General features: G+C 35.5%; 26 protein-coding genes and 2 long non-coding RNA genes across 68 annotated transcripts; 3 read left to right on the top strand and 25 right to left on the bottom strand.

The window, feature by feature from the left end:
- Window positions 1-7375: 7375 nt before the first annotated feature.
- Window positions 7376-9152, top strand: LOC109123685 (putative disease resistance RPP13-like protein 1). Its single transcript, XM_019224098.2, has one exon. It carries the CDS (start codon window positions 7470-7472, stop codon window positions 9150-9152), a length of 1683 nt encoding a protein of 560 aa, XP_019079643.1. The 5' UTR covers window positions 7376-7469.
- A 129-nt stretch (window positions 9153-9281) lies between these two features.
- Window positions 9282-13856, top strand: LOC109123684 (putative disease resistance protein At3g14460). Of its 4 annotated transcripts, none has more exons than XM_059741641.1 (6): window positions 9282-11639; window positions 11747-11803; window positions 12550-12724; window positions 12809-13015; window positions 13115-13166; window positions 13467-13856. In XM_059741641.1, exons 1-2 carry the CDS (start codon window positions 9488-9490, stop codon window positions 11791-11793), a joined length of 2199 nt encoding a protein of 732 aa, XP_059597624.1. In that variant the 5' UTR covers window positions 9282-9487; the 3' UTR covers window positions 11794-11803; window positions 12550-12724; window positions 12809-13015; window positions 13115-13166; window positions 13467-13856. The 4 variants fall into 4 exon arrangements, with proteins under 4 accessions (XP_059597624.1, XP_059597625.1, XP_059597623.1 ...); XM_059741642.1 differs by having other exon boundaries at window positions 12805-13015; window positions 13115-13158; XM_059741640.1 differs by having other exon boundaries at window positions 12805-13015.
- Window positions 13857-18607: 4751 nt separating this feature from the next.
- Window positions 18608-24833, top strand: LOC100261809 (uridine 5'-monophosphate synthase). The gene is made up of 6 exons (XM_002272289.5): window positions 18608-19502; window positions 20444-20527; window positions 22156-22238; window positions 22335-22422; window positions 22522-22776; window positions 24367-24833. Exons 1-6 carry the CDS (start codon window positions 18702-18704, stop codon window positions 24505-24507), a joined length of 1452 nt encoding a protein of 483 aa, XP_002272325.1. The 5' UTR covers window positions 18608-18701; the 3' UTR covers window positions 24508-24833.
- A 1349-nt stretch (window positions 24834-26182) lies between these two features.
- On the bottom strand, window positions 26183-39053 carry LOC100266995 (golgin candidate 6). 2 transcript variants are annotated; one of them, XM_002272132.5, is made up of 20 exons: window positions 38860-39053; window positions 38701-38762; window positions 37463-37515; window positions 37099-37226; window positions 36961-37013; window positions 36162-36308; window positions 35996-36069; window positions 35832-35901; window positions 35463-35516; window positions 35252-35347; window positions 32151-32201; window positions 31993-32079; window positions 31749-31865; window positions 31595-31666; window positions 30819-31004; window positions 30535-30638; window positions 30305-30353; window positions 29801-29866; window positions 27998-28762; window positions 26183-26963 (listed from the first exon to the last, which is right to left on the bottom strand). In XM_002272132.5, exons 2-20 carry the CDS (start codon window positions 38722-38724, stop codon window positions 26412-26414), a joined length of 2748 nt encoding a protein of 915 aa, XP_002272168.1. In that variant the 5' UTR covers window positions 38725-38762; window positions 38860-39053; the 3' UTR covers window positions 26183-26411. The 2 variants fall into 2 exon arrangements, with proteins under 2 accessions (XP_002272168.1, XP_019079784.1); XM_019224239.2 differs by lacking the exon at window positions 30819-31004.
- Window positions 39054-41732: 2679 nt separating this feature from the next.
- Window positions 41733-50011, bottom strand: LOC100244678 (E3 ubiquitin-protein ligase DIS1). Of its 4 annotated transcripts, none has more exons than XM_002272094.4 (5): window positions 49788-50011; window positions 47804-47873; window positions 45700-45933; window positions 42824-43210; window positions 41733-42281 (listed from the first exon to the last, which is right to left on the bottom strand). In XM_002272094.4, the coding sequence occupies exons 3-5, from the start codon at window positions 45907-45909 to the stop codon at window positions 41961-41963; spliced, it is 918 nt and encodes a 305-aa protein (XP_002272130.1). In that variant the 5' UTR covers window positions 45910-45933; window positions 47804-47873; window positions 49788-50011; the 3' UTR covers window positions 41733-41960. The 4 variants fall into 4 exon arrangements, with proteins under 4 accessions (XP_002272130.1, XP_010659160.1, XP_010659159.1 ...); XM_010660858.3 differs by lacking the exon at window positions 49788-50011 and adding an exon at window positions 49688-49745; XM_010660857.3 differs by lacking the exon at window positions 49788-50011 and adding an exon at window positions 49437-49731.
- A 6673-nt stretch (window positions 50012-56684) lies between these two features.
- On the bottom strand, window positions 56685-59243 carry LOC100241297 (uncharacterized). The gene is made up of 3 exons (XM_010660888.2): window positions 58149-59243; window positions 57474-57642; window positions 56685-56791 (listed from the first exon to the last, which is right to left on the bottom strand). Exons 1-3 carry the CDS (start codon window positions 59241-59243, stop codon window positions 56685-56687), a joined length of 1371 nt encoding a protein of 456 aa, XP_010659190.2.
- Window positions 59244-66934: 7691 nt separating this feature from the next.
- On the bottom strand, window positions 66935-73997 carry LOC100251564 (putative disease resistance RPP13-like protein 1). Of its 7 annotated transcripts, none has more exons than XM_010660856.3 (7): window positions 69783-73997; window positions 69613-69684; window positions 69087-69477; window positions 68897-68988; window positions 68489-68571; window positions 67719-67795; window positions 66935-67627 (listed from the first exon to the last, which is right to left on the bottom strand). In XM_010660856.3, exon 1 carries the CDS (start codon window positions 73861-73863, stop codon window positions 69874-69876), a length of 3990 nt encoding a protein of 1329 aa, XP_010659158.1. In that variant the 5' UTR covers window positions 73864-73997; the 3' UTR covers window positions 66935-67627; window positions 67719-67795; window positions 68489-68571; window positions 68897-68988; window positions 69087-69477; window positions 69613-69684; window positions 69783-69873. The 7 variants fall into 7 exon arrangements, with proteins under 7 accessions (XP_010659158.1, XP_010659157.1, XP_010659156.1 ...); XM_010660855.3 differs by lacking the exon at window positions 67719-67795 and having other exon boundaries at window positions 69087-69275; window positions 69367-69477; XM_010660854.3 differs by lacking the exon at window positions 67719-67795 and having other exon boundaries at window positions 69087-69275; window positions 69378-69477.
- A 5403-nt stretch (window positions 73998-79400) lies between these two features.
- Window positions 79401-80909, bottom strand: LOC100256694 (putative disease resistance RPP13-like protein 1). The gene has a single exon (XM_019224095.2). The coding sequence runs from the start codon at window positions 80847-80849 to the stop codon at window positions 79401-79403; it is 1449 nt and encodes a 482-aa protein (XP_019079640.2). The 5' UTR covers window positions 80850-80909.
- Window positions 80910-82257: 1348 nt separating this feature from the next.
- LOC109123772 (uncharacterized) lies at window positions 82258-85633 on the bottom strand. 2 transcript variants are annotated; one of them, XR_009467480.1, is made up of 5 exons: window positions 84640-85633; window positions 83993-84157; window positions 83760-83835; window positions 82811-83063; window positions 82258-82392 (listed from the first exon to the last, which is right to left on the bottom strand). It is a non-coding gene; the product is annotated as an uncharacterized LOC109123772 (long non-coding RNA). The 2 variants fall into 2 exon arrangements; XR_002031620.2 differs by having other exon boundaries at window positions 82811-83835.
- A 161-nt stretch (window positions 85634-85794) lies between these two features.
- On the bottom strand, window positions 85795-87160 carry LOC132254925 (disease resistance protein RGA2-like). The gene is made up of 3 exons (XM_059741992.1): window positions 86973-87160; window positions 86447-86780; window positions 85795-86346 (listed from the first exon to the last, which is right to left on the bottom strand). The coding sequence occupies exons 1-3, from the start codon at window positions 87158-87160 to the stop codon at window positions 85795-85797; spliced, it is 1074 nt and encodes a 357-aa protein (XP_059597975.1).
- Window positions 87161-90330: 3170 nt separating this feature from the next.
- LOC100266976 (putative disease resistance RPP13-like protein 1) lies at window positions 90331-226087 on the bottom strand. Of its 18 annotated transcripts, none has more exons than XR_009467434.1 (11): window positions 226066-226087; window positions 186868-187142; window positions 98336-98421; window positions 98171-98244; window positions 95681-97695; window positions 94657-95577; window positions 94049-94489; window positions 93661-93795; window positions 93425-93539; window positions 91009-91111; window positions 90331-90873 (listed from the first exon to the last, which is right to left on the bottom strand). XR_009467434.1 is itself a non-coding variant. In XM_010660836.3 (11 exons), the coding sequence occupies exon 1, from the start codon at window positions 103843-103845 to the stop codon at window positions 99190-99192; it is 4656 nt and encodes a 1551-aa protein (XP_010659138.1). In that variant the 5' UTR covers window positions 103846-104118; the 3' UTR covers window positions 90331-90873; window positions 91009-91111; window positions 93425-93539; window positions 93661-93795; window positions 94049-94489; window positions 94657-94757; window positions 95509-95577; window positions 95681-97695; window positions 98171-98244; window positions 98336-98421; window positions 99103-99189. The 18 variants fall into 18 exon arrangements, 17 of the variants coding, with proteins under 17 accessions (XP_010659138.1, XP_010659143.1, XP_059598119.1 ...); XM_010660836.3 differs by lacking the exons at window positions 186868-187142; window positions 226066-226087 and adding an exon at window positions 99103-104118 and having other exon boundaries at window positions 94657-94757; window positions 95509-95577; XM_010660841.3 differs by lacking the exons at window positions 186868-187142; window positions 226066-226087 and adding an exon at window positions 99103-104118 and having other exon boundaries at window positions 95681-95898; window positions 97369-97695.
- On the bottom strand, window positions 94157-103215 carry LOC132254924 (putative disease resistance RPP13-like protein 1). Its single transcript, XM_059741991.1, has 2 exons — window positions 99205-103215; window positions 94157-94489 (listed from the first exon to the last, which is right to left on the bottom strand). Exons 1-2 carry the CDS (start codon window positions 103213-103215, stop codon window positions 94157-94159), a joined length of 4344 nt encoding a protein of 1447 aa, XP_059597974.1.
- LOC132254949 (putative disease resistance RPP13-like protein 1) lies at window positions 109935-116205 on the bottom strand. 3 transcript variants are annotated; one of them, XR_009467420.1, is made up of 2 exons: window positions 111636-116204; window positions 109935-111578 (listed from the first exon to the last, which is right to left on the bottom strand). XR_009467420.1 is itself a non-coding variant. In XM_059742074.1 (2 exons), exons 1-2 carry the CDS (start codon window positions 115970-115972, stop codon window positions 111932-111934), a joined length of 3960 nt encoding a protein of 1319 aa, XP_059598057.1. In that variant the 5' UTR covers window positions 115973-116205; the 3' UTR covers window positions 109935-111931. The 3 variants fall into 3 exon arrangements, 1 of the variants encoding a protein (XP_059598057.1); XR_009467421.1 differs by having other exon boundaries at window positions 109935-110759; XM_059742074.1 differs by having other exon boundaries at window positions 109935-113214; window positions 113296-116205.
- LOC100852683 (putative disease resistance RPP13-like protein 1) lies at window positions 111932-115972 on the bottom strand. The gene is made up of 2 exons (XM_059741990.1): window positions 114282-115972; window positions 111932-114086 (listed from the first exon to the last, which is right to left on the bottom strand). Exons 1-2 carry the CDS (start codon window positions 115970-115972, stop codon window positions 111932-111934), a joined length of 3846 nt encoding a protein of 1281 aa, XP_059597973.1.
- LOC100244656 (putative disease resistance protein At3g14460) lies at window positions 119998-125078 on the bottom strand. Of its 2 annotated transcripts, none has more exons than XM_010660848.3 (3): window positions 122361-125078; window positions 121942-122028; window positions 119998-120713 (listed from the first exon to the last, which is right to left on the bottom strand). In XM_010660848.3, the coding sequence occupies exon 1, from the start codon at window positions 124985-124987 to the stop codon at window positions 122447-122449; it is 2541 nt and encodes an 846-aa protein (XP_010659150.3). In that variant the 5' UTR covers window positions 124988-125078; the 3' UTR covers window positions 119998-120713; window positions 121942-122028; window positions 122361-122446. The 2 variants fall into 2 exon arrangements, with proteins under 2 accessions (XP_010659150.3, XP_010659152.3); XM_010660850.3 differs by having other exon boundaries at window positions 121942-122022.
- On the bottom strand, window positions 120154-125549 carry LOC109123683 (putative disease resistance protein At3g14460). Its single transcript, XM_019224093.1, has 7 exons — window positions 125344-125549; window positions 122617-124601; window positions 121942-122028; window positions 121564-121657; window positions 121191-121222; window positions 120637-120713; window positions 120154-120312 (listed from the first exon to the last, which is right to left on the bottom strand). The coding sequence occupies exons 1-7, from the start codon at window positions 125547-125549 to the stop codon at window positions 120154-120156; spliced, it is 2640 nt and encodes an 879-aa protein (XP_019079638.1).
- On the bottom strand, window positions 125826-126878 carry LOC132254962 (uncharacterized). Its single transcript, XR_009467433.1, has 2 exons — window positions 126248-126878; window positions 125826-126158 (listed from the first exon to the last, which is right to left on the bottom strand). It is a non-coding gene; the product is annotated as an uncharacterized LOC132254962 (long non-coding RNA).
- On the bottom strand, window positions 126863-129435 carry LOC104881282 (uncharacterized). The gene is made up of 2 exons (XM_010660885.2): window positions 129127-129435; window positions 126863-128504 (listed from the first exon to the last, which is right to left on the bottom strand). The coding sequence occupies exon 2, from the start codon at window positions 128501-128503 to the stop codon at window positions 126863-126865; it is 1641 nt and encodes a 546-aa protein (XP_010659187.2). The 5' UTR covers window position 128504; window positions 129127-129435.
- Window positions 130444-132827, bottom strand: LOC132254961 (putative disease resistance RPP13-like protein 1). The gene is made up of 2 exons (XM_059742132.1): window positions 132041-132827; window positions 130444-131802 (listed from the first exon to the last, which is right to left on the bottom strand). The coding sequence occupies exons 1-2, from the start codon at window positions 132678-132680 to the stop codon at window positions 131702-131704; spliced, it is 741 nt and encodes a 246-aa protein (XP_059598115.1). The 5' UTR covers window positions 132681-132827; the 3' UTR covers window positions 130444-131701.
- Window positions 134515-138866, bottom strand: LOC100254936 (disease resistance protein RGA2). Its single transcript, XM_019224092.2, has 6 exons — window positions 137786-138866; window positions 136261-136346; window positions 135429-136057; window positions 135068-135127; window positions 134685-134769; window positions 134515-134556 (listed from the first exon to the last, which is right to left on the bottom strand). Exons 1-6 carry the CDS (start codon window positions 138864-138866, stop codon window positions 134515-134517), a joined length of 1983 nt encoding a protein of 660 aa, XP_019079637.2.
- On the bottom strand, window positions 180246-197297 carry LOC132254963 (putative disease resistance RPP13-like protein 1). Its single transcript, XM_059742140.1, has 3 exons — window positions 192668-197297; window positions 191854-191939; window positions 180246-180262 (listed from the first exon to the last, which is right to left on the bottom strand). Exon 1 carries the CDS (start codon window positions 197121-197123, stop codon window positions 194349-194351), a length of 2775 nt encoding a protein of 924 aa, XP_059598123.1. The 5' UTR covers window positions 197124-197297; the 3' UTR covers window positions 180246-180262; window positions 191854-191939; window positions 192668-194348.
- On the bottom strand, window positions 181371-182271 carry LOC109123682 (putative disease resistance RPP13-like protein 1). The gene is made up of 2 exons (XM_019224091.1): window positions 181824-182271; window positions 181371-181501 (listed from the first exon to the last, which is right to left on the bottom strand). The coding sequence occupies exons 1-2, from the start codon at window positions 182269-182271 to the stop codon at window positions 181371-181373; spliced, it is 579 nt and encodes a 192-aa protein (XP_019079636.1).
- Window positions 182951-183436, bottom strand: LOC109123681 (putative disease resistance protein RGA3). Its single transcript, XM_019224090.1, has one exon. The coding sequence runs from the start codon at window positions 183434-183436 to the stop codon at window positions 182951-182953; it is 486 nt and encodes a 161-aa protein (XP_019079635.1).
- Window positions 183442-197123, bottom strand: LOC104881281 (putative disease resistance RPP13-like protein 1). Its single transcript, XM_010660882.2, has 4 exons — window positions 194510-197123; window positions 193815-193876; window positions 183922-184052; window positions 183442-183835 (listed from the first exon to the last, which is right to left on the bottom strand). Exons 1-4 carry the CDS (start codon window positions 197121-197123, stop codon window positions 183442-183444), a joined length of 3201 nt encoding a protein of 1066 aa, XP_010659184.2.
- LOC100853980 (putative disease resistance RPP13-like protein 1) lies at window positions 205655-212251 on the bottom strand. Of its 7 annotated transcripts, none has more exons than XR_009467392.1 (3): window positions 207919-212251; window positions 207503-207589; window positions 205655-206270 (listed from the first exon to the last, which is right to left on the bottom strand). XR_009467392.1 is itself a non-coding variant. In XM_059741804.1 (2 exons), exons 1-2 carry the CDS (start codon window positions 212043-212045, stop codon window positions 207566-207568), a joined length of 3216 nt encoding a protein of 1071 aa, XP_059597787.1. In that variant the 5' UTR covers window positions 212046-212251; the 3' UTR covers window positions 205655-207565. The 7 variants fall into 7 exon arrangements, 1 of the variants encoding a protein (XP_059597787.1); XR_009467394.1 differs by having other exon boundaries at window positions 207503-207583; XR_009467396.1 differs by having other exon boundaries at window positions 208854-212251.
- Window positions 206226-212045, bottom strand: LOC132254923 (putative disease resistance RPP13-like protein 1). Its single transcript, XM_059741989.1, has 5 exons — window positions 210617-212045; window positions 210355-210520; window positions 208178-210159; window positions 207131-207216; window positions 206226-206270 (listed from the first exon to the last, which is right to left on the bottom strand). Exons 1-5 carry the CDS (start codon window positions 212043-212045, stop codon window positions 206226-206228), a joined length of 3708 nt encoding a protein of 1235 aa, XP_059597972.1.
- LOC104877412 (putative disease resistance protein At3g14460) lies at window positions 215169-217338 on the bottom strand. Its single transcript, XM_059742256.1, has 4 exons — window positions 215884-217338; window positions 215646-215708; window positions 215466-215545; window positions 215169-215346 (listed from the first exon to the last, which is right to left on the bottom strand). Exon 1 carries the CDS (start codon window positions 217163-217165, stop codon window positions 215942-215944), a length of 1224 nt encoding a protein of 407 aa, XP_059598239.1. The 5' UTR covers window positions 217166-217338; the 3' UTR covers window positions 215169-215346; window positions 215466-215545; window positions 215646-215708; window positions 215884-215941.
- LOC132254922 (putative disease resistance RPP13-like protein 1) lies at window positions 215942-219481 on the bottom strand. Its single transcript, XM_059741988.1, has one exon. The coding sequence runs from the start codon at window positions 219479-219481 to the stop codon at window positions 215942-215944; it is 3540 nt and encodes a 1179-aa protein (XP_059597971.1).
- Window positions 226088-244161: the final 18074 nt, after the last annotated feature.

Raw genomic sequence — 244161 nt, 5'->3', positions numbered from 1 at the left:
GAAAATTTGAAGAAGAATGGAAGAAAAAATAGAAAGGAAAACTATAAGAAAAGAAAAATAAAAAACATACTTCAATTCATTTAACTTGTTTTAACTCTCATATATAAATATCAAATAATTTAAAAATATATGAATTTTTGACTAATTTTAATTTTGTTTGATTTTCTTTTATATTTTATATAATAAAACAAAACATGAAAACATCTTTTTTTTAAAAACATTTTTTTCTTTTTCTTTTGGTGAAGTCACTAAATATATTTTTTAAGGCTTTTTTTTCCACATTTACTTTGTACAATATTGTAGTTCAAACAAGTTTTGTAATTAAAATACGTAAACAAAATCACTTATAATGATTAATTTAAAAAAGGTGTAGCAAACCATTTTCAAGTGTCCAAGCATCAATGGGAACATTTTACTACCTAAATGGGATAGATTATATATTTTGGGTTTTTTTTATTTTATGTAATAAATTTAAGAAAAATGGGAGTGATTGATGAGGTGTGAAATTCAATTTTCACAAATCAATATATAATGAGTGTATTAAAAAAGCACTTAAATAATATTACGATTATGTTTGGTTCTCAAAAAGTATTAAGAAAAAAAAATATTTAAAAAAATAATTTTTTTATGTTTAGTTTCACTACGAAAAATATGAATATATATATGTATATAATTAAAATTGGTTAGAAATTTATGTAATTTGAAATTATCTAATATTAATTCTACCACAAAAAAAACCAAAATAGACAATATGAAAAAAAAAATAGAATAAAAACACACAAATTTATGTAGAAAACCTTAGATGGGAAAAACTATGACTAGAGAAAGAAATCCACTATGTTGAAAATTGGAACAAGATGAGAGAGTGGCTACGGCATATGCATAAAACATCATAATCCTGAAAAATCTCATAATTTTTTTTCATTACATATGTCACACCAATTAACAAAAATAAGTTAAACTAGTTTAAAAAAACATATAAAAATAATTTATTATCTTTTAATCTATTTTTTATTTTTCTACGTATTTTTCCCCCTCATGTTTTTCTCTCAAACATAGCCTACATGTTTGATGACGTCTGACTAATTTCAAGCAGTGTTATTAAATAATAACATGGATATTTGTACAATTTGTATTACAAAAACCATTTTGGTTTCTTTTCTCTTATTTAAACCCCGCATGTGCATCCACTACCAATAATGCAAATTCATCTTTTACACGCAAATTCTTCTTTTACACCCTGTGTGGCCCTCACCATTCCCAACAACTCCATGCTGATACCAACAAGTTGGAGAGTATTTTATTAAATGCCTCACGTTCCCACAAATTGGTGAACCCCATAAAACTAATCAAAATCAACGTGAGATTCAAAATCAAAATTAAAATTTGTTTTTCCTAGGAGTTAACAAGTTAGTTTAATTAAGTAAAAATTAATAAATTTAAAATTAAAATGAGTTTCAAATCTTTTCTAAGTTGGAAAGAGGCATTAAGATTTTATTTGATAACGTAGAAAATCGTTTTTTAGAATAGTTTTTAAAAATTGTTTTTTATGTTTTATAAAATAAAAATATGTTTAAAAATATAAAATATTTTCATCATATTTTTAATATTTTTAAGTATATTTTAAAAATAATTTTTATATTTAATGTTTTATTTTTAATTATTACGCATATTTGTAGAATTATTTTTTAAAAAGAATCCTCAAAAAGCAAATAAAAACAATAGAAAACAATCCGTTTTTCTATTTTTAAGAATATAAAACAGATAGTTTGTGTTTTTTTGTTTTGGTTTTTTAAAAAATGAAAAAAATATTTTTGAAAATAGTTATAAAACAGGCCTAAGTTAATTCGTATGTTTTTGGTGTTTAAAAACTGATGTTGGCCGACAATATTATTGATCCAAATTAGATGGGGACAAAGGGCAGCTGCTAAGATTAATTCGTATGTTTTTTGTGTTTACAAACTGATGTTGGCCGACAATATTCTTGATCCAAATTAGATGGGGACAAAGGGCAGCTGCTAAGATTAATTCCTATTTTTTTGGTGTTTAAAAACTGATGTTGGCCGACAATATTCTTGATCCAAATTAGATGGGGACAAAGGGCAGCTGCTAAGATTAATTCCTATTTTTTTGGTGTTTAAAAACTGATATTGGCCGACAATATTCTTGATCCAAATTAGATGGGGACAAAGTGTTGGGCTTTGTGGAGCCTAGTTTTGTTTGATCAGATTTGACGACCCGACCCGAATAATATTGCATGACTTTTTAATGGGAGATTTATTGAGGCCTGTTGGGCCCGTTTAACCCATTGTGGAACCACCTTTTGTAATTAGGGTTTTTTAGTATGGTAGGGTTGCCGTGCTATATATATATATAGAGAATATTGTAGCCGCTAGGTCGTACTCTGTATTCTTCCCTGATAATAGTGATATCCCTGCAACTCCGTGGACGTAGGCAAATTGCCGAACCACGTAAATACTGTCTTGTGCGTGTGATTGTTTTTCTTTGGCGTGTGTTTTCTCTAATTTTTGTTTCTCACGGGTTGGGAATTTGGTTTAATTCCCTACAACTGGTATCAGAGCCTAGGGTTAGGTTTGAGTGGGAGCAATGGCAGAGGAAGCAGGAAAGGCGTCTGGAATAGAAAAGTTTGATGGCACAGACTTTGCGTATTAGAGGATGCAGATTGAAGATTATCTCTATGGGAGGAAATTGCATCTGCCTCTTTTGGGGACAAAACCTGAGAGTATGAAGGCTGAGGAATGGGCGCTTCTTGACAGACAGGTTCTAGGAGTTATTAGGTTAACTCTGTCTAGGTCTGTTGCACACAATGTTGTAAAGGAGAAGACCACAGCAGATCTGATGAAGGCTTTGTCCGGTATGTATGAAAAGCCGTCCGCAAACAATAAGGTGCATCTGATGAAGAAATTGTTCAATTTGAAGATGGCAGAGAATGCATCAGTAGCACAACATCTGAATGAATTTAATACAATCACAAATCAATTGTCGTCTGTAGAAATTGATTTTGATGATGAGATTCGTGCTCTGATCGTCTTGGCTTCTTTGCCAAACAGTTGGGAGGCAATGAGGATGGCAGTAAGCAATTCTACGGGAAAGGAAAAACTCAAGTACAATGATATACGAGATTTAATTCTGGCTGAGGAGATTCGCCGAAGAGATGCAGGTGAAACCTCAGGATCTGGTTCTGCCCTAAACCTTGAGACAAGAGGCAGAGGTAATAACAGAAATTCAAATCAGGGTAGATCAAATTCCAGAAATTCTAATCGGAACAGAAGCAAATCTAGATCAGGCCAACAAGTACAATGCTGGAATTGTGGGAAAACAGGTCACTTTAAAAGGCAATGCAAAAGCCCTAAGAAGAAGAATGAAGATGATTCTGCTAATGCTGTAACAGAAGAGGTACAGGATGCATTACTTCTTGCAGTAGACAGTCCACTTGATGATTGGGTTTTGGATTCAGGAGCTTCGTTTCATACCACTCCACATCGAGAAATCATACAGAATTATGTTGCAGGTGATTTTGGTAAGGTGTATTTGGCTGATGGTTCAGCCTTGGATGTTGTGGGTCTGGGAGATGTCCGGATATCGTTGCCCAATGGGTCTGTTTGGTTACTGGAGAAGGTTCGACATATTCCTGACCTGAGGAGGAATCTGATTTCTGTTGGACAACTTGATGATGAAGGACATGCAATACTATTTGTTGGTGGTACTTGGAAGGTTACAAAGGGAGCTAGGGTATTGGCTCGTGGAAAGAAGACTGGCACTCTGTATATGACCTCATGTCCAAGAGACACAATTGCAGTTGCTGATGCAAGTACTGATACAAGCCTATGGCATCGCAGACTTGGTCACATGAGTGAGAAAGGGATGAAGATGTTGCTGTCAAAAGGAAAACTACCAGAATTGAAGTCCATTGATTTTGACATGTGTGAAAGTTGCATCTTAGGAAAGCAAAAAAAGGTGAGCTTCTTGAAAACTGGCAGGACACCGAAGGCTGAAAAATTGGAACTAGTACACACTGATTTGTGGGGGCCTTCTCCGGTTGCATCCCTAGGAGGTTCAAGGTACTACATCACCTTTATTGATGACTCAAGTAGAAAGGTATGAGTTTATTTTCTGAAAAATAAATCTGATGTATTTGTAACTTTTAAGAAGTGGAAGGCCATGGTTGAGACAGAAACAGGTTTGAAAGTAAAATGTTTGAGGTCAGATAATGGAGGAGAGTACATAGATGGAGGATTCAGTGAGTATTGTGCTGCACAGGGAATTAGGATGGAGAAGACCATTCCTGGGACACCACAGCAGAATGGTGTGGCTGAGCGCATGAACAGAACTCTCAATGAGCGTGCTAGAAGTATGAGGTTGCATGCTGGACTACCAAAAACTTTTTGGGCTGATGCTGTTAGCACTGCTGCTTACCTGATAAACCGAGGACCATCAGTTCCCATGGAGTTCAGACTTCCTGAGGAGGTTTGGAGCGGTAAAGAGGTGAAGTTTTCACATTTAAAAGTTTTTGGTTGTGTTTCTTATGTTCATATTGATTCTGATGCTCGTAGTAAACTTGATGCAAAGTCAAAAATATGTTTTTTCATTGGCTATGGTGATGAGAAATTTGGCTATAGGTTTTGGGATGAACAAAACAGGAAAATTATCAGAAGTAGAAATGTGATATTTAATGAACAGGTTATGTACAAGGACAGGTTAACTGTAACGTCAAATGTTACAGAGATAGATCAAAAGAAATCTGAGTTTGTCAACTTAGATGAATTGACTGAAAGTACTGTCCAAAAAGGGGGTGAAGAAGATAAGGAGAATGTAAATTCAAAGGTAGATTTGAGGACACCTGTAGTTGAAGTTCGCAGATCTTCCAGGAACATTAGACCTCCACAACGTTATTCACCTGTTTTAAATTATCTCCTGTTGACTGATGGTGGTGAGCCAGAGTGTTATAATGAAGCCTTGCAAGATGAGAATTCAAGCAAGTGGGAGTTAGCCATGAAGGATGAGATGGATTCCCTGCTGGGGAATCAGACATGGGAACTGACTGAATTGCCAGTAGGAAAGAAGGCTTTGCACAACAAGTGGGTATACAGAATAAAGAATGAGCATGATGGTAGCAAACGTTACAAGGCCAGATTAGTGGTTAAAGGGTTCCAACAGAAGGAGGGCATTGACTACACAGAGATATTTTCTCCAGTTGTGAAGATGTCAACAATTAGACTTGTACTTGGAATGGTGGCTGTAGAAAACTTACATCTTGAGCAGTTAGATGTGAAGACAGCATTCCTTCATGGTGACTTGGAGGAAGACCTTTACATGATTCAGCCAGAAGGGTTCATTGTTCAGGGACAAGAGAATCTAGTCTGCAAACTGAGAAAGAGCTTGTATGGCCTTAAACAAGCTCCTAGACAGTGGTACAAGAAGTTTGACAATTTTATGCATAGAATTGGGTTCAAGAGATGTGAAGCTGATCATTGTTGCTATGTTAAGTCCTTTGACAATTCTTACATCATATTACTGTTGTATGTGGATGATATGCTTATTGCAGGGTCTGACATTGAGAAGATTAATAATCTGAAGAAGCAATTGTCCAAACAGTTTGCAATGAAGGATTTGGGAGCTGCAAAGCAAATCCTTGGTATGAGAATCATTAGAGACAAGGCTAATGGTACATTGAAACTTTCACAGTCAGAGTATGTGAAGAAAGTTCTCAGCAGGTTCAACATGAATGAAGCTAAACCAGTGAGCACACCCTTGGGTAGTCATTTCAAACTAAGCAAAGAACAGTCACCGAAGACAGAAGAAGAAAGGGACCATATGAGCAAGGTGCCCTATGCCTCAGCTATTGGCAGCTTGATGTATGCTATGGTGTGTACAAGGCCAGACATTGCACATGCAGTGGGAGTTGTGAGCAGATTCATGAGTAGGCCTGGAAAGCAGCATTGGGAGGCAGTCAAGTGGATTTTAAGATATCTGAAGGGTTCATTAGATACATGTCTTTGCTTCACAGGTGCAAGTTTGAAACTGCAGGGTTATGTAGATGCTGATTTTGCTGGTGATATTGATAGTAGAAAGAGTACTACTGGGTTTGTTTTTACTCTAGGTGGTACAGTTATATCATGGACTTCAAATCTACAGAAGATTGTTACTCTGTCTACTACAGAAGCTGAGTATGTTGCAGCAACTGAAGCTGGAAAGGAGATGATTTGGCTACATGGTTTCTTAGATGAATTGGGTAAGAAGCAGGAGATGGGCATTCTACACAGTGACAGCCAGAGTGCAATTTTTCTTGCCAAAAATTCGGCTTTTCATTCAAAGTCGAAGCATATACAAACAAAATACCACTTTATCCGTTATCTTGTTGAAGATAAACTAGTAATACTTGAGAAGATTTGTGGATCTAAGAACCCGGCAGACATGTTGACTAAGGGTGTCACTATTGAGAAGTTGAAGCTGTGTACAGCTTCAATTGGTCTTCTAGCTTGAGGACAGGAGGATGAGTTGTAGGGATGAGGGATTGTTTCTTGGAGGATAGCGGTTTGATGTTGGTGATTGGACTAGTCTCCAAGTGGGAGATTTGTTGGGCTTTGTGGAGCCTAGTTTTGTTTGATCAGATTTGACGACCCGACCCGAATAATATTGCATGACTTTTTAATGGGAGATTTATTGAGGCCTGTTGGGCCCGTTTAACCCATTGTGGAACCACCTTTTGTAATTAGGGTTTTTTAGTATGGTAGGGTTGCCGTGCTATATATATATATAGAGAATATTGTAGCCGCTAGGTCGTACTCTGTATTCTTCCCTGATAATAGTGATATCCCTGCAACTCCGTGGACGTAGGCAAATTGCCGAACCACGTAAATACTGTCTTGTGCGTGTGATTGTTTTTCTTTGGCGTGTGTTTTCTCTAATTTTTGTTTCTCACGGGTTGGGAATTTGGTTTAATTCCCTACACAAAGGGCAGCGGCTAAGATTAATTCGTATGTTTTTTGTGTTTACAAACTGATGTTGGCCGACAATATTATTGATCCAAATTAGATGGGGACAAAGGGCAACTGTTAAGATTAATAATAAAATATAGAGTAGGAAACCCACTTGTAATATAAAAATATGCACACACACATCAAGAAATTTGTTGGAGATTCCTTACATTTTAGATGAATTTTTAATTAATGTGATGAGTATTAATAAAAGAGCAATTGCAGGAGTTGTTACGAATCATTAGATTAATAAAAGGGTATCTTAATACAGTGTGCTAACATCATGTATGTAATTATAATCACAATTTGATTGGAGGATCTCAACCGTACAAAGTAATGAATATGGGTGTGGTCAAACAGGAATGACATTTTAATCTATAATTGCTCTATAACCAACCTTGTCTGGCTTTCTACTTGTGCTGTTCTGATTCTGAGTCGTTTCTCTGCCTTTGATTTCTCGTACTTGCTTCCATGGCTTTTGTTGGAGAGGCTCTTCTGTCTTCTTTCTTTGAAACTCTGTTTCAGAGGTTGTTGTCCTCTGACCTGCTCGATTTTGCTCGCCCAGTGCAAGTTCGTGCTGAGCTCAACAAGTGGGAGAACACCCTAAAGGAAATTCATGCCGTGCTGGAGGATGCGGAGGAGAAGCAGATGGAAAAGCAAGCGGTGAAGAAATGGCTCGACGACCTCAGAGACTTGGCTTATGATGTGGAGGACATCCTGGACGACTTGGCCACTCAAGCTTTGGGGCAGCAGTTGATGGCGGAAACTCAACCCAGCACTAGTAAGAGTCTTATCCCTTCTTGTCGTACTAGTTTCACTCCAAGTGCTATTAAGTTCAATGATGAGATGAGGTCCAAGATAGAGAATATCACTGCCAGGTTGGAACATATTTCTTCACGGAAAAATAATCTCCTTTCAACAGAAAAAAATTCTGGGAAAAGGTCCGCCAAACCAAGAGAAATACTACCCACCACTTCTTTGGTGGATGAACCTATTGTTTATGGAAGGGAAACAGAGAAAGCAGCCATAGTCGACTCCTTGCTCCATTATCATGGGCCAAGTGACGATTCAGTCCGTGTCATTGCCATAACTGGCATGGCAGGCGTGGGCAAAACTACTCTTGCTCAGTTTGCCTACAACCATTATAAAGTGAAGAGTCATTTTGATCTAAGAGCTTGGGTTTGTGTCTCTGATGAGTTTGATGTCGTGGGGGTAACCAGGACAATTCTTCAGTCTGTTGCTACTGATATGTCCGATGTCAACGATGTCAACGATCTCAACCAGCTTCAAGTCAAACTGAATGATAAACTCTCTGGAAAAAAGTTTCTTCTTGTTTTAGACGACGTTTGGAGTTGGGATTGTAATAAATGGAACCTTTTATTCAAGCCAATGAGAACTGGAGCAAAAGGCAGCAGGATTATTGTCACCACTCGTGATCAAAGGGTTGGACCAGCCGTCAGAGCCAGCTCAGATTATCCCCTCGAGGGGTTATCAAATGACGATTGCTTATCTTTGTTTGCCCAGCATGCATTTATACATACCAGAAACTTTGATAATCATCCACACTTGAGAGCTGTCGGCGAACGAATTGTGAAAAAGTGCAGGGGGCTACCTTTGGCTGCAAAGGCCTTAGGAGGAATGTTGCGCACACAACTAAATCGTGATGCATGGGAGGAAATACTCGGAAGCAAGATATGGGAGTTACCAGAAGAGAATAACAGTATTCTTCCAGCTCTCAAATTGAGTTATCATCATCTTTCTTCTCATTTGAAGCGCTGCTTCGCTTACTGCTCTATATTTCCAAAGGACTCCGAATTCAATGTGGATGAATTAGTCTTGCTGTGGATGGGAGAGGGATTCCTTCACCAGGTGAACAGAAAGAAGCAGATGGAGGAGATAGGCACCGCGTACTTTCATGAATTATTAGCAAGGTCTTTTTTCCAACAATCAAATCATCATTCATCACAATTTGTGATGCATGATCTTATTCATGATCTTGCTCAATTGGTTGCTGGAGACGTATGTTTCAATTTGGAAACAATGACCAACATGCTATTTCTACAAGAGCTCGTCATTCATGTTTCACTCGGCAAGAATTTGAGGTTGTTGGAAAATTGGAAGCCTTTGACAAAGCGAAGAATCTACGCACGTTAATAGCAGTGCCTCAATATTCACGTACTTTGTTCGGAAATATATCTAACCAGGTGTTACATAACCTAATAATGCCAATGAGATACTTGCGGGTACTATCTTTGGTTGGTTGTGGCATGGGTGAAGTACCAAGTTCGATTGGTGAGTTAATACATCTGCGTTATCTCAATTTTTCCTACTCTAGGATACGAAGTCTACCTAATTCAGTGGGTCATCTTTATAATTTACAAACGTTGATATTACGTCGTTGTTATGCACTTACCGAATTGCCTATAGGGATTGGAAACCTGAAAAACCTTCGGCACCTTGATATTACGGGTACAAGTCGACTAGAAGAAATGCCTTTCCAATTAAGCAACCTCACAAATTTGCAAGTGTTGACTAGGTTCATTGTGAGCAAAAGTAGAGGGGTTGGAATTGAAGAACTCAAGAATTGTTCGAACCTCCAAGGAGTGCTTTCTATTTCTGGGTTGCAAGAGGTAGTGGATGTTGGAGAGGCAAGAGCTGCTAATTTAAAAGATAAAAAAAAAATTGAAGAGTTGACCATGGAGTGGAGTGATGATTGTTGGGATGCACGAAACGATAAACGTGAATCACGTGTCTTGGAGTCCCTGCAGCCTCGTGAAAATTTAAGAAGGCTCACAATTGCATTTTATGGTGGATCCAAATTTCCAAGTTGGTTAGGAGATCCCTCATTCTCAGTAATGGTGGAACTAACTCTCAGAGATTGCAAAAAATGCATGTTATTACCAAATCTGGGTGGACTATCGGTGCTCAAAGTTTTGTGTATCGAAGGTATGAGCCAAGTTAAAAGCATAGGTGCTGAATTTTATGGAGAGAGTATGAATCCTTTTGCATCTTTGAAGGTGTTGAGGTTTGAGGATATGCCAGAATGGGAAAATTGGTCTCATTCTAATTTCATCAAGGAAGATGTGGGAACATTTCCCCATCTTGAAAAGTTTTTTATGAGGAAATGTCCAAAACTGATTGGGGAATTGCCGAAATGCCTGCAGTCCCTAGTAGAGCTTGTAGTGTTAAAATGTCCGGGATTGATGTGTGGGCTTCCAAAACTTGCATCTCTCCGTGAATTAAATTTCACAGAATGTGATGAGGTAGTGTTGAGAGGTGCTCAATTTGATCTTCCATCCCTCGTTACTGTAAATCTCATCCAGATTTCAAGATTGACATGTTTGAGGACCGGATTTACTAGATCCTTGGTAGCCTTGCAAGAATTGGTGATAAAGGATTGTGATGGGCTGACATGTTTGTGGGAGGAGCAATGGCTGCCTTGCAATCTTAAAAAATTGGAAATACGTGATTGTGCTAATCTGGAGAAGCTGTCGAATGGATTGCAAACTCTCACACGTCTTGAAGAGCTGGAGATACGGAGTTGCCCCAAACTAGAGTCATTTCCTGATTCGGGTTTCCCACCAGTGCTAAGACGCCTTGAGTTGTTCTATTGTAGGGGTCTAAAATCGCTGCCTCATAACTACAACACGTGTCCGCTTGAAGTCTTGGCGATTCAGTGTTCTCCATTTCTCAAATGCTTCCCAAATGGTGAGCTACCCACCACACTCAAGAAGCTTTATATTTGGGATTGTCAAAGTCTTGAGTCTCTACCAGAGGGGCTGATGCACCACAATTCCACCTCCAGCAGCAACACTTGTTGTCTTGAAGAATTGACGATAGAGAATTGTTCCTCTCTCAATTCCTTTCCAACAGGGGAGTTACCCTCCACTCTCAAGCGCCTTATTATTGTTGGATGCACAAACTTGGAGTCAGTGTCAGAGAAAATGTCACCCAACAGTACAGCCCTAGAGTATTTACGACTTGAGGGGTATCCAAATCTGAAAAGCCTAAAAGGATGCCTTGACAGCCTTCGGAAGCTCGACATAAACGATTGTGGAGGTCTGGAGTGCTTTCCAGAAAGAGGCTTGTCCATCCCTAACCTCGAATTCCTTGAAATTGAGGGATGTGAGAATCTTAAATCTCTAACACATCAAATGAGAAACCTCAAATCTCTGCGCAGCCTGACCATATCCCAATGCCCAGGATTGGAGTCCTTTCCGGAAGAGGGTTTGGCCCCTAACCTAACATCACTTGAGATCGATAACTGTAAGAATCTGAAAACGCCCATATCTGAGTGGGGCCTCGACACCCTCACCTCTCTTTCTGAATTGACTATTAGGAACATATTTCCAAATATGGTTTCCGTCTCCGATGAAGAGTGTCTTCTTCCCATTTCTCTCACCTCCCTTACAATCAAAGGAATGGAATCCCTAGAATCCCTAGAATCCTTGGATCTCGACAAACTCATCTCTCTTCGATCCCTAGATATCTCAAATTGCCCTAACCTCCGGTCCTTAGGGCTACTGCCTGCAACACTTGCAAAACTTGACATATTTGGTTGTCCTACCATGAAAGAAAGATTCTCAAAGGATGGAGGAGAATGTTGGTCTAACGTCGCCCACATCCGCAGCGTACGTATAGGTAATTGAAGTATGCCCATTCGCAACTTAGTTCCAAATTCTTTTATTTTTACTTTTGAGTTTTTGTTTATTTTACATTTTTCTATCTTAATGCAATTTTGTAACCAGGAGATGTCTTTACTGGATTGAATCTTAGATCACTCTTCCTTCCTTAATTTCAACAAGGTATGTTCAGCAATTCAAATTTTCCCATCTAAATTTTAAAATTGTGAGAATCTTCTTTTCTCATCTATCTTATTTCCTTGTTCTCTAAAATGTTTCTAGTGTATTTCTCTTTCTACATAATTAAATCATATTTCCTTTTGCATGCCACCCTTCCGCCAAAAGATCTCATACAGATGAAATTCACATGTTAGTACGTTGTTCTCAATTATTCATTCGGTTGCAACAATTTTATTGTGGCTTAAGTTTGATCTTCAGAAGATTTCTAGTTGCACTTGCTTAGTTTAGTTCCAATTGACCTGGTTTTTTCATTCAATCTTTCAAACACATTTGCTTATTTCTATACCAACAATTTGATGAAGCTGGTTTTAGTCCATAGGAATGGTATTGGCTTCTTAATTTCTCAAATATTTAAATTAACATGTAAATATGATTGGCCTAAGATTTTCACATCCCTGATCCTATGTAAAAGGAAATAGCTAGGTTTTTAACACATGAATCAATTTCAAATTAGATTTTATTTTTCAATCACAAAAATGGAAGTAGAGACCAGCCCATTATTAAGCTACTCCCATAATTCCATTAACATCAGAATAATAATCTTAACTCCCTAATTTTTCTGCACCTGTAGAAAGACAGTGCATTTCAAAACTCATCACAACTTGACATTTTTCCATTTTTCTTTTTTATTTATTTTTAAATAATTTACTTTTGTTCATTAATTTTTTCTTTTCCATTTTTACATCCAGTATCAAGGTTGATCCTTGATTGTTCAGGTGTTCTTTAATTTCTGGAAGGGGGTTTGGCCCCATTGTTTAGTTTGGGTTCAATTGTGGGAAGCTTGAGACGCCTCTCTATGAGTGGCACTGGTGCACCAAGCCTTTACGGATAAAAAATTCATTCTACTTGTTCCTCTAACTTCAGGTAAGCTTAATTTTTGCTGAAAGTTTCTTCAAGTGCTATTGATCTCAAGCTGTGCTAAGCTTTGGTCATTTTTGCTGAAGGAAGAGCTGAATGCAACAGCTAGTGCTTGAAATCCAGAATTCTCTTGTTGTGAGACAAAATTGCTTAAAGAAGAAAGGAGAAAGTTTGGATCAGCATTGCCTACATCTCCAACATTCAGCAACATGACCTCATTGGAAATATGAATTTATATTGAATTGTGTTATTCCTACTCTAGAAGTTGAGAGATAGATCATTCTTTCCTTCAGCTAGGTATGCTTGACTAACCACAGATGCTTAAGTCTGTTTTTTCTTGGTCTAAATATGGGGTTTCACTTCTATAATTAATAGAAACTTCTTTTCTACATGTAGGAGGGAGAAAAATAATGCAGTGGCAAACTAATTTCCTAACAAAAGTATGACAGTATGTTATTGACTCGATCATAGTTGATGGTTTTCCTTTCTGTTTGTTGAGTAGAATTTATAGGTTTCTTTGTTGTGTAAGTCATAATTTTCATGCCATTGTATTTCTACCACCAGCTCAAGTGCTTCTTAATTAGAATTTCAATGAGCACTTTTATAGTTCATTGTTTGTGTATATGTGACTGTGGAGGGGTATTTCACATTTGGGGCAATTATCACATTTGCAATGCTTGGGTTAGACAAATTCTATTCAGTTGGGCTAACCTTTTTTTCCTTTTTTTTGGTGCTTCCTGAATATAAGGTGGTAGGTGGTGGAAGCTTGATGGATTTGCCATACAATGACGTTTTTGCTAGTTGATGGCATAAAAATGAAAGGAATTTTGACGCTTATGGCTCTCCAAGAAGAACTGAACTTAAGGACGTCAATGTTGTGCTTTTACAATTGTAGTGGCTCAAGCAAAATCAACCGTCTTTGGTTTCGGTGCTTAGTGTAGAATGTAAGAAATGTGAAGTTTGTTTTCTCCTTAGACATAAGCAGCAGATGTTTTTGCAGGATTTGGTTTTCTAGTATGGTGATTTGAACATTTTTATTTCCTTACAAGTTGTAATACCTCAAGCTTTTTTTCCTTTCTTTTTAAAAAGAAATTTGTGAGAATATTGTAATTTCCTTTTTACCATAGTGGATTATTTCTATATCGGCCCGTGGTTTTTCCCTCATCATTGGAGGGTTTTCCACGTAAATCTTGGTGTACCTTTAATTTCATTACTTTCACAAATGTTTTCTGTCTTAGAGGATGAGGGGGTGATGAAACAACTTAAAATGAAACCATAAACGTACATGTCTAGGTGCAACCAGAACTTCAACTCCCGCAATCAACACAATTGGAAGCTTAACCCAAAATCTAGCTATCTTTTTAGTGTTGCTTAAGTTACTTATGCTAGTGAGAGAAAATAATGTATAAAAAATGAAATAAAATACTTTTTGTGTTAACACATAAGTCCCAAGCTTATTTCGTCATTGCGTATTTGAGATGTTCTCTCATAAATGGTTTCCTTTCAAATGATGAGTGTCTTCTTCTTACATCTCTCACCTCTCTTGGAATCTGGATGATGGAATCCCTAGGCTCCTTGGAACGTCATGCAGGAAATGGAGCCTAAATATTTTAATAAAGTAGACGATATCTGATTGATGGATGCTAATTTAAAGAGAAAGGAGAACATTGAAGAGTTAATGATGGAATGACAAAGTGATTTTGAAGATTTGCAAAATGAAGGGACTGATATGAATGAGCTTGAGTTACTACGACCTCATAGAAATCTAAAAAAGCTCATAGTTGCTTTGAGGATATCTGCTCTTTCAAGGTTATAGAAAATATTAGAGGTATTATGGATATTAATTTCAAGAGAAAGGAGAACATTGAAGAGTTAATGGTGGAATGAAGAAGTGATTTTGATTATTTGCAAAATGAAGGGAATGGTATGAATGTGCTTGAATTGCCATGAACTCGTAGAAATCTGAAAAAGTTTATAGGCGAATTCTATAGAGGAAGAAACTTCCCCAAATAAACAAATCAATCAAGCCAAAATAATTTTGAATTAGTCAATTCCACCTCTCATATTAGCTCTTGGTATTCTTAAACTTTTAGGCTCTATTTGACTTCCACTCATTTAAAATAAAATAAAATAAAAATAAAAACGCTACTTCAACTCATTTAACTTGTTTTAATTTTCATATATAAAGATTAAATAATTTAAAAATATATAAATTCTTAACTAATTTTAATTTTATTTGATTTCTTTCATATGTTATATAATAAAATAAAGCATGAAAACCTCTTCTTTCTTTTTTTAATATTTTTTCTTTTTCTTTTGGTAGAAATCACTTAATATGTTTTTTAAGGCTTTTTTTTTCACATTTACTTTGTACAATATTGTACTTCAAACAAATTTTGTAATTAAAATGTTGGAAAAAGGGGATGAATGAAATTAAGTAAATCCCTTGAATTAAATAAATTCATCATTTTTTCCAAAATTTTTAAAAGTCTCAAGAAGCCAAATTCAGTTTGGCTTTCTGAACCTGTCTGTATTCTTCCCTCCTTGAAGTCTATAAATAGTGGTAGACTTTCTTTCATAAGTACAGAAAGAGAAAAACTTTGGAGTATTGTCAGAGTGTTTAAGAGTTCCTTCATTCCGTGTCCGTGATAGAGTTGAACAATTTCCAGTTCGCCGGAGTGGCTGCAGAGTGCTGTTGCTGCCATTCGAAGATCGTTTTATCTTGGGAGACAGACGCCTTGCGATTCTCAAAGCACCTGTGGAGAAGGCGAATCTGTTTTAAGGAGATTGTGTTTTCCACAAGACTCGGTCTAATCTTCTTCCTTAATTCTCTGTTTTTTTTTTTCCAGTTTTCTTTTATTTTCTTATGAACTAACCAGTGTGTGCAGTGTGGTATTGTAACATAAAATATGTAAATTACAATCAGTGGAATGGAATCCCGAGCCTCCCTGGCTCTCCAAAACCTCGTTCTAAATATCTCATACTGCCCCAGCCTTCGATCCTTAGGGCTGCTGCCGGCAACACTTGAAAGACTGGAAAGCAATGATCATCCTATGCCAAAAGAAAGATGCTTAAAGGACAAAAGAGAACATTGGACCAATATTGCCCACATCCCCTGCATTGAATTAGATGGGGAGCATATCCATCAATTGAAGTACAATACCTGGAGATTGAAATGCACTAATTTTGTGGGTTGAAGAAAAGAAACAGAAGCAGAAAGCCATTCAACCACATGACCTTGTGGGAAAATTCTATGTACAGCCCAGACCACAGCTTAAGAAGCCCAAATTCTATGTAAGAATTGACCATTACGATGTCTTCTCATAAATATAGCGAATGTGTAAGTTTCTTCACCACATGTAGGAAGAAAGGAAAGACGATGAAATTCAAAATTTCCTAATCACATCGAGAACCCATTCACATACTGGTTTGCCCTTCCTAAGCTCTGCTTCTTTTTGCTGAAGGGAAGGGTGACATGCAACACCCATTGGTTGAAATCCTAAGACACAGGTGTTCTTAAGGAGAAAGGAGGAACTCTGTCTCAACATTGCCTACATCTTTGTATTATTTGCTTTGCACATAGTGTCAACTACATGGTCAAAAGCCATCATCAAAGTCACACTTATTTTAGAAAAATCATTATTAAGAAATTAAGTTTATAAAATTCAAAATTCATATGTGTGTAAAAATAATTAAGATTTTGTCCGTTTTTCTATCAAAGTTATTACAGACATAATATTTTAAAGAAATAGCTACTATATTTGATCATCTTAAATATTACATTTTACTGATGACTACATAAAATTTGAATTATTTTTATAAAAATTTTAATCTTTTTTTCTAAGTGAATGAAACACAATTTTCCTAATGACATTTCCTTGAACTTCAGTTTTCGTTTTTCTCTTTTTGAAAAATTAAATAAACACACTTATCCTCACAAATATAATAAAAACCCGATATATTTCTTATTTTCTATTTTTAAAATAAAAATAATAATAAATTCTATATAATATATAATAACTCTTATTGTAACTCATCTTATGACTTTAAAAATTATATTTAATTTTTTTTAAGATTTAGGTAATACATTTTTTTAATACTTTAATTTGTTTTAAACTATTTTTAAAAAATAATAAATTTTAAACTAAAATTTATAGAGTTTTCCATTTTATATAGAATATTTAAAGAAAAATGTATGAAATGTTGACTAAGTAAATATGAGTAAAACTCAAAAGAAAATGCAATCCTCCATGGAAGTGGCCTCTAGAAAGCCTTACCCTTGAAAGTGGATAGCAGATAACAATGACTTTGTTAGCGAATACCCTAAAAGTAAAAGAAAGGAAAGTTGGGGGCGACTTTTGCTTTCACTAGCAAGTGGCTGTCATCATCACTCAATTGCAATATTATCTTATCATTATCTCAAAGACACTTTTTTATACTCGTGAAGAATGTTGCTTCAAATTCCCCTTCACCATACAAGATTTTAATTAAAAATCTTTTTTTTAATTAATTTTAAATCATAATTAAAAAAAATTCAAATTAAAAATCAAAATTTTCAAATATTGTTTTTAAAACATTATTTTTATATTAAAGTTCTAATTTTAAAATACAATTTCCAAACAAAGCAATTAATCCACTATGTTAAATTCGAAATTTCAAAATATAATTTCTAATAAATTTGTTTTTATTTAAAACATGATTTTCATTGGATATTTTGATAGCCATAAAAGTCACTTTGAACCCACACTCTATAGTAGAATATGGTTTGGAAAGACTTGAATACTTTAAAAAAATCTTGAAAATTACTTAAAAGTGATTTTTAAATAATATTTAATAGATATTATTTAAAATACTTCTCAAAGTACTAAACTTTAATACAAGCTTAAAGTGATTAAATTAAATTGATGTGATACATTCACCTAAGGGTAGAATTTGGGTGAGATGATCTAACTTAACCCAATATTTTAACAGGTTTAAACAAATATTTTTAATATTGGGGTTGAACTTGGGTTAAAATTTTTCAATCTAATCTTAATTTAGTTTGGGCTCTAGTCAAGATTCAAACCTAATCCAATTTAATATTTTTATAATATTTATAATATCTATTATTTTTATATAATAATATTCATTTTCTTTTAAAATTTTAAAAAATAGGCATCAAGTTATAATTATATTTATATGCTTTTTCAATTTTCTAGAAAGATATATAAGTTAATTTATTTTTACTTTTTTTTTATTATTATCTTGAAATTTTGTTTTATTTAATATCTAAATTTTGATATGAATATATACAAAAAAAATTAAATTAAATTAAATCCACTATAAATAAATTTTGAATCATACAACCCGATTAATCCAACCTGAGTCTACCTTAATCAATCTGAATTCAACCCAAATTTTATATAATAAGATTGCATTGGGCTTACATTGAATATCTCAAGTAAAGGTTGAGTTGAGTTTGAATTTATTGTTTCATAATTCGAGTTGGACTCAGGTTATTCGTCAATTCCATCAACATGTCCAAGTTATGAACTTATCTAAACCTTCAATCAATAACTTTACTTATAGAAATAAAATGATTAAATTATATAATATTTAATTATTAAAATATTAATGATGATGTGAATTAAATTGATTAATATAAATAAATAAATTTCTTATCTTCTATGGAGAAGATTTGAACAAATATTTAATTTTTAACAATTTAGCTAAAAAAATTAATTAACTAAAAAGAGACAAACCAAAGTTAAATATGAAGAACAGAAAATATTTTTATATTTTATAACATTTCTTGATAAAAAATAAAATAATTTAAATATTTATTTTAAAAAATTTGGAATAATTTTTTTTTCAGATAAAATAATAATTTAATTTTTGATAGATATATAAAATATTCACAAAATTTGGATGCCCTCGGTGCTTTAAAGGCTACACCAAACATGAGTCTTTCTTCTCCTCACAGGCGATTGAAGAGGGTGAAGGGATGACAAGCTCGGCAGCATCATCATCAATGGAGTCTCTCATCCTGAAGCTCCATGAAATTTCTGCCGTCAAGTTCGGCACCTTCAAGCTCAAGTCTGGCATCACCTCCCCAATATACATTGACCTCCGCCTCATCGTCTCCTACCCCACTCTCCTCCGTGAGATCTCCCAAACCCTTGTCTCCACCATCCCTTCCACCACCCACTATGATGTCATTTGCGGCGTTCCCTACACCGCCCTCCCCATCGCCACCACTGTCTCTGTGACCACCGCCGTCCCTATGGTCATGCGCCGCAAGGAGATCAAAGACTACGGAACCTCCAAGGCCATCGAGGGCTCCTTTAACCCTGACCAGACCTGCCTCATCATTGAAGACCTCGTCACCAGCGGCACCTCCGTCCTTGAAACCGCTGCCCCGCTGCGTGCCGCGGGGCTGAAGGTGGTTGACGCTGTGGTTCTCATCGATCGGGAGCAGGGCGGGAGGGAGAATCTGGCTGAGAATGGGATAACGTTGCATTCCTTGATGAATCTGAGGGAGATGGTTGGGGTGTTAAGGGAGAAGGGAAAGGTTTCAGACGAAACGGAGGCGATGGTGCTGAGATTCTTGGAGGAGAATTCGAAGGTTTCGGTGCCGGAGAAGGCTAAGGTTGCGTCTAGGGTTTCGTCGTATGGGGAGAGGGCAAAGCTGGCGAAGAATCCAACGGGGAAGAGGCTGTTTGAGGTGATGGTGGAGAAGCAGAGTAATCTGTGTTTGGCTGCAGATGTTGGCACTGCTGCTGAGTTGCTCGACATTGCTGAGAAGGTGAGAAAATTTTGTTCTTTTTAAATTTTTTAATTTTTTTTGGTTTCTTGGTAAAATCTTCAAACAAGTATTATTTATTTGGCTGGAAGTGAAAAAAAATCTGAAGTGAATAAAGCTTAGGTGATAGAAGATTGGAGTGCTTTGAGGTCCCAAATCATTAAGAGATGAGTCTTTCCTGTTCTTTTATTGTATTTTCTCAGCAACCAAACAGAGAAAATGAGAAATTAATTTATATTTTTCACTTTTTCACGTGGCTTAGGTATTTGAATATAAGAATATCTTTAGGCAAGGTATTGGGTATTTTATCATTCCCTTAGGTTTTGAGATGTGTAGTAGGGGGAAATGTTAATTCTACTGGGGCCGTGACATGCTCTGATCATAGTATAAGCATCTGCTCTGGAGCCACTCTCCCCAGATTGGTCCCACTTGCTTTTGAGCTGTGTTTGATCAGAGTGCAAAAAAGATGCCTGAACTATTTTTGGGCTCAGCCTGGTTGGCCATAAAGTTTTAGGCCCAACCAGTTTTTGGGCTTGGCCCAGATTATGGTATTCGAGCCTACATTGGACCTGAATTTCTTGTCCAAAATAGCGTCGGCCTGCCCTTGGCTTTTGATGTTCAAGCCTGTGACATGTTGACTTCAGTTGGATCTTCCTGAAAATGTGAATTTAAGATTGGTGGAATACCTGCTGTGGCATTGACATTGAAACTAGAAGATTGAGTTTCCATTTTTTGTGGCTCATGTTGTTATCTTCAAGATATGACTAAGTTAATATTGTGAAATAGGAGAAAATCCTCAAATCAAATTTTCAAGTTAAAATTGTAATGTTTGGTTCACAACACAGTACATCATTTTGGTGAGGAGAAGATTTGAAACGAAATGTAGAATCTACTAGGTTAAAAGTTACCTGTTGTTGCTGATGCTGCCTTGGATATTCTTGCAGGTTGGGCCAGAGATCTGCTTATTAAAAACCCATGTAGACATATTCCCCGATTTCACCCCAGATTTTGGTTCCAAACTTCGATCGGTATGGATATACTTTAAGTTTCCTTTGACCAAGTTTTTATTGTTTTCTTGTTTTTGAATATTTACTGTTTGGAATGAGTTTGCCTTGTACAAGATGAGCACTCTGTTTCTTTGCGTTATAGATAGTTGTAGCATGCACAGATTATCTACTGCATGTAGTTAGCAAAATTTTTCCACATTGCATTGGACTGTTCTATTGCACTTCGTATAAAACTTGAAGAAATAAATTGCCCATTTTAAAGGGGGTCCAAATATCACTAATGATGGTAAAGGTTTGAATTGATGCCATTTTGTGGAATCCTACTAATCCTATACCAGCAATGCTGTCGATGCCTCACAGTTCTTTAATGGCCCCATGTTGAATGATGGGCTACATTATGGCATCATTGAAATTCAATGGTACAGAAGACCTGCCCTGAATACATACATACATATATATATATATATCTATATATATATATATATATATATGTATATGTATGTATGTATATTCTTTTATTGGATTGGTGATCTATACATATACCTAACATGCACACGCGCACACACACACGTTTGGTGGTGATGAAATTTTTTTATCAGTGATTTATCAAATAGATTAAGGGCACAAGAAATGGGGTTGAGGTGGGTAACCCATGTATATAATGGCAACTAATAAAAAAAAGTGTCAATGCAATAATTCACCCTGAAAACTTTTCTTCCTGCCTATAATCATAAAAATAGAGAAGGTTCAGTTTTCTGAAAAGTCTGAAAGTGCTTTATAGTACCCTTATGAATTATGTCTCAGAACATCATCATAAAACAAGATACCGAAACTATGCACGATTGTGAACCTTATCTCTTGATCACTTTCTACAGTCCACCATTGCCTCCTTGACATTTTCCCACTCTCAACCTGATAATATGTTAAAAGTTGCAGCTTCCACATTCAGTCTGAATGATAGGTTCTGAAAACATAAGATCACTATAGACCTCTCTTTACCAGTTTACCTCTTAACTCATATTGTTCTCAATTAAACTCAATCTTTCTTTACCATAATAAATTTACTAAATAATATCCATTTTCATGTCTTCTTATGGAAGCCATGTATCTTGACATGTATAAAGTAGCAAATAGGGAGAGAAATGATTTATTTTTTTGGTTAATGGGATGTAGCATTTGGCAATCTTCTTTGTTTTCATATATCGTTAAAATGGTTAACGTGGAAAAGCTTTCTTTCTGTGTTTCCCATAGGCTATGTAGCATTATTTAGGGGAAATTTTCATTATTTTTACTGTATCATCTCTTTTGGAATTAAATTAGGCTTATAAGCTCTGATAAAAACAAGCCCTTTAGACCTGGCTGAAGTGGTAAAGGGACGGGGAGGGTTTGTGGGAGGTGCTAGGTTCAAGTCCCAGTAGGGACAAAGATTTACCTAAAAAAAAACAAAAAAACAAAAAAGGCTCTGATAAAAAGAATAGGCTTGTAAGCATAGATATTCCCTATTTGCTTTCTGTCTTTGAATTGTCAGGCATCAATGTTCCTTGTGCAATAGCAGTTCCGAAGTTCTGAGTTTTGTCATTAGCTGATTGGGTAGTCTTATTGTAGTTATTGTTAAGTTATTGCTGATTGTGTGTTTAATCCTTTTGAAGATTGCAGAGAGACATAACTTCTTAATCTTTGAAGATCGTAAGTTTGCTGACATTGGTAACACAGTGACCATGCAGTATGAAGGGTGAGTCTCACTTTTCCTGCATCTGGTATGTCTTAATTTATTTTTCTGTTGCTTTTCTTGCATTTTCTTAACAGCTCTTGGCACTGCTGTTTGCAGAGGTATCTTTCGGATATTGGACTGGGCAGATATAGTTAATGCTCACATAATCTCTGGTCCTGGAATTGTGGATGGTCTGAAACTGAAGGTTTGCATTAATAGTTTAACCTAATATCAATCTGGACTTGTAGAAAAGCCTTGGAACTATTGTTTCTCTAATTTCTTATTACTCTTGCAATGTTCCTAGGGTTTGCCTCGTGGTAGGGGCCTGTTGCTTCTTGCAGAAATGAGTTCTTCTGGTAACCTTGCCAAGGGAGACTACACGGCTGCAGCAGCAAAAATTGCTGAGGATCATTCAGATTTTGTGATTGGTTTCATTTCAGTTAATCCAGCATCATGGCAAGGGGGGCCAGGAAATCCAGCATTCATCCATGCAACCCCTGGAGTTCAAATGGTGACTGGTGGTGATGCATTGGGACAACAATATAATACTCCATATTCTGTAAGTTCTGTTCAGTGGTTGACTTTATTATTTGATGGATTCTCTTCAAATTGTTATACATGTTTTTCCAGGGGGTTTGCACAATTCTCCTGTTTTTTTGTGAAAGTCTACTAGAAAATATTATACTTATGATGTTTTTTTCTTTTATTTTTTTATATTTTATTTTCTACTGAGGGGACACAAGTTGGGTTGTCCATGATCCTTAACCTAAGCCAATAGGGGGAAAAACCCAGGGACATATCTAACTCCCAAAAACCATCGAACATGTCCAATTCCTCTCACATTCTTATTGCTAAATTGGGTGATGGTATTTTAAATTCTGGCTTTGATTTATTTATCTTAAACATTACATGTAAAAAATTTGCTAGCCAAAGAAATGTTTTTTGTTCTTAAGGTGCCAACACTAAGTTAATGGGTGTGTATAATGGGAAGTAGAGTTAACCTGGGGAGAAAGAAATTAGGAATTATTTGATTCAAATGAAGTGCTTACCGGATGCATATAAGCTTCTTTGAAGTTGTGGAAGGTTGTGATCATGCATTAAAACAATAAGAAGTGGATGTTAGGAAAATGTTGGACAAAATATAATATTCCTGAGGATCAGCATGGTCATGTCGGCATCTACTGATGCATTGGGTGCAGACATGCACTTATTTTTCATAAGATTTCGTTTTCGAGTTGAAATATGAATTTTCATAATATGTTGTCCTCTAAGAGGGATGACATATTGAAAGGATTGTTTGGAAAGGCCTGTCCCTATAGATAATGTGCTACATACCTGGATTGGTTCTCTTATTATTTTGAGGCTATCTTGGTACACTAGTAATTTATTCTCTCATGGAATAAGTCTCAATATGGGGTCTCCATAATGATCCAACTGGGTCAATTGAGAAAATGGCAGTCATGCTTATAGAAAATTTTTATTTAAGGTCCAAATGGTATATGATTCTCCTTGAGAGAGATTTATTAATGTGATTAGTTTACTGGTGTGATTAGTTTACCAGTCAATGCACTTCAAGTTGGTGTTTAATTTTCCTAGTTGCTGATGCAAAATGATTTTAAGTCTTCTGTCAGACTGCTACGAGTACATGTTGAAATGAATGTATAGAAATTAAATATCGGAAATGAAAAAAGATTGCTATGCAATTGAAATTGAAAATCAATAGAAAATTTTTTAAAGCATACAAGACCCCAATAACTTTACAATCTCAGTCCTCTATTAGTCCTAAAGCCTCATGATCCTAGCTATTGACACTAGGTTAAGAAGTTCCATGACTATCACATGATCTGTGACCCAATTAGTAAACCTCATGATCCTAGCTATTGACACTAGGTTAAGAAGTTACATGACTATCACATGATCTATGACCCAATTAGTAATCCATGATAGTAAATATAACCTAAAAAATCAAAAGCAAATAAAAGAACAAATTAAAAGCTGAAACTCAATGGTAATTAGAGACCCAAGCTAAGCTAACTTATGGATCTGCTTGTCCTTGGTAAGCCTCTTGGATGTCCCCAACATACAAGCATTTTTTAACTAACTCATTGGTGACATTTCTTTAGGCATTATTATCATCTTTATGTTTCAGGTAATCCATGATAGAGGTAGTGACATCATAATTGTCGGGCGTGGAATTATAAAGGCGAAAAACCCTGCAGAGGTAGCTCATGAGTATCGTCTTCAAGGTTGGGATGCTTACATGGCTAAATGCAAAAACAATTCCAATTGAGTTTGCTCCCTTGTTTATTTATGCCCACATTATTTTGAAGGGCAAGGATGACTGAAGTTTTGTGATTTTAGTTTTTGTTGCATTGCACATGTGGGGTCATGTAAACCCACAGAACCAATCTCTCTTTTTGTTGCAATGTTAATTTGGTTGAGCTCTGTTCAGCTAAATTTTGATAGTTGGTGATGCCACATGTATGTATGAATTTCTGGTTGGCCCAGCAATGGTTCCAGGTTGTTACTTGTATAATGTGGCAGATTGAGCGTATAACTCTTGAGCGTCCTGCTTTGAAAATATTAAAATTTCATAGCCCTTTTCAGGGTTTATTATTGTTTGTAGCACTGAATAACAAGGTCAACCACATATGGCAATGGAATGACATTATTCAATTAGACTTCTGGCTAGTTAGGCATGACACTATACTCCAAATTTTATTAGACCTTGACTGGAACCCTGATCAACCTATGATAGGCCCTAGGCAGGCTGCACTATACAGATGAACATTTGATGGCCTCTAGAAAGTACATCTAAATGATGTGGTTGATGGAAAATGGATACTTAAGCATGCCAGCAGGTGAGTTCCATGTGCTTGCACACATACACCTAGAATTTCTCCAACACTCTTAATCCATATTAGCGTTCTGACGTAGGAAAATGAATTCATATGGGTGATACATTCATTGTTTGCTTTGTTTCACACAGAGATAAAGATTGTTTTGCTCGTCTCTGTACCCCTGAATTTATGGTTTGGAGTCAAGTTCACTTTTTTGGACTTGAGGTCTTAGACAGACATCCATTTAGCATAAGATATACCAAACCCAAACAACCCAGAGTTCTGTATACAGCCAACCTTTGTTCTCTTAAGTCACAAAGGAAGTTATGGGTCATTTCCATTGCTTATACTTTTTGCTTATTTTTCTCTTTTTTTTACACTAATTTGATATTTAGCAGAATTTTTTAAAAATATAACATGCTCGTTAAAACCTGAGAAACATATTATGCGTGTAGGAAATAGTGGCAAGTCCTGTATGGGTCTTGTGTTGCATGGTGTCAATCATCCTTCAAAGAATTTCCTCAAACCTCTTTTCAAATTAAAATTAAAGGTTAGCATTCATAACCTGAGAGTAAATAGGGGTGAAGGTAGCATAATCCACAATAATCAGGTTCAAAACTCTTAAAGGCCACTAAAAATAATCTAAATGTTCCCACACCTAAGTTCTTGCGAGCCTGCTGGAGTCTGCTGTTGTAAATGTTGGTATCTTTTTCCTGAGAAGAGAGGGTAGTATGGACAGTAGAGAAAAGCTATTCAAGTCTTGAAATTTATTTTTCATTCGAGGAAACAGACACTTCAATATATAGGCGGAGATGGGAGGGTAAAATGTACTGATGTTTGTTTCACAATTCCACTTTACTAGGCCAAGGAAAAGAATAGGGAAAAATATTTTTACCCTTCTTTGGGATCTCAAAGTTCTTGACGGATGTTTTCAGAAAGCAGGATACGCTATTTTTGATGAATGATTTTAAGAATTTATGACACTTCATCACTAGCATAAAATCTACACTAGAGCATAAAATCTGGAGAGCCCAACAAGATTACAAGAGTCATTTACCGGTTTCCCCACACCATTGTTTTTTGTCTGAACTTGGATAACCACTCGTATTCACAGACAGGTAAGGGTAGTCAAAGCAAACATTAACATAAATGATCCAGGAAGGTCTCAAGGAATAATAAATATAAGCCCACCTTCAGCAGATGATTATATTGTCCCCAGTGTTTCACCATCATTAGCAATACCAATAGACTGTACAATTCACCAAGAAATGTACAAAGGAGCAGTCAACACAACCAGCCCTTGCTAGGAAAAGACTAACTTTAAACATAGAAAAACTCACAAGAAAAAGTATCATCAGTCTTCTTCGTCTTCACTATCTTCAGGTAGCCCCATATCATCACCAATCCCCTCAAGCAGTTTGTCTACATCCTCTCCTAACTCCAGCAACCTTGCACTCAGCTTCTCCACTTTGCTCTGCTCTTGCCCAAGGCACACAAGTAAATCATTCAACTCTGCTTCACTCTCCTTCTGGGCTTCTTCCCTTGCCTCTGCCTTTATTGCATCAATATCAGGACTTGGGGTGGCCCCTCCACTCTTTAAAGCTTTCACCTCCTTTTCCAGATGGTAATTGGCCTGTTCTAGACTGTTGTAAGCATCAGATAAGCTCTGCAGATCAGATTCCATCTTCCCAGCTAAATTTTGATACATGGATGCCTCAGATTCAATCTTGGCTTTCTCTGTCTTGAGCATCTCCAAACGTTGAGATGCTTCTTGAAGATCTCTTCGGAGTGTCTCCACCTGAACTCGCTCTGAGGCACCACCAGCTCTCTGCTCGGGTTGGGAAATACTGCCCCCACCTGTCTTGGCCAGGTCCTCAGCCAAATTTGCATTCCGACCAAGAAGATCCTTAAAGGAAGGGAAGAAACACAAAAAGAGCCAAGTCACTGGCAATTGAATACATGCTTAAATAAATGCACATACTGCTATTCTTTTCATCTGAAGTCTTATAGTTGTAATTAATTATTTTCCACCTAGCACTTGGAGAAACATCATGATAAGGACCTCAATGCAATTTACCAGATGTTCTAGAACGTTAACGCAATTTGGAGCAAAGTTTAACATGGAATAGCTAGTGATGATTGAAGCATTTCATTTGCTGAGGAAAATGAAGTTGTGTAATTGTGAAAATGAGTGAAGCAAAAGATGAAAGAACTTGACTGCCTTATGGGACATTAAAAAGGGTAGTTGCAGTCCACAAAGACCATAACAAGAGATACAGCTCCAGAAACACAACTTAATGCGCTCCACTATTATAAGTTCCTGATCAAAATAGTCGGGATGGCATCAGTTCAGGATAACAAGAAAGGAAACTATCTAAGATCGCTTGGCCATGCACAATGAAGGCCAGAAAATGCATCAGCCATGATTATGATGAGTGATATAAGTTGAAGGTGTCAAAAGGACAGGAAGGCCAACAAGAACATGGATCTAAGAGCGTACGAAAAGATAAGGAGTTGGCAGAGAATGTGGATATAAACAGAGCCATATGGTGAAAAGAGACTCATGTAGGTCTGATTACAGTTAAGGCTTGGTAGGTATTCATCACCAACACCGGAAGTTGATACAAATACAAACTTATATAAAACCAATTTAGCACCAACTATCAGCTAAAGGACCAAAAAAAGTTGGATGGATATAGTCCTAAGCCGTCACCAACACTAGAAGATAAAAGATGGCTTCTGGAGTGAAAAGTGACACAAGTACAAACTTAAGTATGACCCATCAAATGGCTGTTCAATTCTATTGCAAAATGTGGACATGAAGAAGCAGTGTGCTTCATGCTAGCCTTTCTTTTTCTTTTTTTTTTCGCTTTCTTTCTTTCGAAAGGTTAACTTTTATTAAGAAACAATTCCAAAACACACAACTTGTATGTGAAATACCTGTATCTCAGAGCACTGCTTCTCCACAAATGACTTCAACCGCTTGATATAATCTCCATCACTTTCCCCACTCTTCTGTTCTAATTCTGCTGGCACCACTGCCACCTTGCTCTTTGGCTGACTGTAAACCTCTATAATGTTTTCTCTAATATCCAACTCCAATTTTTTCACAAGGTTAACAAATTGAGCATCAAAAGTAGATATGAGAATTGGATGGTCCTCATTCTGATTGCTTGAATCATTCTCCTCAACATCTTCAATCTCAGCCATACTAGCGGCATTAGACCTTGTTAAGGCTTTACGGGGCTGGGCTGGCTTTGCCGAGGAGAAAAGAAAGCTTTTTTGCATCTCATCAAACTTCAGAAAGTATGAAGTCAGTCCAACTTTCTGGCTTATGGAATCAACTATTGTAAAAGCATCCTTCCCACTTTCACTAGACTTATTATAGAGAACACATTCACCCAAGAGAACTGCTGTCAGCCCCCTTATGCACACAGTTGCAGATGGATTTGACACTAACTCCAGCAGATATGTAAGGTGGGGGCGTGAATCGAGGAAGCAGTGTACTGCATTTGGGCAATCTGCTAGCCAGGTGACCAGAAGTTTCAGAATAATAGGTTGAACATACAGGTTTCCAGTTGGGCTTGACTTTCCATCTTTACTTTTCATGGAAGATGCAAGAGCCAAGTACTTCACCATACGGTGCATTAATGGCTCTGGGGCTCCAAGGGAAGGCATAGGTGCCTCAAGTTCAATTCGCAGGACCTGCAATTTTTGTCCAAAAATTAAAATGTTATAAGGAGACCACCAAAAAACTTCATGCATGGAACAGATCAAATATTAAAATTTTCTTTTGTTTGTTGTTAGAAATGAAACATATTACAAGGAAAAGGAGATACAGAAGGGAAGATGATATCTAATCATTGATTTATTCATCCCCAAATTTTTTACTTTCTACATGCACAAATTTAAGTTTTTTCTGAAACTTTCCATTTTGTAAGTAAATATTTCTAAAGATGGTAAATATTTGGGATGGAAGGTGGAAAGCAGAGCAGGTCAGTAGACAAAGAAGACCAGCAGTAAGCTTAAAGGTGCAACTCTCTCCACAAAAACACAACTTCAATCAACATCCATAGCTGCTAACAACAAATAATATGTGAAGAAAAGCATGGCATTTACCAGCAAAGTTCATGGAATCAAAATGAAACTCAGGAATAAAGAAATAATATAAAGCTAAAATAGAAATAAGCAGTGAGTATTTTTTTTATTTTTTTTTTCCTTTTTGATAGCGAGGATAACATTAATAAGTTTAAGAATTAATCGTTTAAAAAGGATGAAATAATCCCAAATTTGTATATCTAACCTCTCCAATTAACTCATTTTGACATAAATGTCCTTCAATATTTTGATTATTTACATGTAAGTTTTAAAATAGAAGGTTATTTTTACAAGCAAAAAGTGAGGATATTTTTATCAAAATTGGGAATTTTTTAAGCTAAAAAAAAGTGGAGGGTTAAATTTACGAATTGAGGATTATTTCATCATTTTTAATCAAATAACCTTAACTTTAAAGGGAGAAGAATTGCCAAGTATTGATGCACAATATGGGATTTCAAATTTCCCTCCAAGAATGGAATGAAAAATAGCAAATAGGGAGGAGGTGAAAGAACTTAACTCCAGGTTAGCTAAAAGGTTGTCCATAATTTTCAAGGGCAATATTTTTTTTTTCTTTGTACTTTATAATTATAAAAACAGTACTCTCGAACTGAAAAGCAGATGCGAAAAGGAAACATAATGGCTTACCCTTTCCTTGCACTGTATATTGTTCTTCAGTATGTAAGAAAGAACACTAGCAGCTCTGCAGCAAGTCTGCAATTCAAAATATTAGTTGGATGCTTTCACGTAGTAAGCAGCAAGCAATGAAAAAAATAATGATGTGGTGCAGATAAAATATTAAAGATTATCAATGAGATTATCAACGATGTTATGCAAGTAAACAAATAATACTGAGATATAATTTAGTCCCTACAAAGAGAAAAGGAAACAAAGGGTGGGTCCAATTATTTTCAAACTGGCATATAACCACTTCAGGGCAACAATCAAACACCAACTGTCTCAGTAAGGCTGAGGATTGTGTTTGATGATTTCCAAACTGGCAGATAGCCAGGCAAGAATCAAACACCAGCTGTTTCAGTACAAGGCTAAGAATAGTATCCCCTTATGAAAGGACAATGTCCTAAATGGAAAAAGGGGAGAAAATTTGTGCATGCTCCTTTAGTATGGGCTTACTTTAAGAAGTTATGTTACCTCAAGATCACCATCATTTTCATTCAACGTAAGACCACGTAAAAGCATGCTGCCATAGGAACAAAGTATTGAAAGATTATTCCTCAAAAGTAGCTAGTAAAGATGAAAAAATGGAAACGGATAAGTTTAAACTAATGCAATAGAAATTGATACATCATGAAATATTAAAATCTCAAGATGCACTTATAGAAGTAAAATTGCAGTATTGAATACATTAAGAGTCCACAAACCTCCCAAATGACATGTTCACATCCTCTTCAAGTGGAGCATGAGTCATTAAATGTGGTTGAGGGATTAATGTGGATGCCAACATGGTTTGGCCATCAGAATTTTTCTGCTCGAATGAGGTAAGGAAACAAATTTAAAAATGAATCAAAAGTGGGATCAAGGTGCAATGGTTTACATGATTGAAAAAATCTAGTCAGTAAATAATGTACAAAGTGTGCGCAAAAAGGAAAAAAACAAATTATTAAAAAAAAAAGACCAACTGAAAGAGCAAGTATGCAATATGAACCTCACAAAAGCACTTAAAAACATAGTCAGCTGCAATGAATTCTTGCACACTAGAGGTCCGCAAAATGATACGGAGAATAGAATTCAGAGCAGGTTCTACATGTGGCTCCTCTCCAAGGACTTTACTTGCAAGAGCATCGAGATTCTTAGGGTACCCAGCAATCAAATCACCAATGCATTGAAGTGCCTGACAAAATATATTGATGGAGTTTTAGAGAGGTATGAACTAATTTAGACATTTAAGAAAGAGATGGAGAGAGGGAGAGACACATTAGGAGGAAGGAGAGATGTGTAAAACCCTACATGACACTTTCAGGCCCCACATGCTTGCACATTTAAACAATACAAATTTGATAACAAGTTTAAATCAATTTAACCTTTTCTGATCTAAAATAATTATAATAATAAGAATAATAATTAATAAATAAATTTAATCTTACAGAAAGGTCGACAGGATATAATATAACAAATAAACAAGACAACATTACCCCATATATGGGGTAAAATTTCAGCTGGTACCAAAACCTATCATCAACAACACTAAAAGTGAATCTGGAGTTCTTTAATAAGGTCTGAAGCTGCTTACATTTGCACATTGCAAGTGAATCTTTTAACTATATGTGAGAGCTACCAAAGCATATAACTCGATGTAATAAAAGCGAATCTACATTATTCTTCACATCAATTCCAAAGTTGCTTATGTTCTTTGATTAATATTGAATCTTTTAACTCAGAGAGAGACAGGAGTGGAGGGGTTGTTCCAGATAGCTGTCTTACCGCACAACGTACTGCAACAGGAGCCCATTGGCTCTCAACTCCCAACATCAGAAGATGGTCCAAAACCTTTTTCTGCAATCGGTCCAACATAATAGGCGAATGAGGTGATAATTCTCCAGGTATGACCATAGCAAATAATGAGTTTGTAACAAACCTGAACCAAGACTGTTTTATTGGTCAACAACCTGTTGGCATCTTTCGCAGACTCGGCTTCTGGACCTCCCATCAGTAGCAAGTTAATGGTTTCCAATGCACTGAGAAGATTTATCGTCTACTGGCATGGTGTTTGTTTAAAAACGAAAAAAAATGACCAGTAAGGTTTTATGATATCATAATCAAGGATCTAAAACGTCAAATCATAGCAACCAAGTAGAGTTACAAACAACTGAGTATCTAACCTTTTGTTGTGTAAAACTGTAGGTACTTCCTCGAAGCTTCAGAATTGATATCAGGGGGTCAAAGCCCATAGTCTCTCTCAATAGTATCTAAACCACAACATGCAATGGTTAGGGAGGGGAAAAAACAGCAACCATATACAACAACAAAGTTGACAAACCTGATTAGATGCATTATTACGGAGGAGATTATTCAACAATTCAAGACAGTCCTGAGAGATAGCAAATGTATTAGTAACATAATCAATGCATTCACAGATTTCTCACTTTTTTTGTTTTTTTGGATATGCACAGGAACTATATACATATAAATAAAAACAATTTACAGAATGAGATACAGCAAAGGCCCACCAGAGGTCGTAGATCACAGGCCTCTAGCTTACCTTTCTATGGAAAGGAAGCTTTAAGTACACACAAGCAATATGGGAAGTATACAAAGGATACCAAACAAAAAATAATAATCATGTTTTCATATATCATGCATAATATTGCATTGTGTATCAAAAAAATTTCATATGGTAAAAACTCAAATAGAAAAATACGCATTTATGTACATATGTATTGGAAACGTGAAGTACTAAAAAATGATGCCCATGGAGCGATGTGTAAGGTTGACATTGAAAAGGCATATGATCATGTGAACCAAGGCGTTTTGCTATCAATTCTTGAAAAGTTGAGCTTTAGGTCAAACGCATAAATGGATTGGATGGATTAAGTGGTGCATATCTTATTTGTTCTTGTTAATGACACTCCCTCTAGCTTTTCTCAACATGGTAAGGTCTTGAGATAAGGGTACCGTTTCTCTCCCTACTTATTTATGTTAGCAGGAGGCCCTTAGTCACCTTCTTAAGAAGGCCAAGAGGGAAGCTACCTTTCAGACTTTAAGGTGGGGGGGAGAGGCAGCAAGGGGTTGGAAGCATCCCATCTCCTTTTCATTATTGATATTATTTTACTTTGGGAGACTTCTCAAGATCAAATAACCAATTTATGTTGGTTGTTCATGTGATTTGAAGCCATCTCAGGGCTTAAAATAGATTCAGATAAAAACAAGTTGATTTCAATTGGAATGGTAAACAACATGGTGGAGTTGACCACTGAGAATGGTCGTAGGGTGGGAGAGCTTCCAACTACTTACTTAGGTTTTCCTTTGGGTGCCTCTTTTAAATTGATGTCAGCTTGGTATGAAGTGGAAGAGCATTTCCAAAAAAAAGCTATCAATGTAGAAAAGGCAATATATCTCCAAAGGAAGGAGACTTACTTTGATACAACACATATTATCTATGTATCTATTTTAGGCCCTTATTTGGCATCTCAAGGAAAGTTAGATTAAGATGAGGAAAGATTCAAAGAGATTTCCTATAGGGAGGTGGTGCTCTAGAGAAGATCCGCATCTAGTAAAATGGTCTATTGTTTGCACAGACAAGAGGAAAAGGGGTTTGGATGTTAGATGTCTCACTTTGCTTAACAAGGCCCATCTTTGCAAGTGGGGTTAGTGATATGCATCCGAAAGTGAAGCACTTCGGAAGTAGGTTATAAGTAGTCAATATAGGAGGAAGAAGAGGAGGGGGTGGGGGGTGGGGGTGCTCTTGTGAACTAAAAAATGCATATGTGGTTGATTTATAGAAAGCTATTAGGAAGGAGTGGGATCTCTTTAACTGTAAAGATTCCTTTTTTATGAGATAAAGAAAGAAGGGTAAAGTTTTGGAATGATAGGCAATGTGGTGAGAAGCCTTTGTGTGCCTTCTTCTGCTCATTGTATGCCTTAGCCATTTCAAAAGAGGGGTGGGTGACAAACTTATGGGACCAAACGTTTGAAGGGGGTTCACTAGAACCCTCATTTCTCTAGGCATTTGAATAACTGTGCGTTGGGCAATATGGAACATTTTCTTTATAGACTACAAGGGAGGTCAATGAATAGGGAAAGAGGATAGGGTGGTTTAGTTGGATTCTAGTAATGGAGCCTTCTTCGTCAAGGCTCTTTATTTTATCTTAAAAACAAGTTGTTCAATTCCTTTTTCATTAGGGATTATTTGGAATTCTAGATTCCATCTAAGGCAATTTTTTTGCTTTGGAAGCCAATAAGGTAAGGTGTTGATTTTAGATCAGCTCCAGAGAAAAAGGTGGCTGTTGGTAAGCTTGTCATGTTGAACAACCAATTTTCCTTAAAGCTTAAGCTTATAGGATTTGGGCCCACAATACATATAATGCACTCTAATACCCTCCCTCACTTGTAGCATCCATTTTTTGCCTACACTTGGGCTTAATAAATTGAGTAAATAAATATATAGTGGTGAGGTTCAAACATTTAAACTCCCACCAACCAAGGCTCTAATATCATATTGAATCACCATTTTCCCTAAAAGCTTAAGCTTGTATGGTTAGAGATCACAATGGATATCATACACTCTAACAATAAACAAATGCTTTCTTTGTAAAGTCAAGGAAGAATCTATTGATTACATTTTTCTTCACTGTTGCTTAGTGTATCCTAAATTCTTTTTTCCACAGTTAAAGGGACTCCACTAGGAGGAAACAAACTAAAAAAGGTGTGGATAGCTACTCATTTATGCATTTTTTTCATACACCATGGGAGAAAAGGGATCAAAGATTGTTTAGAAATGAGGGAAGTCGGACCAAAGCCCATAAAGCACTTTTTTCAAAAGTCTTTTCTTGTGGATTAAGTTTTGCATAGATGAAGGCTCCATGCCTCTAATTGATTTGTTGATTGGTCGGATTGTTGATGAGGAAGGGAGTAGCTTTCTATGTTCTCTTATCTTGGTTGTGCCTTTCGACGCCTATTGTATATGTCCTCTATATTTTGATGCTATTTCCTTTGGTGCTTTTTATATAACATTCTCACTTTCTCCTTTAGAGTTTTTTTATCATGGTTTTAAAAACTGGACCAGACCGACTGGTCCAACTATCAGCCGATCAGGGTTCTGATCTAGCAAATTGGACAGGAAAGTGATCGAACCAGAATCAGACCGGTTCCCTCCGAACCTTCCTGTTCAACCATTTTTTTTTCCCAGTATCAAAACAAATTTTAAATGTTGTAAAGATTTTGACAAGGTAATGAATTTTAAGAATCAATCTACTGTGTACTTAAATCATTATATCTATTCCATGTTGAAACAAATATCTTACAACCTAAAAACCATGGATTGCACAAGTCAACTAGCAGAAACAAGTATTTCATCAGCAAACAAGCAAATTAGTTGTCTAGACCATCAAATATAAAGGAGACTGCAAGGCAATGGATCACCTGCACAACAACACCTCCTTCTGATCCTCCTTCCTCCTTAATGATGCTAAAGATCTTCTCAAATGCACCCTCAAAGACCAAAATTTTTTGAATTTCCTAAAATTATTGAATTATATTAGTTTGAGGCAGAACTAAACACATTGTAAGGAAAGGTACCAGAAAAAAAAAAAAAAAAAAAAGGTCAAACAACCATTAAACAGAAAAAACCCACCTCAGCTTCACGGGTCAAGTAAGTAAGAAGTAACAAGGCCTCATTCCTTATAACCTAGAAGAAAGAAAAAACAAATATTTTACCAAAATCCAAAAGCAATGAAGAAATGGAAACTGTTTTTAACTTTTTTCTTTCTTATAAAGTTCTGTAAAGCAAAATGTCCAGAAAATTTTTCAATAATACTTTTTCATGTATAAAGGAAAAGGTGAAACCATAACATTCATGGGTTAATCAAGAAAACAACTGAGAAGTTACACTAAAAGCATTTATGATTTGATATTGTAATTTCTAGAAAGCCCAATTAACTTTAAAAAGTAGCAATTATAATAAGAAAAGGGTAAAGTATGGTTTGGTTAACCAGCTTCACACCTCACGATCCATAAGCATATCCATAAGCCGAGTGATCCCACGAGGAATAGTCAGAATTGCTTCCTGTAACCTGAACCAGAATTCAGGACGATTCTTTTCCAAAAGAAAAAAATGATAACCTAAAGTTCAAGTACAAGAGCAAAAAGTATCTGAGGAAAAAATACCTATTAGGCGAGTTTGTAAGAAGAGCTGTCAATAGCTGAAGTGTATAATACCGTATATAGAAATCCTCCTCTGTCTGTCAAAGTACCAAAACAACAATTAAACTAACAAATAAGCCAATCAAATTGGTTTGCTAACATGTTGTAGGCCAAAATAAAGAATTCTCACCAACAAACTCAGAAGAAGAGAAATGTTTTCTGCTTCTCTGGAAAGCAAATCAGTGTTCATTAAAGCTGGTTGAACCTCATTCTTTGGCCCTTTTCCATGATCTATAGGAGTCAAGGCACTTACAAGAGTTTCTAGAGCACCTCGAACCTACAGGCATTCAATGCAAGGACATTTTCTCTCTTCAGAGTATAGTAAAATGAGGATAAGGAACATATTCATGTCAAATTCATAAACATTACAGGAGATAGGGAAGATGGAAAATGACCATCTTAACATAAGCCAACATTGCAAAAAATTACAGTTCCATACAAATCATTTTCCATCAGTTATGTAAAACATCCAGTCAAATAATTTTACCAATAAGCGGGTTAACAAACTGGACTGCTATAGTGCTATTTTTAAAATAAAATATGTTAAATGCTTTAACTATTAAAAAAATCTATTTAAGGTTTTAGAGTTAACAAGGTTAGTTAATTTGAAATGTTAAATTTAACTTTATTGTTACAACTATAATTTCATTTTGGCTGTATCATTTCTATATTTCATGGTTTTTATTTTAGTAAATACATTTTGCCTATGACAGCCAACACAGATGGACTAGAAGAATGATTGCTACTCTGTTTACCACTTAGATTTATATTTTGTTCTCCAGTTCATTTGTTTAAACAGAGATCATTAGGCATCCATGAACCAGAAAAAGTATCAAACGGAAAACATGGGAAGTGGTGAAAGATAAAAATAAAAAATAAAAATGGAAGATGGTGGAAGATTAAGAAACAAGGAAGAGAAACTGAGAAACCATTTCAACATCATCACGCTCTTCCTTCAGGACACCCATGAGTATTGGAAAGCCTGCAATAAAGGAAAATGAAACATACAATACATCACATAAATGATAAAATTAAGCCGCTTCATCAATATGCAAAAACCCACTCACCCATTGCTCCAAATGCTAGCTGGGCAGCACGACTTTCTGCTACAACAGACTGCAGTTCAGCAACAGCAGTCCTTCTATCTTCTGCTAGCGCACCATTGCTTATACGATCAAGCAAGCGTTCAACATAGCTATTGATACAAGTTGTAAGTTATCAAGGTTCAAGATATTGGATTGGAAGAAAGGAGGATATTTATTTTTTTTTTATGAAATTCACATAGCATAAAATTCTGATAACCATATCTTCTATCAGTATATGCCAAAAATTGGCAGGTCCTCTATGGGATGGTGTTGCATCACCATGTCAATTATATACCCAGGAAATTACTTCAACCTAAGAACACATCAACACAGAAGATCACTTTACCTATCTTCACTTGAACCAGAATTCTCATTTCCAAAAACCAGCCCAACCATTCCCTGCAGAAGAAATGCAACTTAATTATTCAGTAATATAAAATCATGCATAGTAAAATTTCTGTAACTATCATATAACTAGTTTGGCAATAAATGGACACCAAAGGAATACAAAACAAAATCCGTTCAATCACAAATTAACTTAGAAATGGGAGCAAAAATCATGAATCCAAAGGTTTAAAGCATTACTTAAGAAAAAGTAAAATGAATAATAGCAAAAAAGAACTATATCATTGACAAGTAAACTCAACAACCAACTGCTAAAAACAATTCCTGAATTCTTCACTTTCTACAACAATGTTTGCATGTTAAGTGCCCTATGATTGGTTGACTGTCAACGCTGAATTTATAATTCTAGTACATGTGGACACTCGATGCAAAACCGGAACTATATCATGGACAAGTAAACTCAATAACCAATCACCCAAAACAATTCCAGAATTCTTCATCTTCTACAACAATGTATGCAAGTTAAGCTTCCAATGATGGGTTGAATGCCAAGCCTGAATTTAATTTCAAGTACATGTGGACACTGGATGCAAAACCACCAAGGGTTAGTTCCATTACCAGTTCACCCCTCTTAGAATCCCAGAGACAGGACGCCCAAGGCAGTGGCAATCTTTCTAGGCTGCGCACATTCTTAGACTAGACTCAACCAACATAAATGAACCAATTCAAGACAAAATCGGCCATTACCCAACATCAATCTGGTTCCAACACCTTGAACCTGAATTCCTTGAAGTAAAATGACTTTGTTTGTTTATTTTTTTTTCCATTCTTTATGGATATATATTCAGGATTCAGGCTTAAGCAAAAAATCTCTAGACCCGAGTAAGTGGAAAAGAGAAATGAAAATCACAAAGGACGTGCTCGGATACTGCATGGAAACTGAATACCTCCGCTGTACTCTTTGTAGCATTCAAAAGTATATAATCCTGTAAAGTTGGACCATTTGAGACAATTGGAATCATTCCCACAACCGATTCAATGGGGCCTCTTCTATAATTCCACTAAATCCCCATACTCAAAAAAATTCCATATTATTTACATTGATCGGGAAGCTGTTTCTGCAATAACTGTTTCGCAACACAAAATGGAAACTCGATCTGCATGCTCTATAATCTATTCAAAGCACATTTCAAGCAAGAAAGATTGGAATAACTAACCCAAAAGAAAATTTCAACTTACCTTGTAACCAGAAACCAAATCCATTTTCCCCAGTATCCAAACACCCGAATTGTATCAAAAACCTAAACCAAATTCAAAAAAGGTCACCGCACACGATCTGATCAGAAACAATTAGGGTTTCGAGAACAAGAAAATATAATAGAAATTTACGTCAATGACCTGAAACTAGCTAGAAGAAAGAGAGAAAGGAGAGTGGGCAACTGAGTTGACTAGGATAACGCGGTGGTGAACACCGATCACCGTCGTCGGAAGTAGTAAGGATACGAGAGGGCAAGGGTTTGGAGCTGCAAGAGAGGAGAGGGAGAGACAACGGAGATAGAGACTTGATTCGACGGGTTGCAATATACGTGAAAATTTTGCAAAACAGGAAATCATTTCCCATCTCAATGACCTGTACAACCGGTTGCCACTTCATTACAGCACAAATGACCACATGGGAAATGATCCCATACTTTCCGAAATTTTATAGGTGTTACACCCTTCTTTCAATTGGTTGAACTAAATATAGGATATTTTTTGAAGACACATTTACTAATTTATTAAATTTGCCTGAGAAGAATGCCCTTGTCTTACAGTGGGAGGCAACTCCTATCAAAAATTTTATAACCAAAATTAAAATAATTTTAAAAAAGTAAAGTTAGAATTTTGAGTGGACAAATCTTCTTAGTAGAAAAATCTACTGTCTCGGTGAAAAAGAGATTTAAGATAATTTCTTTATTTATATGCATTATGCATACTTTTTTAACCTTTTGTTTTTCTATAAATAATTTCTTTATTTATATGAAATAAAACACATTTTGGAGATAATTATTTTTTTAATTATTGTGAATTATTATAAAATTTATATAAAAATTCAATTTTTTTTCTTAAAATTAGAATTCTTTTTCATGTTGAAAAAGACAATGTGACAAACAATAATAATGATAAAATTGATACTTACCAAATTTAATTTTTTAATTTAAAATATATTTATTTTTTTAATTATAATAGATGTCACAACATTAAAACCTATTTTTTTTCAATATTTATAAATGTCCCTATTTTCATACCAATATCAAATCATGAAAAAGAAAAAGTATGAGAAAAGAGCATATTTTTTTCCTTTTTAGTTTTATAAAAGTTATATACATTATTTGAATAAGATTATTATTTTAAAATTCAATAAATAATAAAATATATTTGTATATAAAATTAAAAAAAATTAAATTAACTATATTTTATTCATTATAATTAATTATTTTAATAAAAAATAATTAATTATTTTTATTTTATATTAAAATTTTATATTCAAAAACAATAAAAAATGGAAAAAATAAATAAAGATGTTATTAATTTATTATAAAACTTATTTCCAATTTTAATATAGATAATACATCATTAAATTACAATTTAAAATATTGTCTTTTTAAAACAATAAATAAAATTTAATCTTATTTTCTCTATTAAAAAATAGATATAATTTGACCTATTAATATAATTATTTAATAAATATAAATGTTTTAAAATAAAATATATTCAAATACAACATCAACATTAAATTTTTTAAAAATTTAATTAAATCGTTAAATTTAAATTTAAATTTAAATATAAAAAAAATATGCTATTAACTAGCCATCCACGTGCTTGGCACATGCACCCAGCCTCGTGTTACAGTCAAATGCCGATAGTAATTAAGATAAAAGTGTAATAATATTTTTTATAAGCAGAGGATCTAATCCCATCCGAGTGCAGAGTAGAGGTCTTCACTTGGGAAGAAGAAATCACATCGATCAAGGTCTGAAAAGCTGGCATACATTATAGGCTATCCAGACCTATGACAAAGACTCATTGTAATGCCTGCTTCTCTTTTTGCCTTCCAAGTTCCAAGGGGCAGTAACTTTAAAATCCAGAAGAATCATTTGTAATCACGGATGAAAATTTCGGAAAATTTCGCTGAAAAATCGCCCAAATTTCGTGTGTCGGCGACAATGACACAAATAGTCGAACAATCGGTTTCGGCGATTTATCGGAAAATTTCGGTGAATTTTTTTCGAAAAAACATATTTCTACCGATTTATCGCCGACTTTACCGAAATTTCGGCCAAGTCAAACCGGTCAAATCCTCCAAAGTGTGAAATTTTGGCGCGGCCGCTGGTTTCCAACCCCAGACCCAAACCTCAAAAACAAACACAGCCTTTACCTCCACGGGGCTAATTTTCCATTTATTAAATAACAAGCACCGGATTAATATATAGTAAAACCAGCATAAAGCAAAATATTAAAAAATATTTTAATAAACAAATTAATCCTAATTATTTTATTTTTAAATTTCATTTAATTAATCACTAAAAATATAAAACCTATCATTATAATTTTATTAACAATTATTTTATCTCATTTATATATTACTTAAATATAAAAATATAAATATTTAAAAAAATTATATATATATATATCATAATTTATTTTACATTATTTAATATAATTAAAATGAAATGAATTATACTTTTAAAATAAAATATATTATAATCAAATATCACAATACTCTTAAATAATGTTTTAACACATACGATATTATCATCAAAATATGATTAAATATATTGCATATATCATTTTTTTTATAAAACTACATATAACAATTTTTTTATAAAACAACTTTAAAATATCTATTATTATTTATTATATATTTTAAAAAATTTCACAATATTTTCATAAATTTTAATTAATTTTAAGTCAAATGAAAGTTTTTTCCAAAATATCCACCCTAATATATTCATAAAATCAAAATCAAAATACCGATATATTTATAATCAGTGATTACCAATATTTTCATCTGTTATGTTTGTAATTTGCTCAGATTATGAAACATACCAAAGAAAAGTTTCCTTTTTCAGCTCCTTTCAGAATCTTACAAGCAACATTAGTAAAGTGCATCACCAGCCAATTTAGTCTGAAACCCTTTTTAAGTCTCCAGGCACAGATCCATAGCTTGTGTACTACTCATCCAAGCATGAACATATAAAAACAACAAAAGAATACTAAAAGAAGAATGATGGATTTTAAATCTCTATAGATTAAAATTAATATTGTATAAACAATAGTTATGTCTTCCCATTCATGTATTTGATGCACAGATTGAGCAAAGAGGGTTTGCCTCCAAGAATCCAAAAAATACATGACCAGAAGACCTAATATGGCACTACAACAACAACAACAAACTGATCTACTTACTAGGGCAAAATAGAAGGCAAAAAGAGAAGCAGGGAGGAGAACAAATCACTTCACTGTTCCTTCCAAATCCTACCAGTCACTCTTAACTTCAATTCCTTCCGATCACCTCCTGAGAAGAAGAGAGCCATGTTGCGCTGGATGATGAGTCCATCAAAACTGTCACGAACCTTTCTGTGGCTGTCCCTTATGCTTCTGGGCACCCCTTGCCAAATCATCTTCCTGCCAGTCCCTCCCACCTCTAGACTGTAACTGTAGTTCTTTGCCTCATTGTCATCACCCATGAACCTCAAGAATGCTATATAGACTGGCGCCATTCCAAGCTGGAAGGCTTCAAAATGCAGACAGAAGTACTGACCAAAGCAACTGAAAACCTAGACATAGGAAAAGGATTCAACAATCTATTAAATCCCCTATGAAATAAACTTACCAGAAAAAAAAAGGGTTTTATCATAATCCAGCACATTGTGTCATGGCAGGGGAGCAGTTTAGTCATTCCAACAGAAAAAATGTGGATACTTCAATAAACCCTGATTGGCATGGAAAATCCTCCTAATGCAAAGCCAAGGTTGCCTCTTTTAGATCCCTGTTCTATTTCATGCAAAGGGCAATTTGGGATTGGTTAATGTCATTAATTGAGACTCCATAGTTGACAGGAGGCACATTGTTATATAAAAAAAGAGGGGCATCAAAACAGTATTACTGTGATGTGCTCTTTTTCTTTGGCAGAATGAAAAAACAAACCCATACACGTGTTGCCAAGATTAGTGAAAAAATAACTGGATATAAATGCACCAAACAAAATTCTTGCACTGAAATCCACACAAAAAAAAAAAAAAACAAATGCTCTTATTTGCTTGGTTTGGAGCACCAAAAAACAACAAAGGATAAAAGTGAGACAAGAAAGAAATGATACCGTTAGCATCCAAGTAGCATTTTCAACCTCATGAGGATTTGATTTAACATAGCGATGGTTGAAAGTACTGCCATTGTGCATGTCAACTTTATGATCATCTTTTAGGTGGGCCACCAGATAAGGAATGTCACCAATGACTGTGCATTCTGATCCAGCATAGGGGCAGTTATAGGGTCTATAGACACACTGAGATTCATGCTTTAGCTTGCTGTAATAAGGATATATGCCCAAGCACCCAAAACTCTGATATTTACATGGAAGTTCAAGGGACGCAGCTACCTTCTCCAAGGCAAGACATCTGATATTGCCAAGTTCATGCCTGCAAGTGGGACATCGGTTATGCACCCTAGGTTTGCATCCAGAACACAATGTGTGACCATTTGAACACTGCATAAAGAAAAAAGGGGGGAAAACAATTAAAAGAATAACAACCAAAAACAACACTGTTGCAGTTCTCTTTGTTTGATACACAATAATTATCATAATACCAGAGAAACCCAAAAATAGGAATATAAAATTGATGCTTACGGATTAATAAACCTAAATTTAGCTAATAGAGGTAAAAACATCAAGGTTAATGCCAAATAGAACAGGTTAAATAATTCAAATTCTTTAAGCCTAACAATTGAATCATTAGAGCAGCCATCCCCCAGTTAGGATATAAGAGCATCAACAGTTCACAGGTTAAGAATCTAAAATGTTCTCCTATTTTAGGTTTAGGCAGCTTCTTAGAGTAGGAAGAACCTTGCAAGGATGTGGCTGCTAGGGTCTTCACAAAAACAACTCTGCAAGAGAATTGATGTTTGGCAAATCCATTCTCTGGAAGTGCATTTGGATCAAGTTGAACTCTACTCAAATGAATTCTGTTTGGCTGATCCTGCTGATTTGATTTTTAAATATATAATTATAAAGTTTATAGTCATTCAGACCAATTCCAAATGTTTTAAGAGATTTAAGTTGTCAACAACATAGACCTTTCGCTGCATCTCATGTAACAGCATCAGTTAATAAGTTAACCTACTTACAGGACGAGAAAAAAGAACAAATAATACCAAAGATATTGCAGCCAAAGCAATCTATTCATCCTCCTGATTTTCAGTATGTTAATCCTTACACTCCTGGGCATAAGTTTAGGGTTGTAATCTAGGTCAAGCTAATGAAGGAATATCACCATGGAATACCAGTTAATGGGGATAAAAATCAGAACCTGATATTATCACATGAGTCATTCTCCAGCTTCATGGTAGTTTCATTTGATATAGGTCAAGTTAATGAGGGCAAGATCACCATAGAATACTACAAGAAAAGGATTCATCTAAAGTCTATTCCTATATGCCCACCAAAAACTTTCTAAGGGTCCTTTTACAGTAGGAAATTCATTAAGACCTTTGGAAAACCATCCCAAATGCTATATTAGCCTCCAAATTGGATCTTCAGACTGTAATGCTTCTGCCAAATCACCTGTACTGTTCTCCCATATGTCATTCACTTCTTTTTTCAATGGTGCCCATGACTGCAGAGCAATTTGTGTTCCCAGACGAGATAAGGCACAAACAGGGATACAAACACTTGAAGGTTTCATTTTTCTCTAGAAACCGCATCCACTGAAGACTTTACTTTTCCATATTGGGTGACTTCTATTTCTCATATTTCTTCTTTATTTATTGATTTTTCTTTTCTTAATTTACCCTGACAAGGCAAAATGTCATTAACTAGATACATGGACCTTCATGAACTAGATTTTTTACTTTTGTCCCCTGTTTTCTGGGGGGAAAAGCACTCAGTTTTGAGTTTACTCAGATCAAAATGAGAACACTTGGAAGTTATCCATGCTCTTGAAAGAAAAAAGGGGCACAACCCAAGGACATAGATGCATACAGAGGCCAAAGCGTGCCAAGAAAAGGGGGAGAGAGAAAAATGCAAACCAAAGCTTGTGCCAAAACAGTCAACAAAATCAAACAACAAACCTACATCAAAATCCAATAAGACTGAAAACCAAGGATAGAAGGTTTTTTAGATTTAGGTTTTCACTACAACTTCTAGACTTTCCTCCCTCTCATCAAATTTTTTTATCCTGCCATTTCCAAAATTCACCTAATCATGCGTAAACCGTAAAGGAGCAACCCATATACCCTCCTTTGCTCCCCTCTATGGAACAACCATTCAATCCCACCAGCAGCTCCTTCAAATTGGAAGCACCCAAAAAATCTCAAACAAAAAATGATGGGCATAATGGCAAATAAGATAAATTTATGTGATCAACCATAACTATTTCTTATTACATATTTATCCCTGTTGGCATTTAACTTGAATTAAAAAAAAAAAAAAGGTCATTTAAATAACTTCAATAAGAAAATTCACAAGAGCAATGCATCTAGCATTAAGTGGTAACCTGAAAACTCCTAAATTACAAAATATAATTGGGATTTAGGCAACCAAAAAACCCCCCAGAAACTGATCAAAAATAAAAAAACTAAAAACCTCTCCACAATTTTCTTCAATTGTTTAAGCCTTCTTCCTCTTCACAGTTGATTTATTGATTCAAAGTTTCACATATACTTAAGGTTCACTACCCATCAAGAAACCATTAAAATATAAGTTCAAGCACAAGAAGGCGACTCATATCTTGCCAATATTAGAATGTTGCTCTTGTTGCTTTAAATATATCAATAAAAAAACATCATATAAGAGCTGACCAAACTACAATAAAACTATTAATAAGAATCTTAAAGTCTTAGAAAAGTAGGAAAAATGCAACAAAGGTGAAAATAAAATGCAAATCAACTTAAGTTTTGTAAGGAATTCATGAATGCAAGTTATGTATAAACACCAACTCATTTCATGAAAGAGATCCCAAGAATGATATATAACCAAACCTGATGGATGGGAGGGTACATAGCATTTAAGCACACAGGACACTCTAATAGCTCCCGCACACTACTAGAGACGGTCACGTTAGGTTTCAGAGTAGTTTGAGCTGGATCATTCACATGTTCACTGACTTCCATCATATCTTCACTTTGAGGAGGATCAATAACCTCAGATTTGCTCCGCATGTCATCAAAATATGTATTCCCAGATGCCATTACAAGTATGGCCTGCTGCTTACTCTATGTACAAAGACGTATCAAGTTAATTCCCACTATTATCTTTTATTAAATGTGTGTGATCCAAATTGTGGTACAGACAGAAAATGAAATGTAGGGCATGCATGATGTAAGATTAAATTTGTATTACCAATCCAATAATCAGATTAATGACCTTAAAGGAACAATAACAGATGTTTCTCCATGTCCTGGAAAGGAAACTTCTAATCTTCCACAAGTAGTCTGTTCTAAAAATGTACAACAATGAAATCACCTCGGACACGAAACAAACTACTAAACCCTTCAAAAAGCATAAAATTTTTCAAATTTTCTCAACTTTGATCTTTGCAACTTAAAGAGATGGCTTGCAGAAGAAAGCCACAGCCTGGAAGTATGGCTTTGACAGTTAGGAGCAGTGGTCCAAGAAGTTTGCGGAAGTTATGAACCTATGGTTTTCAACTATTGAACGCTTTGAACAAATCTAGTTGAAGTTAAGCATGGTGAAGGCTGTATAAAAAATTTGGTGCCACTGGGATGAAAGTAGAAGGTTTCATTTAAATCAACTTATTCTTTTATTCTTTTATTTTTTATTTTTTGAAGTGTAAAGCAAGAGAAATTCATAAAAGGAAATGCCAACAGAGTACCCCAAAGTACACAAGAAGTATACATTGACGCCTAAAAGCACCACCATTCATTTAAATCAACTTATAAATCACTAAACAATATACAGAAGCAAAATTGAGCAACAGAGAATATGAGTTGCTTGGATTCCTGTTAAAATGCCTTGTTTGGTATTCTTGGTGTTCAACACATGATTAATAGTAGGATTTGGATGACCCTAATAGGGTGTATTATGTCTAAGAAACAGGCAGAATCAGCAGATCACTTAGTTGCTCATTATAAAGTGGCTTTGGAGTTGTAGATTCTCATCTTCTCGTATTTGAAATCTATTGGGTATTACTGCGATTGGTTCTTGAGTTAAGAGTTGGGTTAATGCATTAAATCTGGTTGCAAGAATGAGTAAGATAATTGGAAGAGGGTCTTCTATAATTTTTCTTTGGTTCACTTGGAAGGGCAGAAAAAGATAACATTTTATAACATTGAACTTTACATTCTAAAGTTAACAAGTATTATCCTTAGATAGTTCTTTGTATGGTCTGCTTTAAAGGAGAGCAACCACAAGGTTTTTTGGTTTTTTTTGGATAGGCAAAAAGACGATATGCATTAATAGAACCTAAGCAAATGATGCAACAAAGTACACATGATTCATACGATCGTCACAAGAGCAATAGCAGATTTTTGTGATATTGAGCTTTCTATTATAAGTTGAGGAGTACTGTGGCCATAAAACTCTTTGTTTGGAGTTCCTTATGGGACTTTGGGGATGATCATTTCTCTGTATGCCCATCAATATAAATATATCTCCTCTCTTAACATTTTTTTATCCATGAAAATATAATCTTCACTGTATTTCTAAACTATAGAAATAATCTTGTTGAGTTTTTAAGTTTCCATTGTCTACATTCAAGCATTCCTAAGTATCTAACTCTTCCACATGTCTGGGTGTAAGAATTGGCGTTTGAGCAGTGAAAAAATATTATGAAAAAGGACTCAATTTCATGTACATTGCATAGCAATACCCAGCCAAGATGACATTTATCAACATCTGCAGATTCTAGTAAATACATGATACATCAAGGATATCGTGATGTCTAGACAATACCAATGTTGTGCCAAAAGATAGGTTGAGAAAATTTTCACAATTTACTTACCAACATCCAAATGGATATTTAAACAATCTGTGTTGATTAAAAAGGAAAAAGAACAACCCCCACCAACTCTCCACCTCCCTCAGGAGCAACTGCAGAACTTTTTGTTTAAAATAAATTCTTACCTCCAAATCACACTTTCCACCCTTGCTTCTAGTCTTCTTTCTTTTAGAAGATGCCAACCAATTACTTAACCTGCCATATATTATCCATTAGATTTTATGATTTCTCCATCAAAATTAAAGGGAATGGGAAAATGTAGGACCCAATAGATGATCATAGAGTTTAGAAATAGGTCATGCATGTTTACACTAATTAAATCTACCTAATTAATATATATATATATATAACATTGAGATCTGGCTGAAGAGGCAAGCAGAAGGGGAATGTGGGAGGTTTTAGGTTCAACAAATAAAAAAATTTACCTATAAAAAAGAAAAATGATAAATCACAATTATACCCTGCCAGTGCCCCATCCATCATCATCCTGATTGTAATATGTTTTGTATACATGCATGCACTGATTGAATTCTACAATATTAATGTGCAAGTTTTTCACCTACAGTATTTCAGGTGAATAATAATGACAATGAATGTCCAGTGTCCTCTACAGATGCCATCGATAATTGGACATGTGTACCAATCCAGGGATGCAACAAGGATTAAGCTCTACCTAGTGTTCCATATTGACAATCAAGGGGCTTCTAGGAATTCCAGCCTATTGAGGAATTCCATTCACTCATTAAGTCCATGGTATGGATCAAACATAATTCTATCAAATGGTGAGACAACAATAGAATCCCATTCTATCCGGATAGTGCACTAGCAAATGTTAGGTAATACTTCAGTAAATCCACATATGATGCAAAGAAACCATCCTAAACCTACAAACTTGTCAAATTACCAATTTTCAGATAGCTAAAAGGCCCTTCTCAAGAAAACTTCCAAACGTAAACATGGACTCAAGGAATAATGCATGCAAGAAAAAGACCTCTCAAAATGATGTCTTGAAATCCAAGTGTTACATTTGAAATATGACAAAGAAAAACCAAAAAAGAATTCTTTTGATTAGTACAACCTAAGTCCCACAAGTGCAAAAACACAGACATTTCCATATTTGATGAGAAAATTGAGTTCTTGTACAAAAAAAATAAAAGATTATTCCAATCATTTCATAGTGAACTGTAAAGTAGTCACACTGATTTTACAAATACCAACATGAATAGTAAAAGTACTACCTTAATATGCTTTCTGAAATTCCAGATGGTTCTTCACTAGAAGAAACAAGTAAAAGAGGGGATGAACACAACCATTTTCTCACAACTCCTATGGTATTGCACAATCTTAGGCCAAGAGGATGGAACTAGTTGGTTGCTTAAGAGGTTTTTTGACATAACTACAAGCAAAACTCATCATGAATTGAGTACTTACCCGCAATTTTCAAAAATTACATCCAATTCATTTTGTCTATCTAGGGGAAGGATGATTTTTCATTTTTCTTAGAAAAAAAAACCTATGGGGATTATTGATGGGAGAAGAGAGCCAAAAGCGGAAAGGATTACACAACTAAATTCCTACAACTATTTGATTCCACTAATGCCCAAAAAAAAGACTTCCCCAAGAATATTAATCCAACAATATAAAAAAGTTCAAAACTTCTCCAAAATAAATAAATAAATAAATGCATTAGAAGAAGAATAAACAAGCAAAGACAAACCCATAAAATGCATCATTATACTTCCGAAAATGCCCACTTACAGCATTGATAGTTGTAACAATTTCCAGGTGATACGCACGACGTTAACTCAAAAGATCAAACGAAAAAGGACTAGCAAGTATACAAAACCACAGATCAAAGGACTAAACCAAGCACAACGAAAGGGTATATTCAGGTCCAAAAACAAAACCCTAAAACAACAAACCCACACAAAAATTCAAATCAAATCCACAATCAGATCCAGAACATTCCAAGACAACGTCACAACAAAAAAAAAAACGCGTTCCCTCACCCCTCATATCACGCAAAATCCACACCAAACAGTGCGGAATCCAACCTCCAGAAGAAACAAAACAAAAACATCATCGAGAAAGAAACAAGAGACGAAGTACCTCGAAACGACGTCGTAAATCAGGACCCCATGAGAACAGACTAGAAAGAGGAAGCCCTAAGAATCAATAAATACGAAGGGACGAGGCAGCGAAGGAAATTTTCAAATTAAAGACGTTTAAGAGAGAGAGAGAGGAGCGTGGGTAGGTGAAGACAGATATTTGAGAAGAAAATACAAAAATAAAAGGTTAAAAGTGTGGGGCCCTGGATCTCGTAATTCTCAAAATTGTGAGAGTTTTCTCGAGTGCCAAACAAGCCCTTGAAATTTAAATCTTTCAAACTTAGAGAGAGAGTATGTAGAATCTCAGTGCGACGAAGGGAGCGCCAAGTGGAAGAGAGAGAGAGACAGTTGTCCGGAACCGCTGAGGGCGGCATTTGGTTCACGCGCTACGCCCGTACCGTACGCGCTTTAGTTGAAAGTGAAATTGTCCGCGTCTCTGATTCACCAAGCATGCAGTATAATATTATTTTTTATGATGAGGAAATAATTTTACCAAATTTAAAAACATTTTTAAAAATTTTAAAATATTGGCGAATTAAATTATTATTATAATAATAATAATAGAAGAGATTAAGAGCTCGTTCATAGTGATTCTAAAAAACGCTTTTAATATTTATAATATTTAAAAAATATTATCATTTAAGTGTTAAAAATATTATAAACGCTTTTTAAAATCACTCCTAATTATTTTTTAAAATCACTTATAAACTCATTTTAAGAATATGTTTGATAGTGATTTTACAAAATATTTCTAATTTTTTTAATGCTTGAATGATAAATTTTTTCAAGTATTAGAAATATTGGAAACACTTTCTAAAATCATTATCAAATGAACTTTAAAAGCCCGACTAATAATGATTTTAAGAAATGTTTTTATCTTTTTTTAACACTTAAATTTTTTTATCATTTAATTCTTAAAAAAGTTAAAAACATTTTTTAAAATCACTATCAAACACACAATGAAATGGCGTCTGGATTTTAAAAAATGGTTTTTGTTTTTCTAATATTTGAAAAAAATTATTTTTTAAGTATTAGAAAGATGAGAAACACTTCTTAGAATTAATGTAAAACTCACTCTAAAAATATGTTTGGTTTTGAAATATATGGAAAAGGAAAAGAAAAATGTTTAGAATATGTTGGGTTTATTACTAAGTAAAAGAAAAAAAATAATAATAAAATTGATCTTTACATTTGAATAACCTAAACAAATAAAATAAAAATAATAATAATAATTATGCTAATTTTGTAAGAATAGAAAAAGAAATTAAATAAAAATAATTTTTTATATTTGGATAACAAGAAAGAAGTGAGAAAAATAAATAAATAGGGAAAAATGGAAAGGAAAAAAAAATGTTTCTCTTCCTTATTTTTTTCTAGAATAAAGGGCAAAAAATACATTCCCCAATAGTTTAATTTCCTTTCTTTCAATTTTTCCATAAATAACTAAGCTAAAAAAATTAATATTTGTTGTTTATTTTTTTCTTTCTTTTTATTTTTTTACTTCAAAATTTTGGGAAAATTACATTCATTAGGAATTTTACTTTTTTTCCTCGGTTTTAACTTTTTTCATAAACAATAATGGGAGAGAAAAATTTGCTAATTTTTTAATATATTTTTTCCTTCAATTTTTCATCAACATTTTCTTTCTCTGGGACCATATGGTCATGTTTGATTCTTAGAAAGTACTAAGAAAAAAAAATGTTAAAAAAAAAATCATTTTCTTATGTTTGGTTTAATCATGAAAAATATAAAAGGAAATCAAATATAATTAAAATTAGTTAAAAAATTATACATTTTAAAATTATTTAATTTTTATGGTTATGTTTAGTTCTTGGAAAATTTGAAGGAAAGAGAGAGAAAAAATAAAGAGAAACAGCAAAAGAAAAAGAAAAATAAAGGAAAATAAAAAAAATGATTTTAAACATTTTTACTTATTTTACTTTTTATATATATAAATTAAATAATTTAAAAATATATAAATTTTTTAATAATTTTAATTATATTTGACTTTCTTTTGCATTTCTTATAGTAAAATAAAACATTAAAAAAATTATTTTCTTTAATATTTTTCTTTCTTTCTATAATAATTATCGAGAACCAAATATAACCTATATAATCGAGGAAAAAAAATGAAATAGGTTAGAAGAATCATATAAACATAATTTATTAACTTTAAATTTATATTTTATTTTATTTCACTTTTTCTTTTCCTCATATTTTCCTTTGAATTTTACGAGAATCAAACATTGTTTCTATAATTCAAGGAGAGATTATCTTTAATACCGTATTATAATAATTATTAATAAAAAAAACGTGGAATATATTGCATGAAGAGGACACCCAACTTGACACATGCAAACAAATTAAAATGATGAAATTATGATTTGAAATTGCCTAATTCCTCCCACCTTTATCATGTGACATTGAAGATTCAAGAAATATTTTGCATTAATATGCAATTATTCTATCAATGAAAACATAACCATCTCCTTCTGAGGTTGCTCTTGGTTTAAGCTTTTAACTCCATCATAAATATCTTGAGCTATAAATTTATAAGGAAAATGATAAGATATTAAATCTATATTTATTGAATTTGTCTTCTCATTGAAGATTCATAATAAAATCTAAATCGTTATACCAAGATATAAATAACATAATCAATATAAATAAATAAAAATTCAAATATAAAAAAATAAGATAGGGATCAAAATATAAAATAATTAAAATAAAGTATTAAATAATTGGATAGGTTTAGATACAAAAAGCTTATAACCACAGGGGCCCACCTTGTGATGTGAGCCTAGAGTGGCTCAACGGTCAGTCCCCATTCGAATCACATTAAGAGTTTTTTGCTTTTGTCAAATCTAAAGAGATAATACCTTAAGTCCTCCGTCCCAATTTCAATCATTGTGGTACGATAATTTGTCGGTACTAAAAAAAGTCTTATGCTTACATTATTGTTATTAATGGTTTTATTATCTCATACCATGAAGACATTGTTCGTGTTTCTTGTTATCATTTCGATCATCGTATTGATAAACTTATTATACCCGTGACATATCATGATGGGTTAAAACTTTTTATAATTTTTTTATTACTAATGAATCAAAAGTTTTATCCTGGACTCCAAAAACATGGAAAAGTGCTTTCAAAATCTAAAATAATCACTTTGCTAAAAGCTAGAGGTACTCTCCTTTAATAAATCCATTATAAAAGTGAATCTCACACATGGGGCCTACCATAAAAGTGAATAACATTCCATCATCCAAGAAGCTCCTTAGGCTTTTCTTCCCGACGTCCGTCCAGCATTTGAAAGAATAAAAACAATCACAAAACATTGTGTAAGAGAGGGGAGCTGCGGGTTCTGTTTTCGAAAACAATTTTCTATTGTGCACTCCTGTATAACACAAAAATTTTCAAAAATACTCTCCATGTTAAAAATCAATTATGCATTCGTGTATAATATAAAAGTTTTCAAAAATATTCTCTAAATTTAAAAATATTTAAACGATGTTTAGTTCTCGGAAATATTAAGCAAAAAGAAAAAATGTTAAGAAAATTTATTTTTTTTATATTTGGTTTTACCATAGAAAATAGGAATGAAAGTTAAATATAATTAAAATTAGTGAAAATTGTATATATTATTAAATTAATTAATCTTTATATAAAAGAGTTAAATAAATTAAATGAATTTGAAATAAGATATAAAAATAATTATTAACTTTAAATTTATTTATTTATTATTATTTTTCTTTTTTTTTTCCTCTTTGCTTTTTTTCCTTTGCATTTTCTTATACTATGTTTGACTTGTGAGAATGACAAATAAGAATGGAAATTTTGTCTTTATTTCTATTTCTATAAATGAATTCAGTGATTTCAATTCTTAAGTCAAATGCACTTGGAAATATAAAGTCCAAATGATTATTTGTGTCAATTTTAATATGTAGTAATAATGGGAATGATAATGAAAAATAAATTGACTATAATACCCTTACACATATTTAAAATATTTTTTTATTTTCATTTAAAAAAATATATATTGAGAGTTTTTTTTTTGTTAAATAATAAGACTTAGAAAAGTATTATTTATTCAATAAAAAAATTACCACAAAAAGTTATACAAATTCAATAGAAATGAAGAGTTAATATTTTCTATTAGAGATTAATTAAATTCCAACCATTGAGTGGGATTTCATTTGTATTGTAATCAATTTTGATTTTATTCTCATAGTTAATTCATCCAAATATGAAAATAAGATGGAAAAGAAAAAAAAAATGAGATTTCCATTCCCACATCTCATTCCAACTTACCAAACATGGTCTTATAGCCTACCTAGAAACCACTTGGCCAGTGGTGGAGCTAGAAATTTTGGGTGGGGGCGATATAAAAAATTTATGGATAATAAATATAGATAAATTTTAATATTTTATAAACCATAGCATTGTTGTCATTCAATATAATAAGCAATTATTGTTATAACTATAAAAGAAAATAAAATTTTATAATATTGTAGACCCCTCTTTTGGATCGAGGGACTTTGTTTTTTTATTACCATTATTTATTGCATTTTATGGGGCATTAGCTTGGCTTTTTTTTTTTTTTTTCCACCACTTGATGACCACCCGGAGATGAGTTAAGTATTTTCATTTGGGGGAGTGGGGGATGAGCTCTACAGTGAGCAAGCTACAGGGGACACATGACCAAGGACACTGCTACCTTGTCATGGTGGTGGTTAAAATGGAGACATTTTTTGAACACGAAGCAGTGGAGTAGAGGGTAAGCAGTAGAGCTGGTGGAGGCTTGGATGAGAAGCAAGAACAAAAGGGTGAGTTGGGTGTCAGAAGGGCTGAATAAAAGAAAATGGAATGAGTACCAACTATGAGGGGGTCTTAGAAGTTGTAGGAAAAAAAACTGGGTTTAGAAAGAAAGAAAAAAAAAAAAACAGACGATGAGAAGAGATCTAGCTGATTTATAAAAAAGAAAGTAGAGTTGGAAGCCATGTGACTCTTGGTTATGAGGGAGCATTCCATGTAAGGCTACTATGAGCTTCTTGCCTCTCGTTTTCACACTGTTTCATTCTCATTTTCAACTACTTTGCTGAGCATTGCTTTTTTTATTGGTATGGACATTAAGGGCCATTCGTTTGCTTTGCCAGATCTAACTCTCTACATGCATGCTCTGTTTTGGCTTTATTTTGGTATTTTTTTGTTTTCTTTTGTAGATACCCGATGCATTGATATTTCCCTGGACTTGATATATAAGAATCATGCTTGCATTCTTTGTTAATTCCACTTGTTCCTAGCTCTTTAACAATCCATGAAATAGAGTTAAGTTCATACTCTGTTTTTCATGTCTTTTATTCTTCTCTGTTTATTGCTTTATTTCCTATTGATGATGGGTAATATCATCAATGTCCAAGTTGTTGGGAATATTGGAGGAGTGAGATCATGGGTGGGGGGGGGGGGGGGGGGGGGGGGGAGGATTTCTGTAATCATAATAGTGCTTCAATTTATTGGTTCCAAATATTGGCTAGGGATATGAAGGTTCAGTAATGAATTTCTGGTTCAAATGATGGTTGTGAACATTTCGAGAGTTTCCCATCTAGTCATATGTTATCTACAAGCTTAAAGGTTGCTGAATTTTAATTGCGACAAGTATAGAATTTCATGATGGAGACATGGCTATAGTTGGAGAAAATGAGAATTTTTTTTTTATTTGTTGAAAGTGGAGTTCGATTTTTCCACTTGTGCTTGTTGAAGCTAACCAAAACTTGCTGAATTTTTATTGTTGTTGTTGGATTCTTGGAGACTAAATTTTCAATGGAGTTCAGGTGATATTGTGGGTTGCACATGATGGTTTTTATGGTGAGAATCCAATGAAGGAATGTAGCTGAATTTTGGCACATGTTTCAATAGAGAATGTGGTTAAATTTTTAATGTTAAAAAGATGAATTTCGGTGGCTGCATAAGGTGTATTGGCGGCTGAATTTTTAGTGGACTTTAGGTGATATTGTGGGCCGCATATGGTGGTTTTTATGGTGAGAATCCGATGAAGGAATGTAGCAGAATTTCAATGCGTGTTTCAATAGAGAATGTGGCTAAATTTTCAATGCTAAAAAGATGAATTTTGGTAGCTGCATAAGGTGTATTGCCAGCTGAATTTTCAGTGGAGTTAAAGGGAAATTGTGGCTGCATAATAAAGATTCTTATGGCCGAACATTAAGGAAATTGCGGTTTCATAATGGAGAATTATTGCAATTGTTTAAAATGGATACAATATGGAAGCTTAATGGATGAAAGTGGCAGCCATCAAATGGTTCTCTAGTGGCTAAAATAATGTAGAATATATGGTTGCATGAGTGAGTGTTTTAGTGGATAATGCCAATGTTTTCAGAACCGGACCGGTCATTGAACCGAAAAAGTTACCGGTTCACGGTTCATCGGTTGGACCGGCGGTCGAACCGTTATCGAACCTCTATTGAACCGGTGACGTCATAAATATATATTTTATTATTTTATATATTATAAAAAATTAAAAAATTAATAAATTCTATGTAAATTTTGACAGTATCTACTTTGTTTGTTGAGTTTTGTCACAAAAATTTTTACCTGTAGAAGTCATCAATTATCATATATGATATCTATAACACAATATAAGATGTTATACATTCATAATGTCAATAAACTCAATATTTATCAAATAATCAAACCATTACTATCCTATAATAACCAAATTATCAAAGAGTTGTTAACTTAATACATTGTCCATAATAGATAATACAAATGTCAACCATAGGTCCACAACACTTAAATAATTACTCAACATAAAAATATAACATGTCAATGTTTGAATATTCATGAAGTTTTTTGCATACTAATAAATATAAAATTCATGTCTTCATTCATTTTGGAAATTGGAATATGGAGATTGAACATGAGCATTTGGAAAACCAAAGTTCTCCACATCAAGCCCTTTTATAGCCACGTCACCACCATCCTCATCATCTACAAAAATATTGAATATATATCAACAAGAAATCATTTTTGAAGAAAAAAATATAATTATTGAACTTTTATAAATTTAAATATTTTACTAACCAATGTGAGAACTTGAACCTTCCACTTCATTTATTGGAATTGACCCTTCTTCATATAGAAGATTTTTCAATTCTTCAACATCTAACTCTACTGGTTGATCATCATCAAGTACCCAAAAATCGGTCTCATCAATGCATGCATAGTCAATGGGATCATAGATTTTTTTCTTGTTATAGAACCTAAAAAAAAAGCATATAATTATTCATAATTGTGAATAGAAGAATTTAAATTCAAAACAACTAAGAAATCATTTATACCGATTTTTTAGGCGCAAATTGTAATGAATGTCTATAAGATCATTAAGCCTTTGATGTTCCAATGTATTCCTTCTTTTGGTATGTATACGTTCAAAGACACTCCAATTCCTCTCACATCCAGAAGACGATGCGGTTTGGCTCAATATTAGAATGGCTAACTTTTGCAAATGTGGTGCACTATATCCATGTAGCCTTCACCATTCATCTAGTTGCCATTTCACATTAAAAATAAGAAAAAAATAAAACACATTAGCAAGTTTAAAATATTAAATAGTAAGTAGGTAACTAATAAAAAAGAATAAATATACCAATAAATGAAAATAATATTTTACCAGGTTGAAGTACTTCACGTGAAGAATAAGCAAGTTCTTTTCCAAAACTTCCCAATCGATCACGAAATAACTTCATTTCATTCATTGTTTCAAGCTTGCCTTTCAGAACTTTCTGATCAATAACATCCATGACACCTTTAATAACATTTGGCTTATTACAAAAGTTTTCCTGATCATATTGGAAACATGGATTCAACCAATAAGCTGCTGAATGAATGTTTTTCTTTAGTTGTTGATCCCAACGTTGCTTTATGATCTCTATATAAGGCTTGTATAGCTTTCATTGTAGTTAAACAATTCTTGATGCCCAAACGAACCCTATACATGCCTTCATAAACATATCCCATCGAAGGCCTCTCATCACAATCAACAATACGTAATAAGCGCATTAGTGGAGACATAAGATTCACAACAATCAAACAATCATTCCAAAATCTATTATCCAAGATGATGGAAACTGCAACTTTGCTTTTATAATCCTTTGAATATCTAGAGTCCACAAAAAAACTTACTAGTCACCAAAGCTTGCAAGTCATGTTTATGATCATGAAGACTCTTGAGTGCAATGAATGTAGTAGCAAAGCGAGTTGCACCAGGTCGCAAAATCTCTGTCCATCATTCTCTTTTTCTCAACCAACTTAACAAAACAACATGATTATAAACAAAAATTGTCACCTTTGATGCACGTCTTACAAGTTCAGCAACATGGTCCATCTTACCAATATCCTTAAAGATCAAATTAAGACAATAAGCTGCACAAGGTGACCAATTAATGTGTTTATGTTTCTGAGAAATCAATCTCCCCGCGACCACATAATTTGCTGCATTATCAGTGACTATATGAACTAGATTGAGTAGACCAACCCATTCAATCACCTCATCAAATAACTGAAACAAATTAGTTGCATCCTTGACAATGTCCGAAGCATCAACGAATTTCACAAACGATATTCCTTCAAGACAATACACAAGGAAGTTGATGAGTGTTCTTTGTCTATTATCTGTCCAACCATCACCCATTATTGTACACCAAACTTTTGCCCAAATTGCACGATAAGAGTCCACAAGTAACTGAACTTCCTTCTTGGCATCCTTTAAAAGATTAACCCGTAGTTGATGGTAATTTGGACCCTTATATCTGGGACCAATTGCAGATATAGCATCCAACATTGGCTTGAAGTAGAAGGAATTCACTGCATTAATAGGAATGCATGCATCATAAAAGAATCTCCCAACTGCCATATCCGCTCTCCAAATAGCTTCTTTTCCAACTAGTACACTCCTCATAGAAGGTTGAGCTCCTTGAGTATTTCTTAGTGCAAAATACTTATCCACTGTTGATTTTTTCCTTTTTCCACTATTAGCTGCCATAGGACTTTGCATTTCTTGAACCTCTTTTTCACCTTCTGCCATATCCCTTTCAAATTGTGACACATTAGGACCATGAGGATTTCTACATTCATATGCTTCTTGGGTTGCTTTCTTAGAATTCACAAACTCTTGCAAAGAATTTTCCATTCGAAATCTTACATCAAGAGGAACCGATTTACATGGACCGATATCTCCTTTTACTCTAGCAAGATGTTGTTTCATTCTATGAATACCCCCACCTTTTGTAATCTTTATACAATACAAACAAATAAGAGCTTTCCTTCCATTTGCATATCTTTCTTCAGAAACATGCTCCCATGCAGGATCGGTCTTACTTCTAGTTGATTGAGAATTGGTAGTTGAATATTGACCAGAGGATGGAGTCAAGTTTGATTCCATTTTCTATTTCTCTATCAAATTAGAAACAAAAATCTCACATTAACGTAGAGAATAGAAGTCATCAGCAATTTAATGATTTATAATAAAGTCATCAACAATTTATAACAATCACATATCAATGGGTAAATTTATCTAAAGGAATAATGGTCATTATAACAAGCATGTTTTGATCCAATTATAAATTTATCTAAATTCTAAAGTAATTTTGTAGAGATATATTGATGGGCAAACTCCACAAATATCTAAACAAGCATGTTTGGAGAAGTTTTCCACAAATATCTTGTAAATTTTGCTTCTTTTTCAATGCATGCTTTCACATTTTCTCTATGGCATGCGTCAACATACATGTGGTCCAAAAGAGATCAATCTTCATAATCACTCGTATATAATTAATGTATGATATCATTATACCATTATTTTACCACTTCTTCATCAAAGGTAAGGTCATTTTTAAAATAAGAATTATTAAAGCATCCTATGCATTCTATCATATTATAAACTAAATCAATATTGCTTTAAGTTACTGAAGAATTCCTCATGAATAGGCAATTATTTAAACCAAAAGGCATGATGGCTTCCTTCCACATTTACCTCATTGTATATTTACTTTAAAAAATAAATAAATAAATAAATAAATTTAGAGGAAACACATAATCCAGCTACTTATCTTAGCAATTAGCATCATCACCTTGAATTATTATTATTAATAATATATTAATCTTAATGAACTTGTATAGCATAACAAAGAAAACTTAGAAAACAACTACTCACTGGGCAAACTCCAATGTCGGGCCGGGCTACCAGCTGGGAGAGGAGGGGAACTTTCCAACGCAGGTGATACCTGTGTGGGTGTCGTGGGCCGCCGGCGGGACTTGTGTGAGTGTCGCAGGCCGTCGGCGAGATCTCTCTTGGTGTCGCAGTAGGGATGCGTCGACGGCGGGTGGAGGAGAGGGGGGAAGCTACCAGTGTGTGTGTCGTGGGCCGACGGTGGGACTTGTGTGGGTGTCGTAGGCCTTCAAAGGGATCTCTCTTGGTGTCGTGGCAAGAATGCGTCGACGGATGGTGGAGGAGAGGGGGGAAGCTACCAGTGTGCGTGTTGTGGGCAGCTGGCGGGACCTGTGTGGGTGTCGCAGGCCGTCAGCGGGATCTGTCTTGGACCCTTGGTGTCGCGGCTGGGACGCGTCGGCAGCGAGCGGAGGAGGAAGGGTTGGAGTTTGGAGGTAGCAGCGGTGCAGCCTGGAGATTTTCGTTTTGTTAAATAGGACTCCAAAACGGCGTCATTTTGATGTCAGAAGCATCAAAACGACGTCGTTTTGATGTTGTTTTTTTTTAAAAAAAATTTAAAATCAATTGAACCGGCCGGTTCCAACCGGTTGGACTGCCGATTCAAACGGTACGACCTCGGTTCGATCCCCATTCGGTCCAAATGACCAGACCGAACCGAAACGGTGATCGGCCGGCGGTCGGACCTATCGGACCGGCCGATCCGGTCCGGTTTTTAAAACATTGGATAATTCTCTTGAATTTTTTATACCATTTTAAGCCGTGATGAAAGCTTGATTTTAATGGAGATTTCCATCACCTTTTAGCTATGATGAAAGCTTGGATTTATGAATAGATTGTATCTACTTGATGCCTTGATCTAATGAAGTTTTAACAACACATCAGAGTTCTACCCATCCTTGCCAGTATCTCTCTACCCCGAGACTCACTCCCACATGGCTATGCATGGCCACCCTCCAGTGCACTACCCTAAAGGCCAACTGTCATCCTCTTAATTCTTCATCTTTTGGTGTCAAAATTTAATTTTCAAAAGTCAAATTTCCAAATAATTTTCAAAACTCCAATTGTTATTCAAATTTAATTTTCAAAACTCCAATTTTCAAAATTTCAAAACTCTAGATTTTCAAATAATTTTAATTCCACACAAGTTTTTAAATAATTTTAAGTCATTTCTTTTCTTCTTCATTCCTTAGGGTTTAAAGTTACCAAAAATCTCGTTTTTAATAAACTTGCTACATTTCCCTTCATGTAAGCACTTTCACGAATTTTCTTTGATTTTAGAATAATTTTTCATTTTTCTCGATTTTCTTTTAATAAATATGAATGAATTTTCATAATTTCAACACAATGAAATTTATGAGATTAATTCATGCTAAAATAAATTGGCCTTTGGTGGGGGACCAATATCCATGATATTTTCTTTTAAAATTGATTTGAGTGAAGTGCATAATTGACATTAATGGTATCTTGCTCTGTTTTGTGACACATGTGATATATTTTGTATTCATTATTATGCATTAATCTCGTTTCATGATAGTGCATTATTACTTGTTGCTAAGGTACGATCTCACTCTCACTTTGCTTATTCTCATCAATGATTCGTTTTATTATTTGATCATTTCATCGATATCCATTGATTTCCTTATCAATTGCCACATTTGCATCACCTTATTTAGTAGAGACCCGTTTTTAGAGACTTAGAGAGGTGTTACGGTCTTTTGTCATACCTTCCCAATAAGTAACTTGACCCCCAGATCCGACTTTGGTTTTCCACAGACTGTTTTTTCCAAATAAGGAACTACACTTAGTGTTTTCTTTCTTATTTTATTTTTCCCTAAAAACAAAACAAAAATAAGTGGTGATTTCAAGTTTTTTCTAAAAAAATCATATTTTTCACCAAATAAATAAAAAGGAAGTCTCGTCGTGGAGTGAGAACACACGGGAAAAATGCAGGTCCACAAATATGTTAAGTTAAATAACAAAAATACAAAAAACATTGATAAAAGAGTCTTAGATTTTATAAAAAAAAATATTCAAATATTTTTTATGAAAAAAATAAAAATTTTAAAGACAATAAGAAATCTTACAAAAACATTTTAAATAATTTTTAGAAGCATTTTACCGGAGAACTTTTAGAAAAATTTAATAATTTTGCTAATAATTTTTTGTATTTTTTAGAAGTAATTAAATATAAATTACTTGATGGTGATAAGATTTTTATGTAAAAGTTATCTATGATGTAAGTATAATGTCATCATTAAAATTTAAGTAGTCAACTTTAAATTAATAAATATTTGATTAAACCTAAAAATCTAAACATTTAGAAAAATATTTAAATCAAATTAAAAATAACCTACCAATAAAAGGGATATTTGATAAAATATCAAATATTTAAATAAAATTAAAATTTACCAATAATTAAATAACATTTATTTAAATAATTGTGTCGTTATTCATAAATTAGTAAGTACTTAATTAAACTTTAAAAGTTTAACCATTTTAAAAATCTCAAAATCAAAACAAAACATAGTCCACAATTTTTTTTATTTTTTTAAAAATATCAAATACAAAATTCTAAAAAAAAAAAACATTATTATTATTAGAAAAATTAGACTAATTCAATTTAAGGTCATCACCATGGGGGGGTGAATAGGGTGATGATTTATTTTTGCAAATTTAAATTGTTTGAATGCAAGAGACAATTATACACAAATATATAATAAAACAATATAAAAATAATTACATATAAAGTAAAAGAGTAGGGAAGAGAGAATGCAAACACAATATTTTTATAGTGGTTTGATGCAACCTGACCGACATCCACTCTCCTCTAGCTTCCATCCTAAGCTTGAGGTTTCACTAATTTAAGGTTTTCAAACCAAGCCTTCAAACAATATAATTGAATTATGGTTCCTATCCACTGTCTTGGATTTTTGGTTCCAAGCATCCTTTACAAACCTCAAAAGATACCTTACTCTTGAATAACCCCTCAAGTGATACCCTACACTTGAAAATCCCTAAGTGATACCTCATACTTAGACTCTTCCTCTTAAAGATTTACAAATGAAGATAATAAAGGATCTCACAAAATCCTAGTACAAAACTTTAAGGCTCAAATGATACAAGAAAACTAGGATTGAATGGTGCACTAATGATATGTAATTTTCAGAATAATGGTGCACTAAAAAACACTCTCCCAAGGCTCAAATATATTCAAAAAATGTTTAAGAATGTTAAACTCTGGAAGCAATGAAGATTGCAGCCTTTTTATAGAGGAAAAATGTTAAACTAGTCATTGGGGGTTTGACTGGTTGACTAACCGTTAGCATTTAATGCTTGGCAAGTGACCGTTGGACCTCAACCCCCTTAATCGGACCTCGATCGATTGAGATGAGGGTCAATCGATTGAGGTTCAAACTTGATCAGTTGAACAATTGTTCTGGAAGAGAGAGAAGATTTTTTTTTTTGCACTCCTTGACTAGTTGAGTTGGGGGTTGACCGGTTCCTCATTTGGTTCAACTGGTTGAGCCATTTTTGGCACAACAATCATCATTTTCAACTTAGAACCTTTTAAACAAGTTTGGAAAACATTTGACATAAGATTTTGGTTCAAAACATGAAATCATCTAATTTTAAAGGATTTAAAACAAAATTACTTTTGGATGATTTTGGTGCATAAATTAATAATGTAATGCATAAAAGACTTAGTGCACCAACAACCTTACAAAGAGATTCTTTAAAAGCTTAGGTCTTTGAAAAGAACTTCTCTTTGAGGTCTTTTTCTTCTTAATGATTTCTCTTTGGTTTGATTTTGTCTTTATGATCGTCACTTTGGAAATCTTCTTACCTAATCACATTTGAAATATAATCATTAGTTCCAAACCTTGTTTTGTTATCATCAAAACCGAGATTAACCAAACCTTGGTTTTACAATTATTATTATTTTGTAGGCTATGTTAATAATAATAAAATATCAAATATAAAATTCTAAGAAATTAATTTTTTTAACCTAGTGGGGAATCGTATGAATACCCTCTAAAGGTTCAAGTTTCCACAATTAGAGAGTAAAAAGAGTTTTAGCTTCTACCCTCCTAAACACTCCATCGTTTGAGTGCCAAGGTTCGAGGTTGAGTTATCAAGTGGAATTTCATGGGTTTACGAGGCTTCCAACTGCTTTGATTTGCATCTTCATTGAAATGAATTGATTTGGAATATCTAAATCAAAGATAAGGTTTCTAATGTGCATTTCTAAATCCTTTGATTATTAAAAATGTTATTTTTGTTTTTGTTGCTTTAAATCTAGAAGCCTTGAGGCGTTTTCATGCATCTAACCTGAGCTTGAGATAGGGAATGTAGAGATATGTGATTCCTTATACCTAGATCAAATCCATTCATAGAAGTTGTCGAGGATGTTGTAGAACTCGTCTAACCAATGCTCTTTTACCCAATCTCTCCTTATGCAGATTTAGATACTCAAGAAAATGGTGGGTTTCTCTTTCTCTTTTAAAGTAGGCTAAGGTTTCTCTCGTAAAATTTCTCTTTAGAAGACAAATAAGTAAAATTTTAAAGCCTTAACCTCCTAAGGAAGTATTTATAGGTTTCCTTATAGGCTATAGTAACTTAACCTAATTGAGCTTGGATCACTTAATCCAATCCATTTGGATTTTAATTAATTAATTAACCTTATTGGTCTCTAATTAATTAATTAATTAACTAATCCATCATAGAAAGACTATTAATAAAATCTAGTGCAACCTTACGATTTTACCAAAACACTCTTATGTATACATATGAACTAAAAACCCAAATCTCTCAAGTATAATGTGCCACCATGAAGTATGGGCTTAAGCGAGGACCATTGGGACCTATAGAAAAATATTTGTTCCCTCATAATCCAATTTTAAAGTTAACTCAACACTTCATTAAAGAAATTTATCTACACTTTAATATCTTATGTAATTACAACGAGGCAAAGCTCAAGTTTGTGGCCTACTATCCACTACATGTAGATCCCTTAAGAGAAAGCAAAGTACCTATCACCTAACTAGTGAATTGGTGTTTGCAATCTAATAGGGTAGAGTTATTACCTCTTCAATCCTTGAGTAACATATCCTCTTATTATGTGATTAATTGATATACTCTAGTTCTAAAGAGTATATGTTAAATTATACTAAAGGAATTGCTATGCCCATAGTCTATCTGATCACATGTCCTTACGATCACCCTAGGAGACATCTTCTCTTTATCTTATGAGATACCATGGTGTCTCTATTGAAAATACCTGCTACCTAATTGCATTAGGGTCTCATCCATAGATGAAAGCCTCTCATTGACTTTAACATCGACTTAATATCCTCTCAAAGTTAAGAGTCCATGAAGTATAAGAGTTTGGTGAATCATGACAATCGATAACTTTATGTTATGATTCATCGTAGGTTATGTTCATTGTATAACTATGAACAGTAGTGCACTCATCATGAAAACTCCATCTCAATGGCCAAGACAAGTCATCCTTCAAATTATGAGGCAATGTACTACAATTTCTACTAGATTGTCTAAATCTATGAATTGACTGCAAATTACTTATCATCTTACAAGGAATCCATAGCTTGAATATTTTATACAACTTTTAATGCATCAAAGTCATGTATCATACAAGTGACATGGGCGTAAGAGATAAAGAAGGAAAACAACAAATATAAATAAATAAATTTATTAATGAATCTAAAACTGTTACATCATATCATGCCTTCTAAGGCTTTATCCCAATAATTACATAATATGAATTTGATATCTACAATCTAGACTACAATTGAGTTATTATGTATGACCTATTTCAAATTGGTCATACAACTGACATAAGTGAAGTTAATGAAGTAATTGCAATTGTAAAATTGTAATTTGTACTCCTCTATTCATGTAGAGTATATGATTATTTCAAAATTCTTTATTTCTAGTCCATGATTTGAATTTTTATTTATTAATAGTCAATGTTTATGCTTTGTGGGGATGTCGCCATTGTTTACAAAATTTAATTGAAAGAAGGGAGTATTGAAGACAATCATTGTCAATATTGTAATATAAAGTCACACATCTCTTTCAATTAAGATTTTGATAGTTATTCATATTAAACGAGGCTTGGGAAATGACTTTAGCAACTATATAATTTAGAGGTTAAAATAAATTGTAGACTTTTCAATAGGCATTACAAATGCTTTGGAATTAGCTATATAGGTATGCAATCATTTTATTTAAAAGTTGTAGCAAACAAACTTATAAACCAATCAATATTCAAGAATAATTTACAAGTTTTTGTTAAAAATGTACATATATTTTTTAAGGATCTACATGGACATAGAAATCAACCATCAAGATGGGGGAAATGCTCACATTTATTCCTAGATTCCACAAATTAATGAAATATTTAGACCCTAATATTTTACTTCTCATAAACATGATATCTACAAGCTAGAATTTTTTATTTTATTTTATTTTATTTTATTTTTTTTAACATGTGCAAATGCATTTCGAAATGATGAGAGCCCATTGGGTTCAAAACTAATAATTATAATCAATATCAGAGTCAATCACCCTGGCATGGGAACTTGTTTGCTTGTAACTGCAAAAAAAATAAAAATAAAAAGATCGAAAAGGAAAATAAATAATGGACTTATGTAAATGCATTTCAAACCCATGAGATCTCATTAGATTTAAAGCCAATAGTTATAAATAATATTAGAGTCGATGACCCTAGTATGGAGATCTATCTGCTCATAATTGTAACTTGCCAAGTAGAAAAAAAGAAAGAAATGGAAACGAAGAGAGCCTTTGAGTTTTACTTCGAAAGAAAAAGAAAACTTCCATCTATTGTCGAGGTCAATAACATAATGTTTTACTAGGCTGTGCTGTGATTATGAAATTTGTTGGATTTCATTTGCCTTGATCATTTCCTTCTATATGTAGAGAAGAAATTCCCATTGAGACATAAAATATCATGCTAATGAAAGTGGGTGCTAAATAGGCAGACACTTTCTAAAGCCATGAGAGTTCATTGAACTAGAGCTAACAATATCTAAATGAGAAGGAGTGGATCCTTATACATGCCTAGCCGAAGAAAGGGAGAGAAGAGTGGTCTTTGCTTCCATATCTCAGAATGGAAAATAGAATTCAGTCTCCTCATATAGTCCATCAAGTCATGTAGCTGAATGTAGAGGATGCAGGCAGTCTGGGACCAATCTTCGGGCACCTTTGTTTAAGAACATGACATGTCTTGATTTCAGGCATTGATCAGAGAATTTCAGGCAGCCCGTTCATTGGCAAAAGGAGCAGAGTGGGCAGTTTGAAACCAGTAGAATTGCAAGGGAGGTGTGGTTTGGAGACTTGAAGAAGCCAAGGAATGAAAATTATAGAAATTCAATAGAAGCCTTGGTCAAAGTTATAGGAACAAGAAGCAGGAGATCTTCATCTGAAGAGGAAATCAATCTCAAAATCCACCACAAAATGAAGGCTCAATGATGGAGTGTCTCGAGTATCTCAAAACCTTGAACCCAAAATGATGCTAAGCTTGGGGCCATCCCCACCCTCCATAGAAGACAGCAGACCTGGACAAAATGAATTGAGCTTTATCACAAGTTGATAAATGAAAAAATATGCTGATGATATAGCACTATATATGGAAATGAGTGGACAAACCCTTCCACTAAAAGCTGCAGCTATTGTTAGGGGGTCTCCAATTGTGTCTGCATTTCTTTCTTCCATGTTTCTACTTTCTACATGTGATGAAGAAAAATCTAATGATTTTAAAGGTACTGATTTGCATCAAGCTTACAAAAGTTGTATGTTGGAATATTATGGGAATACCTTAGTGGAAAATGATAGTCTGGTCTCTGCTTTGTTTTTTATGAAGGACAAGTAACATTTGAGCCAAACCTTATTCAGATATGAAAAGCTATCTATCCCTATATGGGGATATGCAGAACATAGGGCAGGCCAATCTTCTTCTTTAACTTCAATGAATAATTGTATTAGAAAATGGAGCTCTGGATTGCTAGAGTCAGAGACGGAGACATTGCAGGAAGTTGCCCTTCCTCTGGCAAAAGGCACCAGGGCTTTAGACCAGAACCCTGGTAGAGATAAAGCTCTGTAGCTCCACTGCTCTGAACCCTGACTCTGTGATCTATAGATCTAAAGATATGGTGGCATTCTCCGTGATACAAACTGATATTAGGGGGCCGTAACAAAAGGATTTAAAAATTCAGAACCATGAACAAATCCACTCTTGATGGCCTCAATTCTTTTGAATTAGATTAAGGAAATGCTCTTGAGATACTGCACTATTACCTTAAAACATCAAAATATGCATTGGACTTGGTAATAAACAGCATGTTTAAGGCTTTGGATATGGTTCTATAATTAAAAAGAGAAGATGCTATAAGGAACTTAAAAACGAAAACATGTCTTACCAGAGTTTGAGACAAACTGCTTTTGTTTCTTTACTCCAGGAGCCATGGTTTGAACCAGCCGTGAGAAGTGAGGGTCCATGATACTGCAAAAGATGACAGAATGTCAGCCTAGTCTCTTCCATTTCGAAAAATTATGAGTAAGTGGACTGGAGGATAAGAGCAACATAAGAAACAAGATGTAAGAACAAACGTTAGGCCATCAGCTTAAATACACATGGTAGTGAAATCACAAATGAAAGAACTTTTGGGGCCAAGAACACACCAAAACTTGAATATGATGCAAACTTATCATTAGGAAAATTTTGATTTCACTTGCAATTTTTTCTTCTCTATCATGTTTAGTCCAAAAAAATAAAAAGATAAAAAATAAATAAAGGAAATAAATAAAGAAAGAAAAGAAACATCTACCACTGTGATCAAGAACATGTATACTGCCATATTTGAATGGACCACAGTAATGATTGAGAAATCTTGGATTTCATCTGCTTCATTCTTCTTTCCTGGATGTGAAGAAGACATTTCCATAATTATCTAACAGAGAAACCGATGTTGGGTCAATGAAATTTGGAGCTGTGTATTTTGAATGGGCAGGCAATACCTAATTGAAAATAAGGAGGAAAGACTGGTCTTTGCTTTCATTTGAGTATGGAGATAGAATCAAAAGGATGAATGGGCGATGCAATTGCATGCAAGGAATTTGGATTATCTTGATCAGACAAACGCAACAATTTAGGGGTCATCATGCAGCAAAGGTGGGATATAATACCAGCAGCCATGGTTCCTTCATCTGAAACATATAAGAACAAGCCAATTAAGTGGGGCAGGAGTACATATTCGGTTTTAGTTGAATTCTGTAATATTTATTCAAGGGAAATCACTGATTAATAACTGCTTCACTACTGCCAGAGCCACCTATTTATCAAAGGAAACTTCTTTTATCCCATGCACTGCCTGTTCCATTCCCATCTTGTATTTCACAGGAAACCCCCCTGAAAAAGTAAGAGGCCATCTCAATGTCAAAAAATAACTACTAGTAGAGATGGACTCTTTCAAGATAAATAGTTTTTTTTTTTTCAATTGCAACATGAACTGAATCAGTAAAGATAGAACTGTCCAATGCTTACATGAGCTTTGGAGAGATCAACGATAAGACAATCTTGAAGAGAAAAAGGTTTGAAGCCATAAGCCAGTTCCTGCTGCCAAAAGACACCTCCCTGTCAATTTATTTCAATAGAAATTCCATGGTAGTCAGATAATTAGCAGAAAATAGTGTTAATAATGTGAAGGCCCATACCTGATTGGAAGTAAGGATGGCATAGAATTGAATGATTTTTGGTTCCATGTTTCAGCTTCAAGAAATGAATTTCGATCTGAACTTGTGATAGTTAGTGGATGTATGAGCCATCTATTTGAATGCAGGGTATGTGGGCAATGTTGGGCCAATATTCCCCTTTCTCCTTTAAGCACCTTTCTTTTAGCATAGGACAGTCCTTGATTTGAAGACTTACAACTGTTGCGGGCAGCCCTAAGTACTGGAGCTTAGGGCATCCACGGAAACTTAGCTCTTTTAAACAGATAAGGCTTTGGAGATTCAGAAAGGCAAGGGATTCCATATGGGAGATGGAAAGGGAGCTCAGAGATGGAGGAAAAAGACACTCACTATCTGAAAGGGAAACCATATCTGGGAGAACATCCCTGATCAATAAGCGTAAAAGATAGGTGAGGGAGTGGAGGCCCCACTCTGACATGGGCATCTTCAGATTCTCACAATCACAGATTTCAAGTACTGTTAGGTTGGGGGCCAAACCCCCTACTGGAAAGGACACCACACCTGGACAATCCCACATGCTCAGAGCTCGAAGAGATGTGAGGTTTTGGATTTGAGGAGGTAGGGACTTGAGATTCTTACAATTGACAATCTTAAGCTGTCTGAGATTGGGGGTAGGCAAGCCTCTTTCTATAAAGGACTCTAGACCTGGACAGTCAGAAATCCACAATTCTTCAAGAGCCTCATTGTTTTGCAGCATGTTTTCTGAAATTTGCTCCATTTTCAAGCAATTCCTGATCTCCAGTCGCTTCAGGGTGGAGGGTAACTTGCCTTCGGGGAAGGATGTGAGAGACGAACAATTACGTATAATCAAGACTTGAAGACAACAAGTGTTGTTGGAATTATGGTGCATGGTCCCCTCTGGTAGAGATGTTAGATTCTTACAATGATGAATCTCCAAATGCTTAAGCGCAGGAGGCAGCTCACCTTTTGGAAAGCAAATGAGAGATGGACAGTCCCTTACCAACAGATATCTTAGCATTGGTGAGAACCCCATCTCTAGAAATGAAACCAGTTTGGGGCACCTCTCTATGGACAACTCCTCCACACTTCGCAGTCCATTTGGTAGCCTGTCCAGGTTAGCACAGTCTTTTATTTTCAAAATTTTAAGATTGCAGGGCAGCCTTTGCTCCTCCAGGGATACAATCCAGTGACACCGTCCAATCACTGCACTTTCAAGACAACGGAGGTTTTCTAATCCAAATCCATCTCTCCACCAAGATGTTAGGCCACTGTCATCTACCCCACTTCTCAATATCATCTTATCGCATTCTTCTGCGTTTAGTTTGCGAAGAGATGCAAATCTTGAAAAAGGAACCGCCAAATTTGGACATTCGAAGATGTCAAGAGTTACTAGGGAAGGCAAATTGGGTAACCCTTTATCTAACTTTGGACATTTCCTTATTGTAAGCTCACGAAGACATGGAAATAATTCGGGTTCTTCATCCACATCAGGAAAAGACCAAGTTTTCCATTTTGGCATATTCTCAAATTTCAGAAACTCCAAGGATGGAAAAGGCTTCACGCTCTCCCCATAGAACTCCAAACTTATGATCATAATTTTACTCAGGCCTTCAATATGCAAGTCTTTCAGTAAGGGTAGTCGACCAAGAGATGGCAGTGATGTGCACATTTTGCAATTTTTGAGAATCAAGTGAGTCATCATTGGACATGAGGGCTCCTTTATCCAACATGGTAATTGTGATCCGCCATAAAACGCAACCATGAGCTTTTTCAGATTTCTATGAGGTTGTAGCGACTCCAGAACATGCATTTCCTCTGTTTCATTTCGTGCATTACGGAAATCATTACTCCATTCCATCGTCAACTCTTTGATGTTCTGCTTATCTGCTAAATTGGCATCTTTTGCATCTTGAACATTCACCACATTATGCAGACCTGAAATGGAAAGCTTTCCTTGAAGATACAACAAATTCCTCAATTCTCGTATTCCCAAACTGCTACCACTACCCACAATAAACTTAGATAACGTTTGCAAATTTGTAAGGCTTCCTATTTGGGAAGGCATCTCTAGCAGCTGACTTGTGTCGGTAATATCAAGATGTCGAAGATTAAGTAGATTTCCAATTTCTATAGGCAACTCAGTGAGTCTGTAGCAATCACGTAATATCAATGTTTGCAAATTGTAAAGATGAACTATTGAATCTGGTAACCTTTTTATTGACGAGTATGATAGATTGAGATACCGTAGATGTCTCAGATCACCAATAGAATTGGGCAGCTCACTAATGCGATAGCCACTTAATGATAGCACTCTCAAACAGCTTTTCTGTATTAGAAGGTCATGTATCACCTTAGGTGATATGAAGTTAGATGGAGATAATGCATTAATTGGTAGTGCAATCAATGTTCGTAAAAATTTCACCCTGTAAAAGGTTTCGAATTTTTTGAGCACCTCATGACTTTGACGATTGAATGATGAATGACGAGCCTTCTCAAAACTTGTAAATATCTCATTATTCTCCAACTTATCGTCCAAATTAAAACATAATTCTCCCGCAACAAAGTGAGCCAAATCATTGATGAGGTCATGCATCACAAATTTGGATGAATTGTAACTTGATTGTTGAAAAAATGACCTAGATAATAAATCGCAAAAGTATTTAGCACCCAAGTCCTCCGGTTGATCCTCCCCCTTCGTTTGCTGCAAAAAGCCTTCTGCCATCCACAATAGGATCAATTCATCCTTATCGAACTCATAATCCTTTGGAAATATCGAGCAATAAGCAAAGCAACGCTTCAAATTAGAGGGAAGATGATGGTAGCTTAGTTTGAGAGCTGGAAGAACACTACTTTTCTCTTGGGGTAAATCCCATATCTTGCTTTTCAATATATTTACCCATGCATCATAATTTACTTCATTCCGCAACATGCCTCCAAGGGCCTTGGCTGCTAAAGGCAATCCTTTGCACCTTCTGACTATTTCCTCGCCAAGTTCTTTGAGATGTGGGTGAGCTTCAAAGCTTCTTGTCCCCAATGCTTGCTGGGTAAATAAGGATAAGCAATCACCATGTGACAGCTCCTGTAGAGGATAGGCTGAGCCGGTTCCTGCAACTGATGCAACCCCTTTATTGCGAGTTGTGATAATAACTTTACTGCCTGGTGCCCCGGCTCGCATGGGAGAGCACAGAATATCCCATTCTTCACAATTCTCATTCCAAACATCGTCCAAGACAAGAAGAAACTTGTTCCCAGAAAGCTTCTCCTTCAACATGACCTGAAGCAAATTGAGATCATTGACATCATGGGTATCCAAAGAAACCGATTGTAGAATGGTTTTGGTTACCCTCACAACATCAAAATCATCGGAAACACAAACCCAAGCTCTCAAATCAAAATGATCCTTCACTTTGCAGTCGTTAAACGCAAGCTGAGCGAGAGTTGTCTTGCCGATACCTCCCATACCGACAATAGGAATCACGCAAACTTCATCATCACTCGGTTCATCCTTGAGCAACAGGTTGAGAATGGCTTCTTTGTCTGTTTCCCTACCATAAACACGCGATTCATCCACCAAGGAAGTAGTGGGCAGTCTTGATTTCATCGTATAGGAGCTCCCTCCAGCATTCTCCCTTAAATGGAGATCATTTTTCTGTCCAGAAATCTCCTGTAATCTGGCTGTGATCTCCTCTATCTTGGACCCCATTTTAACATTAAACCTAACAGTACTTGGATTGAAGCTAGTACAACAAGATGGGATGAGGCTGCATACCATACTTGTGCTTGGTTCAGTTTCCGCCATCAATTTGCGTCGCAGAGCTTCGGTGCCGAACTCGTCCAAGATGTCCTCCACATCGTAAGCCAGGTCTCTGAGCTCGTCCAGCCATATCTTCACCAATCGGTCCGTCATCTGCTTCTCCTCCGCATCATCCAGCACTGCATGGATCTTTAGCAATATCTTCTCCCATTTCTTGAGCTCCGCGTGGACCTGCTCTTGGCGTGCGAACTTGAGCAGATCAGAGGAGGCCAACTTGAAAAACAACGTCTCAAAGAGAGCAGAAAGAATAGCCTCTCCAACAAAAGCCATGAGATCCCAACAACAACAGCTGATCAAAGGAGAAAGCTAAAGCAGAAAATGTTGAGTACAACTTTTGTTGGATCGAAAAAAGGGGTTGGATTTGTATGGTGGTCAATGGAGGAGTGACGAGTCTACCTATCGGCGGCGGTGAGGGCCCAGACAGACCGGACTAATATTTGTATTGGTTATTTGGTTCATTGTCGTGGTGCCCATCTACCTGCCTCCCCTCTTTTTTTTTTAGCCGCCCCATTCCCACCTTCTCACTGAATTAAATTAATTTTACATTAATTAAGTTTTTTAAAATACTTTGATTTTAATTAATTTTGTAAAATAATTCTCATCTTTTTTTTTTTCCTATTTTGAAAAATCTACTCAATTTAAAAAGCAAACTTTATTCTTTAAAAGTACAATTCATTTGTTCATTATGTTTTTTATTTTTTTATTAAATTTTTATTTTAATATTATATGTAATCATTCTTTAAGAGTATTTAATTTTAAAAGCAATATTTAAAGGTATGTAAAATTAAAATTATAAAAATGTTTGCATTAAAATTTTAAATATAAATTCACAATTCCCATCATAATACATTGATATTAAAAAAAAAACTAATATTTTTTTATTAAATATGTAAAAAAGTACAATTTTGTTTAATTAAAAAGTAAACCATTAAAATTATTTTTATTTTAATAAATAATGTTTTTAAAAAATACATTATGTATATATTTTTTTGATATATTATTTAATAATCGATGTCAAAATCATAACAATGGCAATAAAAAAACTTAATAGGCTTAGTACATCTTACTATCTACATTGTTATTTTTAAGTAAAAACAATGTTACATTTCCAGTGACATGTTTGATGTAGAAACCGAAATGGTGATGAGTGATAAATAGGCTAGTATATCCTTCTATCTATAATGATACTTTTAGTTATTAACATTGTTACTTTTAGGTAAAAACTATGTTACTATCTCTAGTGACATGTTTGATGTAAACGTTGAAGTTGTTATGAGTGATATAATAGCTAGGTCCAATCAAGTGTACCTCGGCTTGTCTTATATAGGTGGTAGCCCACTTTTAGCTGGTTGGAGGACATTCTTGAAAACATGTACAAAGTTATGATTCTAGTGCATGAAATGAAAATTATTTTTTCCAAAATGTAATGAAAGTGACTTTTTTTGGGTTATGAATTTATCTATATTTTATGAATAATACATGTTTAAATAATTCCCCTTTTATAATTTCGAGATGGCCTAGTCCATTTAACTTTTATAAATTTATTAATTTCATATATTATAAAATTATACAAATTTAAAATATTTTTTAATGATAAAATTTTATATACTTAGTTAAAAATAGAATTTATTTTATAATCAAAATATTAAATAAAATAATAAATAAGTGTAAAATGAAAATTTTAATTTTTAATATTTATATTTTTTTTTATCGTGAACAATTTGTAATTAAAATTAATTTAATTAATTAAGATGTAAAAATTAAAACTTGAAAGTTAAAATAATTAAAAAAATATTTTAAGATAATATATTAATAAATTTTAAATAAGTTAAATAAAGTTGTGTTAATAGATCAAATGGATTAGAATCATGTTAATAGATTTAATAGATTAGAATGGTGTTAACGGGTTTAACATATAAGTGTTGTGTTAATGGGTTTTTCATGTCTATGAGTGTTAATATTACTTGAGTAATAATTACAGAACAAATTTGTCTAGATAAATTTCTTTATTTAGCTTGAGCAATTTGAATAGTACTTCTAATAATGTATAAGAATTAATTTCATCCACTTTTTTAAGGTTTTGGTTAAACACATTTAATTTTGATTGATTTGAAATTTCGAGTGTGTTTAATATTGTTTTTATTCGAAGTACTTTTAGACTACCTTTGATGGATGAGATATGTCTAATAAGATAAAATATGTATATTTTAGGATATTATCTTTCATTGAGTAGGAAATACATATAATTGAATATGATTTATAGTTGGATATGAGATCCAATGCACGTAATATCTTAAGGTAAAATATTTAATGAAATCTGTTATGTTATACTTCTATTTAGTTTATAAAATTAATAAAAAATAAAATATGTATTATTTTTCAATGTTTAAAATAAATATTGTATTACATTCTAATTTTTTACATTTAAAAAATATGAAATTTCTCTTACATTTAAAAATATTTGTGATTAAAATATTTAAATTTTATAAATAATTACTTATATTAATATTATTTTACAATATATTTTATAATTATTTTTTTAACAATAAATTTAATTTTATACTAAAAATTTTTATTTTACAAAATAAGTAATATAAAAAATAAAAATTGATAAAAAATAAATTTATGATATATGGTACTCTTATAGTGGATTAACATATCCTATGTAAAAGAGATATAAAAAAATGGATGGATAATATATCCTATCATCAATCAAACATGGAATATGATATGTTATCCATTTGCTTATCTTATATTAAAAGTATTCTTAGTGAAAGTGTCTTTCTAGAGGTACTTTTGGGAAAATCATCGATGCAATGTTTCTCCGAAAAAATGCCTTTTAAATTTTGCCAAATGTATGATTTTTCTTTAAAAATGTTTTTTATTTTTTATGTTGGAAGTGCTTTCTAAAAGCACTACTAATGGGACTATTCATCAATTCAAATCAACGAGGGTTAGGTGTACGTAGCCAAAATCTTAAAGGAACGGAGTAAAATTAACCATAATTTATATTTATTTTTTATATCATTTTTCCTGGAAATGTCTAATGTGATAGGGTTGATAAAGTATAATGGAAAATGAGTGAATTTTGAGAATGTACATACCCGAAAGCTAGAGACTTTGTTACTTACAAGCATTGCCTATTTGTAGCTTGAGGACTCTAATCCATTACATAACAAACAATATCAGAGAATTGAAGGCAGGGAACTGAGGATTACAAATTGTAGGAACTCAAAAGAAGCCTCCTGTCAAAGTTACAGGAACAAGAAGCAGGACCTCTTCATCTCAAAGGGAAATCAACCACCAAAACTAAAACTCAAACCCAAATGATGCTAAAACTTGGGGCCAAATCCACCCTCTCTAGAAGACAGCAGACCTGGACAACACGGATTGAGCTTGATCACAAGTCCTATAAATATGATGATTGAAAACAAAGAACAGAAAATTGAATGAATATGATCAAAAGTGGTAGTGGGTTGTACCTGATTGAATAATGGAAGGACTGGACAAGATGCATTTCAATGGATGTGTTTGAAATCTATTAGCAGATTCGGGATGTGGGAAATCTTGGGCCAATCTTCTCCTTTGTCCTTCAGGCACCTTTCTTTTAGTATCGGACAGTCCTTGATTTCAAGACTTGCAAGTGTAGGAGGCAGCACTAAGGAACAGAGTTTAGTGCAAAATGAGACATGTAGGTGTTGAACAGAGGTGAGGTTTTGGAGAGCTAGAGAGGCTAGGGATTCCATTCCCCAGATGGAAAGGGAGGTCAGAGATGTAGGAAGATAACACTCATCATCCGAAAAGGAAACCATATCTGGAAACATATTAGAAATGGTCAATGAGGAAAGAGAGTTGAGTCTGTGGAGGCCCCATTCAGATATGGGAGTCTTTAGATTCTCACATCCCTCAATCTGCAGTGATGCTAGGTTTGGAGCCAAGCCCCCCACTGGAAAGGATACCAAACCCCTACAATAGTTTATAGTTAGATCTCGAAGAGATGTGAGGTTTTGCATTTGATGAGGCAGGGATTTGAGATTTTCACAAACACCAATAATAAGTTGTCTTAGGTTGGTTGGCAAGTTTCCTTGCAGAAGGCACTCTAGACCTGGAAAATTAGAAATTGACAATTCTTCAAGTGCCATGTCCTTGTGCAACATCTTCTTTGAAATTACCTCCAATTTTGTACAATTCGTAATCACAAGTCGCACTAGGGTGGAGGGTAACTTGCCTCTTGGAAAGGATTTGAGAGAGGGACAATTTATTATGATCAAGACATGAAGACAACAAGTGTTGTTGGAGTAGCTGAATCTCTGTTGCATCATTCCTTCTGGTAGGGAGACTAGATTTTCACAGTTGGCGATGCTCATTTCCTTGAGAGTAGTGGGTAGCTCACCTTTTGGAAAGCAGATCAGAGACGAACACATCAATATCTCCAAGTATTCAAGGGCACATGAGGTGTAGTTATGAGGCAATGACTTCAGACCCTCACAAAATCTCAACACAAGACGTCTTAGTATTGGTGGCAAACCTGTCTCTGGAAATGACACCAATCTGGGGCAATGCTCTATTTTCAACTCTCCAAGAGATGTCAGACTTTGGAATCTATTCGGCAACTTCTCCAGGTTAGCACAGTATCCAATTTTCAAGCAATTAAGATTGAAAGGAAGCTCTGGCTCCTCCCATAGAGATGTCAGCTCACTACAGTCTTTTATCACCAAACTTTCCAAGGCTGCTGAGGATTGCATAAATCCAATTCTCAGGCAAGTCAATCTCGAGATTTTTCTGATCTTTAGCATGGTGATGGCGGCAGCATCAAACCCACCTCTCAACACAGCCTCACTACATTCTTTTACATTTAGGCCACAAACAGATACAAGCCTTGGAAGTGGAACCTTCAATGCTGGACAATTAGAAATTCTGAGTTCTAATAGGGAAGGCAGCAAGCTTGATAATTTTCCAATCAATTTTGGACAGTTCTGTATTGTAAGCTCAAGAAGGCAAGGAAATAATCCTTCAACATCCTCCACCACATTTGGAAAGGACCAATCCTCCCATTCTTCCATATCCTCAAAACTGAGAGATTTCAAGGATTGAAAAGGCTTAGCAGAATGTGAAACCTCCCCACAAAACTCAATGCCTATGGTTTTAACTTTCCTCATACCTCCAATCCACAAATCTTTGAGTGAGGATAGTCTGCCAAGTGATGGCAGTGATGTGATGTTTCTGCAAGTTTTGAGATTTAGCCGCACCAATGTTGAGAAGGAGGCATCCCCTATCCAACTCGGGAATTTTGCTCCACCATAGAATTCAACTGTGAGCTTTTTCAGATTTTTATGAGGTTGCAGGAACTCTAGCACATCCATTTCATTCCTCTCATTTGGTAAACCATCAAAATCACTTCTCCATGCCATCATCAGCTCTTCAATATTGGTTTTGTTCTTTAAGTTGGCATCAATTGCTGCTCGAATATTTCCCACATTATGCAAACCTGAAATGCAAATCTCTCCTCGTAGATGGCACAAGTTCTTCAATTCTTCTATGCCTGATCTGCTACCCTTGCCCACAATAAACTTAGATAATGTTTGTAAATTTGTTAAATTGCCCATTCGTGGAGGCATCTCCTGTAGTCGTATTGTACCAGTGATATCAAGATGTCGAAGGTTGATCAGGTTTCCCATGCCTTCAGGCAACATAGTAAGACTCTTGCAATTGCGTAGTAGCAGTACTTGCAAATTGTAGAGATTGCTTACCAAGTTTGGTAATTGTTTAATTGAAGTATCAGACAAATTGAGATATCATAGATGTTTCTAGTTACTGAATGAACTTGGAAGTTCATTTATGCGATAACCAGTTAAAGATAGCACCTGTAAGCATCTCCTTTCCATTAACAGATCATGTAAAACCTTAGCTGACATGCAGCTCTTGAGATTATCAGTGATTGGCAATGCTAATAATGTTCGTAAATTCTTAATCCTGTCAAAAGTTTCAAATCTCTTAAACACTTCATGGTACTTACGACTGAATGACAAGTGACGAACTTTTTCCGAAATGGGATGTTGCAGATCATTTTCCAACTTATCATCCAAATGAAAACATATTTCTCCTCCAACAGATTGAGCCAGATCATTAATTAAGTCATGCATCACAAATCGGGATGAATTGTCACTTGATGGTTGAAAAAATGATCTTGATAATAACTCAGAAAAATATTCAGAGCCTATGTCCTCCATCTGCCTCTTTCCTTTAACATGTTGCAAAAGACCTTCTGCCATCCATAACAAGATTAATTCACCTTTCTGAAATTCATAACTCTTTGGAAACATTGAGCAATAAGCAAAACACCGCTTCAAATGGGAAGGGAGATGATGGTAGCTTAATTTGAGAGCTGGAAGAATGCCGCTTTTTTCTTCTGGTAAATCCCATATCTTGTTTTCTAAGATATCTATCCATGTATCTTGGTTCAGCTTCATGCGCAACATGCCTCCTAAGGACTTTGCAGCCAAAGGCAAGCCTTTACACTTCTTCACTATTTCCTCCCCAATTACTTTCAGCTGTGGATAGGAATCCAAATTTGTCGTCCCTAGTGCTTGCTGAAAAAACACAGATAGACAATCATTACGTGACAACTCCTTTAGGGGATGAATAGAATAAGCTCTAGTGACTGAAACAACACTCATGTTCCGAGTGGTTATGATCAGCTTACTACCTCTAGCACCAGCTCTTAAAGGTGAGCATAAACTATCCCATTCAATGCATCTTTCATTCCAAAGGTCATCTAAGACAAACAGAAATTTCTTCCCAGACACCTTTTCCTTGAGAGCAACTTGAAGCAAATTTAAATCATTGACACCATGATCAGTACTAGAAGCAATCGACTCGAGAATAGTTTTGGTTATCTTCATAACATCAAAATCATCAGAAACACAAACCCAAGCTTTCATATCAAAACAATCCTTCACTTTCTCATCATTGTATGCAAGTTGGGCAAGAGTGGTCTTGCCGATGCCTCCCATGCCAACGATAGAAATTACACAGGCTTCATTTTCACTTGGTTCATCCTTGAGCAGCATGTCAAGTATGGCCTCTTTATCTGTTTCTCTACCATAAACACATGATTCAACTACCAAAGAAGTGGTGGGCAGTCTTTTTCTCTTTCTGTTGGATATTCCTTCAGCATTCTCTCTCAAACAGAAATCATTTTTTTGGGAAGAAATATCTTGTAATCTGGCAGTGATCTCCTCTATCTTGGAATCCATAGTGGAATTATACCTAACAGCAGTTGGACTGAAACTAGTAGATAAAGAAGAAATGAGGCTGCGTACTGTGCTAGTGCAAGGTTGAGGTTCTGCCAATGACAGCTTTCGCTGCAGAGCTTCAATCCCAAACTCGTCCAGGATGTCCTCCGCATCATAGGCCAAGTCTCTGAGTTCGGCTAGCCAGATTTTCACCAATGGGTTTGTCGCTTGCTTCTCCTCTGCATCATGGAGAACTGCATAGATCTTTCTTAATATTTTCTCCCACATCTTGAGCCTAGCATGGACTTGCCCTTGACATGCAAACTTCCATAGCTCAGGCGAGGCCAACATGTCCACCAGCTTCTGAATGAAAGCAGATAGAAACGCCTCTCCAACAAAAGCCATGTTTCTTTGAAGGAAACAAAGGAATAATGGAAAACAAAACAGAGAGAAACAACACAGAACCAGAATTACAGAGGTAGAAGGGATTGATTTTATGCTGTGACTTTGTGAAAGCTCAAGCAAATTCTTAAAATGATCATGCCTTCAATCAAATTCTGGATTTTGGCTGGATGAGATGCTCCAATCAAGCTTTGAGAGTGTTCTTAAATCTCACCTAGTTAACATTATTTTAATTAAAAAAAAGGACAGCAAATCAAGATTCTCTATTCTATAACCAAATGTTGATAATTAAAAAGAAAAGACAGCAAATCAAGATTCTCTTATCTATAACCCAGATAAGGTTGAAAGCAAGGAAGTGGCTTGTTGATGTCAATCCATGGATATGGTATTAATATTGAAATCTTATGTACAGCCTGCAGTTGTTTTTATCCCAAACTAAATTGAATTAGAATCTTGCCGGCTATAATTTAGAAGGGAAAGATGGCAAAATTAATAGGTTGGCTTATTTCTTATATGGAAGAGAAGAGATTGAAAATATCAATTGAATTTCACAACCGATACTCCAATCTAATATTTAAGACAGTGAAGATTGATGATACAAGTACATGTCTTTAAATTTTATAAGCTTAATTTGTCATTACAAAGGATACTTCCAAGTCACTCAAGCTTGGAAATGCTAAGCCTGAAGAGACATCTACTACAATGGAATTTGAATAGGATAAATAAGTTTAGAGTCCCTAATGAAGGACAATCCTATGAAATCAGACTGGGCAATATTTCATACATATCAATAGACCGGGCAGGATTCGCTTTTCATGTATTCCAAACTCCAAGCAACTCCTGTAGGCTTGTTGCAGTTTTTGTATAGCACACCCTCATACCCGTCAATTTTCATCTGCTAAGGTTTGAGCACTTCTCAGCCACACTCAGACGGTTCAAAGGCACCAAAACAAAAATAATTAGTTAAATAAAAATAGAAAATAACCCCACAAAATCTGAAAAAGACAATCCCCTTCCTTACCTCTCTTAGCATTTGCACTGAAAGTACGATGAGTCCAATTGACCTTGCAGAAGCCTCTCAGTGATGTTTGGAACTATAGAAATCTGACTTCAGGAGCCCATGATACTGCAAAGGATGACTGAATGCCAACCATGCATGTCTCTGTAAATCGAAAAATCAAATGGAAACATATCAACTTATACAGCAGGGGAACCTATCAAGTCTACTGAAAAAGAAGAAAATATAAACCATAATCTGCTATTGATGTCAATACATACAGTCCTGTGAATAGACCATCCTATTCACATTTTTTTTTCCTTCCTTTGTGTCTGAGAAATCTCCATTAATATACAAAAGAAAAAAATGGTATTGGGCCACTGAAAATATGGCTGTGTATTTAGAATAGACCAGAATATCTGGCTTAAGAAAAAAAGAAAGAGAGATGAGTGATTTCTGCCTAAATTTTTGTTCAGAAGGGAAAATGAAATCCAGTTTCAATTCATATAATTCAATCATAGCTGAGAGTAGAGGTAAAGGCAAGCTTGAGGTGATCTTCTACTTTAGGACAATTCCTGATTACCTTCTTTTGGCAAAAAGGTAACTTGAGATCAATAGCATTGCAAGAGAAGTGGTTCTGGAGCAAGAAATTAAATCAGCAGACAATCATGACTAAGGACATCTATCAAAGTTTATAGGAGCAAGAAGCAGGAACTCTTCATCTGAAAAGGCAACCACAACTGGATACTCAACAGCAACCAACTCGGACTATAAAGCTTGTCAAAAAATCAGGACCCAGAATGATGCTAGGCGGTGCCAAATCCATGAGAGGAGACCTGCACGATCACATACTGACCTTTGTGACAATTCAGTATATGAAAAACAAGTAGTAGACAAATAATCCTTATGTTAGAGGAAGCACCTATATGTAGAAGAATACTCAAATTGCATCAAAATGGGAAAATCAAGCTTACAAGATCTCTTAATCGGATTGTGGTAGTCTCTGCTTCATAAATTTCAATATAAACTCAACTCATAAATGAATGGCTATTTATCTGTGTAGGGATGACATTGTCTGTACATATTTATATCTTATGTGAAAGCCTTTATCCACAACCCTCAGAGCTTGAGCTAAAATCCCAAAAATAACTCCAATAATAATAAATCTGCTTATTATATATTGACCTCAAACATGCATGCAACTCTGTTGTCACTTTATCATAATAGTATATGTAAAACCACGAGCCTCGATAATACCATTGGTGATCAAAGTATATCAACTTAAATAGAGAAACCTATCTGTATTACTTGACAAGAAAAGAAAAATAAGACATCATGTACTGTTGCTTTAAGAACATACCAGCATATGAATAGGCTGCACTTAGGATAGGGAAATTTTGGATTCATTGTGCCAAAAGAATGAAAAAATGAGCTGTCAGGGTTACAAAGCAGATAGAGAAAAAAAAATTTAAGCATATCAATTTATGAATCATTTATCAGGTTCACTCAAAATGAGAAAGTTGAGCAGTCACCTGATTCTGGGATCAAGAGCATACAACAATCGTGATTAGTAAATTTTTTACTTCATCCCCACTGGTTTTTCCCTTCCTGCATGTTGAGAAGAAATTTTTTTAAGCAGCATATCAGAAGTGAAAGCCAATGGCATAAGCAACACAAGATAGTTTGTGACTTTGATTTTGTACTATTATTTAAACATAAAATTGTAGTTGGATTCAATAGAATATTAGAAGCCTATGATGCTCACGTTAGTTAAACTGAGGTAGAGAGCAACAACAGAAACAAAAACATGGTGGAAAACCCCAATCAATAATTGTCGTCAAAGCCAAGTAACCGTCAAGGGAATAGATCATCTGTTATTTTTTCATCACCTGGTGAACTAACTGCTACATCCCCATCAAGTAGAATCCATCTGAATTTACAGTCAACACTGGTTAAATTAGCTGAACAAATTTAGTGAAAACTTCACTAAATCATTATTAATAGAAACAAGCTCTTTCAAGATAGTTTATACATAGTTTTAGTTTATGGTTACATGAGAGTAGGTAAGATAAGTGAGGTTCAGATGGAAATTTGGGAGCAATCGATTTGGTAGGATCTCACATCATTCTGCTCCAAAAGATTTTAATGTCATGACAGTGAATATTTACAAAAAGTTATGTTATTTATACCAAGTATCTAATTGCATATGCAAGTTGTATAATCCATTAACTATCTTTTATTCAGCACAAACCTTCCCTGATTATACAACAAGCCCTTCACCTAATCAAATATGAAAAAGTAAATGGTGAGGTTGAGAAAAAGATAAACATATATATAATCTAGAGAGTGAAACAAAGGACCAAAAACAACATATTAATATGAAAAATGATAGTGAGTTGTGAATATGCTTACCTGATTGAATAATGTGAGTATATGGCTGAACAGGATTCTGCTTCCCATTCTTTTCCATGACCCCGGAAATGCATTTCAATCTCAACTGATTATACTTCAATGGATCAGTTCATGATCTATTCTTACGTTGGGGAAGTCAGCAATGTTGGGCCAATGCTCTCCTTTTTCCTTTAAGCACCTTTCTTTTAGTATGGGACACTCGCTGATGTTAAGGCTTGCAAGTGTTGGAGGCAAACTTAAGGACCAGAGCTTAGGACAACGTGTGATATACAGCTGTTTCATAGAGTTGAGGTTTTGGAGAGCCGGGGAGGCTAGGGATTCCAGTCCATGGATCTCAAGGTCAGTAAGAGATGTAGGAAGAAGACACTCATAATCTGAGAGGGAAACCATTCCTGGAAGAACACACCAAATGCTTAATGATGAAAGAGAGGTAAGTCTGTGGAAGCCCCATTCAGAAAGGGGCGCCTTCAGATTCTCGCAATTATCGATCTTAAGGTATTTTAGGTTTGGAGCCAAACCCCCTTCTGGAAAGAACACCAGGCCTGGACAAAAAGCTATACTAAGATATTCAAAAGACTTAAGGTTCTGCATTCGATTGGGCAGGAACTTGAGATTCTCACAAAAAGCCAATGAGAAGGGTTTTGAGGTTTGGCATCGGCAAGCCTCTCTCTGGAAATGACTCTAATCCTGGACAATCACCTATGCTGAGAAATGTGAGGTTATGTAGGCATTCTGGTAGGATTTTCAGATATGGATCACAATCAATTGACAAATATTCAAGCATGGTATTATGCATCATCCTTTCTGAAATTGACTCTAATTCCATGCCATCTGAAATCTCAAGTTGCTTGAGGGTGGAAGATAGTTTCCCATTTGGAAAGGACTTTAGAGATGAACATTGCTCGATCTTCAAGACTTCAAGAAGACAAGTGTTCTTGGCACTAATGGAATTGTAGTGCATGATTCCCTCAGGCAGAGAGTCGAGACTTTCACAAATTTTTTATATGTAACTCAACGAGATATGAGTAAGTGTTGTCATCACAAGGTAGAGACTTCAGACCCTCACAATTTTCTATCACAAGACTTCTTAGCATAGGGGGCAAACCCATCATTGGAAATGACTCCAGTTTGGGGCATTCCTCTATTCTCAATTTTTCAAGACGTGAGATTTTGCAATCCATTTGGCAGCTTCTCCAAGTTAGCACAGCCTTTTATTTCCAAATATTCAAGACTACAAGGCAGACACTGCTCCTCCAAAGACACAAGTGCAGGACACCCTTGAATCTTCAAATGTTGAAGATGACCGAGGCTATCTGCTCCCAATCCATTTTCCCACAAAGATGTCAACTCATCACAGTCACATATCACCAGGTTTTCAAGGGCTGCTAAATATGGCCTAAATCCATGTTTTAGACAAGTCAGACCATAAATCAATCGTAAATAGTAAATAATGTAAATGACAACTCCCATAAATCCATGTTTTAGTCGATCATCAAATGACAACTCTGCCAGGGTGTAACTTGAACAAGTTCCAGTGATTGCAGAAACAACTCCCATGTTACGAGTTGTGACAATAATTTTACTACCTGACACCCCAGCTCCTAAAGGAGAGCACAAGCTGTCCCATTTGTCACTCCTTTCACTCCAAACATTGTCTAAAATAAGTAGAAACCTTTTTCCCGATAATTTTTCCTTGAGAGACTTGAACTAAATTTAAATCATTGGCATCATGAATAGTATGAGGAGCAACTGACTGTAGAATTATTTTAGCTATCCTCAAAACTTCGATGTCATCTGAGACACAAACCCAAGCCCAAACTCTCAAATCAAAGTGATCCTTCACTTTGTCATCATTGTATGCAAGCTGGGCAAGAGTAGTTTTGCCCAAACCTCCCATGCCAACAACTGAAATTATGCAGACTTCATTGTCAGTGGATTCATCTTTGAGCAACATGTCAGGTATGGCCTCTTTATCTGTTTCCCTACCATAAACATGAGATTCAACTACCAAAGAAGTCGTTGGTAGCCTATCTCTTATTTGGTGGGAACTCCCTCCAGCATTCTCTCTGAGAACCAGGTCACTTTTCTGTGTTGAAATATCCTGTAATCTGGCTGTGATTGTCTCTATCTTGGACCCCATCCTGAAATTAAACTTAACAGCACTTGCACTGAAACTAGTACAACAAGAAGGGATGAAGCTCCATACCTTACTAGTGCTAGGTTGAGGTATAGCCATCAAGTTGCGCCGCAAAGCTTATGTGGCAAACTCGTCCAAAATATCCTCCACATCATAAGCCAAGTCCTAAAGCTCATCTAGCCACATCTTCACCAACCGATTTGTCATCTGTTTCTCCTCTGCATCCTCCAGCACTGCATAGATTTTTAACAACATTCTCTCCCACTTCTTGATTTCAGCATGGACTTGCTCTTGGCGTGCAAACTTCAGTAGCTCTGAAGAGGCCAACTTGTCAAATAGTGTCCCAATGAAAGCAGATAGAAAAGCCTCCCCAACAAAAGCCATAGTTCCTTTTTAGGACTCAAAGAAATTATGGTGAATCAAACAGAGAGAAACAACACAAAAACAAGAACAACAGAAGGAGAAAGGAATGTTGGTTTGTGCTAAGACTTTATGAAAGCTCAAGCAAATGCTTCAAATGGTAAGGGTGTAGATATTGCCATAATCATATTTTTCTTCTTTCATTAGAGTTATTAATAATCCTTTAACCAAATTTAGTAGTTTAAAATTTCACCTAGTTAACATCGTTCTAATTTCTAACCAAAAAACTGGTGATACTTAGCCTTAAATCTGGATATCAATATCAATCCATTGTCAGTGTACAAATTACTATATTGCATTATTCTTGAGGGCCTGAAATTGTTTTTAGCCCCAAACAACATTGAGAGAGAATCTTGCCAGCTATAATTTACAAGAGAGAAATTACAAAATCAATTTGGTGGGTCTGTTTGTTATTGGAAGAGAAGAAGATAGAAAATATCGTCTGAATTTTAAAACCAGAACTCCAAGTGTTGGTCTTTAGATTTTATAAGCTGAACTTCCCATTACAAGAATACTTCCAAATCACCCAAGTTTTGAAAAGGTCAAGCTAGAAGAGACATATGCGGCAGTTAAAGTTTGAATGTGATGGCCAAGAACAGGACACAAGTTTTAAAATCCATAATCAAGAATAATCCTATCAAACAAGAGCCGGCAGCATTCCAATGATGTTCAGTGTTTATGACCAAAAACTGTTGGAATATCTCTAGGACCCAGGATTCCCCTTTCATGTATTCCAACTTCCAAGAAAAGGCAACAAGAAGGAAAAGGAAAAAAGCCATCATAAAAAGGAAAAGGAATACATATGCCAACCATGCCAGTTGGCTGCACTTAAGGTTGGGAAATCTGGACTTCATCTCCATGTTTCTTCTGTCCTCACTGATTAAGACGCACAAGTAAAATCTAGTGTTAATGAGCCACTGGAAACTAAACTTGTCTCTTTGGAATGGGCAGGCAGATTTGTCCTAAGAATAAAAAATAAAGATAGAGGGACAAATGATTTGATCTCTGCTTCAAGTTTTCCGGGTAGGGAAATGAAATTCAGCATCAATTCATTGAATTCGATATGGGCATTCTTGGGTTGGTGTTCTCCATTAGGACAAATTCCTGATTTCAAGCATGGACAAAAAGGGCCAACTGAAATCAATAGCATTGCTAGAGAGGTGGTCCCCATGAAAATAGGATTCAAAATTTTCTATATCTTTAATAAAAATTTGATTTAATCTTCTTTAAAATTTGGTTGATCCTTGAGTAGTTGAAACCATTTTTTAATGTTGTCATAGTCGAGAATACATTTTATGGGAACAACAATTTAATCCATTTTTTTTGCATTAGCTAGATATTGTTTGGATTCAAGTCTACAATTTTCTAGTGGGTTTTCCTTCCTCTAATCTTGTTGGTTGAGGCAAAAGTAATTTTGGTGGATTATTGATTCAAAATTAAAGAAAAAAAATTGAAAATATTTCTTATATTGACGAATTAAACTATTTTTATCATATCACGAGATATGGTGAATATGAGACAAACCCAACTCAATTTTTCAATCTGAATTTGCCATAAACAAACTTACTTTAATATAAGAACATATAATTTAAGTTAGATCATGTATTTGAAGATTTATGATAGAAATTTCATTACTAAACTTTTAGGCTATGTTTGGTTCCCGGAAAATTTGAGGGAAAATGTGAGGGAAAGGAAATACAAAGGAAAAGTAGAAGGAAAGAAAAAGTGAAGGAAAATAAAAAAATAGATTAAAAGTTGATAAATTATTTTTTTTGTTACTTCAAACTCATTTTATTTATTTTAACTCATCAATATAAAGATTAAATAATTTAAAAATACATAAGTTTTTAATTAGTTTTAATTATATTTGATTTTCTTTGATATTTTTCATAGGACAACCATGAGAAAATCATTTTCCTTAGCATTTTTTTTCTTTCCTTTGTACTTTCCGGGAACCAAACATAGCCTTAGGCTATGTTTGGTTCTCGGAAAATTTGAGGGAAAATGCGAGGGAAAGAAAATACAAAGGAAAAGTAGAAGGAAATAAAAAGTGAAGGAAAATAAAAAAATAGATTAAAAGTTGATAAATTATTTTTTTTGTTACTTCAAACTCATTTTATTTATTTTAACTCATCAATATAAAGATTAAATAATTTAAAAATACATAAGTTTTTAATTAGTTTTAATTATATTTGATTTTCTTTGATATTTTTCATAGGACAACCAAACATGAGAAAATCATTTTCCTTAGCATTTTTTTTCTTTCCTTTGTACTTTCCGGGAACCAAACATAGCTAGTTTTTTTTCCTTTTCCTTCATTAGAAACCAAGCCAAGCATGGTATCATATAACCACTTTCTATAAAACTTAGATTAAGACCGTTTACCACTTTTGTCTTTGAAACATGAACTTAGGTTTAATAATAAAAGTTTGAAAAAATTACACAATATGTCAAACTTTAAATCACTAAAAATCAAATAACAAGATGCGATATGTGGAAACTAATACAAGAATTCAATTAATAGTGCGGTAAAAGAAAACAGACAATTATTTTCTTGGTTTGATCAATTTGATCTATATTCACAAGGGGAAGGAGACTTGGATGATGTGCCATCATTAGAAGATTACACCCTCAAAGCTTTTATATGAACCGAGCTTTTATGCACAAACTTCATAATACAACAATAACATAAATCTCTCTAAGAAAACAATTAAACTTGTCTCCCGTAGCATTCTTTTTCCCTCTTGGCTATTCTCACTCCTTTGGTATAAAAAATAATTTCCCTCACGCATGGTTTCCCTAAACAGTTGGAGAAATGCCGTAACTCTTGGTAAATATGCATATTGGTAACTACCCGTTCAGTTTTATCAAATGTGAATCACACAACATAATAAACAGTCCACACTTCAAAAAATTGAGAATAAATATCAAATTAAAGAGTATCGATAAATTTTGAGACCTAATACCAGAAAACTATTATCAATAAATTTCGAGAGAACTAATACCAACTAAAATTCCCATCAAATTTCCATCCTTGGATGGATGCTGCATGTGACCAGGTTCTATACAATCACCAACACCTAAAACAATCACACAAAAGCCTCTAATCTACCAAATGCAATTAGAGGCATTCATAGAGGAATAATTCTTATTGTGAATCACGATCAATTGTTTCATTACATAAACCCTTTTAAGTTTCTGTCAATCGGGTATAAAAAACTAAATAAAAATGAGAAAACTAATTTAAGAAATGGAGGAACACATGATCAGTTACAAGTGCATTATAATAGAACCATCAATGTGAATGCAGTGCAGTGGTAGATAGTGAAGGCATCTACAAGCACAGTGGAGTGTACAATAGGTCTTGGACAAAATGAGAGAGAAGCACATCGCCAAGTAGGCCTTCCCATGGTGTTGTCTGAGGTGCTGTGAAAACCTCTCGAGCTATTTTACAAGACTTGCAAGTTGCAACTCCCTTCTAGGTATTCAAATGACTATGCAGCTGAGGAGGCTCTTCTTCCCAAGTATCATGCGATGGAGCTGAGGACGCAACAATAATAGATGCACCAGAATCAACCTGCAGATGCTGGTTTTGTGCCATTGAGTGGAAGAGAAGAAATAATTTGGAGTAGTTTGAAGCCAAATGTAAAAGTGTTCAACAAGGTTATAACATTGACCTGCAGGTCCACATGCAGAATAGTCAAAGGCAATCAAGAAAATGGTAGTTTAAGATAGTGAACATATATATATATATATATAGAGAGAGAGAGAGAGAGAGAGAGAGAGAGAGAGGCAATATAGTTTTTCCCTACCTTGGCACTAGAAATCCAAAAATGCAGTAAGACCAACTGAGAATCTAGGATGGGCAGGACCATTTTATAGCCCCTCCACAGGATGTGTCGAAAGATGGATACACTGAAAATTTGGAAAAAAAAATTCTTGTAAACCCGCATAACTATAATGGCTCTTAGTAAATTTTAAAAAGTGTTCATAAGTATCCAATGAATAAAGCATGACAAAAAAAGGGTTTGAAGCACATGGAGGATATGCAGTGTATTTCAAAAGGAAAAAGATAAAAAGTAACAACTATCAAAGGAAGAGAATGCATTGGACAATAGATATCATCAAGGAAACTCATGACAAACCCCTTGTTCTTACATGCGAAAGAAGCTCCTTTCCCTTGAGAATTTCTTCTATTTCCTTTTTCTCCATCCATTCTAGACTAAAAGCTTAAAAGAATTGCCATCCATATAGTACCTTGACTCTTCTGTGACAATTTGATAACTACTTCTTTACAGTCTGAGGTATCTCCCACAACACCCAAGAAGGGCCATTAAGTCTGCAACCACCAAAAAATGCACCACTGCCTGATCTAATGTTTTTTCTGCCTAATTGCTCATATAAAAGAAATGTGGGAGGACATCAGTGATAAAACTCTACTTAAATGGGCTTTCCACACGGGAAGTGATGCCGTCCTTTATACTCTATTGTCCTACACATTAAAAGAAAAGTACCCTCAAGCACTGGTCTGCACCTCATGGCAGATTTCAAAGCCTGTTGTCATAGACTTAGTCGTTTCCTAAACTCGTGCAGCACTTAGACAAGTCAAGACACTTGATCTTGCTAAGTCAGCCTTACTCCCAATGCTTAGCTTGTTAGGCTAAGATGCTTACGACTTGGAAGCTTTACAAGGCGTAGTAGGCGACTCTTAAAGAATGGAAGCTTTATTGCTCAAAGGAAGCTTTACAAGTGCTTTGAGAACTTACTTGCTTGGTTGGTTAGGTTCTTAGGTGGTTTTGGGTGGTGCCTTGGCCAAATGATGCCCCCACCTATTTATAGGCACCAATGGAACTCTTTGGAACCTTAGAGGGTTCCTTACAAATGAAGAAGATTCTAGAACAGTACAAGCTAAGGTACAAGAATATACAAGAGATCCCTAGAATTCTCTAGAAAGTCTTGGACTCCTCTCATGCCTTCCACCATAGTGTAGAGATGTGTGGACATCTCTAGGCATCTCTATTACCTTCCACACTCTTCCCACCAATGGCTTAGTGTAGATGGCTCCAAGAGTCTCAAGAAGCTTCCTAGCCTCTATATAATCCTCATGGAGAGTGTCATTTGAAGCATCTTGTGACACTGCAAAACATCTAGACAAAATCTATGCTTGATCTCATCATCCCAGTCATATGTGTGTGTTGTGTGTTTTATCAAATTTCTGACAACCGTTTCCGATTCCTTTCTACACACTCACCAAATAACCTTCACCTCATCTTGCTCTCAAACTTCCTCCTTACCATCTTCTTCCATAATTTGGCCCCCACTGCAGATCTCTGAAGCCATTTGCCTAATAAGGCATTGTCTAATTAGAATCGGCGAGAAAATCATCCCTGATTCTAATTCTTAACTTATTCCCTATTCTTTGCCATGAGAAATCCCTCCATAAACACTCTGCAATTATTCCCAATCAAAGAAAAAGTTAAGGTCAAAGTGATATAACAGGGGGCCTTGAGGCAAACATTTATTATTACATTCATAGATCATTTTCATCTGACCAAAGGGGAACTCTGCAGCATAGCAGAAATGCCATGCACAAGATGAAGTTCAAACACCAAAATGGCTACTAAACAGAAAATCAAAACTAAAAACTTTAAATACTGTAATACAATTACATTTATAACTTTAAATATTCCCATGCAATTCTTACTATTGCTTCATGTTTATTAAGTGTGTTATATGTTTTGTTTGTAAAACTTCCAAGCGCATCTTTCTTTCTCCTTTAGAGCAATTTTTGTGGAAGATCTAAGATTAAAAACAGTGAGACTTTATTTGGATCATGGAAAGTTTGAGAGAAAGTATGAAGGAAAAGAATAGAGAAAATGAAAGGAAAGTAAAAATGAAGAAAAATGCAAAACAGACATTAAACTCAATAAAATTTCCATCCATATTTCTTCAAATGTATCACTTTTTTCTTCCTCTATATAAAGAATGAAGAGTTAAAAAAATATATAAAATTTAAGTAAATTTAATTATAATTTTGTTTTATTCCTTCATGGTGAACCAACGCAAGAGAATTTAGATTGGCTCTACCATTTTCTTTTCCTTTCCTTAGTACTTTCCATGATCCAAAAGGAACCTAAAGGTATTGAGTTGTTAAAAAGAATAATTGCTATCCAAAGCATACACATGATTGTGTGACTAAAATATATCTCACTAGAGTAAGGTGCACACCTGCCTTTATTTTGGGGCAAATGAGTTCATAAGCCATGCTTGAACTCCACAGAAGTGATGTGAAGGGTCAAAATGATGCAAAAGGTAATAGAATGTCAACCAAGTCTCTTTCACCCTAGAAAATTATACATACAAATGAGCATTATAATTGTATTTGAAAAGTAGAACCAAAAATAATCTGCATGCAACAGAGAAAAAGAGGGCAGTGAGGAACAGTAAAAGGAATTCCAATACACCTGCATTTGTTTTGCAGAAATGAGTTCATAAGCAATGGTTGAACAGCACAGAGGTGCTGTCAGTCAAAAAGCCGCAAAAGGTAATAAAATGTCAACTGAGTCTCTTTCATCTTGGCAAGCAGAACCGATGATGATCTGCATGAAACAGATGAAAAGAGCACCGTAAGGAACAGACTCAAGAGAATGCCGATATATAACTGCATTCCAAATCTATGTCTAGTCAAATTATCAATGAAAATCAAGCTATCAATTAAAATGCAATTCAGTGAGCCATACAAACACAATGAAATAAATGATGAAGCATGTCAACTTCCAGAACAGAAAACTGTAATATTTACTCAAAAAGGAAAAGAAAAAAACCAGGCTCTACAGTTGACATATAACATACCACAGTTTGAATAGACTGAGCTTCAGTTGAAATTTTTTTTAGTTCATCTACCTTGTTCTTTTCCCCCTACATCCAGATATTTGTGAGATCAGAAAAAAAAAAAAGAACTCAAACTTGACCTCCAAGAATAACAGCATCCTTGTGGACGTAAAGAGTGAAATGGCTTGTGAGATTAAAGCTCCCAGTTAGCCATTTCCCAGGAGGCACAATGGGCTCTGCTCCTCCATCTGAAGCACACTCACTGAGATGATCAATTGCAGACTTAAAGGCCTTGATTTTCATCTTTTTTCCATCACCATTTCCTCCAAAGTTTGTCAGCACTGCACTGTGTTTCCAGCAGTTTATAGCCAGATATTCCACACTGCTTGCCCTTCCGCATTCTGCTACTCTCACAATCATTAGCAATCCCAGCACCAAGATGCCTGAAACTACCTCCAAAACCTATGCAAAAAATCACACCAAATCTTTATCAGCAAAACCCAGAAACCAGAATGCAAAAAAAAAAAAAAAAAAAACCATTTCAGAAAACCACAAAAAAGATCTCAAGGAAACAGAGAAGAATATACATGAGAATGAAGAACGTGAGTTTTTCAGGAATTGAGGCAGACCTAAAAGGGGAAGGAAGAAAGGTATCTGCCTCTTTTTTTGTGCAGGGAAAATAGAATTTATTTCCTACTCATATAGCCAATGAAGTAGCTGAACAGGGGATCTGCAGAGTGTTAAATCAAAAACAGAAATTATAGAAACAGGGAAGCAAGGCATTAAAAATTACAGAAACAGAAATTTGTCATCTGGAAAGGAAATGAATATGGAAATCAATCACCAATGCTAAGACCCAATGGAAGCTTCACTGGGGTAGAGGCATTGCAAGAGAAATTCAATGGTATCAAAAGTGGAAATTTATGTTTCAGCTCAATGAATAAATTGCTTCATGTTTAATAAGTGTGATATATGTTCTGTTCTAAAAACTTCCAAGCACATCCTTCTTTCCTCTTCAGAGCAATTTTTGTGATAGTTCTAAAATTAAAAACAATGAGACTCTATTGGGATCATGGAATGTTTGAGAGAAAGTAAAAGGGAAAAGAATAGAGGGAAAATTGAAGGAAAAATGATGAAAAAAACTTAATATTAAACTTAATAAAATTTCCAATCATCTTAAAACGTATTGCTCTTTTCATCCTCTATATAAAGAACGAAGAATTTAAAAAATATATAAATTTTGAATAAATTTGATTATATTTGATTTTGCTTTATACTTTCCACAGTAACTGCATTTCAAATCCACCTCTACTCAAATCATCAATGAAATTCTAGCGATCATTTAAAATGCAATTTATTGGGCCATACAAACACAACGAAATAAAACATGAAGCATATCAACCTCCAGTGCAGAGAACTATTAGATTTAATTGAAAAGACAAAGAAAAAACCATCATCTACAGTTCACATCATTAACCTACCACCCTTTGAATAGGCTGAGCTTTGGTTGGAAAATTTTTAAATTCATTTCCTTTGTTCTTCTTTTCCTCCTACATGCAGAGAGAGAGGAAATTTCCATCAATATATAACAACTGAAATTGTTTTTGAACCAATGATATTAGACGTTGTGTATTTGTGAGTAGGCAGGCAGACCTGCATGAAAAAATGGAAGGAAGAAATGAATCTTCTTCTCTTTTTGTGCACAGAAAACAGAATTTAGTTCCAACTCATATAGCCAATGAAGTAGATGAACAGGGGGATCTGTGCAGTTTTGAATCAATCTTCTTCTTTCTCCTTTGGACACCTTGTTAACAATAGGAAATTTCCTCTGAAAAAATGACCTGAGCTTGGGACATTTGAGATGAACAGCACTGCAAGAGAAGTGAAGTTCTGGTAACCAGGGAAGCTAGGTATTATAAATTGTAGAGACAGAAATTCGTCATCTGAAAAGGCAATGAATATGGAAATGGACCGCCAACACCACGACCCAATGGAAGCCTCACTGAGCTAGAAGGCATTGCAAGAGAATTTCAATGGTATCAAAGGAAAAAATTTATGTTTCACCTTTTCAAGTATCAAGGTAGAAGCTTGTATCAAGTCCATAAGAGTTGTCTTTTGTGATGAGATGGTATCTGATTCCATTTTTGTGATATTAAAATAAAATTCAAAAGAAATGTGTTCATACATGAAAAGCTATCCCTAAACTGGGATGTGCACTATTTTGGGTATAAAAATAAAATTAAAAAAAAAAGTGTTCTTAGAAGAAAAGCTATCCCTAAGTTGGGATGTGCACTATTTTGGGTTAATCCTCTCAACTTCGACCATCAAAGGGCAAAGCCCTGAATTTCTAGATTCAGAAGTGTGGCTACTAACAGCCCTTCCTTCGGCAAAAGGCACCTAAGCTTAAGCCTTCAATGATTGTCATTTTCTCAAAATAGCATATGCATTCAGTGAATAACTAAGAAACATATTTAAGGCTTTGTGTGTTACCATGTACTTGAAAAGGGTAAATTCTATAAAGAAACTATATGAACAAAAAGTGTCTGACCAGAGTGAGACATGAAACTGCATTTCTTGGCTGAAGAAAGTGTCCAAAGTACTGCAAAAAATGATAGATCTGCCAAGGCTCTTTACTCTTGAAAAATTATGTGCATGAGTGGAAAGGAAGATAAGAGCAACATGAATATATATGTATACATGAAAAGAAATATCTAGCCACAACTGTAGTATACCAGAGTGAGATATGAAACTGCATTTCTTGGCCACAGAAAGGGTCCAAAGCACTGTAAAAAATGATAGATCTGCCAAGGCTCTTTACTCTTGAAAAATTATGTGCATGTGTGGAAAGGAAGATAAGAGCAATATATATATATATATATATATGAAAAGAAATATCTAGCCACAACTGTAATAAAAAACTACTTCATGGCCACCGAACCATTAGTGAAAAATCCCATCATAAATTAAGAAGGGATTGCAGTGCTGGTAGAAGAATACTTGAAACAAAAATTAAGCATATCCAAAAAAAATAAAAATTAAAAACCAATCATCTGGCTATTGGGATCAAGATTCGAGAACATACGAAAAAGGACAAAATTATGATTAAGAAACCTCAGATTTCATCGGCATTGCTTTCGTGTAACCAAGAAATTTCTAAATTATCTAACAGTAAATGGCATTGGGAGTTATGCATTGTGTATGGACAGGCAAATCTAATAATTGATATAAGGAGGGGACTGCGGTCTTTGATTTCTTTCTTTCTGTTTGCTTTTTCTTCTCTCTTTCTGAGTGGGAAAAATAGAATTCAAATAAAACTGCATTGATAATATGAATGGTCATACCTGATTAAAGTAAGGGTGGGATAGGGTTGAATGAATTTTCCTTCTAAGTTTGAGCATAGAGAAATGACCTTCCATCTCAAGTTATCACAGTTAATATCCATGCAGGGGAGATGGACAATGTTGGGCCAGCACTCCCCTTTCTCCTTTATGCACCTTTGTTTTAGAATAAGACAGCCTGTCATAAGCCTTCTAAATACTGCTGGCAGCCCTAATAACTGGAGGTTAAGGGACCAACCAATACATGGACACCTTTCTTGAGATACCGTAATTCATATACAAAGTCAACCAGAAGGTTTTATTGCCAACTCCTATCTTCTTCAGATCAAACTGAAACCAAAACAAAACTGTTATAGCCTTAATGTAAAATACCTTAAAGTTAGCATACATAAACCAACAATGAACTTCTATCAATTTTGATGTACTGTGCTAGTTTCAAAGATCTAAAGAAGTAACATATAATTCCTGAAAAAAGCAAAATATTTGAGGCTTTGTGTGTAATTGTGTAATTAAAAAGAGTGAATGCATTGTCTTGCATTAAAACAATTCGTAAGTATATATGTGAAGTCAGGTCAATCATGCTAAGGTACAAGAATAGTTGTGTCTGTGCCAAAACAGAGGATAAAAACAGCCTGACTAACAAAATTTAAGAGAAGATGCCAAGACATAACTGCAGTCAAAATCCACCTCTTGGTGAAACAACTTGAAAAGCAACTGAATTGATGAATTGAAGCTGATCAAACTTGCACAAAAAGATAAAAGGAAAAAAAGAAAAATTCATCTATTGGAGAAATCAAGAACGTACCAGCATGAGAATAGGCTGCAGCTATGATTAGGAAAATTTTCATTTGATCTTCATCATTTACCCCCTTCCTACATCTTCAGAGAAATTTTCTATTAGTATCTGAAAGTGAAAATGGTATTGGGCCACTGAAATTGAAAGTCAGGTATCGTGAATGGGAAGATGCACCTATTTGTTGGCTTTCATTGCTTGGCTAGTGGCTGCAATCACCTATTCATCGAGGGAATGGAACATTTCTGTCAAGCAGGACCCATCTGAATGTACAATGGAAATTGAAGGTCAAATTAGCAGGAAAGAAAAATGAGAACTTGTGAAACACTATTAATGAAAATGTAATATTTCAAGATAGTTTTTACAGAGTTTCACTTTATGATTACAATGGAAGAGGTTGAATGAGTGATATTTAGATGCAAATACAGGGAGAGCAATAATGAAGGGATCTGTCGAAATAATTCTTCCAACCATTAAATGGAATGACTAGTGAAAATTAGAATTGAGGAATATTTACACCCTGTATCAATTTGGAAAGCAATGCATGACGCTTCATTCTTTAATTCAGCACTAATTTGAATCCTCTACGACCATGGCTAGCTTAAGCTTCATCATGTATAGGTTTCCTTCATTCATCTTTTCCATAGCACGTTTAATATTTGAATAGAAAATTGTATCTAGGTATCCATATCTAAGTTCATTAAATATAAACGCTTGCAGAGAAAAAAAAAACAAAAAAACAAACTAAATTTACTATGTTTCAAGTAAATCCAAAACAATAGTCCTAGAAAATCAAAACAAAAAAATAAAAAATAAAAATGTGAAGATGGAGTTGGAAGCTGAATAGCGGTTTTTATGGTTCCGAGGATCTTATACACAATTAAATCTACCCCTAAACAGAAGTAAAGTAGAGAGAGGATAGGAAAATGGTAGTGATTTTGTACCTGTAAGGGCTGGGGGTTGAATGCGTATCTGCTTCTGTTTCTTTTCCACAACCCACAAACTGCATTTCACTCTCAACTTATTATACTTCAATGCATATATACCCCATCTATTTCAATGTATGGAATGTGAGCGATGTTGGGCCAATATTCTCCTTTCTCCTTCGAGTACCTTTCTTTTAGTATAGGACAAGCATTAATGTTAAGTTTTTCAAGTGTCGCTGGCATCGACCCTAAGGATCGGAGGTTAGGGCAAGTTGTCACATCTAGGGATTGAAGAGAGATGAGATTTTGGAGAGACAGGTAGGCTAGGGATTCCATTTCAGCGATTATGAGGGAGGTGAGAGATATGGGAAGAAGACACTCTTCATCCGGAAAGGAAACCGCATCTGGAAACACATCCCGAATAGTCAATGACGAAAGAGAGGTGAGGGTGTTGAACGCTGATATGGGCTTTTTCAGATTCTTACAGTAACGAATGTGAAGTGATATCAGATTGGGGGGCATACCATCTTCTGGAAAGGATTCCACTCCCGGACAAAACGATATGGTAAGATCTCTAAGAGATTTGAGGTCTCTCATTTGATGTGGCAGGGATTTCAGATTCTGACATGCAGAGATATAAAGTTCTGTGAGAGTGGGGGTGGACAAGCCTCTTGCTGGAAAGCACTCCAGACCTTCACAATTAATTATTCGGAGACTCTTGAGGCTGGGAAGGCATTCTGGTAGGATTTTCAGATTTGGATAACCCTCAAGGACTAAATTGTCAAGAGCTGAATTGTTGGGGCACATGTTCTCTGACATGGACTCCAATTCGGGGCACCAGTAAATCTCAAGTTTCTTAAGGGTGGAGGGTAACTCCCTTGTTGAAAAGGACTTGAGAGATGAACACTTCCTTATCGTCAATATTTCAAGACAACAAGTGGAATTGTGATGCATCATTCCCTTTGGTAAAGACTCTAGATTTTTACAATCTTCAATCCATACACTCTTGAGTGTGGTTGGTAGCTCACCATTTGGAAAGCATCGGAGAGATGGACAGTATCTAATCTCCAAGGATTCAAGGGCACATGAGCTGTAGTTATGAGGCAGCAATTTTAGACCCTTGCAATCACTCACCACAAGTCGTCTTAGCAATGGTGGCAACCCCGTATCGGGAAATGACTCCAGTCTGGGGCATCCCTTTATTTTCAGCTCTTCAAGACAACAAGTGGAATTGTGGTGCATCATTCCCTCTGGTAAAGACTCTAGATTTCTACAATCTTCAATCCATATACTCTTGAGTGTGGTTGGTAGCTCACCATTTGGAAAGCATCGGAGAGATGGACAATATCTAATCTCCAAGGATTCAAGGGCACATGAGCTGTAGTTATGAGGCAGCAATTTTAGACCCTTGCAATCACTCACCACAAGTCGTCTTAGCAATGGTGGCAACCCCGTATCGGGAAATGACTCCAGTCTGGAGCATCCCTTTATTTTCAGCTCTTCAAGACAACAAGTGGAATCGTGGTGCATCATTCCCTCTGGTAAAGACTCTAGATTTTTACAATCTTCAATCCATATACTCTTGAGTGTGGTTGGCAGCTCACAATTTGGAAAGCATCTGAGAGATGGACAGCTAGTAATGTCCAAGAATTCAAGGGCACATGAGTTGTAGTTATGAGGCAACCGTTTTAGATTCTGACAACCAATCACCTTAAGGCTTCTTAGCATTGGTGGCAGCCCCCTCTCTGGAAATGACTCTAGTTTAGGGCATCCCCTTATTTCCAACTGTTTAAGACACGTGAGAGTTTGCAATCCATTAAGCAGCTTCTCCAGATTAGCATCGCCTTGTATACTCAACATTTTAAGATTGCAAGGCAGCCTTTGCTCCTCCAACAAAACAAGCCAATCACTCCATCTCATAACTGCATAAAGACCTCCGAGAACCCCTCTTATGGACACCATCTCATAACATACTACTAAACTTACTTTATCAAGAGATGCAAATCTTGAAGAAGCAAATACCAAATTTGGACAACCAGAGATGTTAAGTTGCACTTGGGAAGGCAGGCAATTAGGCAATAATTTACGTAACTTCGAACAACCACTTATTGTAAGCTCTCGAAGACATGGAAATAATTCACCTTCGTTAACTGCATCAGGACAAAACCAGTATTCCCATTCTGCCATTTCCACAAACCTTAGAATCTTCAAGGATGGAAAAGGCTTCACAATCCCTCCATAAAACCCCTCATCTATGCTGCTAACTCCGTTCAACTGTTCAATATGCAAGACTTTGAGTGAGGATAATTGGCCCAGAGCTGGTAATGATTTGCATCTGTTGCAGTCCCTGAGAATTAAGTGTGTCATTATTGGGAATGATGGGTCCTTCATCCAACTTGGGAATCCTGATCCACCGTAAGATACAATTGTGAGCCTTTTCAGATTTCTATGAGGTCGTAGCTGCTCCAAAACATGCCTCTCATGCATTTCATTTCGTGAAGCACCAAAGTCATAACTCCATTTCATTGTTAACTCCTCGATGCCAGGCTTACTCTCTAAATTGGCATCCCTTCCATCTCGAATATTCATCACATTGTGCAACCCCAAAATTGAAAGCTCTCCTCGAAGATCAAACAAATTCTTCAATTCTCTTAATCCCAAGCTGTTACTTTGGCCCACAATAAACTTAGATAATGTCTGCAAATTTGTTAGATTTCCAATTTGAGAAGGCATTTCTTGTAAATTCCGTGTGTCAAAGATATGAAGGTGGCGAAGGTTGATTAGGTTTCCAATTCCCATAGGCAACATCGTAAGGTCTTTGCAATAAGATAATATCAGTGCTTGTAAGTTGTAAAGATGGCATACTGAATCAGGTAACCTTCTTATAGAAGACTTGGACAAATTGAGATACCGCAAATATTTAAGATTGCCGATTGAATCCGGTAACTCATATATTTCGTAGCCACTTAAAGATAATACCCGTAAATATTTCACTTCCTTTAAAAGGTCATCTAACACCATACTTGATATGAAGTCACGGTCAAAAACTAGGTGGTCCATGGGTAGTGCAACCAATGTTCTCAAACACTTCACCTTGTGAAAGGGTTCAAATTTTCTCTGTGTCTCATACTCTTGACGGTTGAATGATGAATGACGAGTCTTCTCAGAAATGGTGGATTGTTTGTTATTCTCCCATGCACTGTCCAAATGAAAATATATTTCTCCTGCAACTGACTGAGCTAGATCATTGATGAGATCATGCATCACATATCGGGCTGAATATGGACCTGAATGTTGAAAAAATGACCTGGAGAACAAATCATCGAAGTATTTAGAACCCAAGTCTTCCGGCCTAGCTGCCTCCTTCGTTTTCTGCAAAAAGCCTTCTGCCATCCATAAGAGGACTAAGTCATCCTTGTTGAATTCATAGTCCTTTGGAAACATGGAGCAATATGCAAAACACCACTTCAAATGAGAAGGGAGATGATGGTAGCTTATCATGAGAGCGGGAAGGATGGGGCTTTTATCTTCCGGTAAATCCCATATCCTGCTTGTTAATATATTTGCCCATGCATCGCGACTTAGTTGGTTGCGCAACATGCCACCAAGTGCCTTCGCAGCCAAAGGCAAGCCTTTGCACCTTCTCACTATTTCCTCACCAACTTCTTTCAAGTGTGGATGGGCATCAAAGTTTCTTGTCCTCAATGCTTGCTGAGTGAATAAAGACAAACAATCGTTGTTTGATAACTCCCCTAGGGGATAAGCTGGACAAGTTCTGGTAACTGCTGCGACACCTTCATTACGGGTTGTCACGATGAGTTTACTACCGGCTGCCCCAGCTCTCATTGGCATGCACAAAGTATCCCATTCATGACAATTCTCATTCCAAACATCGTCTAGCACAAGAAGAAACTTCTTCCCAGAAAATTTCTCCTTCAATTTGACCTGAAGCAAATTGAGATCATTGACATCACGAGTATCCGAATCAACGGATTGTAGAATGATCTTGGTTATTCTCAAAACATCAAAGTAATCAGAAACACAGACCCATGCTCTCAAATCAAAACGGCCCTTCACTTCATCATCATTGAAGACAAGCTGAGCCAGAGTAGTTTTGCCGATACCTCCCATACCGACAATTGGAATTACGGAGACTTCATCATCACTACTTGGATCGTGCTTGAGTAACATGTCAACAATGGCCGCTTTATCTGTTTCCCTACCATAAACATCGGATTCAACCACCAGAGAAGTGGTGGGCAGAATCTGTGCTCGCTTTCTCTTTCTATCAGACCACCCTCCTTCAATCTCTCGTAAATCCAGGTCATTCTTTTGGGCTGAAATATCTTTTAATCTTGCAGTGATCTCCTCAATCTTGGAACGCATACTAGAATTAGACGTAGAAGCACTCGGAATGAGAGAAGAGAGCATGCCTCGTACCTTACTAGTGCCTTGTTGGGGTTGAGCCATGATCAAGCTGCTTCGCAAAGCTTCGGTGGCGAAGTCGTCCAAGATGTCCTCCACATCGTAAGCCAAGTCTCTAAGCTCGTCCAGCCATATTTTGACCAGAGGGTTTGTCATCTGCTTCTCCTCTGCGTCATTGAGCACTACATAGATCTTTATCAATATATTCTTCCACCTTTTCAGCTCAGAATCAACTTGCTCTTTACGTGCATACTTCCACAGCTCGGGGGAGGTGACCATGTCAACCAGCTTCTGGATGAAACCAGACAAAATAGCTTCTCCGACAAAACCAGCCATGTTTGTGTTTGTAGGTAACAAGGGATGAAGGGGAAACTCTGCAACTCTGAAGAAAAGTTTGAAGGTAACAAGGTATCAAGGGGACTTTCCGCAACTCTGAAGAACAGATATTCTTGAGGAAGAAAAATACTTGTGAATTGTTACTTCTGATAAGTTCATTGGATTCCATGGAAGTGAATGGTGGTAGTGGTGAGGGTCCACAAGGGTGTATCGTGGAATGTGCAGCACATTCAAATCCATTCAAATCCTTTCTCCATTCATACACACATTCCACAATTATTACTCTGTATATAATTAATTTAATTTAGTTTCTCCTACAATTTCTCCATTTTTCTCTCTTTTTTTTTTAATCTTAATATTATAAGATTCAGTTTTACACTACTTTAAGAAAGCACTTCTAAAATTAAAAATATTTTTGAAGAAAAATTAATTATTTAGTAACTTTAAAAATGTTTTTAAAAAATTAAAAAATCACTTATAATTTTTCTTAAACAAACACATAATATATGATTTTTCTAAAAATAACGATATGGTTTAAAGGCTATATATTAATACTAATGTAGTTTAAGATTTTAAAATTCTTTTTGTTTAGTGGAGTAGCTAGCCTTTTTTCTTCAAGGATAATACATCAATGAGAAATTTCCATGCAGCTTCCTACCTGCCCAATGGAAGCTCCGGAAGTAGACTAACAATGGGTAATGACTACAACATAGGTTTTGTCACCATGGTGACTTTTGTGCTTGATAATGGTGAGGTGCCACACCAAAGTATAAAGTAAGGATGCATCACATGGGTGGTCGGAAGGGAGCTTCTCTAAAGATAAGGAAATTTCCCTTGGAAAATTTTGAATATGGCATTGGATTCCATTGCTTTATCAGATTCATTGGGACTTGGGAGGTCCCCATTGTCTATCACTAAAAGATGGACTGTCATGCATCGATGAAAGTCATGATGATAGAAGGAAGGAGGACCAAGACACAAATGTTGACAGCTTTTTATTTATTATTTTATTTCAAGGGATGAAAAAAACCCTAAGAGTGTGTTGGTGAATTGTTTTTTAAAAGTAGTTTTTTTGTTATTAAAAATAAAAAACTATTTTAAAGATGGGAAAACATGGTTTGAATATTTTTTATACAAATTATTTTTTTTAGAATTAATTTTGAAAATAGTATTTTTTTCATATAATATATTTAAATAATTTAAAATTATTATTAATTGTTTGGTGAGATTATTTTAAAAAATAATTATATTAATCTGTGACTAATGATTAAAAAAGTATGAAAAATATTAAAAATAACTTATTGTAAATAAAAATTATTTTTAAGAAATATTTGAAAATATTAAAAAAGACAAGTTGAACCACTGACCAATCATGTATTTGATTTGATTCCCATTTTAGACCATTCTTGGCTTTGAATGGTTATTGAACGGACCGACAACTCTTCCCATTTGTATATATATATATTTTTTTAAGAAAATATCAACAGATAGTAATTTTTTTCATTTTCTTAAACCACAAACTCCTCAGATGGAGCCTCCTTCTCTCAATTCGAATCCGATTTCGAGCACTTGAATGTTTCCCAAAAACATTTGAAGATGAGTAATCAGTTATCATGATGTTGAGAAACTATTTTGATATTTGAATCATGTTAATATCAATGGTTCAATGGTTCAATCAATGGGAGGTCCATAGGTTTCTATACCTACCATGTTAATATCAAGCACTGCTCATTGAGGTGAAAGATAGAATTAATAGGCATCACTGAAAAGTCATGAAAGATAAGGGGAAGGGCACACAAATGTTGACAGCTTTTTTTTGTTTGAAAAAAAAGAAAATTTGGTGAAGTGCTACATTCTAGGCAATTTCTTATATCATAAAGTAAATGATGTACCCCCATTATTTTTATAGTTCCTTCTTTGTATAGTAGTTCTGTACACAAAAATCAACTCTACCTAATTATGCTAATCATGTTATTAGTAAGAAGTAATCTTACGATTTTATTCACTCTGCATTTTGGTGTTGGACAGAAGATTGTATTAGCTTATGACTAATTTGATGTTCCTCTAATCACATAATTGGTTTTACATTGATCTCTTGAATGATTAATTGGTTGCTATAACAAATGGTTTAAGAGTATGCAATCAATTTGAATAGATCTTTTACAATAAGGCAATGCTTTATAATCAAAGAGGGACAATTGAGATCATGTCGAACAACAACCTAAATGTTAATCCTAACCATTCCTATGACTTTATTGGCAATTACTAATGCGCTCAATTTAATCACCTCATTGTCATAATAAGACAACACTTTACAATCAAATCAGAATGGGAAAAAGTTTCTCCTTTCTTTTTCAAATGGAATTTTAATACTATGTAAAAAAAAAAATTAAAATTTTAACTAGTTACATTTGATTTTCACGAGGATAAAATTTTGATTTGAACTTTTATTTTTAACAAATAATTGAAATGCAATAATTCAACATTTCAAACATCCTCATATTATAATATGTGGAAAAAGGACCTATCAAATATTTTATATTGGCTTTGAGAACAAATGACAATCATGGTTTGGGAAAAAAGAGATAAGTTTAGTCCACTTTGTTTAACCTATGTTTGAATTTGTAGACTTTTTTTTTAATGCAATAATAAAAGGAAAAATTGGGTTTTAATTCATTAATTTTTTTTTAAAATATAGATAAAAAACCCGAACTTCTATAAATCAGTTTTACGTTCACTTATTTAAATTAGTAAATAAAAACCCACTTTTCTCATCATATAAAATAGTTTAAGGTTTTTAATTATTTACATATAATTTCCACTTCATATAATTAATTTTAATTTTTATAATATATAAAATTGTATATCTATGATGTTACATCATCTATATCACAGATAAACTTTGGAGTTCAATTATCAGCCTCGCTGTGAAACTTGGAAATATTTTCATCAAAGAAAAAAAAAAGAAACAAGTTGGATTCCAAGGTTCAATCAATGGGAGGTCCACACGGTTTCTATACCTAACATGTTAATATCAAACATTAATTGCTCATTGAGTGCACCACTGAAAAGTCATAGGAAGAAAAGGGGAAGGGACGCAAATGTCAACAACTTTTCTATACAATTTTGAAGGGATTTTAATAAATATATAAAATTATAATAATTATATATTTTTATTTATACAAATAATATTTGAAGAAGTGCTACATTCTAGGCAATTTCCTATAACATAAAGTAAATGATGTACACCCATTTATTTTTAGGGTTCCTTCTTTGTAAGATATGTGCACAAAAATCAACTTCACCTAATTATGCTAATCATGTTATTTATATACATATTTTTCTTCCTAAGTGTTTAGAAAATTATTTTATGCTCTAATAATTTGAAGTTTTATAGAATTATGCAATAATTCTAGTTCTTTAATATAAATAAATAATAACCCATTAGTACTATTTGTTAGATTTTCTTAAACGGATCTATAAATCTGGCTCATAATCTTTTAGCAATTTTGGATTTCCGTTGATTTAGTTTTTTACTATTGATTGTTATTAATAGCTATGAATTATGACATTGACTTTGTGATGGGTAGAGTGAATATAAATAGAATTTTTATAGTTGGATCCTAAGTCTCCAATTTCTATTCACACATATATACACAATCGTTTTGAAATTGATTAAGGATTTAAAAACACCTCAACCCATCTTATTGATTAAGGGTTTATCTGTCATGTCAATATCAAGTATTAATTGTTGATTGAGGTGAAAGATGAATTAATATACACCACCAATAGGAAGATAAAGGGAATGTGACACAAATGTTCAACAACTTTTTTATACAATTTTGAAGGGATTTTAATAAATATATAAAATAATAATAATTATGTAATTATATTTATATAAATAATATTTGAAGCATAGCTACATTCTAGGCAATTTCCTTTAACATAAAGTAAATGTTGTAACCCACACCCCACCCCCCTTCCCAATATTTTCATGGTTCATTTGAAATTTTATAGAATTATGCAATAGCTCTAGTACTTTAATATAAATCAATAACAACCCATTTGTAGTACTATCATCTTAACTACAAATTTTTTAATGATGTGACATATTTGAAATACATCTTTTAGTAAAGGAAGATTTTTACCTTATTTTTGAAATAGTAATATTGAAGAATAAGAATCATAATAGAAACACAAATAAAGATGAATTAAAATACTGTGTAAAAAATAATTAAATTTTTTAATAAAATTAGTTTTATGATAATAAAATTTTGATTTTGATTTTGGACAAATAATTGAAATGCAATAATTCAACATTTCAAACATACTCATAATATAATGTGTGTGAAAAAAAGGTCAATCAAATATTTTGTATTGGCCTAGTGATCAAATGACAATTGTGGATGGTTTGGGGAAAAGGAGATAAGATTGGTCCACTTTTACTTTAACTTTGTTTTGTCTACATATGAATTTGTAGACTTTTTTGTGGTGCTATGGTATGAAATAAAAATAGCAAAAGTTGAGGGACCATAGACTTGTATATTTAAAAACATGAGAGAACTCTGACCCGATGTACATAAATAATTTTCAGTTTTTTATGACCATTACTAATTTTAGTTTATAATATAGAAAATTTAGTATCTAATAGAAGACAACATGTAATAATTAATGTATAGAAAACCTAAATAACTTGTTATTTAGGAAAAAAAAAAAATCACACCACTCATTTGATTGATTATTTTGTAATTTACTAGCATAAAAATAAGGGTCAAAGAAATTCCAATCCAAAACTTTGGTACTTCTCCTTTAGGGTACACAAATTTTTTAGCTTCATGATTTTTATCTCCTAGGTTATACTTTCATTCACGGTTATGCAAACAAGGGATCCCTAATCAACACAACTCATGTAACAAGTTATTAATTCATGTTCATTGCTAGATAATGATGCTAGATAATGAAAAAAAAGAAAAGAAAGATATGTCATCCATGATTATTTACTTGTAAGGTTTGAAATCATATTGTTCCTTGGAAATGATGAATCAAGGATAGTCCTTGGGATTTTTTATGATCGAAGAAGTATCTTGATTATAGGGATTTGGTATGCTTCAGGTTTAGTATTGAATTTGAAAGTAATTAGCCTAAAATTGTGTTGGCTTGAGATTTGGTTTTGGTTTAAGAAGTAATCTCAAGATTTCATTCACTCAACATTTTCTTGTTAGCCCTAAGATTGTATTAGCTTATGACTGATTTAATGTTCCTTGAATCACATAAATAGGTTTACCTTGATCTCTTGAGCAATTAATCGGTTGTTAGATAAAATGACTATTTTGAGTTTGAGCATAGCAAATGGTATAAGAGTATGTAGTCAATTTGAAAACCTCTTTCACGATAAGGCAACACTTCAAAACCAAAGTGGAACAATTGAGATCATGATGAACAACAATGTAGATGTTAATCGTAACCATTCCCATCGCTTTATTGACCATTACCATTGTGGTCATTTGATCTCCCCACTTTCATAATAAGATAATACAATCAAATCACAATGGCTAAGAGTCTTTCATTTCTTTTCCAAACAAGATGAAGAACAAGTCAAGAAAAGAGAAAATGAATTAGATGAGCCTCAAGAAATGATGGTTCAAGAAGTTGGCTAGGGATTTTTTGGCTTGAGATTTGGGGGGTGAGCCTTATTATTATGTAGATTTGTAACTATAGCACATTTTGGAAATAATGGCTCAAGGAGTAAACCCAAGATTGTGTTGACCTGGAATTGCCCTAGGAATTTCATATGCTTAAAGTTTGGTATTAGCTCTGTGATTGTCTCAAATTTGCAACAATGTCACTCCTCAAGATATAATGACCCAAGCTAGAACTATTGACCCCGAGAAGTAAGCACAATTATTTTTCTACTATTCAAGAAATAATGACTCAAGGATTAATTATATTGTGTTTGGCCTATGGATTCTGTTACACCTAAGATGACTCAAGATTTAACGTTATCACAACACTCTTTGGCAAATTATGGTTCAAAGAGCAAGTCAAATATCAATCTTAAAAAGTAAGCTCAAGATTGTATTGCCTTAGGATTTGGTGCAGAAAGAAAATTTACTTGAGATAAGAAAATTGAAAAAAAAGAAAAAAGAATCAATATATAACTGAAAAGTAACATATTCATGCTTGACATACACTTCAATGTTGGCATTGAATTACTTCATCATTCTTCTCTTCTTACCTGAAAGAAGAAATTAAAAGAAAAAATGAAGCACTAACTTATCATGCTTACTCAAAATGGTCTTGAAGAAAGCAGGTAATCACGTAGTATTGAGGTCATGCCTCGAAAGTTTTTCAGTCAACCCTTTGGACCAGAGCTTAGGACACCTATAGATGGATATAGTTTCAAGAGAACGCAGGTTTTTGAAAGCCACAGATGCGATGGAATCCAGTTTACGAATAAAAAATTTGCTCAGAGTTGTGGGAAAAAGATAGTCATCATCCGATAGAGAAGCCAGAGCTGGACATACACCAGAAATGTACAAATGATGAAAGAGAAGTGAGCCTGTGGAGGCCCTACTCAGATAATGGTAGCTTCAGATTCACATGATCTCCCATATAAAGTGATGTAAGGTTGGAGGCTAAACTGCAGTCTTCTGCTTTTTCTGGTTAGCCCAGTCTTCCAATTGCAAATATTTAAGATTGCCAAGCCGCCCTGCTGCTCCAAAGTCCAAAGGGTACAAGTCCATTCCACTACCAGATCTCCAGACTTACAAGACCACTGAGGCATTCTAATCCAAACCTGCTCTCCTACAAAAGATGCAATCTCCCCACGTCCTCTTACCATCAGTTTTTAGAATATGAAATTTCCTGATTCAAGCATTGGGAGTGTTGCAGGCAGCCCTTTCCTTTGTCAAAACCTACATCATGGCAAAACATACCCAATTTAAAATAAGTAAGAGTGGTCTCTGCTTTTGTTATTTTGAGTAGGGAAAGTAGAGTTTGAAGAAAATTGCTAATATTTATGATATGAAAGCCCGTGCCTGATTGGAAGCAAGGAGAGGATATGGCTGGGACAGTAAATGGATATATCTAATATCTATATCAATAAAGGGGATGTGGGCAATGTAGTTCTCTTATAAGCACATTTCTTTTAGAATAGGACAACCTGTGCTAAGCCTTTTAAGTATTGCAGGCAGCCCAAGGACCAGAGATTAGGTGATCAATAAATATGTAGGCACCTTTCTTAAGATACTACAGTATACATCCAGAGTCAGCCAGAAGGTTTGTTTAATGCCCTTTCCAATCTTCTTAAGACTGGCTTGAACTCAAAACAAAAGCAGTATAACCTTGCACAAATAAACCTGTAGTACAATTCATGGATCTGTGGATGGGACTGTATATGTGTAAAATTAGGGTTAATCACACTGCAAAAACAACAGAATGCCAACGTTACTTCATCTAGAAAAATGACTCTGTTTGTGTGAAACAGAGGATTAAGAGCAGCATGAAAAGCAAAGAGAGAATGCCAAGCCATAACTACAGTCGATATCCACCTCTAAATGAAACATCAATGAAAAATCTTGTGAGAAATTAAAAATCAATTGCACCAGTCATAGAAATTCACCATCTTTTTTTCATCCTACATGTTGAGAAGAAATTTCATTTATTTTCTGAAGGCCAAACCAATATGGGGCCAATGAAATGGGAAGCCACATATTCTGAACAGGGAGACATACCTATTAGTTTGCTTTCATCTCTACACTAGGGAAACCAGAACTCTAAGGGAGACATACCTGTTTACCTCTGCAACATCCTTGTCAAGCCAGAACCCCATGAATTTAGAATGAAAATTGGCAGTCACATTAGAAAGAAAAGAATTAGCAAGAACTACACTAACATTATCAATCAAAATGAGCTCGTTCAAGATAGTTTATACATAGCTTCAGTTCATAATGGCACTCTGTGGTTGAATGAGTGATGTTTGGATAGAAATTTGAAGTGAGCAACAATGAACAATTTCTTGAAATACCATCAAAGACTTAGTGACATGACAAGAGAAAAATGTATTTCAATCTGAGTCTGCTATCTTTCAATGGATGTATGAGCCATCTATTTGAATGCAGGGGATGTGGGAGAAGTTGGGCCAGTATCCTCCCTTCTCCTTTAAGCAGCTTTCTTTTATAATAGGACAACCAGTGATTTCAAGTCTTCCAAGTGTTGCAGGCAACTCCAAGGAACTGAGCTTGCAGCAACACTCAATACCTAGTTCAGTAAGAGACATCGGATTTTGGAGAGCCAGGGAGGTTAAAGATTCCAGTTCACTGATGAAAAGATAGGTCAGAGATGGAGGAAGCAGACACTCTTCATCCGAAAAAGAAGCCATATTGGGAAACACTCCACAAATGGACAATTCAGAAAGAGAGGTGAGGGTAAGGAGTCCCCATTCAGATATGGGTGTTTTCAGATTCTGACACAATCCAACGTAAAGTGATGTTAGATTGGGGGGCAAACCCCCTTCTGGAAAGGATTCCACTCCTGGACAACCCCATATGCTGAGAGTGTGAACAGATGTGAGGTTTTTCATTTGCTGTGGAAGGGACCTGAGATTCACACATCTCCAAATACGAAGGTGCATGAGGTTGGGGGTTGACAACCCTCTTTTTGGAAAACACTCCTGACCTCCACAATCGTCTATGTGGAGCTCCTTGAGGCTTGTAAGGCATTCTGGTAGGATTTTCAGATTTGGATAGCCCCTTATGTCTAAATATTCAAGAGCTGTGCCATTGGGTAACATTTTCTCTGATATTGACTCCAAGTTTGCGCATCCCCAAATACAAAGGAGCTCAAGGGTGGAGGGTAACTCTCCTGTCGGAAAGAACTTGAGAGAGGCACAATTCTTTATCCACAATTTTTCAAGGCAACAAGTGTTTTTGCTTACAGTGGAAGAGGACTTGTGGTGCATCATTCCCTCTGGTAGAGACTCCAAATTTTCACAATCTTCAACCCTCATATGCTTGAGCGTGGTGGGCAGCTCACCATTTGGAAAGCATATGAGAGATGGGCAGTTCTGCAGCACCAGAGATCTGAGCAAGGGTGACAAAGCGGCCTCTGGAAATGAAATCAGTTTGGGGCACCTCTCTAATTTCAACTCTTGGAGAGATATGAGACTTTGCAATCCGTTTGGCAGCTCCTCCAGGTTAGCACAGTCTTGTATTTTCAAAATTTTAAGTTTGCAAGGTAGCATTTGCTCCTCCAACGTTACAAGCCAGTGACACCGTCCAATAGCTAATGTTTCAAGACAACTACCAACCCCACTTCTGAACACCACCCCTTCACATTCTTCTAAACTTAATTCACCAAGAGATGCAAATCCTGAAAAGGGAACTTTCAAATTTGGACACCCAAAGATATCAAGTTTAACCAGAGAAGGTAGGCAATCAGGCAACTGTATACCTAGCTTTGAGCATCTCCTTATTGTAAGTTCTCGAAGGAATGGAAATGGTCCCACTTGTTCATCTGCATCTGGAAAAAACCAATCTTTCCATGTTGGCATATTTTCAAACTTCAGAAACTCCAAGGATGGAAAAGACTTGACAATCCCTCCATAAAAGTCCTCATCTATGGTTCTAACTTCACTCATCCCTTCGATATGCAAGTTTTTGAGTAAGGATAATTGGCCGAGAGCCGGTAACGATGTGCATATCTTGCAATTCTTGAGAACCAAGTGTGTCATTAAAGGGAATGAGGGATTCTTTATCCAACTTGGAAAGTTTGGTCCACCATAGAATGCAATGGTGAGCTTTTCCAGATTTCTATGAGGTTGTAGCCACTCTAAAACAAGCCTCTCATTCATTTTATTTCTTGATTCACCAAAATCACTGCTCCATTTCAGTGTTAACTCTTTGATGTTCTGCTTCTTCTGTAAATTAACACTCCTTGCATCTTGAATATCTACCACATTATGCAACCCTGAAATAGAAAGCTTTCCTTGGAGACCCAGCAAATTCTTTAATTCTTTGACACCCGACCTGCTACCTTTGCCCACAATAAAGTCGGATAATGTTTGCAAATTGGTTAAGTTTCCCATTTGAGGGGGCATCTCCTGTAGTTGAACTGCACCAGAAATATCAACATGTCGAAGGTTGATGAGGCCTCCAATTCCCATAGGCAACTCAACAAGTCTATAGCAATTGCGTAATATCAGTGTTTGCAAATTATAAAGATGACCCACTGAATCGGGTAACCTATTCATCAAAGAATCAGATAAATTCAAATAGCGCAGATGTTTCAAACCGCCTATGGAATTTGGTAACATCTCACTTATGAAATAACCGCTTAATGACAATACCCGCAAACATTTCATTTCTTTTAAAAGGTCATCTAGCACCTTACTTGAAATGAAATATGTAGAAAATGTAGTGAGTGGCAAAGCAACTAACGTCCGCAAACACTTAGCCTTATGAAACGCTTCGAATTTTCTCATCATCTCGTAACGTTGACGATTGAATGACAAATGACGAGCCTTCTCTGAAACAGCCGTGGATTGCTTATTATTCTCTAACTCATCATCAAAATTATAGCATATGTCTCCGGAAATAGATTGAGCTAGATCGTTAATAAGATCATGCATTAAAAATTGGGATGAATTTTGAGTTGACTGTTGAAAAAATGACCTTGAGAATAAATCATCAAAGTACTCACAACCTAACTTCTCAGGCTGGTTGTCTCCCTTTGTTTGTTGCAGAAAACCTTCTGCCATCCATAATAGGATTAATTCATCTTTGTGGAATTCATAGTCTTTTGGAAATATCGAGCAATAAGCAAAACACCGCTTCAAATGAGAAGGAAGATGATGGTAGCTTAGCTTGAGAGCCGGAAGAATATGACTTTTCTCCTCCGGGAGATCCCATATCTTGCTTGTTAATATATCTTCCCATGCTCTGCGATTTAGTTGATTGCGCAACATGCCACCAAGCGCCTTTGCTGCCAAAGGCAAGCCTTTGCACCTTCTGACTATCTCCTCTCCAACTTCTTTCAGGTGTGGATAAGCATCAAAGTTTCTTGCCCCTAATGCTTGTCGGGTGAATAAAGATAGACAATCATCATATGATAACTCCTGAAGGGGATAAGCTGAACAAGTTCCGGTAACAGATACAACCCCTTTATTACGGGTTGTGACAATAAGCTTACTACCTGACGCTCCGGCTCTCATCGGCATGCACAAAATATCCCATTCATCAAAATTCTCATTCCAAACGTCGTCCAAGATAAGAAGAAATTTCTTCCGGTAAAGTTTCTCCCTGAGCTCAATCTGAAGCAAATTAAGATTGTTGGCATAACGTGTATGTGGAGAAAGTGATTGCAGAATAGTTTTGGTCACCCTCAAAACATCAAAATCATCGGAAACACAGACCCAAGCTCGCAAATCAAAATGATCCTTCACTTTATCGTCATTAAACGCAAGTTGAGCAAGAGTAGTTTTGCCTATACCTCCCATGCCGACGATAGGGATCACGCAGACTTCATCATCACTTGGATCGTCCTTGAGCAGCATGGCAAGTATGGCAGCTTTATCTGTCTCCCTGCCATAAATACGAGATTCAATCACCAAAGAAGTGGATGGCAGTCTCCGTAGTCTCTTTCTACCAGACCAACCAGCAGAAACATCTCTTAAATCCAGGTGCTTTTTTTGGGCTGAAATATCTTGCAATCTGGCAGTGATCTCCTCTATCTTGGAACCCATACTTAAATTGGACCAAGCAGCACTCAAAGTGAGACTAGTAGACACATAAGATAAAATGCTCCGAACGGTACCAGTGGGCGGTTGGGGTTGAGCCACGATCAAGTTGCGTCGCAAAGCTTGGGTGGCGAAGTCGTCCAAGATGTCCTCCAGATCATAAGCCAAGTCTCTGAGGTCGTGTAGCCACATCTTCACCAGGGGGTTTGTCATCTGCTTGTCCTCCGCGTCATGGAGCACTGCGTAGATCTTCATCAATATTTTCTTCCACTCGTTCAGTTCAGAATCCACTTGCTCTTCACGTGCGTACTTCCACAGCTCCGGCGAGGCGACCATGTCGACCAACTTCTGAATGAACCCAGACAAAACGGCTTCTCCAACAAAACCAGCCATGTTTTTTTTTTCTTTTCTTGTAGGTAACAAGGGATTGATTAAGGGAACTCTCTGCAACAGATCTTTAAGAATATTAGATATTCTTCAGAAGAAAAGTTTGTAGCTAAAAAAGGATTAGGGGAAGTCTCTGCAACTCTTGAGAAGAAAAGTATTTGGGAATACGGCATTGAATTCCATGGAAGTGAGGGTGCAGACGGTCTGAACGATGGAAAGTGACCGTGTGTTCCAGTCACAAAAAAAAAAACAAAACCAAATGCGAGACCTTTAGCGATGTCCTTGGACTAATTCCGTAATTCTAGGTTGGTCCACAGGGTTGGTATCTTGAAAATGCCACACGTGGGCTGCTTTTCTGCGTTCATATTCATGAGGTGAAATGTTAACTAATGCCCACTAGAGAAGACCATAAGACGATATCTAGGTCATTGACAGCTTTTTACATGATGGGAATATACCTTAAGTTTTATCGGAAAATACCAAATAATAAAATGATATATTTTACTATTTTCTATAAATTATAAAAATATAATTATAACCTACTCAATATAGGCTTTTTATGTTTATCCTCATCTCATAATATTTGAGAGTTTTATTGAAAAAATTGGGTTTTAATTCATTAATTTTTTTTTTAAAAATATAGATAAAACCTCGAACTTCTATAAATCAGTTTTACGTTCACTTATTTTAATTAGTAAATAAAAATCCACTTTTTCTATAATATAAAATAGTTTAAGATTTTTAATTATTTACATATAATTTCCACTTCATATAATTAATTTTAATTTTTATAATATATAAAATTGTATATCTATGATGTTACATCATCTATACCACAGATAAACTTTGGTGTTCAATAATCAGCCTCGCTGTGAAACTTGGAAATATTTTCATCAAAGAAAAAAAAGAAACAAGTTGGATTCCTTGGTTCAATTAGTGGGAGGTCCACACGGTTTCTACACTTAACATGTTAATATCAAGCATTAATTGCTCATTGAGTGCACCACTGAAAAGTCATAGGAAGAAAAGGGGAAGGGGACACAAATGTCAACAACTTTTGTATACAATTTTGAAGGGATTTTAATAAATATATAAAATTATAATATATATATATATATTTTTATTTATACAAATAATATTTGAAGAAGTGCTACATTCTAGGCAATTTCCTATCACATAAAGTAAATGATGTACACCCATTTATTTTTAGGGTTCCTTCTTTGTAAGAAGTTATGTGCACAAAAATCAACTCCACCTAATTATGCTAATCATGTTATTTATATACGTATTTTTCTTCCCAAGTGTTTAGAAGATTATTTTATGCTCTAATAATTTGAAGTTTTATATAATTAAGCAATAATTCTAGTTCTTTAATATAAATAAATAATTATCCATTAGAACTATTTGTTAGATTTTTTTAAATGGATCTAAAAATCGGGCTCATAATCTTTAATTAATTTTGGATTTCTATTAATTTAGTTTTTTACTATTGATTGTTATTAATAGCCATGAATTATGACATTGACTCTATGATAGGTAAAGTGAATATAAATAGAGCTTCTATAATTGGATCCTAAGTCTTCGATCTCTATTCAGACATATATATACCATTGTTTTGAGATTGATTAAGGGTTTAAAAATGTCTCAACCTATCTCATTGATTAAGGGTTTATCTGTCATGTTAATATCAAGTATTAATTGGTGATTGAGATGAAATATGAATTAATATACACCGCAGAAAAGTCATAGAAAGATAAAGGGAAGGGGACATAAATGTTCAACAACTTTTTTTATATAATTTTGAATAAATATATAAAATAATAATAATTATGTATTTATATTTATGCAAATAATATTTGAAGCAGAGCTACATTCTAGGCAATTTCCAATAACATACCCCCATTCCCTTCCCAATATTTTCATGGTTCCTTCTTTGTAAGAAGCTATGTACACAAAAATTATTTTGTGCTCTAATAATTTGAAATTTTATAGAATTATGCAATAGCTCTAGTACTTTAATATAAATCAATAACAACCCATTTGTAGTACTATCATCTTAACTACAAATTTTTTTTATGATGTGACATATTTGAAATACATCTTTTAGTAAAGGAAGATTTTTACCTTATATTTGAAATAGTAATATTGAAGAATAAGAATCATAATAGAAACACAAATAAAGATGAATTAAAATATTATGTAAAAAATAAATAAAATTTTTAATAAAATTAGTTTCATGAGAATAAAATTTTGATTTTGATTTTGGACAAGGAGATAAGATTGGTCCACTTTTACTTTAACTTTGTTTTGTCTACGTATGAATTTGTAGACTTTTTTGTGGTGCTATGGTATGAAATAAAAATAGCAAAAGTTGAGGGACCATAGACTTGTATATCTAAAAACATGAGAGAACTCTAACCCGATGTATATAAAGAATTTTCAGTTTTTTATGACCATTTCTAATTTAGTTTATAATATAGAAAATTTAGTATCTAATAGAAGACAATATGTAATAATTTATGCATAGAAACCCTAAATAACTTGTTATTTAGGAAAAAGAAATCACACTATCATTTGATTGATTATTTTGTAATTTACTAGCATAAAAATAAGGGTCAAAGAAATTCCAATCCAAATCTTCGGTACTTCTCCTTTAGGGCGCACAAATTTTTTAGCTTCATGATTTTTTATCTCTTAGGTCATACTTTCATTCACCGTTATGCAAACAAGGGATCCCTAATCCACACAACTCATGTAGCAAGTCATTAATTCATGTTCATTGCTAGATAATGAAAAAAAAAAAAGAAGAAAGATATGTCATCAACGATTATTTACTTGTAAGGTTTGAAATCATATTGCTCCTTGGAAATGATAAATCAAGGACGGTCCTTAGGATTTTTTATGATCGAAGAAGTATCTTGGTTATAGGGATTTGGTACGCTTCGGATTTAGTATTGAATTTGAAAGTGATTAACCTAAAATTGTGTTGGCTTGAGGCTTGGTTTTGGTTTAAGAAGTAATCTCAAGATTTTATCCACTCAAAATTTTGGTGTTAACCCTAAGAATGTATTAGCTTATGACTGATTTAATGTTCTATGAATAACATAAATGGGTTTACCTTGATCTCTTAAGCAATTAATCGATTGTTAGATAAAATGGTTACATTGAGTTTGAGCATAACAAATGGTATAAGAGTATGTAGCCAATTTGAAAACCTCTTTCATAACAAGGCAACACTTCATAACCAAAGTGGAACAATTGAGATCATGACGAACAACAATGTAAATGTTAATCGTAACCATTCCCATGACTTTATTGACCATTACCAATGTGATCATTTGATCACCCCACTTTCATTATAAGACAATACAATCAAATCAAAATGGCTAAGAGTCTTTCATTTCTTACCCAAACAAGTTGAAGAACAAGTCAAGAAAAGAGAAAATGAATTAGATGAGCCTCAAGAAATGATGGTTCAAGAAGTTGGCTAGGGATTTTTGGATTGAGATTTGGGAGGTGAGCCTTATTATTATGTAGATTTGTAACTATAGCACATTTTGGAAATAGTGGCTCAAGGAGTAAACCTAAGATTGTGTTGACTTGGAATTGCCCTAGGAATTTCATATGCTCAAAGTTTGGTATTAGCTTTGTGATTGTCTCAAATTTGCAACAATGTCACTCCTCAAGATATAATGACCCAAGCTAGAACTATTGACCCCGAGAAGTAAGCACAATTATTTTTCTACTATTCAAGAAATAATGACTCAAGGATTAATTCGATTGTGTTTGGCCTATGCATTCTATTACACCTAAGATGACTCAAGATTTAACGTTATCACAACACTCTTTGGCAAATTATGGCTCAAAGAGCAAGTCGAATATCAATCTTAAAAAGTAAGCTCAAGATTATATTGCCTTAGGATTTGGTGCAGAAAGAAAATTTACTTGAGATAAGAAAATTGAAAAAAGAAAAAGAAAAAAAAGAATCAATATATAACTGAAAAGTAACATATTCATGCTTGACACTTCAATGTTGGCATTGAATTACTTCATCATTCTTCTCTTCTTACCTGAAAGAAGAAATTAAAAGAAAAAATGAAGCACTAACTTATCATGCTTACTCAAAATGGTCCTGAAGAAAGCAGATAATCACGTAGTATTGAGGTCATGCCTCGAAAGTTTTTCAGTCAACCCTTTGGACCAGAGCTTAAGACACCTATAGATGGATATAGTTTCAAGAGAATGCAGGTTTTTGAAAGCACAGATGCGATGGAATCCAGTTTACGAACATAAAAATTGCTCAGTTGTGGGAAAAAGATAGTCATCATCTGATAGAGAAGCCAGAGCTGGACATACACCAGAAATGTACAAATGATGAAAGAGAAGTGAGCCTGTGGAGGCCCTACTCAGATAATGGCAGCTTCAGATTCACATGATGTCCCATATAAAGTGATGTAAGGTTGGAGGCTAAACTGCAGTCTTCTGCTTCTTCTGGTTAGCCCAGTCTTCCAATTTCAAATATTTAAGATTGCCAAGCAGCCCTGCTGCTCCAAAGTCCAAAGGGTACAAGTCCATGCCACTACCAGATCTCCAGACTTTCAAGACCACTGAGGCATTCTAAACCAAACCTGCTCTCTTACAAAAGATGCAATCTCCCCACATCCTCTTACCATCAGTTTTTCGAATATGAAATTTCCTGATTTCAAGCATTGGGAGTGTTGCAGGCAGCCCTTTCCTTTGTCAAAACCTACATCATGGCAAAAACATATCCAATTTAAATTATGAATGAGCAGACATACCCAGTTTAAAATAAGGAAGAGTGGTCTCTGCTTTTGTTATTTTGAGTGGGGAAAGTAGAGTTCAAAGAAAATTGCTAATATTTGTGATATATGAAAGCCCGTGCCTGATTGAAAGCAAGGAGAGGATATGGCTGGGACAGTAAATGGATATATCTAATATTTATATCAATAAAGGGGATGTGGGCAATGTAGTTCTCTTATAAGCACATTTCTTTTAGAATAGGACAACCTGTGCTAAGCCTTCTAAGTATTGCAGGCAGCCCAAGGACCAGAGATTAGGTGGTCGATAAATATGTAGGCACCTTTCTTAAGATACTATAGTATACATCCAGAGTCAGCCAGAATGTTTGTTTAATGCCCTCTCCAATCTTCTTAAGACTGGATTGAACTCAAAACAAAAGTAGTATAACCTTGCACAAATAAACCTGCAGGACAATTCATGGATCTGTGGATGGAACTGTATATGTGTAAAATTAAGGTTAATCACGCTGCAAAAACAACAGAATGTCAACGTTACTTCATCTAGAAAAATGACTGTTTGTGTGAAACAGAGGATTAACAGCAGCATGAAAAGCAAAGAGAGAATGCCAAGCCATAACTACAGTCGATGTCCACCTCTAATTGAAACATCAATGAAAAATCTTGTGAGAAATTAAAAATCAATTGCACCAGTCATAGAAATTCACCATATTTTTTTCATCCTACATGTTGAGAAGAAATTTCATTTATTTTCTGAAGGCCAAACCAATATGGGGCCAATGAAATGGGAAGCCACATATTCTGAACAGGGAGACATACCTGTTTACCTCTGCAACATCCTTGTCAAGCCAGAACCCCATGAATTTAGAATGAAAATTGGCAGTCACATTAGCAGGAAAAGAATTAGCAAGAACTACACAAACATTACCAATCAAAATGAGCTCTTCAAGATAGTTTATACATAGCTTCAGTTCATAATGGCACTCTGTGGTTGAATGAGTGATGTTTGGATAGAAATTTGAAGTGAGCAACAATAAACAATTTCTTGAAATACCATCAAAGACTTAGTGACATGACAATGTAAATATTTATAAATGATCATTGCAAAGCATTTTTCAAATCACTATACAACTCTACCAACAATTATAAAAATAAAAAGGACACAGTTGAAGAGACATAAATGAGAGAAGAACCCACCCCAGTGAGTAACTTCTGTCAAAGATCTTCTGTTATCTTCACCCTGTGCTTCCTGCCACATCTCTACCAAGCAGTATCCCTCTGAATCTACAAGGCAAGAACAGAAATTGGTTATAACTTCACCAGCATTATGAAGAGAAATAATTACATAAAATTTCAGAATGATTGGATCTCTTGAAATAGTTTCAAGGACAAAATAAAATGACAAAGTAAATATTTACAAAGTAAGAACCATTTCGAAAAGTAATACTAAACTTAAATGCTATCATCGGTTTCATCATCTGAATTATAGGTTTACTACTTACTTTCATCTTCTCTACAGAACTTTTATTTGTGTAAAAAATTTGGAATAAATCCAAGACAACTGGTTTAAATATTGGAAAGTAAACAAAGGCTAGAAAAGCAGAAGTGGGTTGTACCTGATTGACTAAAGTAAGCATAAAGATGAATGGATCTATACTTCTTGACAAGAGAAAAATGTATTTCAATCTGAGTCTGCTATCTTTCAATGGATGTATGAGTCATCTATTTGAATGCAGGGGATGTGGGCGAAGTTGGGCCAGTATCCTCCCTTCTTTAAGCAGATTTCTTTTATAATAGGACAACCAGTGATTTCAAGTCTTCCAAGTGTTGCAGGCAACTCCAAGGAACTGAGCTTGCGGCAACAATCAATACCTAGTTCAGTTAGAGACACCAGATTTTGGAGAGCCAGGGAGGTTAAAGATTTCAGGTCACTGATGTAAAGATAGGTCAGAGATGGAGGAAGAAGACACTCTTCATCCGAAAAAGAAACCATATTTGGAAGCATACTACATATGGTCAATTCAGAAAAACAGGTGAGGGTAAGGAGTCCCCATTCAGATATGGGTGTTTTCAGATTCTGACACCATCCAACGTAAAGTGATGTTAGATTGGGGGGCAAACCCCCTTCTGGAAAGGATTCCACTCCTGGACAACCCCGTATGCCGAGAGTGTGAACAGATGTGAGGTTTTTCATTTGCTGTGGAAGGGACCTGAGATTCACACATCTCCAAATACGAAAGTGCCTGAGGTTGGGGGTTGACAATCCTCTTTTTGGAAAACACTCCAGACCTCCACAATCTTCTATGTGGAGCTCCTTGAGGCTTGTAAGGCATTCTGGTAGGATTTTCAGATTTGGATAGCCCCTTATGTCTAAATATTCAAGAGCTGTGCCATTGGATGACATTTTCTCTGATATTGACTCCAAGTTTGCGCATCCCCAAATACAAAGGAGCTCAAGGGTGGAGGGTAACTCCCCTGCTGGAAAGAACTTGAGAGAGGAACAATTCTTTATCCACAATTTTTCAAGGCAACAAGTGTTTTTGCCTACAGTGGAAGAGGACTTGTGGTGCATCATTTCCTCTGGTAGAGACTCCAAATTTTCACAATCTTCAACCCTCAGATGCTTGAGTGTGGTGGCGGGTAGCTCACCATTTGGAAAGCATATGAGAGATGGGCAGTTCTGGAGCACCACAGATCTGAGCAAGGGTGACAAAGCGGCCTCTGGAAATGAAACCAGTTTGGGGCACCTCTCTAATTTCAACTCTTGGAGAGATATGAGACTTCGCAATCCGTTTGGCAGCTTCTCCAGGTTAGCACAGTCTTGTATTTTCAAAATTTTAAGTTTGCAAGGTAGCATTTGCTCCTCCAATGTTACAAGCCAGTGACACCGTCCAATAGCTAATGTTTCTAGACAATTATCAACCCCACTTCTGAACACCAACCCTTTACATTCTTCTAAACTTAATTCACAAAGAGATGCAAATCCTGAAAAGGGAACTTTCAAATTTGGACACCCAAAGATATCAAGTTTAACCAGAGAAGGTAGGCAATCAGGCAATTGTATACCAAGCTTTGAGCATCTCCTTATTGTAAGTTCTCGAAGGAATGGAAACGGTTCAACTTCTTCATCTGCATCTGGAAAAAACCAATCTTCCCATGTTGGCATATTTTTAAACTTCAGTAACTCCAAGGATGGAAAAGGCTGGACAATCCCTCCATAAAACTCCTCATCTATGGTTCTAACTTCACTCATCCCTTCGATATGCAAGTTTTTGAGTAAGGATAATTGGCCGAGAGATGGTAACGACGTGCATGTCTTGCAATTCTTGAGAACCAAGTGTGTCATTAATGGGAATGAGGGATCCTTTATCCAACTTGGAAAGTTTGGTCCACCATAGAACGCAATGGTGAGCTTTTCCAGATTTCTATGAGGTTGTAGCCACTCTAAAACAAGCGTCTCATTCATTTTATTTCTTGATTCACCAAAATCGCTGCTCCATTTCAGTGTTAACTCTTTGATGTTCTGATTCTTCTGTAAATTAACACTCCTTGCATCTTGAATATCTACCACATTATGCAACCCTGAAATAGAAAGCTTTCCTTGGAGACCCAGCAAATTCTTTAATTCTTTGACACCCGACCTGCTACCTTTGCCCACAATAAAGTCGGATAATGTTTGCAAATTGGTTAAGTTTCCCATTTGAGGGGGCATCTCCTGTAGTTGAACTGCACCAGAAATATCAACATGTCGAAGGTTGATGAGGCCTCCAATTCCCATAGGCAACTCAACAAGTCTATAGCAATTGCATAATATTAGTGTTTGCAAATTATAAAGATGACCCACTGAATCGGGTAACCTATTCATCAAAGAATCAGATAAATTCAAATAGCGCAGATGTTTCAAACCGCCTATGGAATTTGGTAACATCTCACTTATGAAATAACCGCTTAATGACAATACCCGCAAACATTTCATTTCTTTTAAAAGGTCATCTAGCACCTTACTTGAAATGAAATATGTAGAAAATGTAGTGAGTGGCAAAGCAGCCAACGTCCGCAAACACTTAGCTTTACGAAACGCTTCGAATTTTCTCATCATCTCGTAACGTTGACGATTGAATGACAAATGACGAGCCTTCTCTGAAACAGCCATGGATTGCTTATTGTTCTCTAACTCATCATTCAAATTAAAGCATATGTCTCCGGAAATAGATTGAGCTAGATCGTTAATAAGATCATGCATCAAAAATTGGGATGAATTTTGAGTTGACTGTTGAAAAAATGACCTTGAGAATAAATCATCAAAGTACTCACAACCTAACTTCTCAGGCTGGTTCTCTTCCTTTGTTTGTTGCAGAAAACCTTCTGCCATCCATAATAGGATTAATTCATCTTTGTCGAATTCGTAGTCTTTTGGAAATATCGAGCAATAAGCAAAACACCGCTTCAAATGAGAAGGAAGATGATGGTAACTTAACTTGAGAGCGGGAAGAATACGACTTTTCTCCTCCGGAAAATCCCATATCTTGCTTGTTAATATATCTTCCCATGCTCTGCGATTTAGTTGGTTGCGCAACATGCCACCAAGGGCCTTTGCACCTTTTGACTATCTCCTCTCCAACTTCTTTCAGGTGTGGATAAGCATCCAAGTTTCTTGCCCCCAATGCTTGTCGGGTGAATAAAGATAGACAATCATCATATGATAACTCCTGAAGGGGATAAGCTGAACAAGTTCCAGTGACAGATACAACCCCTTTATAACGGGTTGTGACAATAAGCTTACTACCTGATGCTCCAGCTCTCATCGGCATGCACAAAATATCCCATTCATCAAAATTCTCATTCCAAACGTCGTCCAAGCAAAGTTTTTAATAGCGAAAGCGTAAGGCGAGGCGTTTTTGTGTTCGTGAGGCGAGGCATAAGCCTCGAGGCGTTGAGGCGTAAGCTTTTTGAGCCTTACATTATATAATTAATTAATATTTTAAAATATATAAAATAAAATAGCATAAATAAAAATATGAAAACAATTCATTAGAATCATAAAAAAAAACATACTAGTTCTCTACTTTCACAAAAAACCATAACAAATTCATAAAATAGATTATAGATTCAACTATACTAATAGTTTCAAACTTTAACAAAAAGCCAAAACTAAGTCATGAAATAAAAAATAGAGTCAACCATAATAATAGTTCTAAACTTTTACAAAAAATCCATAACTAAGTCATGAAATAACAACTAGAGTAAATTGTTTCAACTTAAATCCTCCTCTCCAAGGTCATCATCATCCTCGTCCAATGTATCAATAGTAGGAAAATGTCCACTATCATGTATCCCCATTTCATCTAAATCTTCATCTTCATCAATTGGTGTCAAATTCAATTCCTTCTCTTTGCCTTTGCCTCCACTTGTACCTAACATAAAGTATTAATTATGTGTAAATATTAAAAGTTTTTTTTATTAAATTTAATCAAATTTATGATTTCAATTTTTGAGTACTTACTTGGTACTTCATTATGTTTCCTTTTGTAGGAATGTGAAGAAACCATATGATCCGATGATGCTTGCGTCTCTTGGGAGTTGGATGACACAACTCTAATGGCATCAACATTGAATAATTCATTATCTTGAAGCCAACAAAGATCAAGGGGGAGGAGGGGATCTTCTTTCTCCGCAATCCATTCATCATCAGAATCAATCTCCTCTACCAAGATTGGATCAACATTTTGTTTCCTTTGTAGACTTCGCTCTCTCAATCTAGTGTTGTACCTTACATACACTAGAGCATTCAACCTTTGATGTTCAAGTCTATTTCTTTTTTTTTGTATGGATCTACAAATAATAAAAGAAACAATTTTATGTGTTAAAATGAAATAAAGTTCTCTAACATTGAAATAGAAATATATGTATAAAAATTTACAAAAATAGAAGTATTATCGATTCAAATGTGCTCCAATTTCTTTCACATCCCGAAGCACTACAAGTAAGGCTAAGGACTCGAATAGCAAACTTTTGCAACTCCGGTGTTGAACCCCCAAAACGCATCCACCAACTTGTAGGACTTCTTAATGTTCGAGAATTAATTGCAATACGACTCCCAAATTCACCCATTGCTTGGTCATATGAGTCCAACTGAATGTTCTTGATAATCCAACATCCTATCCATGCATTCAAATAATCCCTTCCTCACCTCATCAACATTAGAGAACTTATCTCCATACCGCAATTGAGGATTAAGATAATAGCCTGCTGCATGTAAAGGTCGATGAAGTTGCGGAGTCCATCTTGCATCAATTTTTCTCCAAATTGGGCCATATTTTCTCTCCATGCCCCGACAATTAAATGCAATCTTCTCCTTAGCTGAATCCATCAACTCATAAATATAACCCATGGCTGGTCTTTCCTCTGAATCAACCTCTCTCAAGACACTAACTAATGGAACAGTGGTCTTTATGCAAAAAGCAACATGAGGCCAAAAATTTGGATCAAACAACACTGTACTTCGAGTTTTCACACCTTCTACCTTTTTAGCCCATGTGCTTGAACACCATTTTTCTGAGGAGAACATTGCTATAAGAGCTTGCTTTTGCTTATAAAGACTTTGGAGAGTAAGAAATGCAGTAGCAAACCGTGTAATTGCTGGACGAATAAGTGCATGATTTTTTGTAAATGTTCTCATCAAGCTAAGAATCCAAGTATGCCCATATATAAACTTCACAACTTGCCTAGCTCGAGAAAGTGTAGTAGCATGAACATTTAGCTTTCCAATATCCTCCAACATCAAATCAATGCAATGAGCAGCACAAGGAGTCCACCACAATCTACTCCTTTTTTCCATAAGCCTCATTCCAGCATTCACATAATTAGAGGCATTATTAGTGATGACTTGCACAATATTCTCCTCTCCAATTTCTTCAACCATCTCATCAAGATATTTGAACATATTTTCCCCATTTTTTATTGTATCAGAAGCATCAATTGATTTCATAAACCAAGTGCTAGCAGGACTATTCACCAAAAAATTGATAAGACACCTACTTTTTCCATCTGTCCAACCATCTGACATAATTGAACATCCATATTGTTTCCAAGCTTTTTTGTGATCTTCTATAATGATACTTAGGTCATTCACCTCTTCTTTAAGAATCCATGTCCTCAATTCGTGCATAGATGGAGGCTTAAACCCGGGCCCAAAGTTTGCAACAACATCTATCATAGGAAACCAATAAGGATCATTCACAGTGTTGAATGGGAGACCTTTTGAATAGATAAATCTACCAATTTTTCTACACACTTCCTTCCTTTCTTCTTGCTTCCACTTTGAATTCAAAATACTTTGTCTAGGTTGTGAAGTAGTAAATTTATCCATGGGTCCCCTAGGAATAGGTTCCCCACTCCCACTTACACTCCCACTCCCACTCCCACTCCCACTCCCTAATGTCCCTATTGTTTTAGACAAGGCACTCTCATGCATTGAAGTTGGACCTATACCAATTTCTTGGAACAATTCATTTCTCTTTGTTTTTTGATCCTTAAAATTGGCCAATGCTTCTTTGCATTCCAATCTAGCATCTTCACTAACTTTGCTGCATGGTTTCATACCATGATGAGTTCCGGCTAAGTGATGCTTTAATCTATTCACCCCTCCCGTACATCTTTGATTGCAAAATTTACATCTTAAATATTGCTCTCCAGAAACTTCAATCACATACTTCCACACAAAATCTTTTCTTGAATTTTTCGAATCGGAGGAACTCATTCTAAAAAAAAATCAACAATAATAATATTCAAATTTCCATATAACAATATAATTGACTAAAAAATAATAACAAAGCATAATTGAAATGAATTTAAAAATGAAATACAAAATTTAATTGGTTTAAATTAAAAAAAAAACCAATTTTTTTTAAAGGAGTTTAAAAATTATACACATAAATTTTAATTGGAATTTAATAATGAAATAAAGAAAATTGAGGTGAGAATTAAAATTAAATCAGAAATAAAAAATTCAAAATTCACAAATAATTATCTTTTATATAACTTTAATTATATTTGTTTATTGAAGCAAACATATAAAAAACTTCAAAAAAAATCTTATTAACAAAAGGCACATCTGATTTGATAATTAAAAAAAAAAAAAAAAAGATGAAAAACCTACTGGGAGAGAGAGAAAATCGTGGACCGGAAGTGTGGGCTGTGAGTGAGAGAATTTAAATGCTGTGAGAGAGAGAAAAGAGGGTTTAAAACTTAAATAGATATACATACAGCACATCTGATTTGATAAAAAAAAAAAAAAATTTGGATGAAGAGCCGACGCCCGTGTGGACTGCAGAGAGAGAAACGAAGAGGGAGAAAGCATGGAAGAGGGAGTTCGCAACATACCTGGAGATGAGAGGGATTGTCGCCAGAGAAGATCGCTACGATTGGTCGCCGCCGAGGGTGAGCACTCCGTCGCCGCTTGATTGGAAGAGGTAGGGTTTCGTTTTGGGTTTGTTTTCAGTCAGGATTGGGGTTTTAGGGATTACTTAGGGTTTTTTTTTAAATCTCTGTTCATTGCCACATCGGATCCGACGAAGCGTACGCCTCATCGGAAAAGCGTGAAAGGCGCGATCAAAGCGCGCCTCAATCACGCCTCACCAGAAAAGCGTACGCCTTTCAGGTGTTTCGCTTTATTTTTAATGCCTCAACGCGTTTTCGCTGCGCCTCGCCTTGAGGCGCGCCCCACCAATGCCTTTAAAAACACTACGTCCAAGATAAGAAGAAATTTCTTCCGGTAAAGTTTCTCCCTGAGCTCAATCTGAAGCAAATTAAGATTGTTGGCATAACGTGTATGTGGAGAAAGTGATTGCAGAATAGTTTTGGTCACCCTCAAAACATCAAAATCATCGGAAACACAGACCCAAGCTCGCAAATCAAAATGATCCTTCACTTTATCGTCATTAAACGCAAGTTGAGCAAGAGTAGTTTTTGTTACAGATAAAGAAAAGAAATAATAATGTTTCTACTGAAACAAGTAAAAGGAGAACTGACTAAATATTAATCGTCTATAAACCAACTTGCTTAGTGTTGGTCAGCTTCAAGAGAAGGGATACGAGATTTTTATTAAAGATGGAGTTTGTCGCATCCAAGATGAGAAATTAGGCTTAATTGCTCAAGTCAACATGACTACAAATCGGATGTTCCCGTTGTATCTAGACAACACTACTCAGAATTGTTTCTCTGCGAAATTGATGGATGAGGGATGGTTGTGGCATTTTCGCTACAGACATCTGAATTTTGGTGGTCTAAAGACGCTACAACAGAAGAACATGGTGACTGGACTTCCACCAATTCAGATTCCTTCTCAAATTTGTGAAGAATGTGTTGTTAGTAAACAACATCAATATCAATTTCCTAAAGGAAAATCACGGAGAGCGAATAAGGTGTTGGAGCTAGTTCACTCTGATATATGCGGACCCATTAATCCAACATCCAATGGTGGTAAACGTTACTTTATAACGTTCATTGATGATTATAGTTGGAAAACTTGGGTTTATTTTTTGCAGGAGAAATCTGAAGCTTTTTCATCAAAAGCTTTAAGATGTTGGTCGAAAAAAAAGCAGGCAAACCTATTAAGATTTTCCGCAGTGATCGTGGTGGAGAATACACCTCACAAGAATTTGTAAATTTTTGCGAGAACCATGGTATTCAAAAACTGACTAAATATTAATCGTCTATCTTATTCAACAAAAAGAACTGCCTTTATATAGGCTTATATATAACAAATAAAAGCAAGAAAATAGGCACTACATATCGTGCCAAAACTAACACCTACAGATTAGGAAAATAAAAAACTAACTTGTTGAACACAACAAGTTCCCAAAAGACTAGGACAAAAGCTAGCAAACAACTTTTTCTCAACAAACTCTCCCTTAAACAAAATACGCAGAATTCTCCCTCAAATTGAATATTCTAGAGTGGAAACTCCAAGTAACTTCCTCAGCTCCAAGAAGACAGCCAATTTAAGGGGTTTAGTAAAAATATCAGCAACTTGGTTTTCACTTCTGCAGTAGACAAGATCAATAACTCCATCATTGCTGAGATCTCTTAAAAAATAATACTTCACGTCAATATGCTTGCTTCTTCCATGTAGCACGGGATTTTTGGAGAGTTTGATGGTTGAGCTGTTGTCACAAAAAATTGTAGTAGCTCCCACTTGCTTGAGATGGAGCTCTTCAAGAATTTTCCTTAGCCAGATAGCTTGACAAGCACAAACTGTTGCTGCAACAAATTCAGCTTCAGTGGTGGACAGAGTGACAATCGGTTGCTTCTTAGATGACCACGAAACAGCTCCTGTGCCCAGCATAAAAACATAACCCGAAGTGCTCCTCCTATTATCTTGATCTCCTGCATAATCGCTGTCAGTAAACCCAATCAAATCTGACCTTTTACCCTTCTTGTAAAACAACCCAAAATCTTTAGTTCCTTGCAAGTAACGACAGATTTTCTTGGCAGCTAAAAAATGCAACTCTGTTGGATTCTCCATATATCTGCTAATTAGACTCACTGAGTGCATTATGTCTGGTCTTGTTGCAGTTAAATACATCAAACTACCCACAATTTGCTTATAGATTATGCTGTCCACCTTTTTTCCTCCGTGATCTTTGTTTAGCTTCAAGCTCGTGTGTGAGATAGAGTCGTACAACAGCAACTTCATTTTTATTTCACCTAGTCTCTTGTTTTTGCAGCAGCAGTAGAAGAGAACAATGACCTCTGAAACTTTTGTGCAGCCAGCCATTCCACGTTTTGATGGTCATTATGATCATTGGAACATGTTAATGGAGAACTTTCTAAGATCTAAGGAGTATTGGCATGTCGTCTTTGAAGGAATTACGGAACCAACAGATAGTGCGACAATGACACAAGCACAAAGAACGGAGCTAGACGGGCAGCGGTTGAAAGATCTCAAGGCAAAGAATTATCTTTTCCAAGCAATTGATCGCTCAATCTTGGAAACCATTCTTTGTAAAGACACTTCAAAACATATTTGGGATTCCATGAAGAAGAAGTACCAAGGTTCTGCAGTAAAAGGAGAACTGACTAAATATTAATCGTCTATCTTATTTAACAAAAAGAACTGCCTTTACATAGGCTTATATATAACAAATAAAAGCAAGAAAATAGGCACAACATATCGTGCCAAAACTAACACCTACAGACTAGGAAAATAAAAAACTAACTTGTTGAACACAACAAGTTCCCAAAAGACTAGGACAAAAGCTAGCAAACAACTTTTTCTCAACAGTTTTGCCTATACCTCCCATGCCGACGATAGGGATCACGCAAACTTCATCATCACTTGGATCATCCTTGAGCAGCATGGCAAGTATGGCAGCCTTTTCTGTTTCCCTGCCGTAAATACAAGATTCAATCACCAAAGAAGTGGATGGCAGTCTCCGTAGTCTCTTTCTACCAGACCAACCAGCAAAAACATCTCTTAAATCCAGGTGCTTTTTTTGGGCTGAAATATCTTGCAATCTGGCAGTGATCTCCTCTATCTTGGAACCCATACTTAAATTGGACCAAGCAGCACTCAAAGTGAGACTAGTAGACAGAGAAGAGAAAATGCTCCGAACAGTACCAGTGGGCGGTTGGGGTTGAGCCACGATCAAGTTGCGTCGCAAAGCTTGGCTGACGGATTCGTCCAAGATGTCCTCTACATCATAAGCCAAGTCTCTGAGGTCGTGTAGCCACATCTTCACCAGGGGGTTTGTCATCTGCTTGTCCTCCGCGTCATGGAGCACTGCGTAGATCTTCATCAATATTTTCTTCCACTCGTTCAGTTCAGAATCCACTTGCTCTTCACGTGCGTACTTCCACAGCTCCGGCGAGGCGACCATGTCGACCAACTTCTGAATGAACCCAGACAAAACGGCTTCTCCAACAAAACCGGCCATGTATTTTTTTCTTTTCTTGTAGGTAACAAGGGATTGATAAAGGGAACTCTCTGCAACAGATCTTTAAGAATATTAGATATTCTTCAGAAGAAAAGTTTGTAGCTAAAAAAGTATTAGGGAAAGTCTCTGCAACTCTTGAGAAGAAAAAGTATTTGGGAACACGGCATTGAATTCCATGGAAGTGAGGGTCCATATTTTCACTTCATGCCAAAACTTCTTCACATGTCATGGTTTCCTCACGAGCCATGGTCCTCTTTTGTACTATGGCCCCCTCATGCACTAGACTATTCAAACACTTCGTAATTTCCACCATTCAAGATCCAATAATTAATTAGGAAAGACCACATTTATTATAGATAATGAAATATATGCTTTGTATATCACATTCTTATTAGATAACTATCGACTCCACCTTTAACCAAAATTTCTTCTACAATTTTCTTACATGTTCCATTCTTCTTGGCTTTAGTAAGATCACACAAAGAAGTACATGAGGTTTAATGTGATTCGACTAGTTAGTATGTATAGAATATTTGTTACATTGATATGATATTGTAATATTAGATTTCTTTATACAATAAGGAATGTTATTGGAAATATCTTTACAAATTTTTTAGATATTAAAGCAACAAATTTACATGATGAATTGAAGATGAGTTTATAAAAACTATATATGATAGATAGAAATACGAAAAAAAGCGAGAGACACCGAGTAGATAAGGAGTAGGGAAATATGATATTTTTTGTCCTTTATAATATATTTTTTTATTTTATGATATAGTGAAATTATTTTCTCTCATCCATGGATATAAAAATAGTTAGTTAAATCAAGTTAAACCCCATATACCTTTTTGTGAAAAAATTATCTTTATATTCTTATATTAATATGTTGGCAATAAATCTTTGTCTATGTTAGAGCTTTTTTTGATATAACATGTGATATCAAAGTTTTTTCCGACACATACAACAAGTGGTATTGGAACTAGGTAATGGGTTTAAGTTATAGAAGTAGAATGTTAAAGAAAGAATTGTTAGGTATGTGATATCATGACTCATTGAGAAAATGATAGCTAAAATGAATGATCCAGGATAGGTATGTAAGGCAAACCCAAAGTCCACAAGACAGGTGTTTTATGGGTAAGGATGAAAATATAAAAAATATAAATTTTATAAATATACATTTATTATTAAATTACATTATAAATTATTTTACAATATTATTATGATAATATGTCTAATTTTAAAATATATTTAATATTAAAATTATAATCCATTTTAATTTAAATGTATTCAATAATATCAAATAAATAATAATATATGTATAATTTTTTTAATATTTATATTTATTATATTTAATAAATATATAGATTATATAAAAAAGACAAAATTATGTTTTTATATTTTTGGTAATAAATTAAATCAAATATAAAAATAAAATAATTATAATTTATTTATTTAATAATATAAAAATTGAAAAATCAGTGAAATATTAATAAAATATCCAAAAATATCGATGAAGTATCAGTTAAAACACGAAAAAATCGAAAAATTGATAAAATATCAAAAAATATCGATTGATGGATATATCTTTTTGAATTTTGTATCACAGATATTGGAGATATTGTGGATATATCGGCATATATTTGGGTATTTTAATCCTTGGTTATGGGATCTTCAATCTCCATTGTGATTGTTAAGTCACGTTATAAGCCTCAGTATAAGTAAAAGAGTCTTAGGATAGATGTGTTGTGGGATAGTCAAGTCCCATCATGAGCCTTCAAATCGTTAAGCCTTGGAATAAGTGTTAATTAAGGGGTGGTTATGGCATTTGTGCCTAATCAAATTGCTGTGTCAAAGCAGAAGAGAAGGCAGCTGCCTCTGCAACAAGAGCTTGAGGAGTATAATAGAACAAGTCATAAACACTACAGTGCACCAACCTTTACTTGAAGTTGGAAAATAAATAAATCAATAGAAGTATATGATATGTAACTGAGAATAGCATACATATTCATGCTTGTGTACAATAGCAGAAACCAGACGAATAAGTCCTAATAAGCACTGAACACGTTCATCATTCTTTTCTTCATACCTGAAATAAGAAATTCAGAAAAGGAACCATCAACTTACAAAATGGAGGAACCCATATCGGAGATTCTCAGAAGGAAAAACAAGATAGATAATCATCTAACATTGAGGTAAAAAACATACCATCACCATGTGAATTTGCTGCTTAATGTTCGGAAATTTTGGATTTCATATGTTCTTTGCTTCTTTGTTTCTTTCCTTCCTGTATGTAGACAGAAATTTCCATTCTTTATTTAGAAATGAACTCAGAATTTTGCCAATGAAAATGGGAGATGCATACTGGGAATAGGCAGTAGGCATACCTTGTTGGAGGGAAAAACACAGCGCAAACGACAAATGACTCATCAATCGGCTTCCTTGATCTGAAACAAAGAAGAACAAAACAGCTTAAGCAGGGCATGAGATTTTGCACCCAGTTTTAGCGATAAGCCAGTGATGCTGTCAAAAGCCACCTCCTATCCAAGCCTTCAATAAACACATGGAAAATCATATTAACAAGATAATCTGAAACTGGGATTGAGTTGCAAATAGGCATACCTGACTGAGTTTTTTTTCCTCTTTTGTGTACAGGACAGAGAATTCATCTTGGGATGCTGTTAGCATTCCCTTATTTCAAGTCTTGATAGCGTTGCAGGCAGCCCAATGGACCGGAGCTTAGGGCACCTGTAGATGGATATCCTTTCAAGAGAAGAGAGGTTTTTGAGAGCCAGACAGGCCAGGGAATCCAGCTTACTGATAAAAAGTTTGCTCAGAGTTGTAGGAAGAAGACAGTCATCATCTGAAAGAGATGCCAGACTTGGACATACACCGGAAATGTACAGTGATGAAAGAGAAGTGAGCCTGTGGAGGCCCCATTCAGATAATGGCACCTTCAGAGTCACACAATCTCTGATTGAGAGCGAGGTAAGGTTGGGAGCCAAACCGCATTCTGGAAATGACTCCAAGCCCTGACAATTCCTGATATTCAGTCCTTGAAGAGATGAAAGGTTCTGCATTTGATGAGACAGGGACTTCAGGTTCTCACAGTTGTTAATATAAAGGTCTCTGAGATTGGGAGTGGGCAAGCCCCTTTCTGGAAAGGACACAAGACCTTGACAACCATATATATAGAGATACGTGAGGCTGTGGAGGAAACCTGGAAGGATTTTCATGTTTGGATAATTGGAAATGGACAACTGTTCAAGTGCAGTATTGCTGTGCAACATCTGCTCTGAAATTGGTTGAAATTGCCCGCAGTCCCATATCTCAAGCCGCTTGAGGGTGGAGGGATGAACATTTTCTGATCTCCAAGACTTCAAGACAACAAGAGTTGGTGCTAACAATAGAATTGTGGTGCATCATTCCCTCTGGCAGAGTCTGTAGATTTGCACAATCCTTGATCTTCAGTTGCTTAAGTGAGTGAGGCAGCTCACCTTCTGGAAAGCTAATGAGGCATGGGCAGTGTTCAATCTCCAAATATTCAAGGAAACCTGAGTTGTAATTGTGAGGTAGTAACTTCAGAGTCTTGCATTTCTGCAGCACGAGACTTCTCAGCATCGATGGCAAGCCCATCTCTGGAAATGACTCCAGTTTGGGGCAACTCTGTAATGACAACTCTTCAAGACATGTGAGACTTTGCAGACCATTAGGCAGCCTCTGCAGGTTAGCACAGTTTTCTATTTTCAAATGTTTGAGATTGCATGGCAGCCTTTGCTCCTCCAAGGATACAAGTCCATGGCACTGCCAGATATCTATACTTTCAAGACCCCGGAGGCATTCTAATCCAAATCTGTTCTCCCACAAAGACGTCATCTCCCCACATCCTCTTATCACCAGTTTTTAAAGGGCTGCTAACAACTGGGTAAATCCTTCCCTTAGACAAGTTAATCTGGAAATTCTCTGAATGTTTAGTGTAGTGAGGGAGCTCAGATCAACCCCGTTTCTCAACACAACCTCATTACATTCTATAACGTTTAAGCTACAAACATATGCAAGTCTTGGAAGTGCAGCCTTCAACTTTGGACATTCAAAAATTTCGAGCTCTGTCAGGGAAGGTAGGCAATTGGGCAAGCTTCCAGTCAGTTTGGGACATTCCCTTATTCTAAGCTCTCGAAGGCAACAAAATAATCCTTCACATTCCTCAACCATATCAGAAAAACACCAGTCTTCCCATTCTGGCATATCCTCAAACCTTAGAGACTCCAAGCATGGAAAAGGCTGGAAAAGAGAGACCTCCCCAAAAAATTCATCACCTATGGTTTTAACTTTACACATTCCTTGAATGTGCAAGGCTTTGAGTAGAGATAGTCGTCCAAGACACGGTAGCGATGTGCATTTTCCACAATTTTTAAGGGTCAGGGACTCCATTTTTGAGAATGAAGGATTCCCTATCCAGCTTGGGAATTTTGGTCCTCCATAGAACTCAACTGTGAGATTTTTCAGATTTCTTTGAGGTTGCAGCAACTCGAGCACAAGCATTTCATTCAATTCATTTCGTGAATCATCAAAATCACCACTCCATCCCATTGTTAGTTCTTCAATGTGGCACTTATTCTTTAAACAAGCATCCACTGCATCTCGAGTATTTCTCGCATTATGCAATCCTTGAATGGAAAGTTCTCCTTGAAGATCCAACAAGTGCTTCAATTCTTGTATGCTCGACCCATTACCTTTCCCCACAATAAACTTAGACAATGTTTGCAAATTTGTCAGGCTGCCCATTCGTGGGGGCATCTCTTGTAATTGACTTGTCCCAGCAATATCAAGATGTCGAAGGTTGATTAAATTTCCCATCCCCACAGGCATCTCAGTGAGACTCCAACAATCTCGTAATATTAAGGTTTGTAAATTATACAGATGACCTACTGAATTAGGTAACCTTTTAATTGAAGAGCGACATAGATTGAGATATCGTAGATGACTCAAATTATCAATTGAACTCGGTAGCTCACTCATCTTATAGCCACTTAAAGATAGTACCCGTAAGCATTTCATTTCCATTAAGAGGTCATGTGTCACCTTCGTAGTTATGAATGACAAACTTTTCATAAATGATACACTGATGGGTAAAGCTAGAAAAGTTCGAAGATACTTCCCTTTATCGACAACTTCAAATTTTTTGAAGATCTCATTGGCCTGACGAATGAATGACAAATGGCGAGCCTTTTGAAAAATATTTTCATTATTCTCCAACTTATCCTCCAAATTGAAACATACATTTCCGGCAATAGATTGAGCCAAATCATGGATGAGATCATGCATCATGAATCGCGGCATTATGTCACTTGATTGTTGAAAGAATGACCTTGATAACAACTCTGAGAAGTATTTGGAACCTAAGTCCTCCATTCGCTTCTTCCCTTTTGTTTGCTGCAGAAATCCTTCTCCCATCCATAAAAGGATTAATTCATCCTTTTTGAATTCATATCCCTTGGGAAAAATAGCGCAGTAAGCAAAGCACTGCTTCAGATGAGATGGGAGGTGATGATAGCTCAATTTGAGAGCTGGAAGAACACCACTTTTCTCTTCTGGTAGATCCCATATCTTACTCTTCAATATATCGTCCCATGCCTCATGGTTTAGTTCATTTCGCAAGATGCCTCCCAGGGCCTTTGCGACCAAAGGCAAGCCCCTGCATCTGTTCACCATTTCCTCTCCAATTATTTTCACGTGCGGATGAGCTTCAAAGTTCCTTGCTCCCAATGCATGCGCAAACACAGCCCGACAATCATCATTTGACAGCTCCTGCAGGGGGTAAGGCGAAACCTTTCTGGTAAGTGACGCGACACCCATGCGAGTAGTGATGATAACCTTACTGCCGGGTCCCCCTGCTCGTAAAGGGGTGCACAACCTATCCCATTTGTCATAGTTCTCGTTCCAGACATCATCTAGAACAAGCAGAAACTTCTTTCCAGACAATTTCTCTTTCAGCTTGACTTGAAGCAAGTTTAGATCATTGATCTCACGGGCATAAGAAGCAATTGACTGTAGAAGCGTTTTTGCTATCCTCAAAACATCAAAATCATCAGAAACACAAACCCAAGCCCTCAGATCAAAATGATTCTTCACTCTGTCGTCGTGGTAGGCAAGCTGGGCAAGGGTAGTTTTGCCGACACCTCCCATGCCGACTATAGGAATCACGCAGACTTCATTATCATGAACCAATTCATCCCTCAGCAACACTTCAAGTATCGCCTCTTTATCAGTTTCCCTGCCATAAACACGAGACTCAACCACCAGACAAGTTGTTTCAGGGACTCTTTTTCTCTTCCTGTTGGACCTCCCTTCAACATTCTCTCTCAAATCCAGGTCACCCTTTTGGGTAGAAATCTCATGTAATCTTGCAGTGATCTCCTCTATCTTAGACCCCATATTGAGATTATACACCAAAGCATTTGGATTGAAACGAGAAGACAAGGAGGAGATGAGGCTGCGTACCGTACTAGTACTTGGCTGAGGATCATCTGTGATCAGCTTGCGCCGTAAAGCTTCGGTGGCGAAGTCGTCCAAGATGTCTTCAACATCATAGGCCAAGTCTCTGAGCTCGGCTAACCATATCTGCACGAACCGATTAGTCATCTGCTTCTCCTCAGCATCATGAAGCACTGCATGGATTTTCAGCAGTATTCCCTCCCACTTCTTGAGCTCGGCGTGGACTTGTTCTTCGCGGGCGAACTTCCGGAGGTCGGGGCAGGCCAACATGTCCACCAGCTTCTGAATGGAAGCAGATAGAAAAGCCTCTCCAACAAAAGCCATGGTTAGTTACTTTGCAGAAATCAGTCCCAAATCGTACAACAGAACCAGAAGAAATGGTTTATGTTGTGATAACTAATGGTCGTAGAAATTTTCAATATGGTTCCCAGGGATTCTGGAGCGTTCAACGGTGAGGGGCCCCTGAGTTGGAAATTTTCATGGGCTTCTCATTGAAGTAAAACCTCACAAAATGACAACTGTGTTGACTGCTTTGATTACCAGTTTCCATCAGCCTCCTTCAGACGAGACCTCTTCCTCCCTCATGTGTTAGGTATGAACTTTTTCCGCTGGTGCATATGATTCTTCGATTATTATCAAATGGTAATTAAGAAAAATTCTTAACATTTTTATCTAAAATCCAACTTTCAAATAAAAAACTTTGAAATATTAAAAGGGAAAAAAAAAAGCTTCTAATCTTTAAAAAAAAAAAAAAAATGACTTTCAAACACCATGAAGATTAATTTGAATCTTCTAACATAAGTACAACAAACACAAATATAATCTATGGGACAAATATGGGTGAACCATTGAGCTTACAAGCGTGATGACATAATGACAGGATTAAACTTACATTTTATTCATAATATTGGTGTCTATAAGATTTGTTGCGGTCAACTTTCTAGGACAAGGAGTCAAGTCAATGGAAGAAAAGGTCAAGGAGCCAAGTCAATGGAAGAAAATTGTGTTGGAGGATTTCTAATTAAGTGAATGGTTGGGGTCGTTGAATGTATGAAAGAGAATTTGACGTGAGGGTCACGGGGTGAAGAAAACATTGTTCTTCCATTTTTAGAAAAAGTGGCCACATTTGAATTGGGTTTCCGTGTACTGACTTGTACTATTTTTATACTTGTTGAAAAAACATCATCAATAAAGTAATATAAAATATATTTTTTTTTGTTTTATTATTTATATTTTAATCTTATTTATTTGTATCTTTGTACCTAAATTTTATTCGTTTGTACTATTGTTCAACAATTTAGAGTTCTTCATTCATATTGAATGATGTAAATCTTTTATTTGATAGATACCACTATGATACTTTAGAGTTTTCCTTTGATTTAATGGGTTTGAATATAAGAAAATCAGCATCAATTCAATGATAGTTATCGAAGAAAAATTAAACAGTAAAGATGGGCTTTTCACCATATAAACAGTTAAGATGGGCTTTTCACCATATAAACAAATTGACTCCTAAACTATCGGTTGATAGTTTGAAAAATAGAGTTGAGTAAGTAGAAGTACACTTTTATATGATATTTTGTGAATTTTTTAGGTTCTAATTTTAGTGAAAATAAAAAGAATGCTAGTAAATTTAAGAAAAAAAAACCTTTTTATATTTTGATAGTTGAGACTCATCAATAAACTTATGATTTGTGGTTTTTTTATATTGAAGCTACCCTAGTTTTTGTCATGAATAATAATTTGAAATTTTGATAAGTTTGTGGTAAAATTCAATTCAAATATCCCTTTAATGTATGTGTTTAGTTAGAATAGGAATTTGTTTTTATTAAGATTTTTAGTTTAAACTTTTATTTTGGACATTATTTAAATGTTAGATAAAATTAATTATTGTTTGACATTTTTAAGAATTTTTGAAGTTGTTTGGATGATAGCATAGTGGTTGGTATGTTAGTTAATTTTTTCTTTTTTCTTTTTCTTTTTAAAAATTAGAGTTTTGAGGATTATAAGATGTTTTACTATTCTGAACAAAAATTTGGTCATTGATAACCTTAAATTACAAAGTGATTGTTTGAGTCATTTGCACTTTGAGTTTTTAGGCTTTAGGTGTGAAATAACCGTGACACCTTTGGAATGGGTCTTGGGGCATGACATCAACCTCACAAACCACGTGCTAACTTTTCTTCCCTTAATTTCAACTTAACATTTTTTCAGTTTTGGTTTAACTTTTGTAAGTTATCTTTTTCCTCTATAAACAGCCTTTATAACCTTAGAAACTTTTTGCTATAAAAATCATGGAACAAAACAATAATTATTTCACACAATTGTAATTCTCTGTTTTTATAATATTAAAGAACTTTCCAATATCACAAAATCCTATACTACAAAAACACAAATCCCAAATCCCTTAATTATAATACCATAACTCAACTCCTTCCTTCTTGCTCCCCTCTAACTTGATATTAAAAAAAAAAATTAAATAAAAAAGGTGAGGTACAACTCAGCATAAAAGGGTTCAATTAAATAGAAGAGTTTGAAAAACTATAAATTACATGGTTATACTCAAACATGAACAATTATATTAACACCCATCAACAAATACAACATCATATACCTTAATTTCTTGATAAGTTTTCATTTTAAAACCTATAACATTAACAACCGAAAAGTATTTTGCAACTCTCATCTAAGGACATGTGTCCATACCCTTCATTTATCCACCAATGCCTTAAACCTAGAAATTAATATCGGTCTACATATTATGATATTACAATAGTCTTGATAGCCTGCAATTGTTTTAGCCCAAACTAGATGAATGAGAATCTTGCAGACTATAATTTACAAGGGGAGAAATTAAAAACTCAATTTGGTGGGTCTATTCGTAGTACAAGCGTTAAGACAACCAAGATTTATGATACAAGTGTTGGTCTTAAAAGATTTTATAAGCTTGACTTCTCATTACGGGGAATACTTTCAAACCACCCAAGTTTGAAAAGGCCAAACTAGAAGAGACATCTGCTATGGTTGAATTTTGAATGTGATGCCTAAGGACAATAATCAAGAATAATGATCCTATCAAACCAGAGCCGGCAGTATGGCCAGAAGCTGTTGGAATAGCTCTAGGAGAGAAGCTGTTAGATTTTAGGTAAAGTAAGTCTCAAGGGAAAAGATTGTGTTAATCACATAAATTTGTGACAAAGACCTGTGATTTTATGTTGATGGGATTTTTGAACATGGTTCCTATGCATATTTGATGCTTTGAGTCTTATAAGTAAATATTTGAGAAATGATATCAAGTGCTAAATTAATTTGAGGGTCTGTTTGGTAGGGGACATGAAAATTCTTTTATGATTTTTTGAGAATATAAGAAACGAAAATGGTGAAAGCAAGCTGATAACATGCATTCCAATGTACAGCTGCTGAATATAGGTCCATTTTAGAAAATGTATGGAATTTAGGATGACATGTATTTCACTCCTTGGTAACAATCAAGGGGTGGTTATGGCTTTTGGGCCTAATCAAATTGCTGTGTCAAAGCAGAAGAGAAGGCAGCTGGCCCCTCTACAACAACAGCTTGAGGAGTATAATAGAACAAGTCATAAACACTATAGTGACTCAGGATAGCATACATATTCATGTTTGTGTACAATAGCAGAAACCAGAAAAACCTAAAATGAAGATAGATATATGTAAATTTCAAAACCTAAAATATGACTAACATAAGTAACAAATTAATTGCTTATATTTAAATTAAACCTAAAGTATTACAAGTTTTAGCATGATGGTAAGGGGTTCCATTCTTACCAACTAATGACCCTCATGCTCGATATCCAGAAGTTTAGAGATATTAGGGATGATAAAAAATAAAAAAATAAAAAGAAGAAGAAGAAGAAGAAGAAGAAGAAGAAGAAGAAGAAGAAGTTGGGTCAGATGGTCTCGTAGAGATCCAACCGAAATTGAATGAGATGAAGAATGATAATTGAGACCGAGGTCAAGAGAATTGAATAAACCTAAACCGGTATTTGTAGTAGAAAGAAAAAAGGATAAAATTATGAGTATAAAATTAAATTAATTTATATTTTAATAATAATTAATTTAATTAATTGAATGATAAAATTCAAGATAATGGTAATATTATTTTAATGAATATAAGATGATAAATATAATTTATATTTTTATAAATATTATAATTATGAGTAATATATCAATAATAATTATAATTATTTTTATGTATTGAATTTAATAAATAAAGTTACTTAATTTTACAATACATATATTAATAATAATTTTATTATTGAAATATATTATTAGTTTAAATATTATTAAAAATAAGAAAACATGTAGCATAAAAATATTTTTTTCTTTAAAATTAATTTTTTGAAATCATCTCTTTAGAGATAAATTTTGCATATAATTTCTTTTTTAAAATAAAAAGAAATCTTTTCTTGAAGAAATGATTTCTGCTTTGATTTTTTTAAAGAACATTTAAAAATGGTCTCTTTAAAAGATGATTTTTGCCTAAATATATGAATTTTTAGAAATCGTCTTTATAAGAGCCGATTTTTGCTTCGAATCAAATAATATGATAAACTCTTTTTCCTAATCAGCAAAAACTATTAAAGATTCAGAAATATTTTCTTCACTACAATAGTTTACAAATTATTTTTTAAAATTGCGTACACTTATCAAACATATGCTTACAAGATGAAAAGTGAATGTGAGTTGTGAATATGCTTACAAGATGTCACATAATGTGAGGACATGATTGAAGGGGTTACTGCTTCCACTTCTTTTCAGCAACTCCTTCAATCTCAACTTGTTATCACTCGAATAATCCTTTATCCATCCATCCTCAAGTAGATTTCTATAGTTGAGAATGGAAATCCTCCATTCGACTTTGAAAATTATTATTCCATCATAAAATAATAAAAATACAACTGTAAGATTCAAATGAAGATCAAGATAGCCCATTCCATTCCTTTGATTTTCAAGATCTCTATTATCTCATAAACTCCATTCCATCATCCTTTAAATCAGCAGCTTTTCCATATCCAAATATTTTCCTGAGGATTCAGCAACAAATGTTTCAATTTTATAATTCAAGAGCATTAATAAGATTGAGATGTCAAGGTTGACTAGGCTTCCAATCTCTTTCGAGAGCAAGCAATAACTCACATGAAAGTTGCTCTTCCACTCAGAATAAATGTTTTTCAAATGTTCTTGAAATTCTTATTCTTGTTGCACCATTTCTTCCTAATTATTTGAATTTTTCATTGAAACAAAAAGGTGGACTCTTAACACATTTCTTATGTAGCATAGGTGCTATATTGGATTTGAGTTGAATTTTTAGTAAATATATAATTATATGGTCGCTTCTATTATAATGAAAATTTTGTAATATTAGTACTAGTAAATTATAACAGACCCATCGCTGTAAATGCAGTAGTAGCTTTGTGGAAGCATCTGCAATCAGAGTGGCTTGGACAAAATGAAGGAGAAGCACATAGCCAAGTATTTTTTGAACTATTTGATAAGACCCACAACTCCTCTTTAAGGTATTCCAATGACTAGGGAGCCGACGAGGCTCTTCTATCCGGTATGAGGCTTTGGAACTGAGGAGACCAACACTAATAGATGCACCAAAGGCAACCTGCAGATTATGGTTTTGTGGCATTGAGTGGGAGAGAAGAAATAATAGGGAGCAGTTAGAAGCCAATAGATGTAATCGTGTTCAACAAGCTTATAGCACTAACCAGGTCCACATGCTAAAGCTTCAAAAGCAATATATATATACCTATAGTTTTGTCTTACCTTAGCACTGGAACTCCAAAATTGCAACAAGATCTATTGAGCTTCTAGAAGGAGTAAGACCATGTTGTGGCCCCCCTCCTGGAGAATGTGTCCAAACATGAGTGCCCTGAAATTTTGGAAAAAATCTTATTGTAAGCCAATGAACTATAAATGGACTCACCTTACTAAATGAAAACAAGTGTTTATAAGGATCCAATGAATAAAGGCAATATGTTCTTAATTACTCTATACAGAAGAGTCTAAAGCAAATAGATGATTCATAGTGTATATGTGGATCCCAAAAGGAAATAGAAAAGGAAAAAGATAAAAAGATAACTATCAAAGGAAGAGAATACATTGGACAGTTGTACATCATCAAGAAAACTCATGACAGAACCCCCTTTGTTCTTATATGTTAAAGGAACCTCTTTCCCTTAAGAATTTCTTCTATTTCTTTTTTCTCCATCCATTCTAGACTAAAAACTTAAAATCACTGTCATCCACATAGTACTCTAGGTCTAAGCAACAACTCTTCTATGACAACTTGATAACAACTCCTTATAAAGTTTGAGGCATCATCCACAACACCCAAGATTGCCATTAACCTGCAGCCACCAAAAAATGCATCACCAACTAATCTACTGTTTTTTCCACCTATTTAATAATCTAATAGAAGCAATTTGGGAGGGGTCTTTCCTCTGTTCACCTTATTATCAGTAACAGTAACTCTATTTGAATGGGCTTTCCCCATGAGAATTGATACCTTACTTGACACCCTACTATCTTATGCTTCCTTCAAAGAAAAGCTCTCTCCGGCTCCACTCTGCATCTCATGACAAATTTCATTGGGTATGGATAGGATTCAATTTAGGATCCTATCACTGTACAAAACATCTGGTCGAAATCTAAGCTTGTTCTTATCACCTTAATCATGTGTGTGTTGTAGGTTTATCAAATTTTTTGACAACCATTTCCAATGCCTTTCTGCAAACTCACCAAATAACCTTTACCTCATTTTCCTCCAATACTTTCTTCTTACCATCTTCCTCCACAATGGGTTCCCACTGCAGATAAATCCATTTGCCTAATAAGGCCTCATTTAATGACCCCAACCTTCTCGTACCTGAACCCACTATGGTGAGAAAATCATCCACGATTCTAAGTCTTAACTTATTTCCCATTCTTTGCCACGTGAAATCCCTCCACAACCACTCTACAATTATTCCCAATCATTCCCAAACCCAGAGAAAGTTAAGGTCGAATTGATTAACAGGAAGCCTTCAGGAAAACCTTTATCATGACATTCATTGATCATTTTTGTCTGACCAAAGGCGAACTCTGTAGCATAGAGGAAATGTCATGCACAAGATTAAGTCTAGACACCAAAATAAGTACGAATAAAAAAACATCACAATTAAAAACTTTTCTACTCTGTAATACAATTACATTTACAACCTTAAACATTGCCCTACAATTCTTGCTGTGCTAGGATATTTGTTAAGCACATCATGCATGCACCAACAACGATATGGTCAAAAAGGGGAAGATTATTGGTCAAAGAGGAATTACTTCGTGTTTATTAAGTGTAATATATGTTTTATTTTAAAAACTTTCAAACACATCCTTCTTACTCTTTCATAGAAATTTTTGTGAAAGGCCTAAAATAAAAAATAGTGGGACTTTGTTTGGATCATGGAAAGTTTGAAGGGAAAAAAGGAGGAGAAAGTGGAATGAAAGTAAAGACGAAGAAAGGTAATAAAATAGATATTAAACTTAAAAAAAAATTATTCCATGTTTCTTCAAACACATGTTTTTTTCATCATCTATGTAAAAAATGAAGAATTTAAAAATATGTAAAATTTTAGTCAAATTTGATTATACTTGATTTTGCTTTGTACTTTCCATGGTAAACCAAATAAGAGAATTTTGATCGGTTGTACCATGATTGTCCTTAGCTCTTTTAATAATCCAAATGGAGCCTAAAGGTTTTGTGCAACTAAAATATATCTTACTAGAGCTCAAGATGCACACATGCCTTTGTTTTGTGGCAAAGGAGTTCATAAGCCATGCTTGAACTATACAGAGGTGATGTTAGGGGTCAAAATGTTGTAAAAGGTAATAGGATGTTGATCAAGTCTCTTTCATCTTGAAAAATCATACATACAAATATACATATTATAATTGTACGAAGAAAGGGGAACTGAGGAAAAGAGCACTGTAAGGAACAAAACTCAAGAGAATGCCAATACATAATTGCATTCCAAATCAATCTCTAGTGAAACCATCAATAAAAAGCTATAGTGATCAATCGAAGAGTAATTTACTTTGCCAACTATCACAATGAAATGAAATATAAGCATATCAACCTCTAGAGTAGAAAACTATCAGACTTACTTGAAAAGAAAGAGAAAAAACCATCATCTACAATTGATGTCATTAACAAACCACTATTTGAATCGGTAGAGCTTTGGTTGGAAATTTTTTTAATTCATCGCCCTTGTTGTTCTTTTCCTCTTACATGCAAAAAGGAAATTTTCGTCAATATATAACAACTAACACTGTTGTTGAACCATTTATATAACCATTGTTTTTTTTGTGAGTAGGCAGGCATACCTGCATGAAACAAAGGAAGGAAGAAAGGTATCTGCTTCTATTTTTGTGTAAGGAAAACAGAATTTAGTTCCAACTCATATAGCCAACGAAATAGTAGAACATGGGATTTACGTAGTTTTGAATCAATATCATTTTTTCTTATTTAGACATTTTGTTTAGAATAGGAAATTTCCTTTGGAAAATAATGACCTAAGCTTAGGACATTTCAGATGAACAACACTATAGGAGAATTTCAATGGTATCAAAGGTAAAAGTTTATGTTTCAACTTTTCAAGTATCAAATTAGAAACTCATATCAATTCCATAAGAGTTGTCTTTTGTGAATGAGATTATCTTTGTTTCCATTTTTGTGATATAAAAATAAAATTCAAAAGAAATGTGTTCAAACATGAAAAACTATCCCTAATTGGGGATGTGTGTTGATGGAAGGTCAACTGGAGTCATATCCTCCTTATGTTGTGCCTCTCAAAGTTTTTACCTAGTGTTGGGGGACTAGGTGAGCTTCTTTCCTTCACAAAGGATGTTCGGACAAGTGGTCCGGGCACGCCCCTTCGAAGCTTAAGTTAGATAAAGATAGGTAAGACTCTTTGAATGAGAGAATGTGTGGGCTAATTTAAGCGTGCATACCTTGTTTATGCTTAAGGAGGGTTTTTATAGTTCCCAGAAGGAGGCCCCTATAGTGCTTACTAAGAACTTTGACTTCCTTGTAATGATGACAATCCTACAGGTGGTAGGACAATCATTATAACTCTAGGTGCTTGGCAGGTGCCGTCAAAAGATATGGTATAATGTATGATCGTATAGTTACCCATCCCTTCAACCTGTTGGAGGTGTGGGGTTGTGTGCAGTAATTAGTTGACATCGACCTGATGGTTGAGGTATGCCCCATTAGTCACTCATCTGCTATATATGAATGATTACGCAAGTCAATGGACCTTGAAGGCTGACTGGATGGTTCCGTCCACTTAGGAAGTCCGATTGTGCTTGATGTCTGACCTCATGGTCCGGATGGAAAACTTCGGACACTGCGGTCCCTATTTGGTCAGTATTAAGGGAGGGTGACACGTGGAGAAGAGTCCCTATAATGCCCCCTTTAAATCCATGCACCTATGTCCGAAAAGAAGTGGATGGGTTAGGTGTCTCTTCAAATCATTCCAACGCCTTTGGGACACGTGTCGCTTGGGGGATTAAATGTGGGTCGCTTTTACCTAGGCTACCTGTCAGGCGGTGTGTTGCTTAGGGGTGTGCTTCTAGGCGGCCTGTCTTTTGGGATAACTAGGGTTTTGGTCTCCTATAAATAAGGGACTCCAGACTCTTTGGGTTACCTTTTTGAATATCTTTATTTTTGGAGTTCTTCTTCTTCCAGTTTTCTGTATTTTTGCTTTTGCAACTTCGGTCGTTGTTCTTCTTCTGTTGCGTCATTTCTATTTCCAGAATTGCTTCAGGCGGGCCTTATTTCTGTTAGCGGACGCCTCTTTTGGACTTTGGTAAGTTTGCTCTCCTTTCGCATTGGTTTCTTACTGTTTATTTGCTTGCTGTTGGGGCCGTTTTTGGAGTCTGTGACTTTCTAGATGCCAAGTGTACGTTGCAAGGTCCAAAATGTAGGGATTTAGTGTTTTCCTAGAGAAGTCAGTTGTAGTTGGAGGGAAAGACCGATAGCACTTGCTAGAGTTAGGGTTTTTCACATCTTTCTATATCTGCTTCTTTTTTGTTGGTCCCTTAAAGAGTACACCCAGGCATTTTGTTTTGCAGTTTTTGTGGTGGTACAGGAGAAGGGGGGGGGGTTCTTTGGTTAGGGCTTGCTTTGCAAGCTAGACTAGGTAACTTGCCAAAGTGTGGGCTTTAGACCCGCATAGGCTACTTGCTATACATTTGAGGCACTGCCTATTAGCAGAAGGGTCAGGTGACTATTCTCTAACTATCGGCGTTGTGTCGTGCAGGTCTCACACGACCCAAAGCCTCTCAATATGTCAGCAAGATGAGGCATTGCTTCCACCAATACGGTTGGTAGAGGCCAAAAAGGTGGCCAGAAGAGTGCAAGTGCCAGACATACTTAGACAAAGCATCCAATCAAACTTTTGTTTGAACGGGAGTTCCGGGAACTCTTTCGCATCCCGAACGGTGTCTCCATACTCTTGGTAGACGAAAAACTTACACCTACTGAGAAGCAATCTCACAATGCCATCTATTTCAGCAATAAGCAGTTCAATGTCGGGCTCCATTTTCCCTTGCCTTCTCTCTTTAAGCAGTTCTTTATTATACTAAGATCTCTCCGATCTTCATTCACCCAAACGTTGTTAGGGTGTTGATGGGGTGCAACATCTTAAACATGCTTTTTCACTTGGACCTGTCCTTCTTAGAGGTCATTTTTATTTATACAATCAAGATGAGCCAGAAATGAATATTCAACCCGTTCGCTCATATTCCCTCTCTCCAGTTGCTGATAGGGTTTTCAGATTCCAACAAGGACGGGGCCAGGGGGCACGTCCTTGTTTCTGGTCCCTGGGTTGGCCTATATGAGGGTCTTGACCGAGAGTTTCACTCGCGCCACTCATTGTAGCTATCTTTGTGTGTCCCTTATAGCTAATTGGTTATAAGCCTGTTACTAATGTTTTTGTTTGCATGGTGTAGGCAAGAAGAGGAGAAATTGGCTCGTGGAATGGGTGAAAAAAGCTTCCTTTGACCGTCTCAACAAACTGTTCAAGATAACTTCAAACAAGCGGAACCATTTGATCCTTCTGATGGATCGAAATCTATTGGTTGTGGTCCGGGAGCCTAATTCATATGTCCTGCTCATCCTTCCTCGTTCGGCCTCTAAGTGTAGACCCTCAATTTTGTCCCTTTAGCGCATGTCTTTAAATTCGTTTTTAATGCTCCACAGTAGTTCCTTGATGGCCCATGGCTACTCATACCACTTACCTTTCTCTGAGTCACCTCGGATACTTTGGTTGAGGGATTATTTGATCCCTTATTGTGACCCTTGGCAGCCCTAGCTTAGACTTAGGCTTTTCTTGTTTTTTTAGGATAGCTTTTAGATACACTTGGCCCATTAGGCACCACCCTAGGCCCACTTAATTTCATCATAGGCCCGTTTAGGCACCCTAGGCCCACTTAGGCACCCTAGGCCCATTTAGGCACTCTAGGTCCACTTAGGCACCCTAGGTTCACTTTAGGACACTTAGTTCATTAGGCACCCATGTAGGGTCGTTTAAACACTTCATCGGGCTTGACTTTTATATATATATATATATAGATAACTTTTATTATTGTTATTATTATTATTATTATTATTATTAGTGCATGCATTCGATAATTATATATATTTTTTGTTTATTCATTTTCATTTTTGCTCTTTATTTATTTATTATTATCATTGTCATTATATTATTATTACTATTTTTATTTTTTATTTTTATTCTTATTTTATTTATTTACTTACTTAATAGAAAATTGTTGGAATTGTTTAGATTTAAAATAGGCATACGACCCCCTTTGTTGGAGGACGAAATTATATAATCTAGTCTCTCCTAGTTCTCTTCCGGGGATTTTAAAATCATGTTTTATTCTATTATTTAGATTGGTTTCTTTTTCTTTCCTTTGAATTTTTTACTCTTATCTTATTCTGTTTTGCATGAGGAGAAAAATGACATGGGATTTCTTCGGGAAGATTATGAGCAAGGCAAAGACGATTCTCCAAGTAATGAGGAAATCATTCTAGCGCACAGATTTTGGAGGGGGAGCAGTCCACTTTGGAGAGTGGGATCTCCATAGCCGCCAACACAAGAGGTCTCCACCAGCATACTAAAGGAGGTTTCTGAAAAGGGACACACAGCCGGAGTGATTGAGGAGGACACTTACCAAACTGGACACGGGGCGGTAGAATCTCCAAGTGAGTCACCATGTACGCACTTCCCATATCCACATGCATTCAAAATGGAAGCAGAATATTCAACGAGGGAGAGGCTGCCATAGAAGATCCCCACTTCCCATAAAAAGATCTATACAGGCTGGCTGTACTAAGTGGAATTTGGGAGGATCCTCACGCAGCCATAGAAGGAGGGGCTGCCATAGAAATAAAGGGAGAAGAACAGGAAAAAGGAGGGGGATGGATCCATGTTTCAAAGAGATTAGAGGTTGTTGTTTGGGCAAAGAGTAGTACGTGTTTTGAAAAGATTTTGGGGGGCATCCAGCGAAGTGATCGGGCTTCCCTTCCCTCGTGCTCTCCTCCTCATCTCTCAGGGCTCCGTCTCCATCATCCGCTACTGTAAATACCATCGTCGCCGCCACACACCTTCATCTCTGTTCATGCAATCACTACCTCCATCTCACCTCTCTTTCACCTTGTTGTCACTTGTCAATGCCCAGAGTCCAAGTCGCTGCCACCATCTCTCCGATCATCACCATGTAAATACACTAGCATCCTGGCTGCCACATTCATCCTCCATTAACACCACCAGTCCGCTCTCCGCCATCACCCACTTCCTCCACCGCCATTGCCACCACCCGTCAATTCGTTATTGGTTGCTCCTCGGTGGGATATTCTCCTTCTCACCGGAGACGTGGCTGCCCAAGATTGAGAATGGGTGCTCGTGGGCTGTGACAGCAGTGTAGTGGCTGAGATCGGAGAGGCACATGGGTCGGAGGCACGAGGTGAATGGGAGGAGAAAGAATGGGCTTTTGATGATGACGTTCAAAGGAAATTCCTCTCCATTAACGTGCAGTGCATTGGGGATTGTGCAGAAGCCATCATGCCATGCATTCTTGGCACTATTGTTGAAAATCCTATTGGCATTTTTGGTGGAAGGTGGCCCACGTGTGTGTGAAAAAGGTAAGTTAATTCATTTTATTTAAGTTTTCATTCATGAATAACCATTTCAATTCATAGTTGTTTAGAATCTTATTTAATCTAATTTATTCCAATGTTAACATATCCATGCCGTCAAGTGGTTAGATTTAGTCTTAAAGTATTCCCATTTAGCCTATGTGCTTTGAAATTTTAATTCTTTTTTTTAGTTAGTTTGATTAATCCTATGTGGTTATATCCGTGTTTTCAAGTCATTATTTTGTATTAGGTTTGATTAATCTTATGTGGTTATGTCCATGTTTTCAATTCATTGAATTTGTATTTTGATAGATTTATTTATTCACGTGTTATCTATTTATTCAATTATAAATAAAATTGATTCTATAGGATAGAGATTTAGTTTTAAAAATCATTTTTGTTAGTTTTTAATTTTACCTTAGATTTAAGCACTCTTATAAAATTTTAGTTCATTAAAATAATTGATCATATATATATTTATCCAATTATAAATTAATTAATTAATTAATTATTATCGATTTAGTATTCCATCTTAAAAATTATGATTTTTGTTTAACGTAGTTACAATTTATTTGTTTAGTTTGGAAAATTAGATTTTTTTTTTAGTATTAGTTTGGGCAATTTTTGTCGATGATGGAAAAGTTGGATTTTTTAGAGTTTGGATAATTCATGATGATGGTTAAAAATTTAAAATTTAGATTAGCATTATTTTTGTTCTCAATAAGGAAATCCATGTTTAGCTTAAACGTTAATTTTTAATTTTTCTTAACTATTATTGATTTATTATTCCATCTTAAAAATTATGATTTTTGTTTAACGAAGTTACAATTTATTTGTTTAGTTTGGCAAATTAGATTTTTTTTTTAGTATTAGTTTGGGCAATTTTTGTTGATGATGGAAAAGTTAGGATTTTTTAGAGTTTGGATAATTCATGATGATGGTTAAAAATTTAAAATTTAGATTAGCATTATTTGTGTTCTCAATAAGGAAATCCATGTTTAGCTTAAACGTTAATTTTTAATTTTTCTTAATTATTATTGATTTATTATCCCATCTTAAAAATTATGATCTTTGTTTAATGTAGTTACAATTTATTTGTTTAGTTTGGCAAATTATATTTTTTTTTAGTATTAATTTGGGCAATTTTTGTTGATGATGGAAAAGTTAGGATTTTTTTTAGAGTTTGGATAATTCATGATGATAGTTAAAAATTTAGAATTTTGATTTGCATTATTTTTGTTCTCAATTAGGAAATCCATAATTTCTTCTAGTTTAAGCTTTAATTTATCTTTTAGTTTAAATGTTATTAAAATTCAGTTTATTAGTTCAATTGCTTCCACGTCACTCTTTTCATATCTAAAAGTTGTTAAATTTAATTTATGATTCTTCCTTTTAGTTTATTAGTTTTAGAATTTAAGTTGGTTAATTTATTTCATTCTGCGTTGATATATTCATGTTTTAAAATAAAAATAATAATAATAATAAAAAATTAAATAAATAAATAAAAAATAAATAATTATTTTAGTTTGGACTGATCCTGTTTTAGTTGATAATTTTTAGAGTTTTAATTAATTCGATTGGTTTCATATTGATTAGTTTATGTTAAGATTTTTTATTCCATTTTTCCATTAATTCTATGCTTTCGAATTGTAGGCTATTAGTTTAATCTATTCCCATGTTGTCATTTTGTGTTTAAAAATAATTCATTTTAGTTTTTGACTAATTTTATTTATTCTATGTGTTTGTTTTCTTTTATTTAATTGTTTAGCTAGCCGATTAGATCTATGACTCAAAATTGTCAATATTAGTTAATACATATCGCTTGTACTGTTTTAAAGGTCACATAATATTTAGCGCTTGATTAAGTTTATCTTAAGATTAAATGTTTTTAAAGTTTCAATGCTTGTAAGATCTAAGGTTTCGGTTTATCACTTTGTTCATCCTTTGTCAAAATCAATTTTTAGAGGCCATTGGAAAATCATGAAGATTGGCCTCTACCATCACCATTATTATTTTGTTAATTACTAAAAAAAATTTTACTTTGAGGTTTCATTTTTGTTTTGTTTGGTATTTTATTTCTTATATTTTATTTTTTCCCAAATTAATTCCTTTTATTTTAAAATAAAATACTTTTCTCAAAAAATCATTTTAAAAGTCTATTTCAAAAACTCATTTAGAGTCCTCAGGATCGAAATCTTTTTTTTATTTTAAAAAATAATATGCAACCATATTTTGTTCGGTTTGCATCCTTCTCGGTTTCCAACAAAAAGTTTGGTTTTGAACAAAAACATGAATCAAAGCTTGTGGTCCCACATAAATGGGATAATTCTGAGCTAAATTCGTGTATATCAATTGGGGAATTGGTGAAACCCCTACATAAGAAAATCTTTTCAAAAAAATTATTTTTGTTGCCACCTTTGTCACTTGTTGAAATTATGCCTATCTTTTTTTAGGAATTGTATACAAGATGTGATAATTAATGTTTTCATATACTTTGATAATTTTTGTTATGCTAATTAGATAACAAGCATGCTAGGGTTTCTTTATTTTATTATTATCTAATCCCTCATGTCTTATGGAAGCGCATTGTAAGTTATCTATGCTATCCAGGTACGCCCCCCCTATCACCTACTTTCTAAATTTTGTAAACAATCATGTCACTGTGAAGTATGCATATGTTTGATAATCCTTAGGTGTTTAGATGTATGCTTGATTCACTATGATTAAATACATGTTGTGTGTTATACTTCTATACTAACTCTGATGTTTTATGATAGCGCTTGAGAAGCGGTCCGGGTACGCATCCTAACCTTTCTTTTATGGCAATTTGATCTTGTTTAGCATGCAAATCTTTTGAAATCACCTAGCCTACTTAGGTATCCATAATTAACCGATTAATTGCCATATTCCCCTTAACTTAGTCAATAGAGACCTTTATAGGGCTTAGAGGGGTGCTACCTTTCAAGTAGAGATGAGAAGAAAAATGCACCCTAGGTATGGGTACCAGAAACAGGGTAGACAACAAAAAAAATAAAGTGCAAGCAATAGGAACAACATGAATTCATACAAGCCTCATTTCATATATTAATCAATGAGCTCATATGAGGGTGGGTGAAATCAAATGAGTGCCAAATAAAAATCAAAACAAGGTTATAGATATCTCATGGGGGAATAGAAACAGAGCCAAACGGGTCCTTAATAGAAATCATTAAAAAGAGAGACATGAGCATGTTTACTCCCAACCAACAAACATCATCCAATAATCAACAAAAACAAGAGAAGAAAAACTTACCAGTTGAAGCAAATGGGAAATCCACAATAAACATACCTGAAAATAATCCTCTCCAGTTAGGTTGGCCAGAAATCAGCAAGCCATTCTTCTTCAGCTGACCTCCCTCTCAAGCTAAACGAATACTCTCCCTGAAGCTCAAGGACCTCCCCCCTATTCTCACCAGCAAGTTCCTCCCGGTTTTCTCTCTGAAACCCCCCTGGTTTTCTCTCTGAAGCTCCCTTGAAAAATCTCCACCCCTGTCTCTGGCTTGCCTCTACCAGCTAAGCCATCTAAAAATATCTCTTTGCTCCCTCCAAAAAGCACCACCTCTGCCCCCCTGCAGATACGCTCCTCTCCAACAGAAAAAGGCACTCATCTCTGAATATTCTCCCACAGGTTTCTTCACTCTAATGGCTCCTCAAAAAGCAATATCTGATTCCATAGCAGCCAATTAAAAGACACCATGTGGTCTCCTAGGGTTGTGACACTTGGCAAAACAAGCTGCATGAAAGTGCATGAAACCAAGCTCCAAAATGGGGGTCTATAGGTATGTTTGGAATGTTGAAATTAGAAGTAAAAATGAAAAATTCATTCTATTTCTTGTTTATTACTATATTCAAATTATTTAATAATAATAAAAAAAAGAATAAACAATTTATTATAACTATCATAATAACAATTTTATTTTAAACTAATAACATAACCATTAATTAATAACACTTAAGTGAGTATATGTCAAATATAAATTAAAAAAAAAAAGACCAAATTGGAAGGTTGATGGATTTACTTATCCAATGGCCTAGATTTTACCAAACATATTTAATAATCCAGATATAGAGTTCGATAGGCATCCATTCCATACAACATTTTATATTTACAAAATAATTTTTAGCTTATGATGAATAATACAAAATGACAAAGAAGTATGTTTGAAAGTGTTTTTTTTTTCCACATAGAATTGATTCATATCATAAATAAATTAGAAATCAATAATATTTAATTTTTATCTTATGCATAACTATAAATGTATTAATATTTTAAATTTTATTAAATTATATATATATATATATATATATATATAATATTTAAATGTGAATATATTGAAAATGAAGGAAATTTTAATTGTTAAATTTTAAATAATCTTATAATTTTAAAAATATTATATTATTTTTATTTAATATTATAATGTTTTTAGTAAAGAATATATTTCTTTTGTTTGCTATATAAAGTAATAAGTCAAATGTAGTTGAGTGGTCTCTCGACTTATTTTATGAGTTTGAGGTCCAGAGTTCAAATAAGGATTTTAAATGAGGTAAACACATTAAACATTTAAATCAAATGAAAATTATTTAATTGGCCTGGGAGGGGGGCAGCTGAGGGATGACATTGAACATTTGGACTGAACCGATGGTTGGACCGACCAATCCGTTCATAAAATATCTCTTAAAGGTCACCTTCTTCAAGTCAGCTGTGACTATGCGAAAGTTTCAACAAATATTCTTACTAAACAAACACTATATATTGGGTGGCTTTTCCCAATTCATAAGCACTGTTTATTGAGGCAAAAAAGTTAACTAGGCGGCTCGTTGACGTGAAAGGGTGAAGGCCATAGGAAGATTGAAAAAAAAAACAAAAAAAATCTTTGAGGTGAAAGGCTAACTAATGCTTAGAACAGTGGAGGCCCATAAAGAGATTAAAAAATATGGCACACAAGTGTTGACTGCCATATTCTCATAAAATAACGTTTTGGTTTCGGTTGAGAAATATTGCCTAATGAGATGAAACATTTTTTGAATTGTTTTAGTTAACACGTATAGCTAATGACATAGTTATATACAATTTTTTTGAAAAATATATTATCTTTGTTTAATAAAGTCGTATTTTGAAAAACATTTTTTCAAATTACTCAAACTGGATCGATAAGTTTTTTTCCATGAGAATAGGATACCTTAACAAAAAACGGAGCATATCACAATTTGTTTCAATCACTAAGTATATTAAATATGTTTGCTCAAGATTCAAATAAGGAATTAAAACAGTATTTTCATACAAGCTTCCCTACCTCCTTCGGTAAGTTGATTAGTTTAACTTCGGTTTTATTCTTAAAGAAAGTCTTATTGTTCACATGTTTTGATTTTTCCTCAAACAAACAAAGGTTAAGGGTAGTAGTTGTTTATTCACAAGAAGTTACTATCCGGTTTAATTTTAAAAAATTCTTAGCATCCCTTAATTCTTTTCTCGCACTTGTTCTAGCTCCTTTTTAATTGAATTTTAAGGTAACAAATGCTTATAACCATGTAACTTAAGATTTGCTAAATTCTTAGCTATTAGCTTACCAACCAATAGGAAAATTTGGAGATAAATACAACATACCCTTAGTCATCTTTTAATTAGCTTAACAAGCTTATTAATAAACTAACCAATTTCTTTAATTTATTAACCAATTAATTCACTAATCATGACATTAATTTTTAATAAGGGATTAAGCAAAGTTAAATTAATCATTAACTAAATTCAGGTCATTATAATAATGTTGTTAGACAATGATGGTATAAAAGTCGAAATTTGGTTATTGTTTATTTACACCAAAAATTTTGAATAGGTTGAAGAGAAATCCTAGGAAATGAATGAGATAAAATGAACATGTTTCAAATGTTGAAGTTAAAAAGTAAAAATGAATAATATATTCATTTTATTTATTATTTATTTTTGAATTCAAATTATTTAATGTTAGAATATTATGTTTTGTTTTTGTTGTTGGTAATTTTGTTCATTTTTATTATAGCAAGGTAAATTAGTTTTTTCATAAGGTAGGATTCGACAGGAAGTTTTAAAATTGAACTAAAATGTCTTAATACATTTTTGAAAGTTGAGATTTTATTTTTTAAGAAAACTTCATTTTCGACCTTTTAGACTCTTAAGCCTATATATACCCTACGTAAATGTATTTTAGAATTGAATGTTCTCATTTAGAAAATACCCTAACTTGTCGTACTATTCCTAAAAGCTCTTAAAGGTTCTTTGAACAAACTCTGGGTTGTGAAGAGACTTGCTTCCCCTCAAAGGCTAAGACGAATCCATTAAAGCATTTGAGGTGTTGCATTGCAAATGTGAATCATTATATAGGTATTGGAGAGAAAGTCTTAAGGTAAGCAGTTAGGTAAAACTCTGTATCATGATCTTATAAAGTGGATTTTAGATCTGAGGTATTAAACCTTGTGATTTTTTATTTTTATGGTGAGTGTGGGGATTTTCCAAGTAAAAAGCCTCTTTTATCGTATGTTTTGGCATTAATCATTTCTAATTTCTTATTGGGTTTAATTGTGTTAAAAAGTATTAAGTGATTCTTAAATGTTTAATTAGATTAAAATTTTCAATTATTATATCTCTAAAAGGTCATCTTCTCTAATTTGTTCAAGTCTCTCTAATTTAGAAACATTTTTCAACTGCCAAGTTGATCACTTCTTTAGAATAAAGAGAAACTCCAGACAAAAGGAGAAGATGCAAGTCAACTGTAACTATGTGAAAGTTCCAACAAATATTCTTGCCAAACAAACACTATATATTGGGTGGCTTTTCCCAATTCATAAGCACTGCTTATTGAGGTGAAAAAGTTAACTAATATTTTTATAGGCGGCCATGGTGATTCATGCCCAATTGGTGTCTCAGCTGATTCGTGTCCAGCTGGTGCTCCTTGATTGAGGGAGTAATCAACAAAATTTATAACCTATTACACCATATACTAGGGTAGCAAAGACAAAGCTACTATAGCATAGTGGCTCTAGGATCGTTCATTGGGAAGGATTAACAAGCTATCAATGATACCAATTCAAAGTGAATTGGTCTTGTTTCATTTCAAGGTTAGCTTAAGAAATAAAACACAAACTTTGATTGGTAAAGATTTAGACTTAAACTAACTAACACAACAAGTAATGGGAATAACTTAGGAAGAAAAACATTCCTTGGAGAGTTAGGTTCACTGGGGTGGTTCCTCATGCAAAAGACATAGCTCCGGTCAGATGGTTCATTTCCTCGCGTTAGAGATTCAACATATAGTCAATTCTCTAACCAGTTTTGTACAGATACATCCTTTAATTAGATTTCAACTTTAATTCTCTCACTGATGCAACTTGCAATGGTTCAAGCCTCTCACTAAGCCTTAACCATTCAAGGTGATCTTTAACCTTGGACTTCCCTTCTCAAGCTTGCAAGAGATAACTAATGGATGTCTCCTTGGAGTCCAAAAGCTTACCAAGTGTTGGCAATTCCAGAAAATCCTACCTTAAAGTCACCTCCCAGAGGCTCGCAAGGGGTAAACTAGTGCATTTCCATGGTTGGAAATCACTTGCCTTACCAAGTGTTGACCCAGGTGACTCTAAGGTGTTTTAAGTTAACTAAAAACATAGAAATCACTAAAGGATTTCACTTCCTCTTCATTACTGGCTGAAACCACAAAGCTTTGCATTCTTGCACTTGGAACCTTCCCCGGCAACCTTAGCTCCAAGGAATTAGAGGTTTAGTTACTCATTCTCTGGGAAAAACTCCTCAGAGAGTTCATAACTTAGTAAGAAAATAAAAATACAAAGTGAGAAGGTAAGGCAATACAAAGAACTGAACTTTACTTGCTTACCCAAAACTTTACAAAATGATCTCCTCTCTGAGAACAAGCTCCCGAGAGGTACTTATATGAACATAATATAAAACTAATTATTACATAGATATTTTCTCTTTTTACTAACTTAAAAGCTAAGGAATCTTGTAATTGGTGGCTTACAAGGAGTATTCTGGGATTTAGACAACAAAAATCTAATAGAAAATATCTCCAAATGTCGGTAGCAAATATCGGGATGCTCCAAGAACCATTTCACAAGAGAAAATGGTGTCTGCGAGATTTCGCAGACACTCAAGAAGGGCTGCAAAATCACTTCGCAACAAAAATCTATTCTCGCAGGGCTGCGAAGTTGGCTTCCACCTTGAGGTTCTCAGCTCCCAGCTTGCGGCATATATAAGGCAACTTCAGAAGGAAATACACCCTACTGTACAAAAAGGCTGCGAAATCACTTCGCAACAAAAGGGTGATTTCGCAGCACTTTGCAAAATGCTTCCTTCAACTTGGAGTGATTGGCTTGCACTGGCTGCAACTTCTTCGTTTCAACTCCGAATTGCACACCGTTTGAAGCATTGGATTGTTGACTTCTTGAGCTTTGAAATGGTATATAGCATGCATCAATTGGACTTCAGAAAGTGCTCCAAAAGTGGCTGCTATGACTGTCATCAAGAATATGCTTCATGGCAGATTCTCTTTACTTTTTCTCCTCACATTCCGGATTTACTCTTGGCAAATGACTTCCAAGCTTTGCCCAAGATTCCTCAAAATTCTCCTCAAACTTGAATTGCTTTGGTGATCAAAATACTAACAAAAACACCAAAACTTACACAAAGTGATTAAAATTGCTTTCAAGGGTCCTTAACATGCCAATTGAGTTAAAAGGCCAAAACTACTACTCAAAAGTGTTTAGAATGATTAATTATAAGCTATCAAATAGCAATTTTTGAGTAGTAATCACTCCCCCCAACCGACATATTGCTAGTCCCTTAGCAATATAGGAGAGAATTTGAAAATAAAAAGCAAACTAACCTATAATTTACAACATCATGCTGAAAAACAATTTTCAAATGGCATGATGATCTAATTCTCTCATGAAACATTAAAGAAATATAAAAACAAATTTCAACAAGAGTTATAACAAACTATGCTAAACACTGTCAATCAAGGGAATGCATTATGCAAACTGAAGTTTTAAAATCATTTCCACTTTCAAAGAACCAAACTTTATTCTTCCTCAAAAATCTATGTGTATAAGTTCCTTAGCTTCCGGAAATAATATGCTAAACTAATCTCTCCCCCCAACCTATCTCTTTTTAACACTTAGCAAACTGACCAAAATCAATAAAGAAAGAACACACTTTCTCTTTTTTTTTTTTTTTTTTTAGAGAGGCTTTATGGGGTACTCTTTCTGAATTGTCCATGTAACGGGGGTCCATCGATGACTCCCAACCAATTAAGGTTTAGGGCATCAAGCTTTAAGGATCTTTCAACCACTAACTCCTCGGATTTTACCCCGGACTTTTTAGAATGAATTTTAATACCCAAGCACCTACAGTATGCTAACTCCACCTATCCACCCTTGTAACGAGCATTGAGGTCGGTGACTCCCAACCAATTAAGGCTTAGGGCACCAGGCTTCAAAGATTTTCACCATATACCCCTCAGACCTTGCTCGGGTTTTAAGGCAAGCAAACAACTTTCTTTATTTCAAAGGCTCATTGGCCTTTTGCAGGGTGTTTCAACTTTATCAAATGAGGTCAAATGTACCAAGTCCCAAAATTATCCTAAGTCAAGAGGGAAATAGCTTTTCATCTTATAAACGGAATCTAATGTGCACAGTGTGTGAATAGCTTAAAGTGGAAGAACTAAATTCAATTTCAATAGAAGCTTCAACAATTGAACCACTTTAGTGAGCATAATCCATACTCTAAGTCAAGTGAAAAACAACAGTTCAATTTCTCCTGTTTTAATTTGAAAATTTTTCCTCAAGATTCATGGAGAATAGAGTAAAAAGAGTAAAAAAACAAAAACTACAACTAATTTACCAAAATAATTGCATTACTAAAAAGGCTTAGCATACTTCCTTTAACTTAACATACTTCCTTCCTCATCCCCCCCCCCCCCCCCCCCCAACTGAACTGAGCATTGTCCTCAATGTGATATGAGTGATTGTAATTAAAGGGAGGAAGTGGTACCTCCTGAGTGATATCAAATTCGAATACTGATTGGAGAAACCACATGTTTCAAAAAGAATAGAATATGTGAGTAAAGGAAATAAGGATAACTTAATGCTAAAAGTTAACAAGAAATATTAAACTTGTATTACTTTGAATCCATTTGAGTACAATGTAAAAGAAAAGCAATACAAGCAATCCCAAATATAGTACCAAAATAATGGGATTTCTTTCCAACTAAAAAAAAACGAAATACATAAAAGAAAAGCAATATATATATATATATATATATATATATATATATATATATATATATATATATATATTCTGATGAGTGGGTGGTGCTGGGGCTAGGCAGATGGGTCTGCCTCTTCAGTTGGAGCTTCAGATGGGGCCTGAGACCCTATTGGATGAGAGTGTGGCACTGCTGTGGTAGAAGTGGAGGGCTCAACAGCTGATGGCAGGTCGAAATGAAGCTGGAGCTGCCTTAAGATGGCAGTGTGTTGAGCCTGAGTGGCCAACATCTGCTCTTGGCATGCTCTAATGGCTGCCATCTCTTGAGCAAGACTGCTCTGAGATGCTGTGAGGGTCTCCAATGAACGGCACAACTCTCTGTATTCAGAAATGGGAATGGCCATTCTCGGTTCAGCTGAAGTGGATGGCTGAGATGAAGCTGGAGCAGCTGGTGGAGCTCTGGGAATGGCAGGAGCAACAACTGTTATACCCTCAGGTATGTGTCGTGGGGATGCTCTCCTAGCAGTTGGCTGTGGGCGCTTAGGCTGGTCAACTCTATAAGCTGTCATGTTGTTCCATTTGTCGAGAGTAAATAGCTCACGGAAAATGCGTTTGCGCTCCAACTGAGGCTCAGAAGGATACCCCAAGTGCTCCAGAATTTGGCATAACAGCCTTGGAAAGAGGAGGGGAATGGTATCAGCCCTCTGAAGCTTCTTTTTGTGTACCTTCTCTTCGAAATAGAGAAGGGCTGCCAGAATTAGATGATGAGGCCCAAAGAAAAATCCCTCAGACATCTTGTACAGGGCTTCTAAGAGGACTCCTCTTCTTTGAGTCCAATGCTGCAATGGATAGAGCTTATGACGCAAAAATGCATCAATAAAAAACATGATTGGAGGAAGCTCCCCTCTCAACAGATGTGATCGCGTGGCAGCTCCTCTGGACAGGGTGTGCACCATCTCCAGCTCAGTATGACTGGTCCAAGCTTTAAAATTATCGAATTGGCTTGGCTCGTAGGGAATTTGCAAGGCTTCAGCTATATGGCGTGCTCCCAATATGCCATGCCTCCCATCAATAGTGAAATGAATTAAAGTTGGATCCCTGACCTGTTTGGTTGTCATGGATTGATAGAAATCCATGGCTATCCTGGGGTAGAAAAAGTCTCTCAGAGTCAGTAGGTGCTCCATGTGGTATCTCCTCAGCAGGTTGAATGACTGTGCCAGCTCCGGTTGCAATCAGAATGCGGCTATGTCAAAGCATAGCTCGGAGTGGAATGGCCGAGCTCTACAATCCAAATTTCCCTCAATTGGGGGCTGAGTTAGCATTGGCCGCCTGATTACTTCTTCCAGAGCTATTTCAGCTGGAATTTGGGGCTCTGGAAGTGGCGGCTGAGGCTCCTGTGGTTTTGCTGGCGGTGCCGGAGATGGCACCGGAGATGGAACTGGCGAGGATACTGGAGAGGATACCGGAGATGAAACCGACGAAGGCTCTGGAGATTGTTCAGTCAAGTCAATGGGTTCTGAGCTTTCAACCCTAGGTCTCTTTTGCAGCGGCAGACCCCCTGACCTGGTAAGGTAACGCCTCGCTGGAGGCTTTGGCTGCGCGGGCTTCACCGGAGGAGAAATTGCTCTTGGCCGCGGAGGCTCAGAAACGGGATCTGGAACTGGCTCCTTTCGCAGGCTTTTCTTGCGGCTTGAAGGAGAGGAAGACTTGGCCCCTCTCGTTCGCGCCATTTCGGGTTGCCGAAATTTGGCCGGAACGGATGGTCGGAGAAGATGACCGGAGACTTGCGCGGTGAGGCTTGAGGAAGGAGATGAACAACCTGCGAGAATGGGGCGCTCTGATTTTGAAACCCTTTTCGCAGCTCAAATGACCGGTATATATAGTAATAATGGAAGACTAAGGGTCAATTTGAGTTTCGCAGAAAAATGCCAATTTCGCAGCAAAACGCCATTTTCGCAGCCACTTCGCAATGCGTTTCGCAGCTGCGAAATGAATGTAACTGTGCTGCGAAGTGGCACACGTGTGCCAAAATCGCTTTCGCAATTGCGAAATACCCTGCGGAATGGGAATTTTGTTGCGAAATCTGGGCTTTACCGCTTCGCAGACGTTTCGCAGTTGCGAAATGGGGGCTCCTGTGCTGCGAAGTGGCACTCGTGTGCCAAACTCGCCTTCGCAGCTGCGAAAATTCTCGCAGAGAATCCCAAAGTGTTGCGGACTGGTTTGGCAACAAAATACTCATTTCGCAAAAGTTTTCTTTAGGTTGCGAAATCTCGTAGAGCTCTGTTTTTGCTCTGTTCTCGCTCTGATTTCGATCCGATTTTTTTTTTTTCAATTTCTTTGCAATTTCTTCCACCTGGGATCATTCAAAAATATTAAAACACATATAAAAACATGATTTAAGATAAAAAAACTAAGATCAAAAGTATGGAAAAAACTTGAAAATTTACAAAATTTACAAAAATTTTGGACTGTGGTAAAACCACGTCCATTAAACCCTTCTTTGCTTAGGCTTTTTGAGGCTCAAGGAGGTTGATTTCCTCTTTTTCTGGTTTGAATGGCTCCATGAATGGCTTGAGACGATATCCATTGACTCTAAAGCTGTCCTTGCCATTCGAATTCAATAATTCCACCACTCCATTGGAATATACTCAGTGAATAATGAACGGGCCTATCCACCTTGACTTGAGCTTCCCAGGGAAGATATGGAGTCTTGTGTCATACAGTAAAACTCTTTGCCCTTCCTAAAATTCCTTGTTGGAGATTAGTTGATCATGCCACTTCTTCATCCTCCGTTTTGCAACTTTGGAATTGATTTAAGCATTATTTCTTAATTCCTCCATCTCATTAAGGTCTAGATATCTCTTTTCTCCGGCTCTGATCAAGTCCATGTTCAGCTTCTTTATTGCCCACCAAGCTTTGTATTCAACTTCCATAGGGAGATGACATGCTTTGCCATAGACTAGACGATAGGGAGACATGCCAAGAATAGTCTTATAAGCTGTTCTATATGCCCACAATGAATCATGAAGCTTAATAGACCAATCCTTTCTGCTGGAGTTCACTACTTTCATCAATATCTTCTTTATTTCCCTGTTAGCTAGCTCGACTTGCCCGGAAGTTTGAGGATGATAAGGTGTAGCCACCTTATGCTTCACTCCATACTTGGATAAAATAGCTTCAAAAGGTTTGTTGCAAAAATGAGCACCTCCATCACTGATTATGGCTTTAGGCACCCCAAATCTTGAGAAAATGTTCTCTTTAAGAAACTTGAGAACCACCCTGTGATCATTTTGTTTACAAGGGATTGCCTCAACCCATTTAGAAACATAATCCACCCCCACCAAGATGTAAGAATTACCAAAAGACATTGGGAAAGGTCCCATGAAGTCAATGCCCCATACATCAAATAGCTCAACTATTAGAATGGGGTTCATAGGCATTTGATTTCTTTTTGTTAACTTTCCAAGCCGTTGGCATCTATCACAACTCCTACACATGATGTGGGCATCTTTGAAAAGAGATGGCCAGGTAAACCCTGATTGCAACACCTTCATAGCTGTTTTCTGAGAGGCAAAGTGGCCTCCACATGCATTCTCATGAAAATGAGATAGAATCCCTTGCTGCTCATCTTCAGGGACACACTTCCTTATGATCTGATCTGCACAATACTTAAAAAGAAAGGGCTCTTCCCAATAATAAGCATGAATTTTTGCAAATAAGTGTTTCTTGTCCTGTGCATTCCACTCACTTGGAATTTCACCAGTTACTAAATAATTAGCAATATGAGCATACCAAGGAGTTTTCACTAGGAACATGAGTGATTCTTCAAGAAAATCATCATTAATAGGCAAGGGATGGGAATTATGTGCTATAACTAACCTCGAAAGGTGGTCAGCTACCACATTCTCCACTCCTTTCTTATCTTTGATTTGGAGATCGAATTCTTGTAACAAAAGAATCCATCTAATCAACCTTGCTTTTGCATCTTGCTTTGTCAATAAATACTTCAAGGCTGAATGGTTAGTGAAGACAATGATGAAAGACCCCACTAAATAAGCACGAAATTTGTCCAAAGCAAATACCACAGCTAACAATTCTTTCTCTGTAGTTGTGTAGTTCCTTTGAGCTTCATTCAGTGTTTTACTTGCATAGTAAATCACATAGGGCTTCCCATATTCCCTTTGGCCAAGCACAGCTCCTATAGCAAAGTCACTGGCATCACACATCAGTTCAAAAGGTAATTGCCAGTTAGGGGCTCTCACTATTGGAGTTGTTGTTAAAAATTTCTTCAGTTGATCAAAGCTATTTTGACACCTTTCATCCCATATAAATTTAGCATCCTTAGCTAACAGCTCACAAAGAGGTTTTGAAAGACTTGAAAAACCTTTTATAAATCTCCTATAGAACCCTGCATGGCCAAGGAACTGCCTTACTCCTTTTACAGTTGTTGAGGATGGCAATTTGACAATAAGCTCCACCTTTGCTTTATCAACTTCAATGCATTTTTCAGAGATGATATGGCCAAGGACAATTCCTTGACGTACCATAAAATGACATTTCTCCCAGTTGAGCACCAGGTCTTTTTCAATGCATCTGTGAAGAACTGCTTCCAAATTAACTAAGCATTCCTCAAATGTACCTCCATATACGGTGATGTCATCCATGAAAACCTCCATAATTCGCTCCACCATATCACTGAAAATACTCAACATACATCTTTGAAATGTAGTAGGTGCATTGCATAAACCAAAAGGCATTCTCCTATAAGCATATGTTCCAAATGGACATGTAAAAGTGGTCTTTTCCTGATCTGCCACATCAATTTCGATTTGAAAATACCCTGAATACCCATCCAAGAAGCAATAGAATGGATGTCCAGAGACTCTCTCCAGCACTTGGTCAATAAATGGCAATGGAAAATGATCTTTCCTAGTTACAGCATTCAACTTTCTATAATCAATACACACCCTCCAACCTGAAGTGAGGCGTGTAGTAATTTCTTCTCCTTTTTCATTTTGAACCACTGTGATCCCTGACTTCTTTGGTACCACTTGAGTAGGACTCACCCAAGGGCTATCAAATATAGGGTAAATGATTCCTGCTTGAAGTAGCTTCAGCACCTCAACTCGCACCACCTCTTATAGATGAGGATTCAATCTTCTTTGAAGTTGACGAATTGACTTTGCTTCCTCCTCCATATATATATGATGAGTACAAACTAAAGGACTAATGCCTTTCAAGTCGGATATTTGCCATCCTATTGCTTTCTTACACCTCTTGAGAACTTCTATTAAACAATTCTCTTGATGACTGGTCAGAGATGAAGATATCACAACAGGACATTGATTATTTTCTTCAAGATATGTATATTTCAGCTCCACAGGTAGAGGTTTCAGATTGAGTTTTGGAATTTCTTTTTCAGCAACTACCTCTTCTTCTTTATTGAACAAAGGTAGAATCTCTTCTATCTTTCTCCAACTTTGTAGAGTAGCAAGCCCAGTAGGAGATTCAAATAAACCTTCCTCAAAATTCACAAGACTTTCATTCAACTTGTCTTGCATATTTTGATTACAGTGCTCCTCCACCAAAGTATCAATAATGCACAGCTCTTCTGGACCCTCTTCTTCTTCTGGAGTGGTTTGCTTTTTAGACATATGGAAAATATTGAGATCCAGTGTCATGTTGCCAAAAGTGAGTTGCATCAGCCCATTCCTGCAATTGATAATTGCATTTGAGGTAGCAAGAAATGGTCTTCCAAGGATGATAGGAACTAAATTAGCTTCCTTTACAGTAGGATCTGTATCAAGAACAATAAAATCTACTGGATAGTAGAAATTATCCACTTGAACCAAGACATCCTCAATTACCCTCCTTGGGATTTTTACTAATCTATCTGCTAGAGATAGAGTGATTGCTGTTGGCTTCAATTCCCCAAGTCTCAATTGCTTGTAGACGGAATATGGAAGCAAATTCACACTTGCTCCCAAGTTTAACAAGGCTTTTTCCACTATCTTTCCTCCAATCATGACTGAAATGGTAGGACTTCCCGGGTCTTTGTACTTCAAAGGAGACTTACATTGTAAGATTGCACTTACTTGCTCAGTCAAGAAGGCTTTCTTGTTTACAGTCAACCCTCTTTTGATAGTACATAAGTCCTTAAGGAATTTTGCATACGTTGGAACTTGTTTAATCATATCCAGCAGTGGAATATTGACTTTCACTTGTCTTAATACTTCAAGGATTTCAACTGCATTTCTAATCCCCTTTTTCCCATGTAATGCTTGAGGAAAAGGTGGAGAAGTTGATTTCTTCAGCATTTCTTCCTTCATAAGTTCCTTCTCTGGAATTGCATTCATTGTTAAATCAGAGTCCTTCGTTTCTTCACTGATCTCACTCTCTTTATCTTCCATTTCCTTCCCTTTCTTTATCTCTTCTTTTTTCTCAACATGTGGCTTGGGTGTTGGCTGCTCAATTTTTTTACCACTCCTTAGAGTGATCAAGGCTTTTACATCTTTCATCTGTGATGATTCTCCCTCTTGGCTTTCCACTTCATGGACACCTTTGGGGTTTTGGTGGGGTTGAGAAGGAAATCTTCCCTTTTCTTGTAGTGTATTCAAATTTGTAAGCCTTGAAATTGAATATTGGATGTTATCAAACTTTTGGTTCATATCATTTTGCATTCCATCCATCCTTTTATTCAAAGTACTCTCCACTCTGTCAATTCTTTGATTGATTTGAGCATTGGTGGCTTCTTGGTTTCCAACAAAATCTCCCACTACCTTGCTGAGATTAGCCATTGCTTGTTCAAGACTTGAAGATTGTTAAGATAGTGGATCCGGCTGTTGGTATTGAGTTGCTCTGGCCTTCCATGAGAAGTTTGGATGATTCCTCCAACTTGAGTTGTAGGTATTTCCATAAGGCGCATTGTTATTGGGCTTGAATTGTCCAACAACATTTGCTTGATCTCTAAACATTTCCCTTTCAGCTGAAATTGCAGGGCATTCTTCCACCAAATGTTCATATGATTGACAATTAGGACACAACTTCACTTGCACTGGTGCTTCAGCAACAGCTTGCACTTCATGTATTCTTTTCAGCTCCAGCTCCTCCAATCTTCTTGTCATAGCTGCCAACTTTGCTTTCATATCATCATCTTCTTTCAAGGTATACATCCCAGCCTTTGCATTGAAAGCATTCAGTTGAGACTTCATCTTCCCCACTTCTCCTTTGGTTGGTTCATCCCATCCCCTTGAAACTTCAGCCACATAGCTCAAGAAATCCATAGCTTCCTCTGGATTTTTGCTCATGAAATCTCCTCCACACATTGTCTCGAGGAGTTGCTTCATTGAGGAGGATATACCATCATAAAAATAACTCACCAATAGCCAAGTATCAAAGCCATGGTGAGGGCAAGCATTTATAGCTTCCATATATCTTTCCCAACACTCATAGAATTTCTCATTCTCTTTAGCTGAGAAGTTTGAAATTTGCCTTTTCAAGCCATTTGTTCTATGAGTGGGAAAAAATTTCTTGAGGAATTCAGCTTGTAAGTCAGTCCAAGAACGGATACTCCTTGGCCTTAAAGAATTAAGCCAAATTTTGGCCTTATCCTTTAAAGTAAAAGGAAATAACTTAAGCCTCATCAAATCAATTGAAGCTCCTCCCTCTTGGAATGTATTACAAACATCTTCAAATTCCTTGATGTGTGCATACGGATTCTCACTTTCCATCCCATGGAAAGTTGGTAGAAGTGGAACAAGATACGGTCTGATCACTAGCTGCTCTGTAGGGGGCACTATATATGATGGTGCACTCATACGAGGTGGATGCATGCGGTCCCTCATTGATCTGAATTCATTAAGGTTGTCTTGACGACCTTGGTGACTATGCTGATCTTCAGGTGTAGCTTCCATGATATTCAAGCTCAATTCGAATTCTTTGTTCTGAGGTGTATCACACTTAACAAGCCTTCCTCCACTATCTCGTATCCACTTTGGCATACACAACTAGTATCTATCTGCAACTTAAATGAAAATAAAGGACAACAACAGAAACAGGGCTACAACAACAAAATTAAACTAGGCTAAATTTTAAAAGATAAACTTGGATTATGAATAAATAAAGAAAGAATGATAATTAGTAAAGTGAAAGAAACGTTACCAACTTGTGATGAAAATCACAAGTGCTCAAAAATGGTATCACTATAAAATTGACACCTTCCCCGGCAACGACGCCATTTGATTCGTGCCCAATTGGTGTCTCAGCTGATTCGTGTCCAGCTGGTGCTCCTTGATTGAGGGAGTAATCAACAAAATTTATAACCTATTACACCATATACTAGGGTAGCAAAGACAAAGCTACTATAGCATAGTGGCTCTAGGATCGTTCACTGGGAAGGATTAACAAGCTATCAATGATACCAATTCAAAGTGAATTGGTCTTGTTTCATTTCAAGGTTAGCTTAAGAAATAAAACACAAACTTTGATTGGTAAAGATTTAGACTTAAACTAACTAACACAACAAGTAATGGGAATAACTTAGGAAGAAAAACATTCCTTGGAGAGTTAGGTTCACTGGGGTGGTTCCTCATGCAAAAGACATAGCTCCGGTCAGATGGTTCATTTCCTCGCGTTAGAGATTCAACATATAGTCAATTCTCTAACCGGTTTTGTACAGATACATCCTTTAATTAGATTTCAACTTTAATTCTCTCACTGATGCAACTTGCAATGGTTCAAGCCTCTCACTAAGCCTTAACCATTGAAGGTGATCTTTAACCTTGGACTTCTCTTCTCAAGCTCGCAAGAGATAACTAATGGATGTCTCCTTGGAGTCCAAAAGCTTACCAAGTGTTGGCAATTCCAGAAAATCCTACCTTAAATTCACCTCCCAGAGGCTCGCAAGGGGTAAACTAGTGCATTTCCATGGTTGGAAATCACTTGCCTTACCAAGTGTTGGCCCAGGTGACTCTAAGGTGTTTTAAGTTAACTAAAAACATAGAAATCACTAAAGGATTTCACTTCCTCTTCATTACTGGCTGAAACCACAAAGCTTTGCATTCTTGCACTTGGAACCTTCCCCGGCAACCTTAGCTCCAAGGAATTAGAGGTTTAGTTACTCATTCTCTAGGAAAAACTCCTCAGAGAGTTCATAACTTAGTAAGAAAATAAAAATACAAAGTGAGAAGGTAAAGGCAATACAAAGAACTGAACTTTACTTGCTTACCCAAAACTTTACAAAAGGATCTCCTCTCTGAGAACAGGCTCCCGAGAGGTACTTATATGAACATAATATAAAACTAATTATTACATAGTTATTTTCTCTTTTTACTAACTTAAAAGCTAAGGAATCTTGTAATTGGTGGCTTACAAGGAGTATTTTGGGATTTAGACAACAAAAATCTAATAGAAAATATCTCCAAATGTCGGTAGCAAATATCGGGATGCTCCAGGAACCATTTTGCAAGAGAAAATGGTGTTTGCGAGATTTCGCAGACACTCAAGAAGGGCTGCGAAATCACTTCGCAACAAAAAGCTATTCTCGCAGGGCTGCGAAGTTGGCTTCCACCTTGAGGTTCTCAACTCCCAGCTTGCGGCATATATCGGGCAACTTCAGAAGGAAATACACCCTACTGTACAAAAAGGCTGTGAAATCACTTCGCAACAAAAGGGTGATTTCGCAGCACTTTGCAAAATGCTTCCTTTAGCTTGGAGTGATTGGCTTGCACTGGCTGCAACTTCTTCGTTTCAATTCCGAATTGCGTACCGTTTGAAGCATTGGATTGTTGACTTCTTGAGCTTTAAAATGGTATATAGCATGCATCAATTGGACTTCAGAAAGTGCTCCAAAAGTGGCTGCTACGACTGTCATCAAGAATATGTTTCATGGCAGATTCTCTTTACTTTTTCTCCTTGCATTCCGGATTTACTCTTGGCAAATGACTTCCAAGCTTTGCCCAAGATTCCTCAAAATTCTCCTCAAACTTGAATTGCTTTGGTGATCAAAATACTAACAAAAACACCAAAACTTACACAAAGTGATTAAAATTGCTTTCAAGGGTCCTTAACATGCCAATTGAGTTAAAATGCCAAAACTACTACTCAAAAGTGTTTAAAAGGATTAATTATAAGCTATCAAATAGCACTTTTTGAGTAGTAATCACATGGGAAGATTTAAAAATGCTTGTTGACGTGAAAGGGTGAAGGCCATAGGAAGATTGAAAAAATAAAAAAATAAAAATCTTTGAGGTGAAAGGCTAACTAATGCTTAGAGTAGTGAAATATGGCCCACAAGTGTTGATTGCTATATTCTCATAAAATAACATTGTGATTTCCATTGAGAAATATTGCCAAATGAGATGAAACATTTTTTGAATTGCTTTAGTTAACATGTCTAGCTAATGACATAGTTATATACATTTTTTTTGAAAAATATATTATCTTTGTTTAATAGAGTCGTATTTTGAAGAACATTTTTTCAAATTACTCAAACGGGATCGACAAGTTATTTTCCACAAGAATAGGATACCTTAACCAAATCAGAGCATATCACAACTTGTTTCAAACACCAAGTATATTAAATATGTTTGCTCAAGATTCAAGTAAGGAATCAAAACAATATTTTCATGTAAGCTTTCCTACTTCTATAAGTTGATTGGTTGAACTTTGGTTTCTATAAGTTGACTAACTTCGGTTTCATTCTTAAAGAAAGTCTTATTGTTCACACGTTTCGAGTTTTTTTTCTCAAACAAAGGTTAAGGTTAGTAGTTGTTTGTTCACAAGAAGTTACTATCAAGTGTTTAATTTTAAAATAATCTTAGCATTCCTTACTTAATTGTTTTCTCACACCTGTTCCAACTCCTTTTTAATTGAATTTTAAGGTGAGAAATGCTTATAAGCAAGTAATTGATCAAGATTTGCTAAATTCTTAGCTATTAGCTTACTAACTAGTAGGAAAATTTGCGGATAAATACAACATATTCTTAGTCATCCTTTAATTAGTTTAACAAGCTTATTAATAAACTAACCAATTTCTTTAATTTATTAACCAATTAATTCACTAATCATGATATTGATTTTCATTAAGGGATTAAGCAAAGTTAAATTAATCATTAACTAAATTCAGGTCATTATAATAATGTTGTTAGATAATGATTATATAAAAATCCATATTTGATCGTTGATTATTTACAATAAAATTTTTGAATAGGTCGAAGAGAAATCCTAGGAAATGAATGAGATAAGATGAACATGTTTCAAATGTTGAAGTTAAAAAGTAAAAATGAACAATATATTCATTTATTTCTGAATTCAAGTTATTCAATGTTAGAATATTATGTTTTGTTTTTGTTGTTGACAATTTTATTCTTTTTTATTCTAGCAAGGTAAATTAGTTTTTTTTTTTATATATATAAGGTAGGATTCGATTGGAAGTTTCAAAATTGAGCTAAAATGTCTTAATTAATTTTTACAAAGTTGAGATTTTTTTTTTTTTTAAAAAAAAGAAAACTTCATTTTTGACCTTCTAGAATCTTTAAGCCTATATATACCCCGCCTATATGTGTTTTAAGATTGGAAGTTCTCATTTAGAAAATACCCTAACTTGTCTTACTATTCGCAAAAGCTCTCAAAGGTTCTTTGAACAAATTCTGAGATGTGAAGAGACTTACATCCCCTTTAGAGGTTAAGGCAAATCCATTGAAGTATTTAAGGTACTGCGTTGCAAATGTAAGTCGTGATATAGGTACTAGAGAGAAAGTCTTAGGGTAAACAGTTAGGTAAAACTTTATATCATAATATCATAAAGTGGATTTTAGATTTGAAATCTTAAACCCTATGATTTTTTATTTTTATAGTGAGTGTGAGGATTTTCCATGTAAAAAGCCTCTTGTGTTGTGTGTAGTGTCATTGATCATTTGTAATTTCCTATTGGGTTTAATTATGTTAAAAAGGATTAACTGATTCTCAAATGTTTAATTAGATTAAAATTTTCAATTATTATATTAAAATCTTTGAAATATAGTCATTCACCCCATTTGGGTATTACCCTATCGAGACATTGGTTTTTCATCTAATACAAATAACAATTATGCTTAAAAAACATTTATTTTTTCATATTTAAATTCCTTAAAAAAGAAATTATGCTCTCGAAAATAATTATAAATTATTTTTTAAAAAAAAATTCAAATGATTTTTCTTGAGACTTGCTTTTTAAACATTCCCAACAACTCCTAAAGCACACAAATATTGTTTGCTTCGTACTTATAAAATGCTTTGACCAGGTTTGGTTCCCGAAAAGTAGTAGAAAAAGAAAAAAAAATAGTACCGATAAAAGTTAAATATAATTAAAATGATTAATTTCTTTTATATTTTTTGATTATTTAATTAGAGTTAAATCCATACTATTTTGAGGTGGTGTACAAATTACTATATTGCAATAGTCTTGATAACTTGCAATTGTTTTTCGCCCAAACAAAATTGAGTGAGAACCCTTGCCCGCTACAATTTACGAAATCAATTCGGTGGGTCTACTTGTTATTGCAAGAGAAAAAGACTGACTTAAAAAGCATATGAATACTACAACATTATAACTCAAAAAACATGGTAGTTGTCACGGGCACTAACTTTCCCATAAATTTTTTGTGCCCATGGGGATGCGGTGCTTAAAAAGCCCTCTAAGCATGGTAGTTGTGCCCATAAATTTTTTGATTTTATAATAATTATATTATCATATGAATACTATGTATTTTCTTATTTTTAATTATATTTTTAACTAATAATAAAATGCAACATGACTTAAAAACCTTTCTTCAATGAGTAATTTCCTTAAAATTAAAATTTATTTATCCTCAATATTTTGAATTGATTGAAAATAATTATGATCTAATTTAAAATTATTTTCGAAAGCAATATTAATATGAAGAAGTGATGTGGAAGTAAGTGAAAGAAACAAAAAATAATAAATGAAGTTTAATAATTAAAATATTTATTGTATATAGTAGAAAGAAGAAAGAGTCTAAAATTAAATTAATTTATATTTTAATAATAATTAATTAAATTAATTGAAAGATAAAATTCGGGATAAAAAACCAAATTATTTTTTAAAATCAAGATAAGATGGTAAACATAATTTACTTTTATAAATATTATAATTATAAGTAATATATTAGTAATAATTATAATTATTTTTATGTATTGAAATTAGTATATAAAATCAATTAATTTTATAATACATATATTTATTTTAATATTAAAATATATTATTAGTTTAAATATTATCAAAATAAATTTATTTATTTTCCATATCTGACATTAACCACACTAAACAGCCCTGAAATACAAATATTTTCCCGAGGATCCAGCAACAAATGTTTCAATTTTATAATTTGAGAGCATGAGTAAGATTGAGATGTCAAGGTTGACCAGGCTTCCAATCTCTTCCGAGAGCAATAACTCACCAGAAAATTGGTCTTCTACTCTGAATTCCTATATTTATCATTCAACAATTTTTATCACACTTAGCATCCATAATCATATTGAGATACAGTGAATATAAGAGAAACCCAGTCCCAGTCCCAGTCCCAACCCCAATCCCAATCCCAATCCCAAAAACGATTATGACAGACCCATCAATGTAAATGCAGTAGTAGATTTGTGCAGGCAGAGTGGCTTGGACAAAATGAAAGAGAAGCATATAGCCAAATGGGCTCTCCCATAGTGTTGTCTGAGGAACTGTTCAATCTTTTTGAGCTATTTGGTAAGACCCACAACTCCCCTTTAAGGTATTCCAATGACTAGGGAGCTGATGAGGCTCTTCTTTCCGGTACGAGGCTCTGGAGCTGAGGATACCAACACTACTAGATGCACCAAAAGCAACCTGCAGAAGCTGGTTTTGTGGCATTGAGTGGGAGAGAAGAAATAACAAGGACTAGTTAGAGGACAATGGATGTAATTGTGTTCCATAAGCTTATAGCATTGACCAGGTCCACATGCTAAAGCTTCAAAAGCAATATATCTATATGTATATAGAAACAACATTTTATAGTTATTCCCTACCTTAGCACTGGAACTCCAAAAATGCAATAAGACTTATTGAGCACAATTATAGCAAGACCAAGTTGTAGCCCCCCTCCTGGAGAATGTGTCTAAACATGAATACCCTGAAATTTGGAAAAAAAAATCTTCTTGTAAGCTAATGAACTATAAATGGACTCATCTTACTAAATGAAAACAAGTGTTTATGAGGATCCAATCAATAAAGGCAATATGTTCTTAACTGCTCTAAAGCATGACTACAGAAGAGTCCAAAGCAGATAGAAGATTCAGTGTATACGTGGGTCCCAAAAGGAAATAGAAAAGGAAAAAGATAAAAAGATAACCATCAAAGGAAGAGAATGCATTGGACTGTCGTATTTCATCAAGGAAACTCATGACAAAAACCCCTTTGTTCTTACATGTTAAAGAAGCCTCTTTCCCTCAAGAATTTCTTCTATTTTTTTTTTCTCCATCTATTCTAGACTAAAAGCTTAAAATCACTGCCATCCACATAGTGCTTCGGCTCTAAGCTACAACTCTTCTGTGACAACCTGATAACAACTCCTTATACAGTCCGAGGCGTCACCTTCAGCACCCAAGATTACCATTAATCTGCAGTCACCAAAAAATGCATCACCAACTGATCTACTGTTTCTTCTGCCTATTTTCTCATCTAATGGAAGCAATTTGGGAAGGGCCTTTCCTCTGTTCACCTAATTATCAGTAGCAATAACTCTATTTGAATGGGCTTTCCCCATGACAATTGACACCTTCCTTGACACCCTACTGTCTTATGCTTCCTTCAAAGAAAAGTTCCCTCCGGCTCCACTCTGCATCTCATGACAAATTTCATTGGGTATGGATAGGATTCAATTTAGGATCCTACCACTGTACAAAACATCCAGCCAAAATCTAAGCTTGTTCTTATCACCCCAATCATGTGTGTGTTGTAGGTTTACCAAATTTTTTGACAACCATTTCCAATGCCTTTCTGCAAACTCACCAAATGGCCTTTACCTCATCTTCCTCCCATTCTTCCTCCTTACCATCTTCCTCCACAATGGGCCCCACTGTAGGTCTCTATATCCATTTGCCTAATAAGGCCTTGTTTAATGACCCTAACCTTCTTGTACCCGAACCCCATTATGGTGAGAAAATCATCCCCGATTCTAAGTCTTAACTTATTCTGCATTCTTTGTCACGAGAAATCCATCCACAACCACCCTGCAATTATTCCCAATCATTCCCAAGCCCAGAGAAAATAACAGGAAGCCTTCAGGAAAACCTTTATTATCACATTCATTGATCATTTTTGTCTGGCCAAAGACGAACTCTGCAGCATAGAGGAAATGTCATGCACAAGATTGAGTCTAGACACCAAAATGGGTACAAATACAAAAACATCAAAATTAAAAACTTTTCTACATTGTAATACAATTACATTTACAACTTTAAATATCACCATGCAATTCTTGCTGTGCTAGGATATTTGTTAAGCACACCATGCATGCACCAACAATGATATGGTCAAAAAGGGGAAGATTATATGTCAAAGAAGAAATTGCTTCATGTTTATTAAGTGTGATATACATTTTATTTTAAAAACTTCCAAACACATCCTTCGTTCTCCTTAAGAGCAATTTTTGTGAAAGACTTAAAATTAAAAATAGTGAGACTTTGTTTGGATCATGGAAAGTTTGAGGGGAAGAAAGGAGGAGAAAGTGGAACGAATTTTGCAGCCTGGTTTGGCTCTTATTGTATATTGCCTATATATGTAGAGTGCGCCCTCTGTTTTTGGCGTTTTCTTAATTCAATTTGCCTTTGCCTATTAAAAAAAAAGTGGAATGAAAGTAAAGACGAAGAGAGATAATAAAATAGATATTAAATTTAATAAAATTTTCATCCATGTTTCTTCGAACACATGGCTTTTTCATTCCTCTATGTAAAGAATGAAGAATTTAAAAATATGTAAAATTTTAGTTAAATTTGATTATACTTGATTTTGCTTTGTACTTTCCATGGTAAACCAAGCAAGAGAATTTTGATTGGTTCTACCATTTTTTTCCTTAGCACTTTTCATGATCCCAATGGAGCCTAATGGTTTTGTGCAACTAAAATATATCTTACTGGAGTTCAAGATGCACACATTCCTTTGTTTTGTGGCAAATGAGTTCATAAGCTATGCTTGAACTATACAGAGGTGATGTCAGGGGTCAAAATTCTGCAAAAGGCAATAGGATGTGGATCAAGTCTCTTTCATCCTGAAAAATCATACATACAAATATACGCATTATAACTGTACGTAGAAAGGGGAACATAGGAAAAGAGCACTGTAAGGAACAGAACTATCAGACTTACTAGCATTCCAAATCCATCTCTAGTGAAACCATCAATGAAAAGCTATAGTGATCAATCAAAGAGCAATTTACTTTGCCACACCATCACAATGAAATGAAAGATGAAGCATATCAGTCTCCAGAGCAGAAAACTATCATCTACAGTTGACGTCATTAACATACCACCATTTGAATTGGCTAAGCTTTGGTTGGAAAAGTTTTTAATTCATCTCCCTTGTTCTTTTCCTCCTACATGCAGAAAGGAAATTTCCATCAGTATATAACAACTAACACTGATGTTGAACCAGTGATATAAACGTTGTGCTTTCATGAGTAGGCAGTTCGACCGTCAAATAATAAATGTTTTAGACAATGAAGCCCTGAATTTCTAGATTCAGAAGAGTGGCAACCAACAGCCCTCCTTTGGCAGAAGGCACCAAGGCCTAAGCATTCAGAGATTGCATGCATCCAGTGAACATCTAAGATAAGATGTTCACTTAAAAAGGGTAAATTCTATTAAAAAAAGAAAAGATGCCTTACCAGAGTGAGATATGAAACAGCATTCCTTGGTTGAAGAAAGGGTCCAAAGTACTGCAATCTTCTTACGATCAAACTGAAACCAAAACAAAACTGTTATACCCTTAACACAAATTGTCCTTAAAGTTAACATACATAAGCAACCAATGAACTTCTAAACATATAATTCCCGAAAAAAACCAAATATTTGAGGCTTTGTGTGTAATTTTTAATTAAAAATAGTAAATGCAATCTGGAACTTTAAAATCAAAAGATATCACATCAGAGTTTCATACATGAAACTACATTGTTTTGCAGCAAAACAATTCATAAGTATATATGCAAAGTCAGGTCAATCACGCTATGCTAAGAGAATAGTTGTGTCTGTGTTAAAAGAGAGGATAAAAGCAGCATGAAGAACAAAATTAAGAGAAGATGCCAAGACATAACTGTAATCAAAATCCACCTCTTGGTGAAGACATCAATGAAACATCTTAAAAAATAACTAAATTGGTGATAGAACCATACTAGTATAAAGAATGAAGCCGATCAACTTGCACAAAAAGATAAAAGGAAAAAAAATATCACCTATTGGAGAAATCAAGAACATACCAGCATGGGAATAGACTGCAGCTATGAACAGGAAAATTTTCGTCTAAACTTCACAATCCTTTTCCCCTTCCTACATCTTCAGAGGAATTTTCTATTAGTATCTGAAAGTGGAAATAGTAGTGGGCCACTGAAATTGGAAGTCAGGTATCGTGAACGGGCAGACGTACCTATTTGTTTGCTTTCATTGCTTGACTAGTCACTGCAGCCAAAATCCCTTATTCATCAAGGGAATGGAACATTCCTGTCAAATAAGACGCATCTTGAATTAGCAGGAATTGGAGATCAAATTGTGAGAACTTCAGCAACACTATTAATGGAAATGTAATATGTCAAAATAGTTTACACAGAGGTTGAATGAGTGATATTTAGATGCAAATACAGGGAGAGAAATAATGAAGGGATCTGTTGAAATAATTCTTCCAAAGATTAAATGGAATGACAAGTAAACATTACAATTTAGGAATATTTGGAAAGCATTGCATGACTCTTCATTCTTTTGATTCAGCACCAACTTGAATCCTCTACGTCCATGGCTAGCTTAAGCTTCATCATTTATAGGTTTCCTTCATTCATCTTTCCCATAGCAACTCTAATATTTGAATAGAAAATTGCATCTAGGTATCCACATCTAAGTTCATTAATTATAAACACTTGAAGAAGAAAAATAACTAAATTTACTATGTTTCAAGTAAATCCAAAACAATAGTCATAGAAAGTCAACAAAAAAATTTGAGGTTGTGAGGGTGGAGGTGGACAAGCCTCTTGCTGGAAAGCACTCCAGACCTTCACGATCATTTATACATAGCTGCTTGAGGTTGTGAAGGCAGTCTGGTAGGGTTCTCAGATTTGGATGACCCCAAAGCCTTAAATATTCAAGAGCTGAATTGTTGGGGCACATGTTCTCTGACATGGACTTCAAGTTGGAGCAATACCAAATCTGAAGTCGCTTAATGGTGGAGGGTAACTCCCTTGTTGGAAAGGACTTGAGAGACGAACAACCATTAATCCACAATATTTCAAGACAAGTAGAATTGTGGTGCATCATTCCTTCTGGTAGAGACTCTAAATTTTCACAATCTTCAATATATAATTTCTTTAGTGTGGCTGGTAGCTCACCATTTGGAAAACATCTGAGAGATGGACATGCATATACCTCCAAGGATTCAAGCGCAGATGAGCTCTAGTCATGAGGCAGCAATTTTAGACCTTCGCAACCACTCACAAGTCGTCTTGGCAATGGTGGCAACCCCGTATCTGGAAATGACTTCAGTTTGGGGCATTCCAGCATTTCCAGCTCCACGAGACACATGAGAGTCTGCAATCCATTTGACAGCTTCTCTAGATTAAGACACTTTTTAATCCTCAAAATTTTAAGATTGCAAGGCAGCCTTTGCTCCTCCAATGATACAAGCCAATCGCATCCTCGCATAGAGACTGTTTGAAGCCCACTATCAACCTCACTTGACAACACCATCTCATTACATTCTGCTAAACTTACTTCACCGAGAGATGCAAATCTTGAAATAGAAACTCCCAAATTTGGACATTCAATAATGTCAAGTTTCACCAGGGCAACTGTTTACCTAACTTCCGACATCCCCTTATTGTAAGCTCTCGAAGACATGGAAATAATTCACCTTCGTTAATTGCATCAGGACAAAACCAGTATTCCCATTCAGCCATTTCCTCAAACTTTAGATACTCCAAGGATGGAAAAGGCTTCGCAATCCCTCCATAAAACTCTTCATCTATGCTGCTAACTCCGTTCAACCCTTCAATATGCAATACTTTGAGTGAGGATAATTGGCCCAGAGCTGGTAATGATTTGCATCTCTTGCCATCCTTGAGAATTAAGTGTGTCATTATGGGGAATGATGGGTCCTTCATCCAACTTGGGAATTCTGATCCACCATAAGATGCAACTGTGAGCTTTTTTAGATTTCTACGAGGTCGTAGCTGCTCCAAAACATGCCTTTCATGCATTGCATTTCGTGAAGCACCAAAGTCATTGCTCCATTCCACTCTTAACTCCTCAATGTGGTGCTTACTCTCTAAATTGGCATCCCTTACATCTTGAATATCCATTACATTGTGCAACCCAAAAATTGAAAGCGCTCCTCGAAGATCAAACAAATTCTTCAATTCTCTTATCCCCTAGCCGTTGCCTTCGCCCACAATAAACTTAGTTAAGGTTTGTAGATTTGTTAGGTTTCCGATTTGAGAAGGCATTTTTTGTAATTGAGATGTATTAGAGATATCAAGGTGTGGAAGTTTGATAAGGTTTCTAATTCCCATAGGCAACATGGTAAGTCTCTGGCAATAAGATAAGATCAGTGTTTGTAAATTGTAAAGATGACCCACCGAATCAAGTAACTTTTTTATGAAAGATTTGGACAAATTGAGATACCACAAATATTTAAGATTGCCAATCAAATTGGGTAACTTATTTATTATGGAGTCACTTAAAGATAATACTCGCAAACATTTCACTTCCTTTAAAAGGCCATCTAGCGTCTTGCTTGATATTGAATACGGAGAAAATATATCGATCGGCAGTACAACCAATGTTCTCAAACACTTCACCTTATGTAAGTGTTCCAATTTTCTCAACATTTGGGACCTTCTAGAATTGAATGATGAATGATGAGCCTTCTCATAAATGGTGGATTGTTTGTTATTCTCCCATGCACTATCCAAATGAAAGCATGCATATTCCTTCTGCAACTGATTGAGCTAGATCATTGATGAGATCATGCATCACATATCAGGATGAATATTGACTTGAATGTTGAAAAAATGACCTGGAGAACAGATCATCCAAGTATTTAGAACCTAAGTCTTCTGGCCTGGTATTCCCCTTTGTTTGTTGCAAAAAGCCTTCTGCCAATGGTGCCCCAGCTCTCATTGGCATGCACAAAGTATCCCATTCATGACAATTCTCATTCCAAACATCGTCTAACACAAGAAGAAACTTCTTCCCAGAAAAATTCTCCTTCAAATTGACCTGAAGCAAATTGAGATAATTGACATCACGAGTACCCGGATCAACAGATTGTAGAATGGTCTTGGTTATTCTCGAAACGTCAAAGTCATCAGAAACATATACCCATTCTCTCAAATCAAAATGGCCCTTCACTTTATCGTCATTGATGGCAAGCTGAGCCAGAGTAGTTTTGCCGATACCTCCCATACCGACAATTGGAATTACAGAGACTTCCTCATCACTACTTGGATCATCCTTGAGCAACATGTCGACTATGGCCGCTTTATCTGTTTCTCTACCATAACACGGGATTCAACCACCAGAGAAGTGTTAGGCAGTGTCTGTGCTCGCTTTCTCTTTCTATCAGACCACCCTGCGGCAATCTCTCGTAAATCCAAGTCATTCTTTTGGGCTGAAATATCTTGTAATCTTGCAGTGATCTCCTCGATCTTAGAACCCATACTAAAATTAGACGTAGAAGCACTCGGAATGAGAGAAGAGAGCATGCCTCGTACCTTACTAGTGCCCTGTTGGGGTTGAGCCATGATCAAGCTGCTTCGCAAAGCTTCGGTGGCGAAGTCGTCCAAGATGTCCTCCACATCGTAAGCCAAGTCTCTGAGCTCGTCTAGCCACATGTTGACCAGGGGTTTGTCATCTGCTTCCCCTCTGCGTCATGGACCACTGCATGGATCTTTATCAATATTTTCTTCCACTTGTTCAGCTCAGAATCCACTTGCTCTTTCCATGCATACTTCCACAGCTCCGGGGAGGTGACCATGTCAACCAGCTTCTGGATGAAACCAGATAGAACTGCTTCTCCAACAAACCCAGCCATATTTTTGGTTTGCAGGGTAACAAGGGATTGAGGGAACTCTATGCAAATCTGCAGAATAGATTGTACGTAACAAGGATTAAGGGGACTCTCTGCAACTTCAGAAGAAAAATATATTTAGTATTTGTTAGTTAGGTTGAATATGGCGTAGGATTCCCGTCTTGGTCCACACGGACTGCAGTCCATGGGCCGGCAGGTAAGGAGAAAATATGATATTTTTTTTGGTTGGTGCTGATAAATTCATAAAAAATAAAATAAAATAAAATAAAATAAAATAAAATAAAACTCTTAATCTGTCAAAGATACCCAAAGAAGCTCCAAACAATAGAAAGTGTAGGAAGTACTCTTACTAATGGAGGAAAAAAATAATAATGGGAGGTTGAATATATAGTTTTTATATAATTTTTAGATTTTTTTAATGCTTAGTACAAAATAAATATAAGTGGTATGACGGTGTTTTTAGTGATTCCATTTGGTATTTTTTTTAAAGCATTTTTAAAAGAATCAACTATTAAGAGTTTACTTGATAACGAGTTTAAGAAGACCATTATAATATTTTAAAATATTTATTTTTTAAGTATTAAAAAAAATTAAAAATGCTTTTTTAAATCACTGTCAAATGTAATCTTAGAATATATTTTATAGTAATTTTTCGAAGTGTTTTTAATTTTTCGGATGCTTGAAAGATAAAAATTTTGAATTATAAAAAATATTAGAAACACTTATTAAAATTCCTATCAAATAAACTCTTTAATATATTTACAAAAAACACTATAAGTGATTTTTTAATACTATATTGATTTTTTAGATTTTTAAATTTTACTACAAAAGCTTTGATGAGACCAAAGTAGAAGTGTTGGTCTCATAAGATTTATAAGCTTAACTTCTCATTACGGGGAATACTTCCAAATCACCCGAGTTGGAAGAGGCCAGACTAGAAGACACATCTCCTGCGGTTGAATTTTGAATGTGATGCCTAAGGACAGCATACATAAGTTTTAAAATCCATAATCAAAGAATAGTAATCCTATCAAACCAGAGCTGTCACTGGGCAGTATGACCAAAAGCTGTTGGAATATCTTCAAGAAAAGGCAACAGCAGCATGTCTACAAAAATCAACATGTAGGGTAGGCTTGTTGGAGTTGGGATCGGAGTGAAGAGTCCGAATCAGGGATGGAACCCCATTCCTCACCTTGATTATTAAATACATTATTTAATATATAATTTAGATTTATAACATTAAAAATATAATAATATATTAGTTTATATATAATTTTAGATTTAACAAATTAAAAAAATTAAATGTGAATTCTAACTTTTTCACATTAAAAACTTCAATGATTCATTAATTTTCCATTATTATTATTATAATTTCTTATTTAATAGATTATGTCATATTTTGATTTAATTGAAATAAAAAATTATCTAATTATAAAATTAATTTAAGAGGAATCAAAATTATTGAAAACTCCTTCAACAAAGACTTTATTAAATTCAAACACATTAAAAATGCATAAATTAGGCTGAAAGAATGACTCATGAATTATCATTATATTTTCTCAAAGTATTTATAATGCATAGTGCCATATTTGAATATAATTGAATCATACTTTATCCTATTGTTAAGAGAAGTATATCAATCAATATTATTGAAATAAAAACTTCTATTAATTTTAAAGATAGTGTAATAATTTGAACATAGATTAATTTCTTAAATATGTTATTTTTTTAAGAAATAAACAATACTCTTAAATAAGTTAAAATTTCTAATATTAAAAATTTTACAAATATTAATATTAGTCCAATTAAAATATTAAATAAATAAAATAAATCTTTTCAAATGTTGTCTTTTCATAAATAAGTTATGTTTATCCATTGAAAATGCTAAGGTAGAAAAAATAAAAACTTCACTAATAATATATTAAATTAATTATTCTCTTAATCTTAATGTATTAATGGGATTGTTGGGGTTTTTGCTTCCATGTTGTGATTGAAAAATATGTTAGATTTTCCTAAAGGGTACAAAAATCTGGGTCATAATCTTCCATTGGAATAATGCTAGGCTTTCCTAAATGGGTCCAAAAATCTGGCTCATAATGTTATGGATTTCATTCATATAGTTTTCTTTTTTGATTGTCATTAACAACTATAATTATGACATTACTCAAGCAAAGTGCATATAAATAGAGTCTTTGTGGTTAGGTTCCTAAGCCTCCAATCTTTATTTAGACATAACCTATTTAAATATCAAATTTGATTTTCGGATTCTCAAACCATCAATGGTTGGAGGTATGTTTCGATTTTCCTTTATTTCCCATTAGATACATGTTATTAAAATTTTAAGCATGTTTAGAGATTATGAAAACAGTAAAGGCGGCTTTTATGCAATTAAAATATGTAACTAGGCACTGCTTATTATTGTGTAAATAAAAAGAGTAACTGCTCTAGAGAAACTCAATAAAAAAGATATCTCACTAGACTTTGCGATGCACACCAACATTTGTTTTGGGGCAAATGAATTCATAAATTGTGCTTGAACTATATAAAGGTGATGTCACCCAAATATCTTTCATCCCAGAAAATTGTACATAAAATATATGCATATTGTAGATATGATTTGGAAAGTAGGACAGGATCATGGAACAGAGGAAAAAAGAGCAATATAAGGAACAAAGCTCAAGAGAACACCAATACATAATTGCGATCAAAATTCACCTCCAATGAGATCATCAATGAAAAATCTAGGGAGAAACTAAAAAATAATTAATTAAGTTGGCCATACAAATATTGTGTTAGAAGGGATGGCACATATTAACTTTCAGATATACTTAAGGAGAGCTGTGTATTTGTGATTAGGTAGGCATACCTGGCTGAAAAAAGAAGGGAATATTGGTCTCTGCTTCTATGGTTGAGCAGGGAAAGTAGAATCCAATTCCAACTCATATAGTCCAACAAGTGATGTAGCTGAATATAGGGTATGTGCACAGTCTTGGATCTATATTCTTGTTTTTCCTTTAGGCACCTTGTTTAAGAATTTCAAGCATTGAGGATCTTGCAGGCAGCCCTGCTTTTGGCAGAAGGACCAGAGCTTAGGGCAATTTGAGATGAATGGCACTGTAAGAGAAGTGATGTTTTGGAGACCTAGGGAAGAAAGGTTGTAGAAATAGAAATTAATCATCTGAAAAGGAAACCAATATGGAAATTGACCACCAGTATTGAGGCCTACTCAATTGAATTTATACATACATATAAAGGTGTGTAAGCAACTTTTTTTAGTATTTCCCCATCTTAGCAATGGAACTCCAAAATACAACAAGAGTACTTATGGGGCTTCCCAGAGGTGTAAGACCATGTTGTAGCTCCCCTGCAGAATGCGTCTAAACTTGAATACCCTAAAAATTTGAAAAAAAAAAAGTTCATGAGCATCCAATAAATAATCTAGTATCTTCTTAACTGCTCAAAAGCATGACTATAGAAGGGTCTGAAGCAGACAAAGGATTCAAAGTATATATGTGGATCCCAAAAGGAAACAAAAAAGGAAAAAAACAAAAAAGATAATTATCAAGGGAAGAGAATGCATTGAAAAACACATATCATCAAGGAAACTCGTGATAAAAGCCATTTGTTCTTACATGTTAAAGAAACCTCATTCCCTTGAGAATTTCTTCTCTCTTTTTTCTCCATCCATTCTAGACTAAATGCTTAGAAAACCTGTCATCCACATTGTCCTTTGGTGCTAAGCCACAACTCTTCTGTGACAACCTGATAACAACTTCTGTATGGTTTGAGGTCACCCACAACACCCAAAAAGGTCCATTAACCCTGCAGTCACCAAAAAATGCACTACCAACTCATATGCTGTTTTGCAGCAAATTTGGTCATATAACAAAAGCAATTTGGGAGGATTTTTCATCTGTTCACCTGATTATCAGTAAAAAAAACTCTATTTATATGGGCTTTCCCCATGGAAAGTGATAACTTCCTTGCACCCTAATGTCCGATACCTCCTTCAAAGAAAATTTGCTTCTGGCTTCTGTCTGCATCTCATGACAAATTTGAATGAGTCTGAATAGGCTTCAATTTAGGATGCTATCACTGTGCAAAAAATCCAGCCAAAATCTAAGCTTGCTCTTATCACCCCAATCCTATGTGTTGTAGGTTTATTAAAGTTTTTGAAAACCATTTTCAATGGCTTTCCACAAAATCACCAAATAACCTTCACCTCATTTTCCTCTCATCTTTCCTCAACAATCTGGCCCCCATTGCAGATCTCTGAAGACAGTTGCCTAATAAGCCTTGTTGAATGGCCCCAACCTTGTCGTACCCAAACCCATTATCTTATATGGTGAGAAAATCATCCCGATTCTTAACTTATTCCCCATTCTTTGCCATGGGAAATCCCTCCTTAACCACTCTGCAATTATTCTTGATCATATCCAAGCCCAATGAAAAAGTTAAGGTTGAATTGATTTAAGATGAAGCCTCTCACTATCTGACCAAAGGGGAACTCTGTAGCATAGAGGAAATTGTCATACACAGGACTAAATACAGATACCAAAATGGCTACTAAACAAAAAATCAAAATTAAAAACTTTAAACATTGTAACACAATTACATTGACAACTTTAAAGATTGTCATGCAATTCTTACTATGCTAGGATATTTGTTAAGCACATCATGCATGCACCAACCATAATATGGTAAAAAAAGGGGCAGTTTACAGCTCAATGAATAAATTGCTTCATGTTTAATAAGTGTGATATACGTTCTGTTCTAAAAACTTCCAAGCACATCCTTCTAGTCCCTTCAGAGCAATTTTGTGATAGTTCTAAAATTAAAAACAATGAGACTCTATTTGGATCATGGAATGTTTGAGAGAAAGTACAAGGGAAAAGAATAGAGGGAAAATTGAAGGAAACTAAAAATGACGAAAAAAACTTGATATTAAAGTTAATAAAATTTCCAATCATCTTAAAACATATTTTCATCCTCTATATAAAGAATGAAGAATTTATATAAAATTTTAAATAAATTTGATTATATTTGATTTTGCTTTATACTTTCCACAGTAACTGCATTCCAAATCCACCTCTACTCAAATCATCAATGAAATTCTAGCGATCATTTAAAATGCAATTTCTTGGGCCATACAAACACAATGAAATAAAACATGAAGCATATCAACCTCCAGAGCAGAGAACTATTAGATTTACTTGAAAAGACAGAAAAAAACATCATCTACAGTTCACATCATTAACCTACCACCCTTTGAATAGGCTGAGCTTTGGTTGGAAAATTTTTAAATTCATTTCCTTTGTTGTTCTTTTCCTCCTACATGCAGAGAGAGAGGAAATTTCCATCAATATATAACTGAAATTGTTTTTGAACCAATGATATTAGACGTTGTGTATTTGTGAGTAGGCAGGCAGACCTGCATGAAAAAATGGAAGGAAGAAATGTATCTTCTTCTCTTTTTGTGCACAGAAAACAGAATTTAGTTCCAACTCATATATCCAATGAAGTAGCTGAACAGGGGATCCGTGCAGTTTTGAATCAATCTTCTTCTTTCTCCTTTGGACGCCTTGTTAACAATAGGAAATTTCCTTTGAAAAAATGACCTGAGCTTGGGACATTTGAGATGAACAGCACTGCAAGAGAAGTGAGGTTCTGGTAAGTGGTAACCAGGGAAGCTAGGGACTATAAATTATAGAAACAGAAATTCGTCATCTGAAAAGGCAATGAATATGGAAATTGACCACCAACACCACGACCCAATGGAAGCCTCACTGAGCTAGAAGGCAATGCAAGAGAATGGTATCAAAGGTAAAAATTTATGTTTCACCTTTTCAAGTATCAAGGTAGAAACTTGTATCAAGTCCATAGGAGTTGTCTTTTGTGAATGAGATGTCATCTGCTTCCAGTTTTGTGATATAAAAATAAAATTAAAAAAAAAAAAGTGTTCATAGAAGAAAAGCTATCCCTAAGTTGGGATGTGCACTATTTTGGGTTAATCCTCTCAACTTCGACCATCAAAGGGCAAAGCCCTGAATTTATAGATCAAGAAGTGTGGCTACTAACAGCCCTTCCTTCGGCAAAAGGCACCTAAGCTTAAGCATTCAATGATTGTCATTTTCTCAAAATAGCATATGCATTCAGTGAATAACTAAGAAACATATTTAAGGCTTTGTGTGTTACCATGTACTTGAAAAGGGTAAATTCTATAAAGAAACTATAAGAACAAAAAGTGTCTGACCAGAGTGAGATATGAAACTACATTTCTTGGCCAAAGAAAGGGTCCAAAGCACTGCAAAAAATGATAGATCTGCCAAGGCTCTTTACTCTTGAAAAATTATGTGCATGTGTGGAAAGGAAGATAAGAGCAATATATATATATATATATATATATATGAAAAGAAATATCTAGCCACAACTGTAATAAAAACCTACTTCATGGCCACCGAACCATTAGTGAAAAATCCCATCATAAATTAAGAAGGGATTGCAGTGCTGGTAGAAGAATACTTGAAACAAAAATTAAGCATATCCAAAAAAAATAAAAATTAAAAACCAATCATCTGGCTATTGGGATCAAGATTCGAGAACATACCAAAAAGGACAAAATTATGATTAAGAAACCTCAGATTTCATCTGCATTGCTTTTGACTCCCTACATGTAACCAAGAAATTTCTAAAATTATCTAACAGTAAATGGTATTGGGAATTATGCATTGTGTATGGACAGGCAAATCTAATAATTGATATAAGGAGGGGACTGCGGTCTTTGATTTCTTTCTTTCTGTTTGCTTTTTCTTCTCTCTTTCTGAGTGGGAAAAATAGAATTCAAATAAAACTGCATTGATAATATGAATGGTCATACCTGATTAAAAGTAAGGATGGGATACGGTTGAATGAATTTTCCTTCTAAGTTTGAGCATAGAGAAATGACCTTCAATCTCAAGTTATCACAGTTAATCTCCATGCAGGGGAGATGGACAATGTTGGGCCAACACTCCCCTTTCTCCTTTATGCACCTTTGTTTTAGAACAAGACAGCCTGTGATAAGCCTTCTAAATACTGCTGGCAGCCCTAATAACTGGAGGTTAAGGGACCAACCAATATATGGACACCTTTCTTGAGATACCGTAATTCATATACAAAGTCAACCAGAAGGTTTTATTGCCAACTCCTATCTTCTTAAGATCAAACTGAAACCAAAACAAAACTGTTATAGCCTTAATGTAAAATACCTTAAAGTTAGCATACATAAACCAACAATGAACTTCTATTAATTTTGATATACTGTGCTAGTTTCAAAGATCTAAAGAAGTAACATATAATTCCTGAAAAAAGCAAAATATTTGAGGCTTTGTGTGTAATTGTGTAATTGTGTAATTAAAAAGAGTGAATGCATTGTCTTGCTTTAAAACAATTCGTAAGTATATATGTGAAGTCGGGTCAATCATGCTAAGCCACAAGAATAGTTGTGTCTGTGTCAAAACAGAGGATAAAAACAGCCTGACTAACAAAATTTAAGAGAAGATGCCAAGACATAACTGCAGTCAGAATCCACCTCTTGGTGAAACAACTTAAAAAGCAACTGAATTGATGAATTGAAGCTGATCAACTTGCACAAAAAGATAAAAGGAAAAAAAGAAAAATTCATCTATTGGAGCAATCAAGAACATACCAGCATGAGAATAGGCTGCAGCTATGATAAGGAAAATTTTTATTTGATCTTCATCATTTACCCCCTTCCAACATCTTCAGAGAAATTTTCTATTAGTATCTGAAAGTGAAAATGGTATTGGGCCACTGAAATTGAAAGTCAGGTGTCGTGAATGGGCAGATGTACCTATTTGTTGGCTTTTACTGCTTGGCTAGTGACTGCAATCACCTATTCATCGAGGGAATGGAACATTTCTGTCAAGCAGGACCCATCTGAATGTACAATGGAAATTGGAGGTCAAATTAGCAGAAAAGAAAAATGAGAACTTGTGAGAACTTTGGAAACATTATTAGTGAAAATGTAATATTTCAAGATAGTTTTTACACAGTTTCACTTTATGATTACAATGGAAGAGGTTGAATGAGTGATATTTAGATGCAAATACAGGGAGAGCAACAATGAAGGGATCTGTTGAAATACTTCTTCCAACCATTAAATGGAATGACTAGTGAACATTAGAATTTAGGAATATTTACACCCTGCATCGATTTGGAAAGCAATGCATGACGCTTCATTCTTTAATTCAGCACTAATTTGAATCCTCTACGACCATGGCTAGCTTAAGCTTCATCATGTATAGGTTTCCTTCATTCATCTTTTCCATAGCACGTCTAATATTTGAATAGAAAATTGCATCTAGGTATCCATATCTAAGTCCATTAAATATAAACGCTTGCAGGAAAAAAAAAAAAAAAAACTAATTTACTATGTTTCAAGTAAATCCAAAACAATAGTCCTAGAAAATCAAAACAAAAAAATTTGAAGGAGAAAGAAAAGAAAAAGAAAAGAATGTGAAGGGGAATTTGGTAAGTCAATGTGAAGATGGAGTTGGAAGCTGAATAGCGGTTTTTATGGTTCCCAGGATCTTATACACAATTAAACCTATCCCTAAACAGAAGTAAAGTAAAGAAAGGATACGAAAATGGAAGTGATTTTGTACCTGTAAGGACTGGGGGTTGAATGTGTTTCCGCTTCTGTTTCTTTTCCACAACCCACAAACTGCATTTCACTTTCAACATCTATGCTTCAATGGATAAATTGACCACGCATTGCAATGCATGGAATGTGAGCGATCTTGGGCCAATATTCTCCTTTCTCCTTTGAGTACCTTTCTTCTAGTATAGGACAACACCAGATTTCAAGTTTTTCAAGTGTTGCTGGCATCGACCCTAAGGATCCGAGGTTAGGGCAAGTTGCCACCTCTAGGTATTGAAGAGAGATGAGATTTTGGAGAGACAGGTAGGCTAGGGATTCCATTGCAGTGATTCTGAGGGAGGTGAGAGATATGGGAAGAAGACACTCTTCATCCCGAAAGGAAACCATATCTGGAAACACATTCTCAATAGTCAATGAAAAAAGAGAGGTGAGGGTGTGGAACGCCGATATGGGCTTTTTCAGATTCTCACAGTAAGAAATCTCAAGTGATATCAGATTGGGGGGCATACCATCTTCTGGAAAGGATTCCACTCCCGGACAAAACAATATGGTAAGATCTCTAAGAGATTTGAGGTCTCTCATTTGATGTGGCAGGGATTTCAGATTCTCACATCCCTCAATTCGAAGGCTTGTGAGGGTGGGGGTGGACAAGCCTCTTGCTGGAAAGCACTCCAGACCTTCACAGTTAATTATTTGGAGACTCTTGAGGCTGTGAAGGCATTCTGGTAGGATTTTCAGATTTGGATAACCCTCAAGGACTAAATTGTCAAGAGCTGAATTGTTGGGGCACATGTTCTCCGACATGGACTCCAAGTCGGGGCACCCGCAAATCTCAAGTTTCTTAAGGGTGGAGGGTAACTCCCTTGTTGAAAAGGACTTGAGAGATGAACAATATCTAATCTACAAGGATTCAAGGGCACATGAGCTGTAGTTATGAGGCAGCGATTTCAGACCCTCGCATTCATTCACTGCAAGTCGTCTTAGCAATGGTGGCAACCCCGTATCTGGAAATGACTCCAGTCTGGGGCATCCCATTATTATCACCTCTTCAAGACAACAAGTGGAATCGTGGTGCATCATTCCCTCGGGTAAAGACTCTAGATTTTCACAATCTTGAATCCATATACTTTTAAGTGTGGTTGGTAGCTCACCATTTGGAAAGCATCGGAGAGATGGACAATCGCTAATCTCCAAGGATTCAAGGGCACATGAGCTGTAGTTATGAGGCAGCGATTTCAGACCCTTGCATTCACTCACCTCAAGTCGTCTTAGCAATGGTGGCAAACCCGTATCGGGAAATGACTCCAGTCTGGGGCATCCCTCTATTTTCAGCTCTTCAAGACAACAAGTGGAATCGTGGTGCATCATTCCCTCTGGTAAAGCCTCTAGATTTTTACAATCTTTAATACATAAACTCTTGAGTGTGGTTGGTAGCTCACAATTTGGAAAGCATCTGAGAGATGGACAGCCAGTAATGTCCAACTGTTCAAGACACGTGAGTGTTTGCAATCCATTAGGCAGCTTCTCCAGATTAGCATCGTCGTGTATTCTCAACATTTTAAGATTGCAAGGCAGCCTTTGCTCCTCCAACAAAACAAGCCAATCACTTCATCTCATTACTGCATGAAGACCTCCGACAACCCCACTTATCACCTCACTTATCCGCACACTCTCATTATATGCTTCTAACTTACTTCACCAAGAGATGCAAATCTTGAAGAAGCAAATCCCAAATTTGGACAACAAGAGATGTCAAGTTTCACTTGGGAAGGTAGGCAATTAGGCAATTGTTGTAACTTCCTACAATCTCTTATTGTAAGCAATCGAAGACATGGAAATAATTCACCTTCGTTAACTGCATCAGGACAAAACCAGTATTCCCATTCTGCCATTACCTCAAACGTTAGAGACTCCAAGGATGGAAAAGGCTTCACAATCCCTCCATAAAACTCCTCATTTATGGTTCTAACTTCACTCATACCTTTAATATGCAAGACTTTGAGTGAGGATATTTGGCCAAGCGCGGGTAATGATGTGCATCTCTTGCAGTCCTTGAGAATTAAGTGTGTCATTATTGGGAATGATGGGTCCTTCATCCAATTTGGGAATCCTGATCCACCATAAGATGCAATTGTGAGCTTTTTCAGATTTCTATGAGGTCGTAGCTGCTCCAAAACATTCCTCTCATGCATTTCATTTCGTGAAGCACCAAAGTCATCACTCCATTCCATTGTTAACTCCTCAATTCCATGCTTACTCTCTAAATTGGCATCCCTTCCATCTCGAATATTCATCACATTGTGCAACCCCAAAATTGAAAGTTGTCCTCGAAGATCAAATAAATTCTTCAATTCTCTTAATCCCAAGTTGTTACCTTCGCCCACAATAAACTTAGATAACGTTTGCAACTTTGTTAGATTTCCAGTTTGAGAAGGCATTTCTTGTAATTTCCATGTGTCAAAGATATGAAGGTGTCGAAGGTTGATTAGGTTTCCAATTCCCACAGGCAACGTCGTAAGGTCTTTGCAATCAGATAATATCAGTGCTTGTAAGTTGTAAAGATGGCATACTGAATCAGGTAACCTTCTTATGGAAGACCCGGACAAATTGAGATACCGCAAATATTTAAGATTGCCAATTGAATCTGGTAACCCATATATCTTGTAGCCACTTAAAGATAATACCCGTAAATATTTCACTTCCTTTAAAAGGTCATCTAACACCTTACTTGATATGTAGCCACTGGAAAAAACTGGTTGGTCCATGGGAAGTGCAACCAATGTTCTCAAACACTTCACCTTGTGAAAGGGTTCAAATTTTCTCTGTGTCTCAGAGTGTTGACGATTGAATGATGAATGACGAGTCTTCTCAGAAATGGTGGATTGTTTGTTATTCTCCCATGCACCATCCAAATGAAAGTATATTTCTCCTGCAACTGACTGAGCTAGATCATTGATGAGATCATGCATCACATATCGGGATGAATTTCGACTTGAATGTTGAAAAAATGACCTGGAGAACAAATCATTGAAGTATTTAGAACCTAAGTCTTCTGGCCTAGCTGCCTCCTTCGTTTTCTGCAAAAAGCCTTCTGCCATCCATAAGAGGACTAAGTCATCCTTGTTGAATTCATAGTCCTTTGGAAACATGGAGCAATATGCAAAACACTGCTTCAAATGAGAAGGGAGATGATGGTAGCTTAACATGAGAGCGGGAAGAATGTGGCTTTTATCTTCCGGTAAATCCCATATCCTGCTTGTTAATATATTTGCCCATGCATCGCGACTTAGTTGGTTGCGCAACATGCCACCGAGTGCCTTCGCAGCCAAAGGCAAGCCTTTGCACCTTCTCACTATTTCCTCACCGACTTCTTTCAAGTGTGGATGGGCATCAAAGTTTCTTGTCCTCAATGCTTGCTGAGTGAATAAAGACAAACAATCGTTGTTTGATAATTCCCGTAGGGGATAAGCTGGACAAGTTCTGGTAACTGCTGCGACACCTTCATTACGGGTTGTCACGATGAGTTTACTACCGGGTGCCCCAGCTCTCATTGGCATGCACAAAGTATCCCATTCATGACAATTCTCATTCCAAACATCGTCTAGCACAAGAAGAAACTTCTTCCCAGAAAATTTCTCCTTCAATTTGACCTGAAGCAAATTGAGATCATTGACATCATGAGTTCCCGGATCAACAGATTGTAGAATGGTCTTGGTTATTTTCGAAACGTCAAAGTCATCAGAAACACAGACCCATGCTCTCAAATCAAAACGGCCCTTCACTTCATCATCATTGAAGGCAAGCTGAGCCAGAGTAGTTTTGCCGATACCTCCCATACCGACAATTGGAATTACGGAGACTTCATCATCACTACTTGGATCGTGCTTGAGTAACATGTCAACTATATCCGCTTTATTTTTTTCCCTACCATAAACATCGGATTCAACCACCAGAGAAGTGGTTTGCTCTCGCTTTCTCTTTCTATCAGACCACCACCCTCCAGCAATCTCTCGTAAATCCAGGTCATTCTTTTGGGCTGAAATCTCTTGTAATCTTTCAGTGATCTCCTTAATCTTGGAACGCATACTAGAATTAGACGTAGAAGCACTCGGAATGAGAGAAGAGAGCATGTCTCGTAACTTACTAATGCCTTGTTGGGGTTGAGCCATGATCAAGCTGCTTCGCAAAGCTTCGATGGCGAAGTCGTCCAAGATGTCCTCCACATCGTAAGCCAAGTCTCTAAGCTCGTCCAGCCATATTTTGACCAGAGGGTTTGTCATCTGCTTCTCCTCTGCGTCATTGAGCACTAAACAGATCTTTGTCAATATATTCTTGCACCTTTTCAGCTCAGAATCAACTTGCTCTTTACGTGCATACTTCCACAGCTCCGGGGAGGTGACCATGTCAACCAACTTCTGGATGAAACAAGACAAAACAGCTTCTCCGACAATACCAGCCATGTTTGTGTTTGTAGGTAACAAGGGATGAAGGGGAAACTCTGCAACTCTGAAGAAAAGTTTGTAGGTAACAAGGGATGAAGGGGACTCTCTGCAACTCTGAAGAACAGATACCGTTGAACTTGAGGAAGAAAAATATTTGTGAATTGTTACTTCTTAGGTTCATTGGATTCCATGGATGTGAATGGTGGTAGTGGTGAGGGTCCACAAGGGTGTATCGTGGAATGTACAACACATTCAAATCCATTCAAATCCTTTCTCCATTCATACCCGCATTCCACAATTGTTACTCTGTATATAATTAATTTAATTTAGTTTCTCCTACAATTTCTCCATTTTTCTCTTTTTTTTTTTTTTATCTTAATATTATAAGATTCAGTTTTACACTACTTTAAGAAAGCATTTCTAAAATTTAAAAATATTTTTGAAGAAAAATTAATTATTTAATAGATTTAAAAATATTTTAAATTTTTTTTTTTTAAAAATCACTTATAATGTATCTTAAATAAACACTTAATATATGATTTTTCTAAAACTATTTTTACATAAAATACTTTCACTAAATTCAAATTATGTTTGTGTTAAAAAAATAACCATATGGTTTAAAGGCTATATCTTAATACTAATGTAGTTTAAGATTTTAAAATTCTTTTTGTTTAATGGATAGCATTTTTTCTTCAAGGATAATACATCAATGATAAATTTCCATGCAGCTTCCTACCTGTCCAATGGAAGATCCAAAGTAGACTAAACCTTAGTGGGTAATGACTGCGACATAGGTTTTGTCACCATGGCGACTTTTGTGCTTGATAATGGTGAGGTGCCACACCAAAGTATAAAGTAAGGATGCATCACATGGGTTGTCGGAAGGGAGCTCCTCTAAAGATAAAAGAAATTTCCCTTGGAAATTTTTGAATAAATTGAAGGCAAGCCCTAGGAAATGAATAAGATAAGGTGAGCATGTTGCAAATATTGAAATTAAAAGTTAAAATTAATGAAAATTGATTCCATTTCTTATTTATTATTATATTTAAATTATTTAATAAAATAAATATAAATATAAAAATTTTATTGTCATGAATAAAATGTATTATCATAATAGAAAATTCCACTTGACATTAATAATGGCCATTGATTAATAAGTTGAGTGGTGTATATATTCTTATGAAAAAAAAAAAGGTTGAAAGGTGGTGGATATAATTATGTCATGCATCACTGAAAGTCATGATGAAAGAAGGAAGGACACCAAGACACAAGCGTTGACAGCTTTTTATTTATCATTTTATTTCAAGGGATGAAAAAAAACTAAGAGTGTGTTGGTGAATTGTTTTTTAAAAGTAGTTTTTTGTTATTAAAAATAAAAAACTATTTTAAGATGGGAAAACATGATTTGAATATCTTTTAGACAAATTATTTTTTTTAGAATTAATTTTGAAAATAGTGGCTTTTCAGATAGTATATTTAAATAATTTAAAATTATTATTAGTTGTTTATTGAAGTTATTTTTAAAAATAATTATATAACTGTGATTAATGATGAAAAAAATATAACGAATATTATAAATAAAAATTATTTTTAAAAAATATTTGAAAATAATCAAAAAGACAAGTTGAACCATCCACCAATTTGATTCCCATTTTAGACCATTCTTGGCTTTGAACGGGCATTGATTCAACAGGAGGTCCACACGGTTTCTATACCTACCATGTTAATATCAAGCACTGCTCATTGAGGTGAAAGATAGAATTAATAGGCATCATTGAAAAGTCATGGAAGATAAGGGGAAGGGCACACAAATGTTGACAGCTTTTTTTTTTTTAAAAAAAATAATAATAATATTTGGAGAAGTGCTACATTCTAGGCAATTTTGATTTTAATTAATTACATTTGATTTTCACGAGGATAAAATTTTGATTTGAACTTTATTTTTAACAAGTAATTCAACATTTCAAATATACTCATAGTATAATGTGTGGAAAAAAGGACCTATCAAATATTTTATATTGGCTTTGAGAACAAATGACAGTCATGGTTTGGGAAAAAAGAGATAAGTTTAGTCCACTTTTGCTTTAACCTATGTCTGAATTTGTAGACTTTTTTTTAATGCAATAATAAAAGGGAAAATTGGGTTTTAATTCATTAATTTTAAAAAAAAATATAGAAAAAAAACCTTAACTTCTATACATCAGTTTTACGTTCACTCAATTTAAAATATTTTAAAATATATGCACATTTTCATAATTCAAATAATTATTTTCTAAAATAGTCATGATATTATATAAAATTATTCAAAATTAATTTATAATTTTAATTTGATAAAAGTGTTTTAAAAATAAATATATTATAATTTTTTAAAAAATAAATAGATTTTCAAGTGATAAATAAAATCTTTCGAATTTCCTATTTAATAATGATTTTATTTCATGTATTATGTAAGTCCCCTCATCTTCTCATATTATTTAATAAAATTGAATAAAAAATTTATTAGTTGACATAAAAAATAAAATAAGAAAAATTAAAAATACAATTAAAAATTACATACATAAAAATTAAATACAATTAAAAAAATTAAAAATTTAAAAATAAAATATTTACTTCTATTGTATTTTTAACTCTTTCTTGATATTTATATTTTCTACCATAGTGCTTTAATTAAGTGAAAGTTAACATTTTATTTTTATATTTTTAACTTTAAATTTTTTTATAGTTTTTATTGTATTTTTAATTCTTAAAATTTCTTATTTTATTAATCTCTTATAAGTTCTCATATTAAAATAATTGTTAATGGATAATAATAACATATAAAATGATCATTTTAGGAAATAATTATTTGAGTTATAAAAAAATGTATGTATTTTAAAATATTTTTAAATAGGTAAAGATAAATATGATTTATAAAATATTTGATTTTTTTTATATTTTTTTCAAATTAGTAAATAAAAACCCACTTTTCCCATAATATAAAATATTTTAAGGTTTTTAATTATTTACATATAATTTCCACTTCATATAATTAATTTTAATTTTTATAATATATAAAATTGTATATCTACGATGTTACATCATCTATATTACAGATATACTTTGGAGTTCAATAATCAGCCTCGCTGTGAATATTTGGAAATATTTTTATCAAAGAAAAAAAAGAAAAAGGAAACAAGTTGGATTCCATGAGCTCCACACGGTTTCTATACATAACATGTTAAATAATATCAAGCATTAATTGCTCATTGAGTGTACCACTGAAAAGTCATAGGAAGAAAAGGGGAAGGGGACACAAATGTCAACAACTTTTGTATACAATTTTGAAGGGATTTTAATAAATATATAAAATTCTAATATTTATATATTTTTATTTATACAAATAATATTTGAAGAAGTGCTACATTCTAGGCAATTTCCTATAACATAAAGTAAATGATGTACACCCATTTATTTTTAGGGTTCCTTCTTTGTAGGATATGTGCACAAAAATCAACTCCACCTAATTATGCTAATCATGTTATTTATATACCTATTTTTCTTCCTAAGTGTTTAGAAAATTATTTTATGCTCTAATAATTTGAATTTTTATATAATTATGCGATAATTCTACTTTTTTTTTAATATAAATAAATAATAATCCATTGGTACTATATGTAATCTTTCATCAATTTTGGATTTTCGTTGATTTAATTTTTTACTATTGATTATTATTAATAACTATGAATTATGACACTGACTCTAGTGATGGATAGAGTGAATATAAATAGAGCTTTTTATAGTTAAATCCTAAGTCTCTGATCTTTATTAGACATATATACACCATCATTTTGAGATTGATTACGGGTTTAAAAACACCCCAACCCATCTTATTGATTAAGGGTTTATCTGCCATGTTAATATCAAGTATTAATTGTTGATTGAGGTGAAAGACGAATTAACATACACCACCGAAAAGCCATAGGAAGATAAGGGGAAGGGGATGCAAATGTTCGACAACTTTTTAATACAATTTTGAAGGGATTTTAATAAATATATAAAATAATAATAATAATTATGTATTTATGTTTATGCAAATAGTATTTGAAGCATAGCTAACTTTTAGGCAATTTCATATAACATAAAGTAAATGCTGTGACCCACACCCCACCCCCCATCCCAATATTTTCATGGTTCCTTTTTTGTAAGAAGCTATGTACACAAAAATTATTTTGTGCTCTAATAATTTGAAGTTTAATAGAATTATGCAACAGCTCTAGTACTTTAATATAAATCTATAACAATCCATTAGTAGTACTATCATATTTGTTAGCCCAAGGGTTCTCCTAATCGGGTTTTGATGATAACAAACCATGGTTAAGTGACTAATTGGTTTAATGATTAAGAATCTCAGGTATAAACTCGAAAATTCATCAAATGACCAAATGGATACAAGATCGAGACGCTTAGAAGACTTGTGATCATAGGAAACTAATATAAGATGAATGCATGAGTGCACTTAGGATTTTCACACGTTTCATACATTTTTGAAAACTCGGTTTATTATTTAAAACGTCGATTTCATTAAAACCCGAGTTTTTAACTAATGTACCTTAGACAAAAAGTTTCAAAATTGGCTTAATAATTTACCTAAAGACCTTGCCTAAGTGTTAGAAAAGAAAGGAATTAAAAAAACAGGTTTTTGAGGCAAAAAAGGCTCAACCGATCAAGGCTATGACCAACTGGCTCAACCGGTTGAGGAACCGATTGACCGGTTGTGCTTGTCCGGTCGAGGATCGGTCGAGGGAGGTCAAAAACCTTCTCTCTCTCCCAGTAGCCTTCTCTTCCCGGTCGAGGTGTTTCTCTTATCGGTCGAGGTCCGGTCGAGGCAACGGTAACCTGTCATGCATTAAATGCTCTAACGGCTAGTGAACCGGTCGACCCCTAGCTCGACCGGACGAGGTTACCTTTTGCTGTTTTTTACTCCCGAGCTTGGAAACCTATAAATTGAGAGCTCCACTTCATTTATTGATAAGAGAACACTTGCATTCAATAGCCTACCTACATGTTCTTGATAAAAAAGCTTTCATTTCTTTCATAGTGCATTAAATCACCACTTGCATATCCTTTAGTGCACTCTTGTGTTATCCTAGCTTTGTCTTGTATTTGAGCTATCCTTAAGCTAGGTTGAACGATTATATCTTGTAAAAATCTGAGTGTTAAAGCCTTTAAGAGGGTTGAATCTTGAAGAGGTTATGTAAGAGCCCATTGGAGACGGAATCCAAGTGTAAAAAGATTGGAAGCATGGTTGAAGCTTCAAGTTAGTGTAACCCTCACTCGGTTAGGAGGTTGAGGAGAGTGGACGTAGGCAAGGAAGTACCGAACCACTATAAACCCGAGTTTGAATTCTCTAAACTCTATCTCTTTACTTTGCTTATATTGTGTTTGAATTTGTTGTGATTGAAAAGATTTTAAAAACCCAATTCACCCCCCCTTTTGGGTGTTTTTCTTAACTAAGCATAGCCTTTGTTTTCTCAATCTTAACTACAAATTTTTTTATGATGTGACATATTTGAAATGCATCTTTTAGTAAAGGAAGATTTTTACCTATATTTGAAATAGTAATATTGAAGAATAAGAATCATAATTGAAATGCAAATAAAGATGAATTAATCATAATTGAAATGCAAATAAAGATGAATTAAAATACTATGTAAAAAATAAATAAAAATTTTAATAAAATTAGTTTTATGAGAATAAAATTTTGATTTTGATTTTTATTTTTGACAAATAATTGAAATGCAATAATTCAACATTTCAAACATACTCATAATATAATGTGTGAAAAAAAGGTCAATCAAATATTTTGTATTGGCCTAGTGATCAAATGACAATTGTGGATGGTTTGGGGAAAAGGAGATAAGATTGGTCCACTTTTACTTTAACTTTGTTTTGTCTACATATGAATTTGTAGACTTTTTTTGTGGAGCTATGGTATGAAATAAAAATAGCAAAAGTTGAGGGACCATAGACTTGTATATTTAAAAACATGAGAGAACTCTAACCCGATGTATATAAAGAATTTTTAGTTTTTTATTACCATTACTAATTTTAGTTTATAATATAGAAAATTTAGTATCTAATAGAAGACAACATGTAATAATTTATACATAGAAAACCTAAATAACTTGTTATTTAGGAAAAAAAAATCACACCACTCATTTGATTGATTATTTTGTAATTTACTAGCATAAAAATAAGGGTCAAAGAAATTCCAATCCAAAACTTTGGTACTTCTCCTTTAGGGTGCACAAATTTTTTAGCTTCATGATTTTTATCTCCTAGGTTATACTTTCATTCACGGTTATGCAAACAAGGGATCCCTAATCAACACAACTCATGTAACAAGTTATTAATTCATGTTCATTGCTAGATAATGATGCTAGATAATGAAAAAAAAGAAAAGAAAGATATGTCATCCATGATTATTTACTTGTAAGGTTTGAAATCATATTGTTCCTTGGAAATGATGAATCAAGGATAGTCCTTGGGATTTTTTATGATCGAAGAAGTATCTTGGTTATAGGGATTTGGTATGCTTCAGGTTTAGTATTGAATTTGAAAGTAATTAGCCTAAAACTGTGTTGACTTAAGATTTGGTTTTGGTTTAAGAAGTAATGATCTCAAGATTTTATTCACTCAACATTTTGTAGTTAACCCTAAGATTGTATTAGCTTATGACTGATTTAATATTCCTTGAATCACATAAATAGGTTTACCTTGATCTCTTAAGCAATTAATTGATTGTTAGATAAAATGGCTACTTTGAGTTTGAGCATAACAAATGGTATAGGAGTATGTAATCAATTTGAAAACCTCTTTCACAATAAGACAAAACTTCATAATCAAAGTGGGACAATTGAGATCATGACAAACAACAATGTAAATGTTAATCGTAACCATTCCCATGGCTTTATTGATCATTACCAATGTGGTCATTTGATCACCCCACTTTCATAATATGACAATATGATCAAATCACAATGGCTAAGAATCTTTCATTTCTTTTCCAAACAAGTTGAAGAACAAGTCGAAAAAAGAGAAAATGAATTAGATGAGCCTCAAGAAATGATGGTTCAAGAAGTTGGCTAGGGATTTTTTGGCTTGAGATTTGGGGGGTGAGCCCTATTATTATGTAGATTTGTAACTATAGCACATTTTGGAAATAATGGCTCAAGGAGCAAACCCAAGATTGTGTTGACTTGGAATTGCCCTAGGAATTTCATATGCTCAAAGTTTGGTATTAGCTTTGTGATTGTGTCAAATTTGCAACATTGTCACTCCTTAAGATATAATGACCCAAGCTAGAACTATTGACCCTGAGAAGTATGCACAATTATTTTTCTACTATTCGGTAGTGTTTGGTACATGAGAATAGAAAGTGAGAATAGACATCTCATTCATTTTCTTCCTTATTCTTATGTTTGGATAAATGTTAAGAAAACATGAATGAAATAAAAAATTATTTATGTAGAAATCAAATCCAACTTATAAGTCGAATTTGAATTTATCAAAAGTAGGTGGTATTTTGATTCATTGAACCCATTTGATAATATAAAATAACCTAAATTTACTATTTTGCACTATTTTCTCATTTTTTAAGTCCAATGCTTATCTTCTTTGCAAAGTTAGAGACCCATTCATCATCCACTTCTCCGCAACAAGTGATTCTCCCAAACTGAATCAATCAAATCTTTCACAACATTTAGAAAAGAAATTTCAATTTCTAATTTCTAGGGTTTTGGATGTTCGTTTAAATATTATAATAAATATATATATATATATTTGGTAAAATATAATTTTATAACTACTTAAGCATATCAAATTATTCAAATTTTTAATAAAAATAATAATTGAATATTTGTACATTAGGGTTATATAATTTTTTATGGTTAATTTTTTATTTATTGAGTATATATATATATTTTTTAGTCTTATTATTTAACAACAAAAAACTCTCAAAATTTATTTTTTTAAAATAAAAAAAATTATTTTAAATTATATGTAATGATATTATTGTAAATTTATTTCTTTTTCATTTCCATTCCTATTATTATCAAACATTGGAATTGAAACAAATAATCATTTCAATCTGGCATTCCTAAATTCGTCCAAATGCTAGAAATAGAATCATCAAATTCATTTTTATCTACTAAGAAACAGGAATAGAAAACAAAATATTCATTTCCATTCCTTATTTTAACGTTAAGATGACTCAAGATTTAACGTTATCACAACACTCTTTGGCAAATTATGGTTCAAAGAGCAAGTCAAATATCAATCTTAAAAAGTAAGCTCAAGATTGTATTGCCTTAGGATTTGGTGTAGAAAGAAAATTTACTTGAGATAAGAAAAAAAAAATAAAAATCAATATATAACTGAAAAGTAACATATTCATGCTTGATACTTCAATGTTGGCATTGAATTACTTCATCATTCTTCTCTTCTTACCTGAAAGAAGAAATTAAAAGAAAAAATGAAGCACTAACTTATCATGCTTACTCAAAATGGTCTTGAAGAAAGCAGATAATCATGTAGTATTGAGGTCATGCCTCGAAAGTTTTTCAGTCAACCCTTTGGACCAGAGCTTAGGACACCTATAGATGGATATAGTTTCAAGAGAACGCAGGTTTTTGAAAGCCACTGATGCGATGGAATCCAGTTTACGAATAAAAAAATTGCTCAGTTGTGGGAAAAAGATAGTCATCATCTGATAGAGAAGCCAGAGCTGGACATACACCAGAAATGTACAAATGATGAAAGAGAAGTGAGCCTGTGGAGGCCCTACTCAGATAATGGCAGCTTCAGATTTAGATGATCTCCCATATAAAGTGATGTAAGGTTGGAGGCTAAACTGCAGTCTTCTGCTTCTTCTGGTTAGCCCAGTCTTCCAATTTCAAATATTTAAGATTGCCAAGCAGCCCTGCTGCTCCAAAGTCCAAAGGGTACAAGTCCATGCCACTACCAGATCTCCAGACTTTCAAGACCACTGAGGCATTCTAATCCAAACCTGCTCTCCAACAAAAGATGCAATCTCCCCACATCCTCTTACCATCAGTTTTTCGAATATGAAATTTCCTGATTTCAAGCATTGGGAGTGTTGCAGGCAGCCCTTTCCTTTGTCAAAACCTACATCATGGCAAAAACATACCCAATTTAAATTATGAATGAGCAGACATACCCAGTTTAAAATAAGGAAGAGTGGTCTCTGCTTTTGTTATTATGAGTAGGGAAAGTAGAGTTCAAAGAAAATTGCTAATATTTATGATATATGAAAGCCCGTGCCTGATTGAAAGCAAGGAGAGGATATGGCTGGCACAGTAAATGGATATATCTAATATCTATGTCAATAAAGGGGATGTGGGCAATGTGGCTCTCTTATAAGCACATTTCTTTTAGAATAGGACAACCTGTGCTAAGCCTTCTAAGTATTGCAGGCTGCCCAAGGACCAGAGATTAGGTGATCAATAAATATGTAGGCACCTTTCTTAAGATACTATAGTATACATCCAGAGTCAGCCAGAAGGTTTGTTTAATGCCCTCTCCAATCTTCTTAAGACTGGATTGAACTCAAAACAAAAGTAGTATAACCTTGCACAAATAAACCTGCAGGACAATTCATGGATCTGTGGATGGAACTGTATATGTGTAAAATTAAGGTTAATCACACTGCAAAAACAACAGAATGCCAACGTTACTTCATCTAGAAAAATGACTCTGTTTGTGTGAAACAGAGGATTAACAGCAGCATGAAAAGCAAAGAGAGAATGCCAAGCCATAACTACAGTCGATGTCCACCTCTAAATGAAACATCGATGAAAAATCTTGTGAGAAATTTAAAATCAATTGCACCAGTCATAGAAATTCACCATCTTTTTTTCATCCTACATGTTGAGAAGAAATTTCATTTATTTTCTGAATGCCAAACCAATATGGGGCCAATGAAATGGGAATCCACATATTCTGAACAGGGAGACATAACTGTTTACCTCTGCAACATCCTTGTCAAGCCAGAACCCCATGAATTTAGAATGAAAATTGGCAGTCACATTAGCAGGAAAAGAATTAGCAAGAACTATACAAACATTACCAATCAAAATGAGCTCTTTCAAGATAGTTTATACATAGCTTCAGTTCATAATGGCACTCTGTGGTTGAATGAGTGATGTTTGGATAGAAATTTTAAGTGAGCAACAATGAACAATTTCTTGAAATACCATCAAAGACTTAGTGACATGACAATGTAAATATTTATAAATGATCATTGCAAAGCATTTTTCAAATCACTATACAAGTCTACCAACAATTATAAAAATAAAAAGGACACAGTTGAAGAGACAATAAGTGAGAGAAGAACCCACCCCAGTGAGTAACTTCTGTCAAAGATCTTCTGTCATCTTCACCCTGTGCTTCCTGCCACATCTCTACCAAGCATTATCCCTCTGAATCTACAAGGCAAGAACAGAAATTGGTTACAACTTCACCAGCATTATGAAGAGAAATAATTACATAAAATTTCAGAATGATTGGATCTCTTGAAATAGTTTCAAGGACAAAATAAAATGACAAAGTAAATATTTACAAAGTAAGAACCATTTCGAAAAGTAATACTAAACTTAAATGCTATCATAGGTTTCATCATCTGAATTATAGGTTTACTTACTTTCATCTTCTCTACAGAACTTTTATTTGTGTAAAAAATTTGGACTAAATCCAAGACAATTGGTTTAAATATTGGAAAGTAAAAAAAGGCTAGAAAAGCAGAAGTGGGTTGTACCTGATTGACTAAAGTAAGCATAAAGATGAATGGATCTATCCTTCTTGACAAGAGAAAAATGTATTTCAATCTGAGTCTGCTATCTTTCAATGGATGTATGAGCCATCTATTTGAATGCAGGGGATGTGGGAGAAGTTGGGCCAGTATCCTCCCTTCTCCTTTAAGCAGCTTTCTTTTATAATAGGACAACCAGTGATTTCAAGTCTTCCAAGTGTTGCAGGCAACTCCAAGGAACTGAGCTTGCAGCAACAATCAATACCTAGTTCAGTAAGAGACACCAGATTTTGGAGAGCCAGGGAGGTTAAAGATTCTAGTTCACTGATGGAAAGATAGGTCAGAGATGGAGGAAGCAGACACTCTTCATCCGAAAAAGAAGCCATATTGGGAAACACTCCACAAATGGACAATTCAGAAAGAGAGGTGAGGGTAAGGAGTCCCCATTCAGATATGGGTGTTTTCAGATTCTGACACAATCCAACGTAAAGTGATGTTAGATTGGGGGGCAAACCCCCTTCTAGAAAGGATTCCACTCCTGGACAACCCCGTATGCTGAGAGTGTGAACAGATGTGAGGTTTTTCATTTGCTGTGGAAGGGACCTGAGATTCACACATCTCCAAATACGAAGGTGCATGAGGTTGGGGGTTGACAACCCTCTTTTTGGAAAACACTCCAGACCTCCACAATCTTCTATGTGGAGCTCCTTGAGGCTTGTAAGGCATTCTGGTAGGAATTTCAGATTTGGATAGCCCCTTATGTCTAAATATTCAAGAGCTGTGCCATTGGGTGACATTTTCTCTGATATTGACTCCAAGTTTGCGCATCCCCAAATACAAAGGAGCTCAAGGGTGGAGGGTAATTCTCCTGTTGGAAAGAACTTGAGAGAGGAACAATTCTTTATCCACAATTTTTCAAGGCAACAAGTGTTTTTGCTTACAGTGGAAGAGGACTTGTGGTGCATCATTCCCTCTGGTAGAGACTCCAAATTTTCACAATCTTCAACCCTCATATGCTTGAGCGTGGTGGGCAGCTCACCATTTGGAAAGCATATGAGAGATGGGCAGTTCTGCAGCACCAGAGATCTGAGCAAGGGTGACAAAGCGGCCTCTGGAAATGAAACCAGTTTGGGGCACCTCTCTAATTTCAACTCTTGGAGAGATATGAGACTTTGCAATCCGTTTGGCAGCTCCTCCAGGTTAGCACAGTCTTGTATTTTCAAAATTTTAAGTTTGCAAGGTAGCATTTGCTCCTCCAACGTTACAAGCCAGTGACACCGTCCAATAGCTAATGTTTCAAGACAACTACCAACCCCACTTCTGAACACCACCCCTTCACATTCTTCTAAACTTAATTCACCAAGAGATGCAAATCCTGAAAAGGGAGCTTTCAAATTTGGACACCCAAAGATATCAAGTTTAACCAGAGAAGGTAGGCAATCAGGCAACTGTATACCTAGCTTTGAGCATCTCCTTATTGTAAGTTCTCGAAGGAATGGAAATGGTCCCACTTGTTCATCTGCATCTGGAAAAAACCAATCTTTCCATGTTGGCATATTTTCAAACTTCAGAAACTCCAAGGATGGAAAAGACTTGACAATCCCTCCATAAAAGTCCTCATCTATGGTTCTAACTTCACTCATCCCTTCGATATGCAAGTTTTTGAGTAAGGATAATTGGCCGAGAGCCGGTAACGATGTGCATATCTTGCAATTCTTGAGAACCAAGTGTGTCATTAAAGGGAATGAGGGATTCTTTATCCAACTTGGAAAGTTTGGTCCACCATAGAATGCAATGGTGAGCTTTTCCAGATTTCTATGAGGTTGTAGCCACTCTAAAACAAGCGTCTCATTCATTTTATTTCTTGATTCACCAAAATCACTGCTCCATTTCAGTGTTAACTCTTTGATGTTCTGCTTCTTCTGTAAATTAACACTCCTTGCATCTTGAATATCTACCACATTATGCAACCCTGAAATGGAAAGCTTTCCTTGGAGACCCAACAAATTCTTTAATTCTTTGACACCCGACCTGCTACCTCTGCCCACAATAAAGTCGGATAATGTTTGCAAATTGGTTAAGTTTCCCATTTGAGGGGGCATCTCCTGTAGTTGAACTGCACCAGAAATATCAACATGTCGAAGGTTGATGAGGCCTCCAATTCCCATAGGCAACTCAACAAGTCTATAGCAATTGCGTAATATCAGTGTTTGCAAATTATAAAGATGACCCACTGAATCGGGTAACCTATTCATCAAAGAATCAGATAAATTCAAATAGCGCAGATGTTTCAAACCGCCTATGGAATTTGGTAACATCTCACTTATGAAATAACCGCTTAATGACAATACCCGCAAACATTTCATTTCTTTTAAAAGGTCATCTAGCACCTTACTTGAAATGAAAAATGTAGAAAATGTAGTGAGGGGCAAAGCAACTAACGTCCGCAAACACTTAGCCTTATGAAACGCTTCGAATTTTCTCATCATCTCGTAACGTTGACGATTGAATGACAAATGACGAGCCTTCTCTGAAACAGCCGTGGATTGCTTATTATTCTCTAACTCATCATCCAAATTAAAGCATATGTCTCCGGCAATAGATTGTGCTAAATCGTTAATAAGATCATGCATTAAAAATTGGGATGAATTTTGAGTTGACTGTTGAAAAAATGACCTTGAGAATAAATCATCAAAGTACTCACAACCTAACTTCTCAGGCTGGTTCTCTCCCTTTGTTTGTTGCAGAAAACCTTCTGCCATCCATAATAGGATTAATTCATCTTTGTCGAATTCATAGTCTTTTGGAAATATCGAGCAATAAGCAAAACACCGCTTCAAATGAGAAGGAAGATGATGGTAGCTTAGCTTGAGAGCCGGAAGAATATGACTTTTCTCCTCCGGGAGATCCCATATCTTGCTTGTTAATATATCTTCCCATGCTCTGCGATTTAGTTGATTGCGCAACATGCCACCAAGGGCCTTTGCTGCCAAAGGCAAGCCTTTGCACCTTCTGACTATCTCCTCTCCAACTTCTTTCAGGTGTGGATAAGCATCAAAGTTTCTTGCCCCTAATGCTTGTCGGGTGAATAAAGATAGACAATCATCATATGATAACTCCTGAAGGGGATAAGCTGAACAAGTTCCGGTAACAGATACAACCCCTTTATTACGGGTTGTGACAATAAGCTTACTGCCTGACGCTCCGGCTCTCATCGGCATGCACAAAATATCCCATTCATCAAAATTCTCATTCCAAACGTCGTCCAAGATAAGAAGAAATTTCTTCCGGTAAAGTTTCTCCCTGAGCTCAATCTGAAGCAAATTAAGATTGTTGGCATAACGTGTATGTGGAGAAAGTGATTGCAGAATAGTTTTGGTCACCCTCAAAACATCAAAATCATCGGAAACACAGACCCAAGCTCGCAAATTAAAATGATCCTTCACTTTATCGTCATTAAACGCAAGTTGAGCAAGAGTAGTTTTGCCTATACCTCCCATGCCGACGATAGGGATCACGCAGACTTCATCATCACTTGGATCATCCTTGAGCAGCATGGCAAGTATGGCTGCTTTTTCTGTTTCCCTGCCGTAAATACGAGATTCTATCACCAAAGAAGTGGATGGCAGTCTCCGTAGTCTCTTTCTACCAGACCAACCAGCAGAAACATCTCTTAAATCCAGGTGCTTTTTTTGGGCTGAAATATCTTGCAATCTGGCAGTGATCTCCTCTATCTTGGAACCCATACTTAAATTGGACCAAGCAGCACTCAAAGTGAGACTAGTAGACAAAGAAGAGAAAATGCTCTGAACAGTACCAGTGGGCGGTTGGGGTTGAGCCACGATCAAGTTGCGTCGCAAAGCTTGGGTGGCGAATTCATCCAAGATGTCCTCTACATCATAAGCCAAGTCTCTGAGGTCGTGTAGCCACATCTTCACCAGGGGGTTTGTCATCTGCTTGTCCTCCGCGTCATGGAGCACTGCGTAGATCTTCATCAATATTTTCTTCCACTCGTTCAGTTCAGAATCCACTTGCTCTTCACGTGCGTACTTCCACAGCTCCGGCGAGGCGACCATGTCGACCAACTTCTGAATGAACCCAGACAAAACGGCTTCTCCAACAAAACCAGCCATGTTTTTTTTTTCTTTTTTTGTAGGAAACAAGGGATTGATCGATTAAGGGAACTCTCTGCAACAGATCTTTAAGAATATTAGATATTCTTCAGAAGTAAAGTTTGCAGCTAAAAAAGGATTAGGGGAAGTCTCTGCAACTCTTGAGAAGAAAAGTATTTGGGAATACGGCATTGAATTCCATGGAAGTGAGGGTCCAGACGGTGTGAAAGATTGGAAAGTGACCACGTGTTCCAGTCACAAAAGAAAACAAAACCAAATGCGAGACCTTTAGTGATGTCCTTGGACTAATTCAGAAATTCTAGGTTGGTCCACAGGGTTGGTATCTTGAAAATGCCACACGTGGGCTGCTTTTTCTGCGTTCATATTCATGAGGTGAAATGTTAACTAATGCCCATTAGAGAAGACCATAAGACGATATCTAGGTCATTGACAGCTTTTTACATGATGGGAATATACCTTAAGTTTTATTGGAAAATACCAAATAATAAAATTATATATTTTACTATTTTCTATAAATTATAAAAATATAATTATAACCTACTCAATATAGGCTTTTTATGTTTATCCTCATCTCATAATATTTGATACACTTTCTACCTTGGATTAAATTTCCTTGAGTTAATTTTTTATCTCTTCATAACATGTATTTCATCACACACATTAATTTTTTGCACATATTTTTATTAGTGCCCTGGATTGTTTTAATATACCGTAATCAAGGCAACAAGCTATCTTCACTTGGAAACTTTTCTGATCCATATTTTCACTTCATGCCAAAACTTCTTCACATGTCATGGTCTCCTCACGAGCCATGGTGCTCTTTTGTACTATGGTCCCCTCATTTATTATAGATAATGAAATATATGCTTTATATATTACATTCTTATTAGATTATGATTGACTCCACCTTTAACCAAAATTTCTTCTACAATTTTCCTGTATGTTCCATTCTTCTTAGCTTTAGTAAGTTCACACAAAGAAGTACATGAAGTTTAATGTGATTCGACTAGTTAATATATATAGAATAATTGTAATGTTGATATGATATTGTAATATTAGATTTCTTTATACAATAAGGAATGCTATTGGAAATGTCTTAACAAATTTTCTAGATATTAAGGCAAAAAATTTATATGATGAAGATGAGTTTATAAAAACTATATATGATAGATAGAAATACGAAAAAGAGCGAGAGACACTAAGTAGAATAATAACTCATAATTCAAGGTATACGCATAAGGAGTAGGGATTAATTAAGGGAACTCTCTGCAACAGATCTTTCAGATATTAGATATTCTTCATGAGAAAAGTTGTAGCTAAAAAATGATTAGGGGAAGTCTGCAACTCTTCAGAAGAAAAGTATTTGGAAATACGGCAATGAATTCCGTGGAAGTGACGGTCCAGACGGTCTGAACGATGGAAAGTGACTGTTCCAGTCACAAAAATACAAAATGTGAGACCTTTAGTGGATGTCCTTGGACTTATTCTCGGTTGGTCGACAGGGTTGGTATGTTGAAAATGCCGCACATGGGCTGCTCTTCTGAATTCATATTCGTGAGGTGAAATGTGAACTAATGCCATTAGAGAAGACCATAAGAAGAAGAAGATAGGGAAAATGACAGCTTTTTACTTATTTGATTGGTTTTAATAAATTAATTAATTTTAAAAAATATATCCTAAGTTTTTTTAGAAAATGCCAAATAATAAAACCATATTTCTTTTACCAAATGAATATGCAAAATGGTAATTTGAGACACTTTCTAGCTTGAATTAAATTTCATCGAGTTAATCTTTTATCTCTTCGTAACACATATTTTATCACACAGATTGTTTGCACATATTTCTATTGATGCACTCGATTGCTTTACTATACCATAATCAAGGCAACCCGTAATTCTACTCCACTTGGTTACTTTTCTTAACTATATTTTCACTTCATACCACAACTTCTCCGCATGTCATGGTCCTCTTGTGTACCATGGTCCCCTCATAAGCCATGGTCCCCTCATGCACTAGACTATTCGACCACTTCATAATTTCCACCTTTCAAGATCCAATAAATACGTAGGAAAGACCATATTTATTACAGATAATGAAGTATATGTTTTATATATTACATTCTTATTAGAGAATAATTTATTCCACCTTTAACCAAAATTTCTTCTACAATTTTCTTACATGTTCCATTTTTCTTGGCTTTAATAAAATCACACAAAGAATTACATGAAATTTAATGGGATTCGACTAGTTAGTATATATTCCTTATTCGTTGTCATCTATCTCAAATTCTTAATTAATATATATATATATATATTGTATTGAATTTTACATACAATATTTGCTATGTTGATATGATATTATAATATTAGATTTTTTTATACAAGAAAAGTTATTAAAATATCTTTACAAATTTTCTATATTTTAAAGCAAAAAATTTACACGATGAAAACGAGTTTATGAAAACAATGTATGATAGATAGAAATATGAGAAAGATCTAGTGAAAAACCCCAAGTAGAATAATAGCTCATGATTCAATGTGTAGATATATATAAGGAGTAGAGAAATATGAGATTTTTTTTGTCATTTATAATATTTTTATGGTACAATGAAATTATTCTCTCATCCATGGATATAAAAATAGTTAATTAAATCAATGTTAGAGCTTTTTCCAACACAACAAGTGATATCAAAGGTTTTTCCAAACATACAAAAAGTGGTATTGGAACTAGGTCATGGGGTTAAGGTATAGAAATGGAATGTTAAGGGAAGAGTTGTTAGTTATGTGATATTACGAGTCTATGACTCATTGAGAAAATGATAGCTAAAACAATGATCCCGGGATAGGTGTGTAAGGCAAGCCCAAAGTCCTCAAGACAGGTGTGTTATGGGATGGTCAGTCTCCGTTGTGATTGTTAAGACATACTATAGGTAAAAAGAGCCCTAGGATAGGTGTGTTGTGGGATAGTCAAGTCCCATCATGAGCCTTCAAATCGTTAAGCCTTGGAGTAAGTGTTAATTAAGGGGTGGTTATGGCATTTGGGCCTAATCAAATTGCTGTGTGAAAGCAGAAGAGAAGGCAACTGGCCCCTCTGCAACAACAGCTTGAGGAGTATAATAGAACAAGTCATAAACACTACACTACACCAACCTTTACTTGAAGTTGGAAAATAAATAAATCAATAGAAGTATATGATATGTAACTGAGAATAGCATACATATTCATGCTTGTGTACAATAGCAGAAACCAGAAAAACAAGTCCTGATAAGCACTGACCACCTTCATCATTCTTTTCTTCCTACCTGAAATAAGAAATTCCAAAAAGGAACCATCCACTTACAAAATTGGGGAACCCATATCGGGAATTGTCAAAAGGAAAAACAAAATAGATAATCACCTAAGATTGAGGTAAAAAACATACCATCACCATGTGAATTTGCTGCTTAATGTTCGGAAATTTTGGATTTCATATGTTTCTATTCTTCTTTATTTCTTTCCTTCCTGTATGTAGAGAGAAATTTCCACTCTTTATTTCGAAATGAACTCAGAATTTTGCCAATGAAAATGGGAGATGCACACTGTGAATAGGCAGTAGGCATACCTTGTTGAAGGAGGGAAAAACACAATGCAAACGACAAATGAGTCATTGAACGGCTTCCTTGATCTGAAACAAATAAGAACAAAACAGCTTAAGCAGGGGAAGAGGTTTTACACTCGGTTTTAGCCATAAGCCGGTGATGCTGTCAAAAGCCACCGCCCATCCAAGCCTTCAATAAACACATGGAAAATCGGATTAACAGGACAATATGAAACTGGGATTGAGTTGCAAATAGGCATACCTGAGTGAGTTTTTTTCCCTTTTTTTATACAGGGCGCAGAATTCATCTTGGGATGTTGTTAGCAATCCCTTATTTCAAGTCTTGATAGCGTTTCAGGCAGCCCAATGGACCGGAGCTTAGGGCATCTGTAGATGGATATCCTTTCAAGGGAAGAGAGGTTTTTGAGAGCCAGACAGGCCAGGGAATCCAGCTTACTGATAAAAAGTTTGCTCAGAGTTGTAGGAAGAAGACAGTCATCATCTGAAAGAGATGCCAGACTTGGACATACACCGGAAATGTACAGTGATGAAAGAGAAGTGAGCCTGTGGAGGCCCCATTCAGATAATGGCACCTTCAGATTCACACAATCTCTGATTGAGAGCGAAGTAAGGTTGGGGGCCAAACCGCATTCTGGAAATGACTCCAAGCCCTGACAATTCCTAATATTCAGTTCTTGAAGAGATAAAAGGTTCTGCATTTGATGAGGAAGGGACTTCAGGTTCTCACAGTTGTTAATATAAAGGTCTCTGAGATTGGGAGTGGGCAAGCCCCTTTCTGGAAAGGACACAAGACCTTGACAACCATATATATAGAGATACGTGAGACTGTGGAGGAATCCTGGAAGGATTTTCATGTTTGGATAATTGGAAATGGACAAATGTTCAAGTGCAGTATTGCTGTGCAGCATCTTCTCTGAAATTGGTTGAAATTGCCTGCAGTCCCATATCTCAAGCCGCTTAAGGGTGGAGGGTAGCTCGCCTGTTGGAAGGGATGGAAGGGATGAACATTTTCTGATCTCCAAGACTTCAAGACAACAAGAGTTGTTGCTAACCATAGAATTGTGGTGCATCATTCCCTCTGGCAGAGTCTGTAGATTTGCACAATCCTTGATCTTCAGTTGCTTAAGTGAGGCAGGCAGCTCACCTTCTGGAAAGCTAATGAGGCATGGGCAGTGTTCAATCTCCAAATATTCAAGGAAACCTGAGTTGTAATTATGAGGTAGTAACTTCAGAGTGTTGCATTTCTGCAGCACGAGACTTCTCAGCATCGGTGGCAAGCCCATCTCTGGAAATGACTCCAGTTTGGGGCAACTCTGTAATGACAACTCTTCAAGACATGTGAGACGTTGCAGACCATTAGGCAGCCTCTGCAGGTTAGCACAGTTTTCTATTTTCAAATGTTTGAGATTGCACGGCAGCCTTTGCTCCTCCAAGGATACAAGTCCATGGCACTGCCAGATATCTATACTTTCAAGACCCCGAAGGCATTCTAATCCAAATCTGTTCTCCCACAAAGATGTCATCTCCCCACATCCTCTTATCACCAGTTTTTGAAGGGCTGCTAACAACTGGGTAAATCCTTCCCTTAGACAAGTTAATCTGGAAATTCTCTGAATGTTTAGTGTAGTGAGGGAGCTCAGATCAACCCCGTTTCTCAACACAACCTCATTACATTCTACAACGTTTAAGCTACAAACATATGCGAGTCTTGGAAGTGCAGCCTTCAACTTTGGGCATTCAAAAATTTCGAGCTCTGCCAGAGAAGGTAGGCAATTGGGCAAGCTTCCAGTCAGTTTGGGACATTCCCTTATTCTAAGCTCTCGAAGGCAAGAAAATAATCCTTCACATTCCTCAACCATATCAGAAAAACACCAGTCTTCCCATTCTGGCATATCCTCAAACCTTAGAGACTCCAAGCATGGAAAAGGCTGGAAAAGAGAGACCTCCCCAAAAAATTCATCACCTATGGTTTTAACTTTACACATTCCTTGAATGCGCAAGGCTTTGAGTAGAGATAGTCGTCCAAGACACGGTAGCGATGTGCATTTTCCACAATTTTTAAGGGTCAGGGACTCCATTTTTGAGAATGAAGGATTCCCTATCCAGCTTGGGAATTTTGGTCCTCCATAGAACTCAACTGTGAGCTTTTTCAGATTTCTTTGAGGTTGCAGCAACTCGAGCACAAGCATTTCATTCAATTCATTTCGTGAATCATCAAAATCACCACTCCATCCCATTGTTAGTTCTTCAATGTGGCACTTATTCTTTAAACAAGCATCCACTGCATCTCGAGTATTTCTCGCATTATGCAATCCTTGAATGGAAAGTTCTCCTTGAAGATCCAACAAGTGCTTCAATTCTTGTATGCTCGACCCATTGCCTTTCCTCACAATAAACTTAGACAATGTTTGCAAATTTGTCAGGCTGCCCATTCGTGGGGGCATCTCTTGTAATTGACTTGTCCCAGCAATATCAAGATGTCGAAGGTTGATTAAATTTCCCATCCCCACAGGCATCTCAGTGAGACTCCAACAATCTCGTAATATTAAGGTTTGTAAATTATACAGATGACCTACTGAATTAGGTAACCTTTTAATTGAAGAGCGACATAGATTGAGATATCGTAGATGACTCAAATTATCAATTGAACTCGGTAGCTCACTCATCTTATAGCCACTTAAAGATAGTACCCGTAAGCATTTCATTTCCATTAAGAGGTCATGTGTCACCTTCGTAGTTATGAATGACAAACTTTTCATAAATGATACACTGATGGGTAAAGCTAGAAAAGTTCGAAGATACTTCCCTTTATCGACAACTTCAAATTTTTTGAAGATCTCATTGGCCTGACGAATGAATGACAAATGGCGAGCCTTTTGAAAAATATTTTCATTATTCTCCAACTTATCCTCCAAATTGAAACATACATTTCCGGCAATAGATTGAGCCAAATCATGGATGAGATCATGCATCATGAATCGCGGCATTATGTCACTTGATTGTTGAAAGAATGACCTTGATAACAACTCTGAGAAGTATTTGGAACCTAAGTCCTCCATTCGCTTCTTCCCTTTTGTTTGCTGCAGAAATCCTTCTCCCATCCATAAAAGGATTAATTCATCCTTTTTGAATTCATATCCCTTGGGAAAAATAGCGCAGTAAGCAAAGCACTGCTTCAGATGAGATGGGAGGTGATGATAGCTCAATTTGAGAGCTGGAAGAACACCACTTTTCTCTTCTGGTAGATCCCATATCTTACTCTTCAATATATCGTCCCATGCCTCATGGTTTAGTTCATTTCGCAAGATGCCTCCCAGGGCCTTTGCGACCAAAGGCAAGCCCCTGCATCTGTTCACCATTTCCTCTCCAATTATTTTCACGTGCGGATGAGCTTCAAAGTTCCTTGCTCCCAATGCATGCTGCGCAAACACAGCCCGACAATCATCATTTGACAGCTCCTGCAGGGGGTAAGGCGAAACCGTTCTGGTAAGTGACGCGACACCCATGTTGCGAGTAGTGATGATAACCTTACTGCCGGGTCCCCCTGCTCGTAAAGGGGTGCACAACCTATCCCATTTGTCATAGTTCTCGTTCCAGACATCATCTAGAACAAGAAGAAACTTCTTTCCAGACAATTTCTCTTTCAGCTTGACTTGAAGCAAGTTTAGATCATTGATCTCACGGGCATAAGAAGCAATTGACTGTAGAAGCGTTTTTGTTATCCTCAAAACATCAAAATCATCAGAAACACAAACCCAAGCCCTCAGATCAAAATGATTCTTCACTCTGTCGTCGTGGTAGGCAAGCTGGGCAAGGGTAGTTTTGCCGACACCTCCCATGCCGACTATAGGAATCACGCAGACTTCATTATCATTAACCAATTCATCCCTCAGCAACACTTCAAGTATCGCCTCTTTATCAGTTTCCCTGCCATAAACACGAGACTCAACCACCAGACAAGTTGTTTCAGGGACTCTTTTTCTCTTCCTGTTGGACCTCCCTTCAACATTCTCTCTCAAATCCAGGTCACCCTTTTGGGTAGAAATCTCATGTAATCTTGCAGTGATCTCCTCTATCTTAGACCCCATATTGAGATTATACACCAAAGCATTTGGATTGAAACGAGAAGACAAGGAGGAGATGAGGCTGCGTACCGTACTAGTACTTGGCTGAGGATCATCTGTGATCAGCTTACGCCGTAAAGCTTCGGTGGCGAAGTCGTCCAAGATGTCCTCAACATCATAGGCCAAGTCTCTGAGCTCGGCTAACCATATCTGCACGAACCGATTAGTCATCTGCTTCTCCTCAGCATCATGAAGCACTGCATGGATTTTCAGCAGTATTCCCTCCCACTTCTTGAGCTCGGCGTGGACTTATTCTTCGCGGGCGAACTTCCGGAGGTCGGGGCAGGCCAACATGTCGACCAGCTTCTGAATGGAAGCAGATAGAAAAGCCTCTCCAACAAAAGCCATGGTTAGTTACTTTGCAGAAATCAGTCCCAAATCGTACAACAGAACCAGAAGAAATGGTTTATGTTGTGCTAACTAATGGTCGTAGAAATTTTGAATATGGTTCCCAGGGATTCTGGAGCGTTCAACGGTGAGGGGCCCCTGAGTTGGAAATTTTCATGGGCTTCTCATTGAAGTAAAACCTCACAAAATGACAACTGTGTTGACTGCTTTGATTACCAGTTTCCATCAGCCTCCTTCAGACGAGACCTCTTCCTCCCTCATGTGTTAGGTATGAACTTCTTCCGCTGGTGCATAAGATTCTTCGATTATTATCAAATGGTAATTAAGAAAAATTCTTAATTTTTTTAATCTAAAATCCAACTTTCAAATAAAAAACTTTGAAATATTAAAAGGGAAAAAAAAAGCTTCTAATCTTTAAAAAAAAATAAAAATGACTTTCAAACACCATGAAGATTAATTTGAATCTTCTAACAATAAGTACAACAAACACAAATATAATCAATGGGACAAATATGGGTGAACCATTGAGCTTACAAGCGTGATGATATAATGACAGGATTAAACTTACATTTTATTCATAAAATTGGTGTCTATAAGATTTGTTGCGGTCAACTTTCTAGGACAAGGAGTCAAGTCAATGGAAGAAAAGGTCAAGGAGCCAAGTCAATGGAAGAAAATTGTGTTGTGAAGAAAACATTGTTCTTCCACTTTTAGAAAAAGTGGCCACATTTGAATTGGGTTTCGTGTACTATTTTTATACTTGTTGAAAAGACATCATTAATAAAATAATATAAAATATATATTTTTTGGTTTTATTATTTATATTTTAATCTTATTTATTTGTATCTTTGTACCTAAATTTTATTCATTTGTACTATTGTTCAACAATTTAGGGTTCTTCATTCATATTGAATGATGTAAATCTTTTATTTGATAGGCACCACCATGATACTTTAGAGTTTTCCTTTGATTTAATGGGTTTGAATATAAGAAAATTAGCATCAATCAATGATAGTTATCGAAGAAAAATTAAACAGTAAAGATGGGCTTTTCACCATATAAACAAATTGACTCTTAAACTATCGATTGATAGTTTGAAAAATAGAGTTGAGTAGGTAGAAGTACACTTTTATATGATATTTTGTGAATTTTTTAGGTTCTAATTTTAGTGAAAATAAAAAGAATGCTAGTAAATTTAAGAAAAAAACCCTTTTATATTTTGATAGTTAAGACTCATCAATAAACTTATGATTTGTGGTTTTTTTATATTGAAGCTACCCTAGTTTTTGTCATGAATAATAATTTGAAATTTTGATAAGTTTGTGGTAAAATTCAATTCAAATATTCCTTTAATGTATGTGTTTAGTTAGAATAGGAATTTGTTTTTATTAAGATTTTTAGTTTAAACTTTTATTTTGGACATTATTTAAATGTTAGATAAAATTAATTATTGTTTGACATTTTAAAGAATTTTTGAAGTTGTTTGGATGATAGCATAGTGGTTGGTATGTTAGTTAATTTTTTCTTTTTCTTTTTTTTTTTAAAAAGTGGAGTTTTAAGGATTATAAGATGTTTTACTATTCTGAACAGAAGTTTGGTCATTGATAACCTTAAATTACAAAGTGATTGTTTGAGTCATTTGCACTTTGAGTTTTTAGGCTTTAGGTGTGAAATAACCGTGACACCTTTGGAATGGATCTTGGGGCATGACATCAACCCCACAAACCACGTACTAACTTTTCTTCCCTTATTTTCAACTTAACATTTTTCAGTTTTGGTTTAACTTTTGGAAGTTATCTTTTTCCTCTATGAACAGCCTTTATAGCCTTAGAAACTTTTTGCTCTAAAAATCATGCAACAAAACAATAATTATTTCACACAATTGTAATTCTCTGTTTTTATAATATTAAAGAACTTTCCAATATCACAAAATCCTATACTACAAACACACAAATCCCAAATCCCTTAATTGTAACACCATAACTCAACTCCTTCTTTCTTGCTCCCCTCTAACTTGATATTAAAAAAAAAAAATTAAGAATTTAAATAAAAAAGGTGAGGTACAACTCAGCATAAAAGGGTTCAATTAAATAGGAGAGTTTGAAAAACTACAAAGTATTTTGCAACTCTCATCTAAGGACATGTGTCCATACCCTTCATTTATCCACCAAAGCTTTAAACCTAGATATTAATATCGGTCTACATGTTACGATATTACAATAGTCTTGATAGCCTGCAATTGTTTTTAGCCCAAACTAAGTTGAATGAGAATCTTGCAGACTATAATTTACAAGGGGAGAAATTAAAAAATCAATTTGGTGGGTCTATTCGTAGTACAAGTGTTGAGACAACCAAGATTTATGATACAAGTGTTGGTCTTAAAAGATTTTATAAGCTTGACTTCTCATTACGGGGAATACTTTCAAACCACCCAAGTTTGAAAAGGCCAAACTAGAAGAGACATCTGCTATGGTTGAATTTTGAATGTGATGCCTAAGGACAATAATCAAGAATAATGATCCTATCAAACCAGAGCCGGCAGTATGGCCAGAAGCTGTTGGAATAGCTCTAGGAGAGAAGCTGTTAGATTTTAGGTAAAGTAAGTCTCAAGGGAAAAGATTGTGTTAATCACATAAATTTGTGACAAAGACCTGTGATTTTATGTTGATGGGATTTTTGTACATGGTTCCTATGCATATTTGATGCTTTGAGTCTTATAAGTAAATATTTGAGAAATGATATCAAGTGCTAAATTAATTTGAGGGTCTGTTTGGTAGGGGACATGAAAATTCTTTTATGAGTTTTTGAGAATATAAGAAATGAAAATGGTGAAAGCATGCTGATAACATGCATTCCAATGTACAGCTGCTGAATATAGGTCCATTTTAGAAAATGTATGGAATTTAGGATGACATGTATTTCACTCCTTGGTAACAATCAAGGGGTGGTTATGGCATTTGGGCCTAATCAAATTGCTGTGTCAAAGCAGAAGAGAAGGCAGCTGGCCCCTCTACAACAACAGCTTGAGGAGTATAATAGAACAAGTCATAAACACTATAGTGACTAAGGATAGCATACATATTCATGCTTGTGTACAATAGCAGAAACCAGAAAAACCTAAAATGAAGATAGATATATGTAAATTTCAAAACCTAAAATATGACCAACATAAGTAACAAATTAATTGCTTATATTTAAATTAAACCTAAAGTATTACAAGTTTTAGCATGATGGTAAGGGGTTCCATTCTTACCAACTAATGACCCTCATGCTCGATATCTAGAAGTTTAGAGATATTAGGGATGATAAAAAATAAAAATAAAAATAAAAATAAAAAATAAAAGAAGAAGAAGAAGAAGAAGTTGGGTCAGATGGTCTCGTAGAGATCCAACCAAAATTGAATGAGATGAAGAATGATAATTGAGACCGAGGTCAAGAGAATTGAATAAACCTAAACCGGTATTTGTAGTAGAAAGAAAAAAGGATAAAATTATGAGTATAAAATTAAATTAATTTATATTTTAATAATAATTAATTAATTAATTGGATGATAAAATTCAAGATAATGGTCAAAATATTATTTTAATGAATATAAGATGATAAATATAATTTATATTTTTATAAATATTATAATTATGAGTAATATATCAATAATAATTATAATTATTTTTATGTATTGAATTTAATAAATAAAATTACTTAATTTTACAATACATATATTAATAATAATTTTATTATTGAAATATATTATTAGTTTAAATATTATTAAAAATAAGAAAACATGTAGCATAAAAATATTTTTTTCTTTAAAATTAATTTTTTGAAATCATTTCTTTAGAGATAAATTTTGCATATAATTTCTTTTTTAAAATAAAAAGAAATCTTTTCTTGAAGAAATGATTTCTGCTTTGATTTTTTTAAAGAACATTTAAAAATGGTCTCTTTAAAAGATGATTTTTGCCTAAATATATGAATTTTTAGAAATCGTCTTTATAAGAGCCGATTTTTGTTTCGAATCAAATAATATGATAAACTCTTTTTCCTAATCAGCAAAAACTATTAAAGATTCAGAAATATTTTCTTCACTACAATAGTTTACAAATTATTTTTTAAAATTGCGTACACTTATCAAACATATGCTTACAAGATGAAAAGTGAATGTGAGTTGTGAATATGCTTACAAGATGTCACATAATGTGAGGACATGATTGAAGGGGTTAGTGCTTCCACTTCTTTTCAGCAACTCCTTCAATCTCAACTTGTTATCACTCGAATAATCCTTTATCCATCCATCCTCAAGTAGATTTCTATAGTTGAGAATGGAAATCCTCCATTCGACTTTGAAAATTATTATTCCATCATAAAATAATAAAAATACAACTGTAAGATTCAAATGAAGATCAAGATAGCCCATTCCATTCCTTTGATTTTCAGGATCTCTATCATCTCATAACCTCCATTCCATCATCCTTTAAATTAGCCGCTTTTCCATATCCAAATATTTTCCTGAGGATTCAGCAACAAATGTTTCAATTTTATAATTCAAGAGCATTAATAAGATTGAGATGTCAAGGTTGACTAGGCTTCCAATCTCTTTCGAGAGCAAGCTATAACTCACATGAAAGTTGCTCTTCCACTCAGAATAAATGTTTTTCAGATGTTCTTGAAATTCTTATTCTTGTTGCACCATTTCTTCCTAATTATTTGAATTTTTCATTGAAAAAAAAAGGTGGACTCTAACACATTTCTTATGTAGCATAGGTGCTATATTGGATTTGAGTTGAATTTTTAGTAAATATATAATTATATGGTCGCTTCTATTATAATGAAAATTTTGTAATATTAGTACTAGTAAATTATAACAGATCCATCGATGTAAATGTAGTAGTAGCTTTGTGGAAGCATCTGCAATCAGAGTTGTTGAGGCCTCGTGTCCCTGATGATCCACGTAGTTGCCAAATGGATGGGCGCACGATCTCAACCAATATGAGTTCCTGGTTCACTCGTTCCTGCAAAAGACGTTCGGACAGGGTGTTCGGACGCACCCTCCGATGGTTTTGTTAGCCATGGTTCAGAGAGATAAATCAGTTGACCTTTTACTAGGTATAGCAAGCTTACCTTCCTCTTTGTGTGAAGGTTCATATATATAGTACCAGAAGCTTTGTATTCCTCTTTAATGGTAGGGAGATATTTTGACTTGTCATGATACCACTAGGTGGTGGCAGGGCCATCATCACCCTACGGGCGGCTGACAGAGATCGTGGGAGGCGCCGCGGCTGTCAGAGATCGTGGGAAGTGACTTGCCGTCACTTCATTCCTGTCCTTTCACTCTACAGGTGGCGGAACGTGGGCCATGGCAGGCTGTTATGATGACGTGCAAGACTTGCTTACTTCAGTCAATGATCCGGACAAACATATTCGGATAGTATATGTTAGTCGTCCGGATGCGATGTGGCGGTCGTCCGGATGTTATGTTTGTGAGTGTCGTGTGCCTCTCCTTGAGGGAGTCCAGATAGGAGAAGCGCGTCACGTGTACTCTTGGGGAAATCAGGATGAAGCTGATCCAGATAGAAATGCATGCCACGTGTTGTCAGGGGGAGGGGTCCCTACAAGAGTAGCTTGGATAAAATGAAGGAAAAGCACATAGCCAAGTATTTTTTGAACTATTTGATAAGACCCACAACTCCTCTTTAAGGTATTCCAATGACTAGGGAGCCGATGAGGCTCTTCTATCCGTTATGAGGCTTTGGAACTGAGGAGACCAACACTAATAGATGCACCAAAGGCAACCTGCAGATTATGGTTTTGTGGCATTGAGTGGGAGAGAAGAAATAATAGGGTGTAGTTAGAAGCCAATAGATGTAATCGTGTTCAACAAGCTTATAGCACTGACCAGGTCCACATGCTAAAGCTTCAAAAGCAATATATATATACCTATAGTTTTGTCTTACCTTAGCACTGGAACTCCAAAATTGCAACAAGATCTATTGAGCTTCTAGAAGGAGTAAGACCATGTTGTGGCCCCCCTCTTGGAGAATGTGTCCAAACATGAATGCCCTGAAATTTTGGAAAAAATCTTATTGTAAGCCAATGAACTATAAATGGACTCATCTTACTAAATGAAAACAAGTGTTTATAAGGATCCAATGAATAAAGGCAATATGTTCTTAATTACTCTATACAGAAGAGTCTAAAGCAAATAGATGATTCATAGTGTATATGTGGATCCCAAAAGGAAATAGAAAAGGAAAAAGATAAAAAGATAACTATCAAGGGAAGAGAATACATTGGAAAGTTGTACATCATCAAGAAAACTCATGACAGAACCCCCTTTGTTCTTATATGTTAAAGGAACCTCTTTCCCTTAAGAATTTCTTCTATTTCTTTTTTCTCCAACCATTCTAGACTAAAAACTTAAAATCATTGTCATCCACATAGTACTCTGGGTCTAAGCAACAACTCTTCTATGACAACCTGATAACAACTCCTTATAAAGTCTGAGGCATCATCCACAACACCCAAGATTGCCATTAACCTGCAGCCACCAAAAAATGCATCACCAACTAATCTACTGTTTTTTCCACCTATTTAATAATCTAATAGAAGCAATTTGGGAGGGGTCTTTCCTCTGTTCACCTTATTATCAGTAACAGTAACTCTATTTGAATGGGCTTTCCCCATGAGAATTGATACCTTACTTGACACCCTACTATCTTATGCTTCCTTCAAAGAAAAGCTCTCTCCGGCTCCACTCTGCATCTCATGACAAATTTCATTGGGTATGGATAGGATTCAATTTAGGATCCTATCACTGTACAAAACATCTGGCCGAAATCTAAGCTTGTTCTTATCACCTTAATCATGTGTGTGTTGTAGGTTTATCAAATTTTTTGACAACCATTTCCAATGTCTTTCTGCAAACTCACCAAATAACCTTTACCTCATTTTCCTCCAATACTTTCTTCTTACCATCTTCCTCCACAATGGGTTCCCACTGCAGATAAATCCATTTGCCTAATAAGGCCTCATTTAATGACCCCAACCTTCTCGTACTTGAACCCACTATGGTGAGAAAATCATCCACGATTCTAAGTATTAACTTATTTCCCATTCTTTGCCATGTGAAATCCCTCCACAAGCACTTTACAATTATTCCCAATCATTCCCAAACCCAGAGAAAGTTAAGGTCGAATTGATTAACAGGAAGCCTCCAGGAAAACCTTTATCATGACATTCATTGATCATTTTTGTCTGACCAAAGGCGAACTCTGCAACATAGAGGAAATGTCATGCACAAGATTAAGTCTAGACACCAAAATAAGTACGAATCAAAAAACATCACAATTAAAAACTTTTCTACTTTGTAATACAATTACATTTACAACCTTAAACATCGCCCTACAGTTCTTGCTGTGCTAGGATATTTGTTAAGCACATCATGCATGCACCAACAACGATATGGTCAAAAAGGGGAAGATTATTGGTCAAAGAGGAAATTACTTCGTGTTTATTAAGTGTAATATATGTTTTATTTTAAAAACTTTCAAACACATCCTTCTTACTCTTTCATAGAAATTTTTGTGAAAGGCCTAAAATAAAAAATAGTGGGACTTTGTTTGGATCATGGAAAGTTTGAAGGCAAAAAATGAGGAGAAAGTGGAATGAAAGTAAAGACGAAGAAAGGTAATAAAATAGATATTAAACTTAAAAAAAAAATTATTCCATGTTTCTTCAAACACATGTTTTTTTCATCATCTATGTAAAAAATGAAGAATTTAAAAATATGTAAAATTTTAGTCAAATTTGATTATACTTGATTTTGCTTTGTACTTTCCATGGTAAACCAAATAAGAGAATTTTGATCGGTTGTACCATGATTGTCCTTAGCTCTTTTAATAATCCAAATGGAGCCTAAAGGTTTTGTGCAACTAAAATATATCTTACTAGAGCTCAAGATGCACACATGCCTTTTTTTTTTTTTTTGTGGCAAAGGAGTTCATAAGCGATGCTTGAACTATACAGAGGTGATGTTAGTGGTCAAAATGTTGTAAAAGGTAATAGGATGTTGATCAAGTCTCTTTCATCTTGAAAAATCATACATACAAATATACATATTATATTGTACGAAGAAAGGAGAACTGAGGAAAAGAGCACTGTAAGGAACAAAACCCAAAAGAATGCCAATACATAATTGCATTCCAAATCAATCTCTAGTGAAACCATCAATGAAAAGCTATAGTGATCACAATGAAATGAAATATAAGCATATCAACCTCCAGAGCAGAAAACTATCAGACTTACTTGAAAAGAAAGAGAAAAAACCATCATCTACAGTTGATGTCATTAACAAACCACTATTTGAATCGGTAGAGCTTTGGTTGGAATTTTTTTTAATTCATCACCCTTGTTGTTCTTTTCCTCCTACATACAAAAAGGAAATTTTCGTCAATATATAACAACTAACACTATTGTTGAACCATTTATATAACCATTGTTTTTTTTGTGAGTAGGCAGGCATACCTGCATGAAACAAAGGAAGGAAGAAAGGTATCTGCTTCTATTTTTGTGTAAGGAAAACAGAATTTAGTTCCAACTCATATAGCCAACGAAATAGTAGAACATGGGATTTACGTAGTTTTGAATCAATATCATTTTTTTCTTATTTAGACATTTTGTTTAGAATAGGAAATTTCCTTTGGAAAATAATGACCTAAGCTTAGGACATTTCAAATGAACGACACTATAGGAGAATTTCAATGGTATCAAAGGTAAAAGTTTATGTTTCAACTTTTCAAGTATCAAATTAGAAACTCATATCAACTCCATAAGAGTTGTCTTTTGTGAATGAGATTATCTTTGTTTCCATTTTTGTGATATAAAAATAAAATTAAAAAGAAATGTGTTCAAACATGAAAAACTATCCCTAATTAGGGATGTGTTTTGATGCAAGGTCAACTGGAGTCATATCCTCCTTATGTTGTGCCTCTCAAAGTTTTTGCCTAGTGTTGGGGGACTAGGTGAGTTTCTTTTCTTCACAAAGGATGTTCGAACAAGTGGTCCGGGCACGCCCCTTCGAAGCTTAAGTTAGATAAAGATAGGTAAGACTTTTTGAATGAGAGAATGTGTGGGCTAATTTAAGCGCGCATACCTTGTTTATGCTTAAGGAGGGTTTTTATAGTTCCCAGAAGGAGGCCCCTATAGTGCTGACTAAGAAATTTGACTTTCTTGTAATGATGACAATCCTACAAGTGGTAGGGTAATCATTATAACTCTAGGTGCTTAGCAGGTGCCGTCAAAAGATATGGTATAATGTATGATCGTATAGTTACCCGTCCCTTCAACCTGTTGGAGGTGTGGGGTTGTGTGCAGTAATTAGTTGACATCGACTTGATGGTTGAGGTATGCCCCATTAGTCACTCATCTGCTATATATGAATGATTACGCAGGTCAATGGACCTTGAAGGCTGACTGGATGGTTCCGTCCACTTAGGAAGTTCGATTGTGCTTGATGTCTGACCTCATGGTCCGGATGGAAAACTTCGGACACTGCGGTCCCTATTTGGTCAGTGTTAAAGGAGGGTGACACGTGGAGAAGAGTCCCTATAATGCCCCCTTTAAATCCATGCACCTATGTCCGAAAAGAAGTGGATAAGTGTCTCTTCAAATCATTCCAGCGCCTTTGGGACACGTGTCGCTTGGGGGATTAAATGTGGGTCGCTTTTACCTAGGCGACCTGTTAGGCGGCGTGTTGCTTAGGGGTGTGCTTTTAGGCAGCCTGTCTTTTGGGATAACTAGGGTTTTGGTCTCCTATAAATAAGGGACTCCAGACTCTTTGGGTTACCTTTTTGAATATCTTTATTTTTAGAGTTCTTCTCCTTCTTCCAGTTTTCTGTATTTTTGCTTTTGCAACTTCGATCGTTGTTTTTCTTCCGTTGCGTCATTGCTATTTCCAGAATTGCTTCAGGCTAGCCTTATTTCTGTTAGCGGACGTCTCTTTTGGACTTTGGTAAGTTTGCTCTCCTTTCGCATTGGTTTCTTATTGTTTATTTGCTTGCTGTTGGGGCCGTTTTTGGAGTCTGTGACTTTCTGGATGCCAAGTGTACATTGCAAGTTCCAAAATGTAGGGATTTAGTGTTTTCCTAGAGAAGTCAGTTGTAGTTGGAGGGAAAGACCGATAGATCTTGCTAGAGTTAGGGTTTTCACATCTTTCTATATCTGCTTCTTTTTTGTTGGTCCCTTAAATAGTACACCCAGGCATTTTGTTTTGCAGTTGTTGTGGTGGTACAGGGGGGGTGTCTTTGGTTAGGGCTTGCTTTGCAAGCTAGACTAGGTAACTTGCCAAAGTGTGGGCTTTAGACCCGCGTAGGCTACTTGCTATACATTTGAGGCACTGCCTATTAGCAGAAGGGTCAGGTGACTATTCTCTAACTATCGGCGTTGTATCGTGCAGGTCTCACACGACCCAAAGCCTCTCAATATGTCAGCAAGATGAGGCATTGCTTCCACCAATACGGTTGGTAGAGGCTAAAAAGGTGGCTAGAAGAGTGCAAGTGCCAGACATACTTAGACAAAGCATCCAATCAAACTTTTGTTTGAACGGGAGTTCCGGGAACTCTTTTGCATCCCGAACGGTGTCTCCATACTCTTGGTAGACGACAAACCTACACCTACTGAGAAGCAATCTCACAATGCCATCTATTTCAGCAATAAGCAGTTCAATGTCGAGCTCCATTTTTCCTTGCCTTCTCTCTTTAAGCAGTTCTTTATTATACTAAGATCTCTCTCGTCTTCATTCGCCCAAACGTTGTTAGGGTGTTGATGGGGTGCAACATCTTAAACATGCTTTTTCACTTGGACCTCTCCTTCTTAGAGGTCATTTTTATTTATACAATCAAGATGAGCCAGAAATGAATATTCAACCCGTTCGCTCATATTCCCTCTCTCCAGTTGCTGATAGGGTTTTCAGATTCCAACAAAGACGGGGCCAGGGGGCATGCCGTCCTTGTTTCTGGTCCCTGGGTGGCCTATACGAGGGTCTTGACCGAGAGTTTCACTCGCGCCACTCATTGTAGCTGTCTTTGTGTGTCCCTTATAGCTTACTGGTTATAAGCTTGTTACTGATGTTTTTGTTTGCGTGGTGTAGGCAAGGAGAGGAGAAATTGGCTCGTGGAATGGGTGAAAAAGGCTTCCTTTGACCGTCTCAACAAACTGTTCAAGATAACTTCAAACAAGTGGAACCATTTGATCCTTCTGATGGATCAAAATCTATTGGTTGTGGTCTGGGAGCCTAATTCATATGTCCTGCTCATCCTTCCTCGTTCGGCCTCTAAGGTCCTAGTGCCTGACGAGCACCACGTGCTGAAGAACCTTCCTTTTTACGAGGTCGCACCCGCGCAAGACACAAAGGCATGCCAAGACCAGCTAGACCAAAGAGAGAAGAAGCATTAGAAGGAGACATTAAAGCAAGCCCCAAGCGAAAACCGTCTGGCTTCCAATTCTAATGTCCGTCTTCTGGCTAAGAAGAAGATATTTACCATTCAACCCACTAAGAAGGCGCTAACTCTATCGCCCACATTTCCATCTACTTCAGCTTCTTTTGTAGCTTCATTTTCCTCTGTAGCCAACACTGAACAAGACTTATTGACTGACTCATTTTCCGTAGGAATCGAGCTAGAAATAGAAGTTGAGCCAGTTGTACTTCACATTGTTTATAAGGAAGAGGAAAAGGAGGACATGGCTGCAAACCTGAGAGTTGGCTTCTAGGAGAGGCAGCGCAAGCGCCTCTCTGAATGTATTTTGGTCGTCCCTCCTCCTACTAAGAAGCCCTGCTCAGAAGTTCTCTGCCCGATGCCCGTCTTAGCCATTCCTCCGGTGCTAAAGCCTTCGGTAGATGGTGTAGGGCCCAGTCATGTGCCGACTGTGAGGCCTTCTACCGGAAAAAATGCCTGCCTAGAGCTAGGCGAGCCCTCCATTGGTCTAGCCCAACTCAGCGACGACTCCGTTGAGTGTGTGGCCTTTGTCCCTCCATGCCCTAAAACCCCTCGTGCTCCTAGCTGGAAAGAAATGGTTGAACTGCTGAAGCAGGTCCCCTGTTTCACAGAGAGTGAGGGTCTTGTGAATAATATAGGGGACCTCTTCTCGACTACTCGAAGGGTCTCGATGGACCTAAGCGGCGACCCAAACATCTCCTTCGTGGCCCGACTCCCATTCAACACCCTAGATTCCATCGCCTCCCATATCCTGCCTATGTAGGATTACAGAGTCGTTGAGATGACAGAAGTTGTAAGCCTTGCCCCTCTCTAGTTCATGACACTTTTGCCTTTGATTGCTTAACATATTCCTTACTGTCGTTTCAAGTGGTGACTGACGTTCGCAATCTGATACGACAGCATGCTTTGCTCTTCAAATTACTGGAGGTTGCTGAGGCACATGGACGATAGTGAAGAGCTCCGCTTGAAGTTGAAACTAGTATAGAGCGAGCTTGCTACTACTCAGAAAGTTGCTGACGAGGTAGCCGAGTTGCTTAGGAAGGCAGAAAGGGAAAGGGAAGTGGCCAATGCTGAGGCCCGCTAGCTGAGAGATGAGGGAGAGGCGGTAGAGGCCTAGTGTAAGAAATCTGAGCAGGAGAACAAGCGGCTGAGGAAGGAAATGGAGGAGCTCTAAGCGGGGTTTGCTGCTAAAAAGGAAGAACTAGAGGGTGAGTACCAAAAGTAGGTGGATGACATGTTTTTCTTCGACTACTGGTGTTGCATGAAGAAACATGACATCACATTCAACACATAATTTCATTAGGACATACGCTGAAGTCCACACTGGATGCTAGCTTTCAAGTATGGCTGGCAGAAAATGAAACTCAGGATACAAAAGTCCTTTCTTCAATTCGAGCAGAAGATCTTCATTTCTAACATCAAGGCATTGGGAATTTGAATCTAACTCTTTCTCCACAATTTGCATGCAATTCCATCCTCGCACTTCCTACGTGGCAGCTTCCTCTGTGCCCATCCTCAAGTATGTGACCATGCAACTCCTTCCCATTTTCAAAACAGCCAGACTAGCATCAGTAGGTAAGACCCTTTTGCCAATGTTACTGAACTGGGTCTCATTTGCTTTTAAAGCAACCACTAAGAACTTCCCAAGACATTGTTATTCATCTTATCTCATACATAACCTGACATCATAGTTGTACATACCACAACAATACAGGGGTTCTTTGATCAAAACCTTGTGTGCCACCTCCACATCCATTGCCTAAGAGTTGCCTCTTCAGAAATCAATGGAAGGAAACTTGAGAATGTGATCGGGGTTTCATATCAGTTGATATCATCTCATAAAACAAACATGGAGCCTCATCCATAAACCTGTTCTGGACATACATTACCAACAAAGTGTTTGCTACAGGAGAATCCGTCTCCAACTCACTAATGACAATAGGCCCATGAAACTATGAACCAAAATTACTCGTCATCTCAAAGGCAGAGATAGACAAAACACAAGCAAATGCTACAGAAGTAGGATTGGTTTCAATTCTTCTTATTTCCATAAATACTCCTACAACATCCATCCTCAGCTTCTTCAGCAAGATCTGCCGAATGAAGGGACAAAGAGCACTGCAGGGAATGACAAAGTATGTGATAGATACAGGGTTCAATTTGAGACCCTTGCATTTGATCAGAATTTCCCTGAAGATGAGCGTTAAAGCTCCTGCAGCATCACCATCCGTTTGACAAACAACTCTGACGCTGTTGACACTTTCCCATATCTATTAACGAAGTCTAGGTAGCTCTCCCAACTGAGAATCTGTTCTCTGTAATTCCTTGCTACCATAGGTAGAGATGAGAAGAAAAATGCACCCCAGGTACGGGTACCAAAAACAGGGTAGACAACAAAAAAAATAAAGTGCAAGCAATAGGAACAACATGAATTCATACAAGCCTCATTTCATATATTAATCAATGAGCTCATATGAGGGTGGGTGAAATCAAATGAGTGCCAAATAAAAATCAAAACAAGGTTACAGATATCTCATGGGGGAACAGAAATAGAGCCAAACGGGTCCTCAATAGAAATCATTAAAAAGAGAGACATGAGCATGTTTACTCCCAACCAACAAACATCATCTAATAATCAACAAAAATAAGAGAAGAAAAACTTACCAGTTGAAGCAAATGGGAAATTCACAATAAACATACCTGAAAATAATCCTCTCCAGTTAGGTTGGCCAGAAATCAGCAAGCCATTCTTCTTCAGCTGACCTCCCTCTCAAGCTAAACGAATACTCTCCCTGAAGCTCAAGGACCTCCCCCCTATTCTCACCAGCAAGCTCCTCCCGGTTTTCTCTCTGAAACCCCCCTGGTTTTCTCTCTGAAGCTCCCTTGAAAAATCTCCACCCCTGTCTCTGGCTCGCCTCTACCAGCTAAGCCATCTAAAAATATCTCTTTGCTCCCTCCAAAAAGCACCACCTCTGCCCCCCTACAGATACGCTCCTCTCCAACAGAAAAAGGCACTCATCTTTGAATATTCTCCCACAGGTGTCTCCACTCTAATGGCTCCTCAAAAAGCAATATCTGATTCCATAGCAGCCAATTAAAAGACACCATGTGGTCTCCTGGGGTTGTGACACTTGGCAAAACAAGCTGCATGAAAGTGCATGAAACCGAGCTCCAAAATGGGGGTCTACAGGTATGTTTGGAATGTTGAAATTAGAAGTAAAAATGAAAAATTCATTCTATTTCCTGTTTATTACTATATTCAAATTATTTAATAAAAATAAAAAAAGAATAAACAATTTATTATAACTATCATAATAACAATTTTATTTTAAACTAATAACATAACCATTAATTAATAACACTTAAGTGAGTATATGTCAAATATAAATTAAAAAAAAAAAGGCCAAATTGGAAGGTTGATGGATTTACTTATCCAATGGCCTAGATTTTACCAAACATATTTAATAATCCAGATATAGAGTTCGATAGGCATCCATTCCATACAACATTTTATATTTACAAAATAATTTTTAGCTTATGATGAATAATACAAAATGACAAAGAAGTATGTTTGAAAGTGTTTTTTTTTCCACATAGAATTGATTCATATCATAAATAAATTAGAAATCAATAATATTTAATTTTTATCTTATGCATAACTATAAATGTATTAATATTTTAAATTTTATTAAATTATATATATATATATATATATATATATATATATATATATAATATTTAAATGTGAATATATTGAAAATGAAGGAAATTTTAATTGTTTAATTTTAAATAATCTTATAATTTTAAAAATATTATATTATTTTTATTTAATATTATAATGTTTTTAGTAAAGAATATATTTCTTTTGTTTGCTATATAAAGTAATAAGTCAAATGTAGTTGAGTGGTCTCTCGACTTATTTTATGAGTTTGAGGTCCAGAGTTCAAATAAGGATTTTAAATGAGGTAAACACATTAAACATTTAAATCAAATGAAAATTATTTAATTGGCCTGGGAGGGGGGCAGCTGAGGGATGACATTGAACATTTGGACTGAACCGATGGTTGGACCGACCAATCCGTTCATAAAATATCTCTTAAAGGTCACCTTCTTCAAGTCAGCTGTGACTATGCGAAAGTTTCAACAAATATTCTTACTAAACAAACACTATATATTGGGTGGCTTTTCCCAATTCATAAGCACTGTTTATTGAGGCAAAAAAGTTAACTAGGCGGCTCGTTGACGTGAAAGGGTGAAGGCCATAGGAAGATTGAAAAAAAAAACAAAAAAAATCTTTGAGGTGAAAGGCTAACTAATGCTTAGAACAGTGGAGGCCCATAAAGAGATTAAAAAATATGGCACACAAGTGTTGACTGCCATATTCTCATAAAATAACGTTTTGGTTTCGGTTGAGAAATATTGCCTAATGAGATGAAACATTTTTTGAATTGTTTTAGTTAACACGTATAGCTAATGACATAGTTATATACAATTTTTTTGAAAAATATATTATCTTTGTTTAATAAAGTCGTATTTTGAAAAACATTTTTTCAAATTACTCAAACTGGATCGATAAGTTATTTTCCATGAGAATAGGATACCTTAACAAAAAACGGAGCATATCACAATTTGTTTCAATCACTAAGTATATTAAATATGTTTGCTCAAGATTCAAATAAGGAATTAAAACAGTATTTTCATACAAGCTTCCCTACCTCCTTTGGTAAGTTGATTAGTTTAACTTCGGTTTTATTCTTAAAGAAAGTCTTATTGTTCACATGTTTTGATTTTTCCTCAAACAAACAAAGGTTAAGGGTAGCAGTTGTTTATTCACAAGAAGTTACTATCAGGTTTAATTTTTAAAAAGTCTTAGCATCCCTTAATTCTTTTCTCACACTTGTTCTAGCTCCTTTTTAATTAAATTTTAAGGTGAGAAATGCTTATAACCAAGTAACTTATCAAGATTTGCTAAATTCTTAGCTATTAGCCTACCAACCAATAGGAAAATTTGGAGATAAATACAACATAGCCTTAGTCATCTTTTAATTAGCTTAACAAGCTTATTAATAAACTAACCAATTTCTTTAATTTATTTACCAATTAATTCACTAATCATGACATTAATTTTTAATAAGGGATTAAGCAAAGTTAAATTAATCATAAACTAAATTTAGGTCATTATAATAATGTTGTTAGATGATGATGGTATAAAGTCGAAGTTTGGTTATTGGTTATTTACACCAAAAATTTTGAATAGGTTGAAGAGAAATCCTAGGAAATGAATGAGATAAGATGAACATGTTTCAAATGTTGAAGTTAAAAAATAAAAATGAATAATATATTCATTTTATTTTTTATCCTGAAGCCTTTTTTCAAGTGTGCCAACCAGAGATTACACAAGAATCAAAAGAAAGAAATTACAAGCTTTTCCCAAGAACCCGCTCTCACCTCTGTTTCTTTCTATCTCAAGATAACCTAAACAGACCTATGGTTATGGATTTGCAAAGCTCTCTTTTCTGTTTCTTGCTCTCTGTTCTATACAACTGAATGCCCCCTTTTTAGTTTTCCCGAGTCTACACCTTTTATATCAATCACAAGCCTCTAACTAACTAACAAATGCTCCCATCTGTTATTTTCTCAGCCAGCTTTATTGTTTGCTAGTTGAGCTTAGTCAACAGCCTTGCCACTTGTCACTTGATAGTTGGCAAACTCTACAAAACTCCACCTTGACAACCTATTAAGTTGACAAGTGTCTGAACTACCTTCAGGTCTCAGTACCTTCTCTAATGGGAAGTCTTCAACAATCTCCCATGTTGATCAAATTCAAACAGTGTTTGAACTTAGTCACATTTAAAGACTTAGTCAACATGTCGGATGGATTGTCTTTAGTATGAACTTTTCCAACTCCAATCTCTCCTGCAGCAATGATATCTCTCACAAAGTGCAATCTTACATCAATGTGTTTGGACCTTTCGTGGAAGGATTGATTCTTGGCTAAATGGATTGCACTTTGGTTATCACAATATACAACAACTTTACCTCTGTACATAGCCAATTCTTCTGTAATACCCTTCAGCCAAATTGCCTCCTTCACAGCCTCTATCATTGCCATGTATTCAGCTTCAGTGGTTGAGAGAGCTACCACTGATTGAAGGTTGGCCTTCCAACTCACTGCTCCTCCAAACACTGTGAATACATATCCAGTAAGAGACTTTCTGGTGTCAATGTTTCCAGCATAATCAGCATCTACAAACCCTTGTAACTGAGTTCCCAACTAACTATTACCTCCACAAACTAGGCCCAAGCTTCTAGTACCAGCTAAGTATTGAAAAAACCACTTTACTGCTTGCCAATGTGGCTTTCCAGGGCAGCTCATGTATCTACTTATCATGCTAACCGTATATGCAAGATCAGGCCGAGAACACACCATAGTGTACATCACACTACCCACCATGCTAGCATAAGGTATCTTTTCCATAAACCTTTTCTCTTCATGAGTCTTAGGTGCTTGTGTTATGGAAAGTCTAAAATGTTGTCCTAGAGGAGTACTCACTGTCTTTACATCATTCATCTCAAATCTGCTTAGTACCTTTGAGATGTATGAATTTTGAGAAAGCCTAAGTACCCTCTTGCTCCTGTCTCTTTCTATCTCCATTCCCAAAATCCTCTTAGCTGAACCAAGATCTTTCATTTCAAATTTAGCCTTAAGCATCTCTTTGACCTGCTCCAAGTGTCTTTTCTCCTTACATGCCACTAGCATGTCATCCACATATAGTAAAAGATATACCATGTTGTCTTCAGTTAGCTTAAAATATACACATCCATCATGGCTGCTCCGATTGAATCCAATATCCAGCATGTACTTATCAAATCTCTTATACCATTGCCTAGGTGATTGCTTTAGGCCATAAAGAGATTTCTTAAGTAAACATACCTGACCATCCTTGATTCCTTCCCCAAAGCCTTCGGGTGGTTGCATATAAATCAACTCATCAAGTTCTCCATGCAAGAATGCTGTCTTCACATCCAGTTGATCCAGCTCCAAGTCTTCATGAGCTACAAAAGCCAACAACAATCGGATTGAGCTGTGTTTGACTACAGGAGAGAATATCTCATTGTAGTCAACTCCCTCCTTTTGTGAAAACCCCTTAGCCACCAGCATTGCCTTGTACCTTGGAGCCTCATTCCCTAGTGTCCCTTGCTTTCTTTTGAAAACCCACTTGGAGCCTACTACCTTTCGGTCCTTGGGTTTAGTGACCAATTCCCAAGTCTCATTTTTCCTTAAGGAATCCATCTCCTCTTGTATAGCTTTTACCCACTGATCAGCCTCATTGCTATTGATGGCTTCTTGGTATGTTTTTGGTTCCATATCCACTATTTCTTCAGCTACACTCAATGCAAATGCTGTCATCTCAGCTTGGCCATATCTCTTGGGAGGTTTGACTTGTCTTTTCTGCCTGTCTCTTACCAGATTATAGGATTCCAGCCCTTGAGTTGGTTCATTTTGTCTTTCATGTACAATTTCTTCTTGAACTGTCTTTGATGAAGTCTCTTTAGACTTTTCAAGTTGCAAAGTCTCATGCTCCACCTCAAACTGTAACTGATCTGACCCTTCCACATCTTTGGCTAGAGTTTGTTTTGACATATCTTGCTCATTAAAAGTTACATCTCTACTAATTATACACTTCCCTTTGCCTTGTGTTTCTATCCACAACTTGTAACCTTTAACTCCTTTCGGATACCCCAAGAAAATACACTTTACAGCCCATGGTTCTAACTTATCTGTTTTGGTGTGTACATAAGCTGTGCATCCAAAAACTTTGAGATGTTGATAATCTGCAGCTTTCCCAGTCCACTTTTCTTGAGGGGTTTTGAATTGTAATGCTGATGATGGGCTCCTGCTGATCAAATGGACAGCTGTTTATGCAGCCTCAGCCCAAAAAACCTTTGACAACCCTGAACTTGACAGCATGCATCTCACCCTCTCCAAAATGGTCCTATTCATGCGCTTAGCTAGGCCATTTTGTTGAGGTGTATATCTGACAGTTCTAGGTGTAGCTATGCATTCCTTTTGACAAAATGAATTAAAATCATTTGATAGGAATTCAAGCCCATTATCTGTTCTCAACTTCTTCACTTTTCTGCCTGTCTGAGTTTTAACCAAAATTTTCAACTCTTTGAACTTTAGGAAGGTCTCACTTTTATTTTTAAGAAAATAAATCCACACTTTCCTAGAGTAATCATCAATAAGAGTTAAGAAGTACCTTGCTCCACCTATTGATGGTACCCGTGATGGTCCCCACAAGTCAGAGTGTATGTAGTCCAGTTGGTTTTGTGTTTCATGTATTGCTTTGGCAAACTTCACCCTTGTAGCCTTGCCAAACACACAATGTTCACAAAAAGGCAAATTTGTCAGCTTGTAGTTTCCCAACACTCCTTGCTTCTCCAGCTCTTGTAGTCCCCTGTGGCTGATGTGACCAAGCCTTTGATGCCATAGCTTGGTTGTCCCCACATCCTCCTTCAGCACAGTAGAAACTTTGCCTATCACAGTCTGGCCTATAAGAGTATACAACCCATTTTTTGTTGTCCCTTTCATGACAGTAAGTGAACCTCTAGCCACTCTCAAAGAGTTAGGTTCTGACTTGAATGTATATCCTGACTTGTCCAACATTCCAAGTGAGATAAGGTTCCTTTTTAACTCCGGTATATACCTGACATCTTCAAGAACTCTTTGAATGCCATCATAGTGCTTGATCCTGACGGTACCAATACCAAGAATCTTGCAATGTTTATTATTGCCCAGCAGGACATAACCTCCATCAGCTTCTTTAAAGTCTTCAAACCAAGCTTTGATAGGACACATGTGAAAAGAACACCCTGAATCAAGTATCCACTCCTTGCCCGAGTCCACCTCTGCCACATTCAGCAACTCAGCACTATCATATCCATCCAAAATCACGACAGCATCACCCTCATTCACAGTTTTTTTTTTACTGTGTTTTGTCTCCTATCCGGGCAATCCTTCTTGAAGTGCCCTTCCTTGTGGCAAATAAAAGACTTGAATTTCTTGGTCTTAGATTTTGATCTAGAATTTGAATTCTTGCCCTTCTTTTCTCGTTTTTCAGATCTGCCCCTGATGTTTAAACCCTTACCCGACTCCTCCTTGGATTCTTCTTGTTTCTGTAATTCTCTAGCATGCAAAATGGACTGTACCTCGTCAAAGGTCAGGCTGTCTCTCCCATACATTATGGCCTCTTTCATATTAGTATATGATGCATCTAAAGAAGTCAGTAACAGAATTGCTTTATCTTCATCAGATATTGCGATATCAATATTTTCCAAATCCAAGATTATCTTATTGAAGTGATCAAGATGTTCTTCAATTGACATACCCGGGGTCATCTTGAATGTATATAAGTTGATCTTCTTATGTAATCGGTTTGCTAATGACTTGGTCATGTATAGGCTCTCAAGCTTGATCCACAACTCAGCTACAGACTTTGCTTTGGCCACCTCTCTCAGCACAGTATCACCTAAAGAAAGAATGATAGCACTGTGAGCTTTCGCCAACAGCTCTATTTTCTGCTTTTCCTACATGGTACTAGGCAGGTTTTTCTCTCCAAGTAGGGCATCTTGGAGCCCTTGTTGAACCAGCAATGCCCTCATCTTGAGTCTCCATAACCCGAAATCATTTTTGCCTGTAAACTTTTCTACATCGAACTTTGTAGTCCCCATTATAACCCAAAGGCTCTGATACCAATTGTTGAATAAGAACCAGCCTTGAACTAGGGACTATTAGAGCAGAAACTAAAAGGAAAAACAACTAGTTTGCAAGGACTTCTCTTAGGACTAAAATCAAACAGCTGGTACGCAATCAACCAAGATCAAGAACACAAGAGACTTATCGTGGTTCGATCAACTTGATCTACATCCACACTGATTTCCTGAAGCCTTTATTCAAGTGTGTCAACCAGAGATTACACAAGAATCAAAACAAAGAAATTACAAGCTTTTCCCAAGAACCCTCTCTCACCTCTGTTTCTTTCTATCTCAAGATAACCTAAACAGACCTATGGTTATGGATTTGCAAAGCTCTCTTTTCTATTTCTTGCTCTCTGTTCTATACAACTGAATGCCCCCTTTTTAGTTTTCCCGAGTCTGCACCTTTTAAATCAATCACAAGCCTCTAACTAACTAACAAATGCTCCCATCTGTTATTTCTCAGCCAGCTTTATTGTTTTCTAGTTGAGCTTAGTCAACAACCTTGCCACTTGTCACTTGATAGTTGGCAAACTCTACAAATTTGCCACTCACATCCCCAATCCCCAGGAACATCTAATCATTCCTCGTCTATCACACTCATTGCCCACATCTCGTTTCACCATCACACACATCGCCATACCCGTAGCTCCATATTTTAGGTACCCACAAAGCTCACCTCTCACACTAGCTTCCCCACTGTCCATTCCTCGCTGATTCATCCTCTATTCCACCCAGCAGCATCATCTCTACAACCCCGTCTTTCAATGGCCTCAGAGAAGAAACTCTCAAACTAAATGAGGGGCATCAAGGTTTAGAACCTTGCCCTCAACATCTCAGTTGGAGAAAGTGGAGATCGTCTCACCAGAGCAGCTACAGGGTTGAAGCAACTCAGTGGTCAAATCTCTGTTTTCTCTAAATTGGTATACACTTTTCAATCCCTTGAGATTAGGCGCAATGAGAAGATTGTTTGCTACGTCACTATCAGGGGTGAGGAAGCAATGCAGCTTCTTGATAGTGGTTTAAAGGTCAAAGAAATGTGAGTTACTGAGGAGGAATATTAGCGATGTAGATAGTCTTGGTTTTGATATCCAGGAGCACATTGATCTTGGAATCAAATGTGATTCCTCATACTGGAAACCAAAGATCCCCGATGTCCTTCATTGCACTGGCAGTGGAGGTATTGATACCTCAACTGTGGTGAAGGCTATATTCTCCTCTGGTGACAGTGAACGTCGCCTCCGAAGCCTAAGCTGCGCATTCTCTACTATGCACCTCTGAAAATAAGCCTATTTCCAATCGCATTTTCAGGTGTCCTGTTGAAATGAGTTGCGTGGAAACGATGGTGCTGTTCCACACTACAGCTGCTTCAGCATTGATGGCTTCGACGCTATATATTTCTTGTCGCTGGGTTCGATCAAGAAACATCAACTTCAGTCATGTTTGCCTCTCATTAAAGAAATAAAGGTCCATGAGGACACTGTCAAGATTAAGCATTGTGATTCTTTCCCACGTTGACTGATTTCTAACATCCATTAAACAGCGCAAATCAGTCTATAACTCTTGATTACCTGTGCAATGAAAAGTGTGAGCAAGAAATTTTAGTCATTCCAAAGGATAAGGCACCCCTAGAGTCGGTAAGCATCGGTGAATATGAAACTGTCAAATCTGTTTGAGCAATCTGTATTTGGTATAATAAAAACCCTTGTTGTCCCACACCGGAATGAGAGGTTTTGCTATACACCAGACTGCAAGATTATGTGAAGAATGAGAGAGGTTGCCACCGTATTTTATTTCTAAAGACCTGCATCAGTTCCGTCCTTCCTTGGTGCGCCCTCGCATCTCGTACAGGTCCAAATGGGTGGAAAGTCAAGGTGTCTTTGATATGATCTGCAGTGGAAGAGACAAGATAGGAACTCCGGAACAATCTGAACAAGTTAAAGAAATAATGGTGAAGTTTGATTCGGATAGGGCTTCTTGTCATTGTTGGGGATGACTTAAATACTAATGCTTGCCTTCTCGCTGAAAACTTTAGGGGTAATGATATGGAAGCTCGAATGATTGGATGTCCAAAGACCCTTAATTGTGACTTGAAATGTAAGAAGGTCCTCACAAGCTGTCCAAAGACAAGGCCAAGAATCGAGTTTATGATCTACAGAGGATATTCACAGATTTACAGTTTGGGAGGACAGAACGTTGATTGTTGGGTGTCGTAGTCCTTGGAAGAGCAGCAGCAGGTTGAAATGGTGAGTCTTCAAGGTGCAGTTTTCCTCAATGCAGTGGTGATGGTTTATTGCACCCATGCTGCGCCTAATTATTCCTTTCATTGGTAAAAGCAAAGGCAATATATGAAGCGATGAAGATGCTCTCATAATTAGGGATGAGGAATTCTTGATGAACGCACATTGTGCTGATTCTGCTGAACATGTTACCCAGGTCAAAGTGAAGAAAAGATGGGATGATATAAAACGCATGGTTGAGGTTTCAATATGAGATATTGAATGTGGTATGGCTTTGCTTTCAGTGGAAAGAGAAGAATCTCATCATATCTTGGTGTTTTAGAGACAAAGAGGCTCCCAATACCCTAGTATATGTTGCAGCCGTTAGTGCAGGAAATAACTTTGAAGTGGGAAATATGATTGCCGAAACAATGAATAAAGCGGGTTGAAAGGGTGTGGGGGCCCTTGAAGAAGAAAAATGCAGGGAACAACCTGCACGTTATTGAAGGAAAGCAATCTGATCGTGACAAGAAGATAACAAATGCAAGAGATCTCATTAATGTTCTGGAAGACGTTATTA

The sequence above is a fragment of the Vitis vinifera genome, chromosome 13, assembly GCF_030704535.1.
Source record: "Vitis vinifera cultivar Pinot Noir 40024 chromosome 13, ASM3070453v1".
Lineage (NCBI taxonomy): Eukaryota > Viridiplantae > Streptophyta > Magnoliopsida > Vitales > Vitaceae > Vitis > Vitis vinifera.
The sequence above is the reverse complement of the archived record's forward strand: the minus strand, read 5'-3'. Positions and strand labels throughout refer to the sequence as shown.

Excerpts from the sequence above, each read along its gene's own strand:
- LOC109123684 (XM_059741641.1), top strand. The coding sequence starts at position 9,488 with ATGCCTTTCCAATTAAGCAACCTCACAAATTTGCAAGTGTTGACTAGG. Across the intron at positions 11,640-11,746 it reads CATCCGCAGCGTACGTATAG|GAGATGTCTTTACTGGATTG; the intron begins GTAATTGAAGTA and ends TTTTGTAACCAG.
- LOC100244656 (XM_010660848.3), bottom strand. The coding sequence starts at position 124,987 with ATGCATGATCTTATTAACGATCTAGCTCAATCTATTTCCGGAGACATA.
- LOC132254923 (XM_059741989.1), bottom strand. The coding sequence starts at position 212,045 with ATGGCTGGTTTTGTTGGAGAAGCCGTTTTGTCTGGGTTCATTCAGAAG. Across the intron at positions 210,521-210,616 it reads CCAGCCTGAGAAGTTAGGTT|CACAATCTATTGCCGGAGAC; the intron begins GTGAGTACTTTG and ends TTAACGATTTAG. Across the intron at positions 210,160-210,354 it reads AAGGCTAAGTGTTTGCGGAC|GTTACCCGATTCAGTGGGTC; the intron begins GTTAGTTGCTTT and ends TTTGATGAATAG.
- LOC100261809 (XM_002272289.5), top strand. The coding sequence starts at position 18,702 with ATGACAAGCTCGGCAGCATCATCATCAATGGAGTCTCTCATCCTGAAG. Across the intron at positions 20,528-22,155 it reads TTGGTTCCAAACTTCGATCG|ATTGCAGAGAGACATAACTT; the intron begins GTATGGATATAC and ends ATCCTTTTGAAG. Across the intron at positions 22,423-22,521 it reads TGGATGGTCTGAAACTGAAG|GGTTTGCCTCGTGGTAGGGG; the intron begins GTTTGCATTAAT and ends CAATGTTCCTAG.
- LOC100244678 (XM_010660857.3), bottom strand. Across the intron at positions 45,934-47,803 it reads GTGGAAAGTGTGATTTGGAG|AGTAAGCAGCAGGCCATACT; the intron begins GTAAGAATTTAT and ends CTTTGTACATAG. Across the intron at positions 42,282-42,823 it reads ATGCTACTTGGATGCTAACG|GTTTTCAGTTGCTTTGGTCA; the intron begins GTATCATTTCTT and ends TCCTATGTCTAG.
- LOC100852683 (XM_059741990.1), bottom strand. The coding sequence starts at position 115,972 with ATGGCTGGTTTTGTTGGAGAAGCCGTTTTGTCTGGGTTCATTCAGAAG. Across the intron at positions 114,087-114,281 it reads AAGGCTAAGTGTTTGCGGAC|GTTACCCGATTCAGTGGGTC; the intron begins GTTAGTTGCTTT and ends TTTGATGAATAG.
- LOC109123682 (XM_019224091.1), bottom strand. The coding sequence starts at position 182,271 with ATGGATATTCAAGATGTAAGGGATGCCAATTTAGAGAGTAAGCACCAC. Across the intron at positions 181,502-181,823 it reads TCCTGATGCAATTAACGAAG|ACTCTCATGTGTCTCGTGGA; the intron begins GTGAATTATTTC and ends AATGGATTGCAG.
- LOC100853980 (XM_059741804.1), bottom strand. The coding sequence starts at position 212,045 with ATGGCTGGTTTTGTTGGAGAAGCCGTTTTGTCTGGGTTCATTCAGAAG. Across the intron at positions 207,590-208,853 it reads ACCACAAGTCCTCTTCCACT|ATTCAGAGGGATAATGCTTG; the intron begins GTAAGCAAAAAC and ends CTTGCCTTGTAG.
- LOC132254963 (XM_059742140.1), bottom strand. The coding sequence starts at position 197,123 with ATGGCTGGTATTGTCGGAGAAGCTGTTTTGTCTTGTTTCATCCAGAAG.
- LOC100251564 (XM_010660853.3), bottom strand. The coding sequence starts at position 73,863 with ATGGCTTTTGTTGGAGAGGCTATTCTTTCTGCTCTCTTTGAGACGTTG.
- LOC109123683 (XM_019224093.1), bottom strand. The coding sequence starts at position 125,549 with ATGAGAGCTGGAGCATCAGGTAGTAAGCTTATTGTCACAACCCGTTAT. Across the intron at positions 124,602-125,343 it reads GGAGAGGAGATAGTCAAAAG|GTTACCCGATTCAGTGGGTC; the intron begins GTGCAAAGGCCC and ends TTTGATGAATAG. Across the intron at positions 120,714-121,190 it reads ATCCATGAATTGTCCTGCAG|GTTTTGACAAAGGAAAGGGC; the intron begins GTTTATTTGTGC and ends GCCATGATGTAG.
- LOC104881282 (XM_010660885.2), bottom strand. The coding sequence starts at position 128,503 with ATGAGTTCCTCCGATTCGAAAAATTCAAGAAAAGATTTTGTGTGGAAG.
- LOC104877412 (XM_059742256.1), bottom strand. The coding sequence starts at position 217,165 with ATGACATCTTTGTGGGAGAACAGATTTGGATTAGAATGCCTTCGGGGT.
- LOC100241297 (XM_010660888.2), bottom strand. The coding sequence starts at position 59,243 with ATGGAATCAAACTTGACTCCATCCTCTGGTCAATATTCAACTACCAAT. Across the intron at positions 57,643-58,148 it reads TTGTAAGACGTGCATCAAAG|GAAAACTTTTGTAATAAGCC; the intron begins GTGACAATTTTT and ends CAATATGATCAG. Across the intron at positions 56,792-57,473 it reads ACGTGAAGTACTTCAACCTG|ATGATGAGGATGGTGGTGAC; the intron begins GTAAAATATTAT and ends ATATTTTTGTAG.
- LOC100266995 (XM_002272132.5), bottom strand. The coding sequence starts at position 38,724 with ATGGATTTGGTTTCTGGTTACAAG. Across the intron at positions 35,517-35,831 it reads ATATGCTTATGGATCGTGAG|GTTATAAGGAATGAGGCCTT; the intron begins GTGTGAAGCTGG and ends TCTTTCTTCTAG. Across the intron at positions 32,202-35,251 it reads AAGGAGGTGTTGTTGTGCAG|GACTGTCTTGAATTGTTGAA; the intron begins GTGATCCATTGC and ends GCTATCTCTCAG.
- LOC132254949 (XM_059742074.1), bottom strand. The coding sequence starts at position 115,972 with ATGGCTGGTTTTGTTGGAGAAGCCGTTTTGTCTGGGTTCATTCAGAAG. Across the intron at positions 113,215-113,295 it reads AAGGAGATGCTCAAAGCTAG|GATTTGCATCTCTTGGTGAA; the intron begins GTATACAGTTGC and ends TTCCCTTTTCAG.
- LOC132254961 (XM_059742132.1), bottom strand. The coding sequence starts at position 132,680 with ATGGCCGGTTTTGTTGGAGAAGCCGTTTTGTCTGGGTTCATTCAGAAG. Across the intron at positions 131,803-132,040 it reads CCCTATCGTCGGCATGGGAG|AACCTTGGTACTTCTTCTTC; the intron begins GTATAGGCAAAA and ends CTTTTACTGCAG.
- LOC100256694 (XM_019224095.2), bottom strand. The coding sequence starts at position 80,849 with ATGGATTCCAAGATAGAGGAGATCACTGCCAGATTACAAGATATTTCT.
- LOC100266976 (XM_059742139.1), bottom strand. The coding sequence starts at position 103,845 with ATGGCTGGTTTTGTCGGAGAAGCTATTTTGTCTGGTTTCATCCAGAAG.
- LOC104881281 (XM_010660882.2), bottom strand. The coding sequence starts at position 197,123 with ATGGCTGGTATTGTCGGAGAAGCTGTTTTGTCTTGTTTCATCCAGAAG. Across the intron at positions 184,053-193,814 it reads TCTCCGATGCTTTCCAAATG|ATTTGCATAGAGTTCCCTCA; the intron begins GTGAGCTACCAA and ends TCTATTCTGCAG. Across the intron at positions 183,836-183,921 it reads ACCTCCCCGGAGCTGTGGAA|AGGGGAAGCAGATGACAAAC; the intron begins GTATGCATGGAA and ends TCCATGACGCAG.
- LOC100254936 (XM_019224092.2), bottom strand. The coding sequence starts at position 138,866 with ATGGGAGGTGTCGGCAAAACTACCCTTGCCCAGCTTGCCTACCACGAC. Across the intron at positions 136,347-137,785 it reads CAGTGTATCATTTATGAAAA|AGTTGCCCCAAACTGGAGTC; the intron begins GTTTGTCATTCA and ends TTGTCATTACAG. Across the intron at positions 134,557-134,684 it reads TTGTACACAAGCATGAATAT|GCAGCTGCCTTCTCTTCTGC; the intron begins GTATGCTATTCT and ends CTTGTTGCAGAG.
- LOC109123681 (XM_019224090.1), bottom strand. The coding sequence starts at position 183,436 with ATGTTGCTCAAGGATGATCCAAGTAGTGATGAGGAAGTCTCTGTAATT.
- LOC132254924 (XM_059741991.1), bottom strand. The coding sequence starts at position 103,215 with ATGGGAGGTATCGGCAAAACTACTCTGGCTCAGCTTGTCTTCAATGAT. Across the intron at positions 94,490-99,204 it reads CATACATTGAAATAGATGGG|GTTTTGGAGGTAGTTTCAGG; the intron begins GTATATATGCAT and ends TTTTTTGCATAG.
- LOC109123685 (XM_019224098.2), top strand. The coding sequence starts at position 7,470 with ATGGCTTTTGTTGGAGAGGCTCTTCTGTCTTCTTTCTTTGAAACTCTG.
- LOC132254925 (XM_059741992.1), bottom strand. The coding sequence starts at position 87,160 with ATGGCTTTTGTTGGGGAGGCTTTTCTATCTGCTTTCATTGGGACACTA. Across the intron at positions 86,781-86,972 it reads GAGAAACAGATGACAAATCG|GATGGGGTCCAAGATAGAGA; the intron begins GTTGGTGAAGAT and ends GTTTAATTTCAG. Across the intron at positions 86,347-86,446 it reads ATTTGAGAGTTTGGGCTTGG|TTCAAGTCTCTCAAGGAAAA; the intron begins GTTTGTGTCTCA and ends ATTTAAATTTAG.
- LOC132254922 (XM_059741988.1), bottom strand. The coding sequence starts at position 219,481 with ATGGGAGGTGTCGGCAAAACTACCCTTGCCCAGCTTGCCTACCACGAC.